Here is a 288,358-nt window from a genome sequence, read left to right as displayed (position 1 = left end):
GACAAGCCTGTGTTTGTGTGTGTCTTCTTTTTGTGTTTCACGTTGTTATGATTATTATTTAAAAACCTAATACAATTAGTAAAACTCAGTTTACTACTTAGATATAAGAAACTAAAACATACATAAGTTCACAGAACAAAAGAAAATCTGGGCCTGAACAGAAACAGTAAGTGAGCTTTTTCTCTTGCATACAAAATCCAATAGCAGTTAAGTATTTTAGAGCAAATTCTTTCTCCTGAATTGGACCATTAATATAAACCTTTGATTTTTCATCTTGCACAGTGTTGAGAAATTTTGATGAAAATGTTTATATAACTCTCAAAAACCTGCACAAAATTTTGAAAGTACCCATTTTTAAAGAAATATTTATTCCCATTTTATTAAAATACTAAATTCAGCACATTCTGGCAAAAACATGGAAGAACATTTTCTATATTTATGTATCTGTGCAAACATATTTAAAAATGTTTTTGGCTAAATGAGAATTATTTGGGTTTTTCAGGGTGTATGAAACTATCTCTGTAATATGATCACATCAAATTGATTTAGTCAATGTTTGGAGTTTGTCGCAAATTTCTGGAATATATGTCCTGTATCTCCAAAAGTAATGTGTATGAACTTCTAATAATAATGAAAATAAATTCCTTTAAAATGTAATTGCCTGACATTCAATTAAGAAATTATAAATCAGTTAATTTCCTAATACTGAAATAAATTTGGCTTATGGTAATTTACTTTTGAGGCACTGTGAAAAAGAATCATCCAAAGATACAGAGAATGTTTTGAGATTATCTTAGGGACGCATACTTTGTTCTTTTCTTTACTTCTACATGAAAAATATAGATAATTTTTCCTTAGTGTGCTTTTCATAAAATGAGGACAAATTCTTGTGGACATAGGTCATTCAGAGGAACAAAAATGACAAATTCCAAAAGATAGGACTTTTAAAGTAGTTTATCAGTGTCTGATTTTGTGGGCAGGTCACCAGAGCCTGCTAAACAGATATTAGCATGGTTAGCAGTGGAGTCAACAGATCTAACAGACCCATCCAAGCATCAAATGAAGAAAGCAGCCAAGAGCTTTGCACAGACACAGATGTTAATGCTAAAAAATTTATTTCAGACCTTGGCATCGGTGTTCTTTATCTGTCAAACATGTCCTTTGTGTGGCTCAGCTGCTGGTTCTGTAGAGGAACATAAAGAGCAGAGGAGTGTGGGAAAAGAATATTAGTTACATTAATTCTTTTCTATAAAACACGACCAGAGTTTAGTCAATTTTTTTGTATCTTGTAAAATAATGAGGGACATAGGTATTTCATATTTATATTATGTATGAATTAAGGGCTTTTGTACTGAAATTCGGTACTTTAGATAAAATATATGAAAAAATCATTTCAAAATTATATATTGCTAGCTTTATTGAAATATATTTAGAAACATTATTTTGTTTACAGCTAACTCCCCAAGAAGTTAGGGGGAACCAAAAAAAGTATAATAATCATTATTTTAAAAATTAAAATATAGTGTTTAGGAAATTGATATAGTAATTTTTTCACTAAAAGTGGTTATGATTTTGGAGTATATAAGTATACTTATATTGCAAAATAACCTTTACATAGTAATTCAGGTAACATCTACATAATATATATTTTTGACAAATACAGTGGTTTCTTACTGAATACTTAATTATTTTTCAAGTCCTACAATTTCTTCTAGTATCACATTTCTTGGATTCAGAGCTCCCTCTTCATTGCTAGGGCTACCACCACAGCCCTCTCCTTAGCTAAATAGCAGCAAATAAACAGTGAATAAGCAAACCTTTAGTAGTAATTATTTCTTAAGTTAAAATTGCATAGGAACAACTCATTCTTAGTTACAATAATTTATAATTATGTGAACATAAAGCAGCTACAAATTGCTGATGGAAACTAAAAGAAAGGAAGTTTGCTTTCCCCTTTCAAAAATGAGTATCTGCAAAGGAGTAAGTTATGGTTGATGTATAAGGTGAGATTTTCAGCAGTTACTAGGTTTAGGTATTAACTGTTAGATAATTAGTGTTCTGTTCACTCTACTTCTTTACTTTGTCTACATTGTTCCTTTGAATTACCATAATAGAAAAAACAACTAAATAAAGTAACCAGAGTAAACATGAGAGGAGAGGGACAATGTAAGAGTAAAATAATTCAATCATATTCAACACTTACTACATGGTAGATCACATGTTAAGTTTGTGTTACATATCTTACTTACCGAATCCACAAAACAGCCTAGAGAGTAAAGTGTGTAAGACTCTTTCCCAGTAAAGGCCTGGGGACTTTCAGGCCTTTGGTGATCTGCAAAGGCTACCCACCTCCTAAGTGGCAGGACTCAAAGCTTTGGTGTCTATCTCCAAATTTCATGCTCCATCATGGTCGTAATCCGTGGTAAGCAGGAAATGTTTAACCAATATCTCTTTGGGGAGCAAAAGGGAGAACCATGATTTCTAGTCATCCTAATTATCATGGCATGTATGTTCCTGCAGTTGATTTTAAGCTACCAAAGAGTCATCAGTGGATATGATATTCAGAGAGATGTACAATTGGCTTCTGACAGCCAGAGAAAGCAGGATCTAGAATCCCAGTGCAACTTATGCTAACATTCTGTTTTGAAGTTTATCAACTAAATAAATACACATCTGCTGTGAACTTTATTAAATGAAAATGTTACCACGTTATAAATACTTGTATTAGTCCATCATCACTGAATTTTTTATTTCCTAAATTTAAGGACATATATTACTTTAAAAATATTTGCAGTTACGCAGTGTTTGATGTAAGTCTGGTGGCAACATTTAATCTAAGTCATGATACCTTGCTGTCGTAACTCTAACTGGCACTTATCTTTGAACCGGGACTGAAATTTTGGGCAAAAATTAAACTAAGTTTAGTTCATATTCTTTAACAATCTACTTTGGAACTGCTGTAGCATGAATGTATATGTCTCCCTAAAATTCATATATTGAAACCTAAGGCCCAGTGTAACAGTATTAAGAGATAAGGCCTTTAGGGGATGATTAAGTCATAAGGGCTCTCTCATGAATGGGATTAGAACTGTTATAAAAAGGCTTAAGGGAACGAGCGAGGTTCTTTTGGCCCTTGCACTTCTTTCGCCATGTGAAGATACAGCATTTGTCCACTCTAAAGGACATAGCAACCAGGCATCATCTGAAAACCAGAGAGGAGCCCTCACCAAACTTCAAACACCTTTTGGATTTCCCAGCCTCCAGAACTGTAATAAATAAATTTCTATTGTTTATAAATTTTCCAGTCTGTGGTATTTTGTTATAGCAGCACAAATGTACTGGGTCAGGGACTTACTAAACTGTCTGCATCACCCTTTTCACACGTTTGAAGGTCCACACAAATGTGTTTATGGATGACAATTTAAATAAGCTATATATAAAAAGAAGTTTTCAACCTTTGGCAATTGTGTATTATAAAGAAATGAATTCAAGGAATCTCTGAGTTATAAATAAATATCATCGTGTACTGAATACTACATGAAATTACATGGTGATTACAGTAATAATGATTTTTAAATACATATTTCTTAATTTGAAAGTTATTTTGTCTAGACTTTTGATGGAAAGCTAGTCTTTGACAAACTATGACCTTAAATTTTGTGTAAAGTATATATACCTAAGTAACAATATGTTCTTCGATTTTTCCCATGTGCCTTACATCCTGGTTAAATGATTTATTCAATAAAGGATCCCAAAGTGCTTATGGGACAGTTTCTCCTAGATAGATTATTAAGTCATAATATCAAGTTTCCTGATAGCATATACAGTAAGATTCCACTTTTGAAAAAATTATGTGTATTGGCAAATGCATGAAGTTTTTGGAAGATTACACATAAAGTCTTTAAACACAATGATTTCATTTAACCAGTTCTCCACTGAAGTATATAAGGTCATTTCTGGGTTTTGTTATTGCAAACAGGGTTGTACTGTTTAATCTGACACATATAACTTTTAGTAAGTTTATCCAGACAATAAATCACTACCAGTGGAATTTCTGGGCTTAAGAGCTTGAGCATATAAACTTTTATGTATATTACTTAATAAAAGTTTGCATCAAATACACAACTCAGAATCTGAATACATCATTCCTAGATTCTAATCCAACTTCTGTCCCTCACTAGTTGGAAAGTTTGGATTGTAGTTTCTACTGTAAAATAGGGAAGATGATTGAAAGAAAATCATGGTTTATCATGAACATTAATTGTGTTACAAAAATAGTTGTATAGTTAGTACCTAGTGCATAATAAGAACTGTTTTATTGGAAATTACTAGGCTGTTACCTAAGAGTTATTTCTCACTGTGGTCCCATAAAAATTATCTTAAAAAGCACTGCTCTAGGCCGGGCATGGTGGCTCATGCCTGTAATTCCAGCACTTTGGGAGGCCAAGGTGGGCAGATCACCTAAGGTCGGGAGTTTGAGACCAGCCTGACCAACATGGAGAAACCCCGTCTCTACTGAAAATACAAAATTAGCCAGGCATGGTGGTGCATGCCTGTAATCCCAGCTACTCAGGAGGCTGAGGCAGGAGAATCGCTTGAACCCAGGAGGCAGAGATTACAGTGAGTGGAGATCACACCATTGCACACTCCAGTCTGGGCAACAACAAAGCTCTGTCAAAAAAAAAAAAAAAAAAAGCACTGTTCTAGCACATGTGCACTTCTGGCTATGGTAGAGTATGAGGAAGTATAACATTGCTGCTGATGCAGATGTGGCCTGTTTGAAGTGGCTGCTGCCATGATGCTGGCTGCAGTAGAAGGGGCATGGCCATGGCTGCATGCTCCATGGAGCCTGTGGGAGCCAGGAACAGACAGAAGCCCCGTTATCTTCCAAGTTGGAGGAGTGGGAGCACCACCCTTCTATGCGCAGCTGCAGCCACTCAGCGGTGGCTGTGGATTTGGGCATCTCTGCACTCTCTGGGGTCAGGAAATCCCCTGAGATATAGTTAATACTGAGTGTCCACTTGATTGGATTAAAGAATTCAAAATACTGATCTTGGGTGTGTCTGTGACAGTTTCCAAAGGAGATCAACATTTGAGTCAGTGGGCTGGGAAAGGCAGATCCCTCCTTCATTGGGGAGGCACGGTCTAATCAGCTGCCAATGTGGCTAGAATATAAGCATGCAGAAAAATGTGAAAAGGAAGACTGGCCTAGCTTCCCAGCCTACATCTTTCTCCTGTACTGGATGCTTCCTGACCTCAAACATCAGACTCTAAATTCTTCAGTTTTGGAATTCAGACTGGCTTTCTTTGCTCCTCAGCTGACAGATGACCTATTGTGGGACCTTGTGATCATGTGAGTTAATACAATAAACTCCCCTTTATATATATATACATATATATATATACATGTATATATATATTAGTTCCGTCCCTCTAGAGAACCCTGACTAATACACCCCCTTTCCCCCATAGGCTCGGAAGTGCCTGCTCCAACTGCCTGGCCTCTCCCTGCTCCTGGTGCTTACCCTGATTTCAGAGCAAAGCTGTGGTCAAGCCTGGATGTTGCGGGAAGTCACAGACCCCAAATGGAGGGACAGGCTGGAGCCGTGGCAGAGGAACATAAATTGTGAAGATTTCATGGACATTTATCAGTTCCCCAAATTAATATTTTATAATTTCTTACACCTGTCTTTACTGCAATCTCTAAACATAAATTGTGAAGATTTCATGGACATTTATCAGTTCCCAAATAATACTCTCACAATTTCTTATGCCTGTCTTTACTTTAATCTCTTAATCCTATTATCTTCCTAAGCTGAGAATGTACATCACCTCAGGACCACTATTGTACAAATTTATTGTAAAACATGTGCGTTTGAACAATATGAAATCAGTGCACCTTGGAAAAGAACAGAGTAACAGCGATTTTCAGGGAACAAGGGAAGACAACCATAAGGTCTGACTGCCTGCGGGGTCAGGCAGAATAGAGCCATATTTTTCTTCTTGCAGAGAGCCTATAAACGAACGTGCAAGTAGGGAAGATATAGCTGAATTCTTTTCCTAGCAAGGAAAATTAATAATTAAGGCTCTGGGGAAGGAATGCATTCCTGGGGAGAGGTCTATAAACGGCTGCTCTGGAAGTGTCTGTCTTATACAGTTGAGATAAGGACTGAAATGCACCCTGGTCTCCTGCAGTACCCTCAGGCTTATTAGGGTGGGGAAAAAAACCCCACCCTGGTGAATTTGAGGTCAGATCGGTTCTCCACTCTCAAACCCTGTTTTCTGTTGTTTAAGATGTTTATCAAGACAATATGTGCACAGCTGAACATAGACCTTTATTAGGAGTTTTTGATTTCGCCCTTTGACTTGTGATCTTTGCTTTGCCGTTTGCCTTGTGATCTTTATTGGCCTCAGAAGCAAGTGATCTTTGCTCTCCTTTTTGCCCTTTGAAGCATGTGATCTTTGTGACCTACTCCCTGTTCGTACACCCCCTCCCCTTTTGAAATCCCTAATAAAAACCTGCTGGTTTTGCAGCTTAGGTGGGCAACACAGTCCTACCAATATGTGATGTCACCCCTGGAGTTCCAGCTGTAAAATTCCTCTCTTTGTACTCTTTCTCTTTATTTCTCAGCTGGCCGACACTTAGGAAAAATAGAAAGAACCTACGTTGAAATATTGGAGGTGGGTTCCCCCGATACCTGGGCACTGTCATGACCCAGTCAGATGCACACACACTCAGGGCAGAACTAACACACCAGGACCCTGCTGCCTAGGCTCCCTCCAGATGTTGGGAACTGATGAGCGCTGGAGGAAGGCTGAGAAGGGGGCTGGGGATGACTCAGTATGGGCCTGCAGGCACCCCTTGGCACAAACAGCCTGGGCACTGTGGGCACCATAGATGACAGGTTAATGACAGCAAGAGGCAGACAGGCTCCTGGGCAGAAAGGGGCAGGTACCCAGTGAAAACCTCCTTCAGGCCAGGGATGGCCCGAGGCCTGGGGGCTGGGCTTCCAGTTCCATGGACCAGAATAGGAACTTATGGTGATTTTTCTGGGCCTGCCTATTGCTTTCCATGAACCATTCAGCATGCACTTCCTCCCTTCTGAAGTCCATAAAAACCGTGGACTCAGCCAGACTTGGGCAGATGATGTGATGATTTGCCTGCAGAGAGGAGCTACCACTGCAGGGCTTTAATCTGCTGAGAGCTGAGCAGAAAACATGACAATCTGCTGCAGAAAGGAGCTACCCACTGCTGCTCTTCTCTGAGCTGTTCTGTTGCTCAGGAAACACCTCCTTTGCCTTGCTCACCCTCCTTTTGTTCATGTACCTCATTATTCCTGAATGCAGGACAAGAACTCCAGACCTGCTGAATGATGGGGCTGAAAGAGCTATAATATGAACAGGGCTGAAAACATGTCCCTTGCTTGCCACATCATGGGCAATGAGGAGCAGAGAAGAGCTGCAGCCTTTTTGGTAGCCCAGACCTAGGAGCTCTCTGAGTCAAGGCTGTGATGCCTTTTTGGGGGCTTTGTGGTTCCTGGCATCTCCAAGCTTCTAGGTGCCACTGCATTCTCTTGTGCCAACTCTAGAAGCTGCTTTCAGTATGCTTTGTCCAGCTGCAGCCTCGCAGGCAGCCATTGCCCATGGTGACACCAGGAGATGCCCAACCCCTAACTGCCAGTGTGCCTGGTTGTGCACAGTGGCCAGACTCAACACTTGCTAGCTCACACACCCCTCACTGCTCTGTGCCTGGCTCACCCTTGGCAGGCATGGGATCTAGTCCTGTAGCACAAGCCAAGCACAGCCAACCAGGCCAAGTGGGCAGAATGAATCCAGCAGGCCCAAGAAAAACTTAGGAATAGGTGCCACCAGCCACAGAGGTTTCTGGTTGGAAAAGTGACACCCCAAGGATCCTGTGACACTGCTACCAATAGCAATAGACAAGTTTGACAATGTATAGAAATGTACTTGAAATAAATTAAAAGTTGCTAAGGAACTGTCACAGTCCAGAGGAGTCTAAGTAGATGTGAAGAATAAATGTTATGTGATCTCATAAATGGGATATTGGAACATAAAGAAATAAGGTATGGGCTTTAGATAATAGTAACAATAATTAATAACAATAATGTTTTTTAAATTGTTACAAATATGTACCAAATAATGTAAGATGTTTATAACAGGAATACAGGCATATGGTAACTACCCATACTATATTCACAACTTTTTATGTAAATCTTAAATAATTTTAAATTTAAAGGTTTATTACAAAGAAAGCAGGAAGGGGGAAAAGCGTATTTTTGAAAAGAAAAAGAAAAGGTGTTGCAGTCATGGAGACAACTGAACTGGAAATAAACAAGTCTCAGAGAAGAGTGAACTGCCAGACATGAGCAAATATTCTGCTGTGATTTTCCCCATCACTCCCCAGACATCTGTTGATTGTGTCTCAGAGACAAAAATGTGAAGATTTAGGTAAAATGTCAGAGAACAATCCTAAGGTTCAGAGAAACAAGGCAAAGTTTTAGTGGTCTCACAAAGTTAAAATAGTTACATAGATGATAGATAGATAGATAGATGACAGATAAATAGATAGATAGATAGATAGGTAGATAGATAATAGAAAAATAGACAATGTAAATGTTCAAATTCTGGCGAGAAAAAGGCGTAGAGAAAAATGACACTGCCAAATTCTCTATCGACATATTTTTCAAATTCCAAAGCTGTTAAAACAGAAGGCTAAAAAACTAAGCTTAATTATTTGATTATTATTTGAAACTATGGAGAAGAGAAGACCTTATAAGAGGTATCAGTAGGCTCCCAGTTGTAAGTCTTAAAGAGCTCAGCCCTTAGAGCAGTGATGAACTAGTACCAAAACTGTCAACACACTAATCAGCCAGCCTCTAATTGGATGAAGGTAATTTTCTGCCACCCTTAACTACCTAGGAAAGAACAAAATGAACCCTCTATGGATGGTTATGAAATCAAACCCCTGTATGTTTTATGAGTTTTACGTCAAACAATTAAAAGTTACTACGAATTCAGACAGAAATAATTACATACTTGAAAATAATTCATTTAACTGGTAAAAGAGGAGTTTGAATAGTATGATTAACATGATTCAGAAACAACAGTAAAAGAGAGAGATAATAAATGAAAGAATGGAAATTTCAATCAGAGAAGTATAATGTGCAAAAAAAAAAAGATTGAAATGAAAATCTTAGTTCTAAATACAAATGATTTTGATAAGCCAATAAGTGGGTTGAACGACAGGGTAGACATAATAAAAACAGGAATAGTAGCTTAAAGTACAGTACAGGCTGGACTTTCCTGGAGGTAAAGGCTGGAGTTTGTTCTAGAACAACACAAAAAGTTCTGTGAGGATTTTTTGGAGTTCATGTCCCAACTCGCAGTCTGCTCAGAGAATCTGAACAGTAGCCTTGAGCCTCAGATATTCCCTCTGACATAGTCCTACCCAAATGAGAAGGAACCAGAAAAACAATTCTGGTAACATGACAAAACAAAGTTCTTTAACACCCCCCAAAATCACACTAGCTCACCATCAATGGATCCAAACCAAGAAGAATAGCCTGAAATAGAATTCAGAAAGTTGATTATTAAACAAATCAAGGAGGCACCAGAGAAAGGTAAAGTCCAACTTAAGGAAATTAAAAAAAAAAAAAAAACAAGATATGAGGGGAGAAACCTTCACTGAAATAAATAGCATAAATAAAAACAATCACAACTTCAGGAAATAAAGGACACACTTAGAGAAATATAACATGCAATGGAAAATCTCAGCAATAGAATCAAACAAGTGGAAACAAGAAATTCAGAGCTTGAAGACAAGGATTTTGAAATAACCCAATCCAACAAAGACAAAAGAAAAGAATAAACAAAATAAAGCCTCAAAGAAGCATGGGATTATGTTAAATGACCAAACCTAAGAATAATTGGCATTCCTGAAGAAGAGAGAAATCTAAAAGTTTAGAAAATATATTCGGGGGAGTAATTGAGAAAAACTTCCCCACCCTTGCTAGAGACCTAGACATCCAAAAAAAAGAAGCTCAAAGAACACCCAAGAAATTTATCACAAAAAGATCATTGCCTAGTCACATTGTCAGCAGGTTACCTAAATTCAAGATAAAGGAAAGAATGTTAAGAGATGTCAGGCAAAAGCACCAGGTAAACTATAACGGAAAACCTATCAGATTAACAGCAGATTTTCAGCAGAAATACTATAAGCTCAAAGGAATTGGGACCCCATCTTCAGCCTCCTTAAACAAAACAATTATCGACCAAATTTGTATCCAGTGAAATTAAGCTTCATAAATAAAGGAAAGATACAGTTTTTTTTTTCACATGAACAAATGTTGAAAGAATTCACCACTACCAAGCAGCACTACAATAACTGCTAAAAGGAGCTCTAAATCTTGAAAAAAAATCCTGGAAATACATCAAAATAGAACCCCTTTAAGCATAAATCTCATAGGACCTATAAAACAAAAATACAATTAAAAAAAAAAGGTATTCAGGCAACAAATAGCATGATGAATGGAATAATATCTCACATCTCATTACTAACATTGAATGTAAATGGCCTAAATGCTCCACTTAAGAGATACACAGAGTTGCATAATGGAAAAGAATTCACCAATCAAGTACCTGCTGCCTTCAAGAGAGTCAACTAACACATAAAAACTCACATAAACTTAAGGTAAAGGGGTGGAAAAAGACATTCCATGCAAATAGACACTAGAAGTGAGCAGGAGTAGCTATTCTTATATCACACAAAACAAACTTTAAAGCAACAGCAGTTAAAAAAAAAAAAGACAAAAAGGGGCATTATATAATGATAAAAGGCCTTGTCTAATGGGAAAAATACCACAGTCCTATATACAAATGCACTTAACACTGAAATTCCCAAATTTATAACACAATTACTAGAAGACCTAAGAAATGAGTTAAACAGCAACACAATGATAGTGGGGGACTTCAATACTCCACTGACAGCACTAGACAGGTCATCAAGATAGAAAATCAACAAAGGCACAATGGATTTAAAATATACCCTAGAACTAATGGACTTGATATTTACAGAACATTCTACCCAACAACTGCAGAATATACATTCTGTTCATCAGCTAATGGAAATTTCTCCAATATAGACCATATGATAGGACACAAAACAAGTCTCAATAAATTTAAGAAAATTCAAATTGTATCAAGTACTCTCTTAGATAACAGTGGAATAAAATTGAAATCAACTCTAAAAGGAACCTTCAAAACCATGCAAATACATGGAAATCAAATAACCTGCTCCTGAATGATTTTTGGGTCAATAATGAAATCAAGGTGGAAATTTAAAAAAAAAGACTTTGAACTGAGGGATAACAGTGACACAAACTATCAAAACTGCTGGGATACAGCCAAGGCAGCGTTAGGAGGAAAGTTCAGAGCCTTAAATGCCTACATCAAAATGTCATTAATTCCCTAAGGTCACACCTCAGGGAACTAGAGAAACAAGAACAAACCAAAATTGAAACAAAAAAAAATGGAAAAAATAAATGAAACAAAAAGCTGATTCTTTGCAAAGTTAAATAAAATTGATAGACCATTAAGAAAATTAACCCAGAAAAGAAGCTTGAAGATCCAAATAAGTGCAATTAAACATGAAATGGGAGACTTTACAATCAACACCACAGAAATACAAAAGATTATTCAAGGCTACTCTGAACACCTTTATGTATAAAAACTAGAAAACCTAGAGAAGATGAATAAATTCCTGGAAATATACAAACCTCCTAGCTCAAATGAGGAAGAATTAGAAACCCTGAAAGAGACCAATAACAAGCAGTGAGATTGAAATAGTAATAAGAAAATTACCAACAAAAAAAGAGTACAGGACCAGATGGATTTACAGCTGAATTCTATCAGACATTCAAAGAAGAATTGGTAACAATTCTATTGACATTATTCCACAATATAGAGAAAGAGGGAAACCTCCCTAAATCATTCTATGAAGTCAGTTATCACCCTAATATCAAAACCAGGAAAGGACATAACAAAAAAAAACACTACAGATTAATATCCCTGATGAACAAAGATGGAATAATCCTTAACAAAATTCTAGCTAACTGACTCCAAAAGCATATCAAAAAGATAACCCACCATGATCAAGTGGGTTTCATACCAGGGATACAGGGATGGTTTAACATACACAAGTCAATAAATGTGATATGCCATATAAAGAGAATTAAAAACAATCATCACATGATCATCTCAATAGATGCAGAGAAAACATTTGACAAAATTCAGCATCCCTTTATAATTAAAACCTTTGGCAAAACTGACATACAAAGAACAAACCTCAATGTAATAGAAGTCATCTATGACAAACTCACAGCCAACCATATGGGCAAAAGGTGAAAGCATTCCCTCTGAGAACTGGAACAAGAAAAAGATTCCCACTCTCACCACTTCTATTGAACATAGTACTGAAAGTCCTAGTCAGAGCAATTAGACAAAAGAAAGTAATAAAGGGCATACAGATTCAGAAAAAGGAAATTAAACTGTCTCTGGTCACTGATGATATGATCATAGACCTCGAAAACCCTCAAGACTCATCCAAAAAGGTTTTAGAACTGATAAATAAATTCAGCAAAGATTTAGGATACAAAATTAATGTACACAAACCAGTAGCTCTGCTATATACCAACAGCAACCAAGCTGAGAATTAAATCAAGAACTCAACCCTTTTAAAAATAGCAGGAAAAAATAACCATACAATGCTTAGGAATATAGCTATCCAATGAGATGAAAGACTTCTACAAGTAAAACTGCAAAACACTGCTGAAAGAAATCACAGATGACAGAAATGGAAACACATCCCGTGTTCATAGATCGATAGAATCAATATTGTGAAAATGGCCCTACTGCCAAAAGCAATCTACCAATTCAATGTAATTGTCATCAAAATACCACCATTATTCTTCAGAGATCTAGAAAAAACAATCCTAAAATTCATATGGAACCAAAAAAGAGCCTGCATAGCCAAAGCAAGACTTAGCAAAAAGAGCAAATCTTGAGGCAACACATTACTTGACTTCAAACTATGCTATAAGACTACAGTCACCAAAACAGCATGATATTGGCATAAAAATAGACACATAGACCAATGGAACAGAATAGTGAACCCAGAAATAAGCCCAAATACTTACAGCCAACTGATCTTTGACAAAGCAAACAAAAACATAAAGTGGGGAAAGGACAACCTATTCAACAAATGTTGCTGAGATAATTGGCAAGTCACATGTAGGACAATGAAACTGGATCTTCATCTCTCACTTTACATGAAAATCAACTCATGATGGATCAAAGACTTAAATCTAAGACTTGAGCCTATAAAAATTCTATAACATAACATCAGAAAAACCCTTTAAAACATTGGCTTAGGGAAACACTTCATGACCAAAAACAGAGGCAAATGTAACAAAAACAAAGATAAATAGGTGGGACTCAATTAAACTAAGAGCTTCTGCAGAAAAAGGAACAGCAAGCAGAGTAAACAGACAACCCAGAGATTGGGAGAAAACCTTCACAATCTATACATCTGACACAGGACTAATATCCAGAATCTACAGGGAATTCAAACAAATTAGCAAGAAAAAATATCCATCAAAAAGTGAGCTAAGAACATGAATAGACAATTCTCAGAAGAAAATACACAAATGACCAATAAACATATCAAAAAATTTTCAAAATCACAAATGATCAGGGAAATGCAAATCAAAACCACAATGCAACATCACCATACTCCTGAAAGAATGGCCAAAATAAAAAAAAAATAGATGTTGGCATGGATGATGTGAAAAGCAAACACTTCTACACTGCTGGTGGGAATGTAAACTAGTACAACCACTATGGAAAACAGTGTGGTGATTCCTTAAAGAACTAAAAGTGGATGTACCATTTGATCCAGCAATCCCACTACGGAGTATCTACCCAGAGGAAAAGAAGTCATTATACAAAAAAGATTATTGCACACGCATGTTTATAGCAGCACAATTCACAATTCCAAAAATATAAAACCAGCCCAAATGCCCATCAATGAGTGATGATCTATGTGATACATATATATATATATATATATATATATATATATATATATATAAGATGGAATGCTACTCAGACACAGAAAAGAATGAATTAATGGCATTCACAGCAACCTGGATGGAACTGGAGACTATTATTCTAAGTGAAGTAACTCAGGAATCCAAAACCAAACGTCGCATGTTTTCACTCATAAGTGGGAGCTAAACTATGAGGATGCAAAGGCATAAGAATGATACAATTAACTTTGGAGCCTCAGGGGAAAGAGTGGGAGTAGGGTGATGGATAAAATGCTACAAATTGGTTTCAGTGTATACTGCTCAGGTGATGGGTGCACCAAAATCTCACTAATCACCACTAAATAACTTATGTAACCAAATACCACTTGTTATCCAAAAACCTAAGAAAATAAAAAGTTCAAAAGCAAGCAAACAAACATATAACTTTTAAATCCACAATTCATTCAGCCATTCTGTTTTTGATTAAAAAGGTTTTTTGGTTATTGTTGTGGTTTTGCCCATTCAAATTGTTACAAGAAACCAGTCTTGCATAGAATCATACAAAGTCTTATTTTTGTGCAAATGATTATATAAACATATCTTGTCAAAAAATACAGTTCGATAGAAAATATCTGGACTGGACAAAAGAAAATAAAATTAAAAAGAGAGAGGAGAGTATGAGTGGCATTAGGATCCAAGCACAAAAGTCTAACATAGACATATTTGAATCCTGAAGGGAGAAGTGAGAAATGAAGCAGAAGTGGTGTTTAAAGCCATAATTGCTGAGAATTTTTTATGATAAAAGATCCATAGATTTAGCCCATTTATGTCAGAGGTTGCAAATTTTTTGTCTGAAAAATCGGACCTTGGTGATGACCTTGAGCAGTAGGATATAAATAACTCCCACAAGCTTAGCATTCCAATAATGAAACACTAGGCATAAATGGGTTAAGGAGAACTATAACCTTACACAAAAGGAGTTTAGGGACATAAAAGAAAGAGAGAGAGAGAACAAGAAAGGAAGGAAGAAAAGTATGCATATTTCTATCAAAGTAAAACTGCTGCATACAAACAAAGCAAACAGTCTAAAAGCAATCAGAAAAAAAATTTAAAAGACAAAAACATTACCTTCAAGGGAACAATAAGATGGACAACTCACATTTCAACAGAGGCAACAAAAGTGAGAAGATAAAAGAATTAAAGATTTGAAAGAAAAAATCTTTTCACACAGAATTTTCTACTCAGTGAAATAGTTATAAAAATTAGGAAATAATAATATTGCAAAACTAAACAAAACTTAGAGAATTCATCTTCTATGATAGAAAGATTAGAGAGAGGTTTTCAGGCAAATGCAAAGAGAACCCAGGAGGAAACACAGAAAGAAAGGTGGGCTAAAAAGCAATGGAAATAGCAACTAAGATTCTATAGAGCTTTGTTTTTCCACTATCATGATATGGATCTCACCTTATTGTATTTGACTAATTGTCTATCTGGCTCATAGGACTGTAACCTGTATTAACTCAGGGACAGTCCATGTTTTGTGTTGTCCCTAGTTATTTATGTAAACATTTGATGATCTCTGTTTGTGATTCTAATGTTAATGTTCTTTGTCACAGCTTTTCTTATTTAATGCCGTAATATGGCAACCACAGTTAAAGCTTACCAAATACTCGTGTTTCTATTTTCAATCTCTTTTTAGTTGAGACCTAGATCATGTAACTAGTGATGGTCGATGAAATATGAGCATAGTATCAGGTTACAAATTCTATCCTGTGGCAGTCAATTGCTTGCTTTCTCCTTCTATTTCTCTTCCCTGGATGAAAATCTGAAGGCCATAGATTCATTCCAGATGGCATAGATTTATGATGTAAGAGCTATATGTCCACATCAGAATTAGTTTGGGTGAGAAATAAAACCATAATATGTTAAACGGCCAAGACTTGAAGTTTGTTAGTAAGACAGCAAACCTAACATACTTACAGACATGTGTGTATAATATCTCTCTCTGTGTCTCTGAAATGTCACTTCAAAGGCATAAATAATGTCATATGAAATACATTCTGAATATAAGGTAATGTTTTCCTTAAACTAGCAAAACATATTATTCTCATATTCTATATATTTTGAGTAATTGCCATGGAAACTGAAGAGTTACTAAATATCATCGTAAGATTTTGACATATAGGTCTCTTTTTAAGTTTTACTGCATGTCAAGACATTTTCAATTACAGTTTTGTTGTTTTACAATAAATAGAAACACATCTTATTTCACAATGTTGAAAGCTTGTATACCGCAATAGAACAAAGACAATTTATCTACTGTGGGATTACTAGGTGGTGACATTTTAGTCATACAAAATAAAGTACAAATGGGTGCTATGTACAAATTCGACATGATGGATTAAGAGATATGGCTATACAGTAATGGTATTGATTGCACATAATGATGTGGAAGCAAAGTTAATTATTATTAATTATAATTCTGTCTATTTATATATACATATCTAACTCTAGATATGTTAGTTTTATAATCAATCAAATCAAAATCTTATGAACTTAACACTAGGCATAATTACACCTTCTCAGAAGGAATAGAGACACTATTCAAAACCTGGAAATGGTAAATGCTTATTGAGAGCTGCCAATATTGAATGCTGCAACAACAAATAGGCCGACAACACTTTATCATTCAATAAAAGTGAAGTAAGTCAATGGTGATAAAATAGTGTCATCACATTTTGTCACAAAACAGGCATAACCTGTAAGGGCATCACTGTGATAGGGTTCAAAAAACATTTCTTTAGAATTATGTAAATTTTTAATAACAAGCTAAATATTATATTGTATGCTGAAAAGGCTAAAAATCAATTTAAAAAAGTAGTCTCTATAATCAAAGACAAATATCAAGAATACAAGATACAGAAAAATATTAACAGCATTTATTCATCTTCAAAATAATGTGTGATTGTAAGAACATTAAAAATTACTGATGTGCATAAAGTAAAAGGAATTCTCTCATCTAAATGACACTCCATCCCAGTGTTCAGCAATAGAGCCTGTTTATAGACATAACTTTACAGATCTTTTGCAAAGCTTTTGAGGCATAAACAAGCACACAGTTAACTAGACAACACTACATTTAAGGTGTTATATTATTATCTCCAAAATATGTCATGAACACTTTTATTCCATTTTACAAAATATAAAACTATTTTGTATTTGATAAATATTGCATATTACTCCATAGCCTGGGATCATTATAATTTAAGGATTCCCAGGTAATGGACATTTTAAAATTACATAATTTATTCCTCTTGCAAATAATGCAGTGATTTATATAGATTTAGTCATTTCCTTGCCTGCTTGTGTATTTCTGAAGCGTGATTTTTGAAATTATAGTAGTATGAATTTTTTTTGACAAATACTGAGAAACACTTCCACAGTTTCAATTATGTATAGGTCCTGTCTAAAATCTTACAGCAGTCCTTTACCTATCTATAGGAACCATAAATCAATACCACATTATAAGATCTTACAGCAGTCCTTTACCTATCTAGAAGACCCATAAATCAATACCACATTGTAGATCTTACAGCAGTCCTTTACCTATTTATAGGACTCATAAATCAATACCACATTATATTACTTACTTCAGCTATCTGCACCGTTTTGGTATCTTGCAGAGAAGTCCTTGTTATTGTTTTAAGGTGTTAAAATATTTTGTCTATCAAACTTCGTAATAAGCTTGTCAACACTCATAAAACTTTTCAATCAGTACGCTAGTTTCAAAAGTACTTTCTTGCAAAATTGAAATTTTTCTTTTGCTTTATTTTCTACTATTGTCAGCTTTGAGTTAAAGGCTACCCTGCTGTACCATGGCACTCACTCTCACTCCATTTGTTTTACATCTACAGAAAATAAATCCTACCGTCTTTGTAATGGTAACTTTCTAAATTGTCAGATGTATCACTGGACTTCAAAAACTTTTGCAAGCCTTGCACAATTTTGGTAATGTAATGATAAGCTGATAATGGAGAAATGTAAACAAATTTGCTCTTAAAATTATGTGCTTTTTTTCAGGAATTTCCATACATTTTAAGCACTTGCTAAACTTTAAATACTTCTAATAAATTACTGAAAAATATGTATTAGAAATAGAAAGTACTGCTTTGCAGAATTCAAAAGGTATTACCTTCAGGATTCCCAGGACCTTCTTGGCACTTAGGAAAGGCAAAAGTCATAACTTTTATATCAAAGCATGAATATTCATGTGACTTCTCCTGAGCATTTGTGTTATATTAAATGATGAACTACTATTTTAGAAAGTCTAGTGATATTACCTTTAATATTCTTTAGAAATGAACATAAATATATGTACTTATTTGTGGACAATATTTATTTACAGCATATAACAGAAAATGAAGATTTTCCCCATGAAGCATTAAATCAAAAAGTCATAATTTAAAGTTCTCCCTTCTCATTATATCAAAGACCTGAGAGACAGCACAGACATGTGAAATTTCCTAACCCATAGGATAATATATGCAGAGCTAAACACAATCATTTATTAGCAATGTCTCATTCCGATGTGTATAATTAGTTAGATAATAGCATTGAAGGATTTGACAGTTATGATTATTTTAAATGTTATCTTAGAATGTTGGTGTATTATAAGATATTTGATTTACATTGAATTGCAGACATTTTTTACATCCTTTGATAAAATTATACTTTGCTCTCTAAGTAATATGTTAAAAAACTGTTATACTTTTTGTTGCATTAGTATCCTATTGTTGATATAACAAATTACCCCAAATTTAGTGGATTAAAAATCACAAAGTCCATTATTATCTCATAGTTCTAGAGATTCAAAGTTTAAAATAGTCTCACTGGATCAAAATTAAGATATAGACAGGGTTGTGTTCCTTACTTGATACTGTAAGGGAGAATTTGTTCCCCTGTTTTTCAAGCTTCTAGAAGCTGCCTGAATTCCTCAGCTCATGGCTGGCTGCCAACAGACCATTCATTATGGCCTCTGCTTTCCTAACCACATCTCCTAAAAGACTATGACCCTCCTGCTTCCTATATAAGTGCTCTTGCTAACACATTGGGCCTCCCAGATAACACAGGATAGTATATTCATTTCATAATCAGTAACTTACATTCACAAGGTCTCTTTTGCCATGTAGAATAAAAAAAAAAATAAGATCAAATTAATAAAAATCTAAAAGTTTATTGTCATACAAAAAGTATGTATAGAGATCCTGGAGACCTGAAACTGAAAAGTGGTAAGAAGCATGTCTTTACTAGATGTCTTACAATGAGGAAGTCATTTAACCTTTACAATGATTGGATATTACAATGGGCATTTCCAGATGGAAGAGGATTGCTTGCAAGTGATTATCTTATACCAGTTTTGGAAGATGACTTAAGTTTTGCTTATGATTATTAGAAGGGTTTACACAAAATAAACTCAAAGTTTCACTTTGAGTTTAAAAATCAAGTTAGTTCAAAAATCAAGCTAGTTTACTTTTCACTTATGTGGCTGTATTCATCTGTTTCACGTTGCTGTAAAGAAATATGTGAGACAGATAAATTTATAAAGAAAGGAGGTTTAATAGGCTTATCATTCTGCAGGCTGTACAGGAATCATGATCCTGGCATCTGCTTGGCTTCTAGAGAGGCCTCAGGAAACTTACAATCATGGCAGAAGGCAAAGGAGGAGCCTGTACTTCATAGAGCCAGAGTAGGTGGAAGAGAGAGGGGTGAGTTGCTACGTATGTTTTTATCAATTTATCACATGCACTCTACAAATATGTACAACTACTATGTATCCATAGTAATTACAAATAAAAATAATTTTAAAAGAAGAATGTGGGCCCTTGATGGCACTGTTGAGCAGAAGAACTCGTCCAGAAACTATTTACTATCAGAATTCTCTTTACATGAGAAAAATTCTCCTTGCCCTGTAAGTCTCTGATAATTGAATGTGTGTGTATGTGCTTTTTAAATTTGAAATCAAACATTTTCTTACCTGATGAACATGGTAAGAAACTATCTCTCTAAGATGGTGGGATTTGAACTGACAAGGTGAATAAGTGACAGAATAATATATGCAAATATCTGAGCAAGAACTGTCCAGGCAGAGGGTGCATACGAACACCCACAGCAGAAGAAAACTTAGGGTCTTTAGTGCTTTTAGGTCAAAGAGAAGTCCTTTGGGAGTAAAGAGGAGTAACTGGGAAATCATGTGGCAATGATGAGCTACCCAAGAGCCATATCATAGCCATAGCAGATGGATTGAAAGGCTATCAGCACAAGGTAAAAATTTATCGGATGTTTATTTTTACAATTAAAGTGTGTCTTTTCTGATGAAAGCACTCTGAGGAATTTAGAAGTAGTAACAGGGTACCAGTTTAGCAGGCTTTTCCAGTAATCTCCAAAAATGATAATTATGCCTGGACCTGAGTAATTGTTGAGGTATTTAAAAGTGATTGAGTTCAGAATATCTTCTCCAAGTAATTGCTAGTGGGACTAGAAGACAAGTTGTGATAAGAGTTATGACTGAAAGAGGGGGCTGCATCAAGAATAAAATTTTGATTCAAGCATCTAAATAAGTGATGAGAGAAAAATGGAAAATTGCATGTGAGGGACAAGGATAAAATAAAGAAATGAAGTTTACAAAAACATAGAGAAGTTTGATGTATCTATTTGATACTCAAGTGAATATAATGGGTAGGCAGTTGGCTGGGTCTGGAATTCAGGAAGAAATCTATTTAAAGTCTTGGTCCTTAGCTGTATCTCACAATGGTGTTGAAAACCATCATTTAGATGTCAGGAGGAGACATAGAGAGAGAAAAAATTAAGAAGAAAGAAAAAGCAATGAAGTCTCCAGGAAAAAAATACGTATTCTATTTTAAAACAAAGCAAACAAATGCAAAAACAAATCCCCTATTTATATAAAATTTATTTAACAATACGTAGAAACAGAATACAATAATGAAGTTCTCCAATTATTGGTTACATACAGGAGCATATTCCACTATTTAATTGTTTAAGCCGAAGGCAGCCCATGAATTTAGTGACTGTAAACTGTTTAATGTCAGACTCCAACAACACTATAGTTACAGAAATATGAATCAAATATTTACTTCCTCAAATTTAAACAAGTCAAGCATTAACAAGGAAGGATACAGTGGCTAAAAGCCAAATATACTTGGAAGTTAGAGAGTGGCAAAAAAAAATTGGTAAGTTATTGAAAAGAAGCTTGTGGATAGCTGATGTGTGTGTAGGAAAACCTCACAATAGCTGAACCATAAAACAATGGGTTTTTTTAATAACTCAAAGTATATTATCTTCTTTAAAGAAGCAATCTAATTTATTAAGTTTTTCCGGAGCACAGTGGCTCATGCCTGTAATCCCACCACTTTGAGAGGCCAAGGGGGCGTATTGCTTGAGACCAGGAGTTTGAGACCAGCCTGGGCATTATGGTGAACCTTAGTCTTTACAAAAAATACCAAAAACAAAAATAGTAGCTGGGTGTGGCAGCACACATCTGTATTCCTAGCTACTCAGGAGGCTGAGATGGGAGGATTTGTTGAGCTGGGAGATGGAGGTTGCAGTGAGCTAAAATTGTGCCAGTGCACTCCAGCCTGGGTGGCAGAGTAAGACCGTGTCTCAAAATAAAATAAAAATAAAAAATAAATAAATATATTTACTGCATTTTAAAATAACAACAAGAATAACTGAAAGAATTAACAAAAACATTTAGTCTTTAAAAGGAAAAAGACAATTTTTTGCTTAAATCCCCTTATTCCTAGTCTATTCTTCAAATAATTATTCTTAAGACAAGCACTCTCAGTCAAGGTTCTGGGTTACAAGAAACACATCTGATTCTCCATGTATTAAGTAATAATAACAATAACAAAATGCATATGATATTATAATAGCAATTATAATTATATATGAGAAGCATAATTATATATGAGAAAGCTATTTAAGCTATTTAAGGGTTGATGAAATCATCAGGAAGCTGGAAATCTATACAATATGCTGAGGAGAAAAATAAATTCCGGAGGTTTACAAGCACTTGCTGTTACAAAGGGCCATGGCTGCAAAAGCTTAATTCACCGTCATTCAAAACTCAAAGTTTCTGGAATAGAGTTTCCAAATGTCTGAGACGTAGACATTTGTCTGTTTCCCAGGCTGGGGCAGAGCAGTGGGAAGGGTAATCATCCCCTCGTGCTTCTGAGGTGAAGGCAATGCTCTCCTCCCGTAAACCTTATCTCATTCAAGTGGAATAAGGGGTGGCAAAGGAAGGGTCTTAGGATTTGATTGATGGGCAGCCAAAAAATGACAAATATCTTCTACAATCATGTCAGCAGAAGAGAAAGTAATACGTACTTTCAGTCAGGGAAGGCTAGGTGATTATGCAGTATCAGTAGCAACAAAGCCTGTGTCTTTAAACAACAAAATTTTACTTTTGGTTCATTGCTTCTACTATGGTTGTCCTTCAAGGATCTTGGCTTGTGGAGTGCTCAGCATCCGCAGCACTGCCGATCTCCCTGGAAGAGAGCATATTTACTGTAAGGATTGATAATAGCAACAATATGTAATATTTTATTTTTGTAAATATTTGAACACAATAAATCTTGTGAATGCTTTTCCTTCCACTAAATGTCTTCAAAGAATAAGTCTAAGATCTAGCAATTTGCCATTGCAAAGGAAATAAAGATTGTTGTATCAGTTTTATGTTTCTAGTGTGGTATTTTTATATAGGAAAGGCTCTAAGTTATATAATGTTGAAAGTCATCTGGGAAGACAGAAGTTGCTTATGATTTTAAAAGATGATTATGGTGGTCATGTTTCTCATAGTGTTACCCATATATCACCTACCTCACAATTATCTTTTAACATTTAAATACGCATATTCATAAGCCCAATCCGAAAAATAGTTAGAACCTCCTCCAGGAAGCTGCATTTTAAACCAACTGCCTAGATAATTCTTAAACTGAATTAAATGGAGAAATCATTTTAGAAGGTTTATGTAATTAAAAAATGGTCATATGAGTTATGAAGTATTTATACATGCCAAACTAAAGATGAACCAATAAATGATATTTGTTTTCAATGTCAGTGTGTTTCTATGAAGAACAGATATCTGTGGGGGTAGGGAGGTGATATCCAGGTGGGCTGCCTGGATAGTGGATCTCTGTATTCTGGCAAAAGAGTCATAGTGTAATTGTTAAGAGTCCATGTCAGTAGTCACAGTCTCTGTTTAAAACTTGGTGCTGTAAACTGAATAATAATTCAGCCAGGTCTTGATGTAGAGGTTTGTTTTGCGATGGTTGAAGACGTGCCTAGGAAAAAACACAAATCACAGTGGTAACATCTCTGATCCCTGATTTTCCAAAAAAGTGATTTGAGAATTTCAATTTTTTTTTTTTTTTTTGAGATGTAGTTTCGCTCTTGTTGCCTAGGCTGGAGTGCAACAGCAAGACCTTGGCTTACTGCAACCTCTGCCTTCCGGGTTCAAGCGATTCCCCTGCCTCAGCCTCTCAAGTAGCTGGGATTAGAGGCGTCCACCACCACACCCGGCTAATTTTTTGTATTTTTAGTAGAGACGGGGTTTCACCATGTTGGCCAGGCTGGTCTCACACCCCAGGCCTTAAATGATCTGCCCTCCTTGGACTCCCAAAGTGCTAAGACTTCAATCGTGTGCCACTGCACCTGGCTGGATTTAAATATTTATCAATATTTAAAGGGGAAAGAGCATGAGGGTAAGGAAGAAGTGAAAAAGAGGGAGAGGGAGGGTAGGTAGGAAATGAGGCAAGTGATTACGTTCTTGTAAGGCTTTGATGAGGACTCAATGAATCTACATTTCACCTGAGAGAAAAGGGGTTAGAACTGTCAATTGTACATTCCTCTTGCAAGGAGTAGATTTACATTTTACATAAGATACAGTAAACATAGGAAAAGATAGAGTAGAGGAAGAAGTAAATTATGCATTTGTCATTCCTTTCAGGTGGGCAGAAGGATGATTTTTATTCTTGTTTTTGTCCCATGCCTGTGAAGGTAAGCTGTTAATTTAAATTGTATGGTGAGAATCAACAGATTTCTGTTTTAAGACTATTTTATGGTAGATATATATTCTGGAAGATTTTGGAGTCCACCAGAAATTTCCTTGTGAGTAATTTGTAAGGGAAGCCGTCTGGGGAGATATGTGGCCTTCTATCATCACAGCTATCTGTTTGGGAACAAAAGGAAGGCAGTTTTTTGTATGACTCAATTCCCAAGCTTAACTTTCCCTTTGCCATTATAAGTTTGGGGTCCTGAGGTTCTGTTTTGTTTCAGTTTCTACAGCTATTAACTTATTGTCTTGGAAAATGTACGTAAACCATTGGGACCTTGGGTTCTGCATCTGCAATATGCAGATAATATTAATATTTTAACTTCTGTAGTTAGAAAACTGTCTGTAAAATCTCATGTTTTGTTAATGTTATTGCCTATTACCATTATTAATATTTAATCAAATGTAGTTGCATCATACTTAAATGTAACCTGTGCCTTATCACAAAGATCTCCAAATTGCTCCAGTGCTGACAATGCTATCATTTAAGTCAAAACAAACCTAGTAGGACATGTGTATTTGAGTTAGTATTTTCTTCCTATTCTTTCTGGTGTTATTTTATTATTTTATCATTTTAATATGCACCTCCAGCAGATCAAGCTTTTAGCTTTCATCTACTTTATTTCTCACATAAACTGGAGATTATTCTCTGCTGAAATTATATATTTTATAATCACACAATTATGTAATATATTCCCTGACACATATAACTTTAAAAGGATTAATTCACATTATGTCACCAATTATATGATGTTGCTAATGAGATTTGATACAATTATTTAAAGAAACGAACTGCATGTCAAATTAGATGACTAAAAGCTCATAACTATGTTTTGGCAACTCTTTCTTTTTATTGCCTTCGTTTAAAAGGAGGAGGAATAATTTCCAACTTTTAGACAAGTTTTAAGCTAATCTTTTAATAAATACTGATTTCATAGAAGATATTTTAGAAGACACATCATTGAGAATATAAAGTTACAGTTTTAACCTTTTCATTTTCAGTTATCAATGCTGTCAAACAAAAACTATTATAAATTCTATCATATTTAATAATTTTGACATAATTAACAATTTGATAGATCTACTTCAAAGGCTATGAGTAACCTGCCCCCACATCTGTATTGCAGTTGACATGTTGCTGTACTGCACAGTGAAACATGATGGACCTTTGCACCTCCAAAGCTACTTTATCATATATGTTGACAATTATGTGCAACAAAGTAGTATAGCAAACAATGACATAGAGTTCACAAATGCTTATCACTCCAAACAAGACAGATTTTATGGCCACCGGCACCTTAGAAGCCAAAGAAAACCATTTGAAGTGTCAAATATATGTACTGTGCAATAATGAAATATTCCTTTGCAATCACTTTATGTGAAGGAAATCCCTAGGAAGGCAGCAATTTAAAAGGCAACCCATGTTGTGGAGGCGTGAGGCTGCTTCAGTTGAGATATATATGATATTTTAGAGGATTTAATTGCAACTCTGGAGCATGAGTCTTATAGACCACAATCTACAAGTACTTCCATATTGCATGGCCAGAACTTCTCCTAGATCAAGCCATACTAAAGCTATATTTTCCATAAGCAACATTCCCTGCAGGTTATCCCAGCAGTATCTTTTTGTTTCTGAAATTTTATTTTTTTTAATTATGTATTTTAGAACTGAATTAAAATGATTTACTCTTGATCACTTGCTGTTTCCCCAGGGGTGAATTGCTAACCTTTCTATTATACAGAAATGAATTTGCACCTCAGTGAGGATTCACACCTGGTTAGGTAGTCAGGCCGAGTTAAATGGATTTTTCCCCAAGGAAGAGAAAAGAGTTATCACCCTGTTAAAGCAGTTTCTACTGTTTGAATGTGAATCTGAGTCAGGGAACTAATAAGGGGCAACTGCGAGCATGTGAGAAGTAACCTACTTGGATGCTTTTGCAGTATAGACTTATACTAGTATTTAAAAGGAGCATCTCTATCTTAGAATGTATTTAATATAACACAATTTTGGCCATTATATTTCTCAGTTGAAACCATATTTACAGACAAGACTTTTTCTTTTCCTCTCCCCGCAATATTAACCTAATTGTCAACAACGACATTTCTAATGGGTAAGAACTTATATTTAAAGTTAATATATAAATATAAATTCCCCAAAAAACATTATCTACTTTTCCCATGCCAAATAAAAACAAATCTAGACTTAGGTAAAGAAAACCTTTATACAAAAGGTTTATTTTTAAAAGGAGAGGGAGCTATTGCGATACAATTATGCATCACTTAAGGCAGGGATACATTCTGAGAAACACATCATTAGGTGACTTTGTCACACAAACATCATAGAGCGTACTTACACAAGCCCAGATAGTATACCTTATGACATTCCTAGGCTATATGGTATAGTTTATGGCTCCTAGGCTACAAACTTGTACTGAATGCCGTAAACAATTGTAATAAGAGAGGAGGTAGAAAGAAACTAGCTAGGCAGATAGTTAGGGCAAAGAGTCCTTGGCGGAACTTCCCTTCTGACAAAAAGCAGCCCAAGAAATCACTTCTAACAAAGAGTAGCCTGGAAGATCGGGCTGTAAACATAGATAAGGAAGCATCTCCGACACAAAAAGCAGGAGCTTCCTGGGTAATCAGCAAGCTTCACACACATAAGGTAGGTCCCAGCAAGCACATACGTTTCTTTTTTGGGGACATATTTAGATAAGGAAGCTGGAAGCTTGCACGGGGTAGGAGGATGCCTGCAGCTGCACCAATAGAAGGTACTACCTTGGGCCAGGCACATCGACCATGGGGGCTCTGCGCCCACACCTTTTTCAGCACATGCGCAGTAGGAAAGAGATAAGCAACATGGAGGAGCTCAGGCTAAGGACCAGCCTGCATAATAAAAGTTTGGGATTGCGGCTGCTAGAGATCTGTGCTTTATGAAAATGACACACCTGGTTTGAACTGGTTTTTCATGCCATATGTAGATAAAGTACCCCCTCCCCACTAGCTCCTTTATTAAAACCCTTGCATTTTACTGTGGAACAGCAACCCTTTTTGGGACCTCTTTTCCGAAGCAGAGAGCTATTCTCTTTTGCCTATTAAACTTCTGCTCTAATCTCACCCTTGGTATGTCTGCGTCTTTGATTCCCTTGGCCATGACCAAGAACTTCGGGTGCCACCCCAGGCAATGAGGCCATTTCAGTAACACAATAGTAAGTATGTGTGTACCTAAACATATCTAAACATAGAAAAAGGTACAGTAAAAAAAAAAATTACAATTTTATAAGACCACTGTTGTATATGTGGTCTGTTCTTGGCCAAAACATCACAAATAATTGATATACATAAATGAAAATCAATTAGTATGTTTTTAAATGAAAGAAAGTATTTACCTCTCTTTTAAAACAGATAAAAGTAAGGTCATCAAAAAGAAATGTTTATTTTTTCACTAAAGATTATCAGATACTGATTTTTTATATCTTCCCCAACATAGTATTTTATGATTCACAAATGAAAATAAGAAATAATTATATCCAAATAAGTTCCCTCTTTTAAAAATTTCATATTGTTTACTTATGTTAAAATGAAGAATGGCTACAGGGAATGCTCATTAAAAAAAATACAATAGCCCGGGCACAGTGGCTCATGCCTGTAGTCCCAGCACTTTGGGAGGCCGAGACTGGCAGATCACTTGAGATCAGGAGTTCGAGACCAGCCTGCCCAACACTGTGAAACTCTGTCTCTACTAAAAATACAAACATTAGCTGGGCATGGTGGCGCACGCCTGTAATTCCAGCTTCTCTGAAGGCTGAGGCAGGGGAAACGCTTGAACCCAGGAGGTGGAGGTTGCAGTGAGCCGAGATCGCACCATTGCACTCCAGCCTGGGCAACAAGAGCAAAAATCCGTCTCAAACAAAACAAAACAAAACAAAAAAGAAAAACAAAAACAAACAATAAATTAACTTTTAAAAATTCAGTGCTAAATCTCATTTTTCATTCTACTATTGACAATTCTATTAACTATTACTTTTTAATGTCCATGTGCTCAAAGTCCATTTTTAAAGGATGTTTGCAAAACCTAGATGCAGCATTCTTTGAGAAACAATGATTCAGAAAGATCAGTTTCAAATCTTTCAAATGTTACAAAGGTCATAATTATTTTAGTACTATAATATGATAGTTTATTTCCACAATATTGAACTGTTTTCCTTTATCTGTGTTTCTAGTAAATTGCTCTCCTACTTTGACCTGGGTATTTTTTATTTCATATATAAATCATATTTTGCTTTTAAAGTCTATCAGTTCTTGTTATGTTGAAATTGCATACTTTTAACATAAAATTTATCTTTTCAATATGAAATTTCCCTGTGTAATACAGATTCTAATTAACCTTACTTTCCAATCATATAAAAATTGAGAAAATATGCTCATCTTTAAAAAATATAATAAATAGAACATGTCCTTATTATTGACAAGAAATCACAAATAAAAGTTCCTTATATGTAAGACTATGTGATTCATACTGAGAATGTGACATTTACTAAATTGATGAAAATGTCATGTGGAATTGTCTCATAAACAAATTAAAAATCTGTTATGTTTTCTCCACTATGACTTTATGGTTATGTCAAGTTAGTTTAATGTAATATGTAAGTTTTTGTGCTAATATTTAGAGGAGAAATTCAAGCCATTAAAAGAAGTTTTCTTTTCATAATGTTTGTTTAGGTCAAGAATACTGAAAGCACAAATGAAAAGTATTTACCTCCTCTATTCCTCATTTGTTTTATATTGATAATAGAGATACATTGTCATTATTTATATGATATGACATTGAATTTGCTTATAGGTCTCTGATACTATATATTAAATATGAATATAGCCTTAAAACTAATGTTATAATGTGACTATTTACACATTTTGGAACTGGTCTAAAAATACGTGCATGAAAATAAATAAATTGTTTAGGAAGTGGTACTGTGTTTCCAGAAACAATAGGCATTTTGACATTGCATAAAAAGAAATAATTTTTATAAAAGAAAAAAATTGTTACATCCTGTATCAGAAAGTAGTAAAACTTACAGAATGTGTTTTTTTCCTCCTTACAATATTTTTCATTTTATTTTGTATTTACTTTCACAAGTACTTTGCCATATGAATGAATCTGAACAACAAGTGTATGAAACAAGTAGCTGTAAATTGTTCTTTCTCAAATAGCAGCTATGTCACACAAAAGATAAGAATAAATCAAAGAAGGAAACCACTCATTTCTATTGTTATGTATTCAACATGCATTTATTGTGTGCCTTCTATATTCTGAGTAATGTGCTGGATAGCAGGCATAAAAGTTGAATGATGCTAGGAATTATGCACATAAGTTGTTATGGTAACATAAAATAAATATGCTACCCTATTGGGAGGTGAAAGAAAAGTTCAGAGAAACAGTTTCCTCGGAACTCAGTTATGAAGTAGGAGAAGGAGAAAACTATACAGAGAGGGTAGAAAGTCATTCAGAGCAGAGAACAGAATGTACAAACATTTGATAATATAAAATACCCTGATGCAGGTTGAGAATTCAGTAGTTGTCTATCACTGGAGTGCAGTGGGGAGAAACAAAGCAAAATACAGCTGAGGACCAAACTGTGAAGAACGTTAATTGCTAAGATAAGTTATTCAAAATTTGTCTTAAAGTTATTAGTGCATTTTAAGAAAAACAATCTCATTAATTAGCATTTAAGAAGAACTACATGTAATTATTTATGAGACAAATTTAATTGGAGATAGAGATATGCTTTAGGAAGCTATGATAATAAGATATTTGAGAAGTAATATGCACATAAAGTAAATTGCCATGTGGAAAAAAAAAGAGAAGAAGGATGTAAGAGATATTAAAGTGGTAAAACTGATAAAATTTGTCTGGTTAGAGGGTTTGTGATGATAGAGAAAATCATGTTTGTAATGGCTTTTAATTTTCTGGAGTTGGTGACTGGGCAAATGGAGATGTTAATCATAAGAGCACAGAACAAAGAAAGGGCAATAGGACATGAGGAATAGATGATACTTTTAGATTGAAGTACATTAGTGACATCCAGATGAAAATTACTCTTTGTCATATATAAGTGTACTGTATTACTAAGTAGAAATATAAGTTGCATATTATCACTTTAAATTTAATATACAAGAAAGATACATTTATGTTAATGTTTTAAATAAGCATGGCTTTAAATAAAATATCAAGAATTTTTGAAAATTGTGTGAATTCCATGTACTTTATCAATGAGAGAGAACATCAATGAAAGGAAAGGTTAAATGTTAGGGTAAAAGAGGTTAACAAAAACTGAAGAATTATAACATCATCATTAATTAGCACCATTAATTGTTCACTTGTCCAATGAAACTTGAGGAAATAAGAGGTAATTATTACCCCTCATTTGACCTAGAAAATCATAATTATTTTGAATCAAAAGTTCTATAGATTTTAATTTACAATTTATTTTGGTCAGTTGTACTTGAACTAAGCAATGAAAATGTCTCTGAAGAAATTTACCACTTTAATGCTTGTAAATCCCAGAGTTATGGATAGAACTTGCAGAACTGGATGTAATGCCTAATGTCATTACATTTAGGAAAGAGAAAGAATGATTGTATAAAATACTTGTCAAGATAATTTGTTTATAAATAACTAAATACTTAAGTACACATGGCTTAGACAATGAGTACACAGTCTATTTCATATAATAAGAATTCTGGAGACTAGGCAACTTTTCAGATGTCTACTCCTTTATTCTTAGAATCTTGACTTGTTCTCAGGTTAATCTCTCTGAATTTAAGATGGCTACAACAGCTTCAAGTTCCGTGATTCCAACGGCATGAAGAAAGGGATATTTTTCTTTGTATCTTCTCTTTGAAACATAGATAAAATTTATTGTCTGAAGCCCACCCAGCATCATCTTCCTGTACCATTTTCCAGGCTTTATTCAAATGCAAACCATTAAACTTATCTCTATCAAAGTCACAAGCTATGAAATGGAGATAAGACAGAGTGATATTCTCTTGTAACACTAAACATGAACAAATCTTGAGTATTTTTATTAATAAGTAGAAATGACTGTTGGATTGATAAGCAAATATGTTTACCATATTTTTCTATATCTAAATATATTTTAGGTGTATTAATATTGATAACTATAATATGCCATTTGGACAAAATTTCTCCTAATATACTGGAAATACCCAGAGGAAACTTCTTAGATTTCTTAGTTTTAGTTTCTTCAGAATGTAGCACAGGAACCGGTTCATCATAAGTACTTAAGCACATTTGTATAGAATGAATAAATACATCTGCAAAATAGTTTTATTGTACACTCCATCTACTAAAAACAACAACAAAATACCCAGGAACTCTTCAATGAAAATAATAAGAGAATTTCTGAAAACCCTGCTGCAAACATACTACTCTCAAACTTCAATGTCTCCTCAGAATGTAAACTTAACATTTACTATTGAAAGATGTATTTCGGACTTCTTGTTACAATGGAATAATAGAGATTGAATTTATCCTCTCAGGTGATCGACTAAAAAAAATGCTAGGAATAATATAAGAAGATGTAATTTATAAGATATTAGAAATCAGGTCACAAAGAAAAATAACCTCCAAGAGATGGATACAAAACAAAGTAGTCTTTTTTGTTGGTTTAGCTAACTAATACTTTATTCTTATTCCTTCTTTTTTTTTTTTAATCAATCATCAATTCTCGACATATCTAGGTAGATCTCCTCGGGCCAGCACTCTTGTATTTCTTTTGCACATGTCTTCAGCTTCTTTTCCCCTCTCTGCTTTTCACTACTAAAAATATGTAGCCACGTTGTTATGGGATGAATTACGCTCTTTTTTCTTTAGTCTAGATGTTAAAGTCCTCAAACAAAACCCCAGAATGTGACATTATTTCAACATTTGGTTATTGATGATGTAATTAATTAAGATGAGGTAATGGGGGGGTGAGTCTTACTCCAGTATAGCTGGTATCCTTATAAAATTGGGGAATTTGGACACAAAACCTTCACATGTGAAGATAAAGGCAGATATCAAGGTGGTGCTTCTGCAGCATACTTAAAAAATGACAAAGTCGGCTGAGGTGGGCAGAACACTGTGAAACCCCGTCTCTACTAAAAATGCAAAAAATTATCTGGGCATGGTGGTGGGTGCCTGTAGTCCCAGCTACTCGGGAGGCTGAGGCAGGAGAATGGTGTGAACCCAGGAGGTGGAGCTTGCAGAGAGCCGAGATCGTGCCACAGCCCTCCAGCCTGGGTGACAGAGCAAGACTCCATCTCAAAAAAAAAAAAAAAAAGACCAACTCATGCCAAAGGTTTTCAACAAACCATCAGAAGCTAGACAAGAGGAATGGAACCGATTCTTTATCATAACCCTCAGAAGGAACCACCCACACCAATACCTTAATCTTGGACTCCTGTCCTCCAAAACTGTGAGACAATTTTCAGTTGTTTAAGCTACCAGTTAGTGATAATTTGTTACAGCAGCCCTGGGAAATTAATATACCTCGATGTACATCACATTTTTCCACTTCATGACTATTACCATCAAGCCAGGTTTACTCAAATAAAATGATAAAATAATTTAATTATATGTCATTACCTAGCCTAATGTGATCACCAAAGTTTATTAAATAAGGATGGCATTGTTTCAAGAATGCCTAAAAATAGTATGCCATACCCTTAGCAATCATTTCATTCCTTCCAACTTTCCCAGTAACTCCCATTCTATTTCCTAATTTTTGTCTACTAAATCTGTCTTTGTTCATACAATATAAATTAGTTATCTTTAATTTAATGAATATTCATTAAAATATCTGATTTTATTTTGCTTTACCTTATTGTACTTTGCAGATATTTCATTACTTAAAAATTTAAAGTTTATGGCAACCCTATATAAAACAAGTTTATCAACACTATTTTTTCAATAGCATGAATTGACTTTGTGTCTCTGTGTCATATATTGGTAATTATTCAATATACAAAATGTTTTCTTCATTATTATATCTATTATGGTGATCTATAATGAGTGATCTTTGATGTTACTATTGTGATTTTTTTTGGTGGGAGGTTGCCAGAAACCATGCTTATATATGACATAATTGATAAATGTTGTATGTATGTTCTGACTGCTTCACCAACCAGCCATTCCCCTGTTTCTTTCCCTTTCCCCAGATTTCCCTATTCCCTGAGGCACAATAATATTAAAATTAGCCAGTTAATAATTCTATAATGGCCTCTAAGTGTTCAAGTGAAAGGAAGAGTCACAAGTCTCTCATTTTAAATGAAAAGTTAGACATAATTAAGCTCAGTGAGGAAGGCATGTCAAAAGCTGAGATAGGCCAAAAGCTAGGCCTTATGCACTAAACAGGCAGCAAAGTTAGAAATGCAAAGAAAAAGCTCTTGAAGGAGATGAAAAAGGCTACTTCAGTGAACCCATAAATGATAAGACAGCTAAACAGCCTTATGGCTTATATGGAGAAAGTTTTAGTCATCCAAATAGACAATCAGACAAGCTACAATGTTCCCTTAAGCCAAAGTCTAATCCACAGCAAGACTCTAACTCCTTAATTCTACAAAGTCTGAGTGAGGTGAGGGAGCTAAAGAAGTAAAGTTTGAGCAGGAGTTGGTAAACAAGGTTAAAGAAAAAGTCGTCTTCATAAAAGGGCAAGATGAAGCAGCAAGTGCTAATGGAGAAGTTGCAGCAGGTTATCCAGAAGATACCCAAGATAATTAATAAAGATAGCTACACAAAACAATAGATTTTGAATGCAGACAAAACAGTCTTATAGTAGAAGAAGATGCCATCTTGGACATTCAAAGCTAGGGAAGGAATATTAGTGCCTAGCTTCAAAGCTTCAACGGAGAAGCTGACTTTCTTGTTAAGGGCTAATGAAGCTGTTGGCTTTAAGTTGAAGCCAATGATCATTTACCATTTCAAAAATCTTCTAAACCTTTAGAATTAAGGCAAATTTTTAATGCCTGTGCTGTATAAATGGAACGACAAATCCTGAAGACAATACATCCATTTATAGCATGGTTTACTAAATATTTTAAGCCCATTATTAAGATCTACTAATCAGAAATAAAAAAATATATTTTAAACTATCCCCGCTCATTTAAAATATACCTCATCGTCCAAGATGTCTGTTGAAGATGTACAAGGACATTAAAGTTGTTTTTATGCCTGCTAACACAACACCCTTTCCACAGCCCATGGGTCCAGGAGTAATTTTGACCTTCAAGTCTTATTTAATAAACATATTTCATAGCTGACATAGATAGCAATTTCTCTGATGGATGTGGGCAAAGTAAATTTAAAACTTTTTGGGAACAATTCACTATTCTAGATCCATTGAAAACATTTATGAATCATGGAAGGAGGTCAAAATATCAAGTATCAACAGAAGCTCAAGAAAATTTCCTCCAACCCTCATGAATGACTTTGAGGGATTCAAGACTTCAGTGGTGGAAGTAATTGCAGATTCATGAAAACTGCAAGAGAAATAGAATTAGAAGTGAGTCTTACGATGCAACTGAATTGCTAAAATCTCATGATAAAAGTTAAATGGATGAGGAGTTGTTTCTTATAGATGGTCAAAGAAAGTAGTTTCTTGAGATGAAATCTAATCGTGGTGAAGATATCATGAACATTAATGAAATAATAACAAAGGATTTAAAGTATTACATAACCCGAGTTGATAAATCAGTGGCAGGAGTTGAGAGGATTGACTCTAATTGTGAAAAAAGTTGTACTGTGGATAAAATGCAATCAAGCAGCATCGCATGCTAAAAAGAAATCTTTCATGAAAGGAAGAGTCAATCAATGTGTCATTCTTCACTGTCCAATTTTAAGAAATTGCCGCAGACACTCCTACCTTCAGTAACAACCACCCTGATCGGTCAGCTGCCATTGAGGCAAGACCCTGCACCAGCAAAAATATTATAACTGGCTGAAACTCTGATGATAGTTAACATTTTTAAGCAATAAAGTATTTGTAATTAGATATGACATTATTTTTAGCCACATGTTATTGCATACTTTGATTATAGTACATGTGTAAATATAACTTTTATATGTGCTGGAAAACCAAAAAAAAGTGTAATTTGTTTTATTGTGTTATTCGTTTTATTGCTGTGGTCTTGAATTGAACTTGCATCACCAAAGTATCCCTGTTTTGAATTCCTAATAAATGCTAGACCTATAAGAGCTAACAGAATATCAGTGATTAATACATTTACATTGTATACATATTCTAGAAGGTGCATCAAGGGGTGACAATACATGGACAGTAAGTAAAATAAGTATTGGTTGTAATTAATTATTTAAACATAATGAGAAATTGAATGATATGGAGTATATTGGCAAAATATATACCTAATGCAGAAAAGGTATAAGGTAAGTCAGTCTGGAAAACTGATAATCTGAGATTTAAAAAGAGGATATTATGAAAGTGTAAGTACAAACAAATTGACAATGTCTGGAAGCTCGAATTTTGTCTGAAGAACCAAATTTTGTTTAAGGATTTTAAATAAAATGTACATAGCTAAAGGAGGAAGATTAGATCAGAGGAAGAATGGCAGGATATTTGATAGAAAAGGAACACTTCATTAAGATTTTTTGTAGACCAGAGTAAGGGGTTTGCTTTTTAGTGCAATGGTAAGTTATTGAATAGTTTTAGCATTAACAGGACTTGGTAGATTTTATATTTATGGTTATTTTTATTGATACAGTAGATTTTTTATAATCAGTATAGGTGTAAGAAAAATAATTTTGCATAGGTTTTAATAGGGTAAAATAAATATGATGACTGCTTGAACTAATAACATAACAGTGAAGATGAGAAAAATTAAAAATTCAGATTTATTTTGAAGGTAATATTTATAGTGCTTGCTGTTGAATTATATGGGGAGGCAATAAAAAGGAACAATTAAAAGTTTTTTTCTAACTTTTGACTTGAATAACTTTGAGGATTTTTATAACATACAAAAATGGGGAACTGTGTTTGCGGAATGGCAAATAAACAATGGTATTGATATATCTGTGGAAAGATGTAAAAAGTGTTACCTTAAATGTAAGTCCAGAGCTTAGGCAAATTTCTTAAACCTAGGGACTATTGAATACAAATATGACTTCCTTTTTCTACTACCATATTTTCTGCCTGAATCTTTGTCCATGTTTTCTTTGTAATCTCTGGTTATCTTCTTATGTTTTGACATGTCTACAGGAAAGCATTCCTCATTTTATCAAACATCAATTATTATATGTGTATATGCTTATATTAGCTCATTCTCACACTGCTATAAAGAACTACCTGAGACTGGGTAATTTATAAATAAAAGAGGTTTAATTGACTCACAACTCTGTAAAACTGGGGAGGCCTCAGGAAACTTAAAATAATGGCAGGAGGCGAAGGGGAAGCAAGGAATATCTTACATGATGGCAGAAGAGAGAGAAAGGCGAACTGTCACAAACTTTCGAACCATCAGATCTCATGAGAACTCACTTGCTATCATAAGAACAGCATGGGGGAATTCTCTGCCATGATCCAATCACCTCCTACCTGGTCCCTTCCTCAACATATGGAGATTACAATTAGAGATGAGATTTGGGTGGTGACACAGAGCCAAACCATATTGTTCTACCCTAGCCCCTCCGAAATCTCATGTTCTTCTCACATTTCAAAACACAATCATGCCTTTCCAGTGGTCCCCCAAAGTCTTCACTCATTCCAGCATTAGCCCAAAAATCCATGTCCAAAACCTCATATGAGACAAGGGAAGTTTCTTCCACCTACGAACCTGTAAAATAAAAAAGAAGTTAGTTACTTCCATGATACAATGGAAATACAGGAGTTGGGTAAATGCTCCCCTTCCAAATGGGAGAAATTGGCCAAGACAAAGGGGATACAGACCCCAGGAAAGTCCAAAACTCAGCGGGGCAGTCATTAAATCTTTAAGCTCCAAAATAATCTCCTATGACTCCGTATCTCATATTCAGGGCATGCTGATGCAAAGGGTGGGCTCCTAAGGCCTTAGGCAGCTCTGCCCCTGTTGCTCTACTGGGTACAGCCCCCACAGCTGCTTTCACAAGCTGGCTTTAAGTGCCTGCAGCTTTTCCTGGTACACCATGCAAGCTGTCAGTGGATCTACCGTTCTGGGGTCTGGAGGACTGTGGCCCTCTTCTCACAGCTCCACTAGTCAGTGCTCCAGTGGGGAGTCCGTGTGGGGGCTCCCGTCCCACGTTTTCCCTCTGCATTGCCCTCGTAGTTTCTCCATGATGGCTCTGCCCCTGCAGCAGACCTCTGCCTGGATATCTAAGTGTTTCTACACATCCTCTGAAATCTAAGTGGAGGTTCCCAAACCTCAACTCTTGTCTTCTGTGTACCCACAGGACCAACACTGTGTGGAAACCTCCATGGCTTGGGGCTTTCTCTGTCTGAAGTAATAGCCCCAGCTGTATCTTGGCCCCTTTTAGCCATGGCTGGAGCTGGAGCAGCTGGGACACAAGGTTCACAGAGCCACAGGGCTCTGAGCCTGTCCCACGAAATCATTTTTCCCTCTTAGGCCTCTGGGCCTGGGATGAGAGGATCTGCCACAAAGGTCTCTGACATGTCCTGGAGATATTTTCCCCACTTTCTTGGTGATTAACATTTGGAACCTCATTACTTATGCAAATTCCTGCAGCTGACTTAAATTTCTCCTCAGAAAATAAATTTTTCTTTTCTATTGCATCCTCAGACTGCAAATTTTCCAAACTTTTATGCTCTGTTTCCCTTTTGAAACTGAATGCTTTTGACAGCACCCATGTCAACTCTTGAGTGCTTTCCTGCTTGGAAATTTCTTCTGCCAGATACCCTATACCATCTCTCTGAAGTCGAAAATTCCTCAAACGTCTAGGGCAGGGGCAAAACACTGTCACTCTCTGCTAAAACATAGCAAGAGTTACCTTTACTCCAGTTCCCAACAAGTTTCTCATCTCCATCTGAGACCACCTCAGCCTGGACTTCATTGTCCATATCACTATCAGCACTTTATCATAATCATTTGACAAGTCTCTGGGAAGTTTTAAACTTTTCCTCCTTTTTCTGTCGTTTTGTGAGCCCTCCAAACTGTTCCAAACTCTGCCTGTTACCCAGTTCCAAAGTCACTTCCACATTTTCAGTATCTTTATAGCAGTGCTCCCAACTCCTGGTACCAATTTTCTGTATTAGTCTGTTCTCACACTGCCATAAAAAACTACCTGAGACTGGGTAATTCATAAACAAAAGAGGTTTAATGAACTCACAGTTCCACATGGCTGGGGAGGCCTCAGGAAACTTACAATCATGGCAGAAAGTGAAGGGGAAGCAAGGCACATCTTACATGGTGGCAGGAGAGAGAGAGAGAAGTGGGAACTGCCACAAACTAGTAAACCATCAGATTTTGTGAGAACTCATTCACTATCACAAGAACAGCATGGGGGAAATTGCCCCCATGATCCAATCATTTCCCACCAGGTACCTTCTTGGGCACATGGGGATGACAATTTGAGATGAAATTTCGGTGGGGAAAGAGAGCCAAACCATGTCAACTCTAAAAGAGCATTGCAGTCTGTAATATTCACAATTTGTCACAGACTCATATTATTCTATGTTATGTTAAATTTATTCTCCTCCTCTGGATCATTCCCTCCTAGATTCAATCTTCAGTCTCTACTGAATCATTTTCATCAGCATTAATCATGCTCTAATTCAGGAGTTGATACTGATGTTTTTGTTTATGTTTTTCTCATTTTACATTGATTGTTTGTTGTATCCTCATAGATTTATATAGTAATCATATGCTATTTATTTTATTTAAACCCATGTGTACACACACACGATAGCAATTGCCTAGTTAAAATGACTATTTCAATGATGCACAGAAATCTCAACTTGGAACTAAAATAGTGATTTTCCTAAATAAATATTTCTCTAATATTCTTTTTCAAAATGTAAAATATCACTTACTTATGAGCTAGATAAATTTGTTAGCCATCTCTGGAACAACCATCCAAAACCAAACTCTGACTTGACTAAGAAGTAGGCACATGACTAATAGATCTGCTACTTAGAATTTAAGGGATTTATGAAGTCATAATTATGATCAGATGATAATTATTGATGCTGAGATCTGTTCTTTACCCAATACATCACATAGATGATATAATAGATTTAGAGATTCTTAATGGTATTATAATCCCAAATTCTCAATAGTTTACAAAAAAATGAACATGTATTTATCATGTACTTTGTATACTTTTTGGAGTTGGCTAGCTCTGCTTCACAGCTTTTTATTTTGCAGTCTCCAGGACTAGTGTCTATCAGGGAATATTATTCTCAAAGAGGGGGAAAAGTAATAGCAGAATTTTATCTGTCTTTAAAGTATCTGCTTAAAAGTGAAATACATTACTTCTCAGATTTTACTGGGCAAAAAAGTTGTACCAGAAATGCTGAGGCCAGATGAATAATCTCCTTTCAGAAAGAAGCTTGGCAGTGAGGGTAGCATAGAAAAATGAAATTTCTCTTTATTATATAAGTTCTGGAATACACAGAAAATATAATTTTATTTTACAGTGAACTCCCATACAACTACTTTCTTAGTTTGTTCAGGCTGCCATAAAAAAATAACATAGACTAAATGGCTTGCACAGCATTTTTTTTCTTTTTCTCACAGTCCTAGAGGCTGGGGAGTCCAAAATCAAGGTACCAGACAATTCAAATCCTAGTGAGGCTCTTTCCGGCTTGGCAATGGCCAGCTTCTCCCTGTCTTGTCACATGGCAGAAAGAGAGCTCTGGTGTTTCTTTCTCTCATGAAAATATCAGTCCTATCCAATTAAGGGTCTACTTTTACAATCTCACTTAAGCTTTATTGCCTCCTCACAGACCCTATCTCCAAATACAGTCACATTGGGGATTAGGGTTTCAATGTATGCATTTTTAGTTGACACAAAACGGCAATCTGTAATACTCACAATCTAGACTCTTTTATTAACATTTTATTATATTATATTTGTTTTATTAGAGACTTCCCAATTTATTTGTTGATGCATTCAAATTAAACCGTAGACATCTGTACACTTTATGCTAAATGCTTTAGCATGCATGACATTAACTAAAACAATATTTTTTGAGTTTGTCTTATGACTTAAAATTTCTTTGTCAGGAAATATGCAAATCTAAGTGTATATTCCTTATGCTTTGAAAAATGCATACACCTGTCTAACCTCAAACTGTATCAATATACAGAACACTACAAGAACCTCAAAGAATTCCCTCATGCTCGTCTCCAATCAATCTCCATCACCACTGTTAGGACTTTTCCCAGAATAGATTAAATTTGCTTATAGTATAATTCAATATAAAGTCTTTCATTGCTTACACTTTTTTTATTATTATACTTTAAGTTTGGGGTACATGTTCAGAACATTCAGGTTTGTTACATAGGTATACACATGACATGGTGGTTTGCTGTACTCCTCAACCCATCGTCTACATTAGGTGTTTCTCCTAAAGCTATCCCTCCCCTAGTCCCCCACACCCCGACAGGCCCTGGAGTGTGATGTTTCCCTCCAAGTGTCCATGTGTTCTCATCATTCAACTCCCATTTATGAGTGAGAACATGCAGTGTTTGTTTTTCTGTTCTTGTGTTAGTTTGCTGAGAATGATAGTTTCCAGCTTCATCCATGTCCCTTTGAAGGACATACACTCATCCTTTTTATGGCTGCATAATATTCCATGGTGTATATGGGCCACATTTTCTATATCCAGCCTATCATTGATGGGCATGTGGGTTGGTTCCAAGTCTTTGCTACTGTGAACAGTGCCATAATAAACATACATGTGCATATGTCTTTATAGTAGAATGATTTATAATCCATTGGGTATATACCCAGTAATGGGATTGCTGGGCCAAATGGTATTTCTAGTTTCTAGATCCTTGAGGAATCACCACACTGTCTTCCACAATGGTTGAACTAATTTACACTCCCACCAACAGTGTAAAAGCATTCCTATTTCTCCACATCCTCTACAGCATCTGCTGTTTCCTGACTTTTTAATGATCGCCATTCTAACTGGCATGAGATGGCATCTCATTGTGGCTTTGATTCACATTTCTCTAATGACCAGTGATGATTAGCTTTTTTTCATATGTTTGTTGTCCTCATAAATGTCTTTTGAGAAGTGTCTGTTCATATCCTTTGCCCACTTTTTGATGGAGTTGTTTTTTTCTTGTAAATTTGTTTAAGTTATTTGTAGATTCTGGAGATTAGCCCTTTGTTGGATGGATAGATTGCAAAAATTTTCTCCCATTCTGTAGGCTGCCTGTTCACTCTGATGATAGTCTCTTTTGCTGTGCAGAAGCTTTTTAGTTTATTAGATCCCATTTGTCTATTTTGCCTTTTGTTGTCATTTCTTTTGGTGTTTTAGTCATGAAGTCTTTGCCCACGCCTATGTCCTGAATGGTATTGCCTAGGCTTTTTTCTAGGGTTTTTATGGTTTTAGGTCTTACGTTTAAGTTTTTAATACATTTTGAGTTAATTTTTATATGAGTTGTAAGGGAGGGATCCAGTTTCCACTTTCTGCATATGGCTATCCAGTTTTCCCAACACCATTTGTTGCACAGGAAATCCTTTCTCCATTGCTTGTTTTTGTCAGGTATGTCAAACACCAAATGGTTGTAGATGGGTGGTGTTATTTCTGAGGCCTCTGTTCTGTTCCTTTGGCCTATGTATCTGTTTTGGTACCAGTACCATGTTGATTTTGTTACTGTAGCCTTATAATATAGTTTGAAGTCAGGTAGCGTGATGCCTCCAGCTTTGTTCTTTTTGCTTAGGATTGTCTTGGCTATGTGAGCTCTATTTTGGTTCCATATTAAATTTAAAGTAGTTTTTTTCCAATTCTGTGAAGAAAGTCAATGGTAGCTTGATGGGGATAGCATTGAATCTATAAATTACTTTGGGCAATACGGCCATTTTCATATTGATTCTTCCTATCCATGAGCATGGAGTGGTTTTCCATTTGTTTGTTTCCTCTCTTATTTCCTAGAGCAGTGGTTTGTAGTTGTCCTTGAAGAGGTCCTTCATATCCCTTGTAAGTTGCTTTCCTAGGTATTTTTTCTCTTTGTAGCAATTGTGAATGGGAGTTCATTCATGATCTGTCTCTCTGCTTGTCTCTTGTTGGTGCATAGGAATGCTTGTGATTTTTGCACATTGATTTTATATCCTGAGATTTTGCTGAAGTTGCTTATCAGCTTAAGGAGATTTTGGGCTGAGGCGATGGGGTTTTCTAAATATACTTTGATGTCCTCTGCAAACAGAGACAATTTGACTTCCTCTTTTCCTAATTGAATACCCTTTATTTTTTTCCTTTGCCTGATTGCCCTAGCCAGAACTTCCAATACTATGTTGAATATGAGTGGTGAAAGAGGGCATCTTTGTCTTTTGTTGATTTTCAAAGGCAATACTTCTAGTTTTTGCCATTCAGTATGATATTGGCTGTGGGTTTGTCATAAATAGCTCTTATTATTTTGAGATACGTTCCATCAATGCCTAGTTTATTGAGAGATTTTAGCATGAAGGGCTGTTGAATTTTGTCAAAGGCCTTTCCTGTATATTTTGAGATAATCATGTGGTTTTTGTCATTGGTTCTGTTTATGTGATGGACTATGTTTGTTGATTTGCCTATGTTGAACCAGCTTTGCATCCCAGGGATGAAGCCAACTTGATCGTGGTGGATAAGCTTTTTGATTTGCTGCTGGATTCAGCTTGCCAGTATTTTATTCAGAAATTTTGCATCAATGTTCATTAGGAATATTGGGCTGAAATTTTCTTTTTTTGTTGTTTCTCTGCCAAGTTTTGATATCACGATGATGCTGGCCTCATAAAATAAGTTAGGGAGGATTCCATCTTTTTCTATTGATTGGAATAGTTTCAGAAGGAATGGTACCAGCTCCTCTCTGTACCTCTGTTAGAATTTGGCTGTGAATCCGTCTGGTCCTGGACTGTTTTTGGTTGGTAGGCTATTAATTACTGCCTAAATTTCAGAACTTGTTATTAGTCTATTCAGGGACTCGATTTCTTCCTGGTTTAGTCTTGGGAGGGCATGTGTGTCCAGGAACTTATCCATTTCTTGTAGATTTTCTAATTTATTTGCATAGAGGGGTTTATAGTATTCTCTGATGGTAGGTTGTATCTCTGTGGGATTGGTGGTGATATCCCCTTTATCATTTTTTATTGCATCTATTTGATTCTTCTCTCTTTTCTTCTTTATTAGTCTTGTTAGTGGTCTATGTATTTTGTTGATCTTTTCAAAAAAACAGCTCCTGGATTCGTTGATTTTTTGAAGAGTTTTTTGTGTCTCTATCTCCTTCAGTTCTGCTCTGATCTTAGTTATTTCTTGTCTTCTGTTAGCTTTTGAATTTGTTTGCTCTTGCTTCTCTAGTTCTTTTAATTGTGATGTTAGGGTGTCAATTTTAGATCTTTCCCATTTTCTCTTATGGGCTTTTAGTGCTACAAATTTCCCTCTACACACTGCTTTAAATGTGTCCCAGAGATTCTGGTATGTTGTGCCTTTGTTCTCATTGGTTTCAAAGAACATCTTTTTCTGCTTTCATTTCATTATTTACCCAGTCGTCATTCAGAAGCAGGTTGTTCAGTTTCCATGTAGTTGTGCGGTTTTGAGTGGGTTTCTTAATCCTGAGTTCTAATTTGATTGCAGTGTTGTCTGAGACTGTTTGTTATGATTTTTTTCTTTTGCATTTGCTGAGGAGTGTTTTACTTCCAGTTATGTGATCAATTTTAGAGGAAGTGCAATGTGGTGCTGAGAAGAATGTATATTTTGTTGATTTGGGGTGCAGAGTTCTGTAGATGTCTATTAGGTCCGCTTGGTCCAGAGCTGAGTTCAAGTCCTGGATATCCTTGTTAATTTTCTGTCTCATTGATCTGTCTAATATTGACAATGGGATGTTAACGTCTCCCACTATTATTGTGTGGGAGTCTAAGTTTCTTTGTAGGGTGCTAAGAACTTGCTTTATGAATCTAGGTGCTCCTTTATTGGGTGCATATATATTTAGGATAGTTAGCTCTTCTTGTTGCATTGATCCCTTTGCCATTTTGTAGTGCCCTTCTTTGTCCCTTTTGATCTTTGTTGGTTTAAAGTCTGTTCTATCAGAGACTAGGATTGCGACCCATGCTTTTTTTTGCATTCAATTTGCTTGGTAAATATTCTTCCATCCCTTTATTTTGAGCCTATGTGTGTCTTTGCACATGAGATGGGTCTCCTGAATACAGCACATCTATGGGTCTTGACTCTTTATCCAATTTTTCAGACTGTGTCTTTTAATTGGGGCATTTAGCCTGTTTACATTTAATGTTAACATTATTATGTGTGAATTTGATCCTGTCATTGTGATGCTAGCTGGCTATTTTGGCTGTTAATTGATGCAGTTTCTTCACAGTGTTGATGGTCTTTACATTTTGATGTTTTTTTTGCAGTGGCTGGTACCGGATTTTCTTTTACATGTTTAGGGCTTTCTTCAGGAGATCTTGTAAGGCAGGCCTGGTGGTGACAAAATCTCTCAGCATTTCCTTGCCTGTAAAGGGTTTTATTTCTCTTTCGCTTATGAAGCTTAGTTTGGCTGGATATGAAATTCTGGGTTGAAAATTCTTTTAAGAATGTTGAATATTGGCCCCCACTCTCTTCTGGTTTGTAATGTTTCTGTCGAGAGATCCACTGTTAGTCTGATGGGCTTGTCTTTGTGGGTAACCTGACCTTCCTCTCTGGCTGCCCTTAATATTTTTGTCCTTCATTTCAACCTTGGTGAATCTGACAATTTGTGTGTCTTGGGGTTGCTCTTCTTGAGGAGTATCTTTGTGGTGTTCTTTGTATTTCCTGAATTTGAATGTTGGCCTGCCTTGTTAGGTTGGGGAAGTTCTCCTGGATAATATTCTGAAGAGTGTTTTCCAACTTGGTTCCATTCTCCCCATCACTTTCAGGTACACCAATCAAATGTAGATTTGGTCTTTTCACATAGTCTCATATTGCCTGAAGGCTTTGTTCATTTCTTTCCACTTTTTTTCTCTAATCTTGTATTCTCCCTTTATTTAATTAAGTTGATCTTCAATCTCTGATATCCTTTCTTCTGCTTGATCGATTCTTGTGTTCATTATTGATACTTGTGTATGCTTCATGAAGTTCTCATGCTGTGTTTTTCAGCTACATCAAGTCATTTATGTTCTTCTCTAAGCTGGTTATTCTAGTTAGCAATTCGTCTAGCCTTCTTTCAAGGTTCTTAGCTTCCTCGCATTGGGTTAAAACATGCTTCTTTAGCTCGGAGGAGTTTGTTATTACCCACCTTCTGAAGCCTACTTCTGTCAATTCGTCAAACTCATTTTCCATCCAGTTTTGTTCCTTTGCTGGAAAGGAGTTGTGATCCTTTGGAGGAGAAGAGGCATTCTGGTTTTTAGAATTTTCAGCCTTTTGCACTGGTTTCTCCTCATCTTCGTAGATTTATCTACCTTTGGTCTTTGAAGTCTATGGCCTTTGGTTGGTGTCTCTGAGTGGACGTCCTTTTTGTTGATGTTGATACTGTTCCTTTGTTTGTTAGTTTTCCTTGTATCAGTCAGTCCTCTCTGCTGCAGGTCTGCTGGAATTTGCTGGAGGTGCACTCCAGACTCTGTTTGCCTGAGTTTCACCAGCAGAGGCTGCAGAACAGCAAAGATTGCAGCCTGTTCCTTTCTCTGGAAGCTTTGTCCCAGAGGGGCACCCGCCAGATGCCAGCCAGAATTCTCCTCTATGAGGTGTCTGTCGGCCCCTTCTGGGAGGCGTCTCCCAGTCAGGATACATAGGGGTGAGCGACCCACATGTGAGGAGGCAGTCTGTCCCTTATCAGAGCTCAAATGCTGTGCTTGTAGATCCACTGCTCTCTTCAGAGCTGCCAGGCAGGGATGTTTAAGTCTGCTGAAGCTGTGCTCACAACCGCCCCTTCCCCCAGGTGCTCTGTCCCAGGGAGTTGAGGGTTGTATCTATATGTCCCTGACTGTGCTCTGCCGAGAGAGGAGGGAATCTAGACAGGCAATCTTGCAGTAGCATCCTTGCTGAGCTGCAGTGGTCTCTGCCCAGTTCCAACTTCCCGGTGGCTTTGTTTACACTGTGAGGGTAAAACCACCTACCCAAGCCTCAGCTATGGCAGAGGCCCCTCCCGCTACCAAGCCCGAGCTTCCCAGTTCGATCTCAGACTGCTGTGCTGGCAGCGAGGATTTCAAGCCAGTGGATCTTAGCTTGCTGGGCTCTGTGAGAGTGGCACCCGCCGAGCCGGACTACTTGGCTCCCTGGCTTCAGCCCCCTTTCCAGGGAGTAAACATTTCTGTTTTGTTACCACTGGGCTATGAAAAAAGAAACTCCTGCAGCTAGCTCTGTGTCTGCCCAAATGGTCACCCAGTTTTGTTCTGGAAACCCAGGGTCTGGAAGCAATTTCCCGGTCTGTGGGTTGTGAAGACCATGGGAAAAGCACAGTATCTGGGCTGGAGTGCGTGGTACAGTCCCTAATGGCTTCCTTTGGCGAGGAGAGGGAGTTCCCCAACCCTCTCCAACCCCAACCCTTGCAGGGTGAGGCAACGCCGCACCCTGCTTCGGCTCACCCTTCTTGGGCTGCATCCACTGTCCAACCACTCCTAATGAGGTGAACCGTGTACCTCAGTTGGAAATGCAGAAATCACCTGCTTTCTATGTCAATCTCTCTGAGAGCTGCAGACCAGAGCTGTTCCTATTTGGCCATCTTGCCAGCCTCTCCCATTCCTTACACTTTTATCTATACTTCTTTCACAGTGAAAAATGGTTCTGAGACCCATTCCTGTTGCCTTTCTCAATTTCCCTTTCATTGTTTTTTTCTTTTTTTTTCTGAGAATTCCATTGCTAAAATACACAATTGTTTTACCATTTTCCTCTTCATACACAGTGGGATTATTCATGTTTGGGCTACCATGAATAAAAATTCTAGAAACATTTTTGTAAAAATTTTATTAGAAGTCAATTTTAATTCGGAAGGAGGTTATACCTAGGATTGGAAATGTGTATGTTTAGTTGTTTTTTTTTACACAAACTTTCAGACTGTTGTCCAAAATTATATGTTTCTATTTTTAATGTCTTAATTCAAGTAATATAAGTTCTCCAAATTTATTTTTCTTTTTTATCATCACTTTATCTTTTCTAGGTGTTTTGTATTTACACACAAAATTAAGAATTAGTTTCTAATATTAGAGAAACATTAATATTAATTTCTGTACAAGAGATTATTAGACTATGAATGACAGAACTAAATAAACTAATTCTTTCTGTTTCTTTGAAATATGTAACTGTTTCTATAAGAATGAATAAGATGAGGATATGTAAATTCATATGTGGAATAAGACAAAATCAAGTACATTTTTATTATAAGTACATGAAATCATTACATAAAATAATGAGTTTTATGGCTTACCTAGATGAATCTCACATAATACTGCTAAAGAAAATACTGTTTTGGCCTGGCATGGTGGCTCATGTCTGTAATCCCAGTGCTTTGGAAGCCAAGGTGGGCGGATCATGAGGTCAAGAGATTGAGACCATCCTGGCCAACACGGTGAAACCCTGTCTCTACTAAAAACACAAAAATTAGCTGGGCAAGGTGGTGCGTGCCTGTAGTCCCAGCTATTCTGGAAGCTGAGGCAGGAGAATCACTTGTCCCCGCTAGGCGGAGATTCCAGCGAGCCATCACGCCACTGTACTCTAGCCTGTTGACAGAGTGAGACTCCATCTCAAAAAAAGAAAAAAGGTAATAATTAAAAAAATAAAAAAAAGGAAATATTGTTTCAAAGTTACTCATAATAGATGTAAAGGTTTTCTCAGTATTTGAGATTCATAAAAATTAATTAACACAAAAAATCCTGTTTTCATTGCAATTGCTTTTGTAACATATATAGTAAAGTTATGTTGGTTGCATTGGATGTATATAACAAACCTAAAAAATATACTATCTAAGTTTCAATTAATTATTTCATTGTCTATGTAGTCTATGATGAAACTATAATAACTACAAATACATTAAGATAATCTCAATTGTAAGATGGAAAAATTGAAATTAAAATTATTTTCTAAATTCTGAACTACTCATGGTCTTAACAAATATTTGACTATTCAGACTAAAACATTTTTCTAAGCTTGTCAAATATTTTTATCGAAATATAGAGTACATTTCATAAAATTTGGAGAATACCATCAACCATCACAATATAAATTAGATTTTAAAAAGTAAAATAACTTAGGAGATAAGCTGCATGTATTAATTATACATTTTACATAAAGCAGGCCAGGCGTGGTGGCTCAAGCCTGTAATCCCAGCACTTCGGGAGGCCTAGGTGGGCAGATAACTTGAGGGCAGGAGTTCGAGACGAGCCTGGCCAACAGGACAAAACCTGTCTCTACTAAGAATACAAAAAAAAATTAGCCGGGCATGGTGGCACATGCCTGTAATCCCAGCTACCCAGGAGGCTGAAGCATGAGAATCATTTTAACCCGGGAGGCTGAGCTTGCTGTAAATCAAGATTGTGCAACTGGTTGCTGTGAGCCAAGATTGTGAAGCTGCACTCTAGCCTAGGCAACAAAGGGAGACTCCATCTCAAAAAAAAATAATAATAATTACATAAAGTGTTATGCAGTAAATTATTCTTAATAGCTTAGGCATTAAAATTAGTTAAAATTATTGTATTTAATATTTGCTTCAGTAAATTTTCCTTATTGACCAAGTAAACATAATTTTTAAAAATCTCCTATGCGTTTTCCAAAAAAAATATTAAATTTGCTTCTGATTCAATTTGCATTATCATATCTTCTTTTACTATTCTCCAAATCCATCTTCCTAATTTTTCTGTCATAGAAGAGATAAAAAGGTAATACTATTCAATATGAGACCATCAAATTTCTGTGATAAAGTAGTTTTTATTTGTAACTGATATATTTTACATAAATGATATTAAATTCACCTTAATGCTAAAGCTTCTTTTAATTTCTTTCTAAATTACTAAACATTGGTAAACATATCTCTTACTTTGCTGAAGTGCTATCATTTCTACACATACACGCATATCAATGGATTGTTTTAAATGTGGTAAGAACATGCTATCTTCCCTCTCAACACATTTTTAAGTGCACAATACAGTATTTTTAATTATAGGCACAGTGTCATATATCAGATCTTTAAAATTTACTCAAATTATTTAACTGAAATTTTACACTTGCTGAACAGCTACTCCCAATTTTTCCCTTCTTAAGCCCCAGATAACCACCACTCCTCTTTCTCTGAGTGACTATTTTAGATATTTTCTATCAGTGGAATTATGCAGTATGTGTAGCTCTGTTACTAGCTTATTTCATTTAGTACAATGTTCTCCGGCTTAACTTTGGAAATGATTATAACTTCTTAATATTCCAATAGGAAAAACATTTTATCATTAATTTCAGTTTTCAAAATATGCAGAACGAATGACTTAGTATATAAATCTAATAATAAGAATATTGTCAAATTAAACCACAAATGTTTCTTCAATACAAAAATTATATTAATTTTTTTTGCGAAGTGATAAGCCTATTTTATGTTTTAAATATTTTTTAATATCCTTAAAGAAAAACATTAAATAAAATGAAGTTTTTAATGTAATAATGGGTGTGTTTTTATAAATATACATGATATTATAAAGTAATAATAAACAGGTACACAATTTTAGTAAAAATAGAGTTAAGGAAAGTGGCATGAAAAATATTAATAAAATTAAGGCAGAAATTAGAAAATGTTATTTTATAAATCTCATGATAATATTTCTTATTTCATTTTAATGAGAACATTATCATTTAATTTATTGTAATAAAATGTTAGAGAATAAATTAAGCAAAATCAAACTTATAATGAGTTAATTTAGGAGGGAACATGTAGATGTGATGAATTGCTAAATGCTTAGAAAGTAATTATTGAAATTATTAGATAATAGATCTAAATTTCAGTAAAAACTGGAGATATTACAAGAACAAAAGCAGTTTCGGATAATTTTCTCATTAATCAAGACTAACACACAGTTGTCATTGAGTAGAATCTTGTTGCTTCCACACTGTGTCTGCCTGACTTCCCCAACTCTGAGTTTCACCTCTTTTCTTCAGATCCATCTACTCTGCCTCATCTAACATTTTTGTGGGTATATGTCAGTATTTGACACACTGGAGGGGGTTTACATAAGTCGACACAACTCTTTGTTAGAAAGCATATGTAAATGGTGAGAGAGGTATTAATAAAAAACAAACAAAACAACAGAAAGAGAATCATTTATTCTGCTCGTTCTCTTCCCATTGTGGTATTCATGTGCACTGCTTCCTTTACCTAAAAACACAAATATTTTGATTATCCTTTGAATAGGATAACAAATATGCTAAGAATAAAGGTAAGTGTGAATGTTAAAGAAAAACAAAAATCATGGTGCCAAAATTCTTATTTTATTTTTGTTGACACATAGTAATTGCACATATTTATCGGTACAATGTGATGTTTTGATACATGTATATGTTGTGTAATGATCAAACCATGGGAATTAACATATGCATCACTTTAAACATGTATAATTTGTTATGAGAACATTTAAAATGCTTTCTTCAAGTTAATTGTAATAGTAGTCACCCTACTGTGCAATAGAGTACCAAAATTTATTTCTCCTATCTAATTGTAACATTGTACCCGTTGACCAACTTTTACCCATTCACCTTGCCCCTTATTTTCTCAAGACTATGGTAACCTTTTCTCAAGACTATGGTAACTCTTTTACTTTTAACTTTTATAAAATGAATTCTTTTAAATTTCACATATGAATGAGATCATGTGGTATTTGTCATTCTGTATTGAATAGAATTCCATTGTGTAAATACACATAATACCATATTTTCTTTACCCTTTCATCTGTTGGACATTTACACTGATTCCTTACTTTGGCTATTGTGAACAGTTCTGAAAAAAACAAGTGAGTTCGGATGTCTCTTCACATATTTCCTTTGGATATATACCTAGTAGTGTGATTCCTGGATCATATGGTATCATACGGCACATCTATTTTCAAATTTGTTAAGAAACTGCTGTATTGTTTTCCATAATGCTTGTGCTAATCTACGTTCCCACCAGCAGTGTACAAAAGTTTCCCTTTCTGCACATCATTGCCAGAATTTATTTTCAATTATACATATAATACATAACATTTTGATTATATATAATCAAAAAGACAAAAGACAGTTGATTTGTGTGTGTGTGTGTTTTGGAGAAATATCTATTAATAGATTTTGCCCATTTTTCAAATGGATTTGTTGTATTTTTGCTGTTGAGGTGTTTGAGTTCCTTATACCTTCTAGATGGTAACAAATTGTCAGATGGATATTTGGAAAATATTTCCTCCAATTTATAGGTTACCTTTTCACTCTGTTGAATGTTTCCTTTGCTGTGAAGAAGGTTTTTAGTTTGACGTACTCTGATTTATTTTGCTTTTGTTGCTTTTGCTTTTGCCATCGTCTCAAATATCCTTGTTCAATCAATTTATATAATGTCTATTTTTTAGTAGTTTCAGTAGTTTCATAGAGTCAGTCTCATCCATTTTAAGTTCATTTTTGTGTATGGTGACAGATAAGGGTCACATTTTATTATTTGTATGTGTATATCCAGATTTCCTAGCACCATTTATTGAAGAGACTGCCCTTTCCCCGTTGTGTGTTCTTAACACCTTTGTTGAAAATCACTTGCCTTTCATGAGTGGACTTATTTCTGGGCTCTCTTTTCTGTTCCATTGGTCTATGTGTCTGTTTTTATGCCAGCACTGAGTTGTTTTGGTTACTACGGCTTTACTGTGTATTTTGAAATCAGGTAGTGTGAGGCCTCCAGTTTTCTTCTTCTTTGCTCATTGTTGCTTTGTCTATTTGAGATCTCTTTTTTAGTTTCAGATAAATTTTAGTAATTTTTTTCTACTTTTGCTAAGAATTATATTAAAATTTTATAGAGATTGCATTGAATCCGTAGATCACTTTGGATAGCATGGACATTTTAACAATATTACTTCTTCTAATTCATGAACGTCAGATATCTTTCCATTTATTCATTTCCTCTTCAATTTCTTTCATCAATGTTTTATAGTTTTCATTGTACAGATATTTCACCTGCTTAGTTACATTTATTTGTTATTTATTGTCTATTATAAATGGAATTGCTTTCTTGATGTCTTTTTCAGATAGTTTGTTATTGACATATAGAAATGCTACTGATTTTTGTATGTTGATTTGGAATCCTGTGACTTTACTGAATTTATTTGTCCTAACAGTTTTTTGGTGGAATCTTTAAGATTTTGTATATATAAGAACATGTCATCTACAAAGAGAAACAATTTGGCTTCCTCCTTTCCAATTTGAAAGTCTTTTCTTTTCCTAATTGTTGAAGGTCTTTTCACATTATGTATTTTTTCTTTTTAAAATGTTGGTAGGTTGTATGTATCCAGGAATATATCAGTTTTTTCCATGTTTTCCTATTTGTCGACATAGAAATTTTCATAGTAATTTATTATGCTCCTTTGTATTTCTGTGGTATCAACTTTACTGTGTCTTTTTTAATCTATGATTTTGTTTGTTGTAGTCTTCTCTGTTAGTCTAACTAAAGGCTTGTCGATTTTGTTTATGTTTTCAAAAAACTCATTTCATTGTCTTTTACAGATGTTTTAGTCTCTTTTGTGCTCTGATCTTTATCATTTGTTTTTTTCTAATAATTTTATGTTTTATTTGTTTTCCTAGTTCCTTGAGAAGCATCCTGAGGTTGTTGAGATATTTGATATATTTGAGATATTTCTTTTATATATATATATGTGTATATATATAAATATGTATGTATATATATATGTGTGTGGGTATATGTGTGTGTGTATGTGTGTGTGTGTGTGTGTGTGTGTATTGCTATAAAGTTTCCTCTAAGAACTGCTTTTGCTCTATCCATAACTTTGGGAATATTGTGTTTTCATTTTCATTTGTTCAAGAAATTTTAAAATTTCTCTTTTAATTTCTTAATTGGCCCATTTGTTTACAAACATACTGTTTAATTTCCGTGAACTTGTACAGTTTCTGAAGTTCCTCCTGTTGATTTTTAGTTTTATTTCACTATCATCAAAAAAGACACAATAAATTTTGATTTTTTTTAATTTGTTAAGACTTGTTTTGTGGACTAATATATGACCTGTTCTGTAGAATGTTTCACATGCTGTTGAAAAGAGTGGCTATTCAGAAGCTCTTTCATAAAACATCTTTCAAGTTCGTTGGTCAAGAGTGTAGTTTATATTCAATGATTTTTGCTAATTTTCTTTCTGGATGATTTGTTCATTGCTGAAAGATGGGTATAGAAGTTCTCTACTATTATTGTATTGCTATCTCTCTCTCTCTTAGATCTATTAATGTTTGTTTCATATATTTAGGTGTTTTGATGTTGCATGCGTATATATTTATGATTGTTATTTCCTCTTGCTGTATTGACCCCTTTATTATTACAGAATCGCCTTGGATATTTTTATAGTTTTTTAATTGAAGTCTATTTTATCTGATACAACTATAGCTACTTCTAATGCTTTTTGGTTTCCATTTTCATGGAATATCTTTTTCCATCCATTCACTTTCAGCTGATACATGTCCTATGGATGAAGGCAATCTCATATAGGCAACATATAATTGGGTCTTGTTTCTTTAATCCATCCAGCCACTTTGTCTTTCAATTGGAGAGTTTAATTCATCCACATTCAGAGTAATTATTAATAGGTAATGACTTGGTACTGCCATAGTGTTCCTTGTCTGCTGGTAGTTTTATACAGCCTTTGATTTTTTCTTTTTCTTTTGCTTTCACTGTCTTCCTTTGTAAGTGATTTTCAGTATCAGTATGATTGGATTTCTTGCTTTTTATTCCTAGTTTATCCGTTAAAGGTTTTTGCTTTGAGAGTGCCATGAGACTTACAAAGGTCATGTTGTAGAAATAACAGATTATTTTATTTTGTTTTGCTTTTAACTAATATTTTAGATTCAGTGGTGCACGTGAAGTTTACACAGGTAAACTCAAGTCATGGGAGTTTATTGTACAGAATATTTTATCACCCAGGAATTAGGCCCAGGACCCAATAGTTATCTTTTCTGCTCCTCTTCCTCCTCCAACTCTCTTCCCTCAAGTAGACCCCAGTGTCTGTTGTTTCCTTCTTTGTGTTCATATGTTCTCACCATTTAGCTCGTCCTTATATGTGTGAATATGAGGTATTTGCTTTTCTGTTCCTGCATTAATTTGCTAAGGATAATAGCCTCCAGCTCTACCCATGTTCCTGCAAAGATATATCTCATATTCTTTTTTATGGCTGCATAATATTCTGTGGTATATGTGTACCACATTTTCTTTATCCAGTCTGTTCCCAATGAGTATTTAGGTTGATGCCATGATTTTGCTATTGTGAATAGTGCTGCAATGAACATTTACATGCCACATCTTTATTGCAGAATGATTTATATGCCCCTGGCTATATCCCTAGTAATGGGATTGCTGGGTCAGATGGTAGTTCTGCTTTTAGCTTTTTGAGGAATAACCATACTGCCTTCCACAATGGTTGAACTAATTTACACTCCACCAACAGTAAATAAAGTGTTCCCTTTTCTCTGCAACCTTGCTAGCATCTAGTATTTTTTGACTTTTTGAGTAATAACCATTCTAATTATATATTAGACATAAAAAACCCTGTGTAATATATTTTTTTTCTGATTCTACTTGCTGAATCATTGTACTAGAAGCATACATATGTCCAGGATTTGCCATTCTGTGTTTTTTAGGCATAGATCACTAATCATGCAGCAAATATTTGGGTGATTAAAGACGAATCAGAAAACCAGGTACTGCCAATCTTTTTTTCAACTGTGGTTCTTCAGCTCTAATAATTGTGCCACCATAAAGTGAGTACACAAGACAGGTCTATTAACAATGAATAAACAAATTTTCTAACCCTCTAGCTAGGGACACAATGTGAGAAAATAAGGCATTGAAACAAAGTAAGTCAGTAGTGTAGACTTAGGCAAATGCAACTTTACTTTTTTATCAAAAAATAAAACATTACCATGTTGTTGCACTCCTATCCTCCTATGTCCTATTTCCACATCATAGACAAATATCTCTTATTTTCTCATCATTTACCTCTTAATGTATTGAAGTTTATTTTATTTATAAACTTCTCAATTAAAAAAAGAAAAAACTTGGCCAGGCATGGTGGCTCACAACGATAATCCCAACACTTTGGGAGGGCAAGACAGGAGTATTGCTACAGCCCAGAAGTTCCAGACCAGCTTGGGCAGCATATTAAGACCTCATCTTTACAAAAAATATATATGAAAAATTCGCAGGACAGAGTGGTATGTGCCTGTAGTCCTAGCTACTCAGGAATCTGAGGTGGGAGGATCACTTAAGCCCTGGAGATTCATGCTGCAGTGAACTGTGATCATGCCACTGCACTCCAACCAAGGTGACAGAGCAATAACCTGTCTCAAAAAACAAACGAACAAAACAATAACAGCGACAACAATGAAAGCTCTCTCCAATGTCACCAATAAAAATGTATTAACTGTATTAACTCAAGTAAATTATTTAGAGATTTATCAATCACTTTCTCCATCACAAATTATTTCCTTTCATATCCTTTGGCCACTTCTCGGTTCCATTTGTAGGAGAGCCACTCTTTTGCATATGCCTTAAATATTGTTGTTTTACATAATTCAGCCCAAACTTATTTCTCACCATATACTATCTGTTTGACCTAATGCACTTTCAAAAATTCAATAGTCTTATATCTTTCCTAATATATCTTCAAATGCCTACCCCCTTCTTAAACTCACCTCTTGAACTTAAGATAAACGTATGAAATTTATACCAGAAAGAAACATGTCATAAATTTTACATAATTTTCTCCAAGACTGCATATTTTGGAAAAAGCCAAGTATTCTTAATTTAGTTTTCCTTTCAGGAAAAAATGAAATTGTAATCTCTGGTTTCTTCCTCATACTTGCTCCTCCAATGCAACCATTCAGTCCTATTACAATTTTACTACAAATATTATTTTAATCATCTATCCAGCACAACAATTACTAATATACATCATTACACCACCATCTTGTGACTGGCCTCATTATACAGTTTTCATCAAAACAAGAAGTGACTGACTGACTGATCTTAAAATAACTTTTTTTTTCCTAAAAGCAATGTTGTAGTAAGCAAAAGAAGATCTCTTAGACAAAGTAATCAAAGTAGCAGTGTGCACATTTTAAATATCCTCCAAATGACAAAATAAATATTACAACCATGAAACAGTCAGCAAAATATTATTTTCTTTAATAATAATTGGGAACATTTATATGACTAATAATCTGGTATGAAACCCAATAATAACCCATAAAATAAATAATAAAGGTAGAACTAGACTCAGATACAATCATTATAAGACGCAATATTATAGCAATATCTAATGAACTAGACAATGTGAATAAAAACATAGTTGGTAATATCAATATATAAATCTATGTTTATCTATATATACTATATATTAATATATTTATATCCTTCAATGTCTTATAATATATTCTTAAGATACATCATGTATAAAAATGTCTCACAATCTTCCTGTTTGCTCTAGATTAAGCCAACATCTTTCTTTTTCCTGCTTCACTTTATCACCTAATCCTGGGGTTGGCAAACTCATCTATAAAGGAACAGCTAGTATTTTGTTCTTTGCTGGTGAGAAAGCAAAATTTAGAATATTATGTAGGTATAGTTTGTTCTGAAGATTTGCAATAGTTATGTTCTATGCAGTTTCCATGAAAATTGAATTAGCAAATGCTGAACCATTGCTCCTAGTTTAAGTACAGGGTTAGATTCAACAACCAATCAATACAGAATCTTATTTAATGTGTGTTTCTTTATAAAGACACCTTATTTGTTGTATATTGTTCACTTTCTAACATTGAACTTATAGCCAACAGCATTATAACTCATTCCTGAAAAAAAATTTATCTAATACACAGGTTTTTCCATAAAATCTATGAGCTTGCTCCTGGTGGCCATTCTCTATGGTCTTTAGCAATACCAAGCTGTCTAGTATCTTTTAAATTATCTTTCACTACTTATCCACTAAATATTAATACTCTTAATCTCTCATCTTTTTAAATCATCAAACAATTTGTAATTTCATAATATCTACTACCTTGTTACTCAATCTGTGGTTCATAGACAGTAGCACCAACATCATATTAGAAATGCAGAATAGTAGTCCATATTCCAAAAATAAACAGAATCTGCATTTTTATAAGGTCTCCAGGTGATTTATAAGCCTATTAAATTTGAGAAACACTGCTCTGTTATTTTTCTGACAGTGTGCTAAGATGTTGGGATATGCATCTGAAAACTAATGGCAAGTTTTTTAAGTGTTTACCCAATACTTCTGGATAGATATATAAGTAAAATTATAAAACAATGATTTTCACTTTAGGAATGCACAGAAAATACTGCTCATACTGCTCTTTGACTACTCTGAAGGACAACAAATATATCCCAAGAAAGTCAGAGAAAGCTTCCCAAAGAAGGTGCAGCCCCTGGCAACTGAATAAAGAGGGAAATGTAGTTAGTCAGTATTACTTCAATGCTTGATGTATGAAAGCCATGACATTCTTCTTAGGTGTTGATCATTTTTATCTTTTGTTTCCAGTAATTCCTGGTTCTTAGTAACTATTCATTGAATGAATAAATAAATAGATAAATAAATTCACTTTGTACTCAATGCTTCTCTTCACCACTAAATCATTGCCAAAACAGTTGACATAAAATGTGGAACAAATACCTCCTTCACCAATATATGTCATGTATTCTATATGTGGCACCAGCATAGTCTTCTCTCATCCACAAATATTTTCCTAATTTCTAAGACAACTAATTTATCATTTGAAAAGTTATTTCCCAAAAATTAATGTGATAAAATTGGACATTAGAATGTTTTCTAATTATTCTATACCGGTTAAGACTGTTTTCTCTGTTGCACTATCTGTTCTAGGTCATGGTCGTATTTGTGCCTCTGAACCAACATGCTGGGAAACATACTTGATTTGGTATTTTGATGTATTTTTTGCCTGACTTGGGCATGGATAAAATAGGAAGAAAGTGACTGCAAAATTATAGCAAGATGCCCACATCCACACTATCTACTAATACTATCTCTGATTCTGTAAAGTATTGAAAATGTTTTAATTATTAAAAATTTTAAGTTACAAATGAATTTTTATCTCAGTAATTGTGCAGGTTTTTGAGCCACATGTATACAGAACAATTATTGCTTCATTAGTCATTTACATTTAAACAAATGTCTACCTCTGTTTTTTCTTTTAAAATTTTAAGCTGATACAAAAACACATTTTTTCATATTATACTTGCCAACTACATGTAATTAGAGTAATTCAATAGAAATAACCCAATAGCTGCATCCCTTATTCAAGTGTTTCTCTTTTAAAATACTGTATATTAAAATCTTTTTATCGCAATACTCACAATGAAGGTTCTTCTAGATTTAATGCCCATCTTTATTTGTTGACTATACTATGTACATAAATCACTCAAAATTAGGAAAAAGTACTTTGTGAATTATAGTAATCTCGTGGTTAGCAGAGACGTGGTGTTTTCATGTTAACCTAGCTATGTGCAATGCTCTGTAATATAAATTGCCTTGATTTTAATCAATTTTATGTGCCAAAGTTAATTATCCATGAACACATAGAAAAAGATTTCTAACCATGTTTTAAACTATCTTTAATATTTCAAATATAACAATGACCAGGAATTAATGCTACTTCCAATTTCATTATTCATATTAAATCGCCTTGGCAAATTATAGCTAACAAGTTCACTTAGAAAAAAAGTAACTATTTGTACTATATTTGAGGCAACAATTTCTTACGTACAAGCTGTAATTTTTACCAATATATAAAAATCTATACTTATTAGAGAAAAGGGCCTATAAGAAGTAGCATATTACAATTTTTATTGGGTTTTCCTTGCACTATAATCAGGCCTGCAAGTAACATCTCAGGCTTCAGTCCACATTTGAGGAAGATTTTGATATATACTCATGTCAAATATATGGTTGTGGTTTATATTTTTCAACTAGAAAATAGATTGCTATTTCAAAAATTGTTTTCATTCCTTATGACTTCTATTGCTTCTTTACTACTTTAAATTAGAGGTATCTAGATATATCAATGCCATCACAAAGGCTTTACCTGCAATATATTATAACAGATGAAATTAATGAAATAAAGAGATATTACAAATTCTTATAAAGCACATGGGTGGCTTTGCCGTATTTTAAATGTCAGTTTACATTTAATTGATCACTTATTTTTTAAATTATCATAGGATGTTTTCTCTGTTTCTTGAGTCTTACATATGCATAACAAGCATGTTTTATTACTAGTTGAAATTTAAAACACAATTTTGCCTTTTTTATGCTTAGAAAAACTGTTAGCTAATATGATGCTAGGTTTTTTTTTTTCAATCTCAACCTGTTAAGTTTCATCGGGTATATACAGAAACTGTCAAAAAATAAAAGTAAGAAAAATAGCACTCAGCAGATTGCAGGATAAGTAGTGAGAAACATGTTCATGGATGAGATAAAATATTTTAAAATACCTTTGGTTTAAAACTTGTCAGTCTTTGACTTTTATATGAATTATATGATTCTTTAAGTAGGTTAAAGTTACAATTAGAAAAGAATTACGTCAACCCTACTAAGATTATTCTATATTTGCCATGACTTTCAAGTGAAATTGAGTGTATGTGGTAAAAAGAAAGAAAAGAAAAACATGTACATGCAGTTACTATTATTTAAGAGAACAAGATCTAGGATAACTAAAGAAAGACTTATAATTGCATTTATTTACTGCAAAGTAAGAAAAGCAGAGTTATAAAACACTTGCAGTGTTAATAATTGAGCTCTATAAATAACATCTTCTATCATTGAATTAAATACCTTGAGAAGTGATGATACTAATAAGTATACACATGGGGCTATTCAAATTATTTTTAAATTTTTATACAGAAAATACGTTGGAGTTGCCATCTGCTTATTGATTACAAAGTAAGGGAGAATAAATATGAAATGTTGGACAAAACCAAGAAAGATTAAAATTATATTTTACTGATAACATAAGACATCAGATAAGATGATGATTAAAAGGCAGTGCTTCTATTATCCTAAAGATCCACACAAAATTTTTTATTCTTTTAGGTTTGTTTTCCAAAAGGTAGCTTATATTGGAATGGTTGCAGGTATTATTCCTTGGCAGTCCAAACATATAGCCTACTCTGTTTTGCTTTATGCCCTAAAAGAGAAATATAATGTCAGAGAGACCTTATTTTTATTTTTTTCTCTTCGTAGATACCATGTTTTTTTCCATGTGAAAGTTTAAAATATTTTCTCTTAATTGATGTTACCAGGATACTTACAGGTGACTTTTCTTTTTCTTCTTATTCTGACCTGGAATTCTGTGGACTCCTAATATGCCAACTGAGACCCCTAGCTCATGGGCATTTTCTTCCATTGGTTTAATTACTGCCCTTTCTCCAAAAGTATTAGGCTGATAATTTACATGATTAACTCATTCATAGAGTCCATACAACTCTAAGGACAAAGCTTAACTAGCTATGCCTACATTTTTGGTCCTCTCCCAGTGCTCCAACTTGTTTCTTCAGGTTCTTACCCATCCCATAGAGTAGAAAATAGTGCACTGGTTTTCTCTGCCAGAGCACTAACAAACCACTAGACTAATCCAACAGGCCTAAGGTAGATGGATTAATTTAAGGACTTCTTAAAAATTGAGAGGAGACTTAAAAAAAAGAAATGCCATTGTCATTGTTTGGAGCAGAGTGTGGAGTAGGAAGGAAATGTTAAAAAGTATTAAGATGTGAAGTTTAATCCTTTTTTTTCTACAAACTTTTCTGTTTCAAAGTCACAACTCAAACATTCAAGACAGAACTAATGATTCAATCTATCCAAGTTTCCTATCTCAAACAATCTATTCTGATAATTCCAATTTCTAGTTAACAAGAGAATAAAGAAATTACAGATGATGTGATATTTCCTACTTCCCTATTTCCAGATGGAGGCTTTCTTCCATCTTATTCTATTTCTTTCCTTTTCTTTTCCCCTCTCTCCTTATCTTCCTTTTATCCTGCCTGCATATAAAATGAATTAGAAAATCTGCTAGGTCAATGTTTAGGAGATCAATTAAAGCGATAAACTCAACTATTACCATTTTGATGTCTTTTCTAACTGGTATATCTATTTTTGCTTTATTTTCTGATCTTTCTACTGACTAACTTGATGGTACAGTTAATTATTTACATTTCCCACAGGAGTTTGAAAAATATAGATGCTGACCAAACAGCCATTTTCCAACAACAACTTCACTTTAAGGAAAGAAGACACAAAACTTTGATGTTTGGTTTTCTCTTCCACATCAAGAAAGCCCTATGGCACATTTCAAATATTAAGGTTCGACTAAAGGGCAATGCAAACAAAATGTTTATGCTACATTTCCCATTATTCTTCAACTAAATTGACCTTTTCATTAAGTATGTTTTTGTAAGTGTGTTTATGGGTCACTACCTGTCTCTTACAAATTAAGTAAAATGTATTGGATATAAAGTTGAAAATCGTGATCTTGACTAAAGTTTTAAAATATGAGATGATAGTTTTATTGATTGCTGTGCATGTTTTGTAGAACAAGAAGGAGAACTTATTGCATCTGCTTCATTCATTTTCTTTTGAGAAGATGTAGTCTGAATATGTTTTTAAACTTGTTTATTCAAACACACTTCTTACTTGGCTGCTGTGGAAAAGCAAGAAAATGCCCATTTTCGGCATTACATATAGTATTTTAAAACTTGCAGAATATTCAACTCACAGGATGAAGTTATTCTAGAATTTTCTATATTTACTAATGCCAATAGAAAGTATAATACCTCTAAAGTATCCTGCAGCATAATATTGAAACAAGTTATGTGAGTTCTGTGGCGTGAGGAGGAATGCCAACACTTACTTTGGTATTTTTTTCAAAGTTCTCATTTATCTTCTGATTGTTTTGCTATGACATTTATTTCAAATCCTAGATTAACATTTAAAACATGTTGCATATATACCACCACTTCTTGATCCCAGTTCTATTGCAAGCAATATTAGGTTACAGCAATCACTCTTAAGGAGTATGATCACTATTTCACATTCCTTCCAACTCAGCCATGTAGAAAAATACTAGCAATTTATTTCAGTCAGAAAGATAGGCAAAATTATTTTTTCACTCCTGTGTTCTGTTGATTCACCTATATTCTTTCAACAAAAACACACACAACCTACTCAATGGTCCATCTTTCCATCTTTGTTAGTAATTTCACAAATGTTATTGGTAAGTATGATTTTCTAGGAAATATATATTTATTAGTAAGGGTACAAACTAGGCTAAGGTATTTTTTTAAAAGTTAGGTTTTAAGTAAGAAGTTATTTTTCATTCATGTAATCTAGAGATTATTTATGGGCTTTAGGGCAATTCAACTGCACAAGGTTATCAAGGGAATCAGACTGGAAGTTTGGCTGAGTTCCCCAGCATTTTGCTTCTCCTTCAGAGTTCTAGACGGCAGTCTTACCATCTCCTAACAATCAAGAAGAAGGAAAAAACACAGTGTAGGGTATGTAACTACATTTTTAAGGAGGTGACCCAGAAATTTCATAGTTGTTATAAGGGAGGACAGTAAACTCTTCTTTAGGTATGTAACAAGGTGCCCAAATAAACTTGAGAATTCTATTTTTAAAAAGAATTGATGGATACTAGGGATAATTATAATGCTTTGTCCCATGTTAGGAATAGTAGATGGATGATGATTGTCATGGAATAAAAGACTTTTTATATTTTTTATAAATGGATTTTTAAACAGCAAAAAGAATGATGTATCTACACTATGAATATCGAAATAGATATACTTAAAATTGGAGGCTGGTAAAAATTCTCCTCTTACAAAAATTTTTTTTGGTCAACTCCTTTCAGTAAGTAGACATATCTTTAATGTTCTCATTGTGGATAATTTTATTGTAATTTTTTTTTACTTTCCTAATAATAAATTTGTATTATCAATGCTAAGAGATATTTAATTTTTAACTTGGGAAAGAGATTTTTATGACATATATTCGTGAGCTTTTAGGAATAGTAGAAAATAAACAATTCCTTGGGATTTATTGGACTTCAACAAAAATATAGCATATAAGATAAGATGTCTCTGGTCACCAGTAACAAAATCTCCAACTCAGATTTTTAAGCAGTAAGAAAATGTGTTTACTTGAATGTAAAAACATTCATAAGAAACATCATCTTTAGAAATTATATATCAAAGCTTTTACACTCTTCTTTACAGTTTTTCAGTCTGACTCTTCCAGTGAACTAGCTTTATCCTGGGATTGGTAAAAGATGGATATAGCAATTTGGCTACACATTATAATCATCTACTTTTAAAAATGTCCAGACAAAGCAAAGTTAACATGTATTTATTTGTCTTTTATTGATAGCAAGGAATCCATTTCCAACAACTTGTCAGAAGGCTTCTTCGTGGTCTCATTTGCCAGAGGGATGAAAATAGCTTACTACGTAAGCAGAATTTATAACCCATGATTGGCTTAAATAAACCACTTATGGTAGAATGGATAATATAAAAGATTTATTTCCTAGGATTTACATATTCAACAAATGCAGTTTAACAATGGATATGCATATGAGAATAAATAGAGAATATCACTGAAATATAACATTAGCATTTAGAATCTATAACACATCTGTGTTCCAATGATTCTCAGCTAAGATTAGAGCTGCTCTACTAAGGGGCATTTAGTTATAAGAGGAGAAGGCAGGATGTGCTTGTAATGGTTATAATATCTTAAGGGTGAAACTGGCATACAGTGGCCACAAGCCAAGGATGATTTGCATTCTATAATTCATGGATTAGTCTCTAACAATTAGACATGTTGAGAAATACTGACTAGATCATATTTATGTAGAATAATAATATAAATACCAACACCAATATAAAAATAAATACATAAAGATACAGGTACATATGTAGACTTGTACATAGTCATTTCACATTAAATATTACTTTAAACATACTATAACAAACATGCATTTTTCATTTTGGCAATGTTAGTGTTTATAAGAGCCCTGTGTTTCTGAAAAGCAGCAATAATTAAGAACCGTCCCCCATCCTTCTGGGTTCTGGGAAATGCCTTACTACAAAAATACACCTTCCCCCATATGAGTCAGTTAAGACTCATAAATGCTTCACTTGTTTATTTATGACAAAGTCAAATGCAGATTTCCCAAATTTCCTTTCTGTGTTTCATAAATAATTAATTGTTTGAACTCACTCACCAATCTGCTCAAAATACCTTCTAACTTGGTATGACCAAGTTTAATTTTCTCTCCTTCTTCCCATAACCCAGAACTGTGAATCATACTCAGTCAACACTAGCATGGGAATATGGAGCAATACCTCCTTATGGACCACTCCCAAGAATCTGACAACCCTGGGAAAAGACTGTTTCTGTTCAACTGCCCTATCAAGCCACCATTCCACCCTACTCCCCAGTAACCAGTACTTATTGTCTTCTTTACACCTTCCTATTAAAGAAAATTCTCCTCTGCCTATTCTATAAGGTGCTTGGAGATCTTATAATCTGAAGATTTTTCCCTACTGCAATAGTCTTTTAAAATAATGTCTCTCCTTACCTAAGTCAAAAATACTTATTTTTGACAATTTATTCATTCATTCATCAATAAATATTTTTTGAGTGTCCATTATATGCCAGGCACTAACTACGCAGAGCTTACACAACTGCCTCAGTAAGCCCTGTTTTAAATGAATGTGAATAGGACTGTTTAAAATAAAATGGCTTAGGAGGGTTCCTCTGAGAAAGTGATATTATAGTTTAGTCTTATAAGAGAAAAAGGAGCCAGTTTTGAAAATTGTGGCATAGAGTGTATCAGCCAGAGAGAACAAAAAGAGTGAATGCTCTGGGATATAAAATATGTTGTGTTTGCTTTTACAACTCCATTGAATATAATTACTTAAACTCATCCCCCCCCCAAATGAGTTGCATATTATTTAAGTGTGATTTATAATAGTAAATGTAAAAAATCAGCAGATAAAATTTTGCAGGGGTGGTAGCAATTAATGCTTGTCTGAAAATAAATCAAGGCTATGCTTTTTTGACTATGACCTTCTTCTCTGCAAAAATATTTGATTAAATAACGTAGAGATTTCTCAAAGAACCAAAAATAGTAATACCATTTGATCCAGCAATCCCGCTACTGGGTATCTACTTGCATTAGTCTGTTTTCACACTGCGGATGAAGACATGCCTGAGACTGGGCAATTTACAAAATAAAGAGGTTTAATTGGACTCACAGTTCCACGTGGCTGGGGAGGCCTCAGAATCTTGGCGGTAGGCAAGGAAGAGCAAGTCACATCTTACATCAATGGCAGCAGGCAAAGAGAGAGAATTTGTGCAGGGACAATTCCTTTTATAAGACCATCAGATCTCATGAGGCTTATTCGCTATTACAAGAACAGCATGGGAAAGACCCGCCCCCATCATTCAATTGTCTCCCACCAGGTCACTCCCACAATATGTGGAAATGATGAGAGCTACAAGATGAGATTTGGGTAGGGACACAGAGCCAAACCATATCATTTCGCCCTGGCCTCTCCCAAATCTTGTGTCTTCACATGTCAAAACCAACTGGCCAAACCATATCATTTCACCCTGACCTCTCACAAATGTCTTCACATTTTACAACCAATCATGCCTTCCCAGCATTTCCTCAAAGTCTTAACTCATTTCCACATTAACTCAAAAGTCCACAGTCCAGTGTCTCATCTCAGACAAGGCAAGTCCCTTCCACCTATGAGTCCGTAAAATCAAAAGCAAGTTATTTACTTCCAAGTTACAATGGGGATACAGGCATTGGGTAAATACAGTCACTCCAAATGGGAGACATTAGCCAAAACAAAGGGGCTACAAGCCCCATGCAAGTTCAAAATCCAGCAGGGCAGTCAAATTGTAAAGCTCCAAAATGGTCTCCTTTGACCCCATGTCTCACGTCAGGGTTACGCTGATGCAAGAGATGGGTTCCCATGGTCTTGGGCAGCTCTGCCTCTTGACTTTGCAGGGTACAGCTTCCCTCCTGGCTGCTTTCCCAGGCTTGTGTTGAGTGTCTGCAGCTTTTCCAGGCACACGATGCAAGCTGTCAGTGGATCTACCATTTTGGGGTCTGGAGGACAGTGGCCCTCTTCTCACAGTTCTACTAGTTGGTGCCACAGTAGGGGCTCTGTGTGGGAGCTCCAACACCACATTTCCCTTCCACACTGCCCAAGTGAAAGTTCTGTATGAGAGCCCCACCTCTGCAGTGAACTTCTGCCTGGTCATCCTGGTGTTTCCACACATCTTCTGACATCTAGGGGGAGGTCCGAAATCTCAATTCTTGACTTCTGTGCATTTGCTGGTTCAACACCTCATGGAAGCTGCCAAGGCTTGGGGCTTGCACCCTCTGAAGCCATGGCCCGATCTGTTCCTTGGCCTCTTTTATTCATGGCTGGAGTGGGACACAGGGCACTAAGTCTTTGTACTGCACACAGCATGGGGACCCTTGGCCTGGCCCACAAAACCTTTGTTTTCTCCTTAGCTTCCAGGCATGTGATGGGAGAACTGCCATGAAGACCTCTGATATTACCTGGAGACATTTTCCTGATTATCTTGGGGATTAATATCTGGCTCCTTGTTACTTGTGCAAATTTTTGCAGCCAGCTTGAATTTCTCCTCAGAAAATCGGATTTTCTTTTCTATCGCATTATCAGCCTGCAAATTTTCTGAACTTTTATGCTCTGCTTCCCTTATAAAGTTGAATGCCTTTAACAGAACCCAAGTCACCTCTTGAATGCATTACTTTTTAGAAATTTCCTCCATTAGATACTCTTTATCATCTCTCTCAGGTACACAGTTCCACAAATCTCTATGGCAGGGGCAAAATGCCCCCAGTCTCTTTGCTAAAACATAACAAGAGTCACCTTTGCTCCATCTCCCAACAAGTTCCTCATCTCCATCTGAGACAGCCTCAGCCTGGACCTCACTGTCCATATCGCCATCAGGCTTTTGTTCAAAGCCATTCAACAAGTCTCTAGGAAGTTCCAAACTTTTCCAGATTTTCTTGTCTTCTTCTGAGCCCTCCATACTGTTCCAACCTCTCTGCCTGTTACCCAGTTCCAAAGTCACTTCCACATTTTCAGGTATCTTTTCAGTAATTCCCCACTCTACTGGTACCAATTTACTGTATTAGTACATTTTCACACTGCTGATAAAGACATACCGGAGACTGAGCAATTTACAAAATAAAAAGGGTTTTATTGGACTCACAGTTCCAACATGGCTGTGGAGGCCTCAGAATCATGGCAGAAGGCAAGGAGGAACAAGTCACGTCTTACATCGATGGCAGCAGGCAAAGAGAGAGAGTTTTGCAGAGAAATTCCCCCTCATAATACCATCAGATCTTGTGAGACTTATTTGCTCTTATAAGAACAGCATGGGACATACCCGCCCCCATGATTCAATTATCTCCCACCAGGTCCCTCCCACAACATGTGGGAATGAGGGCAGTTACAAGATGAGATTTGGGTGGAGACACAGAGCCAAACCATATCACTACCCAAAGGAAAAGAAATCTTTATATCAAAAGACACCTGCACTCATATGTTTATCACAGCGCTATTCTCAATGGCAAAGATATGGAATCAAACTAAGCTTTCATTAACAGATGATTGGATAAAGAACACATGGTGGAATGGAATGGAACACACAGTGGAATACTGTTCAGCTATAGAAATAATGACATTATGTCTTTTGCAGCATTATGGATGGAACTGGAGGTCATTATCTTAAGTGAAAAAACTCAGACACAGAAAGACAAATGCCACATTCATATTTATAAGTGGAAGCTAAATAATGTGTACACATGAACATAGTATGTGGAATAATAGTCATTGAAGACTCAGATGGGTAGGACAGTAGGAGGGTGGTAAGAGATAAAAAATTGAATGGGTACAATGTACATTATTTAGGTGATGGTTACACTAAAAGCCCAGACTTCACAGCTATGCAATATATCCAATTAAAATAGTACTTGTACCCCTTCGATTTATACAATAAAAAAAGATTCTGAAGTGATATTGATAACTTAATATAAGAGTTCCCAAACTTTATACTGTGTCCCAAATAATATCAAAATAGGCTATACGCTTGACTAGCTATAAGAGCTGAGTGCAAACATCTGCTATGTGCTGTATTCATATTCAGATTTTATTTTTCCTCTGAGGCTGTAAGCTTATCTCCTTAAATTACATTTGTAATGAATTGAAATTAAGATGTCAGATATTTATTTCACTATGTATCGACATTGCATTATTAATGTTGGTTGGAGAGCTATGATTTTTACTATAAACTTATATCTGGTGTTGCTAATAGGTCACTGTCACCTTCTTTCTTCTTCTCTAAGTCTCTAAAGTTAGTCAACATGCTCATAAAGAAGGTGCAAAATATGAAAGTTTGGATTCTGCTCACATATAGAGCTTTTTTATGTAAAATATTTTATATTCTTATATAATATGCTATATGTTCATTAAAAATTAGGTAATTTAAATAATAATATATTTAATGTAAAAACAATTAATTGCCTTTTAAAATAAATTTATACCCATGCCAAGCATTAACAAAGATCAACTAGTTCATGTGAAACTTTATAAATTATGAGATGTATGATGAAAACTTAAAATGTCTTCTTTAATAAATATGTAACTAATAAATATGACATCTATTGATTTTGATGAAGTTATGTGGCTCCCAGAATGTTTTTTTCATTTCTAATCACAACAGATGATAGGCAGTGGCATGTCTATCTACTTGTCAATAGACATTAAATAAAATTGAATGATTACAATTATAAAACAGTTTTATATACGATTACTTTTAGTAAAATAGCTTTTATATATTTCTAGTGTCCTATTCCTCCTATACTCCCTGTAAGATGAAGTTTCCTCTGCTCTAGAAACATGCACAATTATTTTCCTTTCTCCACTAGACCATTGCAAATTGGAGGTGGAAAAACGTAAATGAAACCTAAATGTTTTGCTATATTTGTTCCTCAATTTAGCCTTCTAAACTTTCTGTCTTTGAACTTCAAGTTATTAGAGAATGAGACAGAGAACGTAAAATAAGAGCCCAGTAGACTTGACAGACCTACAGGGTACAACTAAAAAGTGTGCTGTTTCTATATCCTCATCTTTCCTACCAAATGAGCACTTTTTCTCTGCTATTTTATTTTGTGTAGTTTCTGCCTGAAAGAGATAGTGTCTTTCTTTTCATTTAGCACACAACTGTTGGGTGCTATTAACGTTTGAAAATGTTTTCCTGGTCTAATTAGTTAAAATTTTTAATCATTATTTTAACACTTCAGTGTTTCTATAGATATTTAACTCTATACAGTTCCCCTTTATCTTTTTTAAATTTCTTCATACAGATATCAATTGATCCAAGTAGGACATAAAGTCAACAAGTTAATACTATAAAAATTTCTTCAGATATAAAAGAAAAATGAAATTATAAATGTTATAACTGTAATCAATAAAATGTTATACAGTTAGTAATTTATGTGATTAATTTGTAATACCACTTATTCTCACAGAAAACATTCCAGAAAGACAGTACAGCCTAAGTCAAAATTTTAAAACAATTTTAGAATGCTAAATATGTCATCCGTGTGTGTGTATACATCTTATATCAAGTATAAGGTTACCAATCCATTAATGCATTTAGATACACATGCGCGCGCATGCACACACACACACACACACACACACACACACACACATATATAGTTTCTGGCCATTGTATTGAAAGTCACTGAACGATTGTTAGTCTTAAATATTATCTACAATAAAGTAGGCCATATAAATACAGAAAAAAGATTAAAGATCCTCCAATTATATAACAATACATTTATTTTCTTTCTAACGTAAGCCAAGTTATAATAAGGATGAATTACAATGATTATGACTCCTAAGGGAAAAATGTTAAAAAGAATGTCTGTTAACCACAGTTAATGAAGGAAAGCTGTGGATGGGAATACATGCAAGTTCATGCTTCTTTGTAGATATCTTCTTTTCCCATCTTTGTAAAGGGTGACAAAGTAGAAATGAATTTCCTTACTCTACCATACTAACGCTCCCTTAAAGTTTATCATTCATTAAGTGCATGTTCAGTGGATTAAACAAAAGCTAACCTAATTTAACACAATCAGTAAAAATGCTTTGATTTAATGATCATGATAATTCAAAGTTATTTATCTTATTCCAGTAAGGGTAAATTGACACCTGATTGAAAAATCAATAAAAATAAGCATACCTGTGTGCCTTTAAAGTATGTATTAAGAGAATAAATGACTAGAAAAATAGCAGACTGAAGAGACACATTCAACATGTTTATTATTATCAATTAATAAATCATGGAGTTAACTTATAATAGTATGAAGCCTGTGAGTGAAGTGGGTACAGATATCTGATTTTAATATTTTACTTTTTCCTTACAATAGAATTTATATGTGATTCTTTGCTTAACTATAATGATATACATATAACAATTTATCATTGCTTTTCATTTCAGTGACTGCTTTGTATTAAACAAAATTTTAAGAATAAAATTCAGAAGAACAATAAACAAAATATTTGCCTAAGGTGCTTAATTTAATTTGCCAATATTTATGAGACAGCCATGCTGAATTACCTTTGTTTGACACTTTCATCTTCACATTTATATGTCACCTGAGTGATTCATATTTTATTTTCCTCAAAGAACTCTACTTACCTGTTTGATTCCTTTCTTCATTAATTCCAAGTGTTTATTGAACACTATGAAAATATAAAATTCTCAAAATTATTATTTCCTGTCTTAATTTGAAGATAACTTTGTAACTTTTAATACAAAAGGCCAATCTTCCTGTCCTGCCTATCACTAGTATCTGTTCCTTCATTTTGCTAATAATATTACTGATCTAATAACTCTCCAAATATTAGTGATTGGATGATGAAATGGATATGATATATTTTTCAAATATATGATTGTCTTATTTTACCAGAGGAACTGATACACCATTTGTGTTTCTACAGCCTCTGATTACTATTACCAATTACTTGATGGAAAATGAAAAGATCATGTACAGAGGCGAATGGAATAGAAAAGTAGAACAAATTGTTAGACAAGTATCATACGTAAGTTATATTTGGAATTGATCATAGTACAGTTCGCTCATTTAAGCCAGTGATCATAAATTGGGTGATTTTTCTAAGCTCTCTAGCTCCACAAACCACTTTCTTGACAAGCTTTGAAATTTTTAGTTTCTGTGTTTATTGATTTTCAATGGAATTGCCATCTAAATTGATGAATGTGTACCTGTACTAACAAAAAGATGTTCGTTGTATCTCTACACCCTCCTAGGTGAGTCTAATCCCAGAAACTTGCACCAAAAACATAGGTCAAGAAAGAAAAGAAATAAATTATCTTTAAAAACAAATAAAGTTAATAAGATAAAAAGAGGTTACCAAATACATTCGTGGATGGTTATAACAAAAATAACTGGGAACCAAAAGCCACTATTACATATTCATGGCAAATTCTCACCTCAATATCTTTACATTTCATGTAGGTATTTAAGAAAATTTGTATCCACATTTAGTAATTGGGTATCCTTTTTGTTAAAGTGTTTGCAAATGCACAGATGGCGGCTCATATTAAAAATCTTTTTTAAGTACATAGCTTTGAAGAATTAATATTTGAAAACCTTTTAACATCTTTGACCTAACAACCTCTGTATTTAAAACCTACTTCATGGGTCTAAAAAAATGGAAATAATTGGTGTCTCATGGTTTCTTAACTTTCCAAAATCATGTGATGGTGTAGAGAACAAAAGAGATTGAAGGACAAGCACAGTGATAGAAAGCACAGAAGTGTCCGTCAAGTCACAAAGTAGGTCATTGGTCAGGAAATGTAGATAGATTTGCCATAAAGATAATTGAGAGCAAATAATCAAGAGAATGCTTCACCTATATTGATTTTACCAACATCTTATGATAAAAACTGACTCAGAAATAATGTTCATGTATAACATCAAATTAATTTGGATAGCAAAAAATACTCCAATTGCATTTTGTTAGAAATATTTTAACTTCTGTACGTCTACATAAGAACATAATTCAAAAATAAAATAATACTGATAGAAACACTTGTGCAAGCAATTTAGAATCATGAAGAGTTTGAATAATGTAGATTTACTTATATTTATTAATACTTTAATTTTGATCACACCCTATGCAGACCTGGCTTTATGAGCAAGAGGCTTGTGCAGTTGTACAGGGCTCCATGTTCTGAAGTCTTGCTCTGTTTAGTGCTTACCAGCAATCATACAATACTTCCTTCATCTATTTACTCCCCTAGTCTCTTACACAATTATTTCATAATATTCCCTTTCTCTTTGAAACTCCACCTCCCTGTCATATAATGACTATTTTTCTATTTCACTTCAAAAAATAGAACCATTTGTAACATTACTGCCACAAGCTCCCAACATCTATGTTATCTAGCTACCCTTATCTATGGCCATATACTATAATTTTTCTATCATTGCTATAAATTAATTTACAATTTCTCTAGCAAAAACCAACCCATCTATTTACATACTAGGGATCATCTTTTAATTAATTCAGACATGGATCCAGAAATTCCTTTCTTTCTCTCTTGAATCATATTTTCACTTTTTCTTGATGTTTCTTAATGAAACATACATGTTATGATTAATCCCATGTTTAAATACAAAAACCCCAGTCACAAATTCATAACCCTCTCAAGTTATCATCCCATTTCTCTACTTTTAGGTACAGTGAATACATTTGTTGCCTATCCTGACTCTTTAATTTCTCTCCTAGTGTTTTCTGTAGAAAATACTGAAATCAGAATAACACCCTCACTCCTTATTATGGTGGCATTGTTTCTTATTAACTAGCTATACTAGAATTATGTTTTCCAGAATCTCCTTCCCTATGTCGTCCTGGGCTAAGGTTGGTCATGAGTGAAATTTGTGCAATATTTCAAAAGTACAATAAACATTTATTTTTATGCTCTGAGTTTTGGTATAGGAGGTGGTGCTGTGGCACCTCCTGCATGTGGTAACCGATGTTTTAACACATCTTGTTGACAGGAGATAGTAACCAGGCCTACGCTTTTTCCAGCTCAAGACAAATTTCCTCTTGCAACTGCTTTGAATCCTGGGCAAGGTGTGTGCAGACCTGTAATCAAAGGTGCCAGATACCCTGGAAGACACCATGCTAACAAAATTGGGGATTGTGAGATAGAGACGAGGTTGCCAGTGTTGCCACTTTGTAAGATATTCTTAACCAATCATCATGTAAGTCCATGAATAGATAGAATTAGATTGCAATTACATTATTTACCTATGTTCAATGTAAAAAGAAAATTAGCATTCTTGTATATGAAATCAAATTGTTGAAAAAATAATAATAAGATGTGCAAATGTGCGTGCATGAGTTGTTATGCGCTTGTGTGTATAAATATCTGTATGTGTCTGTGTTTAGGTCCAGGGCAACATTTCTGCTTTGATAGAACTTAAGGTGAATTTGGTGAACAGATTCATGTTATTCCTCATTCTACTTATACCATGACATTATCTAAATCTTTAGATATCTATTCTGCTTTTCTTTAATACAGGGTAGAATTTTAATGAATACATGAGTGTATGAGAAATAGATGCACCACTGTTAGTAATCGTACCATATAATCATTGAGAAAGTAATGTGCTTGTGTGCACTTGTAAACTGACTTCAATGATAATACTATTCACAGATACATGATGTTTGTCATTGCTTTTCCCTCATATTGTTGTCTGATACTTTCTGCTAAAAATTACAGCTCTAAATTTCTGTATGTTGTTTTACAGTATTACATGTTATGGAGATACCAATTTATTTTATTGTGATTCAACTAATGTATATGCTTAAACAATTTTAACATAACATTGATAAGTTTTAAGAACAATCTGTACTTTAATATTTTTAAAGCTGTATGGAAAAGAAGCAGCTCTGGAGAGGCTAGATATGCAGATTTAGTTATAAGTTGGTCCATTATAAAAATTTTACTAAATTAATATCTGAATATTAATATCTGAATATTAATATCAGATCGTATCAAGAGAAGACTTTAAGAGAGAAAACCAATTAAATCAAATAATCTTTAAAGATAAATTATGGAGCAAACGTGCATGTTCAACTATAATACTATCATTTGGAATTCTTTGTCAACTTAGAGAAATTCACATATTTCACTTTCCAATTAAGTGGCATACATATAGACAAGCCTAAGGCCATAATCTCCTTAGCAGCTCATTCTATTCCAGGCAGCAAGAAAACAGACGTCTACTTGTTCCCTTCCATGTCTCTTGTACAGACTGGAGTAGCTGCTACTGAGACAGCCTGTCTGTCTTGTCGTTTCTTATGTATTCATTTTAACAGCTGCAAACATAGTCTATTCTTGTAAGAATTTGCATAAAAATTTCATCTTAATAAAGTAGGTCCCAAATATTGATGTTAGTCTATATACTGATAGACTGTAGTGATTCAAAGTAACTTTATTTTTATATTTTTTATTTTGTTAAAATTTATTTAAATTGGCAGATAAAAATGCATGTATTTATCATGTGCAGCATGATGTGCTGAATTATATGCACATCATATGCACATTTTCACCCCAATGTAAAGTTATTTTTACATTTTTCTGCAATCTACTCCAATCATTTGTTTACAAATAGATTACAAAATTAATAGCTAAGGATTATATTCAACCTCAACCAAGTAGGTATAATTTGGCACAATAACATCTTGGACAGCATCTTTCAAATGTTACAGTAAAAATTCAACATACATTTTAATTTCTTTTTAGTAAAACAAAGACTTTCCAGTTGAGAGAGTGAAATGAATTATATGCATTTAATACGTGTACACACACTATGCACCTAAAATAAAGTCGTCTGATGAAACCACAGGTAACTATAACTTTTTAAATAGACTACAGGATTTTCATAACTATCTTGAACTAATTTCAGATAATATAATAAAAACCTTTAATCCCCAGTAATGTCCAGAACTCAAAGATGAGTAACAACTAACCCAGTTGATCCTTGCTGCCAGAATTACCTACTAATTTCAGCTATTTATGATTCTACTCATAACAGTGAAATTGATTTTTCCCTTTGCATTAATCTACTTTTCCATAGGCTTAGGAGACCGACTCTGCTTTACCTTCTTGTTCCAAAAACTATTATTTCTGCTTTGTTCAGCACTAATCATATCTAAGAGGGTATCTGACAAGAAGTGAGTTTTGGCTTCTGTTCATGGATTTTCTGCATGGAGAATGGTCTAGACTTTAGGAGACAGATAGCATGCTCTTAGACGCGGTTATAAATGCCTAGGGCGAATTCCTTAGACATTCACCTTATTTTTTCTAATGTAGAAAAAAAATGTATGCCTAAAAAATACATCCCACATTAGAAGAAATAATTACAATCAGGGTACATTAAATAATTGTTTCCTCTTCACTGGAATGCAAGATGGCAACATACATAAAAATGAAAAAAAGAAAAAAATTGAACTGAATTCTTTCTATGTACTGCACTGCCATAGATTATTTAAATTTGATATTTAACTTACTTCTGAAATAACAATATCAGGTTACAATTAAAAGCTTTGCTTTATTGACAGGAAAAATTTATGACATCTGTCTGATATGACACAACTAATATGTCATGTAATATGTCACATTACATAATAATAGTAAATATTATCAGAAAAAGTGGATATGATGCTAAGATATCAACAAAAAAAGAAATATAATACCAGTTATACATATGATGTAATATGTAATTAGCTATTTTATTCCTAATTGTAATGAAACAAATTTGACATATCCACATAATATCTTAATCTGAGATTTATTTTTAGTGTTTTTATATGTGAACACAAGTAACTATAAGATAACCTCTGAATTATTTATTATGGTCAGTAATTCACTAAAAATATAGAGTCTCTTGAATTAAAAATTAGAATATATAGGTTTCTCAATTACTGTGAGTATGCTTCAGTATTAAACATGTATTATATTTTGTGTAGGTATCAACTTTTAATTCAGAAAAATTCAAGGATTTTATCCAATGAGCTATGATATATGCACAGGTATCTTTTGCCTGCACCGAATCATTCAAGGAGAAAAGAGCAGGAACAATTTGTACAAGTTGTGCCTGCACAAAGATGTCCAGCCAAAGGGGTTAGTAGCTTGTGAAATTATGTGGTGCCACATCCACAAAGAAGGACCACTTTTTTTTTTTTAATCGTTTACAAAAGATCACGTCTTCTGAGAAAGAAACATGCCTATCAGCCTAGAACATTCAAACGATTTAAATGTTGTTTTGGATTTTTTTTCCTTCTAAATTTAATGAGGCAACATAAGGCCTGAAAACAAATTCAATGAAAAATAGTATTTTGGCTGAGTTTTTTGTGTGAACACTGGAGAATTGAGTATTTAAAAACTTTAAAAATTTTTTTGCAAGTCATTGTTGTGTATGCAAGGAATTACTGCTGCACTCATCTTGTACCAGGCCCCGTAAGTATGCCTTTTACTAAATAACTAAAAATGGTGGTAAAATGTATGATAAAATATATTTTTAACTAAAACACGAAGAAAATAAGAAAGCAAGAAAACCTTAGAGTCTAATATGAATAAATGTGTTAGTGTGGAGAGGCAAACAAAATGTAAACCCATGTTGACCCTGGAGGTATGCACCAGCCCTGTTGCTACTGAGATCCCATTTTGACCAACAAAATGCAGGGGTAAAGGACAGTACCTACTGCTTGGGCAATCTAAAGAAATCTCCTATGTAAATCTGGGACCAAATGAACTATAGAATGACCTGGATGGGAAGAACCTGTGAGTTTCAATTTTGTTGCTTGATCATAGGGAAAAACAATCTGAAAATCATAATCACATGCCAGTCCTCAAACATTTTTGAAGTCTAAATTGACACTTTCAATGTGATTTAAATAACTTCAAGCTGAAATTTTATAGAGTTTCAGTAATCTACAGTACGTGGCTGAAACAAATGAGACTCTCTCTAATGGTATGCACCTTCAATTCAGATAATATTTCAAGCAAAATGAATTGCAAGACAAAATTAAAAAGAAGAATTCACAGGGAAGCAAGACAAGAGAGAGCACAACCACAGCCCATACATTTTTAGTGTTAAAATAATCAGAATCCAAATATCACATGATATCAGAATATTATATGTTTAATATGTTTAAATATATTTAAAGAAATAAAAATAAGTGAAAAAATTAACAGGTATTAAAACTTAGCTAGAGGTCTCAAAACAGAATTAAATAGAACTTCCAGAAATATAGTATTGAAATTAAAGATGCAGATCATGGGTAGAACATTATTTTTGACACCAAGTAATAAAATAATAATGGACTAGTAAGTAGAATTGACAAAATTATTCAGAATGCAAGGGAGACAAATAAAGAAAAGGGATTTTTATGAGACACATAGGCTAGAAGATCTATGATGTACCTAAGTAGATTTTTAAAAATCACTAAGCATTTCTTCAAATTGGTGATAGACCTTAATCTTCATACTCAGGAAAGCCAATGACATTGAGTCAGAAAAATTAGAAGACATTCACACTTCAAATAACATTGCAGGCCAAAGATTAAAAAAGCACCTAAGGGAGCAAAGAAAAGTTTTTCTATGGAGAAATGATGATTTTATTGAGAGGTATTTTACCATAAAAATGGAGGCTATTAGACAATGGAAAAATGTTTTCAATTTTCAAGGAAAGTAACTGTCAATCACAAATCATATGCCATGCTCAACTATCTGTTAAAAGCAGTGATAAAATAAAAACATTTTCAAAAAAAATCTCTTTTTAATCAAAAGGCCTCTACTAAAAGAAATTCTAAAAGTTGTGATTTAGGTAGGAAGGCTTTGAGCCCAGAAAGAAGGTCTGCAAGGCAAGAAATAATGAAAAAAAGCAAGATGAAAAATATTTAGAAATTCTATCATTGACCAAATATAAAATAACAACAATAACAATACTAAGAAGGAGGTTTAAAATAGTAAGATTTACCAAAAAAAAAAAAAAAAAAATGCTTGACCTAATATCATCTACGTTTGAAATACTGTGTGTTGAGCTAAATGATTTTATGTTACTTTACTGTTTGGGAAGAAGGAATATATTTCAATAATTAATTCTTAAACTGAGTATACATTAAATATTTTTAAAAATGTAATAAAAAATAGAAAACATAGATATAAATGCAAACTTTCAGGGGAAGAAACAGACAAGAAAAACCTATGAAAACTCAGGAAAAGACTAATTTTATCCATAGTGATATAAATCATTATCAGCATTTGCTAAGATGTTTTGAGAAGGAAGAATAGACAGAGAAGGAGCATAGAGATTTTGTTGCGGGGCGGGGGTGGGGGTGATTTAAATAGTCTCCTATTTTGAACGTGGTAATTGTTACATGAGTGTAGACATTTGTGAAAATTCAGAACTGTACACTTAACTAGAGCAAATTATTGTTCATAAATTAAATTTTGATACAATTATTTTTGTAGTGAAAAAGTCCACTAAGTAAGCTGAGAAGCTAAGTGAACGATGCTAATTGCACATATTAGTTGAAAAAAAAAACAGTTTTTGGAATTTCTCAGAAGAGAAAATAAAAAGGCTAATAGACACTTTTCCATCCTTCCTGCATATCTCTTTCAAGAAAGCATAGCTGCAGTAAACAGCTAAAATAAGTGTTCAGAGGTACTGGGTCCCGAAAATAAATATCTCTTTCCCACCACTACTTCCAGGAGAACATGATAGTTCAGCTCCAGCTTCTTTTGTGCAGGGATTTCATTTCCACCATGGCGGCTCCTTCAGATTCAATCCCAAATGACCCCATGATGCCAGCCTCCAGGTTGTGCAACTGCCCTGTAATACATAAAACTGAATCATTAATTCATTTGTTCATTATTTTTATTCATGTAGCTATTTTTCAATGACGGTGCTCTATTCTGCCTCAAAAAATATTTTCTCCCAGTTTTTTAGCTTTCTCTTGCATGTGTCAGACACCAGTCAACAGTATTTCTTTATTGGGGAACACATATGAAGCTCTCCAAGCATGAAGCTGATAGTCCTTAAACTTGATGTGGAGTTAATGTCTAGGATAGCTCATCCCTGACCCACTTTGAAGGAAAGAGTTAAGACTCCCAGCATGTATTCATTCACACAAAAAATCTCCATAAGTCTCTCTCTCTCCCTTTTACAGCTCTGAGAGGAGATTGGAGAGTCCTTCACATGGTTCTAGGACATGTTCTTGGTTGATTTTGCTTAAAGTGCTCACTCCTATACTCACTTTTTAACTATCATGTTGCTATCAAAATTGAAAGTGAGGCAGGTAGATTCATAAGGATAAAATTGAGTCCATTCCATAAACCAGTAAGTCAAGAACAAGTTTCTTCCTTATGTACATGGTCATCTTGCATCATAAGAGAAAGAGCAAATAATGGAGCTAGTGGATTGGGAAAAGTTTCACATAGAAGGATGTATTGCAAATATACCTTGGAAGAAAGCAGTCTTCCAAGCAGAAGTGGAATATTCTAGAGTGCAAAAGAAATGATACAAACAGCATGGCATCATTCTCAGAAGAGCAAATATCCATAGATAGCTGGAGTGTAGTTTTGTGTGGAAATTCAAAAACTGTAAGAAAAAGTAAAATCAGATATGTTTTTTGCTGTTCTAGAAACTTTAGATTATGTCATATAAAAATAGAAGTTCATAGACAACCCATCATCAGTGACAGAACATTGGTTGCCATTTTGTAATTACTCAAATATATGAGATATATTGTGATGATGATTACAACTAAAACTTTTAAATAAATGCATTGCAACTTTGCATGTGTATTTTGAAACATAATGACAGCAGTATGAAATATGAATTGAAGAACCACAGACAGAATTGTCAGTTAGAAAAATCATTTCAATGGATTATATGAAATGGTCAGAGCTTACACTAGGGCAATGTCCAAAAATAAAGAGAATAGATGGAGTAAATGACCCGAGCATTAGTATATGGGGAGATTTGGAACACAAGGATGACATGTGTCCTTTGTGGCGAATTTGCTGAGAGGTGGAGCCCACGGGCATCTTCTGTTTTCTTTACCTTGTGAAAGAACAACAGTGTGAAAAGACAAGTACAGTGACTTAAGAGAGGGAAAATATCACACCCAGTTTTATGTACAGAGAAACTTGGTGTGGCACAAATCCAGATGTTTTCTGTGGATCAAGAAGAAATTACAAATGGCGGAAGCATACATGGGCAGCTTGTCAGCCCTGACAAGAGCCCTCCCCTAAAACCAAAGTGACCACCCCCACTTCAGCAGAAGACACTTATGGTATGGATCTGATTTGGAAAGAAGAGGCAAGACATCATTTTCATTCATAGGATCATATGGGGAAGGAGGACACTTGCGAACACACAGAGCCCATAGAACAGCTTAACCCACTGCCCCCCAAAATTATGCTGATTCCTGTACATTTAGGATAACACCTATGAGTTAGACAAGCAACAGGCCCGGTGGTTTTGCAGGTTCTCCGTAGAAAGAAAAATATGATAATCTGCTCACCCTCCACCATAGTCGTCCAGACAGTGATTATTATTAAACTGTTCTCTCAGGGAGGTTATCAGCAGAACATGGAGGCCAGGAAGGGAACAAATATTCACAAGGAGAGTGGAATTGGAGAGAGCTTTGAAAAGAGTGGCTAATTTGCTGAATCCTGATTTGGAATATACATTTTCCAAATGTATATATTTCTACATGGATACATGTATGCATATATCTGTAAGTATATACTTACATATATCCCATATACACACATTTACAAATGTGTATATGTGTGTATTTGTGTGTGTGCCTATAACCTAAAAGGAGGACTTGTAGAAGAGTATATACAGTAAGTCCTACTTAATGTCATCCATAGGTTCCTAGACACTGCAACTTTAAGAACAATGATGTATAACGAAACAAATTTTACTATAAGCTAATTTATATAAAAAGGAGTTAATTTCCTATGGCATATTTCTGGTTAAATAACATCACCAAACTTCTAAATAAAGATCGAAACACTTCTAATATTAACCATTGAAATAAATGTGAGCTATACATAAATTTAAGAAAGATTAATAAAAACAAGTAAGATAATTATTTACCCAATTATTCCAGTTCAGGGTTGCAATTGGCCATAGTCTATCTAGGCAGCTCAGGACAGTAGATGTGCATCAGCCCTGGACAGGACACCATTCCATCTCAGGGTACACACACATGGACACACACACGTGGACACACACACACACACTCTCTCTCATCCTGAGACACTGTGGAAACACCAATTAACCTAACATGCACATCTTGGGGATGTGAGAGGAAAACAGAATACCTGGATAAAATACATGAGGACACGGAGAGAATGTGCAAATTCCAGATAGACAATGGCCCTGGCTGGGAAGTAATTTTTTTTTCCTTTTCATCAAATCATAATGAAAGAAAATGACATTATTTGAGGACCTGCTGCACATATAAGCAAGCACTCATATGTGTGTCTGACATAAGATGTATAGAGTGGGTCTTCATTATTCATGATCTGCATTTGCAAATTTGCCTACTGGCTAAAATTTGTTTTCCCAAGTGAATACTGGCTGAAATTTTGTGATCAATTCACAGATACTGAAGTAGCAATAAATTTGAGTTGTGTAATGTGCACATACCTAGCCGAGGTCGAATAAAGGCCAGGTTCTGCTTCTTGTTTCAGTGGTCATACAGAAATGATCTTAGTATGCGGGTAGTAGGGGTAGTGTATTGTGGTGTAAGAAGCTCTGGTTCTGGAGAGACTTGGACAGGGTTTGAACCTCATTTTCTCTTTTGTAAACTAAAGAAAATAGAATCTACCAGGGTGAGCTGTTTGTAGAATGTAAGAGTATAATCTATGTGTGACAGGAAATGAGATGGTAAAATGTTTGATTTTAACTATGAGAAAAATAAAATGTTACAATTCTATACACATCTGATTCAAGATTAAGATATTAATACCAGACAGATGAGGCTGTTGATTACTTTTTAACAACATTTTCCATAGGATTTATTGTGGTCTTCATAGGCAGAGAATGTACATAAGTTAAGAAACTATTTTCAGTGAGCATAGACTATCCCTTCAAAATGTTTGTTGATGAAGGGGAGACCTTAGGTAAATATATAAAGAAAAAGAAGGATTCAGAAATAAAATAAGTACATTAAAATTCTGTATAAAATACAGCAACTTGGGGGAAATTGGGAATTAAACATTCAGGAAGGTGACCCAGGGCATGATGGAGGTATTAAGAGAAGCCACACTTAAGTGGTTTTATTTTCCACATGCATTATGAAGTAAACTATCTATTGGAATGTAGGCAATTAATTTAGACGGAATGAAGATAAGGCATTTCACCGCAACCACTTCACTGAAAGAAGACTAAGTTGAGGTAAATAATATAATTGTTGAGCACTTTTGAAGTTCCCATGAGTTTGGAATTTGAAACAATGACTATTCTTTGGCACTAGTCAGACCAGTTATGTAATTTTTTCCAACATGTTTCAGGGGCTTGAGGGTAGGAATGGAGAAAGCAGATGTTTAGATTCACCGTGTGAAGAGTTTTAACAAGACATGCCGTGGAAGGATGATAAAGCTAAAGGAATTAAGGTTGGGGATGAGAGTACATTTGAAGCAATTTATCAAGAAGTTCAGGCTACAGAGAAAACAAAGTGAAGTTAGAAATTTCTAGAACTAAGTAAGAATTGATGAGGGAAACTCAGGTTTCATAAGAGAATAGTAGCTTTAGAGATAGTGATCAGGTGATCAGTCATCAAAATGTTGACTCTAATCATGGGAACTAGAAAAATCCAGTAAAAACAGTTTTTTAATATATTTTTGCTAAAGTGAAGCTTATAGGTGGAGTAAAGCAAAAAGGAAAAATACATGTTTTTGGCCAATCATATTAGGTTACAGTTGTCAGTAGTTACCAGAAATTAGTGTTGATGCTAAAGTAGGTGGTAACTGTGCTTTCAGTGGATGTGAGGTGAGAATGGGAACCAGTATGTTAGGTACTTTGTTCTATTTATACTTCCCGTACTTTTTATGAAGATTTGACTTCGTCTATGAACTTTTTAAAAAATTTAACATATTTACCAGGTATGATGTAGCATAATACTAAGAATCACAAACCTCAGGAGGTAAAACATCATCAGTTCTATGTTTTATAGAAGGTAATTTATGGACTCTGAGCATTGTTTTAATTTTTTTCCAGTAATCTCTTATATATTCAGTCTTTTGTAATAAGTGTTTTTGGTAAAGTTCATATTTATTTAGCTATATTCAAACTTCTTCTCTCAGCTTGCTACTCCTCATGTATATCAATGCCTAAGAATGATCCGTTTTTGTCCTACACTTATTGTGACTATAGTCTACAACAGTCTGTTCTATCCTCCTGAGTCATATCTGACTTGGGCCCACAGGCCCGTATCTAATTTAGGCCCACAGGACCAAATCTTCTTTTATCTGTGAAGTTGATGGGCATGAGTAGTTTTGAGAAGACACTGGGATACTTCCTTTTTCACATCTGGGTTTTATTATTCATCTCGATGGTGTTATTTCACCCCATCAAATGCCCCTTGAAATTCATACGTAAGTCCACCTGGGTCCAGAGGAATCCTCTCTGATATGGTTTGGCTCTGTGTCCCCACCCAAATCTCATGTTGAATTATAATCCCTGGTGTTGGAGGAGGGGTCTGGTGGGAGCTAACTGGACTTCCCCCTTGCTGATCTCATGATAGAGTTCACATGATCTGATTTTTGAAAGCATGTATCACCTTCCCCTTCACTCCCTCTCTCTCCTACTGGCCACGTGCTTGCTTCCCCTTCAATTTGCACCATGACTGTAAGTTTCCTGAGGCTTCCCAGCCATGTTTCCTGTACAGCCTGTGGAACTGTGAGTCAATTAAACCTCTTTCTTCATAAATTACTCTTTCTCAGGTACTTCTTTATAGCAGTGTGAGAATGGACTAATACATCCTCCATGAAAAACTGAGTTTTACTGAGCATGGAGACTTAGTCTTTGATCAGTTCTTCCTACCTCGTGACCTTTAATAGTCTGCTATGTATGTCTGTGAAACAGCTATTCTCCACTCTGCACTTGAGAAATAAATGACAGATTCTTACTTGGAGAAATACCACAATATCTGGCCATTATTTTCAAACATTTCTTAATAGGTCAAACTATGTTGTAACTCTTATAATCTGTGAACTTGGACAAGTTATTCAGCTTCTCTCTCCCTCAGTAACTTCGTCCATAGATTATGGATAACAATACTTAATCCCTAGGGCATTTTAAGTATTAAAAATATATGTATTATACTTTAAACTGTGTCTCTCACAAGAAAAATGTTATATACATAACTATTATTACTATCAATATCATTATTATGTAAATAAATCTTAAATGAAAATATGCAAATAATAATGACTATGGTTGAAATGTTCATTGAGGGCAGGAGCCCGGCACAGTGGAATCCAAAAAACATGATAAAAATATATTTGAGTAGAAGATGATCAAAGTAGTTTCCAATGAGCTTTTTTAATACCCCCATCCAGGGATTAGTGTGTCATTTTACATTCAGAACACATTTGTTTCTTGTGTCATACCTCCAGGAAGCAGTTCATCAGCCAAACCTCCAGAATTGAAAACACCATCAGTCCTGCTAAATATTCCTAAACACTCATCATTAATAAAATAGTCAAACCACAGTAACTGTGTTTCTGTTGCTGGATTTTCCCCTAAACATACTGATTAATTTTTATAACTACTGTAGGAGTCTTTCATGGCATAACCCTCTAAATCCATATACGTAATTTGAATACTACTCCAAAGATTTAATTATCCATTATATATAAAATACCACAATTAATGCATTAAATAAGCCTTTATTGAGAGACTGTCTTAAGACATGCTGTATACTAGAGCCTGTGTTTTAAAATATCAATATTGTCTAACTTCTACCTTGAATGTTGATAAAATTGAAAGATCATTTCTACACCTATGAAAAAATGCTAGACAACCTGCAAATTTACAAGTCCTCTTGAGTGCATCAGGGAAGTAGATCACTGGTAAACCAACTGACCAAAATTTAAGGAAAGACAGTACTTTCATGAAAGCATCAGGTATAAGTAGTTACTTTTGTAGAGAAGACATGTCTCAGTAGTGAGAAAATATATAATTTAGCTAGAATTTTAATGATTTGAAAAAGGACAAGTGTGGACAAATAGGAGAATACGAATCCCTGGGGGATGCAGATACAAATTGGAAATTGTACATTTTGGAGCCTCATCAAAAAAAAAAAGGTGGGGGGAAAGGTGATAGCACTAATAAATCAACACTCTCGTGTGGGCCTTAGGGAGGGAATAGCAGCTGCTGCTTGAGCCCCACATAAACATTTCTATCATGCATAATAGAAAACAGCCTTAAAATGCTAGAAAGGGGCAAGAAACTCCTTTGCCCTTATGGCATTGGTGAAAACCCATTGCAGTTCAAGAAAAAAGAAGAGAGGAGGAATTGAAAAGACCTGTCTACTCATAGGAGAGGGGCAGAGATATATCCTGAAACCAGATCCACAGGCGGAAAAGTAAAAGAATCACAAAGAGGGCACCACAATCCAGGGCCGGGGATACAGTGCCTATCTGAGATTTATAGCGAGTAAGAACAATAAAGAATAAGTCTCTTGTACCCTCTGCATCAAAACAAGAGCAATCATCAAGTGTCAAGGACCTACAATGTGCTTTTGGAAGATGGAAAAGATTTAAGGTGCAACCTAATACTCGAAAAAGAATAACAAGTTGAAGTAAAAACAAGTAGACAGAAAGATCTACTAAAGAAATTCTTAACATTCTTGAAAACCAAATAAAGACACTTTTAAAAACTAATCTCTGGACCTGGTGTGGCGGCTCACAACTGTAATCTCAGCACTTCAGGAGACCAGCGCAGGTGGATTACTTGAGGCCAGGAATTCCAGACCAGCCTGGTGATGTGGCAAAACCCCATCTCTACTAAAAATACAAAAATTAGCTGGGCATAGTGGCCTGCACCTGTAATCCCAGCTAGTTGAGAGGGAGAGACATGAGAATCACTTAAGCCTGGGAGGTGGAGTTTGCAGTTGGCCAAGTTCATGTCACTGTACTCCAGCCTGGGCAACAGAGTGAGACTCTGACTCAAAAAAACAAACACAAACAAATAACAACAAAAAAACCAATCTCTGTTTTTTTGAAAAAAAAATTAACAAAATTGAAGTTTTAGCATAATTGACAAAGAAAATTTTACAGAGATAAGATACAAAATACATATAATAAAAATGAAAGAGGTGACATCACAGAACATGCATATATGAAAAGAATATTAATTTAAAAATTAAAACAACTCTATATTCATAGATCCAACAACTTCTCTAAAATGGGCAAATGCCTTAAATTGTAGAAACTACTCCAGAAGAATTAAATAACCTAAATATTTTATATTTTTTAAGATTTAAATTTGTAGCTAACAATTTTCTAACAAAGAAAATTCTTTACCCAGGTGGCTATCCTGATGAGTTATACCAATTATTTGAGGAAGACATAATACCAACTTAACATAGATTTTTCCTGGAATGTGGAATAGGAAAGAATATTTACAAGTTTATTTTATGGAGCTGGACTTATACTGATAGCAAAGCCAAACAAAGAGAGTAGGAAAATAAAACTATCAAGCAGTAAACCTCATGATATAGGTGAAAAATATCCAAAAAATAAAAAATAAAAAAAACTAGTAAAGCAAATCCACTAATATTTGCTTTTAATATTAAAAATAATAGTATACTGCGTGCTAATATGTTTTATTTGGGGAATGCAAAACTGATTCAACAATAGAAAATCAATGAAAGTAACCATGTTAATATAGCACATGAGAAATGCTATGCTAACATTTTATTACATGCAGAAGAAAAAATTGACAAAAAAGTCAACATCATTCATGTTAAAAGCTCTCAGTACGCTGACAATAGAATGCCACTCCTACATATTGCTAATGAGTAGAGAGTAAATATCATACTTCATGGTGAAAGACAATGTTTTCCTCCTGATGGTTGCCCATGTCTGAGCACAGACCTGACAATTTGTCACCTCTCCCCCAGCAGGCCAAAATCCAGGAAAACATTCTTTTTGAGTTGCACAGCTAAATTCTCAGGAAACAAACAACACGGTTTAGACAGCACAACACAAAATCATAGCACAAGAGACAGTGAAAAATGGATACATAATGGCTATCTGCAAGAAGAGTCACGGTATACAAAAAACTAGTTCTAACCAAAATTTTTCTCCTTTAAATCTAAATTTTAGAAAATACCCTTTGGAAAAAAATAAGAGTGGCTTTTATTGCCTTTGCTCAGGACCCTGAGCAGAGATTCAGGGGTCTGACTGGTAAAAGGTTTACCTTTGCCAGCTTGGTGATAGTATCCAATATCTCAGCAGGAGTCTTCAGGGTAAGCTAAGAGTCTAAACCATGCCCTCCTCCTTGCCAAAACAGGACAGGAAAATTTTACTCCTACAACTTGGGTCTAGTGTTTGGGGGCCTACAAATGAAATGACAATATACAGATTAACAGAAAAAAAGACAGGCTTTTAATATCTATCTATGAATAAATTTCAATAGCTTTGGGGATACGAGTGTTTTTTGGTTACATGAATGAATTGTATAGTGGTGAAGTCAGATTTTAGTGCTCTTGTCACCTATGTAGTGCACATTGTACCCAATATGTAGTACTGATATAGGAGTTAAAAAGAAATTATGTAGGCAGATAGTGAGGGTAAGGAAGTCCTCTGTAGGGTTTTCCTTTTAATGAAAAGCAGCCCCCAAATCATTTCCTTTTCTAACAGACATCAGCCTGTAAAATTGAACTGAAAACATAGACAAGAAAGCTGGAAGCTTGCGTGGGTGAATGCTGGCAGCTGTGCTAATAGGAAAAGGCTACCTGGGACTAGGCAGGTTCAGAATGGTGGCTCCATATTCCCTGCTCTTTGCCAGCCACGTGTACAGTAAGAAGCAGACAACATGGGCACCAAGTGGAAAGCCCATTTGCATAATAAGATTAGGGTGGGGTGGCGAGCTTTCCCTGTGTACTATGTAAATGTCACACCTGACCAACCAATCTGTGGGCCCTATGTAAATCAGACATCGCCCCCTCAAGCCTGCCTATGAAATTTGGTGCAGTCTGCCGCAGGCTGGCTTTTCCCTTTCAGACACCGCTCTCTCTAGCAGAGAGAGAGAGCTGCTTTCCTTTCTCTTTCTTTTGCCTATTAGTGCCCAATCTCCTATACTCACTCCTCTTGTGTGTCTGTGTCATTAATCCTCTTGGCGCGAGAGGACAAACCCTGGCTGTTTACCACAGGCAATGACGAGCTTCAGTATTTTATCCTTCCTCCCCACCCACCCGCGTCTGAATATCCTAAGTCCATTTTACCACTCTGCATGGCTTTGCATACCTGTAACTTAGCTTCCATTTATACATGAGAACATTCTCTATTTGGTTATCCATTCCTGAGTTATTTCACTTAAAGTAATGGCCTCCAGCTTCATGCAAGTTGTTACAAAAGAATTATTTCATTCTTTTTAATGTCTCAGTAGTATTCCATGGTGTATATTTCCCACATTTTCTGAATTTACTCATCAGTTAATGGACACTTGGGTTGGTTTCATTATGTTTGCAACTGTGAATTGTGCTCCAATAAACACATGCATGCAAGTGTCTTTTTGATATACTGACTTCTTTTCCTTTGGGAAGATACCCAGTAGTAAGATTGCTGGATCAATAGTTGATCTACTTTTAGTTCTGTAAGAAATCTCCATACCATTTCCCATAAAGATTGTATTAATTTACATTCCCATCAGCTATGTGTAAGCATTCCCTTTTTACTACATCCATTTCATCTATTGTTTTTTGACTTTTTAATAATGGCCCTCCTTGCAGGAGTAAGATGATATCTCATTGTGGTTTTAATTTTCATTTCCCTGATAATTTGTGATGATGAGCATTTTTTCAAATGTTCTTTGGCCATTTGTATATCTTCTTTTGAGGAATGTCTGCTCATGTCATTTGCCCACTTTTCGATGGGATTATTATTATTTATTTTTCTTGCTGATTTGTTTGAGTACCTTGTAGATTCTGGATATTAGTCCTTTGTCAGATGCACAGTTTGCAAATATTTTTTCTACCATTCTGTGGGTTATCTGTTTACTCTGATGATTATTTCTTTTGTTATGCAAAAGCTTTTTAGTTTAATTAGGTCCAATTTATTTATTGTTGTTTTAATTATGTTTGCCTTTGGGGTCTTAGTCATAAATTCTTTGCCACAGCCAACATCCAGAGGAGTTTTTCCTAGGTTTTCTACTAGAATTTTTATGTTTTCAGGTCTTAGATGTAAGTCTTTTATCCATCATGAGTTAAATTTTACATAAGGTGAGAGGTAGGGGTCTAGTTTCAATCTTCTACAATTGGCTTGCCAGTTTTCCCAGCACCATTTATTGAATAGAGTATCCTTTCCTCAATTTATGTTTTTTCATGCTTTGTCAAATATCAGTTGGTTGTAAGTATTTGGCTTTATTTCTGGGTTCTGTCTTCTGTTACATTCGTCTTTGTACCTACTTTTATACCAATACCGTGCTGTTTTGGTAATATGAAGTCCAGTAATATGATGCCTTCAGATTTGTTTCTTGTGCATAGGATCACTTTACCTATTTAGGCTCTTTTTTGGTTCCATATGAATTTTAGAAATGGTTTCCATAATTCTTTAAAAATATATGTTAGTATTTTTATCAGAATTGCATTGATTCATTGTAGATTGCTTTGGGCAGTATGGTCATTTTTTAAGATATTGATTCTTCCAATCCATGAGCATGGAATGTATTTCTATTTGTTTCTGTCATCTATGATTTCATTCAGCAGTGTTTTGTAGCTCTCCTTATAGAGATCTTTCACCTTCTTTGGTAAGCATATTTCTAGGGGTTTTTTAGGTTTTTTTTAATGCAGCTATTGTAAAAGGGGTTGAATTCTTGACTTTTTTCTCAGCTTGGTCATTGTTGGTATCTACCAGTGCTACTGATTTATGCACATTGATTATGTAATCTGAGACTTTACTGAATGCATTTATGAAATCTAGAAGTCTTTCAGAGGAGTCATTGGGGTTTTCTAGGTATATGATGTTATCATCAGCAGACAATTTGACATCATCTTTTCCAAGTTGGATGCCCTTTATTTTCTTGCCTGATTGTCCCAGCTAGGAGGACTTCCAGTACATGCTGAATAGAGCTGGTGAAAGTGGGCATCCTTGTCTTGTTCCAGTTCTCAGGGGGAATGTTTTCAACTTTTCCCCATTTAGTGTGATGTTGGCTGTGAGCTTGTTATATATGGCTTCTTTTTTTAATTTTGAAGTATGTTTCTTCTATGCCTAGTTTGTTCAGAGTTTTTACCATAAAAGGATACTGGATTTTGTCAAAAGCTTTTTCTACATCCAGTGAGACAATCATATCATTTTAGCTTTTAATTCTGTGTATGTGATGTATCACATTTATTTACTTGCTTATGTTAAACCATGAGGTTTACTCATGTGTGCACTGGCTTATAGGCAGAAACAGTGTTGTGTAAAGTGGTAAAAACACACACACACAGAAATAACAGGCTTGTGATATTCTAAGCTTTGCAAAATGAGTAGGAGAGTTCAGGGTTTCACTGGGGAAATTTGAAAAGTCATCTTGGTTTGTCTGATGCTAACAGACAGCTGAATTTGTACTTCCCCATGCTAAGGGTCCATCTTTTCCAAATCAGAAAACTCTCTGAGATGAGGGCCAATACAGCTGTATTTTTGAGAGGTTCTGTTTAAATTTACATACTCTTTTTTTTTTCATGTGCTGCTATTTGTTCAGATATTTTCATTTTGAAGTAATTTTCATAGCACTTTGGTGGGCTATTAATCCCTTCAAAATGAGGGTGTTTACTTTCGCCTCCCATATTTTACATCTTACTGGAGATAAAGCCAGGGTAATAAGATAAGAAATAGAAATAAAAGTATATACATTGTAAAGAAAAAAATAAAATTGTCTCTTCTTCCATGTTTCATAAATGTCTATATAAAAACACAAAAAGAAGCTACAAAAATTATATAGAACTGAGAACGAATTTACCAAAGTTGCAAGGCACAAGGCCAGTGTTTTTTTTTAAAAAAAAATGTATTTAATATAATAGTAAAAAAAAGAAAAGTTGAATTTTAACAGTCCCATATTAATAGCATCAAAACTAAAATATTTAAGTATAAAACCTATAAACTATAGGAAACATCTGTCTATCTGTACACTGAAAACTGCAAAACACTGACAACAGAAATCACAGCAGACCTAAACAAATAGGGAGATATAGCATGTTCATGGAGTAGAATATTCCATATCGTTAAGATTCCCATTATCTAAAATTTAACTCACAGATTTAACGCAATTCAAATCAAAATCCAGCAGAATTTTTTTATATAAATCAACAAACTAATTCAAAGTTATATAAAAAGAAAACAGAATGAGGAATCCAAGGAAGAACAAATAGAACAAGTTGGAAGACTCAAGCTTCATGTTTTCCAGGCACTAAAAAAATTGTGTTAGTCAAGACAACATGGTTTTGGATAAAGAGAATACATATAGATCAATGGAACAGAAGAGAGTTCAGAAATAGAGCCATGCATATATGGTCAACTTATATGGAAAATGAGAAAGGTCATTCAAGGGAGAACAGACAGCATTTTTAACAGATGGTGCTCAAACAAATGGATACACATATATTTTAAAAAAAAAAACCTCTATTCTAATTTCCTAGAGTATTCTAAAATTAACTTTTGAACTTAAGGCCAAAAACATATCAGAAAATCTTTATAACTCTGGGTGAGCCAAGATTTCTTATCTTCCATATTACACACCAGCTTTTTTTTTTTCTTACTCTAGTGGACTTTATCAAAATTAAGATCTGTTCTCTTAAAAGTATCGTTAAAAGAACGAAAGTACAATCCAGGACTGAGAGATATTTTCAAATTACATTTCTGATGAAGGACTAGCTTTAAAAGGAAAGAACTCTAATACGTAATAAGAAAATGAACAACACAATTTTTAATAATTGTCAAGATATTGTAATGTTCATTCCACCTAAGATGTATGGACGGTAAATGTGCATACAGACATATGCTTATCATTATTCATTTTTTTTGAGACCAAGACTTGCTCTGTCACCTGGGCTGGAGTGCAGTGGTGCAATCCTGACTCACTGCACTCTTGACCTCACAGGCTTAAGGGATTCTCCTACCTTAGCCTGTCAAGTTACTGAGACTACAGGCATGCACTACTATGCTTGGCTAATTTTGTTTATTTTCTGTAGAGATAGGTTTTTGCCATGTTGCCCAAAATGGTCTCAAACTTCTGGGCTCAAAGCAATCTGCCTGCCTTGGCATCTCAAAGTGATCTGCCTCAACCTCCCAAATTAATAATATGACTAATCTCAAAGTAGTGGCATTAATAATAACCACTATTAGTTTTTAATAAAATTAACCTAACAATGATATACTTGTGATTTCATATCTGTATATATACACAGATAGAATGGCTAAAAATCCTGACAATAGCAAATGCTGACAAGGGGACAGTCCAGGAATATCGTACATTGTTGATAGTAATGCAAAATGGTATAGCCACTTTGAAAATGTATTTTTCAGTTTATTATGAAGTTAAAACAAAAACTTACAATATAACCCAGCAAACCAACTCCCAGGTATTTCCCAAGAAAATTGGAAAAGTGTGCTCAGGCCAGGTGTGGTGGCTCATGCCTGTAATCCCAACACTTTGGGAGGCTGAGGCAGGAGTATTGCTTGAGACCAGAAATTTGAGACTAGCCTGGGAAACAGAGAGAGACACTGGCTCTACAAAGATAAAATAATAATGATAATAATAATAATAATAATAATAATGATCAGGCATGGTTTTGTGCTCCTGTAGTCACAGCAACTTTGGTAAGCTGAGGCAGGAGTATCCTTTGAGCCCAGGAATTTATGGTTTTTGTGAGGTATGATCAGGCCACTGCACTCCAGCCAGAGAAATGTAAAGAGACACTGTCAATTAGAAAAAAAAAAAGGTATTTTCTCACAAAACCCAGTACTTGAATGCATATAAAGATTTTATTTTATTTTTTTAATAATTTAGAGAATTAAAAAAAATACCCCTAACAGAGGAAAGGATGCACACCCTAGGGTACATCTTACAATGGACTACCACTCAACAGTAAAAAAACAACAAACTTTTAATACATGCTGCAACAAAGATTAATTACAAATGCATTATGAAAAGTTAAATGGACCCAGACTCAAAAGATACATATTTTTTAATTTGATGTATACTATGTTCTTGGAAGAGTTAAGTCAGAGAAATAAAAAACAGATCAGTTGTTACTAGGGGCTGGGTTTGGGGAGGAATTGACAACAAAAGGGCATAGTGAATTTCTTTATTTCATGAATGTATTATTTATCTTAATTAATAATTAATTACCATCATAATTAATTACATTTGATAAATGTTTATCCAAGCTTGCAGAAGAATCTCTAAAATTGAGATTATAACCAATATTAAATTATATCTTATTTTAAAAATTGGAACAAATCAAGTTACAAAAAGATCAAGGAATAAAACTTAATTTCTAATTTTGATCACCATTATGGTAAAAACAGATACATATGTATTGGAAAATAATAAAAATATCTAACCCAATTATCAAACTAGGTTGGCTTTATTAGACAAGCAAATAAAAGGAATGCCTAATTCAGTCACAAACTTGAGTAGAGATACTCTCTGTGGAAAGAAATCTCAGGATTAGACAAATGATGACTGCAGATTAACTGGGAAAGGTAAATGCATTAGCAAAGAAAGAGAAATATTATACAACAAAACATGTGATCTTTGTATTGAGAGGTTCAGTGCTGCTCTGATTCAGAGTATGGATCATAGAATTGTAGGACAGAAATCTTGGGAGTTAGGCAGGAACAAGATTATGTATTTTTTTATTTTAGTACTTTAAGGTTTTTTGTATTTTATTCTGTAAGTAACAGAAAGCCATTAAAAATATAAATATGAAATTATGTGATTAAATATTCTTTTTGAAATAATTATTCCTTTCTTTTATTACTCTCTTCCTTCAATTTTTTCTTTGTCTTGCATACATTTATGAGCACTGATTATGTTTAAGGATAAAGTGGTCCACAATATAATAGAATAGTCCCTTTCTCTAATAGAGATTAAGCTGCAAAGGTAGTGACAGAAAATATATTAGCTAATGAATAATATAATACAATGCAATATAATTCTAGTCAATGATACATGCAAAACAGAATAAAGGAATAGAAGGAATAATAAGATTTAAAGTTTTTTTTTTAAATTAATAGTTGATCAGCAAAGACCTTTTTGCAATATTATATATGAGACAACAATAGTAAACGGGAAAGAAGTTAAATACGTGAATATTGTGAAAAGAACATTTTAGCAGAGAAAATAATTTCCAGAGGCAATGAGGCTGAATTTTACTTGACCTGTTGGAGGAACAGAAACAATAGTAGATCAAAGGGAGCTGAGAGAATAGTGATAAGTTTGAAGAACCTTTTTAACAACCATGGTAAGGTCTCTATGTCTATGGTAGGCAGAATTTTATGATAGTCCAAGATTCCTATCTGCTGGTATACTTGCCCTACATAGCCCTCTTACCTTGTGTGTGAGTACGACCTGTAAATATGGTGGATGCCACTCCCATGATTATGTTACATTATATGGGGAAAGTGAAGGGATTTTTTTGCAGATAAAATTAAAGTCCCTAATGAGTTCAACTGTGAGGCTCAAGAAGAAGATAATCTTTCCTGGACCTGACCTAATCAGTCAAGCCTTTTTATAACAGGGTCTAGAGGGAGGAAACTTGAAGCAGCTGAGACTTTCTTGGTGGCATTGACGAAATAAGGCACTTTGAGTTTTAGTGCTATGAGAAAATGAATTCTCCCCACAGTGATGTGAGTTTGAAAGCACTCCTGACCCTCAGTGGAGACCACAGCCCTGGCTAACACCTAGATAGAGCCTGTCATTATCAATTTAGTGAACAGAGTCACTAAACTATGTCTGGAGTCCTAGGATACAACAGTGAAATAATAAATGTGTGTTAAGCCACTAAGTGCAGGGTAATTTGTTATGCAGCAATAGAAAACTCATAGCATGTCTATATCTGATGAAAAGTTGCTACAGGGCTGGGTGCTGTGGCTCACGCCTGTAATCCCAGCACTTTGGGAGGCTGAGGTAGGTGGATCACAAGGTAAGGAGTTCGAGACTAGCCTGGCCAATATGGTCAAACCCTGTCTCTACTGAAAATATTTTTAAAATTAGCTGGGTGTGGTGGCACATGCCTGTAATCTCAGCTACTCAGGAGGCTGAGGCAGGAGAATTGCTTGAACCCGGGAGACACAAGTTTCAGTGAGCCGAAATCGTGCCATTGCACTCCAGAGTGAGACTCTGCCTCAAAAAAAAACAGAAATTACTACAGCTATAAGCAGGAGTGGTTATGTGATAACTAGTCTGATTTCTTAATAATAAAGGTATAAAATGTAAGATTTTCTTATTGTTTGAATGTGAAGAGTTAAAAATAATGCAAATCCAAGCTGACTTCAAGTGAATCCTGTTGCCTTTTGCCGAAAAGAGGAAATTTTGGTTAAAAAATAGATTTGGGATGAGATGTGGAATTAAGAATTTTGTTTTATACATGTTACATTTGGTATATACCACTTAGACATCCGTTTAGATGTTGAGTAGACATTTGTGAATATAATTCTGGCACTTGGGGGAGAACACATTAAAATATTAAAGTGTAAATCTTCAGCAAATATGGAATATTTAAAACATGAATGAGAATAAGATAATCTAGGATGTGAGGGAATATTGACAGGAGCCTAAGATCAAAGTTCAAAACTGTGAGAACACTTATAAGTAAGCAAAAAAAAAAAAAAAGGAGAGCTTGTGGCAAAGATTAAGAAGGAGTACCCAGTGAGATAGAGGAAAAATCAGGAATATATAGTGTCCCTGCATTTGAAGTGAAGAACCCATTTAAAGAGGAAAGGTAATCAACCATGCAAAATGCTTCCAAGAAATTAAATGAAATGAAGACAATGAACAAATCATTAAAACTGGCAAGATGAAATTCATTGAGATGGTGTGGTACAGAGATGAGATAATTGTCTCTGATTATTTGTATGTCCTCATATGTGAAAATTTCTGTGTTAATCATCTGAGAGTGGGATGCATGATGAAGTTTGGGAGAAAGAAGAAAGTATACATTAGTAAGTTGACTACGAACCAGCATATTATCTAAGACTGTCGGTGTTACATTGGGCTGTTTCATTTTAAAGACTGAACAAACAGAAACTTTACTGACAATTTTGAGTTTTAGTTCAATACTTATAATTGTGGGAAAATGGAGCCTAGTAATTGAAGCCTTTTATAATGGAACAATTTTATTCAAGGGACAGTGGATTGTTTTTGTTTTGTTTTGTTTTTGTTTTTGTTTTGTATCCTAGTATGTTCTTCAATGCAGAGGAACAGCTATCAGTGTGAAACTTCTAGACTCTCTCTCCACTTCCTCACATACTCTGTCCCAGGGAAATAAACAGGATGAGTTTAGGAGAGAAAGGAATTGCATGCTATGCCCTTTACTCTTCCTCTCCCCTTTGTCTTGGATACTAACATTCTTGAAAAGTATTTCCTTGATTATCTTTGATTGTGTCATGAGCCTAGAGCTTAAGCTTTCCAGGACTGCTGGTGTAAATTGAGTTTTTTAATCTTGAATATCAGTATTTTGATTCCACTTGCCTACAAATGTTATTTTTCTAATATATATCAGATAACACAGGTCTCCATGTGTTTCGTCCTTTAGTATTCTAAATTGATTCAGAACTTGGTTAAGAAAAATAAGATAATTTAATATTCCCTTGAATAACAATGTGTAAAAGGAAAAGAATAGAAAAGGAAGGAAGGGGAAGACTGAGATAGACATTAGTCTATAGATAATTCTAATTATAGAAAAATCTACAGTGCACAATAGAGGTGAGTATGGAGGTAGAGGTGGCGATATCAATGACAAATTTGGTTATATTTTAAACACTTAATTTTTAATGGTTATCTTTCTATTTTTTCAGTTCTTCTTTTCTTTTTCAACAATGTTTTGTAGATTCCAGGGAATAAGTTTTGCATTTTTTTCTTAAATTTATTCTTAGATAGTGTATGATTTTTGCTGTTAGTATTAGAATATTTTAAAATTTTATTTCAGAGTGTTCACTGTTACTGTATAGAAGTAGAATTGATTTTTTTGTATCAGTCTTATATTCTGCGATGGAGAAACAAGAACCATTGCATAATGTTGGTGAGAACCACTAAGGATAACAGTATTAGAGTTACTTAAAAAATTAAAAATAGAACTACCATATGATGCAGCAATCATTAAACATATACACAAAGGAATTAAAATCAGTATTTTTAAGAGATATTAGCAATCTTAGGTTCGCTGTAGCACTATTCTCAATAGCCAAGGTACAGAATCAACCAAAGTGCCCATTGATAGATGAATGAATAAAAAAAAATTACACACATGCACATACACACACCCACATATACACATACACACAATGAAATACTATTCAGCCTTTGAAAAGAAGGAAATCCTGTCATTTGGGACAACATAGATGAAGCTGGGGGATATTATGCTAAGTGAGATAAGCCAGTCACAGAAAGACAAATATTGCATGATCACTTATAAGTGGAATCTAAAAAAGTTGAGCTCATAGAAACAGCATAGGTTGGTTTGCCACGGGCTAGACGTGAGGGGAATGGAAAAATGTTGGTCAAAGGATATAAAGTTACAGTTAGAAAAGAGGACCAATTCAGGAGATTTATTGTATATCATAGTGACTATGAGATAATGTACTTTATACTTGAAAATTATTAAGAGAGTTCTGGTTTTAAATGTTCTCACCACAAAAACTGATAAGTATGTGAGGTGATAGACATGCTAATTAGCTTGATTTAACTATTATATAATATATACATATATCAAAATACCATTTTTATATATATAATTTTAATTTTTATTTGTTAATTATACTTTCATAAAAAATCTTATATCCTGCCACATTGCTAAACTCATTTATTAGTATGTGAAACCTTGAAAACTCACTACTTTAAGAATAAATATTATCATTTAATTCAACACAAGAGCAAGTTATAAAAGGCTTTTACTGAAAGTCTCTTGAATAGTATCTTGTAATTGCTACTTAATATTGTATCGATCAGAATTCAGATCAGGAACACTCCCCAACACAAACATACTTATTTACTATTATTTACTATTCTTTGTAGCATCTCTTCGTGTCTGATGCTAGCACTTAAAGTCTGCAGAGCAGGCAGTTGCGAAGAAAAGACAATATAAAGGGGTGGAGGGAACATAATCTCTCAAGGATGGATTTGTACCCATGTCAATGTCTCTCGGATTCCAATTTTTATGATGGTAGGTGTTGGTGCTCTTTGATGGAGAAACAGGAATGCATCATCACAGAGCTAAACACATGACCTGACCCCAAAGTCACAGAAGCTTAAGGAGTTTCCAAAAATGTAGTGGAGCAGTTGCAGACTCAGCTGTGAAATGGAGGTGAGCCTGGAGATGTGTCACAACATGTATGTTCTGTAATAGCACTTGGTGACCATGTACTGACCTTCCAAGTGTGCAAACATCATGGCTGATGCTTCACTTTCACTTCAAGTCTTATACAAAACATTTCTGTGGCACCTCTGAATTTTGCTTTAATAAGTTCAAGATAACTTTTAATATGATCATTGGAGTGGCTTGTAATGTGTCAAATTGGATAGGCTGACATCATTACTGAGAATTCCCTTCTCTATATGTTTCTGATGTTTTGATTGTGGTCATTCTTGTATGTTTTCACTCATAAGTGGGAGCTAAGTTATGAGGATGCAAAGGCATAGAATGACACAACGGACTTTGGGGACTAGAGGAAAGGGTGGGAGGTGGGTGAGGAATAAAAGACTACATATTGGGGACCGGGCACGGTGGCTCACACCTGTAATCCCAGCACTTTGGGAGGCTGAGGCAGGCGGATCACGAGGTCAGGAGTTCGAGACCAGCCTGGCCAACATGGTGAAACTCTGTCTCTACTGAAAAAAAAAAAAAAAAAATTAGCTGGGCGCGGTGGTTCATGCCTGTAATCCCAGCTACTCGGGAGGCTGAGACAGGAGAATTGCTTGAACCCAGGAGGCGGAGGTTGCAGTGAGCTGAGATCATGCCACTGCACTCTAACCTGGGCGACAGAGCGAGACTCCGTCTCGAAAAAAAAAAAAAATTACACATTGGGTACACTGTACACTGCTTGGGTGATGGGTGCACTGAAATCTCAGAAATCACCACTAAAGAACCTATCCATGTAACCAAACACCACGTGTTCCCCCAAACCCTATCAAAATTAAATAATAACAATTATTTAAAAACATATAGAGAAGGGAATTCTGAGTACTGATGTTAGCCTATCCAGTGTGACACATTACAAACCACTCAAATGCTAATATTAAAAATTATCTTGAATACATGAAAGCAAAATTTTTAGAGCCCTAAGGACATTAAACAAATTGTGACAAACCATTTTGAAGAAATTTCAAATAAGAGGACATATCTGATAGCTAAACTCACCCTGAGAGTTACTCAGCATATTTACCTTTGAGCATAATATTTACTTTGAGCAAGACAAAAGTAAATAATATTTTCTAAATTTTTTCCAATCCTGTAATTTAATCTGCCTATTCCAAGTAAGTAGCTCTAAAATCTGGTCCTTATTTAGTCTGACAATCTGGAACCATGTGGCTCAAATACACATGCTTATAGTCTTCTCTGGCTTTTAGTGATCTTGGATATTTAAAATTTTCCTTAATTATCATAGAATTTTTGAAGCTACTATTTACAACACAAACTTTCCTAAAACCAAAAAACCAAACGAAAATATGGTGAGAAGGTGGAACAAGCATTAATTTGAAATTAGTGAAACAATTTGCAATGTTCTGCTCTTTATTTTTTATGTCTCAATATATATTCGTCTGATAGCACTATGTCTTTTTTTCTATAGCATCAGCAAACTTGTTTGAGTATAGAGGTATGTGCTATGCATTGTCATTTATAAGTCATTATTTTTTCCCAGGATTATGAAATTTTTAATTGGCTTAAGAAATATGTGTTACAGGAATGTTTTCACTTCTGAGTAAGCTCTGTTTATTTCAAATTTTAAAAGATATATCTTAATCTAAGTGAACCTCTCCTTTTATTATGTCTTGTCTCATATATTGATAAATGAGTGAATCAAAACCAAGTTTAAATAATTTTTATTGAACTTTATTATTTTATTTAAATTACATATGTATGTAGTTTGCATATAGAAATTAAAATAGTTAAGACTATTTCAAAGTAAAACTCTCAAATATACTCTGCATTTGAAATGTTCAAATTATATTTATTGATCTGCATATGTTGAACCAGCCTTGCATCCCAGGGATGAAGCTGCCTTGATCATGGTGGATAGGTTTTTTGATGTGCTGCTGGATTCGGTTTGCCAGTATTTTACTGAGGATGTTCACATAGATGTTCATCAGGGATATTGGCCTGAAATTTTCTTTTTTTGTTGTGTCTGTGTCAAGTTTTGGTATCAGGATGATGCTAGCCTCATAAAATGAGTTAGGGAGGAGTCCCTCCTTTTCAATTGTTTGAAATAGTTTCAGAAGGAATGGTACCAGCTCCTCTTTGTACCTCTGGCAGAATTTGGCTGTGAATCCAACTGGTTCTGGGTTTTTTTATGGTTGGTAGGCTATTAATTACTGCTTCAATTTCAGAACTTGCTATTAGTCTATTCAGGGAGTGGACTTCTTCGTGGTTTAGTCTTGAGAGGATATATGTGTCCAGGAATTTATTCATTTCTTCTAAATTTTCTAGTTTATTTGCATAGAGGCATTTATAGTACTCTCTGATGGTAGTTTATATTTCTGTGAGGTCAGTGTGATAACCCCTTTATTATTTTTTATTGTGTCAATTTGATTCTTCTCTCTTTTCTTCTTTATTAGGCTAGCTGATGGTCTATCTATTTTGTTAATTGTTTTTCAACAAACAGCTCCTAGGTTCATTGATTTTTTGGAGGCTTTTTCATGTCTCTATCTCCTTCAGTTCTGCTCTGATCTTAGTTATTTCTTCTGCTAGCTTTCACATTAATTTGCTTTTGCTTCTCTAGTTATTTTAATTGTGATGTTAGAGTGTTGATCTGAGATATTTCTAGCTTTGCGATGTGGGCATTTAGTACTATAAATTTCCCTCTTAACACTGTTTTAGCTGTGTCCCAGAGATTCTGGTATATTGTCTCTTTGTTCTCACTGTTTTCAAAGAACTTCTTGATTTCTGCCTTAATTTCATTATTTACCCAGGAGTCATTCAGAAGCAGGTTGCTCAATTTCCATATAATTGTGTGGTTTTGAGTGAGTTATTTAATCCTGAGTTCTAATTTATGGCACTGTGGTCTGAGAGACTGTTCTTTGTTATGATTTCAGCTCTTTTGCATTTGCTGAGGATCATCTTAGCCCCAAACTCCTTAAGCTATCAGCTTAAGCAGTTAAGCAACTTCAGCAAAGTCTCAGGATACAGAAACAATGTGCAAAAATCACAAGCATTCCTATGTACCAACACTAGACAAGCAGAGAGCCAGATCATGAATGAACTCCCATTTACAATTGCTACAAAGAGAATAAAATACCCAGGAATACAGCTAACAAGGAATGTGAAGGACGTCTTCAAGGAGAACTGCTCAAGGAACTAAGAGAGGACACAATAAATGGAAAAACATTCTATCCTCATGGATAGGAGGAATCAATATTGTAAAAATGGCCATACTGCCCAAAGTAATTTATAGATTCAATACGATTTCCATCAAACTACCATTGACATTCTTCACAGAAATAGAAAAAAATTACCTTAAATTTCATATGAAACCAAAGAAGAAGCTGTATAACCAAGACAATCCTAAGCAAAATGAACAAAGCTGGAGGCATGCTACCTGACTTCAAACTATACTACAAGGCTACAGAAAACAAAGCAGCATGGTACTGGTACTAAAACAGACACATAGATCAATGGAACAGAAGAGAATCTCAGAAATAATACCACATATCTACAACCATCTGATCTTTGACAAACCTGACAAAAACGAGCATTGGGAAAAGAATTTCCTATGCAATAAATGGTGCTGGGAAAACTGGCTAGCCATATGCAGAAAGCTGAAACTGGACCCCTTCCTTACACCTCATACAAAAATTAACTCAAGATGGATTAAAGACTTGAATGTAAAATCCAAAACCATAAAAACCCTAGAAGAAAGCCTAGGGAATACCTTTCAGATCATAGGCATGGGCAAAGACTCCATGACAAAAACGTTGAAAGCAATTGCAACAAAAGCCAAAATTGACAAATGAGATCTAATTAAACTGAAGAGCCTCTGCACAGCAAGATAAACTATCATCAGAGTGAACAAGCAACCTACAGAATGGGAGAAAATTTTTACAATCTATCCCTCTGACAAAAGTCTAATATTCAGAATTTACAAGGAACTTAAACAATTTACAAGAAAAAAACAAACAATCCCCTCAAAAAATGGGTGAAGGATATGAACAGATATTTCTCAAAAGAAGACATTTATGCAGCCAGCAAACATGAAAAAAAGCTGAACATTACTGATCATTAGAGAAATGCAAATCAAAACCACAATGAGATACCAACTCACACCAGTCAGAATGGTGATTATTAAAAAGTCAAGAAACAATAGATGCTAGGAAGGCTGTGGAGAAATAGAAACACTTTTACACTGTTGGTGGGAGTGTAAATTAGTTCAACCATTGTGGAAGACAGCATGGCAATTCCTCAAGGATCTAGAACCAGAAGTACAACTTGACACAGCAGTCTCATTAGTTGGTATATACCCAGCAGTCTCATTAGTTGGTATATACCCAAAGGAATATAAATCATTCTACTATGAAGACACATGCACACACATGTATACTGCAGCACTATTAACAATAGCAAAGACATGGAACCAGCCCAAATGTCCATCAATGATAGACTGGATAAAGAAAATGTGGCCTATACACACCATGAAACACTATGCAGCTGTAAAATGGAATGAGATCATGTCCTTTGCAGGGACATGGAAGAAGCTGGAAGCCATCATCCTCAGGAAACTAACACAGGAACAGAAAACCAAACACTGCATGTTCTCACTCATAAGTGGGAGTTGAACACTGAGAAGACATGGACACAGGGAGGAGAACAACACACACTGGGGTCTGTTGGGGTGTAGGGGGCAAGGGGAGGGAACCTAGATGACAGGTCAATAGGTGCAGCAAACCACCATGGCACGTGTATACCTATGTAACAAACTTGCAGGTTCTGCACATGTATCCCGGAACTTAAAATAGAACAAAATTTTTTAAAAGAAATGTCTAAATTGTAAATCACCGTATTAGGCTGTTACTGCATTGCTCTAAAGAAATACCTGAGACTGGGGAATTTATTTAAAAAGAAGTTTAATTGCTTCATGGTTCTGTAGGCTGTACAGGAAGCATAGCAGCATCTGTTTCTGTGGAAGCCTCTGGAAGCTTACAATCAAGGCAGATGGTGAAGCAGGAGCTTGCAGGTCAAATGGCAAGAGCAGGAGCAAGAGAACAAGGGGAGGAAGTGCTACACACTCATAAATGACCAGATCTCGGGAGAACTCACTATCCTGAGGACAGTACCAAGGAAGATTGTGCTAAACTAAACCATTCATGAGAAATCCATCCTCATGATGCAATCGCCTCCTATCAGGCCCTACCTCCAACATTGGAGATTACATTTCAATGTGAGATTTGGGCGGGAACACACCTTCAAACTATATCAAGCACCAATGGGCAGATTCTTTGATAAAAACAACTAAAAATATAATTAGTGACAGTTTAATGTTTTTAGCCATGTTAATTAATCGAAAAAAGTACTTTGAATCTAATATTAAAATTAATGTTAACATGCATATGTATTTTTGTTAAATACTATTTAAACATGTTTCAATTTATACATTTTTGTCATGTTAATATTTTTATTATGTATTATTTTTCAGTCATACTGTATTTTATGAGGGTTATGGTAGATGTTGGAACTGATGGAGCTTTGCTCCATTACAATTTACACCTATAGCCTATCTGTGGCTCAAGGATCATTGATTTAATTGGTTTTAACGCCTCCCTTTTATTTTTTCAGAACATGTGCTATCTGATTTTTATTGAATTTGGGAGGTTTATGTACTGAATAATGACACCTAAGTGTGTGCATTAAAAATGTAGAGGAACTAAATTATATGTTAAAGTTTTCAACTTTGCGTAATTTTGCTTACTTAAATGATAACACAAAATCTTCTGACTTCTGCAGTGACTAGATTTATAATATATGTTTTTACATCTTAAAAAATCAGAATTTTTTGTCAGTTATTACAGTCATATATGAAAAAATAAAAAATGCTACCTACAGCATACACATGACTTCCATCTGCATCCCAACAAATAACTATAGGATGCAAATGTAACTCATGTGTATCCCACAGGTAGAACTGGAGTGTACTAATAATCATCAATTTCATTATTTTACTTTCTTTCGTAAAACATATTTTAAATTGTTTCTATCTTTTAGTGGCATGCTCAAGAAAGAAAATACATTTTGAAGAAAAAATAATACGAGCTTAGTTTGCATTTTACCTGAGTAGAACCAACTAGCTTATACTTTACCAAGGTCACTTTTGGGAGAAAAAATAAGTGAGTTTGCTAAGTACAGAAAAGCTATTGAAAATTCATACCTTCATGGGATAGGTATTGCACTTTATAACTTCACTGAAATCAAACCAAAATACTTCTCCCATTTTGATAAAAATAATTTTCTCCCAGTAGAAAAGTTACAGGATAAATCTGTTCAATGTGCCAGGAAGGGATTCATGACCTGGCTTCTATTAACAGAAATGGGGTGTCTTGCAGCTATATCTCCATAAGTTGAACTGAAAAATACCTCTGTAAGTAAAGATTCAACCCAAGGGTTAGTTTTTACTGCGAGTTATAAACTTCAAGAAACTGGGTATGTAATGGAAATGCTGACACAACCTTAAAGATAGCTGCTTGAACAGAGCAACCATAATACTCCAACTCCTTTATTTCAGAAAGTGTGAGTGTTTATGTTGCCACCGGATAAAAGAATTGATGGGGAAATTACTCATGCTTGGTCAATTGCAAGGTAGTAAAAGAAAATCTTGCTAAATAGAGCTTTGGGTAAAATGGAATATGAACTCAATATTCCCTACAAAACCTTTTCACAAGTTTTATGTTTTACTAGCTATGTTCTACAAATCCTGCACTTTGTGTCACTTAAAGCTCTGCATTTCACTTGCAAACACTTCACTGATGAAATGATTTACATAACAATAACGAGACAGTTCACTTTGGACTTTCAGGGAGCAAATACAACAGCAGGAAAAATAGCTTTAAAAATATAATAAAAACAAGTTTTCAAGTTTTGTAGTCATTTAAATTTAAGTTTCTAAAAGTGCTTTGACAATCATAGGTGTCCATGTAAAAATTTATTAATATTATGCTAAATATCAATTTACAATTTTAGAATAGAAGAGTTATATATTTTAGAAAACATCCCATATAAGACATTAAAAATTTATAATGTAAAATGTAAAACTTTTTATTTTATTTCTCTTAGAATTTTATTACTTTAAGAAAATAAACTTGTTAATAAGACTTTTTTCTTAATTTATGAGTAAGCACAGTACAAGGCTTTTCAGTGGGGTGTTTAAATGTCAGAAATGAATTATTCTCTTTACAGGATTATTACTGAGAACTTTTTGGGTAATATGTATAGAGCAAGGCTGTGGGATTGCAACACTCAGTGTTACACAGTAATACTTGTTCTCAAAGATTTTAGTCTAATGGGAGAGAGACATGAAAACATGGAAAGGGATATGATAAGTTCTTTTGTAAGAATATACTTGGGATAATAAGAAACACAGCAAAGAATTAATAACAATATTGGATTTCAAGGTATCAGAAGAGGACACATAGATGAGGAAATATTTCTAACACATTTTGAAAGATAAGCAGTAATTCATCAGGTAGATGGAAAAGACATTTTGGGGGGCAAAGGTGAAGAAGAGATAAAGAGGGGAATAACATGAGTTAAAAATAGAATGAGCCATAAGAGCATGTAACCATTGCAAATATATCTATGTAGATGTGTAGAGTGCTTGTTTATAAGGATGAGAGGAAACGTTTGAAAGTAGAATGTGGTTCTATCCAGAGGACTTTCAGGCTGTGTGAAGTAATTTTGTATATCTTGCTATATGAGATAAGAATAATGGTTTAAAAAAGGTCTGGCGTGGGGATTCAGGCCTCTAATCCCAGCACTTTGGGAGGTCAAGTTGGGTGGATGAAACACCATCTCTACTAAAAATACAAAAATTAGCTGGGCGTGGTAGGGCATTGCCTGTAGTCCCAGCTACTGGGGAGGCAGAGGCAGGATAATTTCTTGAACCTGGGATGCAGAGGTTGCATTGAGCTGAGATCATGCCACTGCACTCCAGCCTGGTGACAGAGCAAGACTCCATCTCAAAGAATAAAAAATAGAAATAAATACAAAAATTAGCTGGGCGTGGTGTCGGGTACCGGTAATCTCAGCTACTTGGGAAGCTGAGGCAGGAGAATTCCTTGAACATGGGAGGCAGAGGTTGGAGTGAGCAGAGATCACGCTACTGCAGTCCAGCCTGGGCAACAGAGCAAGATTCCATCACAAAAAGAAAAAGAAAAAAAAAAGAATAATGGTTAAAAAAAAAGTAGAACTGAAACAAAGGGAAAAAAATGGCTAAAGGCAATCTATATTTTACAAAAATAAGGCCAACTATTTAAGAACTGAATGAAATAGACTCAAATAAAAAGTATTCAAGAGTGGCCACAGCCTAAAGACATGGATTCAGGAAAATAAATAGAAAATGGAATTGATATTTTTAAATGAAAATTTTTATATATCCTAAAAATAACATTAAGTCTTAAGTGTTTGAAAAACTATAGCCAAGATGAAGAGTTGCTTTTAAATACATAGTTTCAGATTGGAATTCTATTTTGAAATGTATTAATTTATGAGGCAGGTTTCCCTTAGCAATTAATGGTTCTATTATAGGATTTTTACATTAATTAAAAGTGAAACATATGTAGAATGCTTTGCCTGTAAGAAGTACTCGATAAATGAGCTTCTGTTTCTATTTAATGTAAACACCCACAGTGTTTTCTTTCTCTTTATTTTTTAAGTCCACTAGACAGTAGAGCAATTGCCCTTTTAAAGTGCCTGTCCTAAATGCTGGATTGAGCTGTGACAGATGGAAGCTCAATAGCAGTCATGCAGAATATTTGCCAAATGGGACAGCCATCTGAAGAAGATGGCAGTAATAGAGTTCTTCACTGCAGGACTCAAAGATCTACTGCTACTCATCAATGACTATGCAAAGTGCCTGATGACTCTGTGTCCATAACAATACCAGTAGACATGAAACAATCTTTGCTAAAGATACTAAGAAAAGAGAAGCTGACCTTCAAGTTAAGAAGTTTTGATTTCTCCTCCCTCTTTCTTTGTCCCTTTTTTCTCCCTCATTCCCTTCCTCTTCTTTTTTCATTCACAGTGAAATTAAGGAAGACTGAATGAGAAAATTAAAATTTAGCAGAGGAAACATTCCAGTGACAATATAAGGATAACTTTTTTAGCTTCTGAAAAGATAAATGTGTAATTCTGACCTCTTGCTTTTCTAACTCTTTTCCAGAATCTTTTTGTTATGCTGCTTTGGAAATAGCTTCACTGCTTTCGTAAACTGACAGGATTTCCTGTTTGTCAAATAGTGAGTTAGAACAATAATGTCAAGTAAAGGCTAACTTCTTGTCTCAAAGTTTTAATTTAATATTTGAACTTATTTATGGAAAAGAGTAGGACTCTAACCACTGGTGAAAATAAAATAAAAACTTATTGGTACTTTCGGCTTGAAAGTTTGGGAAGTTTTCGTTTGTTTTGTTGTCTTTAAACATTTAACATATAATAACTTTTAAAGCCTTATTATTATTATTGTATATGTAAGTGGAATTTTATCCAGCTTTGTCAATTTCTGTGATGTCTTGAAATTATCGTGTATTAATCATAAAAATATCACTGAGAGTAGACAGAAGTTCTGAGTGTCCTTGGAATTACATAGCAGTGCAATTGTTAAAATTTTCACTGGTGTTGAACTCAAGTGAGATAACTATGATGGGAATTAACTGGCTAGAGTAATATTTTATACATTTGAAAGGTATGAAGGAAATAGTAATTGCAAAGACTATGGAATCATATAGGTGTTGTTGGATACTATTCACGCACAATGGAAAGTCAATTAAAGGCTGACTTAATATCATGTTTGGAAACAAATGGAATTCTTTTGTAGATTACAAAGCTAATCTCATTTCTACATTCAGAGCTCTAAAGAAGTTGAGCATCAAATGTAGACATCAGACTTGAGAGTAGCAGAGCTCCAGTGATGTTAGAATCCTTTACCCAATCCAATATTTTACAAAAAAATCAAGGTCCTGATTATGAAGGAAAAAGACCCTGAGAATTCAGATGAGTTCATTTGAAAATTATCAAGACTCCAGATCCTTCTCAACTCTCTTAGAGGGCTGAAGTGGCTCACTCTTCCCTATTAAACACCAGACCCTTCCCTACCCTGGCTTGAACATGATGTGGAGTCATCTGCCTTGAAAGAAAACATAAACTTCCTTGGAATCTATTCCCATATTCCCTCCTGGTCATAAGATACATAACTAACACAGCCATGTTGGGGAAATGCCAGTTTCACTAAGGAAGAAAAGGAACTAAAAGCCAACAAAAGCTACAGAACAAGCCAACATATATGGGCTAGAGCCAGGAGACTATGTATAGAAATGAGATCTGAGGATGATGATCAAAGGGGGGTGAAACATAAAGTTGGAAATAGGAAAGTCTATTAATATAACATACTTTCCCAGGATTCTTGATTTATTACTCTAATAAAGATCCAGAGAGGAGATGAGATTTGGAAGTCTGGGGAAAGCAATGGCTTCCTCTAAATGATATAGAAATTCTAGAATAGAAAACAGTGGAGGAAAGGATCAAAAGGTACAAATAACGTATCATGCTAACTGGATTTACTATGTAATCTCACAACATTCACTGTGAGACTACTATCCAGGAGAGGACTCAGAGGGCACACTACTTACTGAAGTATCAAGGAATTTTCTAAAGAAAGGGACACCAGCATAGTTAAGAAGCTCAGTAATGAGTGTGTATTTGCAGAAAAAGGCTGATAATAACGGATGTTATTACATAACTGGATTTCCTAATAATAAAAGGAACAGTATATTGAAGCCACATGGCAGCATTTCAATGTCAGAATTTAGATGGGTTCAATTATCATAATAAGTTATAAGACCACAGTGGAAACTAGGGGGAATCTATTCAAAGAAACCAGACAAGAAACAAAATATGGTGTTGCTTAGGACAAGGTAAATCAGTAGCCAAAAAAAAGTACTACATAATTTACAAAATCAAAAGCAATCAAAGATTGATAATTAGCTAGATGAGGGAAGTTGGGTTAACAGGAACTCATTATTTCCTACTGAGCTTGAAAACTTGGACCAGATTTTAGACATGGCTAAGGGAGAAGCAATGTGCCCAGGAGGAAGGACACTGCAACACCACAGTAGGTGCCTGTTGAAATGATTGTCCCAGGTTCTCCCCACTCTCCCACCAAAATACCCATGGCATTTACTCATGTTACCAGACAATGGGAAATAGAAAATTACCAGACATTTTAAGGACTGTTAAAGATAGGTCCTAACTTGACATCAATTCCTGAAGACTGGAAGCATCAAGATAGTCAACTTTTAAAATTAGAACACATAAGAGCAAAATCATAAATGAAATCCTGGCCTACATCTGGTTGATAGTTGGTCCACTGTATTTAGGTAGCTAATCCTTGGTGATTTTTCAGAACTTGAATTAGATTATTCTATTATAGCTTTTTAATAGTTTTGAAAGAAAATTTCCCATCAGTCTCCCACATTACTGCATGTATTGAGAGCAGAGGGATTGGTTGCTTTGTTCTGTGATAAGTTTTCAAGGATAATTGCACAAGCAAATACGCTTTGCTGAATGAGACACTGCCTCATTTTGAAGTATAGGACCAGTTTGTTTATTGCCTAATTTAATAAAGAAAATGTCTCCACTCAGGGCAAGCCAAGGTATGTGAACTACTCAGTATCAGAAATATGTGTTCTCTAAGCTTGATGTTCCTCTACTGTGAAACAAGCCCATTGCACATGTTGAGACCACTTAGACCACTCTGCATTGCCCCTGTAGGACTTGGAGAGCAGGGAACTCGTGTAAACATTGAAGCTCATTCTGTTTGCTCTACTGTGTATAATCAAGTTATTTGCCTCTGAGGCACAAGCCTTGCATCCTCTGTGTTAGCTTGCATGTAGGGTAAAAGCTCAGTTTATTTGCAGTTCTTGAAAGGTAGCAGCAATTTCATACCAGTTTACTTACCTGTGTGGTCATAGCCATTATGATTGTGAAGGCAAAATGGAAATCTCTGAGTCTGCCCCTCTTTGCCAGCCAGGAGAAACAACCAAATTTATATCACACCCAGAAGGAAATGAACCCTTAAAGATGAGGCTAGTGATCCCCATTATATCTCTATTTAATTAACCAGTTGGACCCCTTAAAAAAAAGGTGGATCCAAGGAAAAAAGAGTTTACTATCGCAAACTCATCCAAATTTTAGCCCATATGGCATGCAGGTACCGTAACAGATGTGTTTCTGCTAGGACAGGTTAACATGGCCTCAAGTACATGATAAGTTGCCATTGATCTAGCAAATGCATTCTTCATTTTTTAATATCTGCACATTCTTTAGCCGAGCACATTGATTTATAATGTTGATGACATCTTGTTATTTAGAGACAAATCAGCCACTTGTTGGTAAGTTGATTACATTAGACCCCTAACAACCTGGAAAGGGTTAAAATCCATCTTGCATGAAATTGATGAACATTTTTTACTTTGCCTTCCTGCTCACCAGCCTCACATGTACTACCTCAAGTCCTAACAGAATATCTGATCTACTCATAGCAATGCCTCATAACAATGCCTCCAATCAAAGGAAACATTTACAACAGAGATGTGGCCATGGATACACAATGATGGGATGCACTACTCATCAAATACTGCAACTTCAAAGCTATTGACCTGACAAAGCAGGGGAAGGGAATGGCCTCTTAACACAACAGCTGAGATGCAAGTCAGGAATTACTACTTTGTGAGGGTGTCATCCTCCAGGATAAATCACCAACATTTAGATGGTGCTTTTTTCCCAAAGTAGAAACCATTAAGGGTAAATAGATGTAGAGTTGTTTTCTGTCCTTCCAGTGACCCACTGGCAGTACTTTTCATTCCTGTAACTTAGGCTCTGTAGGTATAGAGGTGCTCATTCCCAAAGGGAGAGGGTGGGACACTTTTGCTACGGGATACAATAATAGTCCCATTGAATTTTAAGCTATGGCCGCTGTATTAGTCTGTTCTCATGCTGCTAATAAACACATACCCAAGACTGGGTAAATTATAAAGCAAAGAGATTTAATGTACTCATAGTTCTATGTGGCTAGGAAGGCCTCACAATGATGGTGGAAGAGCAATGGACGTCTTACACAGCAGCAGTCAAGAGAGAGCTTGTTCAGGTGAACTCCCTTTGTGAAAATGATCAGACCTCATAAGACTTATGCACTATCATGAGAACAGCATGGGAAAGACCTGCCCTGTGATTCAGTTACCTCGACCAGGTCCCTCCCATGTCACATGGGAATTATGGGAGCTATAATTCAAGATAGGATTTTGGTAGGGACACAGCCAAACCATATCATTCCACCCCAAGCCATCCTAAATCTCATGTCATCACATTTTAAAACCAATCATGACTTCCCAAGAGTCCCAAAAGTCTTAATTTATTTCAGCATTAACTCAAAAGTCCACTGTCCCAAAGTTTCATCTGAGACAAGGCAAGAAGCTTGTAAAATCATAAGCAAGTTAATTACTTTTTAAATAGAGTGGGGGTACAGGCATCAGGTAAATACAGCTATTCCAAATGGGAGAAATTGGCCAAAATCGAGGGGCTACAACTCCCATGCAAGTCCAAAAACCAGTGGGACAGTCAAATATTAAAACTCCAAAATGATCTCCTTTGACTTCATGTCTCTCATCTTAGCCATGCTTGATATAAGAGGTGGGCTCCCATGGTCTTGGGCAGTTGCCATATGGCCATTTCTGGTACCGTGTAATCAGAGACCTGCAAGTAAAGGCATCAACATACTGACAAGACAATTGGCCTAATCATCAGTGAGTGGTAAGGTTATTATTAGAAAATGCCTGCAAGAAGCCAGGCCCCGTGGCTCACATCTGTAATCCTAGCACTTTGGGAGGCCAAGGCAGGCGGATCACGAGGTCAGGAGATCAAGACCATACTGGCCAACATGGGGAAATCCCATCTCTACTAAAAATACAAAAAAAAAAAAAATTAGCCAGGTGTGGTGGTGTGCACCTGTAGTCCCAGCTACTTGGGAGGCTGAGGCAGGAGAATTGCTTGAACCCAGGAGGCAGAGGTTACAGTGAGTCGAGGTTGTGCCACTGCACTCCAGCATGGCAACAGAGCAAGACTTGGTCTCAAAACGAAAACAAAAGAAAAGAAAATGCCTGCAAGAAAGAATAACTTTGGCCTTTTCTTTAATTCATTGAGACATCTCATGGTACCTATTGTATTAAATTTTTAATCTTAAATGGATGAGTGTGTCAGCCACAGACTAAAGAGGTTATTATTAATAGACAAAAGAGAACTTCACCTCCCAGGTAAGCCACCTAAATCAACAGAGATGCCATCCAGTGTGAGAGGAAGGTTGAAACGATAGTTATCCTTGAGAACAATGCAGTGGAGAGAGAGAAGATGTAAATCATCTCACTAATACATCCCACTAATACATGCACATTATACATTTCCCCAGGATATGAGACAAAATGGAATCTTAGAGAATGTGAACCAGGTGAGGGTGAGCGTGCTACTAGAAACATGTGAATCAAAATGAGACAAAGTGGGTACTGTAGTGGGAACCATGATGCTTCCTGCCTTATGATAAAGCCCTCATTCACACAGCTAGTATTGGCAGCTGACAACTCACAGCTCAGTCTTTCTCCTGGAATTTTCTTGTTCGAAAGTCACCTGCATTTAAAGCATGATTGATACTAGGATACAGAGGCCCAGACCTCTTGTCTTTGTTTTGGACAGCTTAACCTTTGGGATCCGCTGAAGCCTTTGCAGTACATTTTAACTTCAATCTCTGCCAAGTCCTGCCTCCCTCACTTACAATTTTTCCCAAATGCACACCCCTAAATTTGCTATGTATAAATATTTAATTCAGAAAGTTTCTTCCAGGGACCCCAGCCTGAAATATTCCCCAACTTAACATCAACTAAGGAGTTACATACATATATTCATGTAGATAGTAAGCATTCCTAAAGGCAATTCATGCACTTTATAAAATATTGCTTTGTATATTTTATCCCTGAATGAACAGGCAGGAAAAAGAATTTAAAAAAGGGACTCATAAAATAATACTACAGAGACATGAGAATGAGAAAACATACAAAGATTCAGAAGATAATATTAATGAAATTATTTGTAATCAAAACCATAAGACATTTTAGAAAGTTGCTTGGCTTACTGTAAAAAGCATGCATTTATTTTAAGTCGAAAGGAAAATTCAATAAAATATACAAATTAAAGATCAAAGAAATTTTTTTTCATCTTCCATGACTTGCAAAAATAATAAGACTTCTGTAGAAAAAAGCATCACAAAGCTAGTTATATCTGGATAATCTCATCTTTTCTTGAAACTTCAACACATGCTTATCTTGATAAGTACCAAATCAATTTATGTTGCCTACACCTCCACCTGAGCTTCAAAATTTGATACACAATTTTTTACCTTATATATCTAAGTATCCAGTAGGCATCTCAAAATCAGTATTTAGAAAACCAAATTATTTCTTTTTCATTATTTTTGCCTCCCCCCGTTTCTAAACTGCATTTCTTCTCTTTAAATTTTATATTGGTTGATACCAAGACATAGAGCTGCTGTCAAAGTTTGAATCTTATTCTTGACTTTGGGCTCTTTCTCGTTTTCCACATCTTATTACTCTTCAAGTCCAGCCAATTGGCCTTCATTAATGTTTCTCTTTCCTTCTCTTTTTTACACTATGAGGCATTATAGCCTCTTATTATCTTTAAATTAAACTTCTGTAATAGCATCCTTAGTTGGATCCTTGCTTCTCATCCTTCATCCACCATAAATCTTTTACATAAATAGCACCAGCATGAGATTTTACCTTGATGAAATTGTTTAATGACCCTCTGTTGCCTGTAGAATTAACAAACTCCTTAGTATGCCACACATAATCCTTTATTATCTAGCGCCTGACTACAGTTTCATCCCCATTTCTCACAATTGTCTTACATGGTATTATTTACAGTTCATGCTTTGAATCATTCAACAACTTTTCCAGCTGGCTTCAAAATTCAACTCAGGCATTCTCTAATCCACCAGACACAAAACCTGTAAACATACCAAAAATTAATGTTTGCATCTATTTTTTCTCCTTCATTCTTATAACATTGAAAGCAGTTCCTCCTCCAACAAACCTCAACACCTTTATATGCTGTATGGATTTTATTCATTTTGAAGATAATCCATTCAAATATCAACAGAAAATGATAAATTACATTATTTTAAAGTGTTTTAGGTGACAGAAAGCTGGCTCCCTAAAAGTCTCTGATATCTTCTATTTTAGTCCAAACTGTTTTCTGAAACTCAAATCATAAAATCATAATAACGTTCTCCCAAAGTTATCCTGATTGGCTAATTTTTTTCATGTGAGGTAAATAAAAAAGAGTGTCCACAGGACTCATAAAAAATGGAGAGTCTGCTGTGTCTTGGTGCTACATGTTGCGATTTGCAAGTTCAAGTCACCAAACTGAATTGCAAACAATATATGTTTAATAAATCATATGATTTTGAATGTTATATTATCTAAAACCTACAACATATGTTTAAGAATGGTTTTTATAAACTCATCTCAGAATACTGTTAAAGCAAGACTCATTTCATGCTTTGGAAATATTGTAAATTATTTCTGATGAAAACCATGCTGACTATCTGCCATATCAATATGCTAGATTATTTTCCATTATACTTCTAGTTTTCCCATCTTCTCAGTAAATCTACAAGTAACAGAATACTCAATGAAAAGATTCTATTTGCATCACCTGTATTCGATACATATGACATTCTGATAAAATATCATAGACTGAACGTAGAATGTAGAAATTGAAAAGTATATGTAGAACATGTTTCAAAACCCTTGAACTCTTCACCTAACTCAGCAATATAAAGTATAAAAAAGGTGGAGCTCCAGGAAGAGAATTGTAAAGCAATTTTTTGAGAGACAGCTGCTATTACCCCACCCTGCATTCCACCACCAAGGGACAAAGAGAAGACATTGATAGGAAGAGAAAAAGGGTTTGAATCATTTCTCATAGAACTTGACAGAGCCAAGAACATAGTTTTGACCCATCCCAGGAAGTCTGAAGGCTAAGGGTAACACACGGAGATGAACTGCTTGGGTAGCATGGCAAAGATGGGTCACTATTATGTCTGGAACACAGGAGTACTTCTTTTTGAATGGAGCCCCACATTTTTGAGCATGTTTTCTCTGAATCAAATGTGGACCTCATAATACAATATCCCTTTTTGAGGTCAATTTAAGTTCAGCACAAAAACAACACATGGAAAAAGCAATAGAACTCCAAGTGTGGGGTCAATGTGGAGAGAAAACCAGGAAATGAATGGGAAATTGCTTGCAAATGAGATGCACTGCCAGGAATTTGGGTTGGGGATTACACAAGAGAAAATGAGCTATTAGCATGACTATGCCCAGAGAAAAAGGTTCCATCCTATGAACATTTTAAGAATTTCCAGCCCTCACTTGGCTCTCTTTCCCACACTAAAATTCCAAGAATTCCAGGTGATGGAGTGGAAATATTTGACACTAAGTTAACTTCACAATTTTGATTATTTACTGCAATTAGAATCTATAATTACTGAGTTCAGACTGTGTTTGAAATTTTAAAAGATCTTAGGAATTTCCATTTTGTAAGAATGACAAGAAGTAATAAAACTGTCGGAGGCATTTGAAACAGAGCAACTCCATCTTGAATAGGAGCTTGGTAAAATAAGGCTGAGAAGTACTAGGTTGCATTCCCAGGAGTTTAGGCATTCTAAGTGTGAAGAGATGGAAGGATGGCACGAGGTATGGTCACAAAGACCTTGCTGATATAACAGCATGTGGTATAGAAGCTGGCCCAAAACCACCAAAACCAAAAGGGCTATGAAAGTGACCTCTGGTCATCCTTATAAGCTAGTTATAAGGCATTAGCAAAAGACACTCCCACCAGCACCAAGACAGTTTGCAAATGTCATGGCAATGTCAGTAAGTTATTCTATATGGTCTGAAAAAGGGTGAAACCCTCAGTCCTGGGAATTGCCCACCCCTTTTCCGGAAAACTCATGGATAATCCACCCCTTGTTTAACATATAATCAAGAAATAACCATAAAAATAGCCAACCAGCAGCCCTCAGGGCTACTCTTGCTTATGAAGTAGCCATTCTTTATTCCTTTACTTTTCTAATAAACTTCCTTTCACTTTACTCTATGGACTCGCCCTGAATTCTTCCTTACCTGAGATCCAAGAACCCTCTCTTGGGGTCTGGATTGGTATCCCTTTCTGGTAACAAAACCTGTCTAAATTTTCATCTAAGAGCAGAGAAAAATTACCTGAATAAATACAAATGGGAGGCTAAAATTAAGTTTTGTTTACAATATTGCCCTGGAGTCGTGCTTATTGAGCCTATCAATCAAAACTTTGATGATTTTTCCCTGCTGTCTTCTCTTACTTGAATCTCCCCAAATCTTTGGCACCATCCTATTACTATCAGCAACTCACATAATTTAATATCCTTCACGTTTAAAATAAGATGAAACATAATACCAAATAAAATCTTTGGACCTTTTGAAAGAGGCTTTGTAAAAGTTATAAGTGAGAAAATTATTACAGTGTCAGAAATCTGACCTAACTGACCCCATCTTGCTTCTAACCTCCAGTCTGTCCTTGTTTATTCCTGGGCACAGTCCAAACTAACTTTGGGAGGAAGTTAGTTTATAGTTTAATTTTATTTTACTTTATTTTTTAGCTTTTATTTTAGGTTCTGGAGTATATGTGAAGGTTAGGTATGTAGGTAAACTCATGTCACTGGGGTTTGTGGTGCAGAATATTTCGTCACCCATGTATTAAGCCCAGTACCCAATAGTTATCTTTTCTGCTCCTCCTAACCTCCATCCTCAAGAAGACTCCAGTGTCTATTGTTCTTTCTTTATATTCATAAGTTCTTATCATTAAGCTCCCACTTATAAATGAGAACATGCGTTAACAGATAACATAAAGAATGGAAGAAATATTTGTAAACTATGCATCTGACAAAGGTCTAATATCCAGCATCTATAAGGAACTTGAACACATTTACAAGGGAAAAACAAACAACTCTATTAAAATGTGGACGTACATGAGGCCAACAAGTATATGGAAAAAAAAGAAAAAAACCTCAATATCACTGATCACTAGAGAAATGCAAATCAAAAACACAATGATATCAGTTGGAATGGCTATTACTAAAAAGTCAAAAAATTACAGAGGCTGACGACATTGTGGAGAAAAGGGAACACCTGTACATTGTTGATGAGAGTGTAAATTAGTTCAACCATTGTGGAAGGCAGTATAGTAATTCCTCAAAGACCAAAAGCAGAACTACCATTCAACCTGGCAATCCCATTACTGGGTATGTACCCAAAGGAATATGAATGATTATATGATAAAGGCACATGCATACAAATGTTCATTGCAGCACTATTCACAATAGCAAAGTCATAGAATCAACCTAAACGCCCAACAATGACAGATTGGATAAAAAAAATGTGCTACATATACACCATTAAATACCATGCAGCCATAAAAACGAATGAGATCATGTCTTTTGTGGGAGCGTGGATGGAGCTGGAGGCTATTATCCTTAGCAAACTAACGCAGGAACAGAAAACCAAATATAGTTTAACTTTGAAACAAAGACAATAACAGCACTTCACTGAAATAAGACCCCTTCCTGGCTGGGACTAGACTGTCTTTACAGGACTAACAAATTAGCTGCAAGATGAGAAATTATGGTTTAAGAGTCATGCAGCTGAAGGCTGCAAGATTCCAAACCTCCCAGTTCTAAGGATAACATCACTATTGTAAAAGCTAAGATTAATGCTTGAGACATTTTTTAGACCTTCCACTTGATGGATCAGCTGGCAGAACCCAGATAGATAAATCGGCTTATCTGGTCTTGTGGCTCCCACCCAGGAACTGACTTAGTGCAAGAGGATAGTTTCAACTCCCTATGGTTTCATCTCCAACCAGACTAATCAGCACTCCCCACTTTCTGATCCCCTACCTGATCCCCACGTTTTCAAGAAGACTGATTTGAGTAATAATAAAACTCCAGCCTCCTGTACAGTTGGCTTTGCACACATTACACTCTTTCTCCATTGCAATTTGCCTGTCTTGATAAATCAGCTCAGTCTAGGCAGCAGGTAAGAAGAACCTGTCGAGTGGTTGTACTTTCATTCATATATATCTACTGCTTGACTCATATATATCTACTACTTGATACTATATATCAAGTCTCCTCTTCAAAGAGGCATCGACATTCAGTGCTTCCACTTCCTCACCTTCCTCTACCACTCTTGTCAACACCAGACTTGCATATGTGTAATTTTTACTTGCATATTTAACATGCAACTTAATCTCGACATCTCAAAAATGAATTACTGATTTTAGCTTTCAAACCTGCCCTACTACTGCTTTCCATATTTTAGAGATGACAACTGCTCTCTCCAATTGCTCAGTCCAAAAATATTGATTGCATTTTGGTCCTCTTTCTTTGTCTCATATTCTATATCTAATCCATCAGCTAATTCTATTTTCTTTACCAAAATACATCTAGAACTCTGCCATTTTTTTGTCAGTTCTATTGTAAAGACTCAGATGTGAAACACAATTTCTTTTGTCTGGATTAAGTAGTTTTCTAACTCAGGGGATTGGAAATGTTTTCTCTAAAGGGTCAGATATTTTACATATTTTTATTAAATATTTTACTAATACATTTACTAATTTACTAATATATTTAATAATACATTTTCTAACATTGTATTAGTATAGTTAGTAAATATTTTTCACATTGAGGGACAAGAGGCAAAAACCAGGATATGATGTAGGTACATATAGAACAAGAGAGAAAACATTTTTATTGACAAAATTCAAATGTGATAATACTAATTGAGCACAATTCTTTAAATAATGCATGCCTAATAATGACAGAACTGGAATCTATTCCTGTTAGTATTTCTCATCATCAAGCTGATTGTCAATTTAAAAAAATGTTTTCATCGAATGCCTTACAAAAATAGGCAGTGGGCTAGAGTGTGAAATGTATACTAGTTTTCTAGCATCTACCCTTATACCTCCAGCATCTTTTCACTACAGAACAGCTAGAGTAATCATTTTTAAAACACAAGTCAAATGATGCTATTCCACTAAACCCATCTTTCTCAAGGTAAAAGCCAAATTGCTGACAATGGCCTGCAAGATTCTAAAAGATTTGGCGTTCCTATTTATTGACTGTCTTTATCTCTTACTAGTCTTCTATTACAGGTTTCATTCAGCCACACAGCCTTTCACTGTGAGCCTTTTGTACTGGCTCTTCTCTCTGGCTGGAACATTTTTTCTCCAATTGCATGCATGAGACTGACTTTCTGTCCTCCATCAATGAGCCTCATCCTTTGATTTTCTTCTCAAATGCCTCCTTAATGATTCCTATTTTACTAACTAACCTTTTTAAAATAGCAGTCTGCCAACTCTTCCCCTTACACTCCTGGTTCTACTTTCCCAGCTCCACTTTTAATTTTACTTTTTCTTTTGTTTTTGTCACCTTCTAGTATACTCAGTGACTAATTTATTTAATATGTTATTTTTTTTTTCTCATTTGTTTTCATGAGGTGATAAAGGCTCTTCATTAGTTTTCTTCCCCGATGTTTCCCAGGTACTTAGAACAGTGCCTGGCACATGGCGGTTGGTCAATAAATATTTATTGAATGAAAAAATGTTTATATTATTCTATTTATTCAGGCTTCTTTCCATAGCATCAAAACTACTCTCATTGAGACCATCAATTAACTTTCATAAAGTCAATTTATTCCTTCTCTTAGAAAATCAATTTTAGAAATAGTCTGGATCACTGGTTTTATAACCTCCTTACTCTCCAAGTTTTTTTTTTTTTTTTGGTCTAATTTCCTCCAATCTCTGAGCATATATCTCTGAAGCATAAGCATTAATTTTTTCTAAATTATATACAGATATATATGTAGATATGTATATTTACATATCTTTGTCAATTTTTACGTGTGTATATCTCCCTTATCATAGGACCCTGAATCATCTGTCTCCTGACTAACTCAGACCCTTCTCTCATGTTTTTGCTTCTTCAGCACCATGCTGCAGTCATACTTTCAAACATTGGCCATTGATTCAATAAATATTTTCCATCCTGAAAAATAGCTCTCCAAAGAATTGTTCTACATCTGGCTTTTAGCTGAGTCTTCAACAAGTAATTTCACTATTACATCAGGCTGACTGTTTCTGAATGATGATGCATTTCATAATATCAGGGCATCACATGGTTATTTTGTAAAGGCTTTCAAATTAGTTTTAAAAAGCCATACCACTTGTCCCCATATTTATTATTAGTCTTTCCGTCATATTGATGAAGTACCACAACCTTTGCAAAAGCCAACACTTCACCTTTCACCTGCACCCTTCCCAATAAGGCACAAGTGACAGTGTGCATAATTATGCCATATTGCTTCATGCCAGAAGTTATTGCTTCTGCAAAGGATTATTAATGCTTTTTGACTGTTGAATAATACAGCTCCACAGTCCCATCCCAAGTGTCTACTATTTAAATGTATTTATGGTACTCACTATCTTAGCCTGGGTTTTTCTCCTGAACAGTGGCTATGATAAAAATTTATGTATGAATAGTCTATTTGCAAATGTTATCCCAGAGAGCTGGCATGGAGCAGGCTGGGGAATGGAGAAAATAAAAATATTTATACATCAGCTTCTGTTTCCCATTGGGCAAGAGTCACCCACTGTTGCTCACTGTGCCTTCAATCCCCTTCACTTCTTAGCTCTGTATATATGAGGGACAAGCATGTTTGCATAGCTGAATTGATAAGAAGATAAGAAAGTTGTGCCTGCAAGATAATCAGGTTGTGAAGACACAGCTGCTGTTCAGAGCTTGTGAGGGACTAGATACTACTCAGTAGCTGCAATGGGATAGGGCCTAGAGGATATAACGTTGTATGTAAAAGAGAACCGATGCACTGCTTATTAAAATCTCCATTACATAATTATGGGTTTTTTGTTTGTTTGTTTTGAGACGGAGTCTCGTCCTGTCACCCAGGCTGGAGTGCAATGGCAATGGCATGATCTCGGCCCACTGCAACCTCCGCCTCCCTAGCTCAAACGATTCTCCTGCTTTAACCTCCTGAGTAGCTGGGATTATAGGCATCCAGCACCACGTCTGGCTAGTTTTTGTTTTTTTTTGTATTTTTAGTAGAAATGGGGTTTCACCATGTTGGCCAGGCTGGTGTCGAACTCCTGACCTTGTGTTCTGCCCTCCTTGGACTCCAACAGTGCTGGGATTACAGGCATGAGCCACCATGCCCAGCCAATAATTATGTGTTTTATGTGTTGTACTGTAACTTGAAATATTTGTATGAAGCTAAGGTCTGACCTGTTCACTGCTATTGTGAGATAGTAGTTGTGTACTTAGCACAGGATATGTTATAAAAATACTTTTGCTCCATATTTTTGAAACAAAAACGAAATGAAAGACAACAAAATTACTTTTACATTAAACATCTTCACTAAGTTTCAAGCAATATTTTTGTTATAGAAAATGTATTTTTCTTTCAAAAATTGCCTGATTTAACTTTTAATCATGCTGATCAACTGTCTACTTAAAGATCTAAGATGTTAAATCTTAAAGAAAATAATGTATATTTTTATAGAGTTAAGGTACACAATAATTTACTAAAGTATAAAATAGTTGCAGCTTGAAGATATACAAATACCTTATGAATATACATTTGTATCACTGATATTTTTAAATTGAAAAATTTTAAAAAGTCTATCTGAGGGTTATGATAGGTAGTAATAGTTAATAATGCATGTAGTCTTTCTGATTTTCAAGAATTTCCCTGAGAAAAGTAAATCACGTTTCCTGAAGCATGCTGAATGTCTTTTAGCTGTTAGAGGTATGTTAATGAATTTATTTTAGGACAATTTTCTTCCTGTTTTTATTAAAGGTCAAAATGTCTTATTTAACCTCATGACTTTACATGTAGGATACTGTCATTATTTGTACTCTTTGTACGAGGTTCTGTATAATAGGATTTTGTTATGTCAATATGCTATACGACTTCTGCACTTCCACAGAATATAAAAAGCTTCACTCTACCTGTTAGTTGTCTGCTATCTACCCACAAAATGAACATTCTGCATTCTGCTGTGCAAAGTTATCAATATTTAACCAAAATTGACAGGACACTTGAAAACCAAGTGAACCAAGACTTATTACAGTAAAGCTGAAGGTCTTCTTTACATGACACACACCCCATAATAACCAGTGATCTATACAGCTGTAATGTGCTTGGGTCACTCAAACAAATGGGAATACATTTTTGGCTTTCATGGGTAGATGTATTGCTATAACTCAAGGAGTTTGAACCAGAAAAGAAGTTAATCGCATTCGAAAAGAGCTTGAGAATTATATTCTCCTATGACCTTGTGGATTTGCACAATGAGGTATGATTTCCACAGAGATCACTACCACAAAGGAGTCCTAAAGGCTACAGTGAGTAGTAAATTTTAAATTATATAAAAGCAAAGCAGCCTGCTTTGTGCCAGTTTAGCGTTCCATTAAGAAAAGCTTCTGTAAAATCTCACCTGATGTGATGGTTAATACTGAGTGTCAACTTGATTGGATTGAAGGATACAAAGTATTCATTCTGGGTGCTGTGTCTGTGAGGGTGTTGCCAAAAGAGATTAACATTTGAGTCAGTGGGCTGGGGAAGGCAGACCCACCCTTAATCTGGTGGGCACCATCCAATCAGCTGCCAGAGAATATAAAGCAGGCAGAAAAACATGAAGAGAACAGACTGACAAAGCCTCCCAGCCTACATCTTTCTCCTGTGCTGGATGCTTCCTGCCCTCGAACATCGGACTCCAAGTTCTTCAATTTTAGGACTCGGACTGGCTCTCCTTGCTCCTCAGCTTGCAGACAGTCTATTGTGGGACCTTGTGATCATGTGAGTTAATACTTAATAAACTCATATATGTAAATATGTAATAAACTCCTCTATATATATTTAGGGGAATATATATATTATATATTTTATATATATATAATATATTTTATATATTATATATAATATATTTTATATATTATATATTTTATATTTTATATATTATATATTATATATTTTATATATTATATTATACATTTTATATTTTATATATTATATATTATATATTATATATATAATATATTATATATATTATATATTATATATTATATATTATATATATTATATATTATATATTATATATTATATATATTATATATTATACATTATATATATTATATATTATATATTTTATATATATTATATTATTATATATCAATAATATAATATATATATATCTCCTTTTAGTTCTTTCCCTCCAGAGAACCCTGACTAATACACCTGTTTTGTAAGCATAGATTTCCAGAAGAAAAACAGTATGAGCGTGAGTAGGGTTAATTAACAAAAATGTGATGTCAAGCAAGGGATATGGTTGTTATCCTGGGCACTAGTTTGAAAAAGAAAATATAAACATACTCAAAAATTTCAAGGCTAATTATGCAGTTGAAAATAAAGAATCATATGCTGCTAAATAATTTACAGTCTAAAATGAGCTGCAGAAATCATTCTCATTTACTTTTAACATATTTGTTTATTCTTTAATTCAGTCAGTTACCTTTTTTAAAGAAAAGTAATTTATGTTTTTTTGCTTTCATTTCAAAAAAGTACAGGGGTCCGCCGGGAGGGACTAGAGCCAGTTTAAGACAGATGAAGTTCCTGCCCTGTGGCTTTCTTCTGCTCTTGTTTCTTCCTTGGATTGCCACTGCATAGTTTTGTGTTTATATTTGCTTCTAACTTTATCATTTAAAAAAACCCTGAACTTCCAAACTGATATATTGGGCTTTGATGTATTCCTCTATTCCTGGATCAGTTTGCCCTTCTAGTTTTAACAAATTCTTGGTTTCCGATAAGCAAAACCTACCAACAAACCAACCCAAAAGCAAACAAACCAACAAACAACAAAACATCATCCCTATAGCGCTAGCTGCAGCTACAGAGATCTACCATGTGTCACCCTTCCCAAAACAGGGGCACTTTCTGGCATCAATTATTGGGTTTTCACTCTGTGCCTTGCAGTAAGATTTGTATTCATCTTACCTATAAATCAATTGCAAAAGCCAAAATATATTGGCTATACAACCGTATTATTTTACAGATTTAAAAACCTGATTAATTTAATGGAATATCATTGTAGAGGCAATAATAAAAATAATTGTTTTGCCTCTTATGTGATAGAAAAAATAAATTTGTTTTTCTCACAAATTATTTCTTCAGAATTTGAAAAGAAAGCTCACTTTTTACAAAAACTTTCATAAAACCAATGTTAAATAATTTTAATTGTTACCGAAGGGACAATATATTCTGGTGAAAAAGTGCTGCTAAACCTCATTAGGTCACATTCTGGTTTCCTGTCTGTTTATCCTACCCTGGGGATTTCCAATTGGTTATTATGGTAATACATAGTTTTCAAGGAGCCCTGCTTTCACTTTAATACACTTAACTGCTTGACCCCATTATCCGTTCCACCTGGAAGAGATGAGATCAGGCAAGACGTTAAATCAAAATTTTATTAGGCCTTTGGTGATAACAAAAGTGTAAACATGAGAGAGTACAACATCCATATGGGCCCTAACCTGCTCAGTGTGGCAGAGTCTTTTGTTATCTAGGATGTCCTTATACCTGTCTACCCCTACGCAGAGGTATGTAATACTTATCTTCCTAGTTTCAGTTCCTTGTCTTAACATCCATCTCTTTCCTGGGTGAATCACAATCTTTTCTGGGAAAGACATAGACTGTCCAATATCAGTATGCTTGACCGTAATTTGCTGAACTCAACCTTCCTCCTAGGGTTACATCTATGCTGTACTATGGAATTACTTTAAAGACTGGGTAACTTAATGACAAGGTAGAAGTACTGAAAAAATAAACTAAATGTAAATGAGAGAATAATGATTCCTGTACTGAATACAGAACAACAAACCATGTGGTAGAAACAGTACAAAGAACATTTAAAGACATTTCCATGAGTCCAGGATTCTAGCTTTCCATGTAATCATATTGACCAAAGGGTTCGTGCGCAGTTCTTACCTTGATTTTCTTTACAGAGATTGAAAAAATACAAAATGATAATATTTGTAAAAATTTGAAGTGTATGAGGATTGCAACTGTGAGGTCAAATATGAAACTAATAGTTTTGTGGATCTAAAATGGTCAAATTAAGCGATTGCCTAATGTTCAGTCAAATGATTCATGAATCATTGAAGGGACAATGAATGACAATATTAAAATTCAGTTAAAATTTTAAAATAAACTGTGTCGCAAGTTATAACTGGCAGTCAAAAAATTTGACTTCTTTATTACTACAAAATCATTGATGGAAAATCAAGGATTCCTCTCCAAACAAGCCATCATAACTATATAGCTTCAATTCCTTGATTATTTACTATTGCACACCATAATTTATTAAATATTTATTTAATGAACACCTACTATGCTGTAGACAAATGGTACTGTGTTACATATGAAAATAGAGTTAGTGAAGATCACTTGATCGAGTTCATGCAGCATTAAGGGGCAGAATTGGAACATATGTTTTAATGACCTTTTTATAAATTTTTGAGTCATAGTTTCACTCTTTATGTGTTTTACATTTTGTTCAAAATGTAAAATTCATAAAATCTTCACACATAGGCCTTAAAGGCATTAATATTATGAGAAATAATCATTTATATAAATGTTATCACAAACATTTAAAAACACTTTTGTGATTCTTTTTGAATATATCATAGAAATATGTTGCGACGACAAAATATTTTCATTTATGATGAGAAGATCAAATTATCTCTCATTGTTTAGCATTATTCTACCTATACAATGTAATGACATTGTTATCTCTTTGCCTGCCGGTTAAATATTTTAGGATAAACAAAACTTACAAGTGTCCATAATTGCAGTTTTATTCTCTTACCTTTATAGAACAGTAGTATTTCAAACCTGCAAACAACTTTTCTTTGTGACTGATGTCACTACCATTTAGCCCTTCGAGGTTAGCATTTATTGATTTTGCTTTTACTTTGATTGGATCTTACCTACCTCAGTGCTTCAGTAAATTGAAACCTTCTGCAGTTCATGGAAGAAAGCTGAGAGCAAGGCTATGAGAAAATGTACACTGACCTCAATTTGTTTCAGATTATATTGGTAAAATCATTGTCGCTGTGTTACAGAAGTGACCTTGACTGAATTTGTGTAAATTTAATTCATAATATTCTATACAGCTGATGAAAAACTGGCCTTAAGAGGAAGAATTAAAATAATTTTAAAATTAAAAATACCAACACTTGTGCTATTTCATGCAAATATTGCATCATTTGTCACATGCATTAACTTCTGTACTTCCATTAAAGCCGTTCAAACTTCTGTGTGAATATTTACTGTGTTATGGGCAATGTGCTTGTTGTGGGGGTTACAAAAGAAAATATTGTGTGGTCTGCCTCTTACAGAGTTCACAACAGAGTAACGTACCCAACTTACTTAAAAATTATGATATATTACAACAAATGAAAAACATCATGTGAACTGTGGGAGGACAGACTAGAGGGTCATCGTATAAATTTTGGTGTAAACTAGGACTCTTTTATGGGTAAAATGAGAGTCATTATTAATAATTATGCTGCAGCAACAAGAATAAACAGGAATTGCATATTCAAAACTTGGATAATGGGCATGTTAGCTTAGTAGAGGTAGAAGACTTCTCAAAAAAAATTGGAATTTAGCCTTAAATTGGAAGCTATTCAAAGATAGAGAGAATACATGAACAGAAAAGAAATTCAAGGCATATGGCCCAGCATGAGTAGAAGCACTGAACTAAAAGAAAAAAAAAAGGACTTGGGAAACCTGCTGAATAACACAGCAAAAGATCTAGTGTAAAATAAGATTGGATAGAAACAGACAAGATTGTGAAGACGATGTTCTGTTTTGTTAAATAATTTGATATTTATGCTGTCCAGGGACTCAAATGTAATTAGAGCACAGTTAAATTCCCAGACTTTGCTGCTGATTAGAATCACTTGGGAAGCAGGTGCCCAGGTAGCACACTCTACTAATTAAATGACAGTGTTCAGGGGTAGAATCCAGACAATGGTGTGCTAAAGATCTCCAGGTGAATACAATTTGCATCCAAGTTTGGGAACCACCAGTGAAAGCCATATCATAACTTGTTTCAAAGCACCTGGCAACTTTTAAATAAAATATTCAGAACAGTGTCCAACTACGTGGACCTTCTTTATATTTCTCCAAAATGCCAAGCAAGAATTTGAACACATTCACAGTGCCTGTCTATTCTAACTGGAACCTTCTTCAAGAAGATATTTTGTATGAGACTCTCTATAACTTTATTCAGATTTCTGTATGATACGAACTGTTCAAGGAAACATACCATGACCACTAAAACTAATATAGTAACTTATATTCCTTTTTCATCCAATACACAAATGTATGTCTTCTCGTTACTTAGAGCTACCCGATATTATATATGCATTTATTTGTTTAGCTATTTATTTCTGCCCCAAACATTAGACTATGAATAATATATATGTGTTATAATATACATTATGTATATTATATATGGTATAATATATATTATGTATATTTCAGATAGCTTTGCCTAAAGAGTGCTTGGCACAGAATACTCAGTATATACTTGCTAAATGGATAAATCATTGTGAAAATAAGGGAGAGTAATGTAGCCATCCTACGTCTCTGATGCAGTTAGAATGTTCCCATTTTTTGAAAAAAAGAGGCAAACCCCCATCAGTATTAAACTTGAATCCTATCATTTCTCTGTTTTATATTTAAAATTGATGTGAGAAAATAAACTTAATTTTCTTCTTTTTGAGGGATTATGCTAAGTAGAATGGAGCTTTGAAATAATAATCTAGGATCCTTTGCTGAATTTGCTGAATTGGTAGCATGTTGTTTGGTTTTACCAAAAACAAACTGTGCTGGAAGCTACATGACCCACAAAAGGTAACCTCCCCTCTCATGAATCTGGGGTTCTGAACCAATGTGACAATTCTGCCACAATTTTGTAATGAACATTACAGTTTTATTTATCTAAGATTTCCAGATATTGATAATTCAATTTAACTTCCATAGTTGTAAAATAAAAAATTAAAATAATCACATCCAGTTGTTGTCATTTAATATATTTCTCCATTTCTGAGTTTGGATGCTCAGTTTGCTTTGCCTCTACTAATTGGTAAGATTTGACTTCAAGAGGTTTCTTGTACATCTTGTTAGTCCTCTAGGTCAAAAAACTACCCAGTTCCTTCATGCAGCTTCAAATAGTGGTAATATAATTCAGATACAAGTATTTTAATGTGGGTTTATAAAGTATTCTATTGAATATTGTAAGGTACTGACACATGAAGAGTGAGCAAAGTAACATATTTTCCAAAATATTTATATGTGGAAAAATTAGAAATTTTCTGTCGGGCTGAGATGTAAAAGGGGCTCTGAAACAAAGCAAAATTAGACTCAAGCCGAACAATCATGGGCAGAACAGTCACTCTTCACTCTAACAGCAGAATCTGTTAAGAACTGTATCACTAAAATACTTTCAGAGAGCTACTAATACGGCCTTGATGATTGAAGTTCATTTTTACCTTGTATTTTACCATTTCTCTATTTTAATTTTGAAATTTGTGTGACAAAAATGAATACAAATTAGTTGAAATAGAAAATTATTTTAAAAATACATATATTTATCAATGCATGCATGTATATATACACATATGTATTAATATACTATTCATTTAATCAACATCTTTTACCCAAGTCTAAACCTCACATGATAATATTTTTATATACTCTATATGAATAATTTCTTTTTCTGAAACACTTGAACTGCCATCTCTAGAGTCAACCTCTGACAAGCATTATGATCAATGCACTCAGATATCAGTACCCCCAAAAGATAATCAGTTTAGCCATTCTTCCTCTAAGTTTTTTGTGCATACACAGTGAAGTGAAAACAGTCTTTATCCTGCTTCCTCAGGAAGCCCCCACACCGTTTCCATGTTCCCATTTCATTCCTGGAAACCAATTTTTATGGTCTTCATCATACGTGTCAAATTCTGCTAAATATTTGCCAACCCTTTAAATTTAAATTTTATAATAGAGTTCTAGAAGAAAGATTTAATTAGGGAAAAAATGGATACCTTTTCTACTATAGTGAAATCTTGCCAGCCTCATAAAACCCCAAATAATGACTTATTTCTCTTAAAAAATGAGCAACCTGAACTCAATAACTTTTGCAAGAATATGTGACAAAGAATTAGGTTTGTTACTCTTAGGTCTCAAATACCAAATCTCATTTTGTGCTTTTTTTGAGGTGGGGGTGAGGAGATCATTTTATTTAAAAAGTTTAGTCAAAATAAATTAATGTCAAAGTGGGATTGTTGATAAAATAATGACATAATTCTAATTAATTGCTTTAAAAGAGAAAACCTATGGATCTATAAGCCGAATTTAGCAAGAATATTAGTTTTGAAAATCTATTCATTCTTATTCATAGCAATTGCCAATTTTTGAAATATAATTTGCTTCATCCAGTCCGTTATGTAAAGACCTTGGAAGTCATCACTCCTATCTTCCTCACAACAGGAAAAAATATTTAAAAAACAAAAATTACCAACTCTTCCTAAATGCATCAGAGAATTTAGATCACAGGGCAAACTCCTGCCAGAATAACTGGTAAGATGTATAGGCAGATAGATACAGAGAATCATGGTTTACTTGGAGCTGAAGCCCAGAAGTTAAAAGCCCAGAAGCAAAAGCCTGAAGCTGCAGCCAATGCTGGTAAGAACATCTTAAATAGTAATCGACAAATTTCTGGATGCTCAGCATAGACTAGCTTGAGAGTTAGCAATTCTGATGGAGCCCAGTGTTAGGTGAGCCCCTGTACTTTTCGGTTTTATCTGCATAAGCTCTAGCTGACTCATATTGTGAAGATGGGGGACAGAGGAAATTCCCTGGTGCTTCTACCAGGGAGAAGGGGCAGAGTAACTATTCTTAGAGTTACTCAGGCCCAGAGTTCTCTCTTTTCCTTAACAAAGCCTACCCTCAAGGAAAACTACCAAGGCCTAATCCACTGCAGTTTTACCCAAGCCTAACACCTGGGGAAAGGAAAATACCCAAATGCCAGGGCTCTCCTGGCTTTGAGGTGAAAAAAGGTAAACAGTCAACTCAAGCTCATTAAAAGATTGAGACTAATTATAGAACTACACAAAACCCTCCTCTGCCACACACACACATCTTACCATCACATCAATATTGCCCCTTTATAATAAAAGGGCATTACAGCTAAAAATAACTGCAAACCTCAGGTCCTACTTAAAGAATCTTCAGGAAATCTCAAAGACAACTACAAAGACACTAGAGAAAATGTTAGCCTAAAATACCACAGCTACTGCAAACAGCCTAACTACTTACCAGATAAGTATAAAATATCACATTAAAGGACTGTCTACCTCAGTTCTATTTACTTGATAAATCATATCCCGCTTTGAACAAAAAATTGGAAGGTATGCTAAAAGAAAAAATCACAGTCTAAAGAGACAAAGCAAGTATCAAATTCAGGCTCAAATATAAAGATTTTAGAATTATCATACAAGAAATTTAAAAGATATATAATATGCTAAATGTTCTGGAAAAAGTGAACAGCATGCAAGAGCAGACGAGTAATGTAAACAGTGTGAAACTCTAACAAAAAGTAAAAAGGAAGTGCTAAAAATCAAAACATTTTAACAGAAATGAAGAATGGTTTTCATGGCTCTATCAGTAGACTGGACACAGCAGAGGAAAAAACAAAAACAAAAACAAAAAAAACAGTGAGGTAGAATATATGTCAATAGAAACTTCCAAAATGGAAACAGGGAGAGATAAAACAATTTAAAAGATGAAATAAAATATCCGGCAACTGGGGGACAAATACATCCTTTCATGGGCTTATGGGCCATTTGTATATATTGTTTAAAGAAATGTATACGATTCACTGACTATTTTTAATTAATTTTTCTTATATAAATGAAAGGGTTATATTTTATAGATTAAAGTCTATTATCAGTTGTATGTTTTGCAAATATTCTTTGATTATCTGAGTTGTCTTTTCAATCTTGATGGTATATTTTAAAGCAAAAAAGTTTAATTTTGATGAAGTTCAATTTATTCTATTTTTGTGTTGCTTGTTATGGTTTTGTGTATGTTATAGTTATAAAGGCTCTATAAAAATCAAATTTATGAAGATTTACTCCTGTATTTCTTTCTAATAATTTTATAATTTTACTCCTAACAGTTACATATTTCACCATTTTGGCTTAAATTATTTATGTGGTTTGAAGAAGGGCAACAGTTTCATTCTTTTCCATGTGGATATACAATTATCCCATTTATTTTCCCCATCAGATGGTCTTGGTATCCATATGAAAATTCATTTGCTTATAAACACAGGGGTTTATTTAGGATCACTCCATTCTATTTTATTGAGCTGTGTCTATCATTATGGAAGTGTCACAATGTCTTGTAGCTTTTTAGTAGTTTTGAATTCAGAAAAGATAAGTCGTCTAACTTTTTTCTTTCTTTTATAAATTGGTTTGGCTATTTTGGGACTCATGCGTATTAATTTTAAAATCGACTTGTCAATTTCTTCAGGAAAACACAGCTAGAATTTTGATAGGTGGCAAGCACCTATAACCCCAGTTACTCGAGAGGCTGAGGCAGGAGAATCACTAGAACCCGGGAGGCAGAGGTTGCAGTGAGCCAAGATTGCAGCATTGCACTCCAGCCTGGGTGACAAGAGCAAAACTCTGTCTCAAAAAAAAAAGGGGGGGCTAACATTGATGTTTCCTTAGGCACTGCCACAAAATACATTAAATAAATCTCTCTAGAGAAAGGAACCCATGATGTGTTTACAGGAGCAACCAACGGTTGGTTTGCAGGCATCCTAAACGGTGAATGGCGAGCTTGGGTTTTCCAAGAGTTTCTAATCTTTATATTACTTCTAGTAGGTTTCTAAGATATTATGACTTGTGTTACCAGGGTAACAATAAAAATGAGTACTTCTTAAAATCAGGCTACTTTACAGTGCACTATGGTCTTTGATTGCTATCACACTCCAAACAAGGACTATGACCATTTAGACCCTAATACTATTAAACTGCCTATATTTTCTTAACCTTAATTCATTTAATTTGGTTTGCTTTGTTTCATAGGAACTCTTATTAAGGAGTATACAATGGCATTTTGATGTGATCTTATTGATAGTCATAACAACAGTCCCCCTCATGTGGTTTATTCTGTCAAGTCTTAAGTGCTCCAGATGCAGTCATCCATTGAGAGTGGAATGGCCTCAAGAAAATAATGAATCTTCAATAAATGGGTCAGCAAGAACATAAAGAATCATTCAGCTGGTACAGAGCTGTGACTTGTGAATTCCACGTTGACATCAAAGAAGACTTGTGAAGCTCCATACTGAAACTAAAGGAGACTTGTAAATTCCACCCTGAGAACAAATAAGTCTTTATGATGGTGACAAAAAGTGGCATCAATGCCTAAAGTTTTGGCCAATCTCTCTAAATTGAGAAGCTGCCAAAAAGAAGGGAATTCTTAAAGTAAACTAAATATGGCCTGAGAAGGACTCTGTACTTCTATATTTGAGTCCTTGTGGATGAACTGTAACCTAACTTAATAGGCAGACAAGATTGAAAACCTAACTTAGGAGCATGTACCTGTAACAATACCTGAGTTTCGGCAATTCCCAGCAGCCATACTTCAATCACTCATACAGTAGTCTCAATTACATGTTATAATCGCAACTCTTAGAAATTTTTAATTTTGGTGAAAAACCTGGTAAGTTATTTTAATTATGTACTAGGAGTGGAGCTTAGGACACCAGACAGAAGTGCAGATAAGGTTTGACTCTTTCCAGCATACCCCTAGGCCTTACCTAGCTGTAAAGCAGACAAGTTGAACGATTTTCAAAAGCAAATAAGCAGTTTATGACTTTAAAATATTGAGCAGACCTAATACCTGACCTGCCTAATTTAGACCAAATGTCTTCATTAATAATCTTTAAAGCTGTTTTTATTTCCCAAAGATTTGTAAAGTCACATTATCTAAAAGGCATTAGGTTTCATTTTTCTTTTAAAATATTTGATTTAAGTACTTATTTTTCTTAAAGTCAATTAATTAGAGCTCTTTTACATAAACATCACACACACAATACATATAACTACACAGACAGATAGAAGAATAACCAGTACTTATAAGATCTTTCATTTGCCAGTTTTAAAGTTGCTTAATTGGATTACTGGCTTTAGGGTGGAGTTCTTCAAGTAACAGGGCCAGGAAAACATGCAGTTTCTAGGGCCTAATAAGCAGGCACAGCTGGAAGACAAAAACAGATCTCCAAAACTTAGGATCTCATTTTTATATCACATGCTGGAGCCCCCAAAAGAGAAAAATGCTACAGGACAAGATAGTGCAATGCCTTTACTGTGCACTTTATTGCATGCCAACCCTAAACCAATTTGCCCATTTTGCAATTAGCCCATCCCTCATGGAAGTTTTATCTCTCAGTGGGACATGAGGACATTTCCATGCTTTCTAGGTGGCCAAGAGCATGCTTCCCTGATCCAAAGGTGCAAAGAGCTAAGTATTCCCTTATAACTGCCATTAGCCAGTCCTAACAGTCTATTGCCTACCTAGTTATTACACACCAAAGCTCTCTCATAGTGTGAAGTAATTTCTCATACCCCCAAACTAAAAACCATCAGATAACAAAACAGAACAGAGCCTTAGGTTTTGAGAGGAACTTATTCACTTTCAATTCCTGGAGTTTCATGAGCAAAACAGAGTTTTTTTCTCAAATCTTGGTCTGTGGTGCCTCCTCTGTTTTTCCCAAAGACTCCCAGGCTATTAAAAGTTATCTTAGGGCTGCTCATGTGTGCATTAAGAGTGGCAAGACAAAATGGAGAAAAATAATTCAGTCAACAAGAAGAAATAAAAACCTTTTTCCCTGAAAAACAAGGTCCAAAAAGAGAAAAAAACGTGAAGGCCTTTTAAATATACCTATAGCTTGGATATCCACTTTTAATTAAGCTGACTTTTAACCATAATGCTCTCTAAAAAAATGTCCTTTAAAATTTTTTATTATGATACTTTTGCCAGGCCAAACAGCCAATATTTTGGGCTTTTAAACTTCACCAAATGTAACCTAATAAGTGAAACCAACAAGCCTCGACTAAGGTTATGAAGTAACTATGAGTTTATGAGGTATTTTCAAAGAGGTGGTAAGCAGATTTTACAAAATCTGGAGTCTTTCAAGGTAGCTCAAGGTAGGGAAAATTTAAGAAGGGAAACAAGAAGTTGTTCATGGAGGCGAAGAGAAGAAACAAATGGAAAAAGTCACAAAGATATTAACCAGGAAGTACTCATTCCCTAAGCCAAGATTGAACCAGGCTTTATAATGATAAAATGACATTTATAATGATAAAATGACAAAACCTTAGCTGGTAAGCTACAGCATTTGGGCAGTTTCCATTGCTTTTCCCAGAAGGAGTCGAGTCTAGAGTAGTCAATTTTGAACTTGCAATGGCTTTTAACTACTCAACATAATTTTTAGAGCTAACTGTAACATGAACCCCAAAATTCCTGTTCCCTAGATGGTGGAGACCAAAAGAAAGTACCACCACATGGTTACAAGTTCAAGCTCCCAAGGACAAAAATCAAGATAGAGACCTCATCCAGTTTTTTGTTTGTGTTGGGGACCTGCAGCAAAGTTTGTAACTGACCAGCTTGCTGGGCTGTCTTGAACAGCAAGCTTATGGGGTCCTAAGCCCATGTTCTATCCTAAGGTACCCCTCTTCGTGACAGAATGACACAGAAAGACAAATTCATAGCACAAAATACACTAGATTCAGTACAGCTTAAGACTAGCCTCATGAATCCTTTTCTCCTTAATTAAACCTTTGCAAGAGATAGTGATTTTTATCATTCCCACAACCAGTTTGCACAGAGAGAGAGAGAGAGAGAATAGCATTGCCTGAGGTAGGATGGGGAAAGCAAGAAGCTCGGGGAGGCCAGAGAATGATTCACCCATTGCAGGGATATTGAATCAAAAATTCAGGTGACCACTCTTCAGTCATGAAGGGACTTTCAAGCAGTCCCATCAGCTCTCCAGCTTGTCCTTCAAGAAGAAAAATGTTTCCTGTATCCCATGACCCTGTGCATGCCTAATCCCATCACCCATTTCCATCAGCAAAAAGTACAAGACAGATTTTTTCTTAATCAATTAGTCACTTAAGCTTTCTATTTGCCTTTTGTAAAGTCTTTAAATAAAAATACTGAAATTTTTTTAGAAACTTCCACACATCAATAGGCATCCCTAGATGAGACTAATTTGGGAGCCCTCATTTTTAAATGTACATCAGTGTGTTGTTGTTCATTCAGAATGTTCCACTGCAAGTTACCTTTAGTAAGATTTTGCCATTTCTGTAAGACTTTGCTACTTCTGGGGCCTAACATTTATGCACATATAAGCCAGAAAGAACTCAGTTCTTCAGAAATTAAAGATCCCATTTTTATCTAAGGTAGTGTCTTTGCTCTTGGGTTTCCTTTCCCTTGCCAATGATTTTTTTCCTACCTAAGCATACAAGAAAAATGAAACAAAGGGGTAGAAAACAAAATTCCCTGAGAATTTCCAAAAGCCAAATTTTACAATTCTTGCAATATTACCATTTACTCCCAATTTCTGTCTGACCCAGTTAGATGTAAGAGACCTCTAACTGGATCCAACCCAATTAATTACCAAATCTAATCCAATTCTGGACCCAGTCCAGTTTCTGTCACAACTTCTAAACCCAGTGTGGAAAAGAAATTTGCTCAAAGAAACTCAGAGAGCTCAAAGCACAAATCCATGGAGTTTCAGACTCCTAGAGAAAACTTACCACAATCCCCAGCTGCCCTGAAAGATCAGCAGACACAAGTGAGTCCAGCAGGTATCTTGTTTGGTTACTCAGTGTTCCTGGGGGTTGTTAGAACCTCTACTTTGGATCCCACTTCTGACATCATCTAATGAAGGAAAAATTTCAGCAGAATTAAATTTAAAGGAGTTTAATTGAGCAATGAACAATAAATGAATTGAGTTGACCCCAAAATCATAAAAGATGCAGAGAGAGACTCAAGGGATGCCTTATGGTCACAAGTTTATAGACAAAAAAAGAAGTGATGTACAAAAATAAAAAGTGAGGTCCAGAAACAGCTGAATTGATTACAGCTCAGATTTTACCTTATCTGGACACAGTTTGAACATTCAGCAGTATATGACTGGTTGAAGTATGGCTGCTGGGACTGACCAAGTCTCAGTTATTGTTACAGGCACATACTCCTAAGTTAGGTTTTCAATCTTGTCTACCTATTAAGCTAGGTTATGGTTTGTCCACAAGGACTGAAGTATAGAAGTACACATTCCTTCTCAGGTAATATTTACTTCACTTTAATATATATTTAAAAATTTCAAAGAAATCAGAAAAAATATTTTTAGACATAATAAGTAATTATAATAAAGGCATAGGATACATGTGTAATATACAATGCCAATTGCTTTTGAGGAGTTGGAAACTGAAATAAAAGATACAGCACAGTTTTTGTTATCTCTAAAAAGAGGAAAGAGAACAAGAAGGTGAAAGAGAAGGAGATGGAAGAAGAGAAGGAGGAAGAAATGTAACAAAATATTTACAGGATGTATATGGGGAAATCTACACAACTGTAATACAATAAATCAAAGCTCTAAATAAATGGAGATATATCATGCTCATGAATTTAAAGACTAAATATTGTTTAAGATGTCCTTCTCCCCAATTGCATCTATACATGCAATTCAATCTCAACAAAGATATCAGCAATTTACTTTGTGTATATCAACAAACTATTTTAAAGTTTATACAAAGAAACAAAGGACTCTAAATGACCAACATAATTTTGAAGAAAAATAACAAAGTCAGAGAAGTGATACTACATGACTGACCAGTAAGACTTCAAGACTTACTATTCAGCTATAGTAATAAACACAGAGTTGTCTTAACAAAAGTATACACAAAAAGACTAATGGAATAGAAAAATGAGCCCAAAATGACACCCACACTAGAACAGTCAACTCATATTTGCCAGAGGAGAAATGGAAATCTGAGAATTGGTCCTGAAAAAATTAAATGTTCACATGCAAAAAAAAAAAAAGAATATAAACACAGATCTTATATCTTTTGTAAAAACTAACTCAAAATAGATTATAAACCTAAATGTAAATGCAAATCTCTCAACTTTCTTAAAGATAGAATGTGAGAAAATCTATGTAACCTTAGGTTTCATAATGAGTGTTTAGATATAACACAAAAGCAAGATCCATAAAAAAAATAGACAAGTTGGACTTCACTAAAATTGTAAACACTTCTGCTCTGTGAAAGATAGTGTTAAGGGAATGAAAATACAAGTCACAACTGAGATAAAATATTTGCAAAACACATGTCTGATAAAGTAGTCATATCTAAAATATACAACAACCTAATTAAAAAGTGGACAAAAAATACAAAATGATAAAATGCCTAGGAACACATCTGACAAAACAGGTGAAATATTGCTATCAGGAGAACTACAAAACAGTGATGAAAGAAAGCATAGATGTCACAAATGAAAAAAAAAAATTCAAGCTGATGGATTAAAAGAATAGACGTAGTTAGAATGTTCATATTATCCAAAGCAATCTATAGTAATGTTATTCCTATCAAATTACCAACATTTTTACATAATTAGAAAAAAAACTATTTTGAAATTTATATGGAACCGAAAAAGAGCCCAAATAGCCAAAAACAATTCTAAGCAAAAAGAACAAAGCCAGAGGCATTATACTACCTGACTTCCAACTATATTACAAAATGACAGTTACCAAAACAGCATGGTATTGGTACAAAAATAGACAATGTAGATCAATGGAATGGAATAGAGAACCAAGAAATAAAGCCACACACCTTCAACCAACTTATCTTCCACAAAGTTGACAAAAATTAGCAATGGAGAAAGGACTTCCTATTCAATAAATGGTGCTGGTAAAGTTGGTTAACCATATGCAAAAGAATGAAACTGCACCACTACCTATCACCATATGAAAAAATTAACTCAAGATGGATCAAAGCCATAAATTTAAGACTTCAAACTGTAAAAATCCTAAAATAAAACCTAGGAAATACCCTTTTGGACAAAGAATGCATGACTTAGTCCACGAAAGAAAGCTCAACAAAAATAAAAATTGACAAGTGGGGCCTCATTAAATTAAGGAGTTTCTGCAAAGCAAAAGAAACTAACAACAGCATAAACAGACAACCTACAGAATGGAAGAAAATATTTGCAAACTATACTTTCAACAAAGGTCTATTATCCAGAGTCTATAAGGAACTTAAGCAAATCAACAGCAGCAACAACAACACAAAAGTGAGCAAAGGACATGAACAAACACTTCTCAAAAGAAGACATACAAGCAACCAATAAACATTTAAAAACATGCTCAACATCACTAATCATCACAGGAATGCAAATCAAAACTATGATTAGATATTATCTAACATAAGTCAGAACAGCTAGTATTAAAAACAAAACAAGAGCAGATGTTGGCAAGGGTACAGAGAAATAGAAACACACATTTAATGTTAATATGAACTTTATATATGAGCTTCAATATGAACTTTAACATAGAACTACCGCTCAACCCAGCAATCCCATTACTTGGTATATACCCACATGAAAACAAGCCATTCTACCAAAAAGATACCTGTATTTATATGTTTATTGCAGCACTATTCACAATAGCAAAGACATGGAATCAATCCAGGTGCCCATCAATGATGGGTTGGAGAAAGAAAGTGTGGTACATATACACCATGGAATACTACACAACTATAAAAAAAAATAACAAAATCACATCCTTCGCAGCAACATGGACACAGCTGGAGGGCATTATTTCAAACAAATTAACACAAAAACAGAAAGCCAAATAGAAAATATTCTCACTTATAAGTGGGAGATAAACCTTGGGTATACACAGACACAAAGACAGGAACAATAGATTCTAGGGACTCCAAGAACAGGAAGAGAGGGAAGGGCTGGAAAACTTCTGTTGGGTGCTTCCGTACACCATCTGGGTGGCAGGATCGATAGAAGCGCAAATCTCAGCATCACAAAAAATATCCTTTTAACAAACCTGCACATGTAGCCCCTGAATCTAAAGTAAAAACTCCACATAAATTAAAAATAAAAACAAAAAAGTAGGTAAAAGATCTGAAGAGACACCTCAACAGAGAAGATATATAGATGGCAAATAAGGATTAAATAAAATGCTCACCATCTTATGATATAAGAGGATTACAAATTAAAAACAACAAAAGTTTACCTTTACATACATGTTAGAATAGCTAAAATCCAAAACACTGACAGAACAAAAAGCTGGTGAAGATGTGGAGCTTCAGGAACACTTATTCATTGCTGGTGGGAATGTAAAATGCTACAGCCACTTTGGAAGACTTGTGGCAATTTCTTTAAAAAATAAACGTAATTTTACCATATGATCTAGAATCTATGCTCCTGGGTGCATACCCAAGTGAGTTGAAAACTTATATTTATACAAAAACTTACACACAAATACTTGTAGCAATTTATTTATATATAATTGCCAATTATCAGAGTGACCAAGATGTCCATCATGTCAATAAACTGTGATACATTCAAATAGTAAAACATTATTTAATAACAAAAAGAAATAAACTACTAAGCCACTTAAATCAATATTGATAAGTGAAAGAAGCCAGTCTGGAAAGGCTATTTACTGTAGGATTCCCGATATATGCATTCTGGGAAAAGCACAACTATACTAACTGTAAAAAGTTCAATGGTTGTTCTGGGTTCATTGACAAAGTAGAAGCGATGAGTAGAGGTGCATGGAATTTTACAAGACAGTGAAACTATTCTGAATGATATATTCATGGTGTAGATATAGCATTATGCATTTGAAAAAACTCAGATCACTCTACAACATAAAAACTAAACCCGGCCGGGCGTGGTGGCTCACGCCTATAATCCCAGAACTTTGAGAGGCTGAGGCCAGCAGATCACGAGTTCAGGAGATCAAGATCATCCTGGCTAACATGGTGAAACCCCATCTCTACTAAAAATACAAAAAATTAGCCTGGTGTGGTGGTGGCATGCATCTGTAGTCCCAGCTACTCAGGAGGCTGAGGCAGGAGAATCTCTTGAACCCGGGAGGCAGAGATTGCAGTGAGCTGAGATCGCACCACTGCACTGCAGCCTGGGTCACAAAGGAAGACTCTGTCTCAAAAAAAAAAAAAAAAAAAAAAGTAAACCCTAATGTAAGCCACAGAATTAGTTATTAATATGTGTTAATATTGGCTTATCAATTGTGACAAATGTACCACATCAGAACAAGATGTAAATGATATGGGAAGTGTTGGGTAGAGAAGGAGTGTAAGGGAAATTCTCTCACTGTCTGATAAATATTTTATTATATCTAAAATTTTTCTAAGAAATAAAGTCTATTATTTTTTAAAATTGCTTCCATATGCTTATGTCTATAGTTGCAATATAAAGAAAGAAAAATAATAATAAATAAAACACGGACTTCTATTATGTTTGTTATGACTACATGTATTAAAAGCCAAATTGTTGCAGTACCTTGTAATTTTAAACTCAGTGGTTATTATTTATATCATATTATTGCTGCCAAGACAATGAATTTTTTATTATGATTTTTATTCATTTTTATAATTTACCTACCATTTTGTTAAAATAACTTTATTGGGCACAGTGAGGAAAGGAATACAGTTATCTATAACTTTACTCCAAATCTTAGTTAAGAAAATAAAGGTATTTTTAATAGACTGAATGCTTGTGTCCCCTTAAAAACTCCTATGATAAAACCTAACCCCTGAGAGAGATGGTATTAGGAGGTGAGGACTTTGGAGGTCCCATTCAGGAGGGTTCCTCTCTCACAACCTAGCTGTGAGAGTGGAGCCCTTGTAAATGGAAAAAAGATCAGAATTCTTCCCTTCTACCATGTGAGGACAAAGCTAGAAGGGGCCATGTACAAACCAGAAGACGGACATTCACCAGACACTGAATCTGCCAGTGCCTCAATCTTAAACCTCTCAGATGCCATAAATGTGAAAAAATAAATTTTTGTTGTTTATAAGATCCCCAGTCGATGGTACTTTGCTCTAGCATGCTTAATGAATGAGACAGAAATAAAAATTAATGAACAGTATGTTCCATGGAAGCAGTGATCTTTTATCTTCCACATGTTAACCAAAAGAAAAAATAAGATATTGATAGAATAATTCAAGTCCATGATATTTTATTTTTTCTATTTTTGGTTTCTCCCCTTATTCTGAATTCAGTAATATCAATTCCCTTAATAAATGATTAAGAAGTACTAAAATTTGTTTAGTGTTGGTTACAGGAATATTTTAATAAGTAACAATGAAATTTATGCATCAAGAAGAGAGAAAGTGAATAAGAATTAGAAACAATGGCAAAAATGGTAGTGTTTGAAAGTAGAGACAAAAGGTTTTTAATAAATTTTTCTGAAAACATATGGTTGGAGAGCCTTTGGAAATTGCCATAAAATAAAGAGGATACAAAATGAAGTTTATAGCTTATTGAAGCACTTACCAGCAGGACAAACATTGTTTACATGTAAATACAAATTTATTCACTATTAAGCAAAATGCCTTGCCTTAAAAAATGTTTTTGTACCTGTCAAAGAATTTTGTGGATATAGCTGCAGCCATTATTGCATATAACATTCAATGGCTTTATTGCAAATTTTTCTTTTTTAACGTATACACTTATTTATAAATAAAACTGAGAACAAACAGTATGAGGAAAAGTTTTTTTTATTGCATATTCTAATTACTCCATGACAAAGGATTTTTGTTTGTCGTTAGTCTCAAAATCTTCACTGTACTTTGGTTATCTTTGACCTTTTACATAAGATGGGGCTTTTGTATCTCAAATCATGTTCATCAACGAAAATCAGATTGTATCTTACTGAAAGGAATATGATGGATGGACTATGACAAGGGCAGCCAAATATGACACATTAGCTTCATACTATTAAATGCCTTTGTACATGAAAACAAAATAATACAGTTGGTTTTAAAGGCTTGGGGAAAATAAATTTATAATCTATAACAAAGCCAAAGCTCCATTTGGTTTATCAAGCAATTATAATACTTATAAGCAAACAGATTGCAATTTCTCTAAGTATATGAGACTGTCATTATAATACACAGTTAACCTTTGAATGCGAACTTAGTGGCACCAAAAGACTGTGCAACATTTAACTTTTGACTCCCAGAAAACTTAACTAGTAATAACTACTTTTGCCTGTAAGTAACAAAAAACCAATAATTAGCACATATTTTGTATATTATAGGAAATATATACTTTTTTTTTTTTTAAGTTCTAGGATACATGTGCAGAACGTGCAGGTTTGTTACATAGGTATGCATGTGGCATGGTGGTTTGCTGCACCCATCAACCCATCATCTAGGTATTAAGCCCTGAATGCATGAGGTATTTGTCCTAATGCTCTCCTTCCCCTTGCCCCCTGACCCATTGACAGGCCCCAGTGTGTGATGTTCCCCTCCCTGTGTCCATGTGTTCTCACTGCTCAACTTCCACTTATAAGTGAGAACATGCGATGTTTGGTTTTCTGCTCTTGTGTTAGTTTGCAGCTTCATCCATGTCCCTGTGAAGAACATGAACTCATTCTTTTTTATGACTGCATAGTATTCCACGGTGTATATGTGTTACATTTTTTTTAATCCAGTCTATCACTGATGGGCATTTGGGTTGGTTCCAAGTCTTTGCTATTGTAAATAGTGCTGCAATAAACATATGTGTGCATGTGTTTTTATAACAGAATGATTTATAATCCTTTGGATATATACCCAGTAATGGGATTGCTGGGTCAAATGGTATTTCTAGTTCTAGATCCCTAAGGAATCATGGCACTGTCTTCCACAATGGTTGAACTAATTTACACTCCCACCAACAGTGTAATAGTGTTCCTGTTTTTCCACAGCCTCACCAGCAACTGTCATTTCCTGACTTTTTAATAATTGCCATTCTAACTGGCGTGAGATGGTATCTCATTGTGGTTTTGATTTGCATTTCTCTAATGACCATTGATGATGTTTTTTTCATGTGTTTGTTGACCACATAAATGTCTTCTTTTGAGAAGTGTCTGTTCATATCCTTTGTCTTTTGGCTAAGATCAAGTGTAGTATCTGTTCTTATCAGTTTAGTATACTGAATTCTTAGAATTAAATAAGCTAGAGAAAATAAAATGTTATTAAGATAGTCATAAGATAGAACACACTTATCATTTATTAAGTGGAAGTGGATTATCATAAAAGTCTTAATTTTAGAGTAGTTGCTGGAGTAGGAGAAATAGTAGGGGTTGGTCTTGCTGTCTTAGGGGTGGCAGATGCAGAAGAGGTGGAGGAGTTGAAAGGGGAGTTAGGAGAGGCAGGAACACTTGGTAGAACTTTCAAGGAAAAAAATCTGCAAATTAAGTCAGAACTCATACATTCCAACGTATATCATTCAACAGTCAGCTGTATTTAATATGAGTTCTATTTTTTAAAAAATAGACTAAAATTAAATTAGATAACAATAATTAAAAGAAAATAATTTCAACCATAATGAAAATTCATTAGAGTATTTTTAATTAAATATATGCTGAGATAAAACTACTCACTCATAGTTAATTCGTTTTAAAGAATATTACCTGTTTCTGGCCTTATTATAAAATATATGTTTTATTTCATGAGCTGCATGCTAAACTTAATATTTTGTAGAAATTATTTTAAAAATTAAAGGAAATCAAAAACAGATATTTAAGAAGTGGTATTACATAATTCAAATACTTCAGAAAACTAAAGTTTGAAAATTGCTCTACTTGCAAGATTTTCTTTGAAACATATATTTATCAGTTATATTCTATAACTTGATCCTAGAATTGTCTTTTTCTTCATTCTCCTCCGTGCCTTAAATACTCTGCATATTTCAAAGATATTGGAATGTGGACAGAGCTTAATCATAATTGTTCCTAACTCCATAATATATCAAATAAAGAATCCTACAGAAAGTGACCGACTTGTTCATAAATAGTTATCCATTGTTTATTCCAAAATGCATTGTTTAAAATGAAAACACTAAATTGTATCTAATCTCTTCATTATACAAAGAAGTCATTGGAACTTAAGTTGTAAAAAACTAAGACACTGATATTTGTATTAAGTATATGAACCATCATATAGTATTCCTAGGGTTAAAGTGTACACTGAAAGTACAAGTGTACACTGAAAGTGATGCACAAAGATGCACACTGTATACGTGTATATACATACACGTATATAGTGAAAATGTATAATTAAAAACATCTGGCACCTATGACTAATCAGTCTTTAGTGATTTTTAGAAATGTAAGAAATGTATGTGCAATAACATACATATTGTTAGATTCTGATTAAAGGCATAAAGGTACCATGAAATGGAAAACAATGCACCTTTATAATAATCCAAAGGAGGTACATCTATATTCTTATGCTGTGCTGAATAAAATGAAAGACAAAGCCATTAAATCCATATCGTAATGATATTTTTATTTTCTCCTTTGTAGGAAATTACTATAATATATTCACCCTGCTGACTTTTCAGAAATTCTGTCTATAATATAATAATAATAATGATGATTCTACAGTTTTATAGATTATTTGTCTTCCAGTATGCTCTGTGTTTATGTGTATATTGCCTCATTTATTCTAACAACGTTCCTGTAAAGAAAATGAGGTCAGGCATTATCTTCTTCATTTGCTGGTGATGTAAAGGGAGCAAAGTGAAGCTAAAAGATTCGCAGGGTAAGTTGCAAAAGTGAGTTTAGAATCTAGGTACAAGTTATCAGTATTTATACTTTTTTTTTTTTTTTTTTTTTTTTGAGACAGAGTCTCGTTCTTTCGTCCAGGCTGGAGTGCAGTGGCGTTATCTTGGCTCACTGCAAGCTCCGCCTCCCGGGTTCACGCCATTCTCCTGCCTCAGCCTCCCAAGTAGCTGGGACTACAGGCGCCCGCCACCACGCTCAGCTAATTTTTGTATTTTTAGTAGAGACGGGGTTTCACCGTGTTAGCCAGGGTGGTCTGGATCTCTTGACCTCGTGATCCACCAGGCGTGAGCTACCGTGCCAGGCCTATTATGCTTTTTAAATAATTAGTCACCCTTTTTTCATATTCTCTCTCAATAGCGTTGCCAAATCCAGAAAATTAAATCCAGGTGTTAAAACCCACAAAATAGGGGCCGAGCATGGTGGCTCATGCCTCTAATCCCAGCACTTTGGGAGGTCGAGGTGGGTGGATCACCTGAGGTTCGGAATTCGAGACCACTGGATGCCTTTAATCAAAATCTAACAATATGTATGTTATTGCACATACATTTCTTACATTTCTAAAAATCACTTAAGACTGATTAGTCATAGGTGCCAGATTTTTTTAATTATACATTTTCACTATATATATATACACATGTATACAGTGTACATCTTTGTGCATCAGTTTTTCAGTGTACACTTTAACCCTAAGAATACTATATGATGGTTCATATACTTAATACAAATATCAGTGTCTTAGTTTTTTACAACTTAAGTTTCAATGACTTCTTTGTATAATGAAGAGATTAGATACAATTTAGTGTTTTCATTTTAAGCAATACATTTTGGAAAAAACATGGAGAAACCTCATCTCTACTAAAAATACAAAATTAGCTGGGCGTGTTGTTGCATGCCTGTAATCCCAGCTACTGGGGAGGCTGAGGCATTAGAATCTCTTGAACCTGGGAGGCAGAGGTTGCTGTGAGCCGAGATTGCGCCACTGCACTCCAGCCTGGGCAACAAGAGCAAAACTCGGTCAAAAAAAAAAAAAAACAAACCACAAAATATTGTTGAAAGAAATAAAATATCTAAAGAAATCAAGATATTCCATAATCATAAATCATTCTAAAATTCCTATGTAAATACAAATACATACACAAAATAATTTTGAAAAAGAATAAATAATTTGGAAGACACCAATTCCCTATTTCAAAATTTACTATACAACTACACCAATAATGACAATGTGGTATGGTATAAGAAAAGACACACAGATAGGTCAAGATTTCCAGAAATTAATTCATACATTTATGGTCATTTGACTTTTTAACAAAGAAGCCAAAATAATTTACTGAATATTTTCAATAACTAGTGCTGGGACACCTAGATAACTGTATGCAAAAGCATCGCTTGGATTCCAAACTCATATCAGCCACAAAAAATTACCAAAATTGTTGACAGATATAAATGTAAGAGCCAAAACTATAAGAATCTTATTGACTTGGTTTAGCCAATGGTTTCTTAGATATGACACCAAAAGCACAAATGACACAAGAAAAAAAGGTGAATTATATCCAAATTTAAAATGTTTGTATTATGAAGACAGGATCAAAAAAGCAAAAAAGACAACAGGCAGAATGGGAGAAAATATTTGCAAATTATGTATTTAATAAGGAAATGTATCCATCATATATAAAGAACTCTTTATATATTATATAAATTATATATTATTTATAGAAAGAACTTTTCTAGGGTGATGATAGTGTTATACACCTGTAGAGATATGGTTATAAGAGTAAATGTATTCAAAACTTAAATATATATTTACTATTTGTGCATGACATTTTATGAAAACTTTACATCAAATTAAAGAAAACAGTAATAAATACTGAACTTTGACTAATGCTATCATAAAGATGTACTGGAGGAAATACACAAAGATTCACAATTCATTTTGAAATGCATCAAAAATTAACAAAGTTGATAGATGAATAGAAGACAAATTGATATACATGTGATTAAACAAATGTAGTAAATTTTATTCATAGAATCTAGATAATGGATGTATTAGTGTTCACTGTAAAATTTTTCATAATAAAAATCATATCTAGAAAGACATTAACAAGAGTTTAAGAGTAGGTCTTCTCAGTGTTACTCTTAACCCTTTTTACTAATATTGGAATATAAACAAAAATATTGTTTGTGGAGATTTGGAGAGAGATAAAGCATGTTTTATTATTTTATAACCTAACTTTATAAATGTAGTTATGTTATTTATTTATGTTTTCTTTTTTTTTTTTTTTTTTTTTGAGACAGGGTCTCACTCCATCAGCCAGGTTGAAGTGCAGTGGTGCAACCAGAGCTCACTGCAGCCTCAATTTCCCTGGGCTCAAGCAATCCGCTTTCCTCAGCCTCCCAAGTAGCTGGGACTACAGGTGCATGCCACCATACCTGGCTAATTTTTGTATTATTTTGTAGAGATGGGGATTCACTGTGTTGCCCAGCTGGTCTTGAACTGCTGGACTCTCAAGCAATCCTCCAGACTCAACCTCCCAAAGTGCTGGGATTACAGTGATGAGCCACATGCCTGGCCTCCTCTAAGTAAGTTATTTTACTTTTGAATCGGGTGATGATACTTCTGAGCTTTTTCAGGCCATTCTGTTTAGTCCTATTAGTCTACTGTATTCATGAATAATGTTATTTTTATATGTAAAATAAAATATAAGTTTTTATTATAATTTGAGATTTTCTAAAGTTAGAGATTAACATTACATAAGTGCTAGGTATCCACCTAGTCTTAAAACTAATATTTGCAATTAATTGGCATTCTCTAAAATTTCAAATATTGCAGAATTCTCTACTTCATCAATTTTATGTTAAAATATTGTGTATTATTTTTAATTGATTGTATTCAAAATTTATTTAAGATATAATGCTCTGAAACACTGACATAACCAATTTAGTACTGAATTAGTATTTACTTAATAGTTAAAGCAGTGTAAATAAAACAGTTTGTAATGACACATACTTTTGCAACAGACAAATGAAAACTTGTTATTATTAAAGTGAATTATTGTACATATACATGTGTATATGCATATGTATACACACACAGTGTGGGTTGAACTAAGTCTCCTGGAAAGATTTGTTGAAATCCTGTCCACAGTAATTGTGAATGTGATGTTATTTGGAAACAGGGACTTCGTAGTAATGAGTTCATTTAAGATGGGTATCTCATATTAGATCAGTGTGGGCTGTTTACTGGATATTACTTAATCATATCATGATCTTGTATCATATCGTCTCTCCTCTTAAGGAGAGACACAGAAACATAGGGGAGAATGCTATGTGAAGACAGAGGCAGAGATTGAAAAGTGTGTTGACAAGACAAGGAACACCAAAGATTGTCAGCAGCCACCAGAAGCTGAGAGAGTGGCATGGGACAGATTCTTCCTCAGAAACTTAAGAAGAAACCAACCTTAGTGATTCCTTGATTTCCGACATCTAGCTTTCAGAACTGTCCTAAGTATGATAAAAGAAAATCTTCAGCCGAATTAAATTTAAAAGCATTTAGTTGAGCAATGAACCATTCGCGAATGGGGCAGCCTCTCGAGCCAGAGTATGTTCAGAGACTCCAGCACAGCCACATGGTGGAAGAGGATTTATGAACAAAAAAAGGAAAGTGAAGTACAGAAAACGGAAGTGAGGTACAGAAACAGCCAGATTGGTTACAGCTTGCTGTATGGCTTATTTGAACACTGTTTGAACAGTTGGCTACATTTGATTGGTCAAAACTCAGTGATTGGCACAAGTATAGGCTATGGTCTGTTTACATCTTCACTTGTTATAGTTCACAATGTACAGAGAAACCTTTAGGCCAAACTTAAAATATGTAAGGAGGCAGCTTTAGGCTAACCTTGATTTTTACCACTACCAAGTATGTAGTAATTTGTTTATGGCAGTCCTAACACACACAAACGTATGTGCATGCATACATACATGTACATATGAATGTATATACATAGACATGGTTATGATTATAAACAATATAAATAATTATGCATGTATGGATATACATAGGTGCATATACATATGCATATATGATTATAAAAATTTAATTCATTTAAATGCAAATCATGCCGGAAGGAAAATTTATCCGTAAATAGAAACATGTATATTATCCAATCAAATATCCTTCAAATGCACACCTCATGGCATAATTCTCAAATCAAACATAAAATCAACTGAAAAGATCTTTTTCTAAATATGTTTACATTAAAATGTTCTAAATATTTGAAATAGAAAAAAACTATATATAATCAAGACCAAAAATAAACTTTCACAAAGACAATTTTTAAAGCCCATTATTACATATGAACCCTGAAAGCATTTTGGCATGGTGTACAACAGATTTTCAGTAGTTTCATCCCTGAAAGATGCTAAAAAGTGATCCAACTAGAAAAGAATAAAAGAGCAAATATATTAGTATTAACACTAATGTATTTATGACTTTGATACTATTTGTCTAAAATTACAAAGTACATTATGTTAAAGAAAATATCTGACATACAGTACAAACAAGAAATAGTTATTCATTGATTAAATTATGAAATTAAAAATAATTCAACTCAATATATTTATATTAAAGTTATTAATCGTTATCATGAAGACAAAGAAGAAAATATAATATGGTGATATTTTTGTAATGATATTATAGTACATAAAATATATTCCGTAGATTTATGTAGAAAATATAATTTTAAAGCCACCTTAATATTAAGCCTACTGAAATTTTAGGCTTTTTTTTTTTTTTCAAAATAGCTGTCATTTTAAGCTAATATAAAAAAACATTTTTTTCAATAAAGATTTTATTTTATATTAAATATGTATACATTTTGTTTTCATAGAATATCTTATAAATATATATGGAAGTGTAGAACACTAAATGGTAAATTTGATTATTTCACTTTCAAGAAAGATTGAATTTCTTAATATGCTTTCTTAATATAATTACATCATATCTTACAGACACTTATACATGATATTTTCAAACACGCACTGTTGATGGCACCTCTCCCTCTCTCTCTTTGTGGGTCTGTATGTGTGCATATATGATAATTTCAATAAATTGCTAATTGGTAATTACTCAAATAAGCTTTAGAATATTTTAACATATACTTTTAATTTTCAATATTTTTCTTCGATTACATTCTTTGAAGTATATTTTCTCAAAATTAGAGAATAGACAAAGTAGGCAAAAGGATAGATGCGAATCCATAAGTATCATGTTAAAACCAATCATAAACATGCTATGAACCAGTGCTAAGTTATACACCAGGCTGGCTTCAAAAATGATTATCGAACTGTGTAAGGATAACTGAAACCAGTAACAGAGTAAACACTGTGTTAGGATAATAGGGTGCTGACAGGGCGAATGCCTTCTAGCTGAATCATTTTTCCATTCCTGGAAGGTTTTGAAATGGAGAATTAAGCATTGTCTACCTCAGGGTTACTCAGTCAGAATGTATTTCTGCAGGTGAGCTTGCTGATATGACACAGAAACGCACAGTGATAAGTCTTATGAGTCCCAGTGCTTGCAGGCATGAGTCCTGCACATTGAGCAGGCTGGGTCAGCGCTACATCCTCAGTTTGCTCTAGACAACAACAAATAGAAAACACCATGAAACTGTAGAACAATACTTGATGGGAATGGGAAAATAAGCCAAGCATTATATTGTGGTGTCTTATGACACAATTGAGAAATGAATCCCTTAGGGGGCCTGTGAGAAATTCATAAATATGTAAAACAGTTAAGTTTTTGGAAAGTATATTACTTTGTAGGATTAGATTTAGAAACAGGGCAGGCTATAGCTTTTTTATATAAACAAGAGCTTTGTGAAAATAAGATTTTTGATAAATAGCACAAACATAATGGCAAATGGCAAATCAGGAAATGCAATCTATAAATTGTCATCTAGCCAGTATAATTGCAACATTGATTATTATCAGTGCCAGCTGTGTTAATAATTTGCCTTTTCTTCGATTAAACTGTAAATGAGGGGACATACCTACTTATTTTCATGCTGAATTTTTAATTCTCTAGGTTGACTTCCTTCAGTACACAAAGAACATCCTTGCCTTTGTCTGTAATACAAGTTTTCCCAGACAAGGCAGACAATTCTAGCTTTAATTCAAGCAAAATATATATCAGATGATTATTTATTCTACAGCTTCAAATAGTACTAAATATTCCAAACTGAAATGTAAATTGTTTAAAATGATTTTTTAGAATTATGCATATCCCGTAATCCATGCAGATAAGAGAGATTTACCCATTTCTGTGAAAATAATTCTATTTTACTATGCAATTCTGAAAATGAACTCTCTTGAGCTATAAAACCACCAAACAAATGCACGTATAAATGTTTTATCTCTTCAACAATATTATATTAATCAAGATAGGCTTAGTATTTGCAGCAGGTATCATAGCGCTCTGAGCACAACAGACACTCCAAAAGTGTTGACTTGATTATTCAAGTTAACCATAGAGAAAAGCTTTAGTCAAAATTTGAGAAAAGAATCTATACTTTATATAAATGAACATAATGTGATGTAGCTGTGCTGTGCTGTAAAGAAACATTAATACAGCAGATAATAACATGATCAAACTATGTAAGCGCCAAAGGGTTCTTTACAAATTCTTGTAAACTATCACAAGGAAACAAAGCAAAATACAGTTTGTTTGTATTTTTAAAGGACCATGAACTTATGGTGTACATGAGAAAAAACCTAGATGATTCTTTAAACTCTTGGCAACTTACAAATATTATTTTTTTCAACAACAAAAGTACATTTACAAAATATTAATTTTCTTCACTGAAATATATGGAAATAAGATAAATTCTGTAATTCTGAGTTATCAGTTATAATTTTACAAGACATACATAAAATAAGAAAAGATGAAAGTCAATTGATTAAATATTAAAATTAAAAATATAAATTTAATGATAAATACAGAAAAACAAAAAGTAAAAAGATTAAATAATTTAAACATTAGAAGCTGACTGGATCTTCTTGAAGAGGTCCTTCACATCCCTTGTAAGTTGTATTCCTAGGTATTTTATTCTCTTTGTAGCAATTGTGAATGGGAGTTCACTCATGATTTGGCCCTCTGTTTGTCTACTATTGTTGTATAGGATTGTGATTTTTGCACATTGATTTTTGTATCCCGAGACTTTGTTGAGGTTGTTTATAAGCTTAAGGAGATTTTTGGCTGACACAATGGGGTTTTCTAAATATACGATCATGTCATCTGCAAACAGGGACAACTTCACTTCCTTTCTTCCTATTTGAATACCCTTTATTTCCTTCTCTTGCCCGATTGCCCTGGCCATAACTTTCAATACAACACTATGTTGAATAGGAGTGCTGAGAGAGGGGATCCTTGTCTTGTGCCAGTTTTCAAAGGGAATGCTTCCAGCTTCTGCCCATTCAGTATTATACTGGCTATGGGTTTGTCATAAATAGCTCTTAGTATTTTGAGATATGTTCCATCAATACCTAATTTTTTGAGTATTTTTAGCATGAAGGGGTGTTGAATTTTATCGAAGGCCTTTTCTGCATCTATTGAGATAATCATGTGGTTTTTGTCATTGGTTCTGTTTATGTGATGGATTACATTTATTGATTTGCATATGTTGAACCAGCCTTGCATCCCAGGGATGAAGCTGACTTTATCGTGGTGGATAAGCTTTTTGATGTGCTGCTGGATTCCATTTGCCAACATTTTATTGAGGATTTTCGCATCAATGTTCATTAGGGATACTGGCCTGAAACTTTCTTTTGTGTGTTGTTGTTGTGTCTCTGTCAGGTTTTGGTATCAGGATGATGCTGGCCTCATAAAATGAGTTAGGGAGGAGTTCCTCTTTTTCTGTTGTTTGGAATAGTTTCAGAAGTAATGGTACCAGCTTCTCTTTGTACCTCTGGTAGAAATTGGCTGTGAATCTGTCTGGTCCTGGGCTTTTTTTAATGGTAGGCTATTAATTACTGCCTCAATTTTAGAACTTGTTTTTGGTCTGTTGAGGGATTCAACTTCTCACTGTTTTAGTCTTGGGAGGGCGTATGTGACCAGGAATTTATCTATTTCTCCTAGATTTTCTGGTTTATTTGCATAGAAGTGTTTATAGTATTCTCTGATAGTAGTTTGTATTTCTGTAGGGTTAGTGGTGTTATCCCCTTTATCATTTTTATTGTGTCTATTTGATTCTTCTCTGTTTTCTTCTTGTTTAGTCTGGCTAGCAGTCTATTTTGTTAATCTTTTCAAAAAATCAGCTCCTGGATTCATTTATTTTTTGAAGGGTTTTTCGTGACTCCCTCTCTTTCAGTTCTGCTCTGATCTTAGTTATTTCTTGTCTTCTGCTAGCTTATGAATTTGTTTGCTCTTGCTTCTCTAGTTCTTTTAATTGTGATGTTAGGGTGTTGATTTTAGATCTTTCCTGCTTTCTGATGTGTGCATTTAGTGCTATAAATTTCCCCCTTAACATGACTTTAGCTGTTTCCCAGAGATTCTGGTACATTGTGTTTTTGTTTTCATTGGTTTCAAATAATTTATTTATTTCTGCCTTAATTTGTTATTTACCCAGTAGTCATTCAGGAGCAGGTTGTTCAGTTTCCATGTAGTTGTGTGGTTTTGAGTTAGTTTCTAAATCCTGAGTTCTAATTTGTTTGCACTGTGGTCTGAGAGGCTGCTATCATTTCCATTCTTTTGCATTTGATGAGGAGTGTTTTACTTCCAATTATGTGGTCGATGTTAGAATAAGTGCTATGTGGTGCAGAGAAGAATGTATATTCCATGGGGTGGGGTAGAGAACTCTGTGGATGTCTATTAGGTCTGCTTGGTTCAGAGCTGAGTTCAAGTCCTGGATATCCTTGTTAATTTTCCATCTCATTGATCTAATATTCACAGTAGGGTGTGAAAGTCTCCCAATATTATTGTGTGGGAGTCTAAGTCTCTTTGTGGGTCTCCAAGAACAAACCACTACTCAAGGAAATAAGAGAAGACACAAACAAATGGAAAAACATTCCATGTTCATGGATCATAAGAAACAATATTGTGAAAATAGCCATACTGTCCAAAGTAATTTACAGATTCAATGCTATTCCCATTAAGCTACCATTGATTTTCTTTACAGTACTAGAAAAAAACAACTTCACATTTCATATGGAACTGAAAAAGAGCCCATATAGCCAAGACAATCCTAAGCAAAAAAAAGCAAAGCTGAAGGCATTATGCTACGTTACTTCAAATTATACTACAGGGCTACAGTAACCAAAACAGCATGGTACTGGTAACAAAACAGATATATAGACCAAGGGAACAGAGCAGAGGCCTCAGAAATCACATGACACATCTACAACCAGCTCATTTTTGACAGATTTGACAAAAACAAGCAATGGGGAAAAGATTCCATATCTAATAAATGGTGCTGAGAAAACTGGCTAGCCATATCCAGAAAACTGAAGCTGGACCCCTTCCTTACATCTTATACAAAAATTAACTCAAGATGAATTAAAGCCTTAAACATAAAACCTAAAACCACAAAATCCCTGGAAGAAAACCTAGGCAATACCATTCAGGACATAGGCATGGGCAAAGACTTCATGACCAAAACACCAAAAGCAATGGCAACAAAAGCCAAAATTGACAAATGGGATCTAATCAAACTAAAGAGCTTCTGCACGGCAAAAGAAACTATTATCAGAGTCAACAAGCAACCTACAGAATGGGAGAAAATTTTTGCAATCTATCCATCTGACAAAGATCTAATATCCAGAATCTATGAGGAACTTAAACAAATTTACAAGAAAAAACAACTCCTTCAATAAGCGGGCTAAGGATATGAACAGACACTTTTCAAAAGAAGACATTTATGTGGCCAAGAAACATATGAAAAAAAGCTCATCATCACTGGTCATTAGAGAAATGCAAATCAAAACTACCATGAGATACCATCTCATGCCAGCTAGAATGGCAAAAAAGTTGGGAAACAACAGATGCTGGAGAGGATGTGGAGAAATAGGAACGCTTTTACACTGTTGGTGGGAGTGAAATTAGTTCAACCATTGGGGAAGACAGTGTGGTGATTCCTCAAGGATCTAGAACTAGAAATACCATTTGACACAGCAATCCCATTACTGGATATATACCCTAAGGATTATAAATCATTCTATTATAAAAACACATGCACATGTATGTTTATTGCAGCACTATTCACAATAGCAAAGACTTGGAACCAGCCCAAATACCCATAATGGTAGACTGGATAAAGAAAATGTGTCACATATACGCCATGGAATACTATGCAGTCATAAAACAGAATGAGTTCATGTCCTTTACAGAGACATGGATGAAGCTGGAAACCATCATTCTCAGCAAATAACACAGGAACAGAAAACAAACACCACATGTTCTCACTCATAAGTGGGAGTTGAACAATGAGAACACATGGACACAGGGAAGGGAACATCACCTAAAGCATGTGGGGCTTAAGGGGGGTGAATCACGAGGTCGGGAGATCAAGACCATCCTGGCCAACATGCTGAAACCCCGTTTCTACTAGTAAAAATACAAAAATTAGCCAGGCATGGTGGTGTGCGCCTGTAGTCCCAGTACTTGGAAGGCTGAGGCAGAAGAGGTGGAAGTTGCAGTGAGCTGAGATTGCGCCATGAACTCCAGCCTGGTGACAGAGCGAGACTCTGTCTCAAAAAAAAAATAATAATAAAAAATAATAAAAAATAAAAAAAATTAAGAAAACCTAGATGACAGGTTGATGAGTGCAGCAAACCACCATGGCACATGTATACCTATGTAACAAACCTGCACGTTCTTCACATTTAAAGCATAATCCAGTCTAATGTAACCAATCCACAGGTGCTGCACAATTAGAATGGGTCTAGTCCAGCTTCATTCAGCTTATTCCTCACATGTTGAAAATTTTAAAAATAATAAAAATTTCAGCCTTGTTTGATAACTTTTTGTACTTCATAAGAGTAGTTTGAAAAATTATGATTTAAAGTAATAAGGTAGGTATCTCTAACCAGATCATATAATTAAGTATTCAAAATAGCAAAATTATTCAAAAGGAAATACACACATGAATATTTTCTTATTATAAGAAATATTTTATTATATTATAATATATATAATAATATTTCTTATTATTACATAATATATTCTTTATTCTTTTGTTTGCTTATTTGTACCTAAAGGTACAAATAAGAAAAACATAAGAAGCTAAATAGTTAATGGCTCAGGCTTATATAAATATATACATATTATATATATATATAATGCACACATATTACATATATATGAAGAAGTATAAATACATATATAATATCCTGCTATCTCCAATTATAATTTCATAGCAAAAACTTGAAACAAGAAGCTGGAAAAAATACTACTACCTTGAAGAATTTGTCCAAGGAGAGGAAAATTATGTAGAACAAAAAATTGACATGAAGGTCATTTCTTCATGCACACGTTCAGTGATTGATGGTCCACTTTTGAAGAGTTTCCTGCAAATCAAGAAAAAAAAGTGTTATAAAGAAATCACAAGAGTGTAATGAATTATAGTTAGAACATAAGAAAAAATTGTGTAGTTCAGCTCATGACAGGATTCATAGAAAAGGGAACCTGAATATAGAATGTTAAAATGCCCATGATATTAATGTTAAGTTTGTGTCCTTGAAGAGATATAGGTAGAAAATGGGGTGTGTATACATATATGCATACACACAAAATCCCTAATGCACATAATAAAATCTTTAAAAGTATTTGGAAAATTAGTATACAAAGAAATATTTTGCAAATATATATTACACAGACACCTTGTCCCTGATCCTGTCCATACTTCTGAGGAGGTAAAATCAAAATATTCTTCTTGTGCATTAAACTTAATGCTCTAACAGTTATTTTGTATGCATTATCATTTGGAATATCAGCTGTGAAATTAGTATTTTTAGGAAAGCATAGAAATGTTTTATGTTGTAACTTTTTAAACAGTTAAAATATTTAAATATTTAAGATAAATTAGAATTGTTATTTAAATGGTTATTTAAAATTATTTATTAATTTTATTATACTTTAAGTTTTAGGGTACATGTACACAACGTGCAGGTTTCTTACATATGTATACATGTGCCATGTTGGTGTGCTGCACCCATTAACTGGTCATTTAGCATTAGGTATATCTCCTAGTGCTATCCCTCCCAACTCCCCCCACCCCACAACAGGCACCGGTGTGTGATGTTCCCCTTCCTGTGTCCGTGTGTTCTCATTGTTCAATTCCCACCTGTGAGTGAGAACATGTGGTGTTTGGTTTTCTGTCCTTGAGATAGTTTGCTGAGAATAATGGTTTCCAGCTTCATCCATGTCCCTGCAAAGGACATGAATTCATCATTTTTTATGGCTGCATAGTATTCCATGGTGTGTATGTGCCACATTTTCTTAATCCAGTCTATCATTGTTGGACATTTGGGTTGGTTCCAAGTCTTTGCTATTGTGAATAGTGCCCCAATAAACATACGTGTGCATGTGTCTTTATAGCAGCATGATTTATAATCCTTTGGGTATATACCCAGTAATGGGATGGCTGGGTCAAATGGTATTTCTAGTTCTAGATCCCTGAGGAATTCCTACACTGACTTCCACAAGGGTTGAACTAGTTTACAGTCCCACCAACAGTGTAAAAGTGTTCCTATTCTCCACATCCTCTCCAGCACCTGTTGTTTCCTGACTTTTTAATGATTGCCATTCTAACTGGTGTGAGATGGTATCTCATTGTGGTTTTGATTTGCATTTCTCTGATGGCCAGTGATGATGAGCATTTTTTCATGTGTCTTTTGGCTGCATAAATGTCTTCTTTTGAGAAATGTCTGTTCATATCTTTCGCCCACTTTTTGATGGGGTTGTTTGTTCATTTCTTGTAAATTTGTTTGTGTTCATTGTAGATTCTGGATATTAGCCCTTTGTCAGATGAGTAGGTTGCAAAAATTTTCTCCCATTCTGCAGGTTGCCTGTTCACTCTGATGGTGGTTTCTTTCGCTGTGAAGAAGCTCTTTAGTTTAATTAGGTCTCATTTGTCGATTTTGGCTTTTGAAATAAGTGAGGGACACTGACATACAAAGTCAAATTTATTTAGAGATTATGACATCATGGTCCAGATATCTCTGGGTTTTGGAGGTATTACTGGAAAAAATTCATAGCCAATGTGGCAAGTTGTATATTCTCATTTGAATCTGTATGTATTTGTGTATGTACATGTTTATATGTGTGTATGTGTGCTTTAGGGGGTACCTGATATAAACATTTTATGATATGTTATTTTATCTTATCCTACTGTCCATGTTAATCCATTTGTGTAAGACATTGAAGATTTTGTTAAAGTATTGTCAGAAAATAAAAAATGCACATCATGGAAGGAAAAGGTCATAAATTATTTTGCAAAGTACAACTAGCAAAAAAATACATTTAATTGGGAAGACAATATATTTTCAAACTATTTTTTGGAAAAAAGAACTTGCCCTACTACATACACATATGTTTGTAAAAAGAATAAAGCTAAGAGATAAAATTTGATTTACCTAGAAATTCAAACGAATGAAGGTGACTTATAAAGAAATGCTTATAAGATTGACAATTTTAATTTGTGTTCTCTTTGCCTAATCCATTGATGACCTAACAAAAACTTGGTGTTGTTTTATTTTTCTCTGTTTTAAATACTGGCCTTCTATCAACCTTGGCATTTGTCTAATGATGGATATATGAAGGAATAGAATTTATCTCCTAAATGTACATTGTACAATGCTTAAAAATCATCATATCAAAGAATCTTATAATGAGGGAACTGAAACTGAAGGATTTAATAAATCTTATCCCTTGTCACCTCCTACTTATTAGCAACCTCAAATTTAAGTCTAGGCTACCGTGGTGTCAGATTAGCAGAAGTTGCATAATCTTTGGAGACCTAAAGTTGTGCATTTGCATATTGAACCCTGAGCCTTCAACATAAAATTGTAGGTGTTATTTATAACAATACATTTTTTGAGTTTAAATTTGCCACCTTTGTAAAAAAGTTGTGTTGGAATGTATGTTTCAGAGTTAATTTAAAGATCAGGATATTCTAGAATTTCTAAGGATATATATTTTAGTGCAGGCATTTTTCCTCTAATAAATTCCTTAAAAATAAAAATAATATTACTGTTGAGATTATTAGTGCAAAATGTTGTTCTGTACTTTTTTTGACTTGAGAGTATATGGTTTTACATAGAGACTCAGAGAGAATAAATTATGTCAGTATGAGTTCATTCATCTCTTAAAAAGCAGGATCTGAGGCATGGGAAATGAATGACCAATGACGGGACAGTTTCAGGGTCCATGAAGCATGAAAGAAAAGAAGCCAGAATTTGCCTTCCTTTATGCTGACTTCTTTCACAATTTCAAATGGATGACTGATAGCAATAAATTAACATGATAGAGGCACAATATTCTTTTGCTCAGATAATGAGATGCTTGGATAAAACATTAGAAAAAAAATGTAGACATTGAAATCAGTGACATTAAAAATTAATTATATCTATGTTTCTTACCATTTTGTATTTTTACATAATTCAACAGATTATTCAATTTATTTAGAGTTTTTACCAAGACTTAATATTTTAGTAGTGCTAAATAACTGCTACTAAGGTGTTGGCTAATAATTTTTTTGTAAATATTTAGATGCATTACTTTAATTACAGATACGTCATATATTTTAAGGTAGCTAGACTTACCAAATAAATTTAAGCACTATGAAGTCATTTCTATCAAGATACTCAGTTGGTAAAATATTTTTATGCAGTCCATGTCCCAAATGAATGCTTTCCATAAATCTGGGTATTTTCAAAGATGAAGAAATTTAAAATGCCTTTAATAAACCCAAATATGTATATTTAGTCTAACTATTAGTAGGTGTTAATAGACCAATGTGTTTATTTTATTTTTTTAAAAATCATCCTCAGCAAATATACAGTAGCAAGCAACAGCAGCAACCTGGTAATCTTAAGATTCTATGATGTAAGGCTTTTAGTGTGCAGATATTCAATTAGTAATCACATGAAATCATGACATTAAGGGCCAAATAAACTAAAACAAAACAAAAACATATGAACAAGATCTAAAGCATTCACAAATAAGATTTGTCAGTCATTTCCACTTAATTTGTTTTCATGGTAAGCAAATTAATTAAAGAAATTGAGGCCAGTGACCTTCTCCTTCTCTTTCACTCTCTCTTTCATTTTTCATTTCAGTCTCTCAAGGGTCACGCTTGACTCAAAGACCTTAAAAAGCAGGGGAGGTGAAAAGCCCTCCAGTTACTATGATCTTGTCTTGCCTGGTATTGATTATTTCTCCTGTTCACAGTAATCATACGAGTTGATTACAAAGAGTAATTCAAATTTGTCTTTGCATTGTTAACTTCACTCAGGTGGAGAAAAAGGAACCTTGGTCCTCTAGTTTTGCTCAAAGTTCAAGAGGAACAGAAAGAAGAACTGGATTAGCGTTTACACCCTCTCAGCAAGTGCTCTTTCCCCAATTTGTTTTTAGCCTTTTGGGAAACTAGGTGATCTACTCTCGTTTTTAAAGACTCATATACTTTTAGCCACATTCAACAGGAATGAAGAGAACTACCAAAATGTAAATACAAATTATCTAGAACAAGCAGCCAAAGGGTATTTTTTTAAAAATCAAAAGGTCCACTCCTGTATTCCAGCATCTTAGCCAAACACACAATTCTCCTCTAACCCTATTTTCATATAATAATAATTATTATAATTAAAGCATCACAGGATTTCCAGACTGCTGTATATCAGAGATGAAAAATACATTTAAACTCAGAAGAATGTTGCTGCCTCCTTAGCATTCATGTGTCTGTAGAAGCTGCTCTTATCCTCCTGGTGAGAACTCTGCTATTGTCTCTGTCTAAATAACAGAACCAGAGTGATGATGCACTTGCTGCCTAGTCTGAGATGTTTAAAACCACAATCTGTAATTTATTTCACCGTGAGTATCTGTATGTAAGTATATAGTTTGCAAATTATATTCTAAAAGGTAGTATCATATTTTGAAGAATTTAATTTCCTTTCAAAGCACAGGGAGGGCTGTGTTACACTAGTGGAAGCAAGAAAAAATATTAAAAAAAGAATGTGTGGTAAGAGTGAAGAAGCAAATTTTAACATATCAGACCTCACATACACAACTTCGTGGACACATTAACTGTTTCTAGATGTGGAAATAGTTTCATGTGTGGAACTAGGGGGAGGTGTTATAAGTTTGAGATATGAAGAGAAGATGTAAACGTTTGTCATTAGACTATTAGAAAGCTTTTTTGAGTACAGCCAATTCTTGTTGTTTAATAAAATTAAGCAGAATGCATTAAGATAATAAACTTTGCATTATGACAGCAATGTGGTACTTTCATCATGTAATTTCCCAGCAAATTTTGTGTACTACAGGGTCCAACTGCATCACTTATAATAGAAGAAATGCAGAAATAGCTTTGGACCTTGAAGTATGTGAATGATAGGCAAGGGCTGTGTGTCATTTCTCTGTGATCTACAACAAGAAGTACATGGAGGGGAATTCTTTTTGATTATAGGTTGATTTGCATGTGTACAGATAGTAGCAATACAGGAAGAGGAAACAAGTTGAAAAACAAAATCAGCTTTAAGTGAAACTATTTCTATCACCAACCTGCTCCTGAAATTATAAAATCTCAAACATTCCTGCATTTTCGTTCAATATTCTAGCAACGGTAAACCTTTTATATCCCCCAAAGGCTTCCAACTTCTAATTAAATTCCTGGATTTGTTTCCAAATTGCAAGTAGTTTGTATTTTAACAAGATAAGATTATTACCAAATAATTGTTGGTTATAATCAAATCATTCTATCATTTTATCTAAAAGAAATACTATGTCTTGTTGCAGAATATAATTAACAGCTGTAGTGACAGAGAACTTTCACAAGTGCTACTACATTGTGTGTGTAATAATATTTTTTATTAGTCTGCTATTAATAAAACTGCTGAATGTATCCAAGCATTCATTACAAATTAATGGTCTTCTTACTTCATACTAACTATAGGCTTACTCTTCTTATTGGTTCACATTCAAATTATCTAAAGTTCTTTTTTCTATTAGAGCTCTTAAATTACAAAAGACTGGGAACAGACTTATGAGTATGAAAAGAATAGACTCAAAGAACAAAGACCACCTTCATGTACATATTTTAATTAACAAGACTGAGAAAAAAGACCACTTAGGTCGACAGGAATATATCATTATTCTAAGAAATCATTGACCAGGAAGATAATGTATAAAATAATAATTTCACTGTTTTTTTTTTTGGAAAAGGGTAGAAACCTCCAAACTATTAATACAGATCAAACCATTTGTTCACAGGAGCAAGTAGCTTGCCAGTCAAACCACAGTTTACCAATACTCACTTTAAGACATTAACCTTATGTCCACAATTCCTAAATTAATATCTTTTAAATGTTGTCTGATTCCAATCAATCTTCAGCTTTAAATAATCTACTTTAAACTACTTGAATCTAGACACAAAGACTCTTCAATTATCTTCTCATGAAGTTCCCCTTCTGAGACTTCTTTAGAACTCTGGCAAAGAGGGGAATTTACTCACCATAGTAACTTCCTTTGATGGATAACTTATTCTGGTTACCATTTGTAAGAGTCAAGAGTATTTTCACATGTTCTGAAAGGAAATTTCTAATGGTCTTTTTGGTTTTTCCATTTTGAAAAATAGGAGCCAGGAGCAATGGCTCACGACTGTAATCTCAGCACTGTGGGAGGCCAAGGCAGCAGGATTGCTTGAGCCCAGAGTTTGAGACTAGCCTGGGCAACATAGTGAGATCGATCCCATCTCTACAAAAAACAAAAAACAAAAAACAATTTGCTGGGTGTAGTGGTGCATGCCTGTAGTCTCAGCTGCTTGGAGGACTCAGGCAGATCACTTGAGTCCAGGCGTTCAAGGCTGTAATGAGCTATGATCTAGCCACTGCAGTTCAGCATGGACAAAAGAGGAAGACTTTGTCTCAAAAAAAAAGGCTCCGTGAAGTGGCTCATGCCTGTAATACCAGCACCTTGGGAGGCCGAGGCAGGTGGATCACAAGGTCAGGAGAGTGAGACCATCCTGTCTAATAGGGTGAAACCCCATCTCTACTAAAAATACAAAAAATTAGCCGGGCGTGGTGGCAGGTGCCTGTAATCCCAGCTACTTGGGAGGCTGAGGCAGGGCAATCGCTTGAACCTGGGAGGCGGAGGTTGCAGTGAGCCAAGATCGCTTCATTTAACTCCAGCTTGGGTGACAGAGCAAGACTCCATCTCAAAAAAGAAAAAAAAAATGGAAGAAGAAAACTACTATGCACAGTAAGTATTAGCAATTGTGTAACCCTCAAATACAGAGTTAATGAAGTTACATTTTAACATTTCAGATGGGGCGTGGTGGATCACACCTCTAATTCCAGCACATTGGGAAGCTGAGGCAGATGGATCACCTGAGTTCAGGAGCTCAAGACCAGCCTGGTCAACATGGTGAAACCCTGTCTCTGCTAAAAATACAAAAATTAGCAGGATGTACTAGTGCATCCCTGTAGTCCCAGCTACTGAGGAGGCTGAGGCAGGAGAATCACTTGAGCCCGGGAGGCGGAGGTTGAAGTGAGCCAAGATCACACCACTCCACTCCAGCCTGGGTGACAGGTGAGACTCCACCTCAAAAACAACAACAAAAAAAAATTTTATAAATTGTGAGCATGTATCAATTTTCTTTCAAAAAAGTTTTCCTGAGATATACAAATATATGACTATTTAGAGTGATAATTTACTTTTCACTAGATCCAGATCTTTAAAAACTCTAAGTAAGTATTTTCTATTCTCAGAAAGATGGATATGATACAACTGGGGATTTACATAAGAAGTATAGAAGATGGCTTGCAAATGTGTTTCCATTATGTTAGCTGTATCACTTTAATTGTTTCCTTTGCTGTTCAGAAGCTTTTTAGTTTGACGTAATCCAAATCATCAATTTTTGCTTTGGTTGCCTGTGCTTTTGAGGTCCTTCTCAAGAAATCTTTGTCCATATCAACGCTGTGAAGCATTTCCCCAGTGTTTTCTTATAACACTTTTATAGTTTCAGGGTCTTACATTTAATGCTTTAATCCATTTCAATTTGATTTTGTTTATTGTGAGAGATAGAGGTTTATTTTCATTTCTTTTTTTGCACATGGATATCCAGTTTTACTAGCTTTTTAATTGAAGAGATATTCCTTTCCCCAATGTAAGTTCCTGGTGCCTTTCTTGAAAATGAGTTGGCTTTAAAGCCATAAATTTATTTCCAGTTTCTCTATTTTGTTCCATTGGTCTATGTGTCTCTTTTCATACCAGTATCATGCTGGTTTGGTTACTACAGGTTAGTAGTATGTTTTGAAATCAGGTAATGTGATACCTCCAGCTTTATTCTTTTTGCTCGGGATTGCTATTTGGGGTTTTCTTGTGGTTGTATAGGAAATTTAGGATTAATTTTGCTATTTCTGTGAAGAATGTCATTTGATAGAGATTGCATTGAATCTAGATCACTTTGGATACTATGAACATTTTAACAGCATTAATCCTTCCCCTAATCCATGAATATTAGATATTTTTTCTATTTTTCATTATCCTCTCCAGTTTCTTTCACCAATGTTTTATAATTTAATTCTATCTTTCATTTCTTTGGTTATTGTTTTTCCTAGGAATTTGATTTTTAGCTATTGTAAAGGAAACTGCCTACTGGATTTTTTTTTCAGGTTGTTCACTGTTGGCATATAAAAATGCTACTGATTTTTGTATGTTAATTTTTATCCTGCAACTTTACTGAATTCATTTATCTGTTCTAAAAGGATTTTTTTTGGAAAGGGTTTTTCTAAATATAAGATCAGGTTGTCTGCAAACAAGGACAATTTGATTTTTTTCTTTCCAACTTGGATGTACTTTTTTTTTTTTTCCTTGTCTAATTTCTCTGGCTAAGTATCTCCAGTACTATCTTGAATAAAAGTGGTAATGGATTAATAACCGGAATAAATAACTCAAACAATAGCAATAAACACAAATAATCTAATTATTAAAAAATGGGCAAAAGATCTGACATTTCGCTAAAAAAGACATACAAATGGCCAACAGGTATATGAAAAAATGCTCAACATTACTAATCATCAGGGAAATGCAAATCAAAACCAAAATGAAATATCATTTCAGGCTGGGCATGGTGGCTCACACCTGTAATCCCAGCATTTTGGGAGGCTAAGTCAGGTGGATCACCTGAGGTCAGGAGTTCAAGACCAGTCTGGGTAACATGGTGAAACCCCATCTCTACTAAAAATATAAAAATTAGCCGGCCAAGATGGTGGGTACCTGTAATCCCAGCAATGCTGGAGGCTGAGGCAGAAGAATCGCTTGAACCTGGGAGGCAGAGGTTGAAGTGAGCTGAGATAGTGCCATTGCACTCCAGCCTGGGTGGCAAAGTGAGACTCCATCTCAAAAAATATATATATGTGTGTGTGTATATATATATATATACACACACACACACCCACACACATATATATATAAAATTTCATCCCAGTTAAAATGTTTATTATCAAAAAGACAAAAAATAAGAGATGCTAATGAGGATGCAGAGAAAGAACGCTTGCATATTGTTGGTAAGAATGTAAATTAGTACAACCTCTATGGAAAACAGTATGGAGGTTCAGAATTAGAAATACCACATGACCCAGCAATCCCACTGCTGGAAATATACCCCAAAGAAAGGAAATTAGTATATCAAAGAGATATCTGCACTCTCATATTTGTTGCAGCACTGTTTACAATAGCTAAGCTTTGGAAGTAATCTAAGTGTTCATCAATGGATGAATGAGTAAAGAAAATGTGGTATATATACACAGTGAAATACTGTTCCACCATAAGAAAATAATGAAATACTGGCAATTGCAGCAACAGGGATGGAACTGGAGAGCATTATGTTTAGTGAAATAAGCCAGGCACAGAAAAACAAATATCACATGTGCTCACACTAATATATGGGAGCTAAAAAGTTGATCCCATGGAAGGACAAAGTAGAATGATAATTACCAAGGCTTGGAAGGGTGAAAGGGGGTGAAAAGAGGTTGGTTAAGGGGTACAAACATACAGTTAGAGAGAAGGAATAAGTTCTAATGTTTGATAGCATAGTAGGGTGACCATAGTGAACAACAATGTATTGTATATTTTTAAATAGGTAAAATAGAACATTTAGAATGTTTCCAACACAAACAAGGGATAAATGTTTGAGGTTATGGCTATGCCAACTACCCTGATTTGATCATTACACATTGTATGCTTGTATCAAATTATCACAAGTACCACATAAATGAGTACAGCTATTATGTATCAATTTTAAATAGGGAAAAAATAAATCCAAAGTGATAAAAAAGGAAGAAATCTTATAATCTAATAAATAAAAAATAAAGGAGATGATTTCCTTAACTTGGTATCTCTGCTTTGATATCACATCTCTACTTTTCTCACATATTCACTCTACTAACATGATTTTGTTATAGATGATGAATATGATCTCAGTCATAACGTTCTCATTAGTGCACCTCTGTATTTTATCCTTATTGACATTCAAGATTTTCAATACATGGCAGCTCCTGAATCTTAGACACTACAAGCACTCATTAACTTGCCTTTCTTTGCTAAGGCTACTACTCTTGTTTCCTCAATTCATTGCATTTTTCATAATTTCAAGCTTTTCACATACAGATATTGCTCAAGCTATTTGTTAAAATAAGGAATAAACAAATACTTGGAGAAACATGATGCGCACTCTTCATAAGGTCAATTTTTACACAGCGCATAGCCCCAGATTCCAAGTATCATTTTCCAGATAGGGCAGCTAACACAGGAAAACTTTTTGAACTCTTCATATAAAATAAGATGTTAACAAACTCATATCAAAGCTTTTGCTATTAATAATAGTAATAATAACAATAGTGATTAAATAAGCAAAATGCTAAACATTTTTTGTGTACAATCTCATATATTATTCAGAAAGTTATACATTATCTTTATTTTATAGAAAATTGTATCAAAGCTATTTAAGGTTTAATATTTTGTCCAAAGTTACATAAATATTGCAGGACTTGAATCTGAATCCAGGTCTGTATTGCTCCAAAGCTCATGCTGCTAAGCAACACCAAATATCACTAAGTCCTTTGAAACATATAGTGTCTTTAAAAGAGGCTAATAAAATGTATTTTAATGATTTACTTTAATGGTATTTCTAGCTTAACACATTTAGCTTTATTTCACAAGTATGCACTTAAAAGAAAATTAAGTCAAGTATGTTTTCTTATGTCTGAAAGTATACAAGTGTCATAATAATAGCATAATTTTTTGCCATTTTATTAAGGATTGTTATAATATTTGAATTTCGTTTATATGTCTACCTTGTGTAATCTTGAAACTTTTTTTTGTTTGCTTATTATGTTAGAAAAACATTTAAATAAAGGATGTTATTTAAACATAGTTTACTATATTTTAAATATAGTAAAATATACTATGTTTATATTGTTTATATTGTTACTATGTTTATTGTTCGCTGTTTAAATATAGGTTCTTGGAAACGTTATACCTTGACACAATACCATAATCTCTGAAGCACAAAAGTCATAATATTTTCCTTATTTATTTGCATATTTGACTAACATTCAAAATTACTTCTTCTACCAGGCACACTTCTACAGTAATTAGAGCAAAATAATGTATTCCCTTCTCTCTTAATACTTATATCTATAAAGAAGATATAAAAATTAAAAATGAACAAGTTAATATATATAACGAAATAGGGAAGATAGACTGTACCTGATTATTCTGTATCTAATATTATAGAATAAGTATGTTTACAAAACTACACAGATAAAAATACGATGACAGTCTTTAAGTTATTATAAGAAAAAATGATAGGAAGTATACAATTTGTGATATTTCACTTTCACTGTTTTTTTTCCTGGTTTGGTTGCACATTTTCTTCTTGCTTTATTTGTCTCATTCTAGTGCTAACTCTTAGTGCAATTGCTGTTGGGAAAAAGCTGAGTGTTGGGAGGGAAACTGAGGCAGGGCTTGCATAATATCCTCTGGAATGTGTCTAGACTTGCTGGCTCCTTGCTTCTAGGCTCCTAGACTCCTATTCCCATTATCTCAAGTAGCAGAACATGTTTCATATAAATACTAAGCCATCACAGCTGTAAATCATGTGCTTAACGCAACGTGCCCTTTTGACCTCCACATTCTCACCATCTATTTCTTTATTGGATTACCAATAAATACTGTTGGCTCCCAGAGCCTGGGGCCTTCGCAGTCTCCACGAAAGCGATGGCCCTCTGGTATCCGACATTCCTCTCTTAAACTGTCTTTTTCTCAATCCTTTGACTCTGCCAGACTTTGTCACCCCTATGACCTGGTGTTGGGTCTAATCACCCCAATATTCCTGGCATCCAACGTGGGGCAACAAAGTCCCCGATGAAGTGAACGCCAGAACGGGTGAACACGGAGAATGTCTAAAAGAAGCTTGGTGGGGAACCTGAGTGCTCAGGAGGACCAGGGTGAAAATAGGACAAAGTGAAAGCAAACATTCTGCTTAAAGTTCTTAAGGCATTTATTATGAAGAGGGGGGGTGAAGTTTAGTACTCAGAATTTATCACTCTTCGGTGCAGTAAGGCAGTTTTGTCCATGGTTCCTGGAACAAGGAACTATGGAGTTAGATGAATGGGAGAGAATTGGCAGAAATTTTAAAAAAAGCCCATAAACACGGAGCAAAAATTCCAGTCAGGTCAATGTAGGTGCTAATAAAAGCAGCTCTTTAGCCTTTTCAAACAGATGAGGAGGCAGATTCAAATGAGGAAGAGGACAAGTGTAAAAAACTAACCTCAGATTCTGAATATGAGGAACAGGAAATATAAAAGAAAGGGAAACTGAAAAATGTTTTACTAGCCCGTTGCCTCTACCTGCCGAATTAAGTGAAAGGCCACCACCTTTCTCTCCCCTTAATGGGCAAGAAGATGAATTAGCTACAAAACTTCTACTGTAGTTGCAATGTTAAAACCTGGGGCAATTGGTGGTGCTATAAAAAATTCCATTCAAAAGACTAGAGCCGAGGGAGACCTTGAAGCATGGCAATTTCCCGTAACTATAATCCAGCAGGGAGGACAGCAAACGTCGTTCCACTGTGTTTCCAAAATCCATCTACAAAAGGAGAAAGAAATATATACAAGTAAAGAAAAAAGTGTACCCTATTCCTTTAAAAGCCAGGGTAAATTTAAAACCTATAATTGATAATTGAAGGTCTCCTCCATGACCCTACAATACTCCAATACTACCTTATTGTCAGCGTAAACGAGGGAGTAGCCTGAAAGCACTGAGACTGCTGACAGCCAGTAGCCTTCCTATCAAAAATCCTTAATCTGGTAACCCACGGATAGCCCAAATGCACTCAATCTGTAGCAGCAACTGCTTTGCCAGCAGAAGAAAGTAGAAAAAATAAACTTTAGAGGAAACCTCATTGTGAGCACACCTCACCAGTTCAGAGCTATCCTAAGTTTAAAAAAAAAAAGCTTACTAACTCAATCTTAAAGTATGGGGCTATTCTGTTAGAAAAAGTTGATTTAACATTAACCACTGAAAATTCCCTTAACCTAGCAGGTTTCCTAACGGGATTTAAACCTTAATTACCATACGAAGGTCCGACCAGACCTAGGAGGAACTCCCTTCAGGACAGGATGATAGACGGTTCCTCCCGGGAGATTGAGAAAAGAGAAACAAACAACAAAAACACAGTGGGTGTTCAGTAATTGATAGGGAAACTCTTGTAGAAGCAGAGTTAGGAAAATTGCCTAATAATTGATCTGCTCAAACGTGCGAGCTGTTTGCACTCAGCCAAGCCTTAAAATACTCACAGAATCAAACTCTATCTCAATCCTGACTCAAAAGGTTACCTACACCCTCTCTGAAATGAACTTGCATAAGAACTGTTGTTTATGGGAATGCATCTTGATGGGGCAGCTGGGTTGTTATGAAATACTTAGGAACCCAACCCAGCTCTAGAACTCACCTCTGAGTGCAAAGGCAATGTTGGGCATGCTGGTAAAGGACCAGTAGAATCCAGCAGCCCAGACCCCTTTCTTTATAGTCAAGAAAGGCGGGAAAACAGGTGCAGGACTGCTACATCAGTGAGCATAACTAATCCGATAAGCAGAGGTACCTGGGTGGTTACGCACCCTGGAAGAGAATAAGCATTAGGATCGTAGAGGACGCTCTAGGACTAATGCTCATCGGCTTCGGAAAACGACTAGGGGTGCTGGCATCCCTATGTTTTTTTCAGATGGGAAATGTTCCCCGCAAGGCAAAAACTCCCCTAAGATGTATTCTGGAGAATTCGGCCCAGTCAGAGTGTATGAACCTTTTTCCCTCTCAGACGTGAAACAAAATAGACCTAGGTAAAATCTCAGATAACTCTGATGGCTCTGTTGATGTTTTACAAGGGCTAGGACAATCATTTGATTTGACATAGATATAGTATTACTGCTACATCAGACACACCAAATGAGAGAAGTGCCACCATAACTGCCGCCTGAGAGTTTGGCGATCTCTGGTATCTCAGTCAGGTCAATGATAGGATGACAACAGAGGAAAGAGAACAATTCCCCACAGGCCAGCAGGCAGTTCCCAGTGTAGTGGGACGCAGAATCAGAATATGGAGATTGGTGCCACAGACGTTTGCTAACTTGCATGCTAGAAGGACTAAGGGAAAACTAGGAAGAAGCCACTATAACACAGGGAAAGGAAGAAAATCCTCCTGCCTTTCTGGAGAGACAAAGGGAGGAGTTGAGGAAGCATACCTCTGTCACCTTACTCTAAGGAAGGCCAACTAATCTTAAACGATAAATTTATCACTCAGTCAGCTGCAGACATTAGAAAAAACTTCAAAAGTCCGCGTTAGGCCCGGAACAAAACTTAAAAGCCCTATTGAACTTGGCAACCTTGTGTGTGTGTGTTTTTTGTTTTTTTTTTTTTTTTTTCCTCTTAATAATAGAGATCAGGAGCAGGCAGAACGGGACAAATGGGATTTAAAAAAAAAAAAAAAGCCACTGCTTTAGTCATGACCCTCAGGCAAGCAGACTTTGGAGGCTCTGGAAAAGGGAAAGGCTAGGAAAATCGAATGCCTAGTAGGGCTTGCTTCCAGTGCAGTCTACAAGGACGCTTTAAAAAAAATTGTCTGAATAGAAATAAGCTTCCCCCTCGTCCATGCCCCTTATGTCAAGGGAATCACTGGAAGGCCCATTGCCCCAGGGGACGAAGCTCCTCTGAGTCAGAAGCCACTAACCAGATGATCCAGCAGCAGGACTGAGGGTGCCTGGGGCAAGCGCCAGCCCATGGCATCACCCTCCCCAGGTATGCTTGACCGCTGAGAGCCAGGAGGTTAACTGTCTCCTGGAGACTGGCGCTGCTTTCTCAGTCTTACTCTCCAGTCCCGGACAACTGTCCTCCAGATCTGTCACTATCAGAGGGGTCCTAGGACAGGCAGTCACTAGATACTTCTCCCAGCCACTAAGTTGTGACTGGGGAACTTTACTCTTCTCACATACCTTTCTAATTATTCCCAAAAGCCCCACTCCTTTGTTAGGGAGAGACATCCTAGAAAAAGCAGGGGTCATTTTATACTAGAATTAGGAGAAGGAAAAGGGGTAAATATATAGACTCTAAGTATGCTTACCTAGTCCTCCATGCCCACGCAGCAATATGGAGAGAAAGGGAATTCCTAACTTCCAAGGGAACACCTAACAAACATCGGGCAGCCATTAGGTCCCAAAATTCTCCTTACCTCTGAGTCTACTTCCTCTGATCCCTGCCTAAAGATAATTTTATGGGGAAAAGGATTTGCTTGTGTCTGTCCAGGTGACAATCAGATGCCTATGTGGGTGCCCACCAAACATCTGAAGATCTATCATAAGCCACAGCATCTAGTGGACCCACCTGTACAGTGCAAATTGCGGGTTTGAAAAGCCTCGATTTGCTTTCTGTATGCCTTCTGTTAATCAGAAAAGGCCTGTTTCTCATTATCAATGGAAAGTTTTACCTCATGGTAATTAACCAAAGAGGCAGAAACGGAGTTAACAAATGCTTCAGCAATGGCATGCCTCCCAGCTACAGCCACAGAAGTTTTTGCTTCTGTGTTTCAGTAGATTTACTAACATAGGGGTGAGAGTATGCCTGTGTGTTTACAGGAGATGAATGAACCGTGCGGATGTCCTCAAGATGTGTACAACATGTAACAGGAGACTGGAGGGACCCATGGATCCCAACCATGGACTGGGCTCCCCCAGTATGAGCTATGAGCCAGTTGAATCTGAATGCGAAGATGGAACGAGGACCAACTGGAGTCACGATGCTTAATGGACCAATGCTTTGACTCAGCACCTATCTACCCTGAATACAAGAGACCCTAATAGGAATATCATCGCCCCTATTCAGCAGGAAGAAGTTACACAAGACGGACCTTCATCCTTCTGTAACCCCTAGGATTAAGGGTCCCCTTGTAAAAGGGAAAGGGGAGTTATGTGGGAAGCATTCAAACCAGAGTGACTCCAGTTTGAATAAGGGCTAAGAAAAATGAAGCTGGATCACCAGCCTGCAATTAAGGGCTGCACAGCCTGTAATTGCCTTGCTCGATTAAAAGGCTACCTTTTATGCTAGTAATAATGATAACTAATAGTAATGATAGCAATAATGATACCTTCTCTTTGAAAAAAAAGAGAAAGGGGGCATGTTGGGAAAAAGCTGAGTGTTGGGAGGGAAACTGAGGCAGGGATTGCATCATGTCCTCTGGAATGTGTCTAGACTTGCTGGCTTCTTGCTCCTCGGCTCCTAGGCTCCTAGTCCCATTATCTCAAGTAGCAGAACATGTTGCATATAAATGCTAAACCATCACAGCTGTAAATCATGTGCTTAATGCAACGTGCCCTTTTGACCTCCACATTCTCACCATCTGTTTCTTTGTTGGATTATCAATAAATACCGTGGGCTCCCAGAACTCGGGGCCTTCGCAGCCTCCACGATAGCGATGGCTCTCCGGTGTCTCACATTTCTCTCTCAAACTCTTTTTCTCAATCCTTTGACTCCACCGAACTTTGTCAACCCCACAACCTGGTGTTGGGTCTGATCACCCCAACAAATTGCCACATGTTCCTATCTACTCTGTGTAATAGCTAAGCTGTGAGTCAAGGTAATTCTTAGTAAAACTCAATCTTTTTCTCAGTTCTATGAGGAAGTTTAAGAAACCTTACATTACAAGTTTGACTTAAACTGGAGTAATAGAACACAAGATAAAAACAAATGAACAAACGTGGCAGAAAAAAATGTTCTAAGTGCATCCATGAATGTATTCCTTACAAACAATAATACATACTGGTTGATCCTGTAACAATAGAAGACAGTTTATACTGAAACATCGCATGTTCCAGTTTAAACTCAGGCTATTTTTTTTTTTTTGATCTTACGATTAAGACATTGTCATTGTGTAGAAAGGGGTGGGTGAGAGACAATGTTCCCTGGGTCTCTTATGTTTGTGTACATTTTGAGAGCTGTGACACTGATTGCTCATTGCCATTTTTTTAAAAATCCTTATTAAATATGTTTTCAAGAACATTTGTTTAACTGCCTTGTAAGATACAGTATTTCTCTCCATAGCAAAGAGCAAACTTTTCTGAGCTTGACATGTATTAGTGACTTCCTCCAGAACAAAGAAGGCATGTTAACTGCCTATTAAGTGGGTTTCTCTAAGTTTCAGGTCCCTCTCCTATAATGCATCACATTACATGTCTCACCTGGCCTTCTTGACATTACTCTGTATGACTGTGGCTGAGGCTATTGTAATTTCTGAATAAGGACCTTTGTATCTGACCCAAGAGTCTTGGCTCTTCTATCAACATCCATGTAATGGTGTCAGGCTAACTTGCTAGCTTTCAAGTACACTGAAAAATCTCAGCTACATCATAGTTCTTTAAATAGGCAGCTAAAAACTAGACTCCTATCTCTCACCATATACAAAAATCTGAAGATTAAAGATGTAAATGTAAGACCTAAAACTTATACTAGAAGAAATCCTAGAAAAAGTTCTTCTAGATATTGGTCTAGGCAAAAATTCAAGACTAAGACCTCAAAAGCAAATGCAACAATAACAAAAATAGACAAATAGGACTTTATCAAACTTAAAAGCTTCTGCATAGCAGAAGAAATAATCAACACAGTGAACAGAAAACCTGGAGAATGGGGGAAAGTATTTGCACACAATGCATCTTACAAAGAACTAATATCCGGAATCTATAAACAGGAACAAAAAGTATCCCTATTAAAAAGTAGACAAAGGACATAAACATTTTTTTCACAATAAGACATACCCACGGCCAATAAGCATATGAAAAATGTTCAACATCACTAATCAGAGGAATGCAACTTAAAACCACAATTAGATACCACCTTACACCTGTCAGAATGGAGATTATTAAAAAGTGAATAACAGAAGCTGGCAAAGCTACAAAAAGAGGGGAATGCTCATATACTGTTGGTGGGAATTTAAACTAGTAGAACCCTATTAAAGTATAAAAGTTCTCAAATAATTAAAAATATAACTACCATTAGATCCAGCAATCCCACTACTAGGTATCTACCCAAAGGTAAAGTATTTTATCAAAACACCTGAACTCATGTTTAATGTAGAACTATTCACAATAACAAAATCATGAAATTAGTCTAAGTGTCTATCGACAGATGACTGGAGATATATCTAGATAATTGATAAACTGATATACACCTATATGTGTATATATGGTGTATGTATATAGACATGTATAATTATGTAGATATATACATATATATCTATACACACACATATACACATACATCATGGAATATGGCTTAGCTATAAAAATATGGAAATAATGTGTTTTTCAGCAACATGGAGAGAACTGGAGGCCATTATCTTAAGTGACATAACTCAGAAGAGAAAGTCAAAAAATCACATTTTCTCATTTATAAGTGTGAGCTGAATAATGTGTACACATGGACATAATGTGTGTAATAACAGATATCAAATACTTGGAAAGATGGGAGCGTGGGAGGGGGTTGTGAAATGAGAAATTGCTTCAGGGGTACAACGTACTCTTTGGGTGATGGCTACACTAAAAGCCTAAATTGTACCACTGCACAATGCATTCATGTAAAAAAAAAAAAAAAAGGCACTTGTAACCCTCTAAATATATACAAATAATAACCGCAAGTTATATCTTCTAGATGCCCTTGTTTATGCAATAAGATATGCTGAGAGTAATTCTGCCAGATATAATAACTAATTCAATAATGTCTGCCTATAACAGAATCAAATAACACTGGAAGAACTGGCTTTATGCACTCATTTAGGTGCACAGTTCACAGGAATTAGATCATTAACTTAAAATAGATTATAAGAATGACAAGAATAAAAATTTGTTTTTTTAAAAGAAAAAACTTTCTCAAAGTGAATATTTTCCCAAACTCTTCCAACTTCAATATCCATATAGATAAATGTTTGTGCTTTTATACCACCAGAGGAAAGTGTGAAGGGCGTTAGTGTTATTTTAAAGCATTTGACTAGGGGAGAAACAAAATACAGAAATATAACTCACTGCCTTTTTCAAGGAGTAAAGAAAATAAATTTAAGCACTGTGCTTTGGGTCTAACTTTGCACAAATTACTGAAAAATATTTTTAATCTATTTTTACATTACTTGTGGCGAATACAAACAAAAAGACCTAATGTCTTCTGAGTTTGCAACATTTAGGAACACTTGACATAGACACATACATAGCTACTAATGTACATAAGGATGCACTAAAAATATGTACCTAAAATGACAAAGTTATAATAGCCCTCACTGTCGTCTTCTTCAAGATTGTCATCATTATCATCATCAGAAATCTGTAAATTCATTCTTACTGTAGTTCAAAGACAGAAGTAAAGAAGTAGGTTTTTATTACTTTTCTTTTTTTTTTTTTTTTTTTTTTTTTTTGAGACGGAGTCTTAACCTGTCGCCCAGGCTGGAGTGCAGTGGTGCGATCTTGGCTCACTGCAACCTCTGCCACCTGGGTTCAAGTGATTCCCCTGCCTCAGCCTCCTGAGTAGCTGGGATTACAGGTGCCTGCCACCATGCTTGGCTAATTTTTTTGTATTTTTAGTAGATACAGGGTTTCACCATCTTAGCCAGGTTGGTCTTGAACTCCTCACCTTGTGATCCACCCGCTTCGGCCTCCCAAAGTTCTGGGGTTACAGGCGTGAGCCACCGTGCCTGGCCAGATCTACTTCTTTACTACTATATGAAAGTTCTGCAATAGGGATTTTACATCAGTGATATTAGCTTTCCCAACATCACAATTAAATTGATATTATGTATACCATCTGTATTTTTATAGTGGAAGAAGCATAAAATAAGGAAAATACTTTCCCTTTATATGATGAATAACTGAAGGTCTGGGAATAAATGTTAACTACATAGCACAGATATCAAGGATAAATTTTGAACTCTGAAATCAGAGCCACAGATGTCTCCAATGTGCAATTCTGTTTTTATTTTATTCTGTGCACAGATCTGTGATGGTAAGGGGTTCATATACCGTCACTTCTCCAAGATTCTTTTGTTTTAATAGCACCTTTTTGTACTTAGCATCTTAAGAACCATTTTCAAGTAAATAGTTTGTTTCTAAGTCATAGAATACTAACAACAACAACAAAAAAAACACAAATGATTGGATGAATGAATAAACAAAAGAGTAAGATTTGACAATTTTTAGGAAGTAAAAAGTTAACTTTTGTTAACTTGTGCTTAGTATAGAGCATTTTGCTAAGCAATTACATATATTTATCTAATCAATTTATTCAATTCTTCTTGAATTAGGTATTTTCACTTTTTTTCAAATAAAACTGATAATGAGATACAAACTCAGAATAAAGTACGTAAACAACCAGTTAAAATATAATGAAGCAACTCCTAAGATAAACACTAGAACAATTTTAATGTCAAGTAGTGGAGTACATTGTTCAAGAAACTATGAAATTCAGAAGAAGTCATGGTTAATCCAATGTATCATAATTTATTTTCACTTACCAACTTGTAGAAAAAGACACTCTGAAATGGATGAGGCTATTTAAATACTAATAACAATATCAATAATCATAATAAATATGTGAACTAATATACGTGAGTACCATGCTTCATCTATACATGTAATTTAGAATTCTTTGATGCCTATAATTGTGATTAAATCAATGTCTGTCTATTCTATAATTTTAGTCTAAAGAATCAACTCATACTTTTTAACACCATGCTCTGACAAATTTGTAAAACCTTTATGGTTCACATTGAGAAATTAAATCACATATACAAAATGTATAGATAGAAGAGAAAAAATACACTTGTGTAACAGGAAATTACAAAGCACCGTATATGTAACAAACCAAATACGGGAAAAATAAGCAAAGCAAGAAAATTTGGATAAAACAAACCCAGGAAACAAGCAGAAATTAAAGATAATTTTGCCATTTTAAGAATATAGAATAATAGCTAATTTACATGTGACTATGCTTTGTATAATACATGAATAAAACAAACAAACCAAAGAGCTAATGAATCAAATAAGGGAACGTCAGGTCCTTCCGACTGGTATGTGATTTTTAAAATTCCAACTTCTTAAAAAGAGTAGATTAATACAAATATAGTTGTCACTTTGCTTTCATATCTAATTTTACACATAAACTCTTAGTTGCATATAAACGTAAACTTTTTTATGAACTATGCATCTTATATCAAGAAGTATCCAGTATTATGAAAACTAAAATTTGCATAATCACAATGTAATGAGTTAGAAACATATATATTTCCAAATTTTACGCAATGGATTTAATTTTTTTTAAAGTGTTGCTCTTGTTTAAAATATTCAAAAATCAAGTGAAATGAATGTTTTGTCTTTAACCTATCTTATTTGTATTATTTCATCAACAGGTTTATTGAACTCATCAAATGTACAAACATTTTTAGTGGTATGTGTTTAGGTAACAGTATTAATCATTATTTTCTATATATACATACAATTGTGAAATCTTCATTGGGTGCCCTATTCTCCTACTCCCAGTAAAGTCACACCCAACTTCAGGATTCAAAGGAAGCTCATCTCATTATACTTATTTATTTCAAGGCAAGCAGACAAGTTACATACTTGGACCCTGACATAAAGAAAGAACTGTTGATGGAGTCAGACTAGATAACCAGGGCAAAAATATCTTCTTTGGAAATAAAATTATATTGCTTGGTTCCTTAATTCTTAAATTGTCAAAATTATTTGCTTTTCCACTTACATTTTTTCAGAAATGTATGGAGTAATATCTGAAGAATTGAGGACTTTCAAGACAAAATGCTCAGAATGAAAGAAGAAAGGAAGATTAAAAAATAGTAAGCTCGGCCAGGCGCAGTGGCTCACACCTGTAATCGCAGAACTTTGTGAGTTCCATGCGAGTGGATCACCCGAGATCAGGAGTTCAAGGCCAGCCTGGCCAACATGGTAAAACCCCATCTCTACTAATAATACAAAAATTAGCCGGGTATGATGGTTGGCACTTGTAATCCCAGCTACTCGCAAGGCTGAGGCAGGAGAATCACTTGAATCCAGGAGGTGGAGGTTGCAGTGAGCAGAGATAGTGCCACTGCACTCCAGCCTGAGTGACAGAACCAGACTTGGTCTCAAAAAATAAATAAAAATAAAAAAGGCAAACTCATTCATTCAGCAATGATTTTGAGAGTTTACTACTCTATGGCTGTTCAAGCCCTAGTGATAAATCTTAAGCTACTCTAATGAGTAACAACTATTATAGACAATTTCATCATTTGCAGAAATATAAAGATCTTTGTAGAAGATCTTACAAATAAATAAGAAATGTCAGATCTAAAAATTGACATGAAGATGAAAAAGTTTGTGACAGAAAATGGATGTCATGATGGGTGTTTTTGAGTCAGATGTAATCTCTATAAGGTATATGACATATAAACTGAAAGTTTGTAAGTTATGAAAGTGATAAACATAGCACTTGGGTAAGTGAAATCCTAAGGGTTAAAAGCCTAAGAAGTAATGTTCAAATAAATGAAAGAAGGTCAGTATGGTAGGATGATAATATGTAGGGGGTAATAATAGAGTTCATACTTACGCTCTGTACCATGCACTATTCTAAGATTTTTACACAGATGAACTCATTTAATCCTATGAAATTTCATTAGGTAGGTAAAATTATTACACACACTTTACAGATGAAGGAATTGTGCAATAAAGTAAAATAATATGCCCAAGATTATACTGTAAATAGTTGGTAGACACAAGATTTTAACCAAGAGTGTCTGCGTGTGAAACCAGAGCTTTGACTCTTTCTTACTGCACATAACTGCCTGGTAGACTGTGGCCAAATCACTGAGAATTTTGGGAATAAACACTGAGACTAGGACATTAAATGAAATATGAATCATTGGATTATTTCAAGCTAGAGCACGACATAATATGATTTCACTTTTCCATGGGCTCTGGTATTATGTACATTAATATGGGAAATTACTTGAAATTAAGAAAAAAGCAAATGAAGATGAAATAAAAATAGCAAGCATAAAGAAAAAAGAATGGAAAGAGATGAACTAAGGTTTTTCAATCAGGAAATTATGAAGTTGGTGGCAGGAGAATAATAGGGCCACTGACTGGTGTCTTCCAGACAGTTATGTGCAGTAGGAAAGGCGTCAAAGCTCTGGTTTCATGTGTAGACTTCCTAGGTTAGAATTCACAGGGGGAAATAGCTCTGCATTTCTGAGCCATTCAGGACCTTCTTCTGCTACTAGATATTTGTGTGCTCTTTCGTTAATTAGCTAAGCTGTTCTGCAACGTAGTTTCTTTATGTGAAATGAGGACTTAAAACCACTTCAGTGTTTCATAATTCAAAATATACTACAAAAAAGTTAACTAGTTAAATTCTCCACTACTGACTTAAAGAAGAAATAGGAAAAGGGTAAAGCAGGTGAGAATCACTATATTCATGAAAAGAAACAAGAATAGAAATGAGTGGTAGACAGAGGTTTTTGCCTTATTATCCTTGAGAAACAGTAGAATAGATGAACTCTATAGTCTCTGGTTTTTTAATTCTATGATTCTATAATGAAGGCTTATATAAAGAGTAAACTTTTAAAAATATTTTATGTAAGTTTCTTGTATTACCTCAAAAAAAAATCTAAGAAGAAAAACCATGCTTACATGAAAAGCAAAGCAAATTGAATTCGTTAAAATAACTCTAGGGCACCTCTAGGGCACCCAGCATTGAACCCAACATTGTTCCCTGACGAAATGGGTGCAAAGAAGAGAAACTATAAAAATTGTGAAAAAACATTCACTCACATTAATCTAAGATGGCATCTGCTGTTATTGCTGAAGCTCTGTTGCTATCAGATTCAGGGCTGTATGACCTTGAGAGAAAAAGTACAGAAGTTTCTGCAAGGAAGAAAAAAATGAGTGATATGTTTTCAAATAGTGAATTATGAAAACTTCTTAAATTAGATTCAAAAAAATTCTTAGATATAACCTTGAATACAATGCATTTAGAAAATGAATTAAAATATTATGCCATGAACATATAAACTAATGAACATTATGGAGAATATTATTTCTCCCAGCTTATGAACCAACTTTTGCCATCAAATAAAAATACATGTTTATACAATTATATTGGCATACATATAATAACATTTTAATGTTTGTCATGCTATACATCTATGAAATTATACAAAGGCAGGTTCCTCTCAAATATGTATACATATGTGCAAGACTTTACAAGGTTGATAATACATTATTTATGACATGATTTTAAAACAAGTTAGACTCCTCTAGTAATCCATTTTTGTTGGAGTTTACAGAAAGTGTTCTTGACTGTGATATTATAGATCATAACTTCTTAAAGGGTAAGGTGAACTCAACCTCTAAAAATAAAAATGTAAGCCAGAACTGGTAAAGGAGGAAATACCAAACAAACATAATTTTTAAAGTGGAAGAAATTTAAGTGCTGTCTTTTTTTTTTTTTTTTCATCTCCAGCATCACATGAAATGTAAGCCTGAATCCTGACTCTTTAGGTATTTCTCCTGACCAATTTCTATGTAGTCACTGGAACGACTGTTCCGTGTTCTTACTTTTGATTTTCTGACCTGGTTCTAGCTTTCTGTATTCTTCAGGATGCTTTGTTTGCTTTCCTATTGTATTCACTAGGGGCACAGCCTGCCACAGACCAAGGTGTTTTTGCATCCTACCTGGAATCTGGAAAATTGAACTCACTAACTGATCACTCCATTTGCTAGTACTTTAAAGGTAGCCTCTTAAACTTTCAGTACACTCTAATCCAATCAATTCAGGTGATGATAGATCTACGAGAGATGTATGTTCTGCATATTCTCTGAGAGACTGGAGTGATTATACCCTCAATATATGAGATGGGAAACTTAGGTTTCTAAATTTATAACTAACACTATATAGATATAGTTTCATTTAATAACTTACAGGATTACTTTTAAAGGATCAGAGTTAAATTTCCCTTTAGACATTGAAGTTCTTTAGGTACAATATCTGTGACTACTTCTATCTCTCTTCTTTTCTTCTTTTTATACCATAAAGTAGAGATTGCTTTTTTATCTAAACTTTAAATTAACAACATGCATATATGTGGTATAACTCTACCGATGCAATGAGCATGTTTCCTGAATAGGGACATTCAGTTTCATTCACTGAAGTGCATTTAAGAAGTAGAGCAATGCAGAGGTTAGATTGCTTAGTAATTTATCCAAGTGTTATGAGAATTACATTTTTTATTGTGACTCTTGAAGAATCACTGATCCCCAAACTTTTAGAATTTAAAAAATAATTGGGGGCAGAAATATTGTGAAAATTGTGCCGCTTCAGGCACTTAGTGCAATAACAGAAGGTTGTATTTTGAAATGTGCCAAGTGCCTCCACAACATGTACTCTGTGCAATTATGTATATGTGTATTGTCTAGAACAAAATCAACTGATATTACCTTGTTGACTCAAGTATCTGCAGCTGTTAGTGCACCGTCTGGCATTTTGGAAATCCTCAACTAACAGTGCAGAAGGCTGACATAAAAAGAATGATGAATTAACACTCAGAGGCAAGGATAATATCAAAGAAAGGGTAGAAGAAAGTTTGAAAAGTTCGCTTGTAAATATATGTCTATTAATTTTCCTGGTGCTCTTAATTGAGAAGATTTAAGAGAAATTATCCTCTATCTTAAATATCTCTCAATCCAATAATATTGTTCTTAACAATAAAAAAAATTCATTGATTAAACAATACTTATGGAACACAAAAATTTTAGTAATAATTCAATATTGATGTTAGGTTGCCTTGAATTAGACAATGTTCTAATCTGGAAATGTCTTGGTATTTTGAATATGAAAAGAAATCCATTAATGTGTCTACAACATAAACACATTCAAGATGTTCTTGTTTGGTAAAACAACAGTTGTAGGATACATACATTCAGTTAAAGCACAATATTCCTTAAGAGACCTCAGAATTGCAGTATAATTTTAAAAAATACAATTTATAAAGTGAGTAGTGTTTAAATCTTTTGAGTGTAATTTATCATTAATAATTCTCCTGAAGAACATTCATGTTGGTTTTCTTCTGATTTTCTGTTTATTATTAACTATTATATTTAAAATAAAAAGCATCATCAGCCCTTAGTCAAAAAGAAATAATTATTTTTCTGAAAAATTAGAATAGGATTAACACTTCCCTGATATGAAGATACATAGAAATTATAACATTAAATATAATAAAAGCAAAGTTGATACAGATTTGAATGCATCTTGATATATGCTTATGTCCACACTACTTCAAGTTCTATCTCTTTAAACTTGTCTGCTATTCTTATAAAAACATATATTTATATTTTCCCTCCTTTGCACTTAATATAGCCTTTTGTTTTAATAATGTTTCATATTTTATTTTAATAAATTTTATTCTACTGCTTGCAAAAATTTTCTATATTCTAACTTTCTTACACAGAAGAACTATATAATTATTCTTCATTTATATATTGCATAAATTCTTCCAGGTCATTGAGGTTATCTCATATGGCAATGAATATCCTTTATAAATACTGAGTTGAAATCAGTTGCTAACGGAGAAATTTGGTGACTTAGACCAAATCTAAGCTAGGTAGGGTAAGGCCTTAAAAATATGCATAACTATCATGGAGTAGTCATTTAAAGAGAAATAGTAGTAACTTTAGGAGATAACAGTTTAAAGAAACTTCAGAGATACTTTCTACTTACTACTTTCTAGTTGAGCTATAAGATCCAAGTTGATCACTAAACTAAACCACACTTGACAAGAAGGAAAAGTAGAGAAATATTAACTGTAAAACACATATAAATGTTATAGCTTTTTCTACTATATTAAGAAATTAATGTTAATTGCTTATAAAAACTTATCTTCCTAGGGTACACAGGAAAGTTAACATTACCAAGAGTTATCATTGCTATCCGATATCACAAAACTGCTTTCCACTAGAGAAACATATATCAGCAGAAGAAATATTGTTTGGTAGATATTGCTAGAGGCAGAGCTGACTTAAGCACCTCACCGTGACATGTAGACCACTTCCTCCAAAAACTGATTGCATGAGTGTCATAATACTATTGGAGAACACACTATTTTTTCTCATTAAGACAGTCACAATTCTAGAAAATGGCAGTGTTTCAGCAAGAAAGGTAAGTATAAAGCAAAACTCAAAATGCCAACAGTTTTTTGGTACAGTCTAGCCTCATTAAAAATGTATTTAATGAAGTCTTATAAAAAATTTACAAAGGTATATGCTACATCAAACTTAAAAGAAAAGAAATAAGGCCAAAAACAAAGCAGTGTTTTGTAAATTCTGCAGATGAACTTTTTATTCCTCATAATCGGCTTCTCCCGTATTATTATAATTCTCACGTCATAGAAAAATGAGAGGCACAGAAAGAACAACAAATTTTCTAAGATAGCATAGCTAGCAAATTGTAAAAAGTATTTAATTCAGAGCCTCTGCATTTAATATAATTCCAGATATTATAGCTTATTCAATCCTCATGAATAAGGTCAAATTATAATTAATAGTAATTATTCACTATATGCAATTATTACAGGGATTTCACCCTGCAGCTAAGAAAGAATCTTCTTAAATTCTTATGAACTTTTATTTGTTAAATAACTTGCACTTATGAAATACACATGTGACATACAAAACATCTATGACTACATTAATGCAAGTATTTGTGAGAAGACAAGTTATTACATAGTAATTATTTTTTACTTATTAGAGGTGGCACATTAATTTAGGTAAAACTGATAGCAGCGTTGTCATGTGTATTTTATAGTTATTTGGTTTTTGCATATACTAATATTTATGTAACATACTTCTCTAAATTATAAAAATGTATAGGCAATGCATTAGGAATAAGTAAAGAACAACTCTTTAATGTCAGGGGAAGTAAGTTCTCATTCAGGATTTCATAAAATTTACCATGAGACCTTGGACAATTTATTTAGTACATATTATGCTTTTACTTAATCCATAGGGAATATAAACAGTTTGACCTAAATTGTACCAAGATTCAGTTTGCAAATCAAAATATACATGATTTTGACATATTTTAGTATATTCTTAATGATTTTTTTATCTAACAATTTTAAACTTTTCTCACACACACACACATTTTATTTGATCCATGGTTTTAGTAAGAACAAATTTGCATAAATTGTATTTTTCATGAAAAACATAACAATTTACAACCTAGCTTATACATTATAAATACCTTGTGGCCAGTTTGAGGATTTGTTGTTCTATGCAAATTGTCCCTCCTATGTCATTCAAAGTTTTATATAAGATCCTGTTATTCATTGATGAAGCAGAATTTCACTTCGTGAGAAAAATCAACACAGTGAAAAGACAGTAGCTTTGGAGCCAAGCATATATGGGTTTATACCACAGCTATATCACTGGCAATTCTCCAGGCTTGGGCGAGTGCCCTGACACCTCACATTTCAACTATATTGTTCTTGCTGTTATTTTGCCTGAACTTTATACCAACTTTGCACCATTTTTTCTGAGGAGCGTATGACAGCATCTCAAAAAAAAAAAAAATAGCTTTGATGATGACAATTTTCTAAATTTTTGTTTTGAGGGGATAAGAAGCATGGAGAAAAAGTATAACCAAAGGGTATGTTTTATTTATTCAAATTTTCAATAACAGCAGTATTCTAAAGTACACCATATTTAAAATAGGGTTACTGAGATTAATGAAGTATACCTAGATGAATGAGGAATTGATTTAGGATATGAAGATGGGAACAAAGATTATAGATATATTCTTATTATAGCATCTAAATCAAATAAATGGCAGCATTTCCCCTTTGTCCCATTCTGTGACCAGTTTCTTATGAATATTTTTCTCAGCAGAGTAGAAATTATATTAAAGTGAAAACTCCTAAGTTTGTAGATAACATAGAATTCTTCCTAGTAATGAAGTATCAAAATAACTAAGATGTAATAATATTAGCACTTTACATATCCAAATTATTGTAAAGTATTTTTCACTTACCTTATATATTATATTTATATTTATTTACAAATATATATCACTTATAGTTACATATGCACATTTGTAAAATATATAAAGAGATGTACTTATAAGGATATATTACTTAAAAACATGCATATATATAATGCTCATAAAATATGTATGAATATTTATATTTCCTTATATAATTTTTATATTTTAATTAGCTATAACTAAACATATTTATTAAATTATTTAGATATATTAAATCTAATTACAGTCCAAAATAATTAGAATGAAATAAACACTTTACATATGGTAACAAACTTATTATAAAATAGATAAATACTTTAACTACATAAACTGATTTATTCTTCAAAACAACTATGGGTTCCCCTGGAAAGGGTTCACAGAATGAGGGAACTCAGGGCAGAAAACTTGTGACTTTTCCAAGATCACATAGCTTGTAGGTAGCAGAGCTGTGATTTCATCTGAGGAATATAGCTTTAGGGTATAATCTCATGCTCCACACTTTTTGTCTTTGAACAATTAATATTTAATAAATTGTGAAACTTAAAGTTGAGGAAACCTAAAATATAATTGTAATAATGCTATTTTTCCATGAGATTTGTGAAGGAGGATTTGAAATGATATGGCACTTGATTGCAAATCTGAACCTCTGTTCTATCAGAAGTTTTAGAAATTACACTTAAATTCTCCTAGCTTTGGATTTCTCAAATGAAAACATGTAATCATATAAATATCATGCATATGTTGGACAATTACATGAAAAAATCTAAGTAGCTTGAGCAACTCACGGTTCCTGATAATTGATAGAAAACAGAATAAGACAAAGAAAAGCTCTGGTAAATCTTCCTCTTATCAAAAAAAATCTTGACAAAAGTAAAATCCTGATGTTAAATGCAAATAATTTGATCCCTTTTAAAAACTAGCGCATCCTTATTAGAATACTAATCTGATTTAAAAAAACTTTATTTAAAATTATAAAAGTTGTGTATGTAGCACAATCAATAGACTTTATGTACTCCAATGCATATTTCACTTGTCCTGTAGCCCGCTAGTACCCCCTTTCACGTTGAATATTCTCCGAGTGTAAACGATAAGTAATATTTCACCTTGGGTATAGAGGGGCAGAAAGACACTGTAACTGCTTTTTGAGGAGAGACTAAAAGTATTAAAACTGTTTGTCTAATAAAACTAAGCCTTTTGAAATTATGACTGCCGAGTCTTTAATAAACTAATGGGGGATGCGGATAGGATTTAGCAAGGCGTAGTCATCCAACCAAAAGTACATTAAAATTAGAAGCACCCATTGAAGCATGAAAGAGTTCAATTTGGGGCAAATAAGAAGCACAGAACAAATAATTTCTCAGAGCTGCCAAATTAGATAATATAAGGATTAAGCACCAAAGTCCATGCATTTTACTCATAGAAGAGCTCCTTAGGCTCTCATTCAGATATTTCTGACCTTCCTAGGAAAATAATGCCAAAAAGTTTGTCTATCTAGTTTATTCTGATTCCACAGCAGATTTGAGCAATTCATTTAAAACAATACCAAGTTAACTACAGTATCGTTTAGAATATATGGAGGTATAAGATACCGATTTAAAGAATGTTCCAAAATATATATATATATATATGAATGAACTATAGAATTTAACCCTTACAAAATCAATTTATATATATATAAATTTTTTTTTTTTGAGACGGAGTCTGGCTCTTTCACCCAGGCTGGAGGGCAGTGGCGCATCTCGGCTCACTGCAAGCTCCCCCTCCCAGGTTCACCCTCCCAGGTTCACCCCATTCTCCTGCCTCAGCCTCCCAAATAGCTGGGACTACAGGTGCCCGCCACCACGCCTGGCTAATTTTTTGTATTTTTAGTAGAGACGGGGTTTCACCGTGTTAGCCAGGATAGTCTCGATCTCCTGACCTCGTGATCCACCCGCCTCGGCCTCCCAAAGTGCTGGGATTACAGGTGTGAGCCACCGCGCCCAGCTATTCTTAATTTTAAATAAAATTCCTAAAGTTTAATAAAGTTAAGTAATACTGTAATAGTTTTTACTTGGGTGTCAAGCCACTTTCCTGAAGTCAAGACCTATTTTAGGATATGAAGTTCTAAGCTTCTACTATCAACGGTTTTGACTAAAGAAGTAAAATTTCCAAAGACCCTAGTACAAATCAATATTAAAAGCACACGCAAGGCTATTTATGACAGCTCTGAGGACTGACAGTGGAAGTAGTTTGCCCAGGATTTAAGTTCTTTAAGAACAACATTATTATCATAGTTATTTGAGATAATCTTTGATATTTAATTATTTCTTTCTTTTACAATAATATTTTTCATGCTTAATTTTACCTTGCTTCAAAACATAATCAATAATGCTCTGCAACAATGATTGTTTTCTTGAATATCCCTATTACAGCATTGTGCTCATTTTACACAATGATAATAAGCACAATAAAAACTGTGGTTTCTGATTAAAATTTCAGAGTAATAGAAATAAAAAATAAATGACTAAAGACAACAGAAATTAATGTGTAAATTGCTTCTTTAAACTAAACTCCTGTGTAAATTGCTTCTCTAACCCAATACTCACTCTAAGAGTTAATAATATTAAAAATCACTGAAGAACATTTTTCCCTTCTATAGTTCAAAATCCATCAGTAATACCCCAGGAGCAAGAAGCAGACCCAGTGCCCAGACCTTTATTATGCAGCAGGAGAAGGAGTCCAGGATCTTTGTAGAGTTCATTGATTCTGGTGCTGGAGAAAGAAAAGAAAACAGGGGAATGTCAAAAGTGCATAGGGAACTAACCTGAAAATTTTCCCCACAGCAAACTTACAATACCTTGACAAACAAAATCAATAATGATAACATTGAATTATAACCTAAAGAATAAAATAAGCACTCATGAGTCCCTGCTGATGAAAGAAAGAGTGGAAGAAAGAAAAAGACACAACTCTTTAAAGAAGAGACCCAATTAAAATTGTAGAAAGTATGAGGGATAGAAAAATCACCAGTAGAATTCCAAAATGAGAATTATAAACTATATTATAAAAGAGAAAACTAGTAAATGTACAGTGTATAATTTTAGCAGATACTGTTTTAACTAATTGCTCAAGGTCAATACCATGAACAATGCCTGGGTTAACACCATGTAACTCCCTGATTTATGCACAGAGAAGGGCAAACCAGTTTTGTGGTGTCCTAAAAGTCAGAGAAACAAAACTTAAATATTCTATACACAAATGACCTGACTGCTAAAAAAAATCAAGATCATAAAATGTAACAAAACACTGAATTTTGTCACAGATTGGAGAAAACTGTATTAGATTTCCCATGCTGCTGTAAAAAAAAAAAAAAAAACCACAAATTTAGTAGCTTAACGCAAGTTTAATGTCTTACTCTTCTTTACGTCAGAAGTTTGACATGGTTCTCATGGGCTAAAAGAAGGTGTTAGTGGGGCTGTGTTTCTTTATATAGGTTCTGGGATAAAATATACTTCCTTGGCTGTGCTAGCTTCCAGTGGATGACTAACCTTTTTTGATTTGACCCATTTTCCTTATCTTTCATGCAAACAACTTCACAACTCTCTCACCTGTCTTCTGTCTTCACATCTATCTACGACTACGCCCAGGAACAATTTTCTGTTTTTAAGGATTCATGCAATAAGAAAGAACCCACCTGGAAAATCAAGAATAATTTGCCTAACTCAGCACCTATACCTTTAATCACATCTGCAAAGTCTATTTACCATGTAAAGAAAAATATTCACAGGTATTGGGGATTAAAGAACGACATCTTAGGGAAGAAGAGAGGATGAGCTTAATTCTACTTATCACAGGAAGATGAGAAATAAAACAATCCTAGATTAGATTCCAAATCAGAAAATGAATATTAATGGTGAAATCCAAATAAATTCTGCTGTTCAGTTCATCATACCATATGATAAGGTTTGGCTGTGTCTCCTCCCAAATCTCATCTTGAATTGTAGTTCCCATAATCCCCAGGTGTTGTGGGAGAGTCCCAGTAGGAGGTAATTGAATCATGGGGGTGGTTACCCTCATACTGTTTTCATGATAGTGAATGAGTTCTCCTGAGATTTGATGGTTTTATAAGGAGTTTTCCCCCCACCACTGCCTCTTTTGCCCACAATCTTCTCCTTCCTGCTGCCTTGTGAAGAAGGATGTGTTTGCTTCCCCTTCCACCATGATTGTAAGTTTTCTGAAGCATGCCTAGTCATGCCAAACTGTGAGGCAATTAAATCTCTTTCCTTTATAAATTACCCAGGTATGTCCTTATAGCAGCATGAGAACAGACTAATACACCATACCAATGTTAATCTCTGAATTTTGATAATTTTTCTGTAAGCCTAAAATCTCAAAGTAACAAGTTAGACAAGGAAGTGCAGATACTGGTTGCCTGGTGCAAGAAATAGGGAAGAGGGGAGAGAATGAGAATTAACAGTTAATGGACAAGATTATTGAGGTTACAAAATGTTTTAAAACACTTTTATGATAAGTATTGAATTGTACACATGACATTAATGAATTTTATGATACATCTCAAAATTTGTATATGTTTTAGAAAGTATAGGGTATGTCTAGTTTATTTTTTACTCTATTCAAAGCCAATTTTTAAAAGATTAAATTAACATATAGACTATTGTTAGTACCACTTTTGCTTGAAAAATTAAATAGAATGGAAAACACTATCTCCCCTTACATCCTTAGGTATACACACTTGTGAGACTTTTAAAGACATGTGGCGTATTCTTTGGTATTGAAACTCTTCAAAAAAATCAGTCTATTCCCTTTGAATAGTACAACTCTTTCTTGTGAAATCTATTGAATTGCCCTAGAGAGTCAAGCAGTAATTGCATAGCATAATTTATGCCCATATTACACCTCTAATAAAGAAATATTACAGAATTATGCAGAAAATCTACCAAAATCATGTTCATAAAAATGATAGTACTATACTAAATTTCTTTTAAGACCATCTTTCAATAACCTAGAGTTTTATTTAGGGTAATAACTTAAACTATATTTTTAAATATAGTTACTCTAGATGACAATTGACAATTATAATTGAATATAAATTATTTTAAATTTTCACTTAAAATGATCAAAGTGACTATCCCTCTTTTAGCAGTATCATGTGTTTATGTATTATATGCTTATGTGTAACAGTACTATGTGTAGGCTGTTCATGTAGCCTGGCACATGACAGTATTATGAGCTTATATGTAGGCTAGTCATGTCTATATTTCCTTTATATTTAAAATTATTGATTTCTATTTAAATATTTTGGTATGTGGAATTTGAATTTCTGTAAGTAAACAAGGTAAAATTCATTAGCAATTTAGTGAAATATTTCCTAAATTATATCAACTGCAAATATGTGACTTCTTTCTTAGTGCTCTATAACTTTTTATTTTAACTTGAAAAAGAAATATCTTTTAAAAGCAATTCAAGTGATACTTTTTCAATGTCAAAAGAAAAAATATATTACTACTAAATAGAGATTTCTACTGGGAGAGTGGGGATTGGGTTTATGGATTTTTAGTATGGTGACTTCTTCCTTTATATTTGACTCCATGAGAGGCATATAAAAAGTGTTTTACCATGAGGGTCCTGAGTGTCACCAATTAAGATACAATTCTAGGCTTACCACCCCATCAGTCATTAGTTATTGGTATCGTTCAGGACATTTAATCTTTCTTTAACTCAGTTTCTTCATTTGTACAAAATATAGTGATCTAAAATGAAATAATGAAAAAAGAAGAATTGATCTCAAACAGTATTTTTAAAATATTAAGAACAAATCTTACTAATTATCTCTAAAATAAGCCACTTGTTTCTTCAAGGATCTCTAACAAAAATTTAACTAAAATTTTCCAGAACTCATTTGATATGAAAATAATAGTTTTATTGACTTGTCTATATTGTAAGAACTTTGTGCATAATCAGATATATTTCTTTGAATCTTCCAAAATAGGACGGCTTTTTCAGGTTCACACCTGCTAAGTTACAGTTAACCTGTCTAGCAAGTGATGATAAATATAATAATTTAAGTTTGAGCATTTTATGATATGTTTTATTAGGCAACAATCAGATGCAAACTCCAGTTAAGTGTTGCTTATTCAATACTAAAAATAAATTTTGTCTAAAGATAAAAGACCTCTTTTCACACTTGATGAGACAACTGTTTTGGTAGCCTTCAGTCAAATGACCTCTAAGAACACAAAATAGGGGAGAAACATGCTTATCTTGCAACTATAAAAATGAGATTTTAGCATTTATTTCCTAAAATGAAGAAAGGTTGAATGTCACCACATTTGCAACTTAGACTTGTGTTAATTTTATATTCAAGTGTGGACATTGTGTTATGCTAAACCATATTAAATAAAATATTATTACAAAATGTTACAAAAACTATGCATGGGGAAGTATGTTTCATAAAATATAGAAATAGTTCAAATAAATATTTACATATATTCTGATTAAAGCACTCAAGAACGGACAGTCTAATGATTCTAAAGTCTGTATTTCTTACTCATGATATTTACAGAATGTATAATGCCTTATATATGATATTAAAGTCTCAAAGCAAACTTTTTTTATTCTGTAAATAATTCATAGAAGTTTAACGGTCTTTAAACAAAGAAAATTGATGGTCTTCTCTTTTTAATAAAATTAAAATTGTCTTAAAATAAAAAATATAAACTTAGCTATATTATTTTCATTAAAATGTTTCCTTTTAGAATTGTGTCTATACCTACTCTTAACATAATCCAAAAGATATGATTAAACCATGTTACATCTATGCCAAAAAATATTTATGGTCCACCATTTTATGCCACTTGCATCCTAAAACTTTGCCTACCACAATCTTTTGCATGCTGTTTGTAAGACACGAGACTTATGAATCAAGGATTAAAAATTTTATAAGTCACAGATCAGTCAGCTTCATAAGCATTAGCACCTGTGTTGCTTTCCCTAGATCCCAAGTCCCAAGGAAACAACATAATATGGGCCCAGATGTACTGCACTTGCAATAAGTTAGCTTAAAAGAAAGGAACTCTGAATCTCCTATACTGGGCAATAAGCACGACTGCCCCTTTTTTCAGGAAGAATATATTATCTTTACAATACTACATAGTCAGCATGACTGGACTTGGTTCTAGAGACAGACAATAATCTTTTAAGAATGTTTTTACAGTATACATTCATAAAGATTGTCCACTGCTAAGGACATCAAGTTACTTGCTTGAAAGATATACAAACACAAGAAATCCAAAGAGATTCCTACCTTGATTTAATAACTTTTTGGCTTATGCATCTTTTACATGAGTACACCACTCTAGCATCTACTCTAATTAATCTAACTTAAAAAGGCTGGGACCATATCTATTTAATTTGTGCCATACAGCATTCAACTAACACTACTTTCAATAGGTTTCCATACAGGAAGATGAAACCAACCTACAATACCGACCTCAGCAATGCCTCACCCGAGTTCCACATCTAGCCGGATCCAAGAAAAAAAAAAAATCCCATAAACTATTTCACAGACTTCAACTTGGTTTGTGAGAACAAAAAGTAGAGAAATTATATAATTCATAACAACCCTGGCCAGAGATTTGAGACTGATCTAAATCACTTTGGGGACTGAAGAGGTATTACTGATCACTTCAGCTAAGTAGGAAGAAGCTTTCTTACTGTCTTTTCTAATTTGATGACTCCCATTGTAGAGATAATTTCCCAAATGGTAAGCATAAGTAATCAGTCACTTATCCTACAAGAAACCTCCCACAAAGACCATTAGAAGCCTCATTTAGGGGAGGAATATGTAGTCATCTGAGGGCTACACGATCTGCTTGTGCTTCTTTAAACTCCTATAGCAACCTCTTTGGTTTAAGCTTATGTTTCCAGGAAAGAGGCAAGCAAATGCTTTATTTTTACATAAGATGTTCAGTCCTAGGTCACATATGGTGACCTTGGAAAGATTATGTTGAGCATAACAATTGAGGCTTCCCAGGTGAGACCTATATCAGTCAGTGATTCCAACGTGATTTTCCAGATAGCTAGCTGGTCTTTAAATTCCTACTTCAGTTTAAAGTATTGAATATCAACATAGTTCAATTAGAAGACATGTATCCAAGCCTGTCCTTTCTGTCTACTCCATCACCCAGGTTGCAGTCATCTGCTACATAGAACAATTGAGAGGTGGCTATGGAATTGTATGTGCAAAAGTCACCCTTAATAGCTGCCAGGTGTTTTGTGTGGGAGGGACAGTATCAGGGTCCTCCTGATGTTTCCGGAAGATTTCTTGGTAATATTGAAGGATATATTGATCAAATTGTGATCAGAATCATTTGGCAGGGTGATGCAGACCTAAAACTCAAGTTAAATTAAGGTTTGTTTTCTAATTTATTTATTTATTTTTTTTTTTGAGATGGAGTCTTGCTCTGTTGCCCAGGCTGGAGGGCAATGGTGTGGTCTCAGCTCACTGCAACCTCCGCCTCCCAGGTCCAAGTGATTCTCCTGCCTCAGCCTCCCGAGTAGCTGGGACTAGAGGTGTGTGCCACCACACCCGGCTAATTTTTGTATTTTTAGTAGAGATGGGGTTTCACCATGTTGGCCAGGCTGGTCTTGAACTCCTGACCTCCTGATCCACACGCCTCAGCCTCCCAAAGTGCTGGGATTACAGGCCTGAGCCACCGCGCCCAGCCAAATTAAGGTGTTTATAATAGTTTAAAGGAGCCGCATCGGATTCTTTCTCTTTGAGAGAAAAAATTAAGGGGCAGGTCTGGAAGACAAGATCATTAATGTCCCTCTTTCTCCTGTGTTTCTCAAGGTCTAAAGAGTTTCCTTCACAAGTGCCTAAGGTTGTTGCTGTCTTTCCCCTATGCCAGAAATGATGTGTCCTATTCAAGTAACTATAACTTAATTTTTTCCCTAAATATCACATAATCACACCTGGATTTGTCATTTAGAGGGACTGGGTACAAGAAGTACAAGCACAGTTATATAAAACTTACAGAAATCCATTATTTCCACAACCATTTTCCTCTTGAGCCAGATTTGGTGGACTTGGAAAACACAGTACACAACCAAGTACTCAATCATTATTTTTCATAACTGAAATCATGTCAGTCAAACTAGTGAATGCAGATGCTTCAATCAAAATTAAATTAAACCTCTTAGATCCCATTTTCACTGGGCTGTCACTTTCGAGCTGCACCAACCAGATGCTCTGGGTGTGGTGCTATGTGAGAAAAAATAGTATGTCTAGGAACGATAAAGATTAAATCCTGAACATTCAAAAATATTTTAATAAAACTCCATAGTTTAAAAAAATTGTTTTTCAGGAAGTGGGTTAAGAGAAGAAGATTTTTTGCTTGTGTCAACTATATACATACAGCAAATTGGCTTATTAAGATGTTTGGCCCTGGAGGAAGTAAGAAAGACAGGGTTAGAAATTATTTTTTAATTGACATTTGTGTAGGTCCAAAAAAAATAGAATGATGGTAGTGTTACAAATGCTTGTTCCCCGATGTCACAAAGAAATAGCACTTGAGCATAAATTTAATTTTCTCATCAAGACCATTTTTTTACTTTCTGCAGAAAGGGTACACTTGCCAGCAGTTTTGCCATGAGAGTACATTGAACAAAGGAGACAGGGTTGTTCATGACCTGACACATCCACCCCACTGCTGTGTCCAGTTTCCATTGGCTGAAATGGGACCTCTCATTCTGTATTTGTCCTGATTGGCTAGCAACTTAGAACTTTTCAAAAGAGACAAAGACGGAGGAGAACAAAGGAAGGAGGAAGTAACTTGTGGAATGCTGAGAAAGGCAAAAACACCTCCATGTAAGGAAGAGGAACAGGCTATGACCTAATGCTTGCTTGAACCAGTGTAAGCCTACCAGGGCAAATATTTAGGCTAAATTATGGGAGCTAAAAACACAAAGTATGTTGATTTCTTTATTACGGCTAGCAGATACTTAAGAGTGTTAGCACAGGTCTTTCAATACATTTTGCTTTTAAGAGAAGTTACTATTTGTTCTTAATTAGATGGGGAGGAAAGTCTCTTTGAAGAAGAGGAACCTCTACTTCACTTTTTACAGTAGGCATTGTGGATGCCTATCAACATACCTTGACTACCAGCCCATTTTTGAGTGACATATATATAGAAATGTGTCCTTATAGCATATATATGTTATATATACATATATATGTCTGATATACAGCTTACATTATGTTATATATGTAATATATGTCTCATGTATATAACCTATATCAGACATATATATGTATATCAGATATAACATATATATATCAGACTATAACATATATAAAACAGATTATATATATCAGACTACACACATAACATATATATAAAACAGATTATTTATATATAGATATAAAACAGACTATAAACTTTCTGGAACTTTGAAAATATGACATATTAGTTTCAAAGAAGAGAGTTACATGGTTGGAGTTAGCTGATAAGACTAGAGCAGTACAATTCTAACCTAAAAATTTGTCAACAGTTTTGAAGCAACACTGATAGCCCCATGAGGATGTCAATTGAAAGTCAATTTACCAAGAGCACGTAGAGGCAAAGACCTGCACAATGTGCTTTTCTCTTTATGAGGAAAAAAAATGGCATTAGATTAAAGTCGGACATGCAGCAGTAGCCTTTGTATTACAAACATATAGTCTTATTATTCGTGGTTAGCCTATGAGAGTGGGTGTGTTACAATGAATGAATGTTATAGGATGGTTGATCTGGGCACCAGTGATGGTTATCTGAGCTCAATCAGCAATTTGATTACACTTGGTATCAGCAGTCCCTGACTCTGAAGCTCTTCATAAATGACCTAGATAGTTTGACCAACAGCAGAAATTTATTTCTACCATCCACAGACATTAAAAGGGTTGTCTTCAATCTGCTAGTGTGCTATTTTCCAAATCGCAAACTAAATAGCTGTCATTAAGAGTAGTCTAGTAATTTGTAAACTATAGCAAGGGAGGAAAAATAGTTCCAGAATGGTGGTATGAAAAGCTCTCTCCCCAGTAAATAACCATAACAAATTTTAAAAAATAAAAATAGTTTCCAGAAATTGTTCTAAGTGCATACAAAAGATAAACACTTGTTCAAGAAAATGTACTAAATCTTTATAAGAAAAACAAGAATGTGTGGACTTGAACCATGAACCAATCTTTTCCCCCCTCATTTCAGCATGATGAAAGCTCCACTCTGAAGGGGTGAGCCAAAAAGATAGAGATTATTCTTTTTCCAGCTTGCAGCCAAGGGCAACAGTATTACTTCAGGAGAATCATGCCACTGTTATTTCTCATTCTGCCCAGCAGCATGTGGCAAGGTCCATATTTAAATGAGGATATATTAGAGGTAAAGGGCTTTCTCCACCCCATTTAGAGGGTAGGATCTCAAACCAGGCATGGAAAGCTGAGGATAATAAAGCCCCTCAACCAACTTGCTCAAAAGGCAGACGGGTTCCATACTAAGAGTCAAGCTGAAAAGAGAAGACGTTGGGACCACAAAAAAGTGCTCTGTTCATGAAGCTTGTGTGTCACTCTAAAGGAACTGGGCCACTCTCTCTACTCCAAGCCATACAGAAGTCATGCAGAGCTTTTTCCCAGCGGGTGAAACAAGTCGTAATACAGGGTAGTTCCAAAGCATTCACCAGGAGAATTGACTTCATTTAGACCACAATGTAGGGAACTTGAAGGCATTTGCAAAACAGAGATTTTGGTGGTAAGCAATGGAGGGGAGTTTAGATATCTCACGACACAATAGGACAAACTATAGGCTACCAGGTTACAATGCAGGCTCACACACACACACACACACACACACACACTAGGAAAAGAAAGGTAGAAAGACCATTCATGTGGTAAAAACAAACCTCAAAAACTAGCCTCAAAAAACTACTGTTTCAAAGAGACTGTGAAGTAATTTATGCTACAGGGAATTGTTGAACTCAATAGAGCAATCAGCGGGCAATTCATGATGTCTACCAGATAGGGGAGATGCCAACAGAGGTAGACTGGTTAAGAGAAATATCAAGGAAAGACTATCTACGAAAGCCCTGTAGAATCACTATTATACCAGGGTGATTGTCTTCATACACAAAGATCATCTCCTTATACCTTGGAGGAGTGACAGCAGAGGCTTTACACTGTATAGAAAGTACACTTTACTGGAGGTTGCAGTGAGCTGAGATTGCGCCACTGCACTCCAGCCTGGACAACAGAGGGAGACTAAATTTCAAAAAAAAAGGAAAAAGGGAAAAGAAAATACACTTTACTAAAATAGTCTTGCCCAAGTTACTAAACAAATAAACACACAATGAAATAAAAACAAATGCAATCCCTGAAGAAAAAGAAAAGGGAAATCAATATCTAGACGATACAATAAATTATCCAAAATGTCCAACTGTAAGCAAAAAATTGTGAGGTATCTACACAGAAAACTGTGGCCCCAGAACTGGGAGATGGAGAGCAGCAGTGTTAAAAACTGGATGTGAGATGGCTCAAATGTCAGCCTTAGTAGACAAAATATTCAAAGTAACTATTATAATTACATTTGAAAGCCCAAGGAAAACCATGCTTAAAGATGTAAAAAAAAAAGATAAAATATCATTGTCTCATCAAATATAGAATATCACTAGAGAAACAGAAAATATAAAGAATCAAATTAAAATTCTGGAGTTGAAAAGTACAATATTTGAAATAAAAATTTACCAAAGGGGCTCACAAGTGGATATGAATTGGCAGAGGAAAATATCAGCAAGCTTGGAGACAAATCTGTAGAAATTATGTGCTCTATAAACAGAAAGAATAAATAAACACATAAATAGAACCTCAGAAATATGTGGGACACTATTAAGCACAACAATATACGTGTAAAGGGAATACCAAAAGAAAGAGAACACGAGAAATAAAGTAGCAGATAAATATTTCAAGTAATTACTTAACAATTTTATAAAAGACATTAATCCTTACACCAATAAGCTCAATGAACTCTTAAGCAGAATAAGTGCAGAGAGATTCATACCCACGTACATCATAGTAAAAACACTTCAAGACAACGACAGAGAACAAATCTTTAAAGCAGAAAGAAAAACATTTCATCACATTCAAAAAAGCACCAATATGAGAAACAGCTAATTTCTGACAAGTAACAATTGAGGACAGAGGAAATGAGAAGACATACTCAAAGCACTGAGAGAAAAAAATATCAACCAAGAATCTTATACTGAGAGCACATGTTCTCAAATATAAAGGTGAAATAAAGAAATGCCCAAATAAACAAACCATAGAGGTTATTTGCAAGCAAAACTGTTTGACAAGAAATAATAATGGAAGTTCTTTATGGTGAAAGCAAGTGACCCCATAATGTAATTAGAATCCACATGAAAAAAACAGAGCACAGGTAAAAATAATTATGTAAGTATGAATGATAGTAAAAATGCATATTTCTTCTTATACACTTAGCCAACTTAATTAGTAATTCTATAAAACAATAGTTAATACTATTGCATCCTTGGGTGTATACCATATGTAAATATATTACACTTAACAATGAAATCATACTAATTATATTACATATATATATGGATTAGACAAACTGATCAAAATCAGAGAATGTGAGACTAGAAAAAAGTCAACCAACCAATCAACAAACAAACAAAAAAAGCAAGACTCAAGTCTATGCAGTCTATAGGAGAAATACTTTAGATCCAAAGACACAAATAGATTCAGAAGTAAAGGGCAGAAACTGTGCTTTATGCAAACAGTGAACTTAAGAAAGCTAGAGTAAGTATACTAGGAGAAAAAAATGGAGTGAGTTTATTAACAGACAAATGTTTTCAGATGTACAGAAGAAAAAGAATTATTTTAATAGTAACAAAGAATCAATCCATCATAAATATATAACAATATAAACAAATATGCAACCAGAAATAGAGTGCCAAGTTTGCTGAAACAAAAACAGAATTGAAGAGAAATAGTCCATTAAATAGCAATAGATAGAAACTTTAATATCCCACTTTCAATAATAAATAGAACAAATAGTAAGAAAATCAAAAAGGAAATAGAAGATTTAAACTTTACAAGTCAGTTATACCTAACAAACAGCCATCTATGAAACACTCCATTCAATCAAAGCTGAATTTACTTCTCAAGTGCACCCAGAATATTCTTAAAAAAAATTATAGGTACTAAAATAAGCCTCAATATATTTCAAAGAATTGAAAGCACACAACATATATTTTGGAACTGAAATATAATAATGTTAGAATCCATAACAGAAAAAATACTTGGAAATGCACAAATACTATTAAGCTAAACAACACGCACCTAAATAACCAATCAATAAATCAAAGAAGAAATCACAAGAGAAATTAGAAAGCCCTTTGATATTAATGAAAATGAAGACAAAACATACCCACATGCATGGAATACAGCTTAATCAGTGCTCAGATAGAAATGTATGCCTATAAATGCCTACAATCAAAGAAACAAAACGTTAAAAATAAGGGCATACTAAATCTAATATAAAGAGAAGAAATAAAATAATAAAAATTAGAGTAAAACTAATAATATGGAGAATAAAAAAATACAGAAAAAATTACAACTAGAGTACATTCAGCATTAACTGAAAAAGATTACACATCATAACCAAATGGAAAATATTCTCAGAATGCAAGGTTGGCTCAACATCCCAAAATAAATTAATATAATATATTGTATAAATAGAACAAGAGACCAAAACTACATTATTATCTTCACAAACTCAAAAAAAACTTCTGACATAGACAGAAATTTAATACCTTTATGATAAAGTCCAATAACTTTTATGATAAAAAGACACAACAAACTAGGAATAAAAGAAAGTTTCTTCACCCTGATATTTATCATAGCAACTATGAAAAACCCCCAGCTAACCTCATAGTTTATAGTCAAGGACTAAATGGTTTCCTTCTAACTTCAGGAGAAGAAAAAGATGTTTTCTCTCACCACTATTATTCAACATTGTATTGGAAGTTCTTACCAGGTATATCAGGCAACAAAAGTAAATATCATACACAGTGGAAATAAAAAATTAACAACAATCTCTATTTGCTCATGGCATAATCTCGTATATAGAAAAGCCTAAGGAATTTACTAAATATATTAAATCTAATATATGAATTCAGCAAGGTTACAGGATGCACAATCAATATACAAGAATCAATTATATTTGTATACATTGACAATGAACAAAATGAAAATCAAATAAGGAAAAAAATTATTTCAAATACTATCAGAAAGAACAAAATACTTAGATAAGATTTAACCAAAAAGGACATGATATGTTCACTTAAGACTATAAAACGGTATTTAAAGAAATGAAGTAATACCTAAATAAATGGAAAAAACTCATTTTCATAGATTTAATATTGCTAAAATGCTATTACCAAATTAATTCACACAATCCCTATCAACATCCTAGCTGGCATTTCCTGAAGAAATTGACAGGTTGATTTTAAAATTAATACATATGAGTCCCAAATGGCGAAACCAATTTATAAAAGAAAGAAAAAAATTAGATGACTTATCTTTTCTGCATTCAAAACTACCAAAAAGCTGTAAGACATTGTGACACTTCCGTAATGACAGACACAGCTCAATAAAATAGAAGGGAGAGATCGGAGATAAACCCCTGTGTTTATGAGCAAATGAATTTTGACATGCATACCAAGACAATTTGATGGGGCAAATAAATGGGATAATTGTATATCCACATGGAAAAGAATGAAACTGTTGCCCTTCTGCAAACTACATAAATAATTTAAGCCAAAATGATGAAATATGTAACTGTTAGAAGTAAAACTATTAAATTATTACAAGGAAATATAGGAGTAAGTCTTTACAAATTTGGTTTTGATAGAGCCTTTATAGCTATAACATACATAAAACAATCACAAGCAACACAAAAATAGAATAAGTTGATCTTCATCAAAATTAAAAACTTTTGTGCTTCAAAATATACCATCAAGACTGAAAAGACAACTCAGATAATCAAGAATATTTGCAAAATATACATCTGATAATAGACTTTAATCTATAAAATATAACCCCTTCATTTCAATAATAAAAAGAAAAAGACAATGAATAATAATAGACATTTCTTTAAACAACATATTCAAATGGCCCATAAGCCCATGAAAAGATGTTGGCCAGGCACAGTGGCTCATGCCTGTAATCCCGGCACTTTGGAAGTGGAAGGCTGAGGAGGGTGGATAGCTTGAGCTCAGGAGTTCAAGACCAGCCTGGGCAACATGGTTGAACCCATCTCTACAAAAATTAGCTGGGCATGGTAGCATGCACCTATAGTCCCAGCTACTCAGCAGACTGAGGTGGGAGGATGATCTGAGCCTGGGAAGCAGAGGTTGCAGTGAGCTAAGATGATGCCATTGCACAGGCTGACACCCTATCTTTCTCTCTTTGTCTCTTTCTCTCACACACACACATACACACACACACACGATGCTGAACATCGTTAGTCTAGGGAAACGCAAATCAAAACCATAATGAAAACCTCTTCCTACACGAGAAAGGCTATTTTTTAAATTCACTTTTTAAAAATAAAAATATAATCAGTGTTAGAAAGTGGAAAAATAGAACCCACATACACTACTTGTAGGAGTGTAAAATAGTGCCCCTACTTTTGAAAACAGATTGGCTATTTCTCAAAACATTTAAATGTAGAGCTTCCACATAACCCGAAATTCTACTCCTCTGTATGTACTCAAGAGAAATGAAAACATATGTTCACACAAACACTCGCATGTGGATGTTTATAAGAGTATTATTCATAGTAACCAAATATCAGAAACTAAACAAACGTTCATGAACTGATGAGTGGATAATGTATATCTGCATAATAGAATATTATTCATCAGTAAAAAAGAATGATAACTGATATATGCTACAATGTGAATCAAACATGTTGAATGTTTAAACATTCAACATAACATAGCATGTTCAATGCTACAATATCAATGAATGTATTATGCTAAGTGAAAAAGCTAGTAAAAAAAAATAATATATTTTATAATTCCACTTACATGAAATGTCCGGAATTGTCAAATCTATGGTGACAGAAAGTAGATTGGCATTTGCCCAGAGTAAGGTATGGGAGGAAATGAGGAAAGACGACTAATTGGGCAGAGTTTCTTTTCTATTTTATTGAGATGGAGTCTTGCTCTGTCACCCAGGCTGGGGTGCAATGGTGTGATCTTGGCTCCGTGCTACCTTTGCCTCTTGATTCAAGGGATTCTCCTGCCTCAGCCTCCCGAGTAGCTAGGATTACAGGAGCCCACCATCGCACCCAGCTAATTTTTGTATTTTTAGTAGAGACACGGTTTCACCATGTTGGTCAGACTGGTTTTGAACTCCTGACATCAGGTGATCCACCCACCTCAGCCTCCCAAAGTTCAGGCATGAGCCACCGCACCCAGCCCACAGAGTTTCTTTTTATGATGATGAAAATGTTTTAACATTGTTTCTGTTGATAGTTACACAACTCTTTGAATATAATAACACCATTGAATCTTATACATTAAATTGGTGAAATATACGTGAGAATTATATAGAAATAAAGCTTTTATATAAAAGAACATACCCCTAAAATAAAAACAATAGCATGTTATTTATTCTTAACCTCAAACTAGGGATCCATGGTCCCAGGGAAGAAGAAATTCTGATATTAGTAAATTTAACTACAATTGTCAAACTTATGTATCAGCTTCTTGGTATGTTTTAATAAATGCATTGTGTGTGTGTGTGTGTGTGTGTGTGTGTGTGTGTATAATATAGACCAGGCACTTAGGTGAAATTCTGTAAGTGGAGGGCCCTATCATGCTAGTACTTTTTCTTCATATGGTGAAATGAGAGATAAAGGTTTCATCAAAGAGATAGCTGCTACTATTTTATGTGTAATCAAGTTGCTACAGGGGCTGTTCGGCTGCATTCTAGAATATATCATCTCCATTTGACTGGTGAGATTTGTTGTATACTACCCACCATATTAGTCATGAGATCCAAGATGATCCACAGCAAACTGAGAATTTCAAACCAGAGAGGCAAATGGCCTCTTTGGGTCAGGTATGTAGTTTCAACAAAATTCCAGTAGCAAGAAAAGAGGTGCTTTTTAAAAACGGTGTATCTGGTAGTTGTCCACAACTGAACCTATTAGAAACAGGCAACACATTCAAAATTCCAAAGAGAGCTTCTCGGTGGAGGTTGCCTCCATTTACCAGAGGTTCTAATCATCAAAATATCCATAGCAAAGTTTTTAACTCATAGGTTTTTTTAGTATATTGGAATCTTAAAAATACAAGCAGTTCTGCACATCCAATTCCCCTCAATCAGAGAATCCACTCTGGGACTTATGGGATGGGGAAGAGGGAGCATAGAATATAAGAAGCAGTTCACAATACAACAATTCTTACTGTACATATGCAGATAGAAACAACAACATACATTACACGGTCCTAAAGGGTGCCACACACAAGTTCATGTTAGTGTGTTTTCTCCACTGAAAAACTTACCCAAACTCCAGAAACTTCCACATCTATATTTAAAAGAGACATAAAAGTTTGGTTCTCTTCCCTCCTCAAATTTCTTCGAGAATGTATAGCCATCAGCCACTCTTGGAATTCCTCTCCACCCCTAACCATCTTTCACGTTAAAGCAGCTGAAGTGAGAAGAAAATCATCTTTCACATTAAAGCAGCTGAAGACAGATAAGAATCGATAGAGGACAAGAGTGTCTCCAAACCAGTGATTGAGGAATATTTACTTTTAGTTTCATATAGCGTTATGGTTGTTTGATGCTCAACCAAATTTACAATGTTTTGTACCCCACATTGGCTGTAAAGTCATTATCAGCACCATCAACTTCAGCTTTGAGGACCCCTTGACTCATCAATCACAGCCACATCGCTTTGCTTTTCCTCTGGAACCATACAATTTACCTCTCTGGCTGACCAAGGCTTGTTTTCTCCTTCCAGCTTTTATTTTAGGTTCAGGAGGTACACGTGGAGTTTTGTTATGTGGGTAAATTGTGTGTCACAGAGGTTTGGTGTACAAACCATTTTGTTGCCCAGGGTAGTGAGCATAGCATCCAATAGATAATTTTTTGATTTTCACTCTACTCCCACCCTTCACCCTCATGTAGGCTCCAGTGTCTATTGTTTCCTTCTTTGAGTTCATGTGTACTCACTGTTTAGCTCCCACTTATAAGTTGAGAACATGCGGTATTTAGATTTTTTTGTTCCTGCATTAATTTGCTTAGAATAATGGCCTCCAGCTGCACCTGTGTTGCTGCAAAGGACACAATTTCATTCTTTTATATGGTTGCATAGTATTCCATGGTGTACATGGCCCACATATTCTTTATCCACTCTACTATAAATGGGCATCTAGGTTGATTCCATATTTTGCTATTGTGAATTGTACAACGAAGACCTCAAAAGCAATTGCAACAAAAAACAAAAATTAAAACAAAAATTAACAAGTAAGATCTAATCAAACTAAAGAACTTCTGCACAGCAAAAGAAACTATCAACAAGGTAAAAAGAAAACCTACAGAACTAGAGAAACATTTGCAATCTATGCATCCCACAAAGGTCTAATATCCAGAATCTATAAGAATCTTAAATAGTCCCTTTTTGAAAGTTTATTTTTATCTGGGTGATTTTCTGTACAGTCGTCTTGATACTATCTCTCATATTTCTGTCCGGTTTTAACTCAAGAGAGAGGGGTGTTTTTCATGTTAGAAAGGATGATTGCAAGAATTTATATACATGTATTTGGATCTCTTGCTTATTCTCTTGCAGTTACTTCACTGGTATTTTAAACCTGATTCGGAGCAATAAAATCTACAATAGTGTTCAATGCTTTATCTGTGCTTTCACATGAGAGTTGTCTGCCTCACAGAAATTTTCCCAAGACTGCCAAATCCCTTGTAGTACCCTATACTCACTGTCAATAACTCAATAAAGATTATTTATGTATTTATTTCTTAATTAATACAATGCTGTCACGATAGAGGACTCTGAACTCTGCAATGGCTCACCTCTTGCCATGCTTTCCTAACAAGCACCTCTTTCTCTCTCAATGACCTAAAGTTTTAAAAATACTCTGATTTTTGGCTGAGAGCATTCATGAATTTTCTTCTTTTTTCGTGCAGCAGAGTTAACATATCTCTATATCTATTGTCAGATGATGGAGTGAGAGAAAAGTCAGAACCTTCTGCTCACCCAGGATAAATCATAGAACTAATGATTGCAATGGAGCAAACTTATCTGAATACCAGACAGCAAGAAAGTGCCTCTTCTGGGAGAACAGTTACCACCAACCAAGACAACACTCAGAAGACTGATTTTTGAACCATTTTCCAACACTTACATCTCAATTCCTCTTTTCTACAAGTCAACAGAATCCTGGAGCATATCGCCAGTTTTCCTTAAAATTGATGTACATGTTTGCTACTAATTTCTATGGACTCCCTTAAGTCCTATAAATTGTCCACCAAATCTTCAAAAAAAGCCATCTCACTATGAGCATTCACTTTTTCACACCAAAATGTCAAGAAATAACAAGGGTCTGAAATTTTACCTTACCAGCCAGTCAACAAGTTAGCCTGCCACAATTTCATAGTTACTGGCAGATGACACAACACTCATGAGTAAGAGAGAAAGGACCCCATTACTCACAGCACAGCAATCAACGTGAATATCAACACATGATTTCTAGTCAAATCTCATAGATTCAAGGTTATGTAGGCCCAGTGGATGCCTATATATGAAGTGGTTTGCATTAAAGGATAGGGACCCTCAGCTTAGAAAACAATCATGACTTAGCATGCTCGTTCTGTGCTTTGAATTCAGGCACTGCATTTATTGAACTGGAGAGTAAACACATTCACTGTCTGCTACAGAGGGAAACACTATCTCCACATTCCAATCCTATAAGCAAATCTGCCCTTTGCCTCAAGGCAATAGATATTTATCCATGTATTACAAACCCATTTAGCATACAGGCATCTTTAGAAAGATAGCTCAGACCAACAAGCAGAATTGCCTCATCTCAAGATGTTCAGAAATGCAAGACAACCATGGAAAATAGTCTCTCAACCATCCACACTGGCAATTTGTGTTTAGTTATTTAACTCATATCTCTGCAAACTCAAATAATATTTCTGAAAAATAGTAGGATTTAAAATGAAATATACACCTTTTCTTATTAATAATACACCTTTATCCTTATAAACTATAAGGGAACTTCAAAAATATTTGCATAATTTTATAAAATTTCCACGTTATGAGCACAATTAGGAAAATCTTCATTTTTTAATACAAAACCCTTTTATGGGAATAGCTTTTTGTCATTTAATCTATTCTTATAATGTTTTATTTTTCTTACACTTTTTTTAGCAACATTACCTAAAAAATACTTAACCTTAAATCATAAGCAACACAAATTTACAAATTACTCGTGTAAATTGAACTTTTTTAAGATGAGTAACCTGAAGAAAATTGAGCTTAAATGTGAGGTTGTGTTAGTAAAAGTGAATGACTAAGCATGTGGCCTTAACGCGCAGGTACTTGACTTCCTATGAATTCCTTTGTGAGAAAAGAACGAAACCCCAAGCCCCTCACATGACTGAATGGACACCCTCTTGGCCAAGGGAACCTAGGAGAAATAGTGAAATCTGAGTTCCCAGCCATGACAGAACGGGAGGTTGGACACACCTTTTTACACTCGATCCCTCACTAATCGTCATTAGGCTTTCTTCCATAAGGACTAAACAGAAACCAGCCCTTTCAAAAGGCTCTGCAGAGCCGATTTTAAACAACCACCTAATAATGCTGCTTCTCCCTTTTAGCAGCTTCAATGAAACAACTTACAGTATTCCTTCCTGATAAGAGACAACCAACCAGGAAGTGGTTCTGGCCAATCTATGAATAATGTACAGTGAGGATTTTTCATGTCCTCTGCTTCACCTTTTGACTTCAGAGGGCCAGAAACTCCACCACTGGATCATGTTAATTTTTTGGACATGGGACCCACAGACAGGCATGAAGCTCAACTGTGTACGTACATGTTTCTCCTTTCATAAATATTCATGACTCCTCCTATAGTTTATTAAATATGTATATCTGGCCATCCTGCTCAGCATAAATTCCTGTTCCTTTGCCACTCCTGAAATGTCTGTTTTCAGCTTCTGACCAAGAGCTATGGTTCCCAACCTGTCAGCATGGCCACACTGCAGACTGCAACCTTTTATGAGAAAGAAAGTCCTTCTTTCCAAATTTGTTTGGATTTTTTATTCAGTTAACATCCATTATGATTTTTTAACATATTTATCCATTTGCATGAAAATATGAAAAATCAAACAAGGAAAAAGTATACATTCATATGTATATATAGAATAAGTAAAAAAGAAATGTTAAATTTATGCCAAAAAGTTAATATATGCAGAAATGTATGCATGCCATTTAGCAGGAAATGTACAGTGACATTAAAAGTTCCATTTAGATGAATCAATGCCACTATATTATTGAAGCTAAGAAGGATCATCTACATTTATAAAACCTCATATCCTAAAATAGCCCTACTTAAAATTGAGCCAAAATGTAGACTATATTTATGCATTATGTATATGAGCTAAAAATTGGAAAATGAAGATTGGTAAAAACATCAAGAGATATTCATTTCATGTATCTATTGAATGACGATTGCATGAGTATAAAAATTTAGGAGTCTTTAGAGTATGTATAAAGTAAAGTACAAGATAAATTCTCTTCTCATGAAGAGTTTACAAAATATATTAGGTGAGGAAAAACAAGAGAGAGAAATTATCTAAAAATAATAACAAAATAATATTAAAAGCAAAATAATAGCCGTAATCCCAGCACTTTGGGAGGCCGAGGCGGGCAGATCACCTGAGTTTGTGAGTTCAAGACCAGCCTGACCAACATGGCGAAACCCCACCTCTACTAAAAATACAAAATTAGCCTGGCGTGGTGGCACATGCCTGTAATCCCAGCTACTCGGGAGGCTGAGGCAGGAGAGTTGCTTTAATCCGGGAGGTAGAAGTTGCAGTGAGCCAAGATCGTGCCATTGCGCTCCAGCCTGGGCAACAAGAGCAAAACTCCGTCTCCAAAAAAAAGCAAAATAATACCCTAGAAACACCTACATACTAAGAAAGGATTTTTAAAGGATAATAGACTTAACTTTTATCTACAGATATTGTCTGTTTCCTATCTACTTTACCATCTACTTTGCCTCACAGCTCCATACCTTCTCCTTGTTTCCTCCTACTTCCCTAACAAACTCTCAACTGACTGCCTCCATTTGTCTTGCTTGACAAAGCCATTACCTTATAGAAATACTATTCTCCTTATATTCGGCACAGTAGGATTTGACTAAAGACAAATACTTTAAAAATTCAGCTTCATGACAATAAACCTAAAATGCATGTTTCATCTTGCTAGGCAATCATCACTGGTTGAGTCATCTCTCCCTCTTCCCATGTGACTATTTTAAAACTCACCTTTCTCCTCAAACACTCAAAAATTTATTCTCTATTCTTGTTCTTAGCTGATCAGCTTTCACCTTTTTTTCAACTTACATGTTCATTATGTTCGTGATATTCATTATAATGGTCAAAGGAGTGATAATTTCTCTGACCAAATCTTCGTTTTTATTTTCCAATGTTGACTTCTTCCTCTTTGATACATTTTATTCAATTGTATTGAATGTTCAATAATTATTGTATCTTCACAAGCAAAAGTTTAATTTATTCATTATTTTGTAATAATAGTATAGACAAAGTCATATGGTAATAAAAATTCTGTGAGTTAACAATAATTTATAAAATTAGAAATATCTTAAAGTCAAAATTTATTACAAAAATCAGTATTTTATTTTTATAGTAAACTAGATTTTGAAAAGATTTTTTGAGATGGGGTGAATACATAGAAAATTGAGCTTCTACGTCTTTAGTGTGAAAAACAATATTAAGAAATCTGACATTACATAAGAAGACAGATTCCTAATATTTTACAAAAAGAAAAACTATAGCTGGTGTAAAAAGGAACCAGAAGTACATATTTTCTGACTTTATGGGAGAAAGTAAATTATCTGCCCATTTAATTAATAAAGTGTGAAACTTGTACTTCAAAGTGAGGATTTTTTACTTTGCTTTGTTTTGGTTTGGTTTAGTTTATACTAATGCCTCTGATGCAGGTCAATGGCTATTCTAGTACTAACAGGTATAGGCCACAAAACCAGATCAATAGGGAAGATAAAGGGATGGTGAAAGAAGTGATCTATGCCACTAAAGATTTTCAGCAAATTTCCACTGAAGGACAATTGAAAGTGAATAAAGGTATACTACTTTCCTAGGCTGCCACATAAATCATCACAAAATTGGTGGTTTAACAGAATACAAAATTACAGCTAGACAGGAGCAATCAGTTCTAGTGTTCTATACCACTGCAGGATGACAATGGTTAACAATAACATATAGTATCAAAGAGATAGTAGGAGCATATTGAAGGTTCCCAATGAAAAGAAACAAATAATGTTTGAGATGATAGATACATAATTACACTGAACTGATCATTATACAAAATATATATAAAAACATCACCTTGTGGCCAGGAGCAGTGGCTCATACCTGTAATCCTAGCACTTTGGGAGGCTGAGGTGGGCGGATCACGAGGTCAGGAAATCGAGACCATCCTGGCTAACACAGTGAAAGCCCATCTCTACTAAAAATACAAAAAATTAGCCGGGCGCCTGTAGTCCCAACTACTCAGGAGGCTGAGGCAGGAGAATTGCTTGAACCCAGGAGGTGGAGGTTGCAGTGAGCCGAGATCGTGCCACTGCACTCCAGCCTGGGCGACAGAGCAAGACTCTGTCTCAAAAAAAAAAAAAAAAAAAAATTCACCTTGTATCCTATAAATATGTACAATTATTAAATTACAATTAAACAAATTTAAGAAAAAACAAATGTATTCTCTCACAGTTCTGCAAGCCAGCAGTCTCAAATCAACTTATTCACTTGCTTCCCTCAATGTTCCCCACGAAGGCTTTGGAGGAGAATCCTGTTTTGCCTTTTTTGGCTTCTGGTGGCTCCAGGTATTCCTTGTCCTGTGACAGTATAACTGTAATAGACCTCTATCATCTCATCACTTTCTCCTCTGTGTTTTTCTTCTCTTATCTAATAAGAACATTTGTCATTGGATTCGGGGTCCACTTTATCCAGTATGATCTCATCTCAAGATTTTTAACTAAATTTTATCTGTAATGATCCTTTTTCCAAAACAGATCACACTCACAGTTTCAGGATAGACATTTTTTTGGGGACCACCAATCAATCTTTTACAATAGTGATGGTTCTATTAATACCTAGTACTTGTATTTTTAGTTACTATATTTAACTTATGCATGTATATAAACAGATTAAGATAGCATCTTTGTGGCTGGGTGCAGTGGCTCACGCCTGTAATCCCAGCACTTTGGGAGGCCAAGGTGGGCGGATCAAAAGGTCAGGAGATCGAGACCATCCTGGCTAACACGGTGAAACCCCGTCTCTACTAAAAATACAAAAAATTAGGTGCCCACCACCACGCCCAGCTATAGTCCCAGCTACTCGGGAGGCTGAGGCAGGAGAATGGCATGAACCTGGGAGGTGGACCTTGCAGTGAGCCAAGATCACGCCACTGCACTACAGCCTGGGCGACAGTGCAAGACTCTGTCTCAAAAAAAAAAAAGAGATAGCATCTTGTTTAGGACTAACTACTAATTTAATTGTAGATGACAAATTCTTATCAATTTAGAGATGATTTCCATTCACTACAATTGAAATAATGAGAATCTTAGATAAGATCTAATTTAAGTAAAAATGTATGAATATACTAAGGAAAATCTCTCTACAATGTTTACCTGACGGTCCAGAATTAGGTCTATATGCCCAACTCTCTGCTGAAGTTCGTCTAGACTATAAATATAGTTTACACTAAAGAGACAAAATTAATCAATTTAAGCCTATGTTATTTATCAGAGTAACTGAAATATACTTAAGTTGTTCAGAGAATCAAAAGTAGAGTAATTGATAATGTCCAAAATCACACTTAGTAATAAAAATTAAGCATGGTTCATTAAAAAAAATCTTCATTTAGGTGTAATTATGTTATGTAAATTAAGAAAAACAACTAAAACTATATTATTGCAGTGTTGTCACTGATTCTAGGCACTTTCAGATGATAGAGCTAGTAATTATATAATTACACTAACTCATATATATATACATATCTATAATTCTTTCTGTATCCATCAACTTGATGAAAGCCAGCTATCTACTGATAGATGTCTGAGTGAACCATGTAAATATTCAAAGGTTCTTGCAAGTTTTTAAATATACATATATACCCATACACACATGTATATATTAAAATAAACATGAGCTCATAATAATATCTTTGACTCTAATCTAGCACCACAGAGTTTATTATAACCTCCCTCTCTTGCTTTATTAACTTCCTATTCTGGCAGTGAGAAACCTGGCTCCCATTATCTATAATTTATTTACATATTTGTACAAACTTAATATATATAGAAAGTAATTTCAAAATCTGTAAACTAGACTCTTGCATTCCTGTGAAAAACAAATTTCCCAAGAAAAGTGTCCTGTTTATGGCCATCGTTTTGTTTTCTTAGTCTCACAGTTATCCACTTAAATAGTTTTTCAAGGTTACTTATCCCTCCATTGTCCTCAATTTAATTATGTCATAAAGTTGGATTCATTTGTCACATTTAGCATTCCATGTGGAGACCTTTGAAATCTGTTTATTATTTCTTCTTAATATGTGTACAGTAAGTTTCACGCTTTAAAGGTATTAACAAGTGATAGTCAGTCATACAATACCCATAGCCTACAGAAGAGATAAATTGCTTATTTTTAATAAAGACTATTAGGTGTAATCATAAGTTAAAAGCCTGAGAATCTTAGAATGAAAGTTACTGAAAAATAAAAAGTAATACATTCGATTTCAGAAAACAGAGGACAAAAAATTACAGCTGGGAAAAGATAAATTGTATTAGTCAAATACCACCAAAAATCTTAAATAAATATAAACATTAAAAATGTATAACCACATTTTATGTAACAAAGCAATAAGTGCTATAGAGTAAAACTGTAGAGCGGATAGAGGATGGAGGTTGTAAGTTAGGTGGGAAGTAGTTGCAACGTTATATAGAGAAGGCAGAAAAAGTCTCACACAAAAGACATCAACTGGACACAAAGGCTTGAGAAGATAGAGGTAGAGTTAGGCATGCAAGTATTCAGAGACGGTTACTGCAAGTAGCTAGAACATCTAGTGCTGCATAGTCTACTAGCCACAAGTGGCTATATAAATTAAAATCAATTCAATTGAATTAAATGTAAACATTTAATTATGATTGGATATCAGTGCTTAGTATCCACATATGAATAGTGCAAATGGCATACAATTTCCATCCTTGCAGAAAATTCTTCAGGCAGCACTGGATTTATGTGGACCTTATGAAGCATATACAAAGACAACATATATGCACATGTACGTACACATACACAATGTAAAAAATGAATGGAAGCGCCTTTTGAAGAAACATTTTTCTCTTGCTCATTCTATGCCAACCGAATAATAAGTGAGAAATAATATAAAAGAGGAACTGAGTGAGCAGCCACAGATGAAATACTTATGTGAAGAAATGTGTTGAGAGAGGCAGTTTGCCACAAGCCCTGAGCATCCCTGCACGCTCTTGCTGAGTTTGCCAGAATGCCAGGCTTATCCACCTTTTGATAATAGTCTGTATGGCTAGTCACATAGGCAACTAAATAGATCGAAAAAAACCACAGTGTGAAAACTTTGAAACTGGACTCTCCCTGATGGGAGGAGGAGTGGCTTATTTGCTGCTAACTATAATATTTATGGCTTGCTTGAAAAGTGCTTGGGTTCCTCTCTAATCCAACCTACTGCATGTACAAGTATCATCTGGCTTTCTGCATGGCACCTGAGGGACTTAGGGGAAATGTAAACCTGAGCAAATATGTTAATACAGGTATTGCTTGCTATGCCATGAGTAGTAAAATTATTTGTCTCATTAGAGTCCCAAATGGGTGCCAGCATCCATGAAGGGGTAACAGGTTAACCCATTAGTTCACGCAGTAATGAAATAACTCCCACGATTCTCATTTTTTGGTTATTCAAACACTAATGCAGGTATTGATATGAGCACATTTTGCAAATGTAATGAATATTACAGACCTCAAATGGAAACATTATCTGGATGATTCTTGGGAAACATTATCTGGATAATTCTTGTGGGCCCAATCAAGTCCCTTAATAGCAGAGACATTTTGCCAGCTGGAGTCAGAGAAATATGGCAGAAGAGTAAAGCACGACAGATGAAGCCTAAAGGGAGGTCAGAGAGATTCAAAAGTAAGAAGGATTCAGTGCACCATTGCCAGCTTTGGAGAAGACAATGGGGAGTGTGATTTAAGTCAAGCCCATGGCCTGTAGTAGCTAAAAAACCTTCCAGTAGATAACCAGAAAAGAAATGGATATTTCAGTCCTACAATCGTATGGAACTGAATTTGGCTAATAACCTGAAGATCCTGGAAACCAGATTCTCCTCCAGGGCCTTCAGTAAGGAATACAACAATGCTGATATCTTGACTTTAGCCCAGTAAGGCTGGTGTTAGACTTAACCTACAGAGATCTGAGATAATAAATAGATGCTGTTTTATCTGCTAAATGTGTGCAACAGAATCAATAGAAAATTAATATAGCTCTTAAGCAGAAAAAGAAACTCAGATCTTTCAGAGATCTTGACAAAAATGGTAAAATTTACTGAAAGTCTTAAGAACTCAGGAATAAATGAAAAATCATATATCCATGTATGTGAACAGGGCCACCTCATTGCCTAACTCCTTGGCACACAATGTATACACACGCAATAGAGTGATCCTGGAAAACAACACTGACTATGGTAAAGATTTTATGTTTCCTTGGATTAATTTATATAATTAATGCGATCTCAACAAAATTTCTAGGAATATTATTCTAAAGTACATTTGCACAAACCCATGAGAAAAGTAATAATTTGGGAGAGAAATGCAGTGAGCAGTCATACATATATACCCCAGTTGGAATATCAGTCAGTACACGATGATCCACAGATCAATAGGAAGCAATTTATCATAAATACTGCATTAAGACACACCTGCAAAACTGTTTACTCTCACCCACTAAAATGACTAGAAATAAAAAATTCTAAGTAATTTATAGCAAGAATTTAGAGCAACTAGAACGTTCATACACAAGTAATGGTGTGACTGTAAATTGTTACAGACACTTTGGAAAACTGCTCAGAAGCACCTATTAAAGTTGAACATATGCATTTCCTATGATCCAGTAATTCTACTCCTGGGCATATATCCATCATAAATGCATACCTAGGAAGATACGTACTGTCTGTTCATATTAACATTATTTCTAATAGTCACAACCTGAAAATCACTCAAATGTCCACCAGCAGTTGGATGGATAAATAAATTGTGACATACTAACATACCAACTCTCTACTGCAATGAGAATGAATGGTCTCTCAGGACATGGAACAATACATGAATCCTTCAAATATACTCTTCATCAAAGAAAGCTAAAAGTAACAAAAAATTATGTATAATTATGTTTGTATAAACCACGGAAACAGATGAATTTTTCTGTGCTGTTACACTTGGGGTAAAGGACAAGAAAGAATGGCAGCAGGGGCCTGAAGGGTGGTGTTAATGTTCTATTTCTTGAGTTGGGTGCTGGTTACATAGGCATGTTCAATTTGTAAAAACTTATCCAGTTGTGAACTATGTGATTTATACCCTTTTTATGTATATTATACCTAAATAGTGATTTTAAAATGTGATATAGGATCTACCTTAGTTCATGAAGAAAAAAAATCTGCAATTTTTTTCGAGCAAATAGAATTGAAAACATTAGTAGATGATGATGATAGGATAGATAAGATAGATTGACAAATAGATATCCATATATTAACATATATAAAAGTAAATTCTAGAGATATTAAAGTATTGTATAGCAAAATAATAATAAATAGTCTACATTCTTACATTGTAGATTTATCAGAAATAACAAATAATATGATAAATGTGAGATAAAGAGATTACAGCAGACATAGGTTTCATATTCACTTACTTGATTTCTCAAGGACCTGGCCACTAATGACCTGCATTAGCAAATAAATAGAGACAATTAGATTTGGAATTTGCTTGTGATACAGATTTTAATTTATATCTATATAGACCTTTGTATTTGTGGCAGATACTACTCATCAATGTCAATTTCAAAACTGCCTGTTTAGTCATGCATACAATTTCACAGATATGATGACCTCAGAGATGGAACATTTAACTTAGTCTGTGAGAGAACCATTCCGTGAATCAATATCTATATTCACTTTATCAGCCTTTTGGTGGTGACTTTTTGTTCCATAGCCTTATAGACAGAAAGATGCTGTTTCTACTGTTAAAAAGGGGTGCCATTTGACCAACTAGTAAGATCTCTCTGATCTACTGAAGTTTATATTTTGTAATGATTTTAGATGATTTTATCATAACTTTTGTTCTTTTTTCTTTTCTTTTTGAGATGGTGTCTTGCTCCGTTGCCCAGGCTGGAGTGCAGTGGCGCAATCTCGGCTCACTGCAAGCTCCACCTCCCGGGTTCACACCATTCTCCTGCGTCAGCCTCCCGAGTAGCTGGGATTACAGGCGCTCGCCACCATGCCCAGCTAATTTTTTGTATTTTCAGTAGAGACAGGGTTTCACTGTGTTAGCCGAGATGGTATCGATCTCCTGATCTCGTGATCTGCCCTCCTCAGCCTCCCAAAATGCTGGGATTACAGGCATGAGCCACTGCGCCTGGCCACTTTTGTTCCTTTATATTACTTTGTGTGTACTGCATCCTCACATTAATGCTCAATAACTTCTTCCGTATCTTGAGTGAGTCCTCTTCATGTACCTGGTCCTAATTTAAATCATTGATCATATTATATTAATTCCAAACTACAATGTAAAGAGATTTGACTAGGAGATTAAAGTATTTGCCCTTTATTTTGTACAGAGGAGAAGCCATTAACTGAACATTTTAATTAATTGGGTAACAAATTAGTGATTTAGAAAAATAAATACAGCAATACATTAAAAATAGAGTGGGATGGTACAATGTTAGGAAAGAGGAAATAGTAATAGTCTTACTGCTAAAAACATTACCTAATATAGCAGCAATAAGAATTTTAAAGAAAAAGTGGAAACACTTTTCCTTGTGAGAAGAATAAGTAATATTTGGTGTGTAACAAGTTTGAGGTATTATCAGAGAGATCAAAGGTACCACTGATTTCTACTAAAAATATAAGTGCTTACGTTAATCTAGCGATCAAGGGTCAAAAATTTACAGTTTATTGAGTTAAAGGGATTTCCAGGAGTTCCTTAGGGGCATATTTGGGGGAGGGAATGGGGGAGTGCAGTAAGAAAGCTGGTTCTGAAGATATCTATAATTTTTAAAATCTATGTAAACATTAAAATATCTAAAATTGGAAGGTCTTCATATCTGTTAACAGTCCTTCATTAAGTATACATCTTAATGTTTTTACTGAATTATTTTAATAGGTAATCCAAGCACAAAGCAATACATGAGAAGTCTTACTCCAAATTTTTTCTTCAAGCTTCCCAATGCTCCTTCCCAAATGAAGCTACTTCTACCAGTTTCTTATAAAACATTTCATACATACTCTATGCATATATACCTGTACTTAAATATTGGCCACAAATAACATATTAAATGCAGTTCTGTGCACTTGGTTGTATTCATTTAATAATATATCCTAGAGATTATTCCCTATGCAAATATGTAAAACTGCTTTATTCTTTTTAAAACCTTCATAGTATTCAATGTATGAAAGTTTTTAGTTTGTATCCAGTTTTTCAATGTCAAAGAATGCTAATGAAAATTAGCATTTTCATTATATGAAAATTTCCTGCCTCAGCATTTGTTTGTAAGATAACTTCTATACATTTTAAATGGTACTTCAGAAATTTATAGATCTGGAACATATCTAGCATCCTAAAACATAGAAGCCAAATGTCACAGGATCCTTAGGGTGACACTTTTCCAGCAGGAAACCCCTGTGACCAGTGGAGCCTTTGCTCAAGTTTTGCTCAGGCCCACTGGGCTCTTTCAGCCTGCTTAGCTCACACTACCAGACTGGATCTCACACCTGCCAAGGGCAAGTCAGGTGTAGAGAGGCAAGTGGTGTGTGAGCGAGTGAACGTGGTGTCCGGACACTCACTACACACAGCCAGCCATGCTGGCTGCTGTGGTGGGGTGGGCAACTCCAGGTGCCAGCACAGGCACCAACTCTGTGCAAGGATCATATGTACCACAAGTGGGTTCTGCTGCGGGTACCCACATTTGGACCAGGGAAACATGGTGGCACCCGGAAGTTTGGAGACACCAGGAATCACAGAGCCCCAAAGAGGGTGTCACAGCTCTGGCTCGGGGAGCCCCTAGGTCTGCACTCCCTGAAGGGCAACAGCTCTTCTCTCCTTGTCACCCACAATGTGGTGGAGGTGGGGGAGGGGGGTGTATTTCAGCCTTTTGTGTTACAGCTCTTTCAGTCATTTGACAGGTCCCAAATTCTTGTCCCACATCCAGGAAAAATAAGATATGTGGACAACCAGAGGGTAGCAAGGCAGAGAGGAGCTTAACTCAGCAACAAAACAGCTCTCAGGAGACCCAAAGTGCGTAGCTCCTTTCCTCAAGCAAGACATCCCAACCAATGTCCAGCTCTCAGCAGAGAGGAGACCTGTAGAGGGTAGCTCAGGGTAGCTCCTTTCTGCAGGCAGGTTATCCCAATGAAGGAGTGAGTCTGGCTGAGTCTGGGGTTTTCATGTGCTCAGAATGGAGAAAGTGCATGCTGACTTGTCCATGGGCAGCCACCAGCAGGCCTGGAAAAAGCACCATCTGATTGGCTGAAGGTCATCAATGAAGTTCTCACTCTGGGAGCAGACTTTGCTCAGAACTGGCAGTGCAGAACCCAGGCTTCAGATGTCCCTGGCCTGAAGGTGGGGTTTCACTAGGGACCCACACCTTCCCACCTAAGAACCTGTATGCCTTTAACATGCCATCCATGGAGCCCAGGCTATCTGTGCCAAGAGGTTCCTGGAGGCCCATGCCGAGCAACCCTCAGTGCCTCTGGCTCCCTTCCTGCTCTCATTGGTGCCCAAATTCCAGAGAGGGCCAAGGTAGCAAGGGGCTGGTATGTTAGCACCACCCTGAGTGTATGCCCACCCAGCCAGGTTGTAACACCACCCAGAATTGTCCACAACTTTGCTTGGCCCTGGAGCAGGCATCAGGAGCCCAGAAAGGACAGGGAGTGGGAACAGGCACTTTCAAGCCTGCAGGGGCAGGGGTCCTCCTGGGCCTCCAAAAGTGCAGGGGTGCTGGGATATGGAGCCATGGCTGGGCAGCTGTTGTGGCACCCAAGAATCTGAACTCCTGCCTCGCTAACTTAGTAGGGCATGGGGATCTTGCCTCTTTCAAGCTCCCACTGGCTTTGCAGTGCATGCAGCCCTGGCCCCACCTCCCCTGCTGCAGCTGGCATCCTTGCAGCAGCTGTTCTAGATGGGCCGTTGCTGCCATCAAAAATAAGAATATGGCTGGGCACGGTGGCTCACACCTGTAATCCCAGAACTTTGGGAGGCCGAGACAGGTGGACTACCTGAGGTCAGGAGTTCAAGACCAGCCTGACCAACATGGCGAAACCCCATCTGTACTAAAAATACAAAAATTAGCCAGGTGTGGTGGTGGGTGATATGACATGTGCTATGTCCCAGCTACTTGGGAGGTTGAGGCAGGAGAATCACTTGAATCCATGAGGTGGAGTTTGCAGTGAGCCGGGATTACACCACTGCATTCCAGCCTGGATGACAGAATGAGACTCCGTCTCCAAAATAATAATAATAATAATAATAACAACAACAACATATGTTTGAGTACAACACCTTAAGTTTGAGTCTACATAAGTTTCTTTAATTATAAACTACTCTTAGACCTAAATACGTAGTACAGGAGTAGTTAATAATGTGGACCCTGCAATGATTTGGCAGTAAACTGGCTATCTTACTAAAAAATGCAAACTAAAAAAAGGTTTTGACATAGTGCTTCTCAATTTTTGTGGTGTAAATATTCTCAACATGACCTCACGTCATATTTCCAACTATCAATGGTTTGACCATTGGCTTTCACATTTTCTAGACATTTAATAAATGGCTGTTGAGAATTTGAGCCAGGTCTAACACACCACCATGAGTCAGTTACCTGGATTCATATCTCAGCTATGCAGATAATTAGCTGAAATACCCATGATTATTTATTTAATTCTCTAAGCTCTAGAATCATAGTGCTCTTACCTGTAATATGGGATGTGTGCAGAACCTGCCTTATAGGACTACTCTAAGAATTATTTGATGTAATTTCTTACCGCTAGTTTACTCCTCAGCTCAGTATAATGAGTTAAATCCCAACCCCTTTATGAAACAATTCCCCAAAGTTCTTCAGATACCCTCTACCAGTTATAATTAATGAACACATTTCCTTTGCTTAACATTTTGCTACCATTCTGCCTACACACATATTCTTGAAAAATGTGTCTATCTTGGTTGCCTTTGCATTAATATATCTATCTCCTAACATGTCTAACTACTCTTTTTAATTATTTGTGTAGTGTTTTTTTTTTTACTCATTCTCACCTTTCAATATTGATATATAGTAAGTTAAATATTCAGACGTTTCATCTAACTCTACATAGACATTATGAATGACCTCATCTAAACCTATGGTTCCAGCTACACCATTAATGATTACGAGTCACGATTTTTATAAAGTCTGGTAAATTTTTCTTAAAAAAAATTACCAATTTGGTAGATATTTTGCTGGGAACTAGGAATAGGAAAATAAAGTACTTTTTTTTTTTTTTTTTTTTTTGCAAATCCTTTCAATCTATTCAGAGACAATTGGGCAAAAACCAAAATTTGATGTGATATGACAAGTGCTATGTCTCAATTGTATTGAGTTGTTTCTCATTATGCATATGTGAATAAGACGCTCTATCAGACTGCCTATTTTCTAGACTCCTCCTGTGGCTTCTCCTACTCCACTATGTCCTGTCCTAAATTTAATCTTCTATTTGAAAATCTCTGGCTTCCTCAGACAATGTTAGGGTATCTATACCCTGTACTATTATTATATACCATGAAAACTTTAATAAATTAATTTTTTACTTTTATTTTTATTGTTTTTCAGTGACAGGGTCTGACTCCATCACCCAGGCTGGAGTGCAGTGGCACAGTCAACTCACTGCAGCCTTAAACTCCTGGGCTCAAGCAATCCCCCACCTCATCCTCCTGAGTAGCTGGGACTACACACATGTACCATCACACCTAGCTACTTAAAATAAAAAAAAATGTAGAGACAGGGTCTCACTATATTGTCCAGGATGATCTTGAACTCTTGGCCTCAAGTGATCCTCTCTCTTTGGCCTCCCAAAGTGGTAGGATTACAGGCATGGGCCACCATGCCCTGCCTAATAAATTAATTTTATCGATTTAAATTTGTTTTTATGCTTGTCCCTACCTCTTCATTAAATAATGAGTATCTAAGGCTGGAACTTTATACTTATCTTTGTACATTTAGAGCCTAGCATAGTGTTAGCTTAAGGGGAAGTACTCAATAAATGCAATTCTAATTGACTTTAACTGAAAAGTTTAATTTGATGCTTTTAAAGGAATTCAAGCCCAGAAAGAGTGACTAAATTAAATAAGCTTAAATATCCCTTCCAACTCTGAAATGCAGTAAAATGATTCGATATCAGAATTATAGATTTGGAAACATTTCTAGTGAAGAAGTATTTCTGGTTTACTTAAAAAATAGAAGCCAAACACTTAGAAAAAGGGTTCAAAGAAGTGCAAGCTTATGTAGGAAATACATATTTTTCATGCCAATTAAAGCTATCTGTATTTGTGTATACATTTCAGTTATCTAACAGGTGAATAAGAGTGGCCTGGAATAGGGATTATCTACCCCTTCCAAAAAATACATTGAGAAAGTGCAACATTATTTTGTTTCAAGAGAGGGAAACAAAAAATTCAGATTAAAAATGATGCATTGGGAGATGATAGAATAGAATGTAGTAATCATCAGTTTAGGAGCTATAGCCGTGGTTTACAAATTTTGGCTCTTAAGCAGAAATAAATTTAGCATCCTTATAATAATAGCTAACACACGGTTGACCCACTGTAAACCAGCATATATTGTATGTAAAGTGCCCAACATTACTCTAAATATAATTGACATTATCATTGTTAGTAAAATTAAATTTAGTTCACATATAAAGGATATTTGTTCTTTCCTCTTATATGCTTTTTATGTTTGTTATTGTTGTTCTTGATGTTATTATTCTTTGATTGCCAAAAAGGCAGTGAATATTTGTTTTGCAGGACCAAACAGTTGTACAGTGAACTAAAAATCAGGCTCTAACAAGAACACATTTTCCCAGTTTTCTGAGAAATATTTCATGTGAGTCAGCACCAAAATCATTGCTCATGTCAAGAAAGATTGCATCTATTGCTTACCCTTGATTGATCAAGTTTAGATTAGTTTGATAGGACTTGTACTTTACAAAGCCATTGCTGGTATTAACTAATTCCAGGGTTAAATTACCTCTTTAAAATAGACCAGACTAATTCCCCTGTTGACTGGCCAGGAGGCAAACTTGCTGGCAAAAACAGACAAGTATTACTCCCTCCAACCAAGAAAATTCCAAAAAGTGCCACTTTTTCTTCAGGTCACTAAGCAAGTGAACAATCACTCTCAGTTGTAGTCTTGCCTTTCAGAGCAGCTTTTTCTCATCCAGGTACTGAGAAATTGATTTTATCACACATTTCGTATTTATTTATTTATTTTTTAGTATAAGACTTAAAGGATCAGTAATTTCAATGGTTATATATTTTCTCTTTTCAAAGTGTGGTCACAACATTTTCCTTGGACCAAACTATTTTAAATATTTACAAAAATATATTGAAACAAAGAATGTTTTACATTGGTTATGTTTTATGATTTCCTATATTATCTGTTTTAATTCACTTCTTCTTATTTTGGTTTTTTTGTCTGTATAACTGTCATGAAATACTTTTTCATATTTTGAAATTTGTTAAATTGTGTTATATTAATAATTCTCAGATTTAGTAAGTAGACAAAAAAATGGTTACCTACGGAAAGAAAGATGTCAACCTTGTGCAGGGGAAACCTAACCTCCATAATTTCTTAGTTGGAACAGACGCCTGTTGCAAAAGACAGACTAATAAGAGAAAGACAAAGAAAAGTTTATCAACATGAACATTTTATATATACACAGGAGACACCAGAGAATGAATAGTTCTCAAAGAGATAACTTTGAATTGCAGCATACATTGCATCTTCAATAAAGTGCAGAACATTTTTAGAGAAGTGACAAGACAGAGGAAAAGAGTTTGAGTCCCTTGAGGAAAGGCAAATAAATGGCAGATGGAAAGGTAGTTGGTAATTTTTTTTAATGTTCATTCCCATTACAGAAGAGGAAAGGGTAATAGGTCCCAAGGAAGTACAAAATCTAATAGGGAAAACAGCCTTAAATGTTAAGGGTGGAGAATAATATTCCTTGACTCCATGTTCTGCCTTCCAGATACACTGGGGCACCCAGAGTTGGAAACCGAATGTTCTGGGAAACCTTACTACCACAGCATTGTTCGACACAGTACACATTGCAGTTCTCACAGGTTGGAGTCTTGTGCCTGTGTCTCTCCCAGGCTGGAGTTGCATACTGGTTGCTCTTCAGTGCTGGGGTCCCAGAAGTGGCCCCATGTCCACGGCTGCACTAGACATTGCCCTAGTGGATGCTCTCTACAGTGGTCCTGACCCTACAGCTCCACTAGGCAATGCTTTAATTGAGACTGTCTGTGATGGCTCCAACGCCATGGTTCCACTAGCCATTGCACTGGTAGAAGCCCTCTACAGTGGCTCCATTTCTGTAGCAGTTGTCTGCCCGGGCAGAGTTAGCACCACAGGGACACTATCAAGATTTATTGCCTGTGCCTCCTGGAGGGACAATCTAAGCTGGATATGGGCATGCTTGAACCACATCTGGGTTGGCTGAGGAGTACTGCACCAGAATGCATGGGGCAGAAAACTGAAGAGGCCCTGGGCAATGAATCCTGAGGTCACACAGGTGCTCTGGGCCCCTCCCTTGAAATTGTTCTACATTCAGGTCCTGACACTGTCTGAACTACCTTTGAGGTTATTATTCTATTGACTTAATGAATAGCATCTGGCATCTTTCTATTCAAACTCATCTCCTCTTCAGGTGTTCCTTTGGTTTCACCCTTGGTATTCTGTCCTAAACACACTTTCTCCTTTTTTACAACTAGGCCTGGCTGAAAATTTTCCAATTCATTAAGTTCTACTTCCCTTTTAATTAAAAATTCTGTGTTTTTTTTTTCTGTCTTGCATTTTATTATAAGGAGTCAAAAGAAGCCATGCCACACCTTTAACACTTTACTTAGTAAATTGTTTCCACCAAATATCCTAGTTCATCTCTCTTAAGTTCTGCTTTCTATGGAGTCCTAAGACAGGGATAAGTCAGTCAAGATATTTGCCACATAATAACAAGGATGGCCTCTCCTCTAGTTTCCAATATCATATTTTTCGTTTCCACGTGAGATCTTATAAGAACTGTATTTCCTGAGCGGTAGCTCATGCTTGTAATCCCATCACTTTGGGAGGCTGAGACGGGCGAATCACCTGAAGTCAGGAGTTCCAGACAAGCCTGACCAACATGGAGAAACCCCATCTCTACTAAAAATACAAAATTAGCTGGGCATGGTGGTGCATGCCTATAATCCCAGCTACTTGGGAGGCTGAGGCAGGAGAATCGCTTGAACCCAGGAGGCAGAGGATGCAGTGAGCCGAGATTGCACCACTGCACTCCAGCCTGGGCAAAAAAAGTGAAACTCCGTCTCAAAAAAAAAAAAAAAAAAAAAAAAATTGCCTTTCCTGTTTATATTTCTATCAACTTTCCATTTATGACCACACAGATAATCTCTAAGAAGATATAGTCTCTCTCTCTACAGTTCTCCTCTTCTGAGCCCTTACCAAATTTTCCCTAATGCTTCATTTACAGTAATATAGACCTTTTCTGGGCTGCACTTCCAAATTCTTCCAGCCTGTACCCATTATCCAGTTCTAAAGCTGCTTCCACACCCCACTTCTTGGTACCAATTTCTGTCTTAGTTCCTGCTGCTATAGCAAAGTACCTTAGACTTTACTAAGAACAGATTATAAACAATAAAAATTTCTTACAGCTGTGGAAACTGGGATGTCCAAGATCAAGGTCACAGCCAATTTAGAGTTTGGTGATCTTGTTTATGGTGGTTTCTCCCTGTTTCCTCAAATGATAGAAGGACAAAAGCACAAAAAGAGACTAACAAATTCCCTCAAGTCCTTTTATAAAGGCATGAATCCCATTCGAAAGGGCAGACCCCTCATGACCTAATCACCACCTAAAGGGCCTACCTCTTAATAATGCTTCATTGGGTACTAAGTTTCAACTTGAATTTTGGAAGGGCACAAACTTTCAAACCATAGGAATTATCTAATGCATTATATATTTTTATGTTGATGGTGTCCCTTTTCTCTCTCCACAACTGTAGAAAGTTTATGTGTAAATAGGCATTTTTGTTTATTTTATGTAATGTTTGAAATCTCATAGAAAATGCTTGTGCTATAACAAGTACTCAGTAAAACTACAGAAACAGTCCACACAATAGGTCTTCTTTGACCATCTGTTTTTTACAATAATTAGTCAACATTCAGAATGGAAGGAAACATTTCTATTAAGCCATTTTAAGTGTTTCGTGTGCATAACCCAAACTTCCTTGTAACCAATTCGTATTCTCAATTGCAAATACCTGATAGGTTAACAAAGCAATTAGCAACTGTCTATGAATCATAGACTAGTACTGCTAAACAATTCCCCTTCTATAGTGGACAGCAAAGATATGCAGCTTGAAGTTTAGCCCATTAAAAGAGATTCTATTTTTTATCATATTTCCAGAACACCCTCAAGTGGAGCTTCCATGCTCTAATAATCTAATCCCAGCTGGTACTAGCATATTAGGCAAAATGTGTAAATGAAAGCCAATTGTTTCTTCTTCAGGCAAAAGATCATAACAAATTTATCCGGGAATCCTAGGTGTGTATTGAGGAAGAAGTGTCACTGAATCAGAAGTAGGTGCATTGAAAGCACAAGCCACATGTTCATCCAATTTATTAGTACAGTCAAAATTTGCTTGAATCTTTCCTTGCAAAGGCAACTTCCAAGTAACAGAATCTTGCTACTACATCCACCTATGTTTTTGGGTTTCTATATCACACCCTATTCAATATGGCTAGCTTATGTTGCATGCTTACATGGTAACTTACCGTTAGAAATTCAGGATTGTTCAAGACTTAAAAAGTCCAGGAGTTTTTCATAAAGAAAATATGTATTTTCCAAAGAAGAAATACATATAGATCTTTTCTATTTATTTTCCTATTATGCTTATCACTCATCTGCCAAAAGCATTTCAAACACCTTTGGATCTAGTGTGTCATAAAATCCAAGTCAAAAGTCCCAAATGGAAAAGGACCAGCATTTGCATTTATATTTCTTCCTTGCAATAATTATCACCTAATAGGTTATATTATTTCATACCAATCATGTATACTACCTCTCTTCCAAACTGCATGCTTTCATAAAGACAGGCATTTCTGTCTGTTTTTCTGCAATGTTTATATCCCAGCACACAGAACAATGGAATATAGCAAGTACTCTAAAAAGCAACTTGGCCTTTGTCTTTATTTGGATACAGTAGCCCAACGAATTCAAATTAACATATCTACAGAAATGTTTTAGAAAAGCCACACCCCTAAATTTTCAAAAGGATAACATCACTTTCTTGCAAAAGAGGTTTCCATTAGCATAAGAAGGTCATGTATTGGTAGTCCATGATTGACATCTGGTTTCTTGAAATACGTGTCTTCAATACACCAAAAGCTGAGAGACTTTATGGTGAAAAGAGAAATGTATAGTGGGTGAGACGGACTGAATTTCTAATTGCATGGAGTCTATAGAAAAAGAAAATGTTATCAAGTGATTATGTTCAGGGCTTTTATTGCCATTTTAAGCACAGTCTTGGGACCAAGCATTGTTTTAGGTATTTGTGTCTGCATATATCAGTGAATAAAATAGACCATATTCCTATATTTATGGAATACACTTTCTGTCCAAAAGAAAATATTGTTATCTATGAAATGCATTACAATACCATTGGGAAACGTAAAGAAATAAACTTTAGCTTGGATTTTAGAAATGACATTGGGATTATTCTAAAGAAACAGGTAGCTAAGGCATCTCTGGCACCCTATTTAGGAAGCTGCCATAACAACTTCTGACTACAGAACTATGATTAGACAAACACAATTTAAGTAAGGCAATTATTTTTAGAAGCCACCATGGTCAGAAACTATCAGTACCAGGAAGCTGAGAGAAAAACACTAAAAACTTCCATGATGATAGGTACCTGAAGAAATAGCAAGAGTGGCCTACAAAATATTCTTCCCTTCCATTTGTCAAAATTGCAGGAGTACATCTATCTGTGTCAGTTAAATCAAACCAAGAACAACAATGTAAAGGATTCTGGGAAATACAGTTTTTAGATTTTGAATTTTGCTAAGGAAGAAGACATTTTAGAATATTGAAATGGATGGTGGCTAACAAGCCATATTTTCTACCCCAATTTGTTTTCTCAACTATCTCCACACTCATGTGTCAGGTAGGTATCTTCAAATTATCAAGAAAATGGAGGAGATTGAAACCTAGTAGGTTGAGGCAGGTATTTCTGCAAGAACCATGAACAGTAGCAGTAATGAGTTGAGTATATACAATTAGATTGGTCAAACAAGTAAATTGATTTAAGATGATTATATACAGCTTTTTCACTGAGAAAGCACAAAGGCACAAATATGTTAAGAGAGAAAACTAAAATAAATGTTGTAGTTTTGGATAGAAATTTGAGATGTGAACTTATAGCTGCATATTATATATATATCTGTATACATACCTCCATTATATGCATATATATGTAGATATAAATACATGTATGGAGGTGTGTATGTATGTAAAATATATACAGCACACATATATTTATACATGTGTATATATATTATATATTATTCATATACATATGTGTACATATGTATGTATAAACACATGCATATGTGTGTGTTGCATACATACCAGTTTATTAATACCATTTATCAATAACAGTTTATAAATAGCACTTTGTAATACCATTCTCCCTTAAAAGGAACCAAGTTTCCTTGGAGAAATGACTGTTTCCAAGGCCGAGTAGAAAACTAGAAAATGACCTGGAACATGGTGTCTGTTTGTGTGTGTGTGTGTGTGTGTGTGTTCCACACACAAGATAGGAAGTAAGACTGAAAGTCCCTTCAAGGTAGCTTGTGCATGACTTTGACATGTTTGCATTACAGGTTCCACACACATGACGGGAAGAAAGAATGTGTTCACATGTAATGCAAACATGTCAAAGTCACAAGCTACCTTGAAGAGACTTTCACTCCACAAATCTGGGAAAAATTCAGTATCAAAATAAATAATGATAATGGATTTTTGCCAATAAATAAGATACGCATGTATGAAGAGACTGATAGAAATAAGTAAATATTAAAAGTTTGATGAAGAAGGAGATAATTCCATAGTCTTAAACTACCTCCCCAGTGTTATTTGCCTGATGATGATGATTGTATCAGGTTTTGTAGGATAATGTTTTTATTTGCAATAAATGCACACGCAAGTATTTTTAGACAATGAGGCATCATGTCAGCAACTTACACTCAATTAGCTCATGCATAAGAATGTTATTTGTGATATTTTTGCAACTTTCTGTAAGTTTTAGATTATTTAACCTTAAAAAATATTTAACAATAAATCTAATTAAGTAAACTAATGATTCCTTTGATAGATATTTATTGGCATGCAACCCTTTATTTCATAGTACTTTAGTTTCATAAGTATTTATACTCACTAATGACGGTAAATTTAGACTTTATACTAAATATCCAAATCAACTCTAGTATTTTATTTACATCAGGGTTAAATTATACATTTTTTACCTGATTATCTATATCAAAATATAAACAAACAAACAAATCAACCTTTTAGTGTTATGCATACGGTTCTTTAAAACCACCTAACTTTTTTTGTCTTTTTATTTGTATGTTTGATTAGTAGGTATTTTATTGAAATAATATTTTCTTTATACCTTTTCTATATCTTTATGAGCCATTTGAGTAACTTTGTAACTCTATCTTCTTTCTTAGTAAGGTTAAAACATATGTTCTTTTGTGTATAGAATAAAGTCATATTAGAAATGTTTATTTACAAGTTTGAATCACTTTCTGAGAATATTAAAACATCATTATGCAAATTATCTATATTTAATTGGCATTTTTGAACCAGAATTTATATTCCAATTTTCTGAGAAGGAAAATACAAGCAACAAAATCATACATCTTGTATATTTTCTAATGTCTTCCTTTCCTTTATTTTTATTAAACTTTCTTATCTGTTGCTCTATATGTTGCATTATTTAAAGACTGTTTGACATATTTACTACTTGTGGAGAGCAAATTCAAGAACAAAATTGCTTTTAACATGCTGTGATAGATTTTCAAAAAAAATCAAGTTCAATTATTTATAGACTAATTTTCTGTTTGCTGTCTACTGAAGGGCAAAGTGAAAAGTTCACAAATCCAGTTAGATGACACTTGTCTCCTCATATTCTAGGGCACTGACATTTCTTGGTGGACTGACAGTAAATCTTAAGTCCCCAGGCTGCTCGTTAACTTTTAGAAGTTGATATAGTAACTTATAAGTTTGATCTCTTTTGGATGACCATGAATTCTGCTTATAGATACTATAAAAAAGTACTTGGGACAGTAATAAATGGTGCCTCAAAGACTAAATTTAACTGTGGTATACTTGGACCATAATCAGTACTGATACTTTCTACGAACATCCACAATGATGCTTTAGAGGCTTTAGGGACAACTCTATTTTTCACATCAGATAAATGGTATTTTCATGTCAGACTATGTCATTATCAGACCTATCGGCAGCCATCAATCACCTTGTGATTTCTGAGTCGTGCATCACTGTTATTAGGGTCCTGCTAGCGTTTAGTTAAAAAAGAAAAAAATTAAAAGGTGATAGCATTACTCTTAGAGAAAGATAGTGCACTAAGGAAACCATCACTCAAAATAAATAAATATATAATGCATTTTAAGAAGAAAGTGTAGTCATAGCAAATACATTTTAAATAGCATAGTAGATTTATAAAAGATTTCAGATGTATAAACAGGTTTCTTATAGATACAGTTAGTAATCAATAAATTGTAGCAGAGTCTTTACAGAAGTATAAGTCAAAATGTTACATCATTTATTGATCTAGGAAATAAAATAATTTAGAAAAAATGTATTCAGTGTTTCTAAATATACATAAATATGTTGAGTGCTTATAGCATATAAACCTTGGAAATTATTTCTCTGGTCAAATATTTTATATTTAATCACTTACAAATTGTCCATTATTGCCTCCTCAGTGATTCTATTTAAAAGTTAAGATAATAGCAAGTCTTCATCTATTTTGTGTTGCTTTAACAAAATACTATAGACTGGGTAACTTATAAAGAAAATAAATTTATTTCTTATACTTCTGGGGCCTGGGAAGTCTAATATCAAGGGCCAGCATATGGTGAGGGACTTCTTGTGGCATCATTCCATGGTAGAAGGCATGGGAGCATAAGAGAGCAACAAGACCAAAATCACTTTTAAAATAACTCACTCTTGGGATAACAAACTTCCTCCCATGATAATGACATTAATTAATTCATGGGGGTGGAGCCCTCATGGCTTAGTCGCCCCTTAACAGTCCCACCTCTCAATACCATCTCAATGGCAATTCAATGTCAGCATGAGTTTTGAAGGGGACATTCAAACCACAGCATTTTACTCTTGGCCCCTTAAAACTCATGTAATTTCCATATACTAAAATCATTCAATCCATGTCAATAGCCTTGAATGTTTTAAATCATTCTAGCACCAACTCAAAAGTCCAAAATCCAGAGTCTCATTTAAATCAGGTATGGATGAGACTGAAGAAACAATTTATTTGAGGCAAACTGCTCTCCAGGTGCAAGTGTGTGAAATTATCAAGTTGTGTGCTTCCAATATACAATGGTAGGACAGCATAGAATAGACATTATCATTCCAAAAGGAAGAGATAGCAAAAAGAAAGGGGTAATTGGTTCCAAGTAAGTCTAAAACTCAACAGGTAAAACAACTGCAAGTCTTAAAGCTCCAAAATAATATCCTTTTACTTCATCCTGGGCACACTAGGGTGAGAGTTTGGCCCCCAAGCCCTCAGGCAGTTCCACCTTCATGGCTTTAGTGGACTCAATATACTCTTCAGCTCTCTCAAGCTGGAGTCAGGCCTGCAGATTTCCCAGGCTGGTATTGCACAATGGTAGCTTAACAGTTCTTGGGTATCATTCTGAGAATGTTCTTACTCCCACAGCTCCACTAGGCATTGCCCTACCTGGAGTTCTCTTCAATGGCTCTGTCTCTAAGTCTCTGCCTGAGCTCCCAAGCTATCCACAACTTCCTTTGAAGTGTAGGTAAAGGAAGCCATGTCCCAGAGCTCTTGCATTCTGTTTGCCTGAAGAATTGGCACCATGTGGAGTCTGTGAAGGTTTATGGCTTGCATCTTGTGAAATGGCAAGTGAAACTAAGTTACAACTGGACCCACTTGAGCTATGGTTGGAGCTGCCAAGACGTATTGTGCCAGTGTGGGAAGCAAATACCCAGGGTGGCCCTAAGCAGTGAGCCCATGGAGAGTGCCCTGAGCCCATCCCTCAAAACTATTTGGCTTTTCTAGATCTCTGGGCCTGTGATGGGGAAAAGAGGGGATCCTTGAAGATACTGGAAATGCATTTTTTAATTTCTGTCATTCTCCTGTTGTGTTGGTTATCTCCTCTGTACATACTAATCTCTTCAGCTAATTGTCCTTTTGTCATATACTTGGTTTGTTTACCTGAAAATGATTTTTTATTCTTTATATGGCCATGCTGAAAATTTTTGAAATCTTTGTCTGTTTTGTAATTAGAAATTGCATCTTTAAGTCATTTCTTACCTCTTGCTTCTTACTGTATGTAGTTAAAAGTCACTCCACAGCTGCTTTGATGTTTTGCTTAGAAATTTTTACCACCAGCTATCCTCATTCATCACTTTAAAATTCCACCATCCATAAAGCCCTAGAGCATGCACACAATTTAACCACATTCTTTGCCACTATATAACAAGGATGATCTTCCTTGTTCCTCAGTTTCCAATAAGATATTTCTTTTTTACTCTGAGACCTCACCAAAATGACCTTTATTGTCCATATTTCTGCCAACATTTTGGTCCCAACATTTAAATAATCTATAAGAATTTCCAGACTTTCCCTACAGCCAGGCTCTTCTGAGCCCTCACCAAAATTGCCCTTATTACTCAGTGTTCAGAGTGTTAGGCTTTTTCTAGCCTACTCTGCCAAATTCTTCCATCCCCTACTCGTTAGCCAGTTCCAAAGCCACTTTCACATTTTCAAGTATCTGTTATAGCAACAGTCCCATTTCTTGGTCCCAATTTTCTGTCTTAGTCCACTTTGTGTTGCAATAATAGAATACACAGACTGGGTAATTTATAAAGAAAATAAATTTATTTCTTATGCTTCTGGAGGCTGGAAAGTCCAAAATTAAGGTGTCAGTACCTGGTGATGGTCTTCTTGCTGCATTATCTAATGGTGGAAGGCAGAAGGCCAAGAAAGCCTAAGAAAGCAACAAGAAAGAACTAAACTTGCTTTTTATAGCAACTCATTCTTGTGATAAAAACACACTTCCATGATGACAACATTTAATCCACTCATGAAGAGAGTACCTTCATGGCCTAATCACCTCTTAATTATTCCATCTTTAATACTATCACAATGACAATTACATTTCAACTGAGTTTTGAAGGGGATATTTCAATCATAGCAAAGCAGCAGTAATAAAATTTCACCCATTCATTCTCACTCAGTAAAATTTTTTGATGGAGAAAATGAGAAACGCATATTTTACTATTGTCTTTCATGTTGAAGTAATCAATAAAAATTTTCTGAAGTACTTCAATACCTAAGTATCTGTAGGCTCTTTAGTTTATCTCTACTGACAATTAATCTTAGGTTTAACCCCAAATCTAAAATCCTACCTAAAATTATGCATTTTCATGAACTTCAAAAATACTGAATACTAGATTGCTGGATAAGCAGTCTGAAAATCCTATTCGATAACTTTTTAATCTGAATATTGAAGGCAAATTGCTAATTATTATAACTCCAATACTCATTGTTTAAACTTTTAGAACATAAATCAAGTAATCCGCAGAATATCTTTAAAGGACTCCTGGCTTACAAATTCATCTCTGTATCTTGTCATGCATTTAGTACTTCTGACATATTTACTAGTCATTTTCCTAAATTTGCCAGTTTTCATGATACTTTTACTTTGCAAATGTCATTTCTACTCTGGGAAGCTTCTTTACTTCCTGCTCTGTCTAATCAAATTTACTTGTCCTTAAAATCTCAGCTTAAATGGCATTTTTCTATAAAAACTTTCTACATAGTTGTTCTCAGTCTCCCAACCCTGAAGGAGGTATTTATTCATTTATTCTTCTGAGTTTGGTAAGTTCTTTTTTGGTAAAGTGATACTTATCACATCTATCTAAGATTTTCTCTTTTTTCTCTTATTATCTTCCTTACCATATTCATCAGCAACACTACTGCCTTATAGTTCTTATATCTATTCATCACGCACTGATCCAAAAGCAAGATGAAAACACATAAAGCTCTATTTTTTTTGCAGTCTTCTCTGAATCTTCCCTTCATCTTTTTTATGAAATAAACTTTATTTTTAGGATAGTTTTATCCTTACATAAAAATAAACAGAAAGTATAGAGTTCCCACGTATGCCCTGTCTCTCCACATACAGGTTGATCTATTATTCACATCTTCTGTTAGTGTGGTATACTTGATATAATTGATGAACCAGTATTGATATATTATTATTAACTACAGTTAATAAAGTTCATAGTTTAGGGTTCATTGTTTGTGTTATACATTCTATGGGTTTTGACAAATATGTAATGACTTCTCAATTATCACTGTGTCATACAAAATACTTTTACTGCCCTACACATCTCCTGTACTCCTTCTTTTTTGTCACTACTCAAACCCCCATACCCTCACCAACCACTGATCTTTTCTCTGTATCTATGGTTTTACCTTTTTCAAAGTGTCATATAGTTGGAATCATACAGTATGTGTTTGTTTATTCATTCATCTCTTGAACTACATCTTGGTCATTTCCATGTTTTGGCAATTATAAATAGAGATGGTATAAATATTTTTGTGCATATATAAGTTTTCAACTCATTTGGATAAATATCAAGGAATGCAATTGCTGGATTGTATGGCAAGAGTACGTTTACTTTTGTAAATAACTAAGAAATCATCTTCCACAGTGGCTGTACCATTTTACACTCCCACCAGTGACGAAAGACAGTTCCTGTTACTCCACATCCCAGTCAGCATTTAGCACTGTCATTATTGAAAATTTTGGCCATTCTAACAGATATGTAGTGATATCTTACTGTTGCTTTAATTTGCAAATCTCTAATGACCTGACATATGATGTTGATCTTCTTATACGCTTATTTGCCGTCTGTATATCTTCTTTGATGAAGTATCTGTGCAGATTTATTGCACAATTTTTAGCTATTTTTTATTGAGTTTTATGAGTTCTTTATATATTTTAGATACCAGTCCTTTATCACATCTATTTTGCAAAAATTTTCTCTGACACTGAGATCTCTCTTTCCATTCTTTGACAAGTATTATTTGCATATGACAAGTTTTAATTTTAATGAAGTTCACATTTTCAGATTTTTTCATGGCTTATGCTTTTGTTTTTATGTGTGAAAACTGATTGCCAAACCAAGGTATCTAAATTTTCTCCTATGTTGTTTTCTAGGAGTTTTATATTTTTATATTTTATGTTTATATCTTTGACCCATTTTCAATAAATTTTTGTGAAGGTATAAGTTCTGTGTCTATATTCATTTGAAATCATAATTTTGTTATTTATATTATTGGTATTTTAGGTATAGTTAAGATAGTAATAAGAAAAAGTATACAATTATCATCTAAAGTGTCATTCGCAAACCCTAAGTGATAGAATTGGACTCGTACTCAAGTCTTTCTGGTTTCAAAGACAAAGAGATTAATTATCATGCAATATAATTCATTCAAAGCTCAGTAATCTTTGCAAAGCATAATACCTAGCATACTCTCTGGCACATAGCAGGGCCTTAATAAATCTTTGGTCAAAGAATGATTAATAAAGTAACAAAAGAGATAAAGTTTGTGTGACATAATCAAATACCAGAAAAATCAAATCTGGTATTTTGTTGTTGTTGTTATTATATTCACTTTTGAGTAAGCTCAATTTTTTAGTGGATGCTTTATTAAATAACATAGATGTAGCTTATTGTCCATAAATTCAAAATAATTAAAATATATGTAGAAGCAGTTTAAAACTTAGATAAATAGATGATAAATTATGACAGATCAATAGAAAGCCATGGTGAGTTTTGGATTAAACACATCTTATGCATTATTTTTTTTTAACAAACACTAAGCACTGACTATTACTGACATTTAGGAAGACAGAAGAAATTTTTTAAAGTGTTTTAAGTACACATTAACCTTCAAATGGAAGATACTTGGCAAAAATAATCAATTTTATAGCCTTAAACTTATGTTCTTATAATGATAATTTTACCCAAACAATAATTGCGTTTTTTAGATGGGTTAACACTTAGCTCATTTGCATTCAGATTTAGGGATCTACAAAATTACTAGGTAATAGCTACAAAAGGAGAAGATGTTTGTCATAAAATTGCATGCTTTCCATGGAAAGTTACTGAAATCAGTAGATATTCTTTTCAGCTAATTAATTTTTGGAAGCTGCATCCTCGTTAATCATCTGACAGGCTCACAATAACAATACATGCCCTTCTGATCATGACATTCAGTATTATATCTTTAAAAATGCCTTTTTACAGAATTTTTATGACTGTCAATTTGTGCAGAGTCAAGCAGCATTATTGTTTATAAACTAGAGAAGCATACTTGAGTTTTTTAGTACACTTTTGTATCATGCATTTATTTTTACGTTTTTAATGACACGTAACATTATTCTAAAGTACTAACATCTTTATCATAGTTACACTATGAGGGAAAATGTATCAAAAATGTTAATATTTTTTCTAATACTTTGTGAGAGAAAAGACATCAAAAATGATAGTATTTTGGCAGAGTGCGATGGCTCACGCCTGTAATCCCAGCACCCTGTAACCCCAGGTGGATCACCTGAGGTTGGGAGTTCGAGACCAGCCTGACCAACGTGGAGAAACCCCATCTCTACTAAAAATGCAAAATTAGCAGGGCATGGTGGCGCATGCCTGTAATCCCAGCTATTTGAGAGTCTGAGGAAGGAGAATCGCTTGAACCTGGGAGGCGGAGGTTGCAGTGAGCTGAGATTGCTCCGTTGCACTCCAGCCTGGGCAACAAGAGCGAAACTCCGTCTCAAAAAAAAAAAGTTAGTATGTTTTCTAATACTTTGTGAGAGAAAAGAAATCAAAAAAGTTAGTATTTTTTCTAATACTTTGTAATTCATATTTTTTTCATAGAAAAATAGCCACCTTTTAGGTTTATTTAAAAATGCAAATTTTCCTTATTTTCTACTGTCATAATTGACCCAACAACTAGGCAATTAGGCAAACTGGATAGCTGTCTCTGATTATAATTGAGAGGTACAAGACACTTTTCTCAAGGACATCTGCCTTGAAATTATCTAGCTTATTATTTCTACCACTCTAAAAACTTTCTATAGGATTCAGTTATGTCACTGAGGGAAGACAAGTCTTTCCCACAATTCTCAGTCTTCCTTCAAAGTCCTGGTCTCCAGAGTTATGGACATTTATATGTTATGAAATAGAGTATGTTTGCTTTTGTATCTCCCAGAAATATTTGTTCCTTATATGCTATAGGAATTAGGCTTGCAGCCATTGGCTTCCTTAATCTTAAAACTATTTTCTTTCATTCAAATGATATAAATCTTTTTCTTATCTCTCTTGACCACTTAATTTCAGGAGAAGGGTCCTGAATTGATGGAAAAAGGTAACTGAATAGCCAAGAAACTTCCAGAGCAATTTAATGAGTTATCTTCCTATGTAATTATATTCCAAAGGGGATTAATCCCATGTTTTAAATTTAAAATCCCCTATCATATCTTCCCCTAGAGACACTTAGTAACATTTCTAAATCATAGGAACCAAGAATCTTTCCCACTTTTTTCAAGAGGAGAATTTGTTTACACTGTGGTGTAAACAAATTTCTTAGGAGGAGTGAGGGTACAAGGGTTCCTCTCCTGAATAAACACCTAGACCCTATTTTGGGGCTCTCACAGTACAGTCATAAGTAGGTATAGCAAGACATCTGGCTCTCATTAGATTACCCTAGGGCAAATGGAAATGACTTACTTAGTCCTATAGTAAGAAATATTTTGTCTACTTTTAGAATAACACTAGTAAACATAGATATTAAAATCTTAGGCCATTACCTCTTGCGAATCATATTCCTCTAATACCTGGAAGTAAAGAAAGTATCATCATTTTCCATAAATATCTCTGATTCTTACATGTTTCTTCCCAGTTCTTCCTAGTGCAGTCACCTTTATTCCTAGGTCTCTTTGCCTTCATCTGACGCCCTCTTCCGGTACTTCTAATGAGGTCTCCTTATCAGGGGAAAAGAGGAAACTGAAACTTTTGTCTGCTGTGACTCAATTCTCAGTAATTTTCCATACCTAGTTCTCTCCTTCACCTTCATCCCCTGAGCCCCAAAGTCCTTAAAACTGTTGGAGCCTTTTTTGGAGGCTCTCTCCACCGGGCAATGACCCACACATCTGTGCTGATCCACCTGACCCTGAACTGCAATGCCATTCTTTGAAAGGAAATGGATTGGAGGGGGTTGGCACTTTTTACGGTTTTAGCCTCTTGTTAAAGCCTGACAGTAAGTGATCAAATGCTTAACTCTTTTCTTCATGACTAGTTGCTTCAATTAGATTCTTAACACTTGGCGGCCCAGCTCTCTCCATCTCCAGAGCATTTAGGCTTCTCTTAAAAGAAGTGGAATAGTATTTATGCTGTGAGCCCAAAATATCTGAGACAGGTCTCAGTCAATTTAGAAAGTTTGTTTTGCTAAAGCTAAGGATGCACCCATGACACAGCCCCAAGAGGTCCTGAGGACATATGCTCGCTTTGTCAGGGTACAGCTTGCTTTCATACATTTTAGGGAGACATGAGATATCAATCAATACTTATAAGATATACATTAGTTCAGTCCGGTAAGGTGGGACAACTGGAAGAAGGAAGGGGGCAGGGGGAATTCTAGGTCATAGGTAGATAAAAGATAAAGCTTGCATTATTTTGAGTCTTTGATCAGCCTTTCACTGAATACACAATTTAGTGTGGCTCAGTGAATCTGCATTTTTGCATACACAATAGGACAGAGGAAGAAATCAGATATGCATTTGTCTCAGGTGAGCCTAGGGATGATTTTCTGTCTGCAGCACCTGTGAAGATAAGCTATCAGTTTGCATTGCCAGGGTGAAATTCAACAGAATTGTTTTAGGATAAAGATCTAGAGGCCTACAAGGAATTTCCCTGTGGGCAAATTGTGAGGGTGGTATGTAGCTCCTTTCTCTTTGTAGCTATTTTATTCAGGAATAAAATGGGAGGCAGGTTTGCCAGACCTGGCTCCCAGCTCGACTTTTCCCTTGGCTTACTGACATTAAGATCCTGAGATTTATTTTTATTTCACAACGCCAAACATACATGTTTCTGTCATTGATCACATAAACACAGATACGTTTACTTATTAAATATTTTGTATAACTCCATTTATTTGAAAAGAAGTAAGTATTTTGATCTCTCTTTCCTCTAAAGGTCAATCAAATGGAATCAGCAAATTCATTAAGAAAAATGAGATTTCAAAGCTGAAACCACCATTGCAAAATTATAATTGAAACAGTAAAAGAGGTGTGACCTAACCAACGCCATCTTGCTTCTAACCTCCAATCTGTCCTTGTTCATTCCTGGGCGTAGGCTGAATTAACTTTGAGAGGAACTTAGTTTATAGTTTAGCTTTGAAACAAAGATGATACTAGCCCTTTCCTGAAAAACCCCTTCTTTCCTGGGGACCAGTCAGCCTTTGTAGGTCTAACAGATTAGCTAGAGATTAGAAATTACAGTTTAGGGGCCACGCAGGTTCCAGCTGCAAGTTTCTGAACTTCCCCTCATCGCTACTGGGAATAACGCTGCTTTTGTAAAACCTGGGATCAGTGCCTGAGATATTTTGCAGACCCTGAGTTCCAATGTACCAGCTGACACCACCCAGACCAGTAATATGTACAAACCTGTTCTGTAATCCCACCAAAGGAACAGAAGGGAGCAAGAAATACTCACTTAGACCCCCTGTGATTTCATCTCCGACCCAGCCAATCAGCACTCCCCACTTCCCAAGCCCCTCCCCACTCAATTATCCTTAAAAATTCTAATCCCCGAATGCTCAGGGAAATTGATTTGAGTACTAATGAAACTCCTACACAGCCGGCTCTGAGTGAATTACTCTTTCTTCATTGCAATTCCTCTGTCTTGATAAGTCAGCTCTGACTAGGCAGCAGCAAGGTGAACCCGTTGGGTGGTTACAAAGCCTCACAAAGTCATTTACAATTTACAGTATTTTGGTATCTTACTATGCCAAAATAGACTGTCTTTAGACTATCTGCAGAGACCATTAATGTTATATCAGAGAAATGTGATGCTTTACATTTATAAATTAACATGTTTTTGATAGGAAAATGACAAAATGCAGAAAACCGTAATGGAGCTAAAATCATTCAGATATAAATTCCATCTCTTTGTTATGTGCGTGTGTCTATGCATATGTAAATATGCAATGTTTTATACAAGGCGTGATTTGGATCAGAGTGATATAGTTTTGCATACCATGTTACTTAATTTTGTAATCAAACATTTATGAAATGCATTCAACATGCCATTTCCACATATCATAAAAAATTATTTAGAACCACAATTTTTAAACTGAAAGATATTATCTCACCGGAAAGATTCAACCTAATATGTTTAAAAATTCCATTGTAGAAATAGACTCAACTTCCTCCACATTACAAAAATGTTAAATAATTATATTTGAAGATATGTCTCTACATATTTAACCAAAATAGATTTCAACAGATGAAAATGTTTTATCAAATAATATAAACATATTTAATATTATGATACATAATCAACAACTATCCTTACAAATACTTGCACCAATTCACGCTTACAATGAAGGCACAAAAATAATAAAAAATTATTGCCAAAATATTTTTTATCTTACCCAATTTTTTATATGAGAATGTTCATTTCACTGTTTTTAATCATTTTTATGAGAAATAAATAATTTTTTCATAGTTTTTTTATGTGAGGCATATTTTATTCACACAATAATCTATGTCCTATTAATGGAACTTCTGGATTTATAAGAGTTACCTATGTGGGTCCATTTTTTCACAATTTTTTTTTTTACTACTTGTTAAATCTACATTTTTCTCCCAGACAATCCTCACTTTATGGCACCAGGGAGCTATATGTGGTGGAATGCAAACATGTCCTCTGGAATATTAAAAGACACTTCAACCTCAAAATGACCAAAACTCAATTGATTTTCTTTACTATAATTTTGAGCAAAACTCTGAATTTTATATATTGAAGACTGTCGTATATTCATCTACCCATGGGGGGATCCTGATTATTGCCTTTAACTTCTTTATCTTCTTGACAGTTTCTACTATTTGTAACTCTCCTTTGCTTATCCTTGTCTTCCTACCTTCATGACAACTGTCTTAAACTCTTCTCTTATAATTTCTTGTTGGATAACTTTGTGTAGCATAATGTCTGCAAAAACTATAGTAGACATTTAATAAAAATGTGTTCATTTCATTAACTAAACAATTAAAATCTTCCTGCATCTGGTCCCTTGTTTAATAAAATAAAAGGAATGGGCCATGTCAAAACTCTGTTTACAAAATGCACTATTTTTTTTCAATGATATTTGGATATGAACCAATTTTTTAGCAAAGCTTATATCACTTGTTGTTTTGCCACTCTTTACCCTCCAGCCTTATTCTTGTACACTTTGCCTCATGCATAATATACCTTCAGTCCATCTGAGATTTTGTCATGTTTCTCTAGCCTGACTTTCCATCTGTTACTCTCAAGCAAATGCTAACCTGCCTGCTAAATGCTGCTGAGTGGAACACTAGACCCTCAAAGACACTGAATCTACTGAGTAACATCACCCCCAAAAGGATTGTTGGAAACCAGATGAAGTTCTCGAGGGGATTGCATTTCTGAATACATCTTCTGAAATTAGAGCATTCTTAGGTAATAAGACAAGTTAATACGTATATAATGAAAATTCATGAAGGAAACAGTGTTAAAAAATACATTATGACATGGAGAAATAAAGTATGAAAGTTAATCTGTTTTATGTTCACTCCCACATGGAACAGAAACACAGATCTTGCAGGTCTATGTCCTCAGCTGTAGTCCTCCCTGTATTCTCCATCAGATTTGAGATCTGTCTCCCCTGTCCCCAACACACATATAAAATGTAAATAAAACTTTATGTTGACTCAGTTACTCTATACAGAGAGTGAGTCATTGTGCTGGGTTATTCTGTCTGAAAACAAGTACCTTCTCTTTGAAATGATAGCTACTTTAAAAGCCATAAACATTGTTGACATTAATTAAAATCGATTTTCTATGTAACTGATAAACAGTGTTACAGAAACTGAGGTATGAACATAGTGCCAGAGATACACAAAAGAAGAAACAATGTTAGGAGTATAATTTAAATGTATCTAATCCATTCAACTTGAATATTTCTATTCTAACATTTCACCAGCCTTCATTAAAGTTTATGAAATACTTTTTAAACAGCTAATATTTGCCAGGCACTAAGATGGGCTCTAGGAACAAAAATTCCAATAAAACATAACACATGCCCTCAAAGACATTTTGTAGAGGAAAAGATCGGCAAATAAATATTTAATAAATATGAAGAACTCCAAGATAATTGGAAGATGTTAAAACACTAGGAAAACAAAAGTCATGTGATTCAGAAAAAAGCATACTGATGGATATGATATTTAAGTTGAGTTTTTTAAATGAATTGGAAAATCAAAGTGGCTGGATGAAGAAGGGGGGAAGAGTCATCCAGGAGGAAATAAAATGTGTAAAGACACTAAAATGAAAATGATGACTGGAGTCTAAATCACATCATCATTGTCTTAGTGATGTGGTCACAGAATATCTGAGACTGAGTAATTTATAACAAACAGAAATGTATTGGTTCACAGTTCTGAGGCTGAGAAATCAAAGGTCAAGTTATCAGCAAGTTTGGTGTCTGGAGGAAGGTTGGATGCTCACATGGCAGAAGACAGAAGAACCAAGCAGCAAAATGGATCTGAGCTTGCTCTTTCATAATAGCATTAATCCCACTCATAATGGCAGTGCTTTCATGGCCCTATTACCTCTGAAATTTCCCTTATCATAATATTGTTACAATGGCAATTAACTTCCAACATGAGTTTTGGAGGGGACAAACCTTCAAAACATAGCAATCATGTACTATATGTGTACTATGCTGTTAAAGTTGAAGGAAGTCCTTAAAGGTTTATATGCAGAAAGTTCATGATCCAATTTGTGTGGAAGAAGACAAGAGTGATAGAATAGACTTAAAAATTGGCAATTTTTCAGGAGTTTGAGAGCAACCTGTCCAGCATGGTGAAACCCCGTCTCTACTAAAAATATAAAAAATAGCTTGGCGTGGTGGCGGGCACCTGGAATCCCAGATACTTGGGAGGCTGAGGCAGGAGAATCGCTTGAACCCAGGAGGCCAAGGTTGCAGTGAGCGGAGATTGTGCCATTGCACTTTAGCCTGGGTGAAAAGGCGAAACTCCATCAAAATAAAAGAAAAACTGGCAAATTTAAATCCTAAAAACAACTAGGAAATCATAAATTAGGGAGAAACTGAAATAAGGTAGTGACAAGAGAATGGAAAGGAAAGCAGATATATTAGCATTATTCAGGAGATCCTCTGCAGGACCTTAACAGTACGCATTAATGTGATTTGTGCTCAAAGATGTTACTAGTTAATCCTATCTCTAGCTTAGAATTTTCTTTGGCTAGAAACAAATTGTAAGCAGTTCTCCTTATTAACTAATAGAGTAATGATTATTTACTCTAAACATAATTTCTTAATAGAAAAATATAGCTTTTTCTTTAAGTATAGAGTCAAGTTATTTTTTATAGACTACGGGAATGTCTTATTTCTATATTTCTTTCTGAAAATTTGCCTTAAGAAATGTAAAATGTGCAGCATGGTTACCCCCTTAAACAAGAAGGAGGAAGTAAACTGCACTTGAATTCTTATTAGATGATTAGAGCACTATAGTTTCTGAAATGATTTTTTAAATGTTATGTAAGAAAAGATTTAGAACATGATCTATTCTAATTGCTTGACATTCATACTAAATTCCCTATTTCCCATAGTTGATATCAGAATGCTTAGAACAAATTTCAGATGATCAATATTTCAATTCCAGAAATATTGTCTGTAATAGATTTTAAAGGGTCATGAAAGCTATTGTTTGCTTCTGTGAGTCCTTGTCTTTCAATCATGTGTTGTTCTACAATAATAATAATAATCAAAATTTTGTGTTTATGGTAAATATTTCCAGTTTTCTGTTTTTTAATAAATGATTTTATTATATATCTCTAAATGTCATAAAAGAACAGAATTGAGATTTAATAATAATTAGAAAAAGTCATCTTAGTAAATATCAGACATTGATCATTATAATTCTAGGTCTATGAATATTTTGTGAAGTTGTTTCAAGCATATAATAAGAAACAGTAAAAGTAAAACATATTGGCTTTCTAGATTTCTCATTTGTCATTTATTTATTTATTTATTTTTTAAACCTGCTTATCAATGATTTCTAGAAAGCATTTACAAAATATTGACTCAATCAAATATATGCAAAGTTTTAGAATATTGTTAAAGCCAATAGAGATATTAGCAATATTTTATTTCTATAAGATAAATTTGCTGTGGGAAATTTTGAAATCATGAGAGTTTTCTGATCTACTTTTATTTTTTCATTTGACACAAACACACACACGCCCATACATACACAAACACACAACAAATGAAGCTTTTAAAAAATAAAAATTGCATGTTAAATGTTCTTCAAATGACTACATGCTAGATATTACAGGATGCATCTACTTATTTTCCCCACCCCATATACTCTTTATTAGTTAATCATTTCAACCTTGGAGAAATTAAGAAACTTACTTTATCTTATCTCAATATGAATAGTATTGATCTAATACTATCCATATTTATTAAATGATATTCATATTGTCAAATAGTATTTATTAAATACTATTCATATTGCCTGGTACTGTTCGGAATGGCCTTACCTGCATTCTCATTGGTATAAAGAAACAGCCAGCACATGTAACTACACTGGCACCTTTTAGTGTCCTGAGGTGCCTTCTGATCCACATTCCTCCTACATCTGGAAAGGATAGAAAGAAGAGTCAATGTTTTGTTAAGAATACAGAACATATAAGATAACTGATATTCTACCATCCTGTTCTCCAGCTTGTTTTAAATTATATATTCTAGAATGTGTATTTGTGTGTGCACTATATGAAAACTTCTTTTAAAAAGCCCGTTGAATGTTTTTCAAAAATCTATTTTCTTTTTGTTTCAGTCTAAATAACATACAGGAAAGAAAAGAGAGTAAAAAATGTGTGCAGGAAAGAACGCAGAGATGACAGAATTCCATTTCTTTTCACTTGAATCACAGAACTTACCCAGTTTACCTTACTTAATATATTTTCAAATGTCTCGTATCTTCATTTCTTCTTGATTTAAGGCAGAGGTCAGCAATTATTTTTCTTTAAAGGGTTAGGTGACAATAATGCAGGCTTTTGTGGCATTACAACCTCTGTCACAACTTTTCAGTTCTGCCATGGCAGAGCGAATATAGTGATTGTACACAAATAACTCTGTATGATTATGGTCCAAGAAAACCTTACTTGCAAAAGCATGCAGTGGACTAGTTTTCCCCATGGGCCATATTTTCTAACTGCCATTTAAGGTAATTCATATCTTTATGTCTACTTCATCTGCATAGTGAGAGGAATAATTTCTTAGGTTCTAGAACCAGAGGGGCCTTAGATGAAGTTGGTCACTAGACCACCGCTGCTAATGTGGGCATTTTCAAACTTTACTGAGACAACAAAAGCTAGCTGACTATGACTGAAGAACTCATCTAGCATAAACTACCACAGTCTCAGTATCTGGAAGAGTAATTGAAGTATTTGTATTAAGTAAGTGAAGGTACTTTGTTTTGAGGTGGGACAATAATCTCCAATCAACTACTACTAAAGAATACTAAAGTAACCATTAAATGCAGACAAATATCTTTGATTTTGTATCTACTGCAAATAGAACTTTCCTTTCATATAATTCTGCTATTTAAGAAATCAAGCATAAAATTAAGCATATATGTCTTTGTTAGAAGACATATTTTCCATTTTTTAAATATGTATATTCACACTTTAAATAATTTTTATACCATTGATGAACATGTATTTGTTCATGTGAACAAAAGTGAACTACGTGGAATTATTGTGATGTTCCTTTCCTACCCTGGAATTATTCCTCAGCTCATTCCTTCTGAAAATAACTCTGTTTACTCTTCTTTTTTGAATGACCATCTTCATCTGGGGGAAATATGCTCACATTTCTTTATCAGTGATTATTTGGCAAAAGAAATGCTGCTAGTTCAGGCAAGTGATGTAGGGGAGAAGTGTCTGTTAGGGATATTTCTGGAAAAGTTTCTCAATTTTAAAAAGAGTGAGAAGTCATGAATCTTTATATTTTCCTACTACCATGTGCAGTTGAATATAATATCTGGAGTTGTTGCAGCATTTTAAGCCCATAATAAGATAAATCTTAGGATGAAACTAAAATGCTTAGAATGGCAACATGTAAACTTGGACGCACGAGGCTCCTAGCAACAATACAAGTTACTGAGTTAACCCGGGACTACTCTATTTACCAGCATCTTGTTAGGTGAGGTAACAAACTCTTTTGATGTTATTGCTTGAGGTCTTAAGCATCTTAACTTATCCTCAAGTCTCCCTCTTCAACAAAGCAGAAGTCCGTTTTCTCATGACATTCAGTGTGTTATGATGGTGTCATTGGCACATTTATGAGGGCTTTGAATTATAAGAGTAGAATTAATATCAGATAAAGAATGTGGAATAAGAAATAAGCAGTAGAGCTCAGAAAATGGAGATTTTGGAAGAACTTAAAATACAAGTCAAATTTTCTAGCTCGATTTTGAATACAATGAGAATGCAGTTGTAAATATGGAAAGGTGGAAAACATATATCTTGTAGTTTTTGAGGGAAGTTGGTTACATGCAAACTCACACATACACACACACATATTTATGTAATACATATGCACATGAAAAGATGCTTACCATCATTAGTAGTTGAGGAAATGCAAAGTAAGCCCACAGTATGAAACCATTAGCAACAATTAGAATGTCTTCAATTAAAAGACTGGCAGTATCAAGTGTTGACTATGTGATAAAACTGGAAATCTCCTGCACTATTGGTAAAAGTTATAAATAATATAACCACCTTGGGTAATACTTTGAGAGTTTCACAAAATATTAACATAAATTTACCATGTTGTACTGCCATTGTAGTCTTGGGTGTTTGTTTAAGAGAAAAAAATACTCATATAAAAATTGAGGCTGAGCGCAGTGGTTCAGGCCTGTAATCCCAGCACTTTGGGAGGCCAAGGTGGGCAGATCACCAGCTCAGGAGTTCGAGACCAGCCTGGCCAACATGAGGAAAATGGTGAAAACCCATCTCTACTAAAAATACAAAAATTAACTGGGCGTGGGTGTGCATGCCGGTAATCCCAGCTACTCGGGAGGCTGAGGCAGGAGAATTGCTTGAACCTGGGAGGCCGAGGTTGCAGTGAGCCAAGATTGCACCACTGCACTCCAGCCTAGGTGACAGAACAAGACTGTCTCAAAAAGGAAAAAAAAAAAAACTTGGACACAATTGTGTATAGCACTTTATTTGTAGTAGCTAAAACTGAAAAACAATGCAAAGGTAAATGGCAAAATAAATTCTGGTATAGTCATACAGTGTAACATTATCACTAATAACAAAAAATGAGCTATTGATGAAAGCAAGAATAGAGATAAATCACAAAGTAATTATGCGAACCTGTTAGCTTATAAGTAAAAAAATCCTCAGACCCTTCAGTTTCTTGACACAGACAAGTCGAAGTAAAAGTAAAAATGTAAAGATAAATCTCTAAAATTAATATTTTATTTGGGAATAAAAAATCACAATTAAGAACACACATGCAGAGTAGTGCCTTTTGGCATGTTCCAAAAACGAAGAGGCATTTGGAATTTTTACAAAAAGGAGAAATGTTATATATTGCCCTTTGAGAAAGTTTATTGGCACTAGTAAGGGTCTAGGGAGCTAGCAAGTTTAGACTGGTGAGTGATGGAGGTAGATAAATTAGTCTTAGTGTTGTAGTTAGTCATTTCAGTAGCTATTAGGGGAAACTGGTTTCAGATTACAAAAGGCAGTGTCAGCAGCCAGGCTTGCAGAGAACTACATTTTTGGGGCAATGTTCTAAGTCCTGAGTGCCTCTATCTTCTGGCATTTCAACTCTGTTTTAGTTAAGTATCACAAGAATGATCCAATGCCTATCATCAACTTTTACATAGAAATGTCAAAACTTATACAATTTTGCATTTTACATATGTGCAGTTTGTCAATTAAATCCTGATAAAGCAGTTAATACAAATGTATTAAATGTATCTAGACTTTCAGATGATTCCAAATATTTCCCAAAAGTTGAGTTTTCTTAGAAACATTGTTAAAAACTCCCACAGACATATTCTTTCTCAATTCCTCCCTCAAATACATTTTGATTTAAATCTGATATACATGTTTTTCTTATAATCAATTTTATCATAGTTAACTAAAGACATCAATGAAAATACAGGTTTTATATTTTTTGACCTAGCAGTTTCATTCCAAGGCTCACATGCAATGTCAATAATTTCCAACTGTCTTAGAACGTGGTTTTATATATGGAAAAAAAGTTTAAAATAAGTACTAAAAAGCATGCAAGTGCATGCACACATCTAATTCTGTGAGGAAGTGGCTGATCAGTAACCCCTTTGATTCTCATGGTCTCTGCGTTTGTCAAGTATCTATTATTGCCAACATGAACAGTTTTAATATATGATAATCAAACTGAATATACAATGTGATGAATGTAGACATTTTCCATTTAGAAAATTGCTTAGCATATAAAGGAGTAATAAATAAATGGAAATTTGAAGTTAAATAATAAGATAAAGTCCTTTGGAGGTAACTTTTCTTTGTGACTATTTTTTTTCAATGCAATAGTTATTGAAATTCTGTGGAAAATCACTTTGACCAGACTTTAGACCTCTTAAGAAAAAAACAACTATTTGCTTTAGACATTTTTACATTGATTATCAATTCAAAAATACTAGAGACCATGTTGTGGTCTCTAGAAAGAATGTTCTTTAAAAAATTGTGTTCATCTTAATGAAGTAATTAGCCTGAAGGTATTATGACATATGTACAATTATACCTTAAATTCATTATAGTACAGCAACACTGTACAATAGAAAAATAAATCGATTCCCATGTGTAGTTTGAAAATGTTTATTGCCACATAAAAAAAATAAAGAGGTGAGTTAATCTAAATCTAATATAATTTGAAAATATTATATTCTAAGTATTATTATTCTACATAAAACTCATATAAATGATAAATGAAATAGATGAGATTCTTTTTTTCAAACTAAGTTTCCATCTTTTATTTCGCATTTATAAAATATCTCAATTCAGAGCTAAAATTTTATCAGGAATAGTTGACCTATATTTAGGTGGCATAAAATATACAATTAAAGCAGTAAACTTACATACTCAAGTATAGTTAATATACTTAAAAGTATTATGATAACTAGATCAAATACCAAACATTTTATTCTATTGATATTCACATATACAATAATGGCACTTTTTCATTTTTTTAGAATAATTAATCTGGTTTGAAAGTAATAGTATATTACTTTAAAAACTCTATACAAGTTAAGGAAATTTACTCATACTAAAGTCAATTTGTTGTAATTAACATTGAATTCAAAAGGATATTGCATAAATTGAAAAGCAAAATTGAAAAGAAATTTTGGGGGTATTAATACCAAGGAAACATTCTTTAAATTTTCTTTGTAGTTGTTGCTGCCATAACACTGTCCCTGTCCATCACAATTAAAATCATCTGCATGTTGATGGACATTGGAAAAGTGTATAAAATGATGATGATATATTTATATTAAGAAAGTTTTTATGTAGACATAAATTCTTATAGACTACTATATGCAGGGTGATATTATTAAGTAAACATAAATCAAACCGCTATGTTTTTTGTCTTTGATAATTATTTGGCAAATATTCTTATTGTTCCAAGAAAATCTTAAAGAGGAATTAACTGTAAATTTTTGTAAATTTTTCCACAACTCACCCAAATAAGCATTGACAAGTAAACACAAGATTTAAAAAAGTATAGTCTTTTTTTTTTAACATTTTCATAACCTAGCAATTATTCATACCATTTGGATGTATACATAATGCACTCTTTACAACTGCACTCAGGATAGAGTGTCCATTTCAGAGAACTGAGCACAAAAGTTTAATATGTACCATGGAGGCAAACATATTCAATAAGAGAATTATCTGTCTCTTGTATTAAAATTCCAGGCCAAAATTTTAGCTATATAGCTAAAGCATGGTCAAAGATAATAAAACCTATTTTTAATATACTGAGACAAAAATGATTGTAAAACATCTGTGCCATGGTTTGATTTCATATGACACAAATTGATTACATTTCTTCTTAAATCTACAAGTCATTTGAAACAAAACATATGCCCAACATTAATTTGTCAATGTCTCATATCATGAACTCAATCTAAAGAAAGCTACATATGATTTTTCAAATTTTGAATCCTTTGATCTGTGATATTATTAACTAGGTTTTGTATTCTATAGGCAATTAATTGTTTGAATGTTTAATAAATGTGTCTCACTCTTACAAAAAAAAATTTCTTTTCTCTGACATTTCTAAGATGTATACAACTTAAATATTGAGTGAATACCTCAGCTAAAAAGTGTTTTCTTATTTGTATTTTGCACCTCTCCAAATTTACAAGCTCAGATCTTGTTTAAAATTAAGAAACTTCTATTCTACTTTAATTCAGATTTTAGGTGATGAGTTTTACTGATTATTTTTGACTCTTCTTATAAATTCACTATGCCTCTGCAAGTAGTGTCTTTTAAGAGTGTCTACTTTATTACCTTTAAAGTTATTGTGCAAAGAAGAACCTTTACATTCTCTCATGTAGCAGCAAATTACAATGTCATTCCTCTTTCTCTTTCCTCCTTTTCTTCCTCTTGTTCCTCTTGTTCTCTTCTTCTATTCTTTCCCTTCCTCTTCTTCTCTTTTTACTGTGACGTTCCTGGTAATAGTTCCTGCATCTTCACTTGATTCTGCTCAGAAGTATGCATTTATTTTAATTTTTTAAAATGTTCATAGTTAATTTGTAAGCTAAAAAAAATGAATTAAACTATATTATGTTGTAGGTAGACTAGCAATCCTCCAATATGGCCATGTCCTAATCTCCAGAACCTATAATGATGTAAGGTTATATGGTATACTTGGGCTTCCCAAGACTATGCTCACTTTCAGTAATCATTGAGAGTAAGACTCATGGGACTCATAAACTGTTATGCTCCTGCTTACAGTTGATAACAGGGAAAGAACACAGATTAAAATCAGCAAAGCAAAAAGGTGCAAAAAATATAATTCAGAAGAAACCAAGCCCTAGGTTCTAGGTGTCTCTTCACAGAGGAGACTCACAAGACACACTTAATTTACCCCACAATGATGTGTAGCTACACATTTTAAATGTTGCCCACAAGGGAAGCTCACCTGAATCTTGAGTCCAGGATTTTTTGTGGAGAGGTCACTCATATTGGCATACAGTGCCTGCATGACTGACCTCATCTGCTCAGATTCCTGACCCCCAGAGCAAAAATAACTGTTCACTATAAATGCATATTTTTAGTATAAAATATGTGATCAAATTAGTATAGTGTGAGCCAAGGTCACAATCATACAAAAACATTCATATCAGGTAGAACAGTCCATAGAATTCAAGAGCTGTTCCCAGGAGCCAGTCAGGGGCCAATTCTTGAAACAAGTCTTTCTTGATAATGTGCAGGGATGTGTGCAACCCGGGCTGAGTTAATCTTTTCCTGCATGTATGATAATAGGGAATTACAGTAGCAGATGAAATCAAGGTTGAGATATAGATATTATTCTCTATTATCTGGGTAGGCCCAAAGTAATCACTAGTGTTATTCAGTGGAAAAGGGAGGCAGAAGAGAACCAGAGAATCAGTAGTATAAGAAAAACTGATCCTAATGCTGCTGCCCTGGAATATGGTAGAATAGAGTCGTGAGCCAAGGAATGTGGATGTCCTCTAGAAACTGAAATAGGCAAAGAAATGGATTGTGCCCTAGAGACTCCACAAGGAGCTCAGCATCACCCACACCTTCACGACAGCCCAGTGAGACCCATTTTGGACTTCTGGCCTCTAAAAATGTAAGATAATAAGTTTATGTTATTTTCAGCCATGAAGTTTGTTGCAGTTTGTTGCCACAGCAATATAAAACTAATATAGAGTATAATTAAAGTAAGGGGCATTTCATTTATTTATTTATTTATTTTGAGATGTTGTCTCACTCTGTCACCCAGGCTGGAGTGCAGTGGCTTGATCTCGGCTCACTGCAATCTCTGCCTCCCAGGTTCAAGAAATTCTCCTGCCTCAGCCTCCCGAGCAGCTGGGACTACAGGCACATGCCACCACGCCCAGCTAATTTTTGTATTTTTAGTAGAGGTGGGATTTCACCATATTGGCCAGGCTGGTCTCGAACTCCTGACCTCATGGTCTGCCTGCCTCGGCCTCCCAAAGTGCTGGGATTACAGGCGTGAGCCACCGCACCCAACCAGTAAAGGGTATTTTAATTTAAAATTTTGATTTGTATAGGTATCACTGTAATTCACGCTGCCTACATAAAATTTCAAATTAGTTTGTTAAAATGTTACACCATTGTGCAGGCAAAAATCATTCTATCTGAATCATTTTTTCTGACAACAACTAGTTTAGTGAGGTTGTGTTAAGAATTTTGGTTTCTCAATAGTAGTAAGCACATATCAAGTGCTCAATACCTACATGTGGCTAGCTGTGACAATATTAACCAACATAGTAGAGTACTATAAGGAAAAACTGTAAAAGCCTTTGAAATGGACCAAAGAAAATTACTGGTAGCTAGTTAGACATGTAGGCATTGTCTAGGGCATCCTCTCAGGTTATCTCTGCCTTTCATTGTATGAGCTAATTTACAACTCTATAAATTCTTTAAAACACAAACAATGCAAATGCAAATGAACTTTCCTGTGGAAAGCAATTTTATAGTTTCGCATCTATTTCTAAATTTATGTCAGTCTACGTTTTTGTTAAAATATATGTGGCTCTCTGGATTATCCTTTGAGCCACCTGTGATATCTTACTGGTGCCATCATTAATTAATGAAATAAATAGCGTTTTTGAAGTAAAATTGTATATTTTTATGAGTCATGATTTTTCTTTTAAAAAATCCTTTTACTGACACATAAATGGAATTAGAATTTACTTAGAAAAAAAAATGACAAAACATGAATTTAATTCCTTCTATACTGCCCCAAGAAATAACTGTCTTTGAAGGCAAGATAAAGCTCAGTGCATCTAGCCACGATTAAAACACGACATTTTCTTATTTCTCATACAGAATGATATAGACCTCTTCAGGGTCAATACAACCAAAAGAAAGAGACTTTTTGGAGAGTGGAATCTTCTGTGTAATGAGCACTGATATTCATAAATATAGCAAAGTATTTTATTTCCTGTTACAAAGAAGCATAATTAGTGCATAAAACTTTAAAGCATAGTGTATTCGTTTCCTAGGACTGCTGTAAAAAATAAATTGCCACATACCAGGCAGCTTAAAAAACAGAAATTTATTGTCTCACAGTTCTGGAGACTAGAAGTTCAAGATTAAAGTGTTGGTAGGTTTTGCTCCTTTTGAGGTTTGTGAAGAAAAATCTTTTCCAGTCCCCTTTCCTAGCTTCTGCTGCTTTGCAGGCAACCTTTTCTGCTGCATCATTCTGATCTCTGTCTTCATCTGCACGTGGTGCTCTCCCTGTGTGTACTTGTCTCTAATATCCCTTTTAAAATAAAGACACAAGTCATATTGGATTGAGAGCTCAACTATTCTAGTATGACTTCATCATAACTAATTAGTTCTGCAATGATGCTATTTCTAAATGAGGTCAGATTCTGAATGAAGTACTGGGAGTTAAAAGTTCAACATATATCAATTTTAGGGGGATGTATTATTCCCTTCTTGCATTGCTATAAAGAAATACCCATGACTGGGCAATTTATGAAGAAAAGAGGCTTAATTGGTTCACAGTTCTGCAGACTGTGTGGGAAGTTTGGTGCTGGCATCTGCTTGGCTTCTGGGGAGGCCGCAGGAAATTTTTAATCATGGCAGAAGGTGAAGGGGGAACAGGCAAGTCACAGAGCCAGAGAAAGAGCAAGGGGTTGGGGGAGGTACTACACTTTAAACAATCAGATCTTGCAAGAACTCTCTATCAGGAGAACAGCACCAGTGGATAGTGCTAAACCATTTATTAGAAATCCACCCCCATAATCCAATCGCCTCCCACCAGGCCCCACTTCCACCACTAGGGATTACAATTCTTCATAAGATTTGGATGGGAATGTGTCCAGAATTGGTGGGTTCTTGGTCTCACTGACTTCACGAATGAAGCCGCGGACCCTCGCGGTGAGTGTCACAGCTCTTAAGGTGGTGCGTCTGCAGTTTGTTCCTTCTGATGTTCGGATGTGTTCGGAGTTTCTTCCTTCTGGTGGGTTCATGGTCTCGCTGGTTCAGGAGTGAAGCTGCAGACCTCCACTGTGAGTGTTACAGCTCTTAAGGCAGCATGTCTGGAGTTGTTCGTTCCTCCTGGTGGGCTCTTGGTCTTGCTGGCTTCAGGAGTGAAGCTGCAGAACTTCGCAGTGAGTGTTACAGCTCATAAAAGCAGCGTGGACCGAAAGAGTGAGCAGTAGCAAGATTTATTGCAAAGAGCAAAAGAACAAAGCTTCCCAGTGTGGAATGGGACCAGAGCGGGTTGCCAATGCTGGCTCTGGCAGCCTGCTTTTATTCTCTTATCTGGCCCCACCCACATCCTGCTTATTGGTAGAGCTGAGTGGCCTGATTTGACAGGGTGCTGATTGGTGCGTTTACAATCCCTGAGATCTCCATGTCCCCATCAGATTAGCTAGATACAGAGTTTCGACACACAGGCTCTCCAAGGCCCCACCAGAGCAGCTAGATACAGAGTATCGATTGGCGCACTCACAAACCTTGAGCTAAACACAGGGCGCTGATTGGTGTGTTTACAAACCTTGAGCTAGATACAGAGTGCCGATTGGTGTGTTTACAATCCCTGAGCTAGACATAAAGGTTCTCCAAGGCCCCACCAGGGCAGCTAGATACAGTGTCGATTGGTGCACTCACAGACCTTGAGCTAAATACAGAGTGCCAATTGGTGTGTTTACAATCCCTGAGTTAGACATAAACGTTCTCCAAGGCCCCACCAGAGCAGCTAGCTACAGAGTGTCCATTGGTGTGTTTACAATCCCTGAGCTAGACATAAAGGTTCTCCAAGGCCCCACCAGAGCAGCTAGATACAGAGTGTCGATTGGTGCACTCACAGACCTTGAGCTAAATACTGAGTGCCGATTGGTGTGTTTACAATCCCTGAGCTAGATATAAAGACTCTCCACGTCCTCACCAGACTCAGGAGCCCAGCTGGCTTCACCTAGTGGATCCCGCACCGGGGCTGCAGGTAGAGCTGCCTGCCAGTCCCGCACCGTGTGCTGGCACTCCTCAGCCCTTGGGTGGTCGATGGGACTGGGTGCCATGGAGCAGGGGGCGGCGCTCGTTGGGGAGGCTCGGGCTGCACAGGAACCCACGGAGGCGGGGGAAGGCTCAGGCATGGCAGGCTGCAGTCCCGAGGCCTGCCCCACGGAAAAGCAGCTAAGGCCCGGTGAGAAATCGAGCACAGCGCCAGTGGGCTGGCACTGCTGGGGGACCCAGTACACCCTCCACAGCTGCTGGCCCGGGTGCTAAGTCCCTCATTGCCCGGGGCCGGCAGGGCCGGCCGGCTGCTCCGAGTGCAGGCCCACCAAGCTCACACCCACCCGGAACTCCAGCTGGCCCGCAAGCGCCGCTTGCAGCCCCGGTTCCTGCTCGCGCCTCTCCCTCCACACCTCCCTGCAAGCTGAGGGAGTGGGCTCCGGCCTTGGCCAGCCCAGAAAGGGGCTCCCACAGTGCAGCGGTGGGCTGAAGGCCTCCTCAAGTGCCGCCAAAATGGAAGCCCAGGCAGAGGAGGCGCCAAGAGCGAGCGACGGCTGTGAGGACTGCCAGCACGGTGTCACCTCTCAGGAACACATATCCAAACTGTATCAGGGGACACAATTTAACCCATAATGCATAGAAACATGGAAGAGACTACCAAATATTTGCGTGCATATGGTAAAAACTCACCCACAATCTATCAATCAAAAAATAATTATTGTTGACATATGAGTTATTTCTTTCTATTTTGAGTTGTGCTATAAGTGTTTTACTAACCAAAGCTACATTTTTTTTTCTGTATGTGCTCTTTATGGCCTTTTAAAAATGCAGTACTGTGGCACTTAAAAAATTGTTTCATAAAGATACTTTAATGGCTCCATAGACACATTTGTTTAGCCAGTTGCCCATTGCTGGATGTTTTTGCTGTTTCTAGAATTTGGATTATACAAATATTATTCAAAATTGCATTATTTATGTATTTCTGCGTGTATCTTTGATAATTTTCTCGGGAAACCATGCCCAGAGAGTGGAATGACTAGATAGTAACATTTTAGAGCTTGTGAATATTATATGACACTTACTGAGTATATCTGATAGGCCAGGCTTCAATCTAAGCACTTAATGGAAATTAAAATGTTTAGCATGACAATGTCCCCATGAGGTGCATAGTGTGACTACCATTTCAACTCCTCAGACGTGGAAACTGAGGCAAGTGAGAGGGTCAATAATTTGCTCAGGGTCATGGGGCAAGTATGCAACAGTGTTGGACATTTTTTGCACCAAATCCCACCTATTTCTAGGGCATTCAATGACTTTATTGATTGCATACATATTGCCAGGTTGTGTTGATGTCGGTTGTGAAACCTCGGTTCTTATCTTCTTAATTTAAAAGAATTTTAGAGATGCACAGCAAGGAGATGCAGCATAGAGATATTTATTGCAAAGGAAAAAGAATACTCTGAAAGTTAGGTGCAAAATAGACAGTACACTCTGAGAGAGATGATTGACAGCGCACTGTTCCTAAGGGTAAGACAGCGTTAACTGTTTCTGGGGAAACTCCCTTTATATGAGTCTTACACGATTATACGTAAGAGGGCGAAAAGAGGTGTTACTAGTAAGCATGTTTTGAGTGGTCATCTGGGGGTACATGCGCAATAGCTGTACATGCTTGTTCCTACATTGCATGTCGTATTAGCATCTCAAATCTCCACCCAGGGATGTGTTTTTTACTATTATAATAAGCAAAGGTTCAGTCTCAGGACAGGTAAAATCAAAATGTGCATGCTTTCTACACGGGAAATTCCTTACTGGAGATAACTTTGCTTGCATGAGGTTGACTGCGATGCAAATGCTGGGGCTTTTTGCATTGATGGTGTGGTCTCCATGATTGCTATGTCCTGAGGACATGGTTGACTATCCTGCCTCAGTTTCATATTAGAATATGTACTGAATTACTTCCCTGTTAGGAAAGTCCTAGTGACCAATTTTTCCAGGCATCTTCAAAAAAGTTAATATACTTTATAATAATTGTCAATTTCAAGGGTAAAAAAATCATACCATAGACTTCACTTGCATTTCTTTGATAAATTTTGAATTTAAAAAAAAAATTGTACACATTTATAGAACTTATATATTTCAATTATCAACTCTCAGCTACTGGCTTGCAATTTTTATAGTGCCATAAAATTGTACAATGAGACAGGTTTTTTAAAAGCATTTATTTCATTCTCAAAATTTAGTTTTGGCTGCCTACTAACAATTATCTGGTTGTCCTCAGGCCAATTTCAGGTTGCAGTGAGCTTATAAATATCAACTTTTCTTAAAATTTACATCTTTACCATCTTTCCCACAAAAATCCACATCTTCTGTTGATTCTCTTCTCTCTCAGATTCTTGTAACCAGCCAAATACAAAGCAGAACAGAAAGACTAGTTCCCTTTTAGAAGACTATTCTACCAGCTACTTATCAGAAAAGTTTTTTATTTTTATTTTATCAGAACAGAATTTTTAGTAACGATTTTTCATTTAGCACTCACCTATTTTCAAGGGATATTTTGAGTACAAGATGATCTACCAATTTTTATCTAAATGATAAAAACTAAAGAATAGTATTTGCTTGCTCTGTTCATGCATAAAGGGGTTCTATCGAGTTCCACACACAGGAAAGTACACACTATCTTCTACCCTCAAATCTATCCAAAGATTACATTGGTAATGAGAACATAGTGTACCAGTAGTTTCATCAGTGTGTGAGTGTCTGTCTTAATTTATGGTATACTAGACTTCAAATAAATGCTTTTTGAATGATGAGTAAGTAGTGTGGAAATAGATTTAGGTTCAGTTGCTATATTTTTCTGCATCACAATACAAGTCTTGGCTGAACATGTTTGAAGCCCTGAAAATAAGGCAAATCACCTCTTGGCTATATAGTCAAAAACATCGATGTCCATGGACACATTTCTTAGTCCAAAATTATCAGAGATAATATTCAAAATACGTTGAATTATGAAATGGAGTGATGCAGGTTACGACTATTTGGTTGAATATAGGTGTGTATATATACAATCCCATTTTGTGATGTGTACTTGCTGCTGTACCTTACAAACTGTATTCTTAACGCAAGAAATATCAGTGGGTTTGCTTTGTCACTGGTCAAACTTCAGATAAATTTAATTGTAATTATGAAAGTTAGCTTCTGGTCTTTTGCCTACAAAACAGCCTACAGAAAAGTGCAAGATCTTTTTTTTCAATTGCATACTTGGAATCGAACAGCTCTCCTGTGAAGATGAAAATTGCACTGTGTTGAATGAGTTTCCACCTCCCATTTCCTGAAAATGATAAAATGAAATTCTTTAAAAACCCACCAAAGGCAAGCATAATTCCAAAATCTCATTCATCAGTGTCTAGTTGACCTCTATCACTATAGTGCACCCAGGGTACCATTTGGTAGCAACTTAAAAATAATTTATTCAATCATCCCTCTTGCTCAATTATTTCACATCTGTGGAGCCTTAGGTAAAAATTACATGGTCAACATTTTAGCCTCACAGAGGAACTGACTATAATTGACTTGGGCAGGCAAAGTTTTCTTACATCTTTATCAACTTTTCATTTTATTTTACAGTGAAAAAGTCCTTGCTGTGGTATGCAAAGGAATCCTAGAAAATAACACATGTGACTTTTTCTTAAAAGTACTAAAATTAAAAAGAACACTTTTCATATGTCTGGATTTCTTTCTTGGCATTGAATATATAGTTTGTTCCATGGAGACTTTATCTAGAAAGGATATATCACTTACCAATCTCCTCTTAAAGCCATTATTACATCTAAGTGAACCACCATTATAGATGTTTTATCACTTTGCATCTCCTAGATTGCTCCCATACAACAGAAAAATGGAAACAATTCAGTTATATTCCAGAGATACACAGGCTTTCCTTTAATTGAAACCTTCATGATAATCTGTTGTTATCCTCCAAGTAAAGAAGTTGCAGCACTATGTCTACTACTGAGAATACATTCACAAAAATAGTGTTTATCATGTTTCAGAAAACAATTCTCAGTTATCAGCTTGCTTTTTTTTTCCTGATAAAGCAACTAACCTGGCTGGCATTTGACAGGTATAAAGTATTGTACATGTGCTCCTCCATGGGATGCCTGTCAAAATCCCTAAAAAATATTGGTTTCCTCCAGCCCTTTTGTTTATAATTCCTCTAACACAAGGCTATCAGGATAGCCTATACTCTCCTACAGACAAACCAGTGACTAGATACATTAGCTCTTTCTGGAGTTGTCTGAAGGTTTCACTTACTGCTAAATCCACCCACACGGCAAACAATAGCACTTTACTTTCTCAATTTAAACTCTTTGCTGTGTTTTTTCCAAGAACTTTTCATCAGTGAAAGACAAGCAGCAATCTCAAGAGTTTATATATCCTGAGAATCTTATTAAAATTCACATATGCATCATTATCAATCTCAACAACAACAAACTCTCCCCTCAAAAATGGTAACATCAGAAAATATAAGAGAAAATATAGAAATCTGTAATTTTCAAGATATTGCTAGTTACTTTAAAGCTGATTTTGTCATTTAATACTTGCCCAGTGTTAACACTTAAATCAGTGTTATCAGTGAAATTAATAGACCCATGTCAACAGAAGAATCAGCCTAAACATTTTAAGGAAAAGGGAGCCTAAAACATGTTTTTAATTAAAAGACAACAAATTTCTCTTTTAAAACCATTTTATTGGTGTTTTGTCCTTTCTTAAAATAATCTCATATTTATACCAAACAGCAATCTCAGAAAGTCCTTTTTAAGGTGGTATGATACCTTTGCCCTCTTTACAAATTTACTGATTAAGTAAAATAATTATATAGCTTTTAAAGCATTTCCAATAAGCAGAATTTAAAAGGTTTAGGAAATTTTACTTAAGTAGAATAAAGTAAAATGTCAGTGACCGGTAAGTTAGACCTAAATGACAAATAACAAGTTTTTGGTACCATTTGTATTCCCAGATATATCACTTTGTGTCAAGAGGGCATGTAATGTGTTTGTATGTTGACAGCACTTCTGGGAACTCACTAATTAGCTGAGCTTTTGGAAATTCCAGGAAACAAGGGTAGGTTGAGATGAGCCTCCTTAGAATAGTTCATGTGTCACTTCTGCTCATAATATGATAGCTTCCTGTGTCAAACATCCAGGTGAAAATTGGACAATTTAGTCACCTTTCCAGTTCTTTCTCAATTTCAAATACTTTGATTTCTCAATTTATATCTGGGTAATCTGAGTTATTTTTCTTTCTTTCTTTTTTCTTTTTTTTTTTCTTTTGAGACAGAGTCTCACTCTGTAACCCAGGCTGCAGTGCAATGGCTTGATCTCAGCTCACAGCAACCTCCGCCTCGTAGGTTCAAGCAATTCTCCTGCCTCAGCCTCCAGAGTAATTGGGATTATAGGCGCCTGCCACCAGCTAATTTTTGTATTTTTAGTAGAAACAGAATTTCACCATGTTGGTCAGGCTGGTCTCTAACTCCTGAAGTCAAGTGATCTACCCACCTCGGCCTCCCAAAGTGCTGGGATTACAGGCAGGAGCCACCACCCCAGGCCCCCGAGTTATTTTTCTATAATTTAATATTTTTTTATATTTTAATGACAAATCCTTGAAATCCTAGTACTTTTTTTCTGCTTGGAATAATAATAAGTGAAAAGTGAGAAAGCAAAGAGAAGATACCTTAGAAAACAAGAATAAGAATAAAGTTCACAGTAAGGGGATGAAATGGAAAGAATGTCTTATCTTAGGACATTTAACTATCACTAGAAGTCACTAGAAGACAGCTGTGGCTAATATGGAGAAGAAAAGCATCAATGAGACTTTATACTGATACATTTATTTTGTATATATTTAAGTAATATAATAGGTGTATTTAAACAAACAGATGAGTAAACTAGGAGTCAGAGAGGTTAACTAATTTCCACAAGGTTATGTAGGATGTGAAATTAAGTAGTATTACTTAAGATTCCTGGCATTGAACCATGTCACTGTATTACCTTCAGGTGTTTCTTTGGGTAAATCTACCTCTGACTTATTTCGAAAGTACTGTAAGTATATAGTTAAATAAAATATGTGCATTATTGCTGACAGTAGACTGCAGCATTAAACTTAATAATAAACCAAAAATACATCCCTGGAACTATTGAATTAACATGAATATAATTGTCAGCTCTGTCAAAAAGCAGTTTTGGCAGTAATTCATAAGGTTCAAGTGTGTTTCTTCATCATCAGATACAGGGGTACCATGACCTCATTGAGTTAATATTTTCTTGATTTTTACGTTCATCTTTTCTTAATTAGTTTTTGTGTGATTTCTTTTTTGGTGCATGGGTAATTTAGTAGTGTACTGCATAATCTGTAGACTAGTGAATTTTTTGTCCCTTATTTATTTGTAGATTAATTATGTTTTGAACCTGAAAAAAAAAAATTCAAGTAGTGTTCCTTATTTTTCCATCCTGAAAGATTTTGTGTATGATTTAATATTTACATCAACTTGTCAATGAATCTACTTGTGTCTCATTTTTGATAGAAGAAGTTTGATTATTCATATTTGTTATATAGAATTATTCAGTTTAAATTTTCGCTTGAATCAATTTAATGTTATATATTTCTAGAAGTTCATGCATTTATACAAATATTGAAAATTTAAAGTTTTCCATAATTTTTAATTAACTTCTGTAACACTTGTCATTTACTTGAGTATTATCTTTCATTAACTTCTGATGTTTATGTTTGTATCTTCTCTCCAAACGTCATAGAGCCAGATAATAATGTTGGGGAGAAAAGAAGTCTCCCAGAGTTAGAGTCTGCAATGCAGAGTTTGGGAACTGATCAGTGGCTCCCTAAAATCTCTCTCTTGCTAAGTCCCCTTGTTTTTCTTATTCTTCTTCCCGAATGCTTGTCATTTTCATTAGGCATTAAAAAAAAAATGAAAAAACTCTACTTTTTTTTCTTATTGACTATCTCTATTATTCATTTTTTCTTCACTATTTTTTCTTTTCTATTCTTTCTTTTCTTTGATTTTTATTTTTAAAAATCCTCTTAATGAAGACCAAGTTTAAGATATTTGTTATTTTTATATTGTTATCTAGATTTACTTTACTTTTAAAAATAAATGCTTAATTTTATCTTACTCTTTGATAACCTTTGAAATCTTTCTAAAACTGTAGAAAAAATCAGTATTTTTAGTAAAAGTACACATTTACGTGCCTCCTCTGTTTTGATGTGTGGTGTTGCCATTAATAGTTAGTTAAACATATTTTAAAAATTTTATTTATATTTCTTCTTTGATTCATGAGTGACTTATAACTATATTTCTTATTTTCCCAAATATATTGCTATTTCATCTTTCTCATACTAATTTATAACTTGATTATGTTGTAATCAGAAAACTCGAAATATTTGCTTTTAATTTTTTAAGTTTTTGGATAGATTCAATTTATGACACAAATACATGACCAATTTATGATATATATTAAATATATTTACAAAATAATTGTTCTGCTGTTGTGTGCAGTTCTATGCTTGTCCATTTTGTCAATTTCCTGAACTGTATTATTCATAACTTCAATATCTATATAGATTTATTATGTGCATTTACTATAAATTACTGAAAGAAGTTAGTTGAAATGTTCCACTTTGAAGAATTTCCTGCTTTTATTTTTTAAAGTTATTTGGTTTCTTTCATCTATTAGCTATCCTTCATGCAAATCAGTTGGCATGTTTTTTGCACTTAGAATTTTAACATTTTTATAATTTCTAGAAGAAATTCCCTGTGGAAGGGAATAGGTGGACCAGAGTGATGAGCAGAAGAAATCCAGCTCTGATATAAGCCTGTCATTCTCAGGCAACCCCTCAGGTAGCCCTGGAGCTGAAATGGCTCGATTCATGCCAAATCATCTGAGACTTACTAACTCTGCCTCATGTAGTCATTTGATGTGGCTGCTCCAGAAAGGCATTATCATTGGGGAGGTAGCTATGTGCCACTGAAGCCATTCCTGAGTCCACTGAGAACTGCAAACTGTAGCCTGACAGCATTCTCAGCAACCAGGGCAACAAGTAATTCCTTGAAGAGAGCTATGGGTTAAGAATCTCTGTGTTCACCATATAGAGCTACAGTGCTTTTCCTTTCATTCATTTCTGTGTAAGTCATATCTTTACTCAACGTTTATATCTCTATTTTTCCCATATATTTCTATTATTTTCTTTTAACTAGAACATTGAGTATAATCACATTTAATTATATTATTTACCTATCTGAAATGTAATTGTAGTTTTTTTAAAATTTAAGATCTACTTATTTTTTTTTTTTTAAGTTGGAATCTGAAATGACTTTTACCACTGATACGATTTGGCCCTGTGTCCCCACCCAAATCTCATGTCTAATTGTAATCCCAATGTGTTAGAGAAAGGACCTGGTGATTGGATCTAGGATTCTCCTAGAGAAAGAAGGTGATTGGATCACTGGGACAGACATCCCCCTTGCTGTTCTGGTGATAATGACTGAGATTCCACGAGATCTGGTTGTTTGAAAGGTGTAGCACTTTCCCCTTCACTCTCTCTCTCTCTCCTACTGCCATGTGGAGATATGCTTGCTTCCCCTTTGCCTTCCGCCATGACTGTAAGTTTCCTGAGGCCTCCCCAACCATGCTTCCTGTACAGCCTGTGGAACTGAGAGTCAATTAAACCTCTTTTTTTCATAGTTACCCAGTCTCAGGGAGTTCTTAATAGCAGTGTGAGAACGAACTTATACAACCACTTTAATACCTGAGAGGTATTTTCACTGGAGTAAAAATTCTAGGGTGGTATTTATTTATTTTAGCAAACAAACAATGTGTGCTAAAAGATTTTGTAATCTCATGGTTTCTATTGTTGCTCATAGGATGTCAGGTTACACACAACTGTTGCTCCTTTGAAAGTAATTTTATCCTCTCTCACCCCAGATTTTTCTAAGATTTGATAACTGTCATTTCTTCTCTATTGTTTAAATAAGATGATTTAGGTGTTTAATTTATTGATAGTATCTTTACAGGGATCCATAGGGTTAACATGGACTTAACATTTGACTATGTCTTTCACAAGTTGTCTTTTTTACATATGCTTCTCCCTCACAGGGTCTGGTTTGTACCAACTGGCAATAATATATTTCTCCCTCACCATAAATATTACTATGCTTCTCCTTCACTATAAATAGTAATATTTATATTTTTATATATAATATATATAAAATATATATAATATATAAATATATATATAATATATATAAAATATATATAATATATAAATATATATATAATATATATAAAATATATATAATATATATATGAAAAATATATAATATATAAAAAATATATATTATATATATGAAAAATATATGATATATATAAAATATATATTATATATATGAAAAATATATAATATATATCAAATATATATTATATATAAAAATATATATATAAAATATATATATTATATATAAAATATATATAAAATATATGTATTATATATAAAATATATATAAAATATATGTATTATATATAAAATATATATAATATATAAAAATATATATAATATATAAAAAATATATATAAAATATGTATATAATATATATAATATATATGTAAAATATATATAACATATATATAATATATATATTATATATAATATATATAATATATATAATATATATATTATATATAATATATATATAATATATATAAAATATATATTATATAGATATATATTTCATTGTGGAGCAATATGCAACCTTGGATGGGGTTACTCTTTCCTGAGAAATTTTAAATTTGCTTTGACTAATCAGCTGGAGATATAACTAGCCTGGAATCACCTCAAGTGAAGTGAATACTTGATTATCCATTGGTTAGCAAGGCTTTTAAAGCATATTTTTTATTTTTGCACTAAGACTTGACCACTTGTATTGTTTCCTTAACTTAGATGAATCCTTCTTTTGTGCAGTGGGTCTTCTGTTAGAGTACCACTCTCTATGGCTTTTATTTTGGTCTCTTAAATTTTTTTTGCCCTATTTCTACATGAGAAGATAAGTAAAAATATATACTCCAGACCAAAAGTGCCTATGGGTTGTTTTGCTCTTTGGACACTAATGTTTCTTACAATTCATCCTAATAATTTATTACTATCTTGTTAGCTATTTGATGCTTTCAAAACGATTTTAAAATATACATTTTATCCAATTTCTCTAGTTATTTTCAGCAAGAGAGTTTTCCCAGATAACTTAGCCCATTATTTCTGGAAAACGGAAGCTCACACATACACATGAACAAAGCCAAACATATGGTTATTGATTATTAGTGTGGCCTATTTCTCAGAGCCCCGGGACAGCAACAGATGTTGCTCCTTCCCCAGTAAGGGATGAATGCTTTTCTCAGTCTCTAGTAATACTTAAATACAAAGTTAAAATTTTCTTCCTGATGTGATTAACATACAATCCCATTTCCCTAGTCCATCATGAAAGTTCTAAAAGATAGTAACTTACTATGTACATATTGTAGTTAAAGAGGATTTTTGCGTGTGCTTGAACTGTTAATTGGTAATAAAGCAACTGCCTTTATACAGTTCAATGTTGGTGAAACATTTGGTAGCCTATTATGCAGTACATTTCTTTAATATGGAAGCATTTAAAGACACTGACACGACAGTTTTAATTGAAACCTAATTGTTTATGTAATGGCTACACTGTACAAAATTAAAAGTGGCCACAATATCAGTCAGTAATAATATGCATTCATGCTGAAAAAGACTCTTTCTTTATAACTACAAGAGAAAGCATATTCAGTAATTTCACAAGTTTAAGATCATTCAATCTTTTTACTCTCAGACAAACAACAAAGAAGCAAACGTGGAAACAAATTAACGCATTGTAGCTGAATCTGTTGCTCTTTAATGTCAAAACAATGTTCAGATCCTTTCACTCCTATCACTTGGATACATCTGTTACAGACATAAAAGAAAGTACGGAATTATTTCAACATGCATTTGCTTGTTGAATCTTACTCTATTAAATCTTCTCTGGCATATTCCTTTTCAAATCAGTCTTTTTAAAGACAAGTTTCAAATCTATTCTCCATAGTAGAGTCATGCATATTAAATGTTAATCACAGCCAAATAAATATCTACAATGGTTGGTTCCAAAATTAAACTGTATTTTGCTTTTGCAGTAAATTGTCTATACTGCTGTCTTACTTGAATGATCTAAGTTAGGACACAGAACATGAAATAACAAATTCTGAAGTCATTCTTAACAATGCTTTGTGTAGTAGAGTATTCATTCTTAATAAATGCTCACATATTCCTCTAAAATAATGAAGACAAAATAATTATTAAATTTATTTAAAATCAAACTTTCAGTCTCATTTATTCAATATGTTTCTTTTCAGAGAAAAGTTAATATTCAGATTTTATTTTAAGCTAGTTCAGTCAACCAAGAGTCAGATTTTCCTAGATTAAATGGCAAACTTGGATTATAAAATAATCTCCCTTCTCATTCATTAAATTGCAAATTTTATGTGAAAATTGAAACATTCTATTATTGCTTGTGATTGTGCGTATGTCTCTTCCTGTATTTTCCTATTACCCTGTACTCTGTTTGCACAGCCCTTGCACTGAAGGGTAAACATGGCATACCAATCTTGTACTAACTTATGGTTAGATCTAATAATCACACTTGTTTTCTGTTTTTTTTATTTATATGGGGTACATTTAAAAATATATATTGTATATATTATATTATATATATTATATATGTATATAATATTATATATATATATATAGAGAGAGAGAGAGAGACAGGGCCTCACTCTGTCACCCAGAGTGGGGTACAGTGGCTTGATCATAGTTCACTGCAGTTTCAACTTCCCAGGCTCAAGTGATTCTCCCATCTCCAAGTCCCTTGTAAATAGGACCACAGGTGCACACCATCACATCAGGCTATTTTTACTTTTTTATTTTGTAGAGATGTGGTTTGCTATTTACTCAGGCTAGTCTCAAACTCATGGGCTCAAGTGATCCTCCTGCCTTGGCCTCCCCAAATGCTGGGATTACAAGTATGAGCCTTGTACTAACTTATGGTTAGATCTAATAATCTAATAATCACACTTGTTTTCTGCTTTTTTTATTTATATGGGGTACATTTAAAAATATATATTTTATATATATTAAAATATATATATTAAAAATATATATTATATTATATATATTATATATGTGTATATATATATATATTATATATATATATAGAGAGAGAGAGAGAGACAGGGCCTCACTCTGTCACCCAGAGTGGGGTACAGTGGCTTGATCATAGTTCACTGCAGTTTCAACTTCCCAGGCTCAAGTGATTCTCCCATCTCCAAGTCCCTTGTAAATAGGACCACAGGTGCACACCATCACATCAGGCTATTTTTACTTTTTTATTTTGTAGAGATGGGGTTTGCTATTTACTCAGGCTAGTCTCAAACTCATGGGCTCAAGTGATCCTCCTGCCTTGGCCTCCCCAAATGCTGGGATTACAAGTATGAGCCACCATTCCCTGCAAGGTATATTTTAAAAATAATCTTCTTTAAAAGAAATCTAAATTGAATACTAGATGGCATTTTTCTACATTAGCAATGGCTATCTCAAGTTGATTTTGTAGGATAAAGAAATTTTAAGCACCAGTAATGACGTCTTTTTTCTAATTTTTATGAAAATATAGTCGTCATATTTATTCATTTCTATTTTGTACTCTATTGTAATCAATTATGCAGATAGTTGAATCAAACATTTTAATTCAAAGCAGAAATGAACATAAATTCTTAGTTATTTTTCAAAAGTCAATCCATTCAAACAAAACATAAAGAATACATGTAATCTTATAATTTTCCACTTCATTTTCTAACTTTTTGTTTTTTGTAAGTATGGAATTTTTTTTCAGTCTTCCCACTCAGGTACAAAAATAGTCACTAAGTGTTTGGGAATGTTTTCAATCCCACTGTGAAATTATTCATAAAGGCACCCTGCCTTCACTAGTAAATTGAATCATACTGTGATGGCTATGAGGAGCAGCAGTCCCACCAATTAGATGAATTCAATCTCTAAAGACAAGCTCAGTTTGATAACCATTAAGTGCACCTTAAATTAAAACAAAGAATATACCTTTTGCCTCAGCAAGAATTAATCCAAAATAGATTATTAACACAATACATATATCATAGTTTGGTTTGGATGACATGTATAGATAATGTGTTTAAATCCACATGGGCAATACATGTGTGTCATTAATTAGGTGGATTGCCTTCTCCATTCAAACTATGTTGAAACTTTGTAGTTCTGTTTCAATTAAACATTTTAAAGCTGATTATGTGTTTACTGAATATAATGCACAAATTTAAAATATACTTAGAGTTACATTAGTTTATTTAATAAAAATACAATAAAGAGCATTGAGAAAGGAGTCCCAATATAAACAGATTTTAATAGTTTTATTGGTCTGAAATGTACAATTTATTCTATATCTCTTATTTAGTGAGCCATTTCATGTATATCACAAGTACTCAGGCTTTCTTTTCCACTTTTTCGTCCTGGTTAAACTAAAGAAAATCTTTAAGCTTTACTGAAGAAAAGAAGAAAATCACCCAGAGACTATTATATTCCCAACAAGATAAGGACCTAAGCTGGGTGGAACTGACAATCTTCAAAGTGATACTGTGCAATATAAGTAAAAGTTGGTCTGAACGGAATGTTTGAATTTTAAATGCCTAAACTCAACATTACATCTCTGAGTGTGTGTGCATTTGTATGTGTGTGAGCACATGAGTGGGTGTATGTATCCCACATCTGGGATTCTATCCACAAGCATTCTTATTTTAAATGTACATATTAAATTAATTTTTGCAACCCCACCAAAGATTAGAACACTGCTATGTGCCAAATCAAATTAGCGTTCACATTTTCCAAAGGCCTTCTCCCATCATATTTACCAAAGTGCAGTTTCTCTCGACAGTATGTAATGCATACAAAATGGCATCAGACTCACTCCTGAATACATTAGCTTAATGTCCAAAGAGCCATTGCCATCCAGCCAAGATGACCTTTACAAGTAAACTATCCCTTTCCCAACAGAGGCAAAATATTGCATGCAATTTATTTACACTGCTGAATATTACTAATGATAACTCAGTCAAACCTAAGAGATACATGGTTTTTATTTTTTAAATTTTTTTCCCACAATCATGGAGGGTTCTGGAAGCACATTGTACTAACCACCAAGACATTTTTCCTGCAAGAACAGATAAAATTGATAATAAATAATAATATGAAATACAGTCCCACATTTCTTATAGAAATACAAATATCATAAGAATTGTTAGAAACAATAGCTCATAATTATGTTTACTCTACTTAACCTGGTTTAATCACCTACTACTTCTTTAAGAATATTACGTCTTAATTATAATGCTATCATTTCAATGTTAGTGTCTATCTTTCATACGCATTTGCATCTACAATGACTTTTCATTTACTGCAGAATGGACTTACATCGCCCTCTCTCCCTGAGAATTTTTATTTTTAAAAATGAGCTGAAAGTTCTCCCCTTTAATATACTCTCTCTCTTCCAGAAATTAATCTTTAAAACCCTACCCTATTCTTTTAAATCACATTATTCTTATAACCCTTAATACATTGCAATATAATTATTTGTTCAAATATCCCAAATCTGTTACCTCTGCCTGCCATTCAAAGTGCAAGCATCAATTTCCACATTTACTTTCGTTTTCTTTCTCAGTCTGAGTCTCTCACTATTTTTTACCCCCCTTTCTGCCCAATTTCCACTTTGTACTGTGGTACACATTAGAAAATGCAAACTCTAATTTGATTTGGCACATAGTAGTGTTCTAATCCTTGGTTTGAAAAATTAATTTAATATGTACATTTAAAATCAGAGTGCTATGGTAGAATTCCATATGGGGGATACATACATTTACGATTTACGATGAATGAAGCTATACTACGAAGAGGTGATCAATATTAACAAGTGAATGATTGTATTGTTTTTGTTTTATGTAATCTAAGAATATTAATGATGAAAATAACTTCCAGTGACACACATACTTCATGTATGTGGCATCTTTAGGCAAGAAGAGACTAAGAGTAAGTGATGTGAATAGGTAGAACTAGAGAGGTCAATGAAAAATATAGAAATGGAAGGAGATCAAAGAGTAAAACAAGCCTACAGGTGCTTATCTGAGTTACGCTGTGTATAAACTGACGAATGACCTACAGGGACAGGAAATAGAATGTGGCAGATACTATAATTTGTCGCTCAACGGCCATTTTCTTTTTTTATGGTGGCAAGACTTCAGTGGTAGTCCCATTCTCATTAACAGATGGAGTTAGAAGAGGACACATAATTTGACTCTGGCCAGAGTCAAAAGAGGCATTTTCCAATCTGCTTTGGCAATGTTTTTATTTATGTTCATAGAAAGAATTTCAAATGTTCTTTATTTCTGTTGTACATTTTCTGTTGCACATTTGATTATTTGAGATAAGTCATTCATTTTTTGGCTAGCAGGCAGCTAGTCTGAGTTGAACATAGTAAGGACGACATAGGAAAATGATCGAAGAAGCCGGACGCGGTGGCTCATGCCTCTAATCCCAGCACTTTGGGAGGCTGAGGCGGGTGGATCACTTGAGGTCAGGAGCTCGAGACCAGCCAGGCCATCATGATGAAACCCCATCTCTACTAAAAATACAAAAAATTAGCTGGGCGTGGTGGCAGGCGCCTGTAATCCCAGCTACTTCTCAGGCTGAAGCAGGAGAATCGCTTGAACCCAGGAGGATGAAGTTGCAGTGAGCCGAGATCGCTCCATTGCACTCCAGCCTGGGCAATAAGAGCAAAACTCTGTCGGGGCGGGGGAGGTGGGGGGAGGAAGGAGGAAAAGAAAATGATCAAAGATTCTCATTTCTTGATGATTTTGTGAGCTACTCATTTAATAAAACCTAAAGCAGTCCTATAACTAGACTTTTTCAAATTGGTAAATATTATATGTATAATTTTTCAAATATTACTTCCTCCTTCCCCTAGAACTCCAATTAAACATATTTTACGCTTCTTGATGTCACACAAGTCACTGAAGGTCTGTTCAATTATTTTTATTTCTCTGAGCTACAGTTTAGATAGTTTCAATTGTCTTGTCTTCAAGTTCACATTTTTTCTTTCTAAATTTTTAATGTTCTATTTACCTCATTCTACTAATATTTCATTTCTAATACTGTATTTACAGCAAAAACAGTCCTTATTGATACAAACTAGGGAAAATGAAAAAACACACTCACACCCACACACACGTGTACACATACACACTTGAGGTCCTTGTACACTGCATGAGTCTAAAATTTAAATGGGTAATTCAACACTGCCCTCTCATTTCCTTGACCTTCTCATTTCTAATTGCATTCTTTTTTTTTTTTTATCACCTTTCTTCTGTTTTCATCAGTACACAATGCATGTTCTTTTCTACTGGAAATATATTATGATTTAGTTGATTAATAAACTCTCAAATACAAACCGTAGCTTCTATTTCGACAATTACCATTAACTTTTTAGTCTCAAATGGATCTATCAGGTTGTATCTGTTGACTTCATATATGTATTTCCTTAGTGATCTGTGTATTTATCTATCAACCTTTTCTGTTGCTCATGTTTCCATCTCCAATTTTAAGTCAAGGGTCTGTTGCATCACCTAGAAATTTCTGTTATCCATTTTCTTTTTCCTGTATTATGCTATTATACTAACCTTGAGTGTGGACATGGAAATTTAAAACTCAGCAGAGTGGCTTTCTCTATATTTACATTTATATTACTGAATAGAGAGGAATATAAAAATCACAGAATTATGCAGAGAGAAGTGACCACCTTATCCGAGTCCCCTTCTAGCATAACAACTCTTATCTTTAGATTTTTCCAAAGAATAGCCAAAGAAATACCACATTTTATGGTAAGTTTTATCTAATTCTTACAACCTTTCATCTATGAGATCATGTGCTTCTGTTATGTGCACTCACAATATCACAAAATTTCAATCTCATTTTAAAATTATTTTTTAATCTGATTTTCTTCATGCATGTATAAACTGAAATGAAGACAAAATCTGTCTATATTTTAAAGCACTCTTGGCCAGGTGTGGTGGCTCATGCCTGCAAACCCAGCACTTTGGGAGGCCGAGGCAGGCGAATCACCTGAGGTCAGGAGTTTGAGACCAGCCTGGCAACATGGTGAAACTCCATCTCTACTAATAATACAAAAATTAGCCAGGTGTGGTGGTGGGTGCCTGTAATCCCAACTACTCAGGAGGCTGAGGCAGGAGAATGGTTTGAACCCAGGAGGCAGAGATTGCAGTGAGCTGAGGCCATGCCGCTGCACTCCATCCTGGGCAACAGAGGGAGACACCATCTCAAAAAAAAAAAAAAAAAAAAAAAGCACTCTCTCTCAAGTGTGTTGTGTAGTACCAGTTAAATAGATGGCAAATTATAAATACCACTTTTTATTCATAATACATATAGTATATATATATGTAATATATAGACTATACATGTTTATATATACATATTTGTGTGTATATGTATATATATACACACACATATGTATCTATATATATACATACACACATATATATTATTTACTCTTTATTATAGTGTGAGACAGAATAGTATAGTGACTACCAAGGTTGTAGGCTCACATTCATACTTCATGGGTTTAACTTAAGCTGTTCCACTTTTAAGCTTTATGACCCTGGACAAATTCATCAATGTTTCTTCTGCTTCACTTTATGAAAGTTGAATATAATAACATAACTTCTTCAAAAGTGATTTAAACATTTTTAAAGTATTTCTGCAGATAAAAGTTGTTAAATCTACAAAAAACTTAAAATAACACCAGCATCATGTTGTTGCCTTAGCTCTCATAATTACTAAATATTATTATATGTTAAACAAATAAATGAACAAATATAAAAATTAATTTCAAAATGAAAAGAATTAATTTCTCATCCAGGCATAGTGACTCACACTTGTAATCCCAGCACTTTGAGAGGCCAAAGAGGGCAGATCACTTGAGGTCAGGAGTTTGAGATCAGCCTGGCCAACATGGTGAAACCCTGTCTTCACTAAAATTACAAAATAACCTGGAAGTGGTGATACATGCCTGTAATTTCAGCTACTCATGAGGCTGAGGTACAAAAATCACTTGAACTCAGGAGGCAGAGGTTGCAGTGAGCCGAGATCGTGCTCCTGCACTCCAGTCTGGTGAGAGAATGAGACTCTGTCTCAAATAATAATGATAATAATAATAATAATAATAATTTTTCAAGAAAAGTAATAACACTGACACCTAGTTTTTCTCAGACACTTGCAGCATTTACTATACTATTTGGGATAATGTTGGTGTTACATACATGTTAGATATGAAAATAATGTACTATATTTAAAATATAGAAACTCAGTAAATTGAAATTAAATTTATTGTATTGGAAATGGGACAGAATAGCAGTGCTGCCAGAATGAGTACAAGTTGGGATGAAATGTAGTAAAGTAGAACACAAGTTATGGCTTTACATTAACTATGAGGTAAATTCTGAATATGTAGCTAAAGAAGTAATACAGACCTGGAAAGATAAAATTTTTGACCAAGAATTTAAACATCTTGTGCCAAGAACAAAATAAACTTCTATATCCAATAATTTAACACATATTTACCTTACTAAATACCTCCAATGGCTTTTTAGTTTCTCATTCACTTGTATGGCAATGTCCAGTTCTTTAACAGAATTGGCAGTGTCTTTCAGGATCTGTCTCCACCCTGTTATTCCAAACTTACTTTTGAGGGCTTCTCTACATGAATCATGACCATCAAACATTTTGAGCCATTCACTCTTCCCTGAGAGCTCATTCACACCTCTGTTCCGTGGCACAGTTTGCTTAGTTTTTTCATCAACTCTCCTCTATCAATTCCTATTTTTCTTTTAAGACACAATTAAAAGTTTAAAACTATTATTAAGATTTCTTTGAAGAAATAATGGGCTTAGGATGAGAAGAATGTGGACATATCATATATTAAAAAAAAAGTTAGAAGTAATGTGTGAAGACCTCATCTCCAGACATGGCTTTAATACACTTCATATTTAAATGCCCCCAAGGTAATATTATCAGTTGAGTTGCCAAAATGTATTTCACCCTTGTCAATCCAACTGTCCCTTGATAGATTTCACATAGCTCTAAGAAACATCAAACCCAACAAATCCAAGAGCAAGTTTCTGGATTTCTCTCAATACATTTTCTGTTATGAAACCTATCTTTTTTCTTTAAAATATAAAACTGACTTTTCATTGGGCTCATTAAAAACTTTTAAAGACTCATCAATGGTCACAGAGTATATGCCAAAATCTTGGCAGGGTCTTGAATGCACTGGCCCCTCTCTCCTTCTCCAGCTTTATCTCATGTCGTGTTTCTTTTTTATTCTTGGTGCTGCAGTCACACTTACCATTTTACTGTTCTCAAATGCACGTGCTTATTTATTTATTTTTTGAGATGGAGTCTCTCTCTTTCCTAGGCTGGAGTGCAGTGGTGTGATCTAAGCTCACTGCAACCTTTGCCTCCTGGGTTCAAGCAATTCTCCTGCCTCAGCCTCCAGAGTAGCTAGGCTTATAGGCACCCACCACCACACCTGGCTAATTTTTGTATTTTTAGTAGACAGGGTTTCACCATATTGGCCAGGCTGGTCTTGAACTCCTGATCTCAGGTTATCTGCCCACCTTGGCCTCCCAAAGTGCTGGGATTTCAGGAGTGCACTACCACGCGTGGACAAAAGCATGTGCTTATTTATGGTTGAAGAACATTACACAAGCTGTTTCCTTTGAAAAAGTTTTTCTTGATATAAATTACCATTTCTTAATCTTTCAGACAGCTTCACAAGTAGCTCTTCCTAGAGAATTCTTTTGCAAATTTGAAGCCTAAGTCATGCTCTTTGGTTGATCGTGTTTATAGACACATAATACATTTGTTGTTTTTTTCAAAGCATGTAACTTGTTTGCAGTTTATTAAAATTTTTTTAAAGATTTTTTTTTCTACATTACAATCTCATTGAAGATCTAGACTCATCTATTTTTGCTCATCATTGTACTACCAGAACTAAGCACAATACCAGGTACAAATGGGCATTTAATTAATGTTTGGGTGTGCTTAAAGAGAAACCAAGAATAATACAGTTTTTCTGAATATGCAATTATGTCCAAAGGAAATAACATTTTATGAGTTTAAGAAATTTTGTGAAAAAAATTAATTATGTAGGCACTGGGGTGAAGTACACAAAATATTAACTTTAGGAATAATTTGAGACTTGATAAATGGAAAATGCAAAAAAACACAACACTCCCAAATTCTCTTTTCTTCCTTATTCTCATTCCTCCTCATTCAATGAAAAGTTAGCACTTTTCATTGATTATAATTCAACAATATTTTCTTCTTATTTATTTATTTATTTATTTATGTTTTTTTTAGATGAAGTCTTGTTCTGTAACCCAGGCTGGAGTGCAGTGGCAAGATCTCGGCTCACTGCAACCTCCATCTCCTGGGTTTAAGCGAGTCTCCTGCCTCAGCCTCCTGAGTAGCTGGGACTACAGGCGAGCATCACCATGCTTAGCTAATTTTTGTATTTTTAGTACAGATGAGGTTTCGCCATGTTGGCCAGGTTGGTCTCGATCTCTTGACCTCGTGATCTGCCCACCTTGGCCTCCCAAAGTGCTGGGATTACAGGCATGAAACACCACGCCTGGTCAATGTTTTCTTATCTTTGAAGATACATGTCATTACAACAAAATTCAATGAATGTATTGTCAACAAAATATGAAAGTGATACAAGAAAGCCAGAGTCTTCTTTATTATGTCTCTTAGGAGACTGCCCTCTCTGTACTTAAGATCAGGAATTGTTTTGTTTCTATGGCATTGTTTAGTTAATTTCTGTGAATCTTATAACTGATCAGGTTTTCTCTTTATCTTGATTAATGGAAAAGTATACGAGCAAATTTTTGGCTACATCAAGTAAATATATACATTTTTATGAAATGCATATATTTTGGTGCTGCAGTCACACTTACTTTTAGTATTTTTGTTTGTTTGTTTGTAGCCTTGGTTTTCTTACTCTCATGTTTTCAATATGTTATATAACACATTATAAGTTACTTTAAATTCTTTCTGGAACAAGGTAGGGTAAACACAAACATATGCATATATATATGTGACAAATAACAATTAATTTAAAAAAAGATAACTGCACACATTAATGAAGATATTGCGCCACAATTGGAAACCAAATACAATGAGTTCTGGTGGCTTGAAAATGACAGCAGGCAGTGTGTGGACATGAGGCATTAGGAGATAAGATATCTCTGAACAAAAGTGTTGCTTTGATTGTGTTACAATAATGACAAGTACACAGCAACAAAGCTCACAGAAGGAGTAGTAGACTATTTCGCCTTTTGTTCTGAGACAAATGTGAGCCACGACCAACATCATTATATCCATAATCACTTCTGCTCTGTTGCCTTCATGTAAACAATGTAAGAATATATAGAAATTCTTATATTAATATGTAATCATAGGTACCCTAAAAATTAGTAAAATAATACATAACTGATACTGTTTTACATCTTTTTATTTTTTATAATTGGTTATGATATCATGTAACATTTAAATAATTACCTTATTTTTAAATTATATCTAAACTTACCACCAGATTTTTGTCTACCTCTTGTTCTTTTGTTAACTTACAACATTTCCCTCCACTCTCTGGTTCTTTTTTTTTTTTTTCTTGAGACAGAGTCTCACTCTGTCACCCAGGCTGGAGTGCAGTGGCGCGAACTCAGCTCACTCACTGCAAACTCCACCTCCCGGGTTCAAGCAATTCTCCTGCCTCAGCCTCCTGAGTAGCTGGGATTACAGGTGCCTGCTACCATGCCCGGCTAATTTTTGTGTTTTTAGTAGAGACGGGATTTCACCATGTTGGCCAGGCTGGTCTTGAACTCCTGACCTCAAATGATCCACCCTCCTCTTCCTCCCAAACTGCTAGGATTACAGGCGTGAGCCACCCTGCCCAGCTCTCCACTGTCTAGTTCTAATCTTGCTTAATATTACATATCCTTACCCTGCTCTGAATATTTTATTGTATTATCAATATAATCTAATCATACACGTAATTATGCCATTACTCTTTTCAATACTCTCCAATAACTACCACTTGCCCGTGACAAACACTTGACCCTCTAGGGTCACTCTAGGCCCTCTTGGCTCTAGCCTCACCTTTTCCTTCTAATATTCTCTATATTTCAACTTAGATAACAATGGATTTTAAAATATACCTCTAGCCTTTCCATTATTGAATTTTAATGCATTCTTTCTGCTTATTGTGCTATATCCTCAATATTTTAGGGATTCTGATACATAATGTAGATATCACTTTCATGACATCTTCACGCATTTGCCTATACCTCCTTAGCCATATCTTTCTCTCTTATTACCAAAGCACCATCAGGCTGTGAGTATAAATATTTATCTCTATGTCATAATTTTCTCACTTTTTTATTAAGTTCTTTCAATAAATTACGAGCACTTACCCTTTTTTCATCTCCCATAGAGAGAAAACTTGTCTCTTATGCAAAATAGACACTCAGCAAACATATATTCTGTTAATGGTGTGATACCTATAATCCCTGATTACAGTATTAGAAAATGTCAACGTGCATTAATTGCATCTCAGGAGTGATATACATCATCCCCTTCTTTTTGTTCTACTAAACTGTACTGAGAAATGGCCACAGGAGTGCCCTGGAATAATGTAAAGAAAATAAAAATTTTGACCAGTGGAATTTCAGGAGATTTCATGAACATGTGTTGCCACTAATACCAGGAGACTCATGCAATTATTTATAGAGATAAGTTATCAGAATTTACATGTGACAAAGCTTTATAAAGATTTTACCTATCATCTAAATTTCCTCCTTTAAATACTAATTTTAAAAAAATGGAAGAAATCCCCGATAGAATCTCATCAGGGGCCTTGTCTCCTTTGATATTTTAAGATGAAGACCAAAGCCAATAGTTTGGACAATGTTCTTTAAACCAGCAAATTACATGAATTTTACATAACGGGCAGCTGGTTTTTCTCAAGGGAATAATAGAATAGAAGTGGTGCTCTCATGTAATCAGTTGGGGTAACAAAAAGGAAAAGGAAAAGCTATTATGCAAATACATGGCTAGGTATTGCTAATCTACTTTGAGGCGCTTTAATGTAGGATATGGGAGAAATGTGGACTGAAACATTTTCTGCTTGTGATCCAATTTCATTATTTTGAGAGTAGACATCTGTATAAAACAAATATTTCATAACATGGTAAAAGATTATAAAAGATTATCAGTGGTAATTCTAGGTGACGTAGGTGAGTACGTATTATTTCTCTGTTGTGTTACCACCATGCCCTAGTCATTTCTAATGATTTCTCACTGTGGAAGCATTAAAAGTGACATTTATCTCTGAGGAAATTTTGGCATGAATATTTCTAAATCTTAAATTCTATGATTTGAAGTTAAGGTAACAAATAAATAACTAAAACTAATAAATAATGAATATTAAATAATATATATTTCAGTGCTAAATCAACAGTGTGATTAAAAAGTTAAGTACTGTATAATATAAAGAGGGTAACAATCTGTAAACAAGTAACAGTCTAGTAAAACAAGAGGTATCTTAAATAAAAACATTTGATTAAATAAAAACATGATTGCATTTGCAATTCAGAAAAATTAATTTAAAAAATTAAGTGTCTTAAAATGTGGCTCAATAATACAAGTTCACATGGATTTACATTCCTAGTTTTACTACCGGTGATTGAATATCAGACTCAAAGTCTTCTACGAAACTAAGTTATAGACACAAAGTAAGACACTCCTTTTAAGGCACTCGAATTTTTATTATCCTACACAACTGTGTTGACAGAAATATAAAAGAAGAAACGACTATGACTTCCAAAATCAATGAGCCATTAGAACTGGAGGTGACAGCTTGAATACGATGAAAGTTTAGGAATGATGATTAAAACGAAGAACTGTACCCAGTGAATAACATTACTGCTGCCTCTTCAGAAACTAGCACTTCAGCATATTTAGCAGAAGTAATGGCTCTTAAAAGTATTTTTTTTAACATAAAAGGTAGCATTATATTTTCTGTAAATTATCTTTGAATCTTTATAGAAATTTTATTGATTTTTTTTCAAAGGGATCTACAGGCTATATACTGAATAGAAAATAGAACATTCCCCTTTTCCCCAGCATTTTTCCAAACTCATACCAGATCAGAAGCAACTGAAAGTGTCAATAGTGGGAGGGAAAAATTACCCAAGGTTGTGAGTTATTAGCAACAGTTATAGAAAGTTGTATTGTGAAATTCTAATCTATAAGTATTCTAATAACATCTAATTATGTAGAGAAGCCTGAATATAAAATGACAATAATTATGGTAGAAAGCATAATATTGATATGCTCATAACAGAGAAATAGGAACCAGAAAAACCACTTTCTCATTTTTATTAAATTATTTACTTAAAGGTATAGTAAAAATGGGTCAGTTTGTCATGGAAAGCAAGCAAAAGAAGAATCATTGCATTAATTAAATAGTGCAGAAAAATAGTAATTCCAAATTCACATCATTATGAAGTGACTATCACCACCAATTATCATTCATTTAAATGTAAATGAACTATTTTAAACAAAGGTTGAAAACTCTTTGTGTTCTACAGTTAAGAGCATAGATATAAAAGAAATATAATAGGTTATATTGTCATTATGAGAATATAATAATCTAACTCAATTCAAGTCCATAGAAGACTGTCTCACACATATACTCAATACATATTAGCAATTATCAATATCATTCTTGTTTATATTATTCAAGTTTCTATTGCGGTTTTGCTGTTGTTATCGCTTGAACTTATTGCCAACATAGAAATGTAAAAGATATATTCGTTAAGAGTTTAATAGCAATAAAATAAAATGTTAAAATGCAATTTTCTTTACTTGCTTCTTTGTTGCATCCCTGCCTTAACTTTACCTATTCTCTACTCTTACAACTGTCTTAGAGAAAGAGGTGTCCTATGTCTTTCTTAGGCAAATTCTAATATCTGTGTTTCCAAGTCTTGCCTCCTACCTTTTCTTGGATCATGTTCCATTAATTTTCTCGATTCTGTCTTGAATATTCAGTTTCTCCCTATTTATCTCTTGTGTATATGTCATGCCAATAAAAAATATTAATGTGAATTTCAGATACAATTACAGTTGTATAATATTTAGGGAAAGAGATATGACAATTGTATTCTCCTTTAGCTGGATAATTTAATTATTTTATGGGAACTCTATTTTAAGGGAAACATGAAAATATGCAAGAATGGAAGCTGAAGAAAATATTTGTTATTAAAGCAATTTAAATCAGAGTCACACAGATTCAACTGCAAGAAGAAATATGTGCCAAAGACAGTTCTAGAAACACGTCTAGAAACATACAGAGAATTCAGAATAGCCTGTTTGATGAAACTTCAGAATTTTAGTGGAGGATAATTAAAAGAAACAAACAGATAAATGAAAATGTCACATTGAAATAGTGACAGCACAACTTCGAAGATGAGAAGGAGTGACTGAGTAGTACACGGAGGAAATGAACATCTTCAAGTTAAATAAACAAATCTTTTATGTGAATACAAATTTTTAAGAATGAATAATCTTTGTGGGATTAGAAGAAATAAGGGTATTAAGTTAATTGAAAGGAATGGACTGGCTGAGTGTTTTTCTTTTCAGTTCCCCTAGGTTTCTCTTTTTAATCTAGAATAGTGATCACATAAGTAAATATTTAGCTTGGGGAGGATATAATTTAAGACAAAATTAATAATTTTCTTCACACTTTTAGAAGACTGCAGTATAGAAGAGACATTAGAGTTAGCCTAAATTGAAAAGAAAAAACATAAAATGGATTTTGTTCCACTATAATGTATTCCCTTTTCAGAACAGATGCCCTAGCAAATACAAGCTTTTTTAAAAGGTGGCACCATCTTTGTAACACTTAAGAGTCATTGTGTGGTTGCTATAAGATGATTTTAAGTTTACTATGTGAACTTGGGAAAATCACATATCTTTTCTCTTGTATATTTCATGTGGAAACAATAAAAAAAACTCTTGCAAATATTAAATAAAATGAGATAACCTTTGATAAATTGTTCAGCCCAGTGCTTAGCACAGACTGATTATTCAAGAAAATTAAATAATTTGCCTTGACTTGTTTCATCCATCTACTCATTTTTTCAAAATATATTTATTATACATCTGCCTCATGTCTAGATCTGTTCTTCACACTAAGGAAAAATAACGATGACAGCTATGGTCCCTGCTCTCTAGCAGGTTATGGTTTCAAGGAATGCTTAAAGTCACTTTTAATGGTATGATTCATGAAACTTCCTTTCTTATAAAATATATTGAGATCTCTTTAATTAAAAAAAAAACAGAAAAAATAAGTCATCTTTCTACTAACATAAAATTGACCAAAAAACTTCATACTCCTCACTCTTCACAAACTCACTTATTATTGAGAAAATTGAAACGATTGTGTCTAGTAACTACCTCCAATAGTATCATTCTCTTCTATCCCATTCGCATATTTCAGCCCCCACCTGTTTATTACAGATGACATGGACATGTGGCTCTACGAGTCACACCTCTCTCCTTGCACTCATTCTTATTACATGTGAACTGTGAGTCCTTGTTATATGAAATCCTATATTAGGTTTTCAAGTAACATTGAATATCACAGCAGCATAAACTCTCTAAGATCTAATTCAGCCTATAAGTCTCATTGTAGTGACTTTTTTACTTCTTTTCTTCCAGAAAAGAAACATTGAAATGAGATTTATAGCTAGATATATACCTGTAATGTTATTTATACATTTCTCTTTTTTTCCTTTGGTAAAAAAGCTTTTATTTGTTATTTATTTATTTATTTATTTTCTTTCCAACTTTTATCTTAGATTTGGGGGGTACGTGTCCAGGTTGGTTACATGAGTAAATTGCATACTGCAGGGATTTTAGGTACAGATTATTTTGTCACCCAGGTAATAAGTATAGTACCCAACAGGTAGTTTTTTTTGTTGTTGTTGTTTTTTTTTCTTGAGATGGAGTCTTGCTCTGTCGCCTAGGCTGGAGTACAGTGATGCAATCTCAGCTCACTGCAACCTCTGCCTAGTGGGTTCAAGCGACTCTCCTGACTCAGCCTCCTGAGTAGCTGGGGTTACAGGTACCCACCACCAAGCCTGGTTTTTTTTTGTATTTTTTAGTAGAGACAGGGTTTCACCATGTTGGCCAGGCTGGTCACGAACTCCTGATCTCAGGTGATCCACCTGCCTCGGCCTCCCAGAGTGCTGGGATTACAGGTGTGAGCCACCGAGCCGGGGCCCCAACAGGTAGTTTTTTGATCCTCACTCTCCTCCAGCCCTACACCCTCAAATAGGCTCTAGTGCTCATTGTTCCCTTCTTTGTGTCCATGTGTACTCAATGATTAGCTACCACTTGTTAGTGAGAACATGAAGTATTTGGTTATCTGTTCCTGTTTGAATTCACTTCAGCCCCATCCATGTTGCTGAAAACGTCGTGTACATTGTATTTCTAAAGAAAAAATAACATATAACATCCAGACAGAAAAATAAAATTAATATTTTAAGTGACAGGAATAAATCTCATCTTTAATTTCTCAAGACCACCTCTAAAGGAAAAGTTTTAATTTCTATAAATTCTTGTAGCAAGTTAATTTGACCTAAATTTGAGAAGGTAACAGACATTTCACAGATACTGCTAGAAAATACTACTTGAAAATAAAGTACAATTAGCTAAAAGATGAATCAAAATTAAGAATGGAAGAAAAAAGAATTATTGTATGAAATAATTAGAATGACACAAAAAAACTAAACATTCCCTAATATTCAGTCCTCTTATTTTACATTAGTTAAGAAACACACACACACACACACACACACACATAAGTAGGCACATGCCAGCTCAAAAAGAAGCCATATTTTCTAGTCTTTCTTTCAATAAAATTTTGTGAAGCTATATGAATTCCTGCACAATGGAATGTGAGAATAAATTAGGTTTAAAATGTTGATATTATATTCTCCAAATAATTAGTTTGCCTTCTGTACACCTCTTCTCCTTTCCTGAGGGCTGGATGTGACTGGGGCTGGTGACCAAATATCAAATATGCCAATGTCAAAGGAAATCAAAGAAAATTATATAAAAGAACCCAGTGCCCATAATTTCATGGAGAAGAGCTGCAATCCCACTGTGGGTCACTTATGCATAGATTATAATGTAAGAGACATTTAACTTCTATATTTTTTGAATCACTGTATGTTTGAATCTCTGTGTTATAGTAACATAACCTAAAGCCTAACTTTTACTTTTAGAGAGTGAATAACATTTAAATAGAGTTAAAAGCCTTAATCCAAATTTAAAAAGCATTTGAAAACAAAAATTTATCATATAAATGGTAACAATAAAGGTTTATTGCGTATTTATTCATAAACCTTGTTTATTATTTATGAATGACAATTTTATAAAATTAACTGGGTCTAGACATTTAGATTAAAATGCAGGAAGTGTTGATGTATATTTGAAAGTAAAATTATGTCAACTACTTATTTTATATAACACACATTTGATATGTTTAAATTCGTAATAAAAATAAAATTAAAACTAGCTAATATTTCTACTACCAAATATATTGAGAACCTCTTACTACTGTGTTCGTGTCCGTACTAACTATTCTTTGAGAACCACTCTTTCAAACGACTGAGACTTCAGAGCCATGTATGCTCGGCTTAATGCAGCTCTTGGGACAACGCAAACAGACCAAGGTTTAAAAACTTGGTCAAGACTGAAACAATGGATAATCTCTTCCAGAAATTTGAAATTGGTCTGCGTTATGACTAGAACTAAAGATCAGTATGGTGTGGAGTAAGCATATTAAGTCATGTGTACATAAAGAATAAAGAATGAAAGAGGATCGTGCCACTGCACTTTAGCATGGGCGACAGAGCGAGACTCCATCTCAAAGAAAAACAAAACAAAACAAAAAAAGAATGAAAGAGAACAAGATATAAGTGACACACAGGTTTATGGTGAAAAGCAGAGAAAAGAGACAAGACCACGCCACCCTGAAGAGGTTCTAAGAAATTAGCTGCCTTGGGTCTTATTTCTAGTTCTAGATTTTGATCTTCGTTTATGAATGCTAGATGTACTTTCTGCCTTGGTGTGGAAATACAATCCTAAATATTTTAATAAACAGCTGGTCAATCAAGCATACTTAAAAAATATGAACCATTCTTGGCCGGGCGCGGTGGCTCACGCCTGTAATCCCAGCACTTTGGGAGGCCGAGACAGGCAGATCACGAGGTCAGGAGACTGAGACCATCCTGGCTAACACAGTGAAACCCCGTCTCTACTAAAAATAGAAAAAAATTAGCCAGGCGTGGTGGTGGGCGGCTGTAGTCCCAGCTACTCGGGAGGCTGGGGCAGGAGAATGGCGTGTGAACCAGGGAGGCGGAGTTTGCAGTGAGCAGAGATCGCGCCACTGCGCTCCAGCCTGGGCGACAAAGCGAAACGCTGTCTCAAAAAAAAAAAAAGAAAAATATGAACCATTCTTTAATACACAAATCCTTTCTGTTATACCGGACAGCTGCTAATGTCCTAATCAATTTAACCCAAGCACATAGTTTAACACAAACAAATCCTCCAAGATTAGCTTTTTAGTATAAAGACAAAAAAATTAGATGGAAACTTCAGAATTTTGTATTGAAAATAATTATTTTGCATAAGATGATTCTCACTGTAGAATGAATTTTTTTTGTTTTGTTTTGTTTGAGACAGAATCTTGCTCTGTCGCCAAGCTGGAGTGCAGTGGGTGTGATCTCGGCTCACTACAGCCTCCATCTCCCAGGTTCAACCGATTCTCCTGCCTCGGCCTTCTGAGTAGTTGGGACTATAGATGCCCGCCACGACACCCATCTATTTTTTGTATTTTTAGTAGAGACGAGGTTTCACCATGTTGGCCAGGATGGTCTCAATCTCTCTACCTCGTGATCTGCCCACCGTGGCCTCCCAAATTGCTGGATTACAGGCGTGAGCCACCGTACCCAGCAGAAATTTTTTTCTTATATGTACAAATTATTGATTGTTACATGAATTAGTTACAGACTATCAAAAAACACTGTAGTAAAAGATCATTTGAAAAATTCTATTGAAGAAAAGCACAAAAACAAAATGGATTCTATTTTAGATTGAGTCATTAGGCAAGGGCTCTATAAGTAGGTAATATCTAATTTATAAGCAGGATCTGGCTTTTGTGGGTGTTAGAGTGAGAGGCAAACAGAGGCAGAAATATGTTTGCATTTTTGAGGAACTTTAAAGAGAACAAAACATTATAAACAAAGTGAATAATAGGAAGTGCTAAACAGACAATTGTGGGACCCAGTGGGTCAAAGTAAGTATTTTGTATTTCGATTGATTTTTACCAGGAATCCTATAAGCACATAGAGGATATGTTGTATTTCATACTTCAAAAGTCTTGCTGTTATGTGGAAAGTAGATATGAAGGGGCAGCATGGAAATAGTGAGATCATTTAGAAAATT

The 288,358-nt window shown here is 34.7% G+C and overlaps 1 long non-coding RNA gene and 1 pseudogene across 5 annotated transcripts; one reads left to right on the top strand and one right to left on the bottom strand.

Annotated features, from left to right (window-relative positions):
* Positions 1-77,920: 77,920 nt before the first annotated feature.
* Positions 77,921-241,762, bottom strand: LOC129049551 (uncharacterized). Of its 5 annotated transcripts, XR_010136706.1 has the most exons (13): positions 241,684-241,724; positions 239,941-240,003; positions 239,830-239,856; positions 218,059-218,089; positions 193,377-193,464; positions 190,407-190,465; positions 186,938-187,041; positions 185,417-185,467; positions 184,135-184,210; positions 182,470-182,562; positions 158,299-158,409; positions 137,792-137,915; positions 77,921-79,625 (listed from the first exon to the last, which is right to left on the bottom strand). It is a non-coding gene; the product is annotated as an uncharacterized LOC129049551 (long non-coding RNA). The 5 variants fall into 5 exon arrangements; XR_010136704.1 differs by lacking the exons at positions 185,417-185,467; positions 186,938-187,041; positions 239,830-239,856 and having other exon boundaries at positions 239,908-240,003; positions 241,684-241,731; XR_010136705.1 differs by lacking the exons at positions 185,417-185,467; positions 186,938-187,041; positions 193,377-193,464.
* Positions 145,157-145,253, top strand: LOC112128677 (U2 spliceosomal RNA; annotated as a pseudogene).
* Positions 241,763-288,358: the final 46,596 nt, after the last annotated feature.

This window comes from Pongo abelii, chromosome 14 (assembly GCF_028885655.2).
Source record: "Pongo abelii isolate AG06213 chromosome 14, NHGRI_mPonAbe1-v2.0_pri, whole genome shotgun sequence".
NCBI classification, from domain to species: Eukaryota; Metazoa; Chordata; class Mammalia; order Primates; family Hominidae; genus Pongo; species Pongo abelii.
This window is presented reverse-complemented; position numbering and strand designations above follow the sequence as displayed.